This window comes from Bufo gargarizans, chromosome 1, assembly GCF_014858855.1.
Source record: "Bufo gargarizans isolate SCDJY-AF-19 chromosome 1, ASM1485885v1, whole genome shotgun sequence".
NCBI classification, from domain to species: domain Eukaryota; kingdom Metazoa; phylum Chordata; class Amphibia; order Anura; family Bufonidae; genus Bufo; species Bufo gargarizans.
The window spans coordinates 720,132,827-720,344,901 of NC_058080.1; the positions used below are offsets into that span (position 1 = coordinate 720,132,827).

Consider the following 212,075-nt stretch of genomic DNA (forward strand, 5'->3'; position numbering starts at 1 on the left):
CAAAAAAAAATGTATTAGGTTAGTACAATAAAAAGGTATCCATGCATACCTCAATACTCTCGTATTTTGTAATCTTATTTATATATACTTATTTCATTTAAGTAGTATGATTAAGCGGCAAAAATTATTAGTGCCCCCCCATTTTAGACCCCCCTATATATTGTTCCTAGAGTAGCCACTGCATATACAGCACCAGAACCAAGCTCATTACATAAATGCAGCACTAGAACCAAGCTCCAGAACCAAGCTCATGACATAAATGCAGCACTAGAACCAAGCTCCAGAACCAAGATCATGACATAAATACAGCACCAGAATCAAGCTCATTACATAACTGCAAAACTAGAACCAAGCACCAGAACCAAGTTCACTACATAAATACAGCACCAGAACCAGGCTCATTACATAAATGCAGCACCAGAACCAAGATCATTATATAAATACAGCACCAGAAGCAAACTCATTACATATACACAGCAACAGAACCAAATTCATTACATAAATGCAACCCTGGAACTAACTTCAGTATATAAATACAGGACCAGGCTCATGAAATAAAAAAAATTAAAAAAAAGCTGATTACATATATAGAGCAACAGAACCAAGCTTATAACAAATACAGCAACCTCGACATATAAATACAGCAACAGAACCAAGGCCAGTACATAAATACTGTACAAGAACTTAGCTCAGTACATAAATACAGCATCAGAATCTAGGTAAGTACATACATATAGTACTAGAACCAGTTTCAATACATAAAACACAGCACCGGTATCAGTATCAGGGCAGGCAGGCCTCTACCATATGAAATTACACCTTCTGGTATAACCTGAACAATGTTAAAGGTATGCTGGGAGCAGCCCTGGGCGGACACAGACAGCAGAGGGCCCCTGTGCAAAGAATGTGCCTGCCCCCCCAGGGTAAGGCTACTTTCACACCTGTGACACTACGCTCCGGCCACCTGATCCGGCAGAAAATGCAAGGAATCGGCCGGACACAAACCGCAGCATGCAGCGGTTTGTGTCCCGCTGATTCTCTGCATTTTTGACAGATTATAGCCGGATCTCTGCTGCATTCCATTATAGGTGGGCATTCTGTCTGCATCCAGCAGTGCCGGATCCAGTGAATTCCAGCAGTCTGTGCTCAGCTGGAACAGCCTGCCAGAATCACTAATGCAGATTTGAAGGTAGCCTAATACAGGTCCACATACCTCTTCCATCCAGTGACGTCTTCTTTGATGTAGATCTTCTCTGTCCTCATCTTCTCCTTTCAGACCAGACCGCGATGATGATTTCTTTAAGCCATCTCTTCTCTCTGCAGTTTGACAGACAGACATCTTAGTTTCTTACTTTTCCATCATCCTCCAACCTTCTGAACACCCCATCCTGCCACCACCTATAATGTGCCCGCTGTGCTCCCTATACAGGTTACACACAGATAGTTCCCCTTCAATAATTATTGGCACACAGTGTCCTAAAAACAGTGTCCACAGTGCCCAGGAAACAGTGTCCCTGACACTAATAGTGTAACCATAATGTTCCCCAAAAATAATTGTACTAAGCTGATACCGTGCCAGGGTGCCCTCCAAAGTAACAGTGCTCCCCAAAGTCCCACAAATAGAAATAATAATCTACCAGACAACACGCAGTAGTAATAGTGCCCCTACAGTAATAATTTCCTACTGTGTCCCAGAAGTACAACTGTAAAAAAGCCCACCATAATGCCCCCGGTAGTAATAATGCCCCCTGTAGATCCAATGTCCCCATAGTGCCCTCATAATGTGTGCCCAAAAAACCCTCTTAGTGCCCCCAGTTGAGACAAAGTCCCCATAGTGCCCTATAATTTGCACCAGTATAAAATACTCCTATATCGTGCCCCAATAGTGCACCTCCCCTTATCCCCATGGTGCCTGACAATGTGCCAATATAAAATGCCCCCATAATGTGTGCCAGTATAATTCCCCTATATAATAACCCCAATAGTGCTCCTCTCCCCCCTTCTCCATAGTGCCCCCCATGTGTGCCAGTATATAAGATAGGCTCCCCAGTAGATGCCCCCATAGTGCACCCCCCTTCTCCATAGTGCCCCCAATGTGCTCCTCCCCTCCATAGTGCCCCCCATGTCTGCCAGTATATAAGATAGGGCCCCAGAAGATGCCCCCATAGTGCTCCTTTCCCCCCTTCTCCATAGTGGCCCCCATTTGTGCCAGTATATAATATAGGGCCCCCATAGTGCTCCTCCCCCTCCATAGTGCCCCCAATGTGTGCCAATATACAAGATGTCTGCCAGTATATAAAATAGGCAGGCCCCCATATGTCAGTTGCTCAGGCTCCCCACCCACCTATATGTCACTTGCTCAGAACCCCCAGAGTCATGAGCACACCCCCTAATATCAGCTGTTAATTATGTATTCAGGCACTCCCATATGCTCATTCAGGCCCCCCATATCCATGTGCAGCCCGCGCTGCACAGTCACGTGACCTGACTGCGTACAGCGTCAGGCCATAGTGCGCGCTGTACGCAGTCAGGCCAGAGGAGACCAGATAGGAAGCGGAGCCGGAGGGGTAAGTAAGTCTCCACCGCCACCACCTCTCTCTTGCATACTAGAGGGGGCCCATTCATTCTAGTGAGCGCTTCTGGATGCGCTCACTTGTATGATACTAGTGAGCACTTTCAGAAGCGCTCACTAGTATGAATGGGCCCCCTCACACGCCGGGCCCCAGTGCAGCTGAATTGGCTGCACAGGCGATATGTCTGCTCCTGGCTGGGAGTTGTTGTGTCCCAGACAAGAATGGTAATCACACTGCAGTTCAGACCATATGAGCACATACAGTACTGATCAGACACAAGGCACACCAGCACAATGCAAAGCGATTCATTTCCACTTTTCTTCAATGTTCTTCGACTGTGAGAAAGGCCCAGGAGGGTTGGGGAGGCCCCATTTCTTACTTGCTGTGCAAATCTTAGATTTTTTTATGAATTACTTGTAGAGAAGAGTGAATTTATTAAATTCTATTTACGTTCAATTTGGCCGAATTGTTCGATTTAGGTCTTAAATTTCATTTTGGTCAGAATAAAAATTTGTGTCTCTCATTCTTTATCCTGCCTTTTCTTTTTCAGTCAGTCCAGACCACCATGGCATCTTCTCTCATATTATAATCTGTCTCTCTGTTTGTCTCTTTGACTAATTTTTACATAACCTCACTGTCACGGCGGGGAGTGGGGGAAACCCCTCACCGTGCGGTTTCAAAGGGTAAAAGGGGATCAGCCTGGCCAAAAAGGAGTAATAAGGGAGCAGGTCACCTCCTACAACATCCCTAATCCTCTCCCTGACTCCTCACTGTATGAGCGGACCCCGATGGTAGGACGACTCATACTCAGGATACCTAGAGACCCTAAGTCGCCCTGGTAATCCCTCACCAAGGAGTAGGGAAGAGACTACCTGTTCATCCCAGTAATGGAGGAACAGGAGTCTCTATCTGAGGCCAGGCTGCAAGGAGAGGGGAACACATACAGCATAAGGAGATGGCAGGCAAATGAAACCAATAACACACTTACCTGCCACAGACACACTGACTGGAACCCGTGTACTAGTGCTGCTGTCCACACCAACATTAAAGGACACAGCACACACCACAAACCACACAGGGACCCAGAACACCCATAGCTGCAATAGCATGAGACAGGGGAATGTCTAGTAAACATGCTGGACACCAAACACCACCAGACATGTAACACCAAACTAGACATACAAACACCCTGAACATAACCCACTCCATACAAATAGGGACAGGAAGGGAAGGAGACACCGGGATGAAATTGATGACCACAAGGGTGTCCCTCATTGAACAGATAGAAAACCCTGAACTGGAGCAGAGCTCCAGCACCAACAACAGCTGAGGTACAACTGACTCCAGCCAGGAAACCACAGAAGAAATAAGCCAAGTGACCACACCTAGTCAGGGAGTTAACCCTTACAGCACCAGACAGAGGGAGGCTACAACTAAAAAGGGGAAGTGCATACACAAGCATACAAAACCATACGTTACCACCGGCAACAGCATGTGTGGCAACCATGTCTCGGCAATCACCCAGAAGGCCGAGACACTGCCACTGCATGCTCTCACAGCAACACGTTGCCGCGGGCAACCACAAGTGCGGCAACAGTGTCACAGCGTACACCATAGGCCGTGAAACTCATCCTCTATACTTACAAAAACATCTCATTGTGTTTTATAGTGTCACACAATGTGGCCCCTAAAAATATAATACTGCCACATACTATGTGCCAAAAAAACATAGTGTCACACATAGTGCCGCCCTTTCCTGCCCCCTAAAACTAGCACATTCTGCTGCCCATGACTAAGTGCCATGAATAGTGTCCCCTGTAAATATGTGCATGCATAGCGCCCGCTGTAAATAAGTGCCATCATAGACAGTGCCTGAAATCCTCCACTAACCTGCATGGCAATTCTAATCCAAGGTCTGGGCAGGCAGAGTTCAATCAGTACAGATCATGAGTTGTTCACTATTGGGCAGACTAGATGGGCCAAATGGTTCTTATCTGCCGACACATTCTATGTTTGCCTCAGCTTACTAAAAATGGATCTTAGAAATTTCTGATAACGCTGGATGTGTCTACAAAAGATCCTACAGTCATGAGCCCTAATTGTCCACTCTGACTAAATACTGTTTTCTCCTATATTACTACATATTGAGGCCCCGTGCAAGTGTCTACTGCAGGGTTCCCTAAAGTGTGTCTCTCTCTACCTTTTGCAAAACTACAACTCTCATCATGCCTTCAATCCTCTGGTCAGTGCAAACCTAATCTTCACCCAACCAATGTCCATACCTACTCGGACAATCTGTCCTAAACAACAGCCTCCAACTTGCCAACAGTCCCTATGCTTGCTATGTGCAGGGACCAGAGGTGCACCACCAATGAGGCCAGGTGAGACAATCGCCTAAGGCAGCACCAGGTAGGGGGAAGAGGGAGGCAGCAGAAGGGCCATTGGCAATGAGCAGTTTCATTGTGGCAAATGGGTTAGGTTAAGAAATTGGCAATGGGGGGGGGAGTTTTCGCCTCAGGCAGCAGAAAGCCTGCGAACACATGTGGGCTGCCATCTTAAATCACAAGTCCGGCGAGGCACAGGTAAGTCCTTACCTGTGCCTGCGCCGCGAGCCAGTCTGAAGCAAATGCGGGAGCAGGCAGTTCTGAGAACAGCCTGATGAAGGCCCCCGGCGGCTGTTCTTGGAACTGCCTGCTCCCGGTGACCACATTTGTTTCAGACCGGCTCGTGGCGCAGGCACAGGTAAGGACCTGTGCCTCGCCGGACTTGTGATTTAAGATGGCAGCCCGCATGTGTTCGCGGGCGAACTGGCCATCACTGATCAAGATCACAAGCAAACTAATTCAGAAACACAGAATCAGGATCAAAGCACTAACTGGAACCCAAGCATATCAGAATTCTCTCTGGAAGCATGGCAGAACAGGACAAAACAGAAGAAGACCCACCGGTCTAAATAACTGAGTAATTAGGACACTTGACCATCCGATATTCCGACACTCAGTCCAGAGAAACATTTTCCCTTACACAGGAATACAAGTCACAGGAAACAGTTCCCACACACCCACAGAAGTCCTCAGCCAGCCTACATGGTAATGCAGTGTCACGGTGACAAATACCTAATATATACATATTACCCAATACTCAGTTCAGATAAAGGGCAGTTCCACAACAGAGAAACCAGACTCCGCACAGCTGCACCACCAGCAGAATTAAGAAATCTTTAGTTTTTCTTTGGAGGTAGGTAGTCTGCTGATGGCCATACAACTGTCCCATATACTGGTATATAGGCGCCATAACTGATTTTGGATGGTTATCTCCCATCTTCCTAGCAAAAAGTTATTAATTCTATTATATATGAATAGTTCTTGTCCCCAGAAATGCAATAATAAAAATAGGTCCCTTTTAAAGGGAATATGTCAGAAAATGACCTATTGTCTAAAACACGTTTTTAAATTTTACATATTATTAAATAATTTTTTGTTATTTTTTAAATTTCAACCCAAAAAATAAAATCCTGCGGTTTTGGCACTGGCCACTAAGCCACTTCTTGGTCTGTCCAAAGCACTTTACTGGAGTTATCTACGTATCTATCATTCTAATCCTGTCTGTAATGATACCACCTCTGTGTATAGATAAACGTGGAATGCGGAGAAAAGAGACGTCACTCACCATGAAAGTCCAAGTATTGCTTTATTCGTCCACAGAATATGGACACACAGGCAGATTAACAGGGCGCAGGACGCCACAATGGCACAATGAAGCGACAGCCGTTTTGCGTGGAATCACGCTCCCTCAGGCCTCCTAGCGGGGTGACGTTAATACGTCACATTTATGCCTCAGCGCTCCCCAGCGCAGACATGCGCACGGGTCGCACTAACAGCGATACATAAAACACATAAAATACAATGCAAAACAGTGTAAATACCTACCCAGAAAGGTGCCGCAACACATGTCAGCCTATAAAAAGACACTTAAGTCATTATGGTCATTGAGACCCATTAGGCCCATAGCCTTAGCCCTGATAATCCAACTAGCTTCTTTGCGTAATAATTGAGCATGTCTATCGCCCCCTGTTGGTAAAAAGGGGACTGTTTCCAAACCTGAAAATGTTAGGACCCTGGAGTTGCCTCCATTCATCTCTCTGACATGTTTAATTAACCGCGGACATCCTTTACCAGATGTCAAGGGGTTAAAATGCTCCCTTATTTTTTCGAACAATGGTCTTATAGTTTTGCCAATACAGAAGCGGCCGCGGGGGTACATTATCAGGTACACCAAGAACCTACTCCGACAAGTGATGAGGTGATTAACCCTGTGCTGTACATTACCAAAACATACTACCCCGTGCTGAGGATTAGGCTCCATTCACACGTCCGTAACGTGTTTTGCGGATCCGCGGATCCACAAAACACGAACAGCGGCAATGTGCGTTCTGCATTTTGCGGACCGCACATTGCCAGCACTAATAGAATATGCCTATTCTTGTCCGCAATTGCCGCATCTTGGCTGATGCTATTCTTGCCCGCATCTTGGCTGATGCTTCCTACCACAGAGCGTGCCCCGGAGGATTTTGTGCTGTCCACCTCAACACTGTGCTGCCGGCCCAGGGAGGCTATCTGCTAACCGTGAGTAAACTGATGAACTGTGTGTTATACCATTTGTGGCGAAACCACCTTGTCTGCTGAAACGGTCCGTTACACCATTCGACCCCTCATCGGTCTACCGTGAACCTCACGTGTTCCCCCTGCGACTGGCTGGCTGCACTTCCCAGACATAGAAATTCCTGGTCATGAGAACCACATTGCCCCCCTTGTCTGCTGGCTTTATAACAATGTCCTGATGGCGTTTAAGCCATTTCAGGGCTTCACATTCACCTCCGGTCAAATTAGGGGGCTGTGTAGGATAGAGGATAGCCCTCATATCTTTTAGTACCTGTTGATGGAATATCTCCAGACTACTACCAGCGGGCAAGGTGGACAAAATGTGGACCTCACACTTCCTGTGAAGTCCTAAACCAGCACTGTGTCTTGATCTACAGTCCCTTCCCTAGATTCCCCACCATGTGCCAAAATATCAATACAGGATATTTCATCCTCACTAAAATTAGCTGAGAGGCTGAGCCCCAAGGGACCTATCGTAGTGGGGACTTCTCCCTCTTTTCTAGTACGCTCTACCCCCCCTTTTAGGGTCAGCATGGAATAGCTTATGCAAATTCAATTTGCGAACAGATCTAAACATATCAACCTCGAACATGACTGAGTCGAATTGTTCCACTAGACTGAATCCCAGTCCCCTTTCCAGGACTGAGATGTAGTCCGGTGTCATTTCAAGATCAGTTAGGTTCACCACATTGGGATGTTGCACAACCTAGTCAGTCTCTGCCTCTAGCGCCTCCAAGAGACTTGTTTCCTCTTTCGACCAAACTTCCTGTTTTGGGCTTTTCTTCCTTCTTCCCCTTCTGACATTCCGCCTAAGGGTTCTTCTCCGGGCCAGGTTTATTACTTGTCTCATCAGAGATGCTCGAGTCCGAATTGGTTGTCCAGTAATCATTTTAAGGGCCGACGTGGCACTTTCCGCTTCCTATATTGTCGTTTGTTGTTCCAATCAAACACTTTGTTAGAGTCATAGTCCTGCTTATCTCTCTTCTTCTCTTTAGTTTTAGCTTGAACTAGCACTAACTTTTTCTCCAAACGCTTATTAAAGGCTAGTAATTGGCTCTCGGTCATACGGGACCGTAATTCATCAACTTGTCACCTCGATCTCATTCCTTTTCAACACCATTCTCAGGATTTGCAAAGAAAAATCCATGTGCATACATTGCTACTTCTCAGTTAAGGTGCTATCATCCTGAAACTGCGCCATATCTTTGTATACACGCAAACCGCGAGGTAAACGATTACTTTCATTGTATGATCTCAATGAATTAACAGTCCAAAACAGACGTACTTCTCTTTTAGCTAGTAGAAATACCTTGACTTCCAGAGTCTTAGTACTTAAGGTTTGTAAGGCGTCTTGTTGATTGCACTGTGTAAAGTACGCGCCTGCCCCTTCTCTGCCTTCGTTAAGAGTTGCGGTGTCCTCCGCAGCTGCCGGCTCCATTGCGGAATCCATTCCAGAGTCCCGTACCGTGGTGAATGAGGCATGCTCTGTCCCTAAAGGGCTTCTACCACCAGAAATACTGTTATGTAGTGCTGACATTAGCGATGCGCTAATGTCAACACTACATAACAGTATGTTTCTAACATTTTTCCCTGCAGCCGTTTTTTTGTAAAAAAAAGCACTTTTATTATATGCTAATGAGCCTCTAGGTGCTATGTGGGCGTAAAATCAGCACCTAGAGGCTCCGTCTACTCACGCTCTTGATTGATGCCAGGGTCCACTGCATTGCTAATGTCAGTCAGCTATATAACGGTATTTCTGGTGGTAGAAGCCCTTTAAAAGAGAAGAAATAAGTCCCTAAAATGCACACAAGAAGATGAACAGATAGGACGGCACTGCTTTCACTGTCCTCCGCGGTTTCCAGGTACACAAACTCTGCCGCGGTGACAACTGAACTCAGAGTGGACTTCTGTGGTGCTCAGTCTTAATAGAATCAAATAAACGTGGAATGAGGAGAAAGGAGACGTCACTCACCATGAAAGTCCAAGTATTGCTTTATTCGTCCACAGAATATGGACACACAGGCAGATTAGCAGGACACCACAACACAACTCAGCCTATAAAAAGACACTTAAGTCATTACGGTCATTGAGACCCAGTGGGCCCATAGCCTTAGCCCTGATAATCCAACTAGCTTCTTTGCATAATAATTGAGTATGTCTATCGCCCCCTGTTGGTAAAAAGGGGACTATTTCCAAACCTGAAAATGTTAGGACCCTGGGGTCACCTCTTTACTGCAATTATCTACTTATCTATCATTCTAATCCTGCCTGTAATGATACCACCTCTGTGTATAGATAAGACAGGCTCCACTATTCACAATAGGTGATTGTCAAAGCTTATCTAGTCTGTCTTTCCTTCTACAAAGTCAATAGGATCAGCTCCTGATTCTTGTGTCTATAACCTATGGGGCTGCCATAAAGCAATTTTCTTATTTTTTCTAAAAGTTGTTAAGAGTAGCTCAGACAAGATGGCAGCCCCCATATAAATGTTCAGGAAACAGAATGCAAAAATCTGTAATCAGAAAATAAAAACGGATTAGAACAAAAATGTGCTCTGTGTTGTGCTCTGGTTTTAACTGGCAGCTAAAATTTTTGGTGACACATTTCCTTTAAGTATCTCCAACAGCCTCTTACCATTTTGAACTCAGAATAAGCTATAAACCTGATTAGGACAAATCCTTATTAAATTGAGAAGGTCCATTTTCTTTGTCCTCTTCCACTAAAAACAACCCTTTGATGTCCCTTAATGGTTGTCATAAAATGGGGTATGAGATGCCCCCATAGCAGTCCTCTTTCACCTGATGTCACGGACGGTGTACAGGAAACAAGGCAAAGCAACATGTATAAACGACTCGCTGGATCCAAAAACTAAGGAACCAAGGGAGACCCCTGCAGAAGACCTGGCACTTTCCCTGGCTGCTCAGCCTATGCAAAGATCTGAATGGTGGAGGTTTGCATATCCACGAACCTTGACTATAAAGCCCTGAGCACCCTACAATAGTGAGGGGACACGACCACCGGCTCCCTACACTAGATACGGAGGGAGTCAGGGTCACCTGGGATCCAGCAAACAGAAAATAACAGATAAAGGTACAACACTTAGCTTTGAAGCAAACAGGAGGACAGAGTCAGCGTGCACACACACTCCAGGAAGTAGTATAAGCCGCCCAGAAAAGCCTTCTGGGGAAGAATTTAAAGGGAAGCAATTAGTCCAACACATGACAGCTGAGAGAGGCTAACGAGAGGAGGAGCTGAATACCACAACACAGAAACTCAAGGAGGAGGTTCTGAAAGGCCTCTGTCAGAGCTTCTCAGCTGTCTGGTTGTGACAGTACCCCTCCCTCTACGAGTGGACTCCGGACACTCAGAACCCACCTTCTCAGGATGGGACCTATGGAAAGCCCTGATGAGACGAGAGGCCTTAATGTCAGTCACTGGGACCCACATCCTCTCCTCAGGACCATACCCCTCCCACTGAACAAGGTACTGAAGAGAACCGCGGACAAGACGAGAATCCACAATCCTAGAGACCTGAAATTCAAGATTCCCATCAACCATAATCGGAGGAGGAGGCAAAGGCGAGGGTACAATGGGTTGAACATAAGGTTTCAATAAGGACTTATGAAAAACATTATGGATCTTCCAAGTCTGAGGAAGATCAAGACGGTATGCAACAGGATTGATGACAGACAGGATTTTGTAAGGCCCAATAAACCTAGGACCCAACTTCCAGGAGGGAACCTTCAATTTGATATTCTTGGTAGACAACCACACCAGATCACCAACATTCAGGTCCGGACCAAGCACACGTCTCTTATCAGCCACACGCTTATATCTCTCACTCATGCTCTTTAGATTATCTTGAATCTTTTGCCAAATAGATGACAAAGACGAGGAGAATCTGTCCTCATCAGGTAAACCAGAAGACCCCTCTCCCGAGAAAGTCCCAAACTGTGGATGAAACCCATATGCACCAAAAAATGGTGACTTATCAGAGGACTCCTGACGACGGTTATTTAAAGCCACAAAACAACGCAGATATGTCTCCAGATTCTGATTGACGCGCTCTGTCTGGCCATTCGACTGCGGGTGGAAAGCAGAAGAGAATGACAACCGAACCCCCAAGCGAGAACAGAAAGCCTTCCAGAATCTGGAAACAAACTGCGTGCCCCTATCAGAGACTATGTCTGAAGGAATACCGTGCAATTTGACAATGTGATCAACAAATGCCTGCGCCAGCGTCTTAGCATTGGGCAAACCAGGAAAAGGGATGAAATGCACCATTTTGCTAAAACGATCCACCACCACCAGAATCACAGTCTTCCCCGAGGAACGAGGCAGGTCCGTTATGAAGTCCATGGACAGATGTGTCCAAGGACGGGAAGGAATGGGTAAGGGAAGGAGAGGACCTGATGGCCGTGTCATGGGACCATGAACCAGACGTACAACAAGAGATAAGTGGAAATAAGAAGGCTTTATTGAAAATCAAGCTGTGAGCAAAAGTCCAAACGGATGGCTAAACCGAAGCAGGGTCTTGCGTAGACAGAGGTCAGGAACCAGGAGGGTAGTCAGACGAAGCCTGGATCAGGAACCAGCAGGGTAGTCAGACGAAGCCAGGATCAGGAACCAACGGGGTAGTCAGACGAGGCCAGGATCAGGAACCAGAAGCAGCAGCAGTCTTAGAAGCATGTGAACACAGGAGGACCAAGCAAGGAACTGAAGCCACAGTCCTCCTATATATATGAGCTAGGCATCCAGCTCCTCCCAGTGGGAAGGAGAAGCCGCAGGGTGGGAGGCTACAAGAAACCCAGAAACCAAGATGGCCGCCAGCACATGTCAAACGACGGAGAACAGTAAGAAGGTAAGACCATGTCAGTACCTCCCCCTCAAGGGCCCCTCCTCTGCGGAGTAAGGAACGGTTTATGAGGGAAGCGTGCGTGGAAGGCTCGGAGCAAAGCAGGAGCATGGACATCTGCGGAGGGAACCCAGGAACGCTCCTCTGGACCATAACCACGCCAATGGACCAAAAACTGCAACCGACCGCGGACCAGGCGTGAGTCCAGGATATTGCTCACCTCATATTCCTCACGATTGCCCACTTGGACCGGACGGGGCCGAGGAACCGAGGAAGTGAAACGATTACACACCAATGGCTTCAACAGGGAGACATGAAACACGTTGGAGATCCGCATGCCAGGAGGAAGCGCAAGGGCATAGGCTACCGGGTTTACCCTGCGAAGCACTCGGAAGGGACCAACAAAGCGAGGCGCCAGCTTGGGAGTGGGCACTCGAAGGTTGAGGTTGCGGGTGGACAACCATACACGGTCTCCGACCTGGTAGGAAGGAGCAGGCGCTCGTCTGCGATCAGCCTGGAGTCTCTGGCGCTGCGCAGAGACCTCAAGGGACCTCTGGATCTGTACCCAAGAAGCACGTAGGACGGAAAGGTGATCCTCCACAGCCGGAATATCCTGGGGAGAGAATACCTCCGGTAACACGGCAGGTTGGAACCCATAATTGGCCATGAAGGGAGACGTCCCAGAGGAAGAGTTCACCGCCGTGTTCCTGGCAAACTCAGCCCAAGGCAGGAGGTCAACCCAATTGTCTTGGTGATCGGAGACATAGCAACGAAGGAATTGCTCCAAGGCCTGATTGGATCGTTCTGCGGCCCCATTGGACTGAGGGTGGTAGGCCGAGGAGAAAGAGAGATGAATCCCCAACTGGGAGCAAAAGGCGCGCCAGAACCTGGACACAAACTGACTCCCCCGATCCGACACAATCTCCTTGGGCAAACCGTGCAACCGGAAGACCTCCCTGGCGAAAATCGTGGCCAACTCTTGTGCAGAGCGTAACTTCTTGAGAGGAACACAGTGGCACATTTTGGAAAACCGATCCACAATCATGAGAATGACCGTATGGCCTCGGGATGCAGGGAGGTCCACAATGAAATCCATCCCCAGGTGTGACCATGGGCGCTCCCCGGTGGCTATGGGTTGCAAAAGGCCCAACGGAAGGTGCCGAGGGGACTTACTCTGGGCACAAACGGAGCATGCCGCTACATATGCGGCGATGTCGGAACGTAGAGAAGGCCACCAGAACAGACGTGAAACAGCCCAGGACAGCTGATTCTTTCCAGGATGCCCCGCGGCCTTGGAGTTATGGTAGGTTCGCAACAACCGAGTGCGCAACTCCTCAGGCACAAAACACCTGCCGTTGGGTCTCCCAGAGGGAGCACCAGATTGAGCCGCCAAAATCTGCTCACCCAGGGGAGAGGTCAGGCTGGTGCGAATGGCGGCCAGGATCTGATTTGGAGGTATGACCGAATTCGGAATCGACTCCTCCCCGGACAGCTCGGAGTACTGCCGTGATAAGGCATCCGCTCTGATGTTCTTGGAACCGGGTAGGTAGGAGACCACGTAATTAAAACGTGACAAGAACAGAGCCCATCTGGCCTGACATGGTGTCAATCTCTTGGCCTCAGAAAGGTAGGTCAGATTCTTGTGGTCCGTCAGGATGAGAACCGGAACCACCGAACCCTCGAGCAAGTGCCTCCATTCTTTAAGGGCCTGCACGATGGCCAATAACTCCCTGTCACCAATCTGATAGTTGCACTCCGCGGAAGACAGTTTCCGGGAGTAAAACCCACAAGGAAGCAGAGGACCCTCTGGTGTTCTACGCTGAGACAGAAGGGCGCCTACTCCCGTCTCAGACGCGTCCACCTCGAGGACAAAGGGCAACCCAGGGTTGGGATGCGACAGAATCGGAGCCGACACAAAGGCGGACTTTAGAGCCTCAAAAGCTCGGATGGCCTCGAGCGGCCAGACCTGGAAATTACTGCCCTTCCTGGTCAGATCCGTGAGAGGCTTGGCTAGCATAGAAAAGTCCCTGATGAACTTCCGATAATAATTGGCGAAGCCCAAAAAGCGCTGCAGGGCACGGAGACCACTGGGCTGGGGCCACTGTAAGACAGCCGAAACCTTCTCAGGATCCATGGAGAACCCCTCAGCGGAAATGATGTAACCTAAGAAGGTTACCTGGGATCGGTGAAATTCGCATTTCTCAAGCTTAACGAACAGCCTGTTCTCTCGTAACCGTTGCAACACTCGTCTGACATCCATAATGTGGGCCTCCATGGATTCAGAATATACCAAGATGTCATCCAAATAGACCACCACACACTGCTGCAACAGGTCACGGAAAACATCGTTGATGAATTCCTGGAAGACTGCGGGCGCATTGCACAACCCAAAGGGCATAACCAAGGATTCATAATGACCGGTCCTGGTGTTAAACGCGGTCTTCCACTCATCGCCCGCCTTGATCCTTACCAGGTTATATGCCGCCCTCAGGTCGAGTTTGGTAAAGACCGTGGCCCCTTTGAGGCGATCGAACAGCTCGGAAATCAAGGGTATCGGGTAAGCGTTCTTGATCGTGATGCGATTGAGACCCCTGTAATCGATGCAAGGCCTCAACTCACCGCCCTTCTTTTTCACAAAGAAAAATCCAGCCCCTGCCGGGGACGAGGATTTGCGAATGTGTCCGCGTGAAAGCGCCTCCCTCACGTACTCCTCCATGGCCTCATTCTCCGCTACCGACAGTGGATAGACTTTGCCACGAGGAGGAACGGCACCAGATTGTAACTCTATGGCACAATCGTATGGGCGGTGCGGAGGTAGGGCAACCGCGCGCACCTTATTGAATACATCCCGGTACTCTTCGTATTCAGGAGGCAACAGAGAGTCTGAGGAAGTACACAGCAACTTGACAGGCCCATGGATGCAACTAGCCCCACACTGCGGTGACCACGAGAGGATCTCGGCCGATCTCCAATCGAAAGTCGGATTATGCTTCTGGAGCCAGGGGTACCCCAAGACCACCGAGTAGTGTGGAGACGAAATCACCTGGAGACAGACCGACTCTCTGTGAACGGCACCAATGGCTATCCCCACTGGAAGGGTCTCATGAGTCACGTGTGGCAGCAGAAGGGGTCTGCCGTCTATCGCCTCAAGAGCCAGTGGGGAACCTCGAGGCTGCAGAGGAATGGAATTGGCGGCAGCGAACACACTATCAATGAACAAACCACCAGCACCAGAGTCCACCAACGCCTGGGTCGTCACCGAGCCCCCGACCCAGGAGAGGACAACAGTGATCAGTGGTTTGTCAACACGGGAAACCGGGGACGAGGAGACTCCACCCAAGATCTGCCCCCGACAGGATCTCAGGTGCGAGCGTTTCCCGGACGGTTCGGACATGCCAACCGAAAATGCCCACCGAGACCACAGTACATGCATCGGCCCTCGCGTCTCCGGAGTACCCTCTCCCCCTCGGACAGGCGAGCAAACCCCAGCTGCATGGGTTCACCCCCAGACAAGTCATCCCCAGGAGGCGTGGGAGGAGAGGGAGGCACGGGTGGGACAGCAAACGTAGGCGCCAATCTGTTAGAAGACCTCCGCAGGCTCTCCTTAAAGGAAGGTCTCTCCCTGAGTCTGGTGTCAATCAAAATCAGGAAAGAAATAAGAGACTCGAGCTCCACTGGTAGGTCCTTAGCTGCAACCTCATCCTTCAAGGCATCCGAGAGACCATGAGAGAAAGCAGCGACCAGAGCCTCATTATTCCAGCCCACCTCTGCTGCCAGGGTACGAAACTCAATGGCGTATTCAGCTACGGATCGTGAACCCTGTCTGATGGACATAAGGAGCTTCGCAGCAGAGGCAGCACGAGCCGGCACATCGAATACCTTCCGAAGAGAAGCAACAAAACCGGAAAACTCGGCAACCACCGGATTGTTGTTCTCCCATAAAGGGCTGGCCCAGGCCAAGGCCTTGTCCGAGAGCAGCGAGATCAAGAAGCCCACCTTTGATCTCTCAGTAGGAAAGGCATGTGGCAGCAACTCAAAATAAATGCCCACCTGGTTAAGGAAACCTCGGCACTGAGTTGGCTCTCCCCCAAAGCGCTGTGGAAGGGGGGCAGAACCGGTCATACCCCGAGACACCGCAGGCGCAGCAACAGGTGTCGGGGTAGACTCTGGCGCAACAACCGGAGCGGCAGTAGGAGTGGGCCCAGGAGCGACAACCGACCCATCGGCAACGGAAGCGAAATGAGCCGTGCGTTCAAGCAGGGTTTGCAACGCCACAGCGAACCGACCCAACAGGTGATCCTGCTGATCAAGTCTGGCAACCAGCGTAGGTAGCGAGGATGGCCCTGTACCGTCAGAATTCATGGCTTGGTCCTAATGTCATGGGACCATGAACCAGACGTACAACAAGAGATAAGTGGAAATAAGAAGGCTTTATTGAAAATCAAGCTGTGAGCAAAAGTCCAAACGGATGGCTAAACCGAAGCAGGGTCTTGCGTAGACAGAGGTCAGGAACCAGGAGGGTAGTCAGACGAAGCCTGGATCAGGAACCAGCAGGGTAGTCAGACGAAGCCAGGATCAGGAACCAATGGGGTAGTCAGACGATGCCAGGATCAGGAACCAGAAGCAGCAGCAGTCTTAGAAGCATGTGAACACAGGAGGACCAAGCAAGGAACTGAAGCCACAGACCTCCTATATATATGAGCTAGGCATCCAGCTCCTCCCAGTGGGAAGGAGAAGCCGCAGGGTGGGAGGCTACAAGAAACCCAGAAACCAAGATGGCCGCCAGCACATGTCAAACGAAGGAGAACAGTAAGAAGGTAAGACCATGACAGGCCGTGAATGAGGGACTTTGGCACGAGCGCAAGTCTCGCAGGCTGCCACAAAACCCTCAACCGACTTACGAAGCGCAGGCCACCAGAATCTCCGAGCGATGAGATCCAGTGTGGCTCTTACCCCCGGGTGCCCAGCAAGGACCGTATCGTGGTGTTCTTTAAAAATCTTGTGTCTTAAAGCGAGAGGCACAAGCAACCTCCCAGGAGGACAAAGATCAGGAGCCTCTGACTGGGCTGCCTGCACCTCTGCCTCCAATTCAGGAAAAAGAGCAGAGACCACCACACCTTCAGCCAAAATGGGACCCAGGTCTTCAAAATTCCCGCCTCCCGGAAAACAACGTGACAGGGCATCTGCCTTCACATTCTTAACTCCAGGGCGGAACGTGACAACAAAATTAAACCTAGAAAAGAACAAAGACCATCTGGCCTGTCTCGGGTTCAGACGCTTGGCTGACTCCAAGTAGGCCAGATTTTTATGGTCAGTAAATACGGTAATAGGGTGTCTGGCTCCCTCTAGCCAATGGCGCCATTCCTCAAAAGCCAACTTGATGGCCAACAATTCCCTATCTCCCACATCGTAATTTCTCTCTGCGGAGGAGAGTTTTCTTGAGAAAAAGGCACACGGTCGCCAATTGGCAGGAGAGGAACCCTGAGACAAGACCGCCCCCACACCCACCTCAGAAGCATCAACCTCAACTATGAAGGGTAAAGAAACATCAGGTTGCACCAAGATGGGAGCGGAAGCAAAACTCTCCTTGATATCAGAAAAAGCCTTACGCGCCTCTACTGACCAAGAAGAAAAATCTACCCCCTTTCTGGTCATATCAGTGAGTGGTTTAACAATAGAAGAATAATTCAAAATTAACTTCCTGTAATAATTGGCAAAGCCCAAAAAACGCTTCAGCGCCTTTTGATTCTCAGGAAGCTCCCACTCAAGCACAGCGCGGACCTTCTCGGGGTCCATGCGAAAACCAGAAGCGGAGAGAAGAAACCCCAGAAATTGAATTTCTGGAACCGCAAACACACATTTTTCCAGTTATAATTTATTCTCCCGCAGGATGAGCAAGACCTGACGTAAATGTTCCTTATGAGTTTTGAAATTGGGAGAAAAAATCTAAATGTCATCCAAATACACCAATACAAATTTTCCCATCAAATGATAAAAAATGCTGTTCACGAAATGCTGAAAAACGGCTGGGGCATTCATCAAACCAAAGGGCATAACCAAATTTTCAAAATGGCCCTCAGGGGTATTGAAGGCCGTCTTCCATTCGTCCCCTTCTCTGACCCTGACCAGGTTGTATGCCCCTCTTAAATCTATTTTGGAAAAGACTTAAGCCCCAACAACCTGGTTAAATAGGTCCGGGATCAGAGGAAGCGGATAAGGGTCACGAATAGTGATATTGTTCAGCTCCCTGAAATCCAGACAAGGTCTTAAAGAACCATCTTTTTTCTTAACAAAGAAAAAACCAGCGGCAACAGGTGACTTCGAGGGTCGTATGTGTCCCTTTCTCAGACTCTCAGAGATATAAGCACGCATAGCGATCCTCTCAGGTTGGGAAAGATTGTATAAACGAGATTTAGGCAGCTTGGCATCTGGGATGAGATTAATAGGGCAATCGTACTCCCTGTGCGGGGGCAAATCCTGAACTCCACTCTCAGAGAAGACATCCGAAAATTCTGAGAGAAAAGATGGTACAGTCTTAGTAGCAACCTCAGAAACAGATGTCATGAGGCAATTCTCTCTGCAAAAGTCACTCCAACCATTTATTTGCCTCGCTTGCCAATCAATGGTGGGGTTATGTTTAGTGAGCCAGGGCAGCCCCAACACCAGAGGGGTGGGTAAACCGCTAAGGACGAAACATGACACATCCTCAACATGAGCATCACTCACAATTAAACGGATATTGTGAACTATGCCCTTTAATGATTTTTGAGAAAGTGGAGCGGAATCGATAGCAAAAACAGGAATATCCTTTCCCAAAGTGCGCACCTGGAAACCATGAGTTATCGCAAATTGATTATCAATGAGATTAACCGCTGCTCCACTATCCACAAAAAATGTTCTTGCTCTCTAGCGCCACCCTAGCCGGCAGGACAAAACAGGAACTACAAGCAAATGGAAAACCTTCAATTTCCGCCTCAACCCTGCCAATAGTAACAGACGGAACATTTTTAAAAGATTTTTTCCAGTTTGTTTCTTTATTACTCCCAGAAAACTGCCTGAATCTCCTAGAGGGACAAATATTTGCCAAATGATTTATACCTCCACAACAAAAACAAACCCTCCCATGCGAGCTGAATCTTCTATTGTCAGAAGCAATCAACCCCCAGCTGCATGGGCTCCTGCTCAGAAGGGGCTGATGGCGACTGAGACCCCTGCGCACAGAACGGGACCGCTGCACTGTCCTGGGACTGAGTATGACAGGAAGGGGACATCTCTCCTCTCTCTCTAAGACGCCTGTCAATACGAACGGCCTGAGACATAGCAGAGTCCAAAGAAATAGGCCTCTCATGAAAGGCAAATGCATCTTTCAATCCCTCTGAAAGACCATGGCAAAATTGACTTCGGAGCGCAGCATCATTCCAACCAGTATCAACTGCCCATCTCCGAAATTCTGAGCAGTATATCTCTGCGGATTGTTTACCCTGGCATAATAGAAGTAGTTTAGACTCAGCCAGAGCAATACGATCCGGATCATCATATATCTGACCCAGGGCTAAAAAGAATTCATTCACTGAACGGAGAGGCCGTGCCCCCTCCAGCAGCGAAAAGGCCCAGGACTGAGCGTTACCTCTGAGCAGCGATATAATGATCCCCACCCTCCGTTCCTCATCACCAGAGGAGTGGGGAAGAAGGCGAAAATGGAGTTTGCAAGCCTCTCTAAAACGCACAAAATTCTCACTACCCCCAGAGAACGTATCCGGGAGCGAGATCTTAGGCTCAGAACAAACTCCATGAACGCAAGCTGAACCGGTCACTTGAAGCTGAGAAAAAGTCTTACGGAGATCAGCTACCTCCAATGAAAGACCCTGGAAGCGTTCAGCCAAAAGTGAAACCGGATCCATGCTTGAGACGGTTATGGCGGCTTATAATGTCACGGACGGTGTACAGGAAACAAGGCAAAGCAACATGTATAAACGACTCGCTGGATCCAAAAACTAAGGAACCAAGGGAGACCCCTGCAGAAGACCTGGCACTTTCCCTGGCTGCTCAGCCTATGCAAAGATCCGAATGGTGGAGGTTTGCATATCCACGAACCTTGACTATAAAGCCCTGAGCACCCTACAATAGTGAGGGGACACGACCACCGGCTCCCTACACAAGATACGGAGGGAGTCAGGGTCACCTGGGATCCAGCAAACAGAAAATAACAGATAAAGGTACAACACTTAGCTTTGAAGGAAACAGGAGGACAGAGTCAGCGTGCACACACACTCCAGGAAGTAGTATAAGCCGCCCAGAAAAGCCTTCTGGGGAAGAATTTAAAGGGAAGCAATTAGTCCAACACATGACAGCTGAGAGAGGCCGACGAGAGGAGGAGCTGAATACCACAACACAGAAACTCAAGGAGGAGGTTCTGAAAGGCGTCTGTCAGAGCTTCTCAGCTGTCTGGTTGTGACACCTGATTTTTGTTAGGCCTCTTTCACACTTGCGTTGTCCGGATCCGGCGTGTACTCCACTTGCCGGAATTACACGCCGGATCCGGATAAACGCAAGTGAACTGAAAGCATTGGAAGACGGATCCGTCTTCAAAATGCTTTCAGTGTTACTATGGCAGCCAGGACGCTATTAAAGTCCTGGTTGCCATAGTAGGAGCGGGGAGCGGGAGAGCGGTATACTTACAGTCCGCGCGGCTCCCGGGGCGCTCCAGAGTGACGTCAAAGTGCCCCATGCGCTTGATCCATGCGCTTGGGGCGCCCTGACGTCACTCTGGAGCGCCCCGGGAGCCGCACGGACGGTAAGTATGCTGCTCCTCCGCTCCCCACTACACTTTACCATGGCTGCCAGGACTTTAGCGTCCCGGCAGCCATGGTAACCATTCAGAAAAAGCTAAACGTCGGATCCGGCAATGCGCCGAAACGACGTTTAGCTTAAGGTCAGATTCGGATCAATGCCTTTCAATGGGCATTAATTCCGGATCCGGCCTTGCGGCAAGTCTTCAGGATTTTTGGCCGGAGCAAAAAGCGCAGCATGCTGCGGTATTTTCTCCGGCCAAAAAACGTTCCGATCCGGAACTGAAGACATCCTGATGCATCCTGAACGGATTTCACTCCATTCAGAATGCATTAGGATAAAACTGATCAGGATTCTTCCGGCATAGAGCCCCGACGACGGAACTCTATGCCGGAAGAAAAGAACGCAAGTGTGAAAGAGCCCTTAGAGAAATCAAATAGCCAGTAAGAAATCTTTCCCATATCTGTCGTAGTTAATGAACTTACCAGAAAGAAATTTGAAAATAGGTTTTAAAGGGGCTTAAGATTGATAGCCTATCATTCAAATAGGTCTTAAAGGGAATCTGTTACCAGGAAATTCCCTGAAAAGCCAGATTCAATGCCTTGTAGAGCTAGCCCAGCTGAATGTAATGATACCTTTCACTTAAATCCAATTTCCAATTTCTTAAACTCCCCCCCCCCCATGTGTCGGGCCCCTCACCGGTATTATACTTACCCTGCTCCCTGCTCCCGGACCGCTCCTGGTCCCCGCATCGCCGCTGCTGCTTCTCCCTGCACACAGATGAAAACATCGGGAACAGGGACAAGCCTCCCTAGTGTCATCCGTGCACGGGAGCGGGGGGAAGTATAATTCCACAGAGGGGCCCGGCACATGTGGGGAGAAGTTTTAGAAATTGGATAACCTCTTTAAAGGAGTATTTACAAGTGATTATTAATTATTAAATCGGTGGTGGTCCTACCACTGGGAGCCCCACTGATTACGAAAAATGAGGACCCTGTATGTAACCCTCGGAGCTCCCTGACACGAATGGAGCGGCAGGTCAGGCAAGAAAACTCATTCATCCATCTCTTTGGGAGTCCTGGAAATAGCTGAATACAGCATTTAGCTGTCTCCGGAACTTCCATAGAGATGAATGGAGTGGCAATGCGCATTTTAATCCATATGCAAATGAGCAGTTAAATGCAGTGGGGGTGGTCCCAAACCACTCTTTGCACCCTTGCTCCTCTTGCTTCCTCTGGCAGTCCCCAGGGTTATCAGTGAGGATCTAACCCCTGGGAAGGCGTTCAAGGATCAGCACATAGACAGCAGTCAGTCATTTAGTGTTACCAGTGAAAGAACTCTACAGCCACCTAGTGGTCATAAAAGGAACTGCAGTATATATTGTAACTACTCTCATTGGTAGGTTGAAAGGGTTGGGCAGGCCCACCAGTGTACCAAAGGATGTTACTGTAAGCCTAGACTCTGATGCTGTCCCCAGTGGTCCAGAAGAAGTTAACCCCATTGGAGCTGATACTTGCCTTTAGGCAGAGGTAGAATTTGAGGCTACTGGTCCCCGCTAAAAAAATCGGTAACACCATCACTTACCATGGGCCAATTATAATATTGGTGTTTTCTAATGTGGCACAGGTGCCATTGAATCTGGGTATTACTTCTACTTCTTCATTATGCATGGCTATGTCCCTGCTGCTAGGGTGCTTACCAGGGCCACTTTAACCCCTTAACGTAAAATTGTGCACATGTACATGATGAGCATCAAGGGGTTATAGGCAGTGTCGGACTGGGGTACCTAGGGCCCACCAGTAAAATGTATTTTGGGGACCCACAGAACCATACATTCGAATATAATAAATTATTTAACAAGTTTTTTATATGAACATCGGCTGGTTGAGGTGCTGTACATTGAATATATGTCTGTAGTGCAGTAAATCTAATGTTTTATGTGCCACTTGTGCAGGGGGTGGGAGACTAGGGGCCCACCTTGCTCAGGGGCCCACCGGGGGATTCCCCTGTACCCCTGTGGGCCAGTCCGAGCCTGGTTATAGGGAACTGGCTTACTCGCTGAGCTTGCCCCATACATACCCACCGGCAGTGACTGGGATCAGAGATCAGATGCCACTGTCAGAACCAGTCAGATGCCGCTGTCAATAGGTAAAAGATTTTAAAAAAGTAAAATAAAAAAAAAATCACTCCCTTTTCCCAATTTTACATATAAAAAGGAATAAGCAATAAAAAAAAAAACAATTGCTAGGTCCAAAAAGTTTTTAAAATATAAAAATAGTTTTCCTGCGTGGTGTATGCAGTAACAGAAAAAAAAGCGATTCGCCATTTTTGGTGACCGTATACCTCCCCTAAAAATTCAAATGAATAAAAGTGATCAAAAAGTCAAATGTAACTCAAAAATGTTACCAATAAAAACTGCAGTTCACCCTGCAAAAAAAAAAAATCTCTTATACAACACTGTAGACTCTGTAGACAGAAATATGAAAACAAATGTTATTGCTGTCAGTAAAAGGTGGTGCAAAGAAAATGTCTATTTTTAAAGGTTTTTATTTTTATAAAATAAGTATTTTCATGTCAGTTTTACCACAAAATTAATTCCATAATATACCGTAAAACCCCCAAAAACTTTGGTGAAATTGTTTTTTATTTTTTTTATTTGGCCCGACCAAGAATTTTTTCCCTTTTCAAATACAAGCTATAGTAAATTAAGTGGTGCCATTTAAAAATACAACTTGTCCCCCAAAAAATAAACCCTCATACTGTATGACTATGTAAATGGAAAATGTAAACAGTTCTGGCTATTGGAAGGTGGGGAGGAAAAAACTAAAATGGACCCGGTCCTTTATTATAAAACAAATTGTGCAACCAGTGGCGTAGCGTGGTTTCCTAGCACCCGGGGTAAGCCAAGTATTCTGCCCCCCCAACCTGTGGCCACGTCCCTTTTTATAGATAATGTAGTCAATATCACTTGCAGTCCTATGTAACACCACAGATAACACAGTGATAACTCTCTGAGTACAGATAATGTAGTAGATGGGTGTGAGCCCCCAGAATTCAGAACACGCACAGTGTGAGCTGAAGTCTGGGGCCAGGATGCGGCAGGGTGGGCCAAATTCTATATCCACCCTCCCATCACTACAGAACATACAGGGTACCACAGCGCACATACGTCTTACATCCAGTCATGTCTCCTTTGATGTAGATGTTCTCTTTCCTCATCTTCTCCTCCAGACCAGACCACCATTTTTCAGACATTTCTCTCCTCTAGTTTGACAATAAAAATCTTAGTTTACTACTTTTCCATCATCCTCCTATCTTCTGGACAAATCATCCTACCCAGGGCCGGCTCCAGGATCATGTGGGCCCTTGGGTTATAAAGTCTCAGTGGGCCCCCTTACACAGTGGTAACTCTCTGAGTACAGATAATACAGTAGATATCACCTGCAGTCCTATGTAACAGCATAGATAACAGTCATGGCTATCTGAGTACAGAAAATGTAGTAGTGTTACCTGCAGTTCTATGTAAACCACAGATAACACTAGTTTAGATCATGTAGTAGTGTTACCTGCATCCTTAGTGTGCCTCCCTGTGCCTCTACCACGGACACACACAGGGACAGACACACACACAGGGACAGACACACACACACAGGGACAGACACACACACACAGGGACAGACACACACACACACACACACAGGGACACACACACACACAGGGACACACACACACACAGGGACAGACAGACACACACACACAGGGACAGACAGACACACACACAGGGACAGACACACACAGGGACAGACACACACACACAGGGACACACACACACACACACACAGGGACAGACACACACACACACAGGGACAGACACACACACACACACAGGGACAGACACACACACACACACACACAGGGACAGACACACACACAGGGACAGACACACACACACACACAGGGACAGACACACACACACACACAGACACACACACACAGGGACAGACACACACACGGACAGACACACACACACGGGGACAGACACACACACACGGGGACAGACACACACACACACGGGGACAGACACACACACACACACAGGGACAGACACACACACACACACAGGGACAGACACACACACACACACGGACAGACACACACACACGGGGACAGACACACACACACGGGGACAGACACACACACACGGGGACAGACACACACACACATGGGGACAGACACACACACACGGGGACAGACACACACACACACACACGGGGACAGACACACACACACGGGGACAGACACACACGGGGACAGACACAGACACACACAGGGACAGACACAGACACACACAGGGACAGACAGACACACATAGGGACAGACAGACACACACACACACAGGGACAGACAGACACACACATACGGGGACAGACAGACACACACACACACACGGGGACAGACACACACACACACACACACGGGGACAGACACCTGTGCGATCATCAACCAACTTCTATCTAATGTGTGGCCACCTTAAGGGGTCATTAAAAGGGAATTCCACCTTTAGTTATGCTCCAACCTTTTGTTACCTTCTAATATGACTCCCACTGATTCCCAGTACTGAGGGGACATTGACTGGGGCCTAAAAGGAAATGATTAACATGTACCAGAAGGTGGTCTAAACTGTAACCCATTAGGCACTGGCTCGACTGTGGGATGGAGTCTAAGCAATGCCTCAGGCCTCATGCACACTGCCGTTATGCGTCCGTTCCGTGCATTGGGGACCACAATTTGTGGTCCCCAATGCACTTGCAAAGTCCGTGTGGCGGCCGGGACAGATTGAGACCCATTCCACCTGAATGGGTCCATGATCCGTCCGCACCGCACAAAAAAATAGAACATGTTTTATTTTTTTGCAGTGCGGAGGAACGGAGAGAAACACCACGGAAGTACTCCATAGTGCTTCCCATTGAGCGATTGAGGACCCATTCAAGTGAATAGGTCTGCATCCGTGATGCACACGGCCGGTGTGCATGAGGCCATAGACACAGAAAGGGGCTCACACACAGGGACAGACAGACTGACACACACACACAGGGACAGACAGACTGACACACACACACATCATGGCCCTCAGAATACACCCGGATCTGTATGATAAACCCCCTTAATTGCACCAGATTCCATTCCACTTGAACCCCACTGCCCCCTCATATTTGTGCTCCACCTGCCCCCTCATTTATGAGCTCCATATGCTGCCCCTTATAAAGTTCTATGTTCTACAGCAGCACATCCTACCTCACTCTGCATCTTGCAGGCACACACAGCCCCTCCTCCTTCTACAAGCTGCTGCTGCCGAGGGTTTGTCATGTGATCATGAAGGAGCATGTGACCAGTGATGTCACAGACCTCCTTCTAACAACTACATTCTAGCATAGGATCGATCTACCGAAACTCCATCTACCCTGTTCTGAGTTCTGAGGCCGCTTACCCCAGCAGTGCACATGGTGAAAATTGTCTGCATTGCTGGGGTAAGCTGCCCTAGAATTCAAAAAGGGCAGGACACAGCTGCAGGAGTGAGCGGGCACAGTGGGCACCCCCAGGAGCAGGGGGCCCCGGCACTTGCCCGGGTTTGCCGGGTGGTGGCGCCGGCCCTGATCCTACCACCTACAATACTCTGCGTGCCGTGCTCCCCAATATTATACTGCAGAAACAGATTAACCCCATGATAATAGTAGTACCATGCATATAGTGCTCTTCAATAATTATTGGCACGCAGTGCCCTAAAATAACTGCGCCCAGCAAATAGTGCCCCTGACACTAATAGTGTAAACATAACGTCCCCCAAAAATAATTGTGGTAAGCTGATATTGTGCCATGGTGCCCCCACAGTAATAGTGCTCCCCAAAGTCCCACCAATAGTAATAATTGTGTAATAGTGCTCCCAACATGTCCCCATTGTACCCCAGAAGTAATAATGCTCCCATAGTGCCCATACTAGTAATCATGTTCCCCATAGACCCACAGTAGTAATAAAGCCCATCATAATGCCCGCCAGTAGTAATAATTCTCCTTATAATGTAACAGTACAAAAAAATGCTCCCCTATAAGGCTACTTTCACACTAGCGCTTGATCGGATCCGTTCTGAACGGATCCGATCATATTAATGCAGACGGAGGCTCCGTTCAGTACGGATCCGTCTGCATTAATAACTTAGAAAAATTTCTAAGTGCGCAAGTAGCCTGAGCGGATCCGTTCAGACCTTCAATGTAAAGTCAATGGGGGACGGATCCGCTTGAAGATTGAGCCATATGGTGTCATCTTCAAGCGGATCTGTTCCCATTGACTTACATTGTAAGTCTGAACGGATCCGCTCGCCTCCGCACGGCCAGGCGGACACCCGAACGCTGCAAGCAGCGTTCAGCTGTCCGCCTGGCCGTGCGGAGGCGAGCGGAGCGGAGGCTGAACGCCGCCAGACTGATGCAGTCTGAGCGGATCCGCTCCATTCAGACTGCATCAGGGCTGGACGGAGGCGTTCGGGTCCGCTCGTGAGCTCCTTCAAACGGAGCTCACGAGCGGACCGACGAACGCAAGTGTGAAAGTAGCCTTATTGATTCACAGAAACAGACCGGCACTCGGATATCGATGAAGATTGCTTTATTCAAGCATCAAAGGACAAGCAGAGAACAAAAGCGACACGTGTTTCGGCTCTATGAGCCTTTGTCAAGCATAGTACATATATATGAACTCAAGATTTAAATAGTGCGCCGCACCTGACGCACACAACGTGGTGAGGTCATGATACCATGACTACCATTGTCAACAAAACATTATTATGCAGGAATTCTTATCATTCCTGCATTTAAATCAAATTAGCAATATTCGTTACAACATCATTCCCTCATTGTGAAGGATTACCTCATAAAGACATTTTATATATATAACCGTACCTCCTTTATATGAGCATTATATACTAATGAAAAAAAATTTTTTTGGGGCAATCCAATGAAACAAAAGGAAAAAAAAGGAAAAAAAGGAAAAAAAGAGGATGTCAGCGTGGGACAGCTGCAGAAACTAAAAAAATAACAAAATATACATAGAAATTCATCATCAATAAAATTGCATACATTAATGATGACTGGCTGTAATCTTTATTTTCTTCTATTTCTTCTTCTATCACTTTTTCTGAGACTGTAAAAGGAAAAATTATATAAATCTTGTCATATATATATATATATATGTGTATATACACACACATATATATACAAATATATACACACATGTATTGTGTCAACGAGAAAAAAGATTTTTTATATTATAATTTCAGAGGAAAAAATGTTATTCAAAGGAATGCATTTAAATCATACTCTCGGTTGAGACCTTTGGGTTCAACAGTCTGCAAGGTGTGTATCCAAAAGCTCTCACGCTTTTTGAGCATGAGAACTCTATTGCCCCCTCTGCGTGCTGGCAACACTTGCTCAATGATTTGAAATCTCAATTGAGATACATTATGGGAACATCTGTCAAAGTGAAGGGGAACTGGTAATAGTAAGTTTTTTTTACGTATAGTAGATTTATGATTGCTAAACCTATCCTTCATTCTGACAGATGTTTCACCAATGTATATCAAGCCACAAGGGCACTTTAATAAATATACAACAAAATTGCTATCGCAAGTGAAAAAACCTTTTATGGGAAATTGCTTCCCAGTATGTGGGTGAGAAAAAGTTTCACCTCTAATGACAGCGGAGCAATGAACACAATGCAAACAAGGAAAAGTTCCCTTTTTTGGAGCGCTCAAAAAAAGTTGGCGTGGCATTGTGGTTCCTCCTATGTCTGCTTTTACAATAGTATCACGGATGTTTTTCGTTCTTTTATAGCAGATCATAGGGACCTCACCAAATTCAACAATATCGGGATAGGCCGTACGCATAATCCCCCAATGCTTATTAATCACATGACGAAATTTGTTAATGAAAGGGTGGTATTTCACAATAAAAGGTAAACGTTTACCGGCCCTGCTGGATTTTAGAATTTTTGGGCTACTACACTTCTGTAATTCAAACTCCAAAAGCGGCCTAGGGAAGCCTCTTAAAGAAAATTTCTCAGCCATCTCATTTAATCTAGTCTGTCTCACTGATTCGTCTGATACAATTCTCTTTACCCGCTGAAATTGTGAATATGGCAAAGATTTCTTGACAAAAGGTGAATGGTTGCTGGAAAAATGTAGCAAACTATTTTTATCAGTCTTCTTTATATACAAATCGGTATGTATCCGATTGTCATGACCTTTAATCACCAATGTATCAAGAAAATTAATCTGTAACAGATCACTTTGAATGGTAAAGGACAGTTCTGGCCATATATTGTTCATTTCTTGGGCAAAATTTTGAAGGGACTCGATGCCGCCCCGCCATATGCAAAAAATATTGTCTATAAAACGACGCCAAAATATGCAATGTTGTTTGTATAATGAGTTGGTATATATAAAATGCTCTTCAAACCAGATCATATAGCTATTTGCATATGGCGGTGCGGCATGCGAGCCCATCGCGGTACCCCGCCTCTGCTGGAAGAAGGTGTCCTGGAATAAAAAATAGTTTTCTCGTAATACCAATTCCAGTAATTGTAGAAAAAATTCTCGTTCATGTACAGTATATTGAGATGATTCCAGGATACTCTCAACCGCAGTTAGTCCTTTAGTATGTTCTATGGATGTATACAAACTGCATACATCCATAGTGACCAGATAATCACCTGTCTCAAGATGTAATTCCTTAATGCTGGACAAAAAGTGATTAGTGTCCAGCAGAAAAGAACGAGAGTTTTTTATCAGGGGGGTTAGAACTTTCTCAATAAGCATGGCTGGTGCAGACAATATAGATTCATTAGAGGCCACTATAGGTCGACCAGGGGGTGCCGTCATATTCTTGTGGATCTTTGGTAAAGTGTACAGGATAGGGGTAACTGGATATTGGTTAATCAAAAACTGACACAGCTTCTCATCAAGATCACATATATCTTTATATTTCTGTATGATTAGCATCAATTTACGTTTAATATCGAAGACAGGATCACTATTTAAAGGATAATATGTGTCCCTATCAGAGAGCTGTGACAGTATTTCCGAAATATAGTAATCCTTATCAAGCAAGACAAGAGAACCCCCTTTATCAGCAGGCTTAAATATAACTGACTTGTCATCAAGTAAAGACCGCAAAGCCTGTTTTTCAGCACCGGGACCGCTGTGGAACAGAGGAGTGCCGTCCGTACTTCACTATATTGAAAGTAGCCTTATGTGTACCATGCAAAAAATACCCCCTTGTAATGCCCCCAGTTGAGATAATGTCCCCATAGTGCCCTCCGCAGCCTGCACCGGCCTCTGATAGGCTGCAGGCCTAGTGCCTACAGCCTATCAGAGGAACGCAGAAGGGAGATGTTATTGGGGTACTCAGGGGGCAGTATTGTTGTGAGGGGCATTAAGGGGAAAACTATTACAAGAGGGGTGCTAAAAGAACAGAACTATTGGGAATGGTTGCTTAGGATACATAACTAATATTAGGGGGCATAAGGAAGCATAACTATTGTGAGGGGGCACTAAGGTGGCATACCTACTGTGAGGGGGCACTAAGGGGGCATAACTACTGTAAGGGGCATGAAAGGAAAATACTGAACCTACTGTGCAGGGGCACTTAGGGGGTCATAACTACTGTCAGGCGACACTAAGGGGGCATATGTAATGTGAGGGGGTTCTATGGGAGCATACCTACTTTGAGGGGGCACTAAAAGGGCCTTCTACTGTGAGGGGGCACAAAAGAGGCATAGCTAATGTGAGGGAGTACTAAAGAGGCATAATTACTGTGAGGGGGCACTAAGGAGGGGACACTAAGGGGGCATAACTAGTGTGAGGGGGCACTAAGGGGGCATAACTACTGTAAGGGGCACTAAAGAGACATAACTACTGTGAGGGGGCACTAAGGAGGGGACACTAAAGAGACATAACTACTGTGAGGGGCACTAAGGGGGCATAACCACTGTGAGGGGGCACTATGGCGGCATAACTACTGTAGCGGCACTAACAAAGCATTATTCTGTGTGGGGGCATTAAGAGGGGGCCCACTCATAAAAATTTTTGCACTCTGCCCACCAATGTATTAAAATGGCCCTGTAACTAGGGATTTCTTATGGGTTGGTTTACAAATAACCTATTAGACGCCAGTAAAGCTGAGTTCACACTTCAGTTATTTGGTCAGTTATTTCCATCAGTTATTGTGAGCTAATACCAGTGGTGAAGCCTCCTCAGAGATCAGGTATAATAATTTGATTTGCACCCTTCTGTGTTTTTGACCCACACCTGGTTTTGGCTCACAATAACTGATGGAAATAACTGAATTGTGAACTCAGTCCTAATGTTAAGGGTTTTTCCGTGTTCACTCTTCACCTCCAAGTACCTTGTGTTCCCTCTACTTAGCGGCATCATATTGGATTGCATCCCCGAGTACAGCGTCCAGCTTCAATATTTATTTCATATGAAATCCCTATGACATTTAATATGACTTTTGTGTTTGTTCTTATGTTGACCTTCAGGCAAAGACGTATTGAGAGGAGAATCAGACCTGGACTATATAAGGTACCACTTGATTCAGAATCTAAAAATGGATTCAGGATCTTAAACAAACACTAAGGGCTCATACACATGGGAGAACCATGGTCACAAAGCCTCTAGAGCAGGACCTGGAGGCCATAAGGCTCTCTAGTGTGGAGCTATACAGCCTCCGTGTGCTGCTATACAGGCCATCAGGTGCTGTACTCATGGCGATATTGTGCCGGCCGGCGCCTCTACATAACTTCGGCACATCGTATGCCAGAGCAAGGGCTATTAAGACTGGTGTGTTAATAAATGACCCCAAATATTTCTTCTGAGGCCTGTACTTACAGTTTATTTTGTGGACAGTGCTTATTTTGGGGTCTTTTATTTAGGGGTTTGAAGGCTGTATGCGCTACTTGTGATTGGAATACAATAGGCTAGCAATGTTTGGGGGCATTGCCTATGTAGATGACAGGTGCAGTCAGGTCCATAAATATTGGGACATCAACACAATTCTAAAATTTTTGGCTCTATACACCACCACAACGGATTTGAAATGAAACAAACAAGATGTGCTTTAACTGCAGACTGTAAGCTTTAATTTGAGGGTATTTACATCCAAATCAGGTGAACGGTGTAGGAATTACAACAGTTTGCATATGTGCCTCCCACTTGTTAAGGGACCAAAAGTAATGGAACATAATAATAATCATAAATCAAACTTTCACTTTTTTATACTTGGTTGCAAATCCTTTGCAGTCAATTACAGCCTGAAGTCTGGAACGCATAGACATCCCGAAACACTTCAGAATTCATCCTGCTGCTTTTGTCAGCAGTCACATCATCAATAAATACAAGAGAACCAGTTCCATTGGCAGCCATACATGCCCACGCCATGACACTAACACCACCATGCTTCACTGATGAGGTGGTATGCTTAGGATCCTGAGCAGTTCCTTTCCTTCTCCATACTCTTCTCTTCCCATCACTCTGGTACAAGTTGATCTTGGTCTCATCTGTCCATAGGATGTTGTTCCAGAACTGTGAAGGCTTTTTTAGATTTCGTTTGGCAAACTCTAATCTGGCCTTCCTGTTTTTGAGGCTCACCAATGGTTTACATCTTGTGGTGAACCCTCTGTATTCACTCTGGTATTGTTGACTTTGACACACATACACCTACCTCCTGCAGAGTGTTCTTGATCTGGCCAACTGTTGTGAAGGGTGTTTTTTTTCACCAGGGAAAGAATTCTTCGGTCATCCACCACAGTTGTTTTCCGTGGTCTTCCGGGTCTTTTGGTGTTGCTGAGCTCACCGGTGCGTTCCTTCTTTTTAACAATAGAAGAAAAGAAAGTTCAGCAGCTCTCACCTGCCCCACCTTCACCTGTGAGCACGGAGAACCCGTGTCAGGCCCGGGTAACGTATTGCAATATGGTTGAAGAAATCCAGCTCCACTTCGGTAAAGGAAAAATGTATTTTGCTTGCGGTAAAATCACATCCAGTTACAAAGTCGTTGTCTACATGTTTCAGGCTACTGAAAACAATTTGCGCCATTCTTTTTAAGAATGTTCCAAACAGTTGTTTTGGCCACGCCTAATGTTTTTGCTATCTCTCTGATGGGTTTGTTGTGTTTTTTCAGCCTAATGATGGCTTGCTTCCCTGATAGTGACGGCTCTTTGGATCTCATCTTGAGAGTTGACAGCAACAGATTCCAAATGCAAATAGCACACTGGAAATGAACTCTGGACCTTTTATCTTCTCATTGTGATTGGGATAATGAGGGAATAACACACACCTGACCATGGAACAGCCGAGAAGCCAATTGTCCCATTAGTTTTGGTCCCTTAACAAGTGGGAGGCACAGATGCAAACTGTTGTAATTCCTGCACCGTTCACCTGATTTGGATGTAAATACCCTCAAATTAAAGCTGACAGTCTGCAGGTAAAGCACATCTTGTTTGTTTCATTTCAAATCCGTTGTGGTGGTGTATAGAGCCCAAAAATGTAGAATTGTGTCGATGTCCCAAGCAGATCTTTTGGGGGAGTTACACCTATTGGGGTTCTACTACCAGAGATTTGTTTCATGTTTGCGTTTTCATTTTTTATTTTTTTGTCTTTCAAGAGCCATAACCTTTTTATTTTTCAGTTCATATAGTCATCTGAAGGCTTGTTTTTTGTGGCACAAGTTGTTCTTTCCACCATTTAACATGGCATTTAATATAGTGGGAAAAATGGGAAAAGAATTCCAAATGGTGTAGAATTGGAAAAAAAATTATAATTCTGCCACAGTTTTACAGGTTTTGTCTCTATGACGGTAAAACTGTCCTGTGCCCTTCATTCTCTTGGTTGGTATATTTATATAGTTTTTCCTGTGTTTTAATACTGAAATAAAATAAAAAGTTTGAAAAAATAGTTTTTTTTTTTTCATTGCCATATTTTGACCCACACAACTTTTATATACGTAGTTATGTCTATGGCGCAGTGTAGGGGCTTTTTTTTTTTTTTTTTTGCCTCTTAGGATAAACTGACATCTGAAATGCTTCTCTGGGGCTGCAAAGAGGAGGAGCAGGAGGAATGCTGTGACCCCTGGCTCCAAGGCATGGTGGCAGACTCAGAGGTGACCTCTACATCAATCTGTTATCCAGTCCACAATCTCATTCTCTTTGTCCTCAAGAATAATGCTGCGCCTTTCAGGAGCAAGGAAGGACTGTGGCCTACCACTACTAGCCTGGATGGCTCCTGCTGCTGCTGCTATCTGCATTCTGGCTCTGAGAAGACTAAGCCTGGGTCTTCCATTTTGAACTGCTCTGTATTCTAGATATTTTATTACGAGGCCTAATGAAAACTCACAATTTTTCTAAATAAAAAGTCCTGGGTTTGCTTTACCTCGGGAATAATGCAATACTGGCACCGGTAATTAGAGATAAGCAACGTTATGGAAAATTCTATTCAGCTGCTTCGTCAAATTTCACAAACAAATTCACTTTGTGACTAATTACTTTGTCACAAAGCGCATTTCTTTGTATGTAGAGGCACAATGGCGGGGAACGACGATTGCGCCGCTCCCCGTCATTGGACCCCTCAGGTGCCTGGTTCATCGCTCATCGCGACATTTGAGATTGAAAATCTGGGCTTTCAGGGGTTAATCAGTTAACAAAAAAAATGTACTCACCTTATCCATTTGAGCGCAAAGAGCCTACTGCGGCCATCTTGATTAAAGATACTGCGCAAAATCTCACGCAGTGACGTGATGACATCATAACATCTGCCAGCGTGGTTACATAATTATTATCAAGATTATCATGAATTCGGCTCCCCCTACCATCAATATAACGATGTAGGAAAAGTCGGCAACATTTCTGTCTGTGTGTAATTTGCACTTTACAACACTGGAAAAAGAGAATTCTATGCTATAAGGCCTCATGCACACGAATGTATTTTCTTTCCGTGTCCATTTTTTTTTTTTGCGCACAGTATGCGGAACCATTCATTTCAATGGGTCCGCAAAGAAAACGAAAGGTACTCCGTGTGCATTCTGTTTCCGTTTGTCCGTATTTCCGTTCCGCAAAAAAATTGAACGTGTCGTATTATTGTCTGCATTACGGACAAGGATAGTACTGTTCTATTAGGGGCCAGCTGTTCCGTTCTGCAAAATAAGGAATGCACACAGACACTATCCGTATTTTTTGTGGATCCTTTTTTTTGCGGACTGCAAAATACATACAGTCGTGTGCATGAGGCCTAAAACACACATTGCAAACCTGTAATGCCATTATTCCCCACCCAGCACTAATATAATGATACAGGAACGGACAGTAACATTTGTGTCTACTGTGCAATTTGCATTTCACAATGCTGGGGGACAAAAAAGAAACTTCTATAATATATAACACACTTTGCAAACTTGTAATGCGATAATACTTCCTCCTACTCCCAATATAAAAATGCAGGAAAAGCTGGTAATATTTCTTTTTACTGTGCTATTTGAGTTTCACAATGCTGGGTCAAAAATAGATTTTTATACTGTAAAACACACATTCCAAACTTATAATGTGATTATGCGTCCTCCTACCACCAATATAGCAATGCAGGAAAGGCCGGTAATATTTCTGTTTACTGTGTAATTTGTGCTTTACAACACTTGGTCAAAAAAGAGATTTCTATACTATAAAACACACTCCACCACCACCACCAATTTGATGATGCAGGAAAGGCCGGTAATATTTTTGTCTACTGTATAATTTGCATTTCGCAAAACACTGGGTCACAAAAGAGATTTTGATACTATGAAACACATGTTGCAAATTTAAAAAGTGATTATTCCCCTCTACCACCAATATAAAAATACAGAAAAGGCTGGTAATATTTCTGTATACTGTATAGTTTACTTTTTTTTTCACCGGTATAAAAATGGCATTATTGACGTAAAATGCATTTGCCGTAATGCAACGAGTTTAAAAACATGGATATTATGCATTGAAAAAAAATGTGCAATTGTATTGGGGTGCTGTGCTGGCAATAAGCAGCCTATGTAGAAACTTGAAGTAAAAAAAATAATAAAAATGTGCTTTCTTTCTTGCAGGTAGCTGATTTTGTAACACAGAACTGCTAGAATGAGATTCTGCAGCAGCTGTAGTATTAAGGACTGAGCCCCAGCCCCTCACTCCCTCAAAGCTTTCCCTAATCAAAGTCCTTAGTATTCTACGCAATTATTTCTTTCTCTACAATGACTAGACTGACTAGAATGCTTGCTTGTGACTCTGTATACTGTGTAAAATCATTTTACTGCAACATCTCCCTGCCTGCTGCCACCTCTGATTGGTTGATGAGGCTGATTTTCAGCCCCTGAGCCAATCAGGGCAAGCTCTCATCCCACTTTCTCCCAGGGTAATGTGAGCGTCCTTCTTCTCTCTCCCTCTTGGTTTTGCCCACGAACATGTGCAGTAAAATTGCTCTGTGGAACATTCTACTGGATTTGTCTGAAGCAAACCCGAAAAGATTCTGGTTTGTTTGGCTGATTCATTTTTGTGATTTTTTTTAAAATTTAAATCAAGTGGATTCTGAATCGGTTTAACTCTTCCGTAAACCACCAGAGTGTTTACCCCCCCCCCCCCCCCCCCCCATCCTTACCAGGCCAGTTTTCAGTTTTTGCAGTGGGTACTCTAACTGCAAATAACTATTTAATTTTTGAACCAACCTAAATGTATTTGCTATTATTTTTGAGAGGACACATTAGACCTTTATTTTGTGTCATTATATGACAGATAACATATTTGAAAAAATATTGAAGGAAAAACTTTCTTATGAATTTTTTCTGTTACAAAAGATTTTAATTTCTAAAACCATGGCCTTATGTTTGTATTGTGAAAATGCATGCTGCTTATACCCCAAGGTATATAACTTTAGAAAAGTTGGACCTTTGAAGCTTTTGGTTTTTTAAAAAAATGTTTGTTTAATAAATGAAAGAAAAATATGTGTACATTTGTATATTTTATGCACAAAAAAAGGCTATACTAAAGGCTAAAATTAATGCCTATATATATATATTTTTTTCCTGAAACGAAAAGGAAAAAATAAGTGTGTATGTTTGTATATTTTACACATGCTAAACCCCCTATATCATTGCTAAAAATACCTATATTTTTGTTTATTTCATCTTAAAAAAGGGGAAAATTGTGTGTGTGTGCTTGTAGTCTGTTCTAATGTTGCTAAAACTAATAAATACAGCTATAACTTTTTACTTTTTTTGTGGTAAAAGGTGAATTAACCTCTTCCTGTCACAGTCAGGGCAGGAAGCGGCCAATTCAAAGACAGCAGAATCACAGCTAACTTTACAACCAGCAAGGCTCACTCTCACATAATGGATCCATTCCTAGCTGAGCGTGCACCTGCTCACTTTCCTTCACTTTGGATCGCTGTGACAGCCTGTCGCAATGTTCATGTGTTCAGAGACCACTTTGGCTGGTCTTTGGGATCTTCACTGTGTCCACAGCTATCTAATAAAACTGAAAACTAGCAAGCAGTAATGTAACAGCTTATATACGGCGGGTTACAGTTACCAGCCTACTGTCCCAATGTATTAAGTCATGTGGTTAAAAAGCAAATAAAACCATAACAGCTCACGATCAACAGCAACTAGACCCAATGACAAACCTTTAAATATTACAGTAAATATCAATATTACTGCATAGTCATCAAAGCACAGATCAGAATCATGAGCAACTTCCTTAGCCTTGTTAATGTAGGGATGAGTTTTGGATTTGCCTGCCTTCCTTTAAATCTTCAGAGTTTCTGTGCTTCCTTGCTATGTGTAATGAAAGTTCTGTGCACTTTGCAAAGTTCTGTGTCTTTGTGTCTGCTCACTGTCATTCACAACTCTCTTCATGTATCTCATTACCATCTTCCATCTCCTCCACTGGTGAACTTCCATCTCCTTCATGGTTCCTGACATCTTTTGGTGAGTTGTTTCTGTGTATTTATTGCCTGTCAATGTTCATATTTGCTTTTTTTTAATTAGAACAGGTTAAAGGGGTTGTCCAGGTTCAGAGCTAAACCCTTCGTCACCCAGGCAGCCCCTCCGAGTGGAGCATCGGAACACGACTGCAGCGTAGGGCAAAAGAGAGCATCAGAGCATGATTTCATGCTCTGATGCTCCACGCAGAGGGGCTGCCTGGGTGAAGAGCGGGATATGGTCAACCTCTTTGATCTACATATTAATCTTCAGATTTTGTCAGCATTGCGTCGTTTGTGCCAAGCTTGGGAAAGGCAGTATACAAGGACATAATATATATTCAGGCAATAAATTAGTATTCATGCTATGTGGATAAACACTTCATTGAGGTTATATGACAAAGCAAACTATCAGCACTACACAAACAAGATCATATGTCCCTCTCAGGTTTCATGCAGACTGTGTAATATCGTTCACTACTCTGAGCAACTGCAATACTGGGGTGGACTGGACTTCCCAGTGGGATGATGTCCAGGGGGGCACCAGAGTCGCCCTCATGACTGCCAGCAATGAAAAGTAATGATCTGACACTTTCCTACTGACTCCTGAATTCAACTGTATTGCCATCCTGAGGTAACTGGCGTAGAAGGACAGCATGTGGCAGCTGGGGCTGACCATTACAGAGGGACAGTTTTCAGGGAGCACTATCATTTTGTGATGCACTGTGACATTTGGCTCTGTTGGGGTGGTATAATGTGCCGCTTTATGGTATTACTTGTGTTGACCTTGCCTTTTATCATTTTGGGCCCCACTACAAAATAGGGCCACCTCCAGGGCCACTTTATGTCCCCAGTCCGCCCCTGAAGACGGTTCATATCAATATTAGGAAAAAATAAACATCAGCAACAGGATCTGTCAGCTCTCCTGTGTGGTGTAGTATAGAGGATCCTTCAGCTCTCCTGTGTGGTGTAGTATAGAGGATCTGTCAGCTCTCCTGTGTGGTGTAGTATAGAGGATCTGTCAGCTCTCCTGTGCGGTGTAGTATAGAGGATCTGTCAGCTCTCCTGTGTGGTGTAGTATAGAGGATCTGTCGGCTCTCCTGTGTGGTGTAGTATAGAGGATCTGTCGGCTCTCCTGTGTGGTGTAGTATAGAGGATCTGTCAGCTCTCCTGTGTGGTGTAGTATAGAGGATCTGTCAGCTCTCCTGTGTGGTGTAGTATAGAGGATCTGTCAGCTCTCCTGTGTGGTGTAGTATAGAGGATCTGTCAGCTCTCCTGTGTGGTGTAGTATAGAGGATCTGTCGGCTCTCCTGTGTGGTGTAGTATAGAGGATCTGTCGGCTCTCCTGTGTGGTGTAGTATAGAGGATCTGTCAGCTCTCCTGTGTGGTGTAGTATAGAGGATCTGTCAGCTCTCCTGTGTGGTGTAGTATAGAGGATCTGTCAGCTCTCCTGTGTGGTGTAGTATAGAGGATCTGTCAGCTCTCCTGTGCGGTGTAGTATAGAGGATCTGTCAGCTCTCCTGTGCGGTGTAGTATAGAGGATTTGTCGGCTCTTCTGTGTGGTGTAGTATAGAGGATCTGTCAGTTCTCCTGTGCGGTGTAGTACAGAGGATCTGTCAGCTCTGCTGTGCGGTGTAGTATAGAGGATCTGTCAGTTCTGTGTGGTGTAGTATAGAGGATTTCTCAGCTCTCCTGTGTGGTGTAGTATAGAGGATCTGTCGGCTCCCCTGTGTGGTGTAGTATAGAGGATCTGTCAGCTCTCCTGTGTGGTGTAGTATAGAGGATCTGTCAGCTCTTCTGTGTGGTGTAGTATAGAGGATCTGTCAGCTCTGCTGTGAGGTGTAGTATAGAGGATCTGTCAGCTCTCCTGTGTGGTGTAGTATAGAGGATCTGTCAGCTCTCCTGTGTGGTGTAGTATAGAGGATCTGTCGGCTCTCCTGTGTGGTGTAGTATAGAAGATATGTCAGCTCTCCTGTGTGGTGTAGTATAGAGGATCTGTCGGCTCTCCTGTGTGGTGTAGTATAGAGGATCTGTCAGCTCTCCTGTGTGGTGTAGTATAGAGGATCTGTCAGCTCTCCTGTGTGGTGTAGTATAGAGGATCTGTCAGCTCTCCTGTGTGGTGTAGTATAGAGGATCTGTCAGCTCTCCTGTGTGGTGTAGTATAGAGGATCTGTCAGCTCTCCTGCGTGGTGTAGTATAGAGGATCTATCAGCTCTCCTGTGCGGTGTAGTATTGTCACAGATGATGTTGCAGATAGCTGGAAGTTAAGAATAAACGTCCGACTGGCTTGATCCCAAACTAAGGATCATATAGGTGACCCCTATAAAACCCCTAGAGCTCTCCCTGACTGCTAAGCACATACAAGGGTCTCAAAGGTAGACGATTGTATGCCCACATACCTAAGACTGTGTGACACCTGAAAACCCTATAATAGTGAGGGGACACAACCACCGGCTCCCTGCACTTAATATGGAGGGAGTCAGGGTCACCTAGAATCAAGCCAGCAAGGAAACACAATACATGAAAGGACTTATCTGAACAAACAGCAGCAGCCTCCAGCAGTGAACACTAAATCCAGGAAGTAATATAAACCGCAAAGTTAGGCAGTATGGGAGGGAATATAAAAGAAAGAGGATTAGTCTAAATAGGTGACACCTGGGAGAAGAAAAAGAGATGAGAAAGTGAAACCAAAACAAAGAACATTATGCAAGAGGTAGAGAAGGACGTCTGCCAGACCTTCTGACAGAACTAGCGGTGACAGTACCCCTCCCTCTACGGGTGGACTCCGGACACTCAGAACCCACCTTCTCAGGATGAGACCTATGGAAAGCCTTGATAAGACGAGTGGCCTTAATGTCCGCCACTGGGACCCACATCCTCTCCTCAGGACCATAACCCTCCCAATGAACAAGGTACTGGAGAGAACCGCGGATAATGCAAGAATTCACAATCCTAGAGGCCTGGAATTCAAGATTACCATCAACAAAAATCGGAGGAGGAGGCAAAGAGGAGGGTACAGTGGGTTGGTCATAAGGTTTTAATAGGGACCTCTGAAAAACATTATGGATCTTCCAAGTCTGAGGAAGATTAAGACGGAAGGCAACGGGATTGATGACGGACAAGATCTTATAAGGCCCAATAAACTTAGGACCCAACTTCCAGGAGGGAACCTTCAGTTTGATATTCTTTGTAGAAAACCACACCAGATCACCCACATTCAGGTCCGGACCAGGCACACGTCTCTTATCCGCCACACGCTTATATCTCTCACTCATCCTCTTCAGATTACCCTGAATATTTTGCCAAATAAATGACAAAGACGAGGAAAATCTCTCCTCATCAGGTAAACCAGAAGACCCCTCTCCAGAGAATGTCCCAAACTGTGGATGAAACCCATATGCACCAAAAAATGGTGACTTATCAGATGACTCCTGGTGACGGTTATTTAAAGGAAACTCAGCAAGGGACAAAAAAGAATACCAATCCTCCAGATTCTAATTGATGCGTTCGGTCTGACCATTCGACTGCGGGTGAAAAGCAGAAGAAAATGACAACCGAATCCCCAAGCGAGAACAGAAGGCCTTCCAGAATCTTGAAACAAATTGCGTGCCCCTATCAGAAATGATGTCTGAAGGAATGCCATGCAATTTAACAATGTGATCAACAAACGCTTGCGCCAACGTCTTAGCATTGGGTAACCCAGGAAAGGGAATGAAATGCGCCATTTTGCTAAAACAGTCCACTACCACCAGAATCACAGTCTTCCCCGAGGAACGAGGCAGGTCCGTAATGAAGTCCATGGACAGATGCGTCCAAGGACGGGAAGGAATGGGTAAGGGGAGGAGAGAACACGATGGCCGTGAATGAGGGACCTTGGCACGAGCGCAGGTTTCGCAGGCTGCCACAAAACCCTCGACCTTCTTACGAAGAGCCGGCCACCAGATTCTCCGAGCAATGAGATCTACTGTGGCTCTACTCCCCGGGTGCTCAGCAAGGACAGTATCGTGGTGCTCCTTAAAAACCTTGTGTCGTAAAGCGAGAGGCACAAACAACCTCCCAGGAGGACAAAGATCAGGAGCCTCTGCCTGGGCTGCCTGAACCTCTGCCTCCAAATCAGGAAAAAGAGCAGAGAAGACCACCCCTTCAGCCAAAATGGGACCTGGGTCTTCAAAGTTCCCCCCTCCCGGAAAACAACGTGACAGGGCATCCGCCTTGACATTTTTAACCCCAGTGCGGAACATGACAACAAAATTAAACCTAGAAAAGAACAAAGATTATCTGGCCTGTCTCGGGTTCAGACGCTTGGCTGATTCCAAGTAGGCCAGATTCTTATGGTCGATAAACACGGTAATAGGGTGTCTGGCTCCCTCTAACCAATGGCGCCATTCCTCAAAAGCTTATTTTATGGCCAACAACTCCTTATCTCCCACATTGTAATTTCTCTCTGCAGAGGAGAGTTTCCTTGAGAAAAAGGCACACGGTCGCTATTTGGCAGGAGAGGGACCCTGAGATAAGACCACACCCACACCCACCTTAGCCCCAATAATCTGGTTAAACAGGACCGGGATCAGAGGAAGTGGATATGGGTCACGAATCGTGATACGGTTCAGCTCCCTGAAATCCAGACAAGGTGTTAAAGAACTATCTTTTTTTCTTAACAAAAAAGAAAAACTGCGGCAACAGGTGACTTCGAGGGTCGGATGTGTCCCTTTCTCAGGCTCTCAGAGATATAAGTACATATAGCGACTCTTTCAGGTTGGGAGAGATTGTATAAACGTGATTTTGGCAGTTTGGCGCCTGGGATGAGATTAATAGGGCAGTTGTACTCCCGGTGAGGGGGCAGCTCCTGGACACCACTCTCGGAAAACACATCCGAAAATTCAGAGAGAAAATATGGCACAGTCTTGGTAGAAACCTCTGAAAGAGACGCCATGAGGCAATTCTCTCTGAAAAACTGACTCCAACCATTTATTTGCCTTGCTTGCCAATCAATGGTGGGGTTATGTTTAGTGAGCCAGGGTAGACCCAACACTAGAGGAGTAGGTAATCCGCTTAAGACGAAACATGACATATCCTCAACATGAGCGTCACCCACAGTCAAACGGATATTGTGAACTATGCCCTTTAACAATCTTTGAGAAAGTGGAGCGGAATCGATAGCAAAAAACTGGTATATCCTTTTCCAAAGTGCCTACCTGGAAACCATGCGTTATTGCAAATTGATTATCAATGAGATTGACAGCTGCTCCACTATCTACAAAAATCTCACAAACAATGTTCTTGAGGTCTAGCGCCACCCTGGCAGGTAGGAGAAAACGGGAACTACAAGTAAACGGAAAACCTTCAATTTCCGCATCAACCTTGCCAATAGTAGCAAATAGAAAGTTTTTAGAGGGTTTTTTTTCTTTTTGTTTTTCTTTTATTACCCTCAGAAACTCCATGAATCTCCTAGAGGGGCAAACATTAGCCAAATGATTTATACCCCCACAACAGAAACAAACCCTCCTCTGAGAGCTGAATCCTCTACTATCAGAGGCAAGCAAAATCAGCTGCATGGCCTCCTCCTCAGAGGGGATTGAGAGAGACTGAGACCCCTGCGCACTGAATGAGACAGCCCCACTGTCCTTGGACTGAATATGACAGGAAGTAGTGGTCTCCTTTCTCTCTCTCTAAGACGCCTGTCAATACGAACAGCTAGAGACATGGCAGATTCTAACAAGGCTGGTCTCTCATGAAAAGCAAATGCATCTTTCAATCTTTCCGAAAGACCATGGCAAAATTGACTTCGGAGTGCAGCATCATTCCAACCAGTATCAGCTGCCCATCTCCGAAATTCAGAACAATATATCTCTGCGGACTGTTTACCCTGGCATAAAAGACGCAGTTTAGATTCAGCCAGAGCAATACGATCCGGGTCATCATATATCTGCCCCAGGGCTACAAAAAATTAATCCACCAATCGGAGGGGCCGTGCCCCCACCGGCAGCGAAAAGGCCCAATACTGATGATGATCCCCACCCTCTGCTCCTCATCACCAGAGGAATGGGGAAGTAGGCGAAAATTGAGTTTGCAAGCCTCTCTAAAGCGAACAAAATTCTCACTACCCCGGAGAACGTACCTGGAAGCGAGATCTTAGGCTCAGAACAAACTCCATGAACGCCAGCAGAACCGGTCACCTGAAACTGAGACACAGTTTTACGGAGATCTGCTACCTCCAGCGAAAGACCTTGCATGCGGTCAATCAAGACTGAAACCGGATCCATGCTTAAGACGGTTATGGTGGTTTATAATGTCACGGATGGTGTTGCAGAAAGCTGGAACTTATAAATAAACATCCGGCTGGCTTGATCCCAAACTAAGGAGCATATGGGTAAACCCTATAAAACCCCTAGAGCTCTCCCTGACTGCTAACCCCATGCAAAGGTCTTTATGGTAGAAGGTTGCATGCCCACGTACCTAATACTGTGTGACACCTGAAAACCCTATAATAGTGAGGGGACACGACCATCGGCTCCCTGCACTTAATACGGACAGAGTCAGGGTCACCTAGAATCAAGCCAGCAAGGAAACACAAATAAAGGAAAAAGAGTTATCTGAGGAATCAGCAGTAGCAGCCTCCAGCAGTGAACAATTCATCCAGGAAGAATATAAAGGGAAACAATTAGTGTAAATAGGTGACAGCTAGGAGAAGGAAAGGAGATGACAAAGTGAAACCAAAACAAAGAACGTCATGCAAGAGGTAGAGACAGGCGCGTACATAGAAATCATTGGGCCCCATAGCAAGAATCTTAATGGGGCCCCACTAACTCCGTCCACTGGCCCATCCCACCACCTGCCCTGGCTTCTCCCCTGCCATACCCCCAGCAGTTGCAGCCGTGTAGACATTAGGAGCTACTTTTACACTTGCGTTTCTATTTTCCGGTATTGAGATCCGTCATAGGGTCTCAATACCGGGGAAAAAAAAACACTTTTGATTGTCCCCATTCATTGTCTGAGGGCACTGTCCACTATAAGCAGCACACAGGCACAGCTCAGGGGGGGGGTGGGCTATGGTGGTGCTGGCATAATAGTATACCAGTGCCACCATATCCCCCCTTGCCTTATGAACTGTCAGAACCTCCTAATGCATACCTCAGCTGCTGCAGAACATATAAAGCTTCGTTCACATCTGTGTTGGGGCCTCATTCGTGGATCAGGTCATAAATGCTGGACACAATTTTATAGCCTGGAAGATGGAAACCTGACATCTCATCATAGTCAGCGGGATCCGTCAGGTGTTGTCGTCCATGAAGTGCCAGATCCGGAACTGCAGTGATTTTCGCTGATTTGCTCCTATGACAGCAGAACAGCGACCGTCACCAGCACAGAAGTGAACAAGTAATACACACCTCAGCTGCTGCAGAACATTATAATAGTGACAAGGGAACTACAAGTCTCATCATCACCAGATTATTATTGGAAATTAGGGAGCAACACAGGGAGAGGTGAAAGTGGAGAGAACTACAATTTCCAGCATGTCCAGGCTGTTATGATCAGATACAAGCAGACATTACACAGAGTATTAGGCCGGGTTCATATCACCGTTTAGTTTTCAGTTCTTCTGATCCGTCAGATGAACAGAAAAATAAAGAAAAAAAATGATCCTGTATTTCAAGCATCAGTTCTGCACATTTGGCATCCGTTTATGCCATTTCTGTCGGAGATCCGTTATTTTAGACAGAAAAAAGTCCTGCATGCAAAACGGAAAACTAAACTGTGATGCGAATCCAGCCTAAAAAAAGAGAACTACAACTCTCAGCATGTCCAGATTATAGGACATCATCTAGTTGTACCAGGTAAGAGCTTTAAAAATAAATAACTATAACCCCCAGTATGGCCAGACTTATTATGGGGCATCAGTATACATTCCAAAGAGGGGGTATAAGAGGAGAGAACTACAACCCCCAGCATTATCAGCCTGTACTAGGGCATACGTTTAAATTACATTGAGAAACATATAATACGACAAAACTACAACTCCCAGCTTTTCTAGGATGTTATGGGTTATCCCAGAACACCACTAACCTCTCCTCCAGGCACCACACAGAAGCTCCGCCCCCTCACAGTGATATGCCACAGGTCTTTCACCAGTCCTCTGCACTGGTCACATGATGATGACATCACCAAAGGTCCTTTAGACTTCTGCTGCTCTGCTATTTATTGGCTTTCTGCACTGGTCACATGGTTGATGACATCACCAAACGTCCTTTAGACTTCTGCTGCTCTGCTATTCATTGGCTTCCTGCACTGGTCACATGGTTGATGACATCACCAAAGGTCCTTTAGACTTCTGCTGCTCTGCTATTCATTGGCTTCCTGCACTGGTCACATGGTTCATGACATCACCAAAGGTCCTTCTCCACCTCTTACTTTCTCAGGTAGCCATACAAGTGTAATTAATGGGCGGGGCCTATCCTCCACTGCGGGCCCCCTTCCCCCAGGGGCCCCACAGCAGTTGCGTGGTCTGCCTCTATTGGAGGTACACCACTGGGTAGAGAAGAACGTCTAACAGACCTTCTCACAGAACTGGCGGTGACACAGCTCTCCTGTGCGGTGTAGTACAGAGGATCTGTTGGCTCTCCTGTGTGGTGTAATATAGAGGATCTGTCAGCTCTCCTGTGTGGTGTAGTACAGAGGATCTGTCGGCTCTCCTGTGCGGTGTAGTATAGAGGATCTGTCAGCTCTCCTGTGCGGTGTAGTATAGAGAATTTGTCATCTCTCCTGTGTGGTGTAGTATAGAGGATCTGTCAGCTCTCCTATGTGTTGTAGTATAGAGCAGGGTTGTCAACCAGAATTTTTCTTTTTTCTGGCCAATTATCCAAAAATCACGGACAGCCAATTTTTTTTTTTACGGACACTTTGGAAAACCATAACTAATGATCAAGATTATAAGTAATGTATGTCTATAGCTCAATATACTTATACTGTCCTCATACACATTAGCACAGTGTGTAATCTGACATGTAGCTAAACCTTCTCTGTCTTGATAAGAAGAGAAAACTGTACTGTTTTAACTTTTTCTTTATTGATAGTAGATTGACAGGAAAGGTAAAACTACTGAATAAAACATGGTACATGGCATAAGACACAGAATAATCTGCTATACATTTAGTACATGAGATAATACAATGATAGTGAGCTATCAATACAAGAAACATACACTCACCTAAAGAATTATTAGGAACGCCATACTAATACGGTGTTGGACCCCCTTTTGCCTTCAGAACTGCCTTAATTCTACGTGGCATTGATTCAACAAGGTGCTGATAGCATTTTTTAGAAATGTTGGCCCATATTGATAGGATAGCATCTTGCAGTTGATGGAGATTTGAGGGATGCACATCCAGGGCACGAAGCTCTCGTTCCACCACATCCCAAAGATGCTCTATTGGGTTGAGATCTGGTGACTGTGGGGGCCATTTTAGTACAGTGAACTCATTGTCATGTTCAAGAAACCAATTTGAAATTATTCGAGCTTTGTGACATGGTGCATTATCCTGCTGGAAGTAGCCATCAGAGGATGGGTACATGGTGGTCATGAAGGGATGGACATTGTCAGAAACAATGCTAAGGTAGCCCGTGGCATTTAAACGATGGCCAATTGGCACTAAGGGGCCTAAAGTGTGCCCAGAAAACATCCCCCACACCATTACACCACCACCAGCCTGCACAGTGGTAACAAGGCATGATGGATACATGTTCTCATTCTGTTTACGCCAAATTCGGACTCTACCATTTGAATGTCTCAACAGAAATCGAGACTCATCAGACCAGGCAACATTTTTCCAGTCTTCAACAGTCCAATTTTGGTGAGCTCGTGCAAATTGTAGCCTCTTTTTCCTATTTGTAGTGGAGATGAGTGGTACCCGGTGGGGTCTTCTTCTGTTGTAGCCCATCCACCTCAAGGTTGTGTGTGTTGTGGCTTCACAAATGCTTTGCTGCATACCTCGGTTGTAACGAGTGGTTATTTCAGTCAATGTTGCTCTTCTATCAGCTTCAATCAGTGGGCCCATTCTCCTCTGACCTCTAGCATCAACAAGGCATTTTCGCCCACAGGACTGCCTCATACTGGATGGTTTTCCCTTTTCACACCATTCTTTGTAAACCCTAGAAATGGTTGTGCGTGGAAATCCCAGTAACTGAGCAGATTGTGAAATACTCAGACCGGCCCGTCTGGCACCAACAACCATGCCACGCTCAAAATTGCTTAAATCACCTTTCTTTCCCATTCTGACATTCAGTTTGGAGTTCAGGAGATTGTCTTGACCAGGACCACAACCCTACATGCATTGAAGCAACTGACATGTGATTGGTTGACTAGATAATCACATTAATGAGAAATAGAACAGGTGTTCCTAATAATTCTTTAGGTGAGTGTATATTGAACTGCAGTAAATGTCACAAGATAGTGTCCTTACTGACTATGCTAGAAAACAGGCTGAATAACAGATGATGGGGCAGGAAACCAGTGAGAGAGTATGGCTCCTGAGACACAAGATGGTTGCTGCTTTTCATAAAGCACAAGACTAGAAAGAACCAGGAATTACTCACAATGCCCTGGGACTCCCATAATGCATAGGAAAAACAGGCTGGATGAAATACATGAACTCATCAATAGATGGTGCTGTTACCATACAATATAATGCAAATAAATTACAACACAGTTAAATGCAATGTCAAACTGATAAACCCACAGAAATAACTGGATCTGGATCTGGGGACAGAACACTCCCCGCTTGATGTCAACCGACGTCACTATTGTATTCGTTGGGTGCAAACAGTAAAACGAGTTCCCCTACTGGTCTGAGGAACAATTTGGTCTCTCCCGGTCTCTGTATTTTCAATTCTACTTTGCGTATAATTATGTCCTTACTTGGGAATGTCTTAGTCACAAGACCTAACGGTCACTCGTTTCTTCGTGACTGGCAGTCTTTCATTAGGACTACATTGCCGGCCTGGAGGTTAGGCTTGCTGTTTTGCCACTTTCTCCTCGGTTGCAGAGTGGGAATGTATTGCTTTTTCCACTTGTCCCAGAATGAGTTTGAGACACTCTGTACTTGTCTCCATCGATTCCTGTAAAGATCTTTTGAACTAAATTCTCCAGGTGGAGCACAAATTTGTTCCATCTTTTGGGTAAGCAGTGTGGCGGGTGTGAGAACTGTTGGGTCATCAGGATCGTTAGAAATCGGAGTTAGAGGTCTGGCATTTATGATAGCCGATACTTCCGCCATGAAGGTATTCAGGCTTTCATGAGTCAGCTTTGAAGATCCTTCTTGTAAGAAGATTGAGTCGAGGATACTCCGTGCGATGCCTATCATCCTCTCCCAAGCACCTCCCATGTGTGAAGAGTGTGGTGGGTTGAAGGTCCAAGTGCATCCTCGTTCACTGAGGTGTCTTTCTATATTGTTAACGTCCAAGTTGGAAGAGAGTTGTAGTTCTCTCGCTGCTCCGACGAAGTTTGTGCCTCGGTCAGAACGAATGTGTTTGACAGGTCCTCTAAAGGCAATGAAACGTCGGAAAGCATTAATGAAACAGGAAGTATCCATAGATTCAATTACTTTAATATGAACAGCTCTGATGGAAAGACAGGTGAACATAATCGCCCAACGTTTCCCGTGCGCACGGCCTCCCCTGGTTTGCCGGACAACCACAGGCCAAGGACCGACCACGTCTAGGCCAACATTGGTGAAGGGTATATCAGTACTTAGTCAGTCATATGGGCCCGTTAGTCATCTTCAGTGCTTGTGACATACCATGAACTTTCCGACAGGTAACACATTTAAATATGAATCTGCATACACATCTTTTAGCTTCAACTATCCACAGTCCAGCTGCTCTTAGAACTCCTTCAGTGAACAGACGACCTTGGTGCGTTGTCTGTTCATGGTAATGTTGCACGAGCAGAGTACCTATATGATGCTATATGATGTTTTTCTGCCAAGCCTACATTGGCTTCCATAAGGCATCCACCTACTCTTAAGAGCCCATCTTCATTGATCACTGGGTCAAGTTTTCTTAAAACACTACCTTTGGGCACGGGTCTTTGGCTGACTATGCAGTCAAATTCTGTTGCATAGGTTTCATGCTGTACGGCTTGGATGATTACATTCTTTGACCGCTCTAAGTCTAGAGCTGTGTAAACATGTTTACAATGATGCCAACCTCTACAGATATTTTTATCTGTCGATGAGGTCGCTTTGTACGACCGAGCAATATGAGTCAGGCAAATGATGGTACGGACAAGAGATCTCCAAGTAGAGAACCTACTGAATCTGTGGGATTTCAGGTGGTGGGCCAGAGTCTCCGTATGTAACACAGATACCTGAGGACGTATCTCAACATCAGTATGTGGGTCTACTAGTTCAAACATGGCAGTTTCTGCTGTGTTTGGCGTAGGCTTGTACAAAAAGATGGGGCCTGTAAACCAAATCGTATCCATGAGACGGTCAGCAGCGACGGATGTGGTTGCTTGGTCCACAGGGTTGAGATGCTTCGGTACATATTTCCATTGTTCAGGAGAGGTAGATCTTCTTATCCTTAGAACTCTGTTGTTGATGTAGACATAGAAGTGTCTAGCTTCATTACAGATATATCCAAGTACTATCTTGCTATCAGTATAGAGTCTTTAATCTCCAGGTCCATTTCTGCAGCGATAAGTTCGGCTAACACCGTGGTACATAGTTTCAGGCGTGGTATTGTGTGTTCCTGGAGTGGCATTAGTTTTGCTTTACTCATGACGAACCCTACATGGCATTGTCCACTGGTATCTAACGTCTTCAAGTAAGCTACAGCCGCAATTGCTTTGACTGAAGCATCGCAGAAAACACAAAGTTTTTGTGTCTCAACCTTGGTAGTTGGTACAGAAACATATGGACGAGCTGTGTGAAGATCCGATAAGGCTGTAAGGGAATTCGTCCAGGCCATCCATGTGGTTCTTTCCTTCATGGGAAGGGGAGTATCCCAGTTCGACCCTTCTCTGGTGAAGTCTCTTAACATATCTTTACCTTCGATGTGTATAGGAGCTGCAAATCCCAGTGGGTCGTATAAACTGCTTATGGCCGACAGTACTCCTCTGCGAGTAAAGGGTCTTTCTTCTCTGCTAACCTGAAAAGTGAAAGTATCAGCTTTTATGTCCCAGAGTAGGACAAGGCTCTGTTGCATCAGAGGTGAGTCAAAGCCTAGATCTAAATCCTTTAAGTCTTCTGAATGGTCCTGAGAAGGAAAGGCTTCCATCTATTTCTGGCTGTTAGAAGCGATCTTGTGTAGCCTCAGGTTAGATAGAGAGAGCATCTCCTGGGTTCTTTTAAGAAGACTGATTTGCAGTCTCTTCTGAGGGCATTGATTTCAGACAGTCATCCACATAGAAGTCCTCCTCTACAAAGAGTCTGACATCCGCTCCGTACTTTTCTTCTACTTTCTGAGCTGCGTGTCTTAATCCATAGATGGCGACTGCAGGAGAAGGACTATTGCAGAAGATGTGAACTTTCATACGATACTCTGTAACATCATTAGAGGGATCGTTGTCCTTGAACCATAGGAATCTCAAGAAATTTCTATATTCTTTCTTAACTAGGAAGCAATGGAACATCTGTTGGATATCAGCCATGAATGCAACAGAGTCTGCGAAAACGAAGAAGCACTCCTATGAGCTTGTTGTTTAGATCCGGGCCTGACAGCAAAATGTCGTTCAATGATACGCCTTCACACTTGGCACTTGAGTCAAACACTTCTGTGATCTGACCTGACTTCTTCAGGTGATACACCCCAAACATGGGCAGGTACCAGCGCTCTTCTGAGTCTCGAAGTGTGGGTGCTAACTCTGCATGACCGTTCTGGAATATCTTTTCCATGAAGGTAAAGAAGTGATCTCTCATCTCAGGAGAAGAGATGGGCGTCCATTCTCAAGTGTACTGGTAAGCATGCTGTTGACAGTTGTTGGTTTGTGCACCCTTCCCAAACAGACTTCCACTACAATGACCCATCCTAGGTCAAGTCTCTGGGCCTATGGAGCGTTGTGAGGTACATTGATCTGCTGTCTAACTTTGTGGACCTGTAGGATATCCCTCCCGAGGAGTAAGACTATCTGAGCTTCAGGATCAAGGTTTGGGATCAGGTGTCTTATACGCTTCAGGTGAGGCTGATGCGCTGCTACTTCTGGTGTGGTTATCTCAGACCAATTGTTGGGAATCTGGTTACATTCCAGTATAGTTGGTAAAGGCAGACACACTTGACCATCGCTGGACTCAACTATGTAGCCGCTTGCCCTCCTTCCGGCTGTTTCCACAGTACCAGCACAAGTTCTTAGAGAGTAGGGGGCACCGGGTCCTCTGATGTCGAAGCTATCAAAGAAGGCAGATTTCACTAAAGACTTGTTACTTTGATCGTCTAGAATTGCATACACTTTGATGGCTTTGCTTCAGTTGTCTGCTGGGTAAACCTTCACTAGGGAGATTTTAGAGCAGGATCTGCCTCCTCTGAGGTCTCTGTAAACCTCTGTGCATTTAGAAGTAACTGCCAAAGTGTCAGTATTTGTGTCCTTCATCTCCCCGCTATGCTCTTGGGTTTTGGGTGAAGCCCACGATGGTGATCCAGGGTGTAGAGCTGTGTTATGATTTGAGCTGTCACATTCGGCACACTTTGCACTAACCTCACAGTCCCTGGCGAAGTGGGAAGCTGAAGAGCAGCATTTAAAACAGATGTTGTTCTCCTTGAGGAAGGTCTTACGGTCTTCCAATGACTTTTCCCTGAAGGTTTTGCACTTAAAGGGATTCTGTCGCCTCCCCTAAGCCAAAAAACGATTTTAAAGCAGCCATGAAGCACAGCTTACCTGGATTAGGCTGTGCTCTTTTATCTTGAAATCCGTCCAGCAGTTACTGCAAAAAACGACTTTGATTGATATGTAAATGTGTCCTGAAGGTGCCCAGAGGGGCGTTTTTTTCTTCTTAGAGAGCCCAGTACCGCCCCTCTTTCAGTGCCCAGCCCGCCTTCCTTGTACTGTCTAACCGCCGCCCCCAGCCTGCCACAGCCTCTCCTCCCCCTCCCTCACGCCGAACGAACTCTCGCACAGGCGCAGTACCCACTGAGGGCTGCGCCTGTGCGATCAGCAGGAGACTGAGGGCAGGAGCTTCATCCTCGTCACTGGGCATGCGCCGAGCCCAGTGACGTCCGATGCTCGCTCTTCCCTGATGACTGAGGGAAGAGCGAGCATCGGACGTCACTGAGCTCGGCGCATGCCCAGTGACGAAGATGAAGCTGCTGCCCTCAGTCTCCTGCTGATCGCACAGGCGCAGCCCTCAGTGGGTACTGCGCCTGTGCGAGAGTTCGTTCGGCGTGAGGGAGGGGGAGGAGAGGGAGGAGAGGCTGTGGCAGGCTGGAGGCGGCGGTTAGACAGTACAAGGAAGGCGGGCTGGGCACTGAAAGAGGGGCGGTACTGGGCTCTCTAAGAAGAAAAAAACGCCCCTCTGGGCACCTTCAGGACACATTTACATATCAATCAAAGTCGTTTTTTGCAGTAACTGCTGGACGGATTTCAAGATAAAAGAGCACAGCCTAATCCAGGTAAGCTGTGCTTCATGGCTGCTTTAAAATCGTTTTTTGGCTTAGGGGAGGTGACAGAATCCCTTTAAGTAGGGAATGAGACTTCCTGTGTAAGGGACACTGTCTGTTCGGGTCCTTGGGTTTGTCTCCTCCTTGATAGGAGCTGAACTCTTTATGGACTGAACCTGTAGAAGAAACGTTAATTTTGTGGACCTCCACCGTTGCCCTACGAGGTTTACTGACTGAGGTGGTGGTACATGACATCATGAAATCAAAGCTAGGATCATTTCTGATTTTTGCTTGTTCAGAGACAAAATCTACAAACACATTAAATGGAGGAAATGGTACATTGTAAATAAGTCTGTTTATACCGAGAACCATACATGACCCACTTCTCTTGCAGGTTGTATGGGAGCTTCTGAACTATAAGATTCACACCTCTAGCAGTGTCAAGGAATGTCAATCCCACCAGATCCCATTCTGCCTTTGCTACACTCAGCTCCATTAATAAGTCACTCAACTCTCTAAGCTTTGAATAGCCTTTGTTCGCTATTTTAGGAAAGTCCTCAATTCTCTTAAATAAGGCCCTTTCTATGACCTCTGCTGTGCCATAAACCTCATCAAGTCTATCCCAGACCCTTTTTAGACCAATGTCTGGATAATTTACATTGATGTCGCTAATCCTTTTAGCGTGTTCGGCGGACTCACTTCCCAACCATTTTACCAGGAGATCCAGTTCCTCACTACATGACAGACCTAAGTCCCTGGTGGCATTTTGGAAGGAAGCTTGCCAAGCTCTATAGTTCTCAGCGCAGTCGCTGAACTATACAAGTCCCTTGGTGACCAGCTCACGTCGAACAAGGAACCTGGCAAAGTCCATTGTGGCTTGATTGGCGCTGGAACCGGCTGGTGTTGTGTTGTTAGAGTGAATGTGTGGTGCATGGCCATACCTGTTGGAAGTCTCTGGTTTAATCCTGTCTGTGTAATACCGTTCTGAAGCGAAGGGCATCTCTCTTAGCAGGGGTGGATTTCTGATTCTCTGTTCTGGAGAGTTGTTGTAAACGGTTTCGCTATGATGTGTATTCTCTAGTTTGCTGCAAGGAGACTGATAGTCGACTTCCTGATGATCCGAATAAGCATGTTGGCTTGTCTTGTCAACAAACCGCTTTGTATTAAGCTGCGGATCTGGGTCGTCATATGAATTGGAATGTTGATAGACGTATTGTAAGGTACGCTGTTCTGGATCTTGGGATTCAAGTTCTGGATAGACAATGCTGCGATGACTCTTGGTTTCTAGATGTTCCGTGGCTTCTAGATATTCTGCTTCTGCTATGGCAGCTGCTGTCTCTTTATCAGCGGCGAGTTTTACTAGAGTTGCTTCAAGTTGCACTTTCTCCATACTTAGGGAAGCTTCTCTTAGCTTTATCTGTATTTCTGATGTCTCTTTATCAGCAGCGAGTTTTACTAGAGTTGCTTCAAGTTGCGCTTTTTCTAGCTTTATCTGCATCTCTTGTTCTGTGAAGCTGGCTTTTGCCTTTGCAGCTTCTGCTTTTGCGTGGGCAATGGCGGCAGCTTCTGTGATCGATGTCCTGTTAGAGCCACTTATCTGGGACCTTGTCTTGACTGAAGATGCTTGACTGTTAGACATGGTGTGACTGTTAGGAGACTGCTGCAATATCCGTAAGTAGGCTCTGCGTGGATAATGGCAGGCTCTGTCTAGTCTGATCTTCTAAGCTTGTTCTCAGCAGTCTTTTCACTATACTGTCCTCATACACATTAGCACGGTGTGTAATCTGACTTGTAGCTAAACCTTCTCTGTCTTCATAAGAAGAGAAAACTGTACTGCTTTAACTTTCTCTTTATTGATAGTAGATTGACAGGAAAGGTGAAACTACGGAATAAAACTGTAGTATTTTAGAACATAAATATCCATGGTACATGGCATAAGACACAGAATAATCTGTTGAAAGGAAGGAAATCCGGCACTCAAAATTGATGAAGTCGTAGGTTCCTTTATTTGGTCATGCGATATATCGGGTACAGAGGTACAGAATGATTTATAACTAGTGATTCCCTTGTCATTCACAAGGACTGACAAGGGTATCACTGGTTATAAATCATTCTGTACCTCTGTACCCGATATATCGCATGACCAAATAAAGGAACCTACGACTTTATCAATTTTGAGTGCCGGATTTCCTTCCTTTCAACCTATTATAACAAGGCTTCATTCTTCATATCCGTGCACCTTGCAAGAAAAGGCGGGTGAGCTGGAATCCAATTACCTAGACACAGAATAATCTGCTATACATTGAGTACATGAGATAATACAATGATAGTGAGCTATCAATACAAGAAACATATATTGAACTGCAGTAAATGTCACAAGATAGTGTCCTTACTGACTATGCTAGAAAACAGGCTGAATAACAGATGATGGGGCAGGAAACCAGTGAGAGAGTATGGCTCCTGAGACACAAGATGGTTGCTGCTTTTTATAAAGCACAAGACTAGAAAGAACCAGGAACTACCCACAATGCCCTGGGACTCCCATAATGCATAGGAAAAACAGGCTGGATGAAATACCTGAACTCATCAATAGATGGTGCTGTTACCATACAATATAATGCAAATAAATTACAACACAGTTAAATGCAATGTCAAACTGATAAACACACAGAAACAACTGGATCTGCATCTGGGGACAGAACAATACTGATAAGAACTCTTTACCAGAATTTACTGTGGACTGTAAGATGATGATAATTACCACCAAAATAATCTAGCCAAGTACAACCAACCTCAAAAAAATCACCAACACAGGAAAAAAGTCACCTAATTTATACGGACTGTCCAGAAATTTCTGCATGGTTGGCAACCTTGGTATAGAGCATCTTATTCCTTTCGTACAAATTGTGTAAATATGGGCAGAGAAAACCACGAGAGAGGAAGAAGATGGAGGATCACATGACACTGGGAGGAAGTGGGGGGGGGGGGCTTGCCCTGATTGGCTCAGAGGCTGACAGACAGCCAATGGCATTCTGTGTTCAGCTTCTGACCTGGAAAGAAATGTTACATTTAGAAGCAGCGGTGGATCCGCCAAAGTTATGAAGAGGCCAATGCCTCTTCATAACTGTGGAGAATCCACTGCCAGTGCAGGTCTTTATTAATACCTGCATCTGAAGCGCCAGTCTTAATAAATGACTCCCATAGTGCCCAACTGGTTTCACCTTGCAGCTTTCTCAAGGGAATTACCAAGAAACACCTCCCCCACTTGTATTTAAAAGGTTACTCCCCATCTGAGGTTTAATATCATCATTCAAAGTTCAAAACTGTTCTTTAACCCCTTAAGGACTTAGGACCTACCGGTACGCCATGTTTGCCGAGTCCTTAAGGACTCAGGACGTACCAGTACGGCGGGGGTTAATGGGAACAGGATGCCCGCTGAAATCATTCAGCGGGCATCCTGTCACAACGCCGGGGGGGTCATGTGACCCCCCCGTATCGGCGATCGCCGCAAACGGTTTGCGGATTTTACATGCGGTTGCGGCGGCGGGCGGTGCCATCAGGTCCCCATGCGGCTGTAGGGGGGACCCGATGGCATGGAAGGCAGCGCAATGTCTAAGGAAGGCATCGCGCTGCCTTCCGGTGATGAGCCTGTGCATTCCAATACAGCCAATGCATTCCAATAGAGAAGTATTGGAATGCATTTTAAAGGATTAGACCCTCAAAAGGTAAAGTCCCGAAGTAAGACAAAAAATAAAGTGAAAAAAAAGTTGAAAAAATAAAGTTTTCCCCAATTTTTTTTTAAGTTTCAAGTAAAAATAAACAAAAACGTAAATTTCCGCAAATAAAGTAAAAAAAAATTGGTAAAAAATAGGGGGGAAAAAACCAAGTATACATATTAGGTATCGCCGCGTCCATATCGACCGGCTCTATAAACATATCACATGACCTAACCCCTCAGATGAACACCATAAAAATAAAAAATAAAAACTGTGCTAAATAAACAATTTTTTTGTCACCCTACATCACAAAAAGTGTAATAGCAAGCGATTAAAAAGTCACACGCACCCCAAAATAGTGCCAATAAAACCGTCATCTCATCCAGCAAAAATCATACCCTACCCAATGTAATCGCCCGAAAACTTAAAAAATATTGGCTCTCAGACTATGGAAACACTAAAACATGATTATTTTTTGCTTAAAAAAATAAATTATTGTGTAAAACTTACATAAATAAAAAAAAGTAATACATATTAGGTATCGCCGCATCCGTTACAACCTGGTCTATAAAAATATCACATGATCTAACCTGTCAGATAAATGTTGTAAATAACAAAAAATAAAAACTGTGCCAAAACAGCTATTTCTTGTTATCTTGCCTCACAAAAAGTGTAATATAGAGCAACCAAAAATCATATGTACCCTAAACTAGTACCAACAATACTGCCACCCTATCCCGTAGTTTCTAAAATGGGGCCACTTTTTTGGCGTTTCTACTCTAGGGGTGCATCAGGGGGGCTTCAAATGGGACATGTTGTAAAAAAAAAAAACAGTCCAGCAAAATCTGAAAAATTGAAAATCTGCCAAAAAAGTAAAATTTTGAAATTGTATCTCTATTTTCAATTAGTTCTTGTGGAACACCTAAAGGGTTAACGACGTTTGTAAAATCAGTTTTGAATACCTTGAGGGGTGTAGTTTCTTAGATGGGGTCACTTTTATGGAGTTTCTACTCTAGGGGTGCATCAGGGGGGTTTCAAATGGGACATGGTGTAAAAAAAAAAACTGTCCAGCAAAATCTGCCTTCCAAAAACCGTATGGCATTCCTTTCCTTCTGCGCCCTGCCGTGTGCCCGTACAGTAGTTTACGACCACATCTGGGATGTTTCTGCAAACTACAGAATCAGGGCCATAAAAATTGAGTTTGATTTGGCTGTTAACCCTTGCTTTGTAACTGGAAAAAAATTATTAAAATGGAAAATCTGCCCAAAAAGTGAAATTTTGAAATTGTATCTCTATTTTCCATTAATTCTCGTGGGTTAACAAAGTTTGTAAAATCAGTTTTGAATACCTTGAGGGGGGTAGTTTATAGAATGGGGTAATTTTTGGGTGGTTTCTATTATGTAAACCTCGCAAAGTGACTTCAGACCTGAACTGGTCCCTAAAAATTTGTTTTTTTTAAAATGTCAGAAACATTTCAAGATTTGCTTCTAAACTTCTAAGCCTTGTAACATCCCCAAAAAATAAAATATCATTCCCAAAATTATCCAAACATGAAGTAGACATATGGGGAATGTAAAGTAATAACTATTTTTGGAGGTATTACTATGTATTATAGAAGTAGAGAAATTGAAACTTGGAAATTTGCAATTTTTTACAAATGTTTGGTAAATTCGGTATTGTTTATAAATAAAAATGAATTTTTTTTACTTAATTTTACCAGTGTCATGAAGTACAATATGTGACAAAAAATCTATCTCAGAATGGCCTGGATAAGTCAAAGCGTTTTAAAGTTATCAGCACTTAAAGTGACACTGGTCAGATTTGCAAAAAAGTCCGTAAGGTGAAATAGGGCCGAGTCCTTAAGGGGTTAAAAAAATAAATAAAACATATGCAACAATCATATAAAACAATTTACATCCAACTCAAAAATAAATTCAGTTTCTTTTTGGGTTATTATTTTTTATAATATCCTCTACTTCAGGGTGGACTGGGAATTTAAAGTGGCCCTGGACAAAAACCTAAAAATGGCCCCATGTGCTGGGGGGGTCCAAATTGACAAAAGATGGGGCAACATGAGTAGGCGGAGTCAGCAATACCATAGCACAAAAAACCATCCCAGCAGAACCATAGACGACAAATATATTGTCCCAAAAGCTGTCCCTCTGCTTTGGCCATTAATGGCGCCATTTTCTGTCCTCCTTAGGAGGTGAGATGCGGCCACAGCAGTTGAATTCAGGAGGCCATGTGAGGTCACTGCCCAGGTACATGAGTACCTGATTCTCACCACAGTATATTTAATGCTGAGAGCTTACTATGTACCCGACCAGCGACAACGAAGGGGGCTTGGCGGCCCCCTGGGCATTGGCCCACTGGGAAATTTCCCTATAGGGTCTATGGCCAATCCATCTCTGCCTGTGCCTATTACCCTGATCTATTCGTCAAAGCAGTCATGGAGGGTCTGGCACCATGATGTCCCACTAACAGGGCACCCTGTTACACACTTAGCACTAGTTACTTTCTTCAATCAATCTACATTTGAGAACGCAAGAAACCTATTATCTGAGCCTCTGAATAAACATTTTTCACAAACATCATTTTTGAATTGGAATCATTTAAAAAAATGTTTCTTTGTGAAGATATTGTTGTTACATACTAGCCGTGGCATCCCCTGGTGTGGTATCCCTCCCTGAATGTCAATCTAGTCCTAAAGGATACACACGCTCAGTAACTAGGTCCCCCATCTGCTTCCGCTTGTACACCAGCGGTGAAATGATTCCTGCTATAATGCAGCCAGCCAATAAGAATCAGCACTAGAAGCGGCTTCTTCACACGACACCGGACACATGCAGTGGACGCTCTGAGAGAATAAAAATAACAGCAGGAAGAGTGCCACAACAAGTATGTAACACCAGAGGGCGCTACAAGAAGTATGTAACACCAGAGGGCGCCACAAGAAGTATGTAACACCAGAGGGCGCCACAAGAAGTATGTAACACCAGAGGGCGCCACAAGAAGTATGTAACACCAGAGGGCGCCACAACAAGTATGTAACACCAGAGGGTGCCACAACAAGTATGTAAACACCAGAGGGTATGGCTGTATGTAACAGCAATATCATAATTAATATTACATCATTTTTATTTGATTCCAGATAAAAAAAAATTACTTTTTACATGATCCAACAGAAAATTAAATATTTAATCATCTGTCAAATAAGAGGTTGTCCATTTTTGTTGGAAGGGGACTCAGAAAACAAGTTGAATGTAGGATATCCTGCTTGGCCTCACAATTATTAGTGGTAACCTATGTGGGAACCTTGCAATAAGTGTTCATTTTCTGTACAGTTCACCCACAGGTGAAATGTGTTAAGAGCAGTGGGTGTGGAACCATGGTCTTAACCAAAAGATTTGACTTAGGGCTAATCCTAAGGGCATTATCCTGGTAGTCCCCCGTATTCACCCTTTAATCCCTATACAAGGATGTGGAGTTCACTGCAGGGGTCACAGACAATAGTGCAAGGCACTGAGGGGTCAGGCAGAATCGTAGTCAGGAACAGGCCAAGGTCAGGGCTGTTGGAGTATGTGCAATACGGCAATGGGTTTGAGGTCAAGGGAGGCAGCATAGGGTTAATAGCATAAACAGGCACAGGTCACCTCAGGCAGTGAACAGTCAATACAGGCAGAGGTCGGTACATGGGAAGACAACAAACCAGCACACCTTTGCAGGGAACTTAGCAAGCTAAGGAACCTTATTGCTCAGGCACCTGACCATTGGATGGTGAAGATGCAGCCTTTAAGAGCTGGAGAGAAGATGTGCAGCTGCCCACCTTTAGAAGTCTGGGGTATTCCTTGCTCTTTAGGAGGTTTCTACAAAATATGTCCCTCTTATAGAGCAAGTAGTCGTGACGCAAGTTGCAGTTAAGCAACGAGGACATGGAGTGCTCTGCTGGCCGATAAACAGCCTTCCCCTTACAGGGGTTACTCTGAACTAACTCACTCTAGCTAAACTCCTCCCTTTCTAGAGAGGGGAGTAGAAAGGAAGAAGGTTCCCTCTGATCGAACATATCTCTGTACAGATTGCCGCCACCTGCTGGTGAACCAGGCACATCACACTTTAACAGTTACAAAATCAGGAAACACATACACACATTGCAGGAAATGGCAATAAATACATATGAAATGACACATGATGCACCAACCAAGATAGTGGGGGTACAAAGGAGATGGTAATGCCACTCTGGGGTATTACATTCCCCGGCACTTAAGAGGCAAGCCACCCTCGGCTTGTGCTTAGGGTATATATAAATAGAAATACCATAAATATATATGCTCTCAGGGTACCAAAATATAGATAAAGTGCTGCATAAAAATACGTACGAAGACTAACATTAAAGACAGCTACCAAAAGGTCTCTCTGCCCTTGCGAGTAGGGTGTCCGAGAACAGTTTCCCTCTCAGGTATAACCAGAAAACCAAACTATGTGCACAAAGCGCTCACTACTGACTTTACTTTGTGTATTGGGCCACAAATACCAAAGAAAGCTCAGGGGTGTCCCACCACTATGCAATGAAACGCCAGCAAGCAGAAGGGTGGCTTTATCCTGTATTCTCTTCTAACAACAAGGCCTAATTATGCTTTACGCTATGTCACCTTGATGAACGAAACAGGTAGCTTCACACAAGGTGAAAATTAGGAGGAGGTGCCTTTTCCCCTACAACTCCAAACACACATGATAGCAGCCGGTCACCCTTAACGGTGTTAGATCTGCTTGGCACATAACCATTCGGTTCCTTTAAAGATAAGAACCTTTATTTTTTTAATTGTACTCAGAGGCGATCCATAATGAGCAAGGCGATGTTAGAGCTGCTTGGAACGTACCAGCCATCCTCAGAGGCAGTCCATAATGACTAAGCAATAAAGTGAGATGATGATCAGTCGGCACTCTGTAAATGAGAGCGTGGTGCACGCGCCCGAGATAGCAATCTCACGTGAATAGTAGAAAGAGACCGGCACTCACTATTCTTTTGCAGCGATGAAATCTTTATTGGTCACATATATAATGCTCTGTGGCGCGTTTTGGCTCACATCGGGAGCCTTTCTCAAACAGATATGGTATACAAACACACAGTAGCCAAACAGGATTTAAATAGCCTGCCAAGGCGGAAGTGACGTCAAGCAACCATAGTAATGGAATCAACAACAAAAACAGAAAAACGTGAAGAAACAACCCCAATCACAGCAGTATCAACAGTAGTCAAGGTATTACATTATTTAGGTAATTTTATTCAGAAATAGATTCAAGATGGAAAGATGCCATGGGGATTTCTTCATGTTTTCTGAAAAAGACAGAAAAATCATGAGTAAAAAAATTAAGTAATAGATACATAGGAATTAAAATCAAGCTTGGAGATTACCGGAAGCTATTGAGATCATACTCCCGGTTCAAACCCTTGGGCTCCAGTGTCTGCAAGATGTGAATCCAATAGGACTCGCGTTTTTTTTTAACATTTTGATCCTATCTCCCCCTCTGCGAGGTTGTGCTACATGCTCAATGATCTGAAAACGCAGCTGAGAGACATTGTGGTTACAGCAATCAAAGTGGTAGGGGATTGGTAGGAGCAGGTTCTTCTTACGTATTGTGGACTTATGCTTAGAGAAGCGATCCTTCATCCGCATAGAGGTCTCTCCTACATATAGGAGACCACATGGACACTTCAGTAAATACACTATGAAATTGCTGTTACATGTAAAAAAAATCCATTAACAGAGAATTGCTTCCTTGTATGGGGGTGTGAAAAGTGTTCGCCCCTAATTACACTTGAACAGTGTATGCATCCCAAACAGGGGAATGTGCCCCTCTTCGGTGTGGATAAAGTGCTTTGTCATTTTTCAATTTGACTGCTACCCACATCAGCCCGTACCACCATGTCGCTTATATTTTTATTACGCTTGTAGCAGACATCTTGTTTATGATTAGTACAATTGTCTGTTATGTATGTATACCCCTTATCATATGTACAGCGCTATGGAATGAATGGCGCTTAAATAATAATAAATAATAATAATAATAAGAGGAGGACTCTGAAATTCCTCCACAGAGGGGTATGCCCTGGACAAAATATTCCAGTGTCGATTCAGGATCAATCTACACTTATTCACCCAAGGGGGGAATTTTGAGACAAACGGTATGCGTGCTTTTTTCACTTTATTATCCAGAGAAGTAGCTTTATTCCTCTCCTGATTAAGAAGTGGAGTGGGATAACCACGATGTTTAACCCTTTCAAGACCAAGCTAGTTTTCACCATAAGGACCAAGCCACATTTTGCAAATCTGACATGTTTCACTTTATGTGGTAATAACTCTGGAACGCTTTTACTTATATAAGCGATTCTGAGATTGTTTTCTCGTGACATATTGTACTTCATGTTAGTGGTAAATTTGAGTCAATATGTTTCACCTTTATTTATAAAAAAATGCAAAAATTTACAGAGAATTTGGAAAAGTTTGCAATTTTCTAAATTTGAATTTCTCTGGTTATCTGACAGACAGTGGTAACTTACAAAATAGTTATTACTTTACTTTTACCATATGTCTACTTCATGTTTGCATCATTTTGTAAATGTAATTTTATTTTTTTGGGATGTTAGAAGGCTTAGAAGTTTAGAAGCAAATTTTAAAATTTTTCAGAACATTTCCAAAACCCACTTTTTAAAGGACCAGTTCATGTCTGAAGTCACTTTGTGAGACTTATATAATAGAAACCACCCAAAAATGACCCCATTTTAGAAACTACACCCCTCAAGGTATTCAAAACTAATTTTACAAACGTTGTTAACCCTTTAAGTGTTCCACCAGAATTAATAGAAAATGGAGGTGAATTTTTAAAATGTCACTTTTTTTGCAGATTTTTCACTTTAGATCCATTTCTCCTGCAATTCAGCATGGGTTAACAGCAAAATAAACCTTAATATTTGTTACCCTGATTCTTAAGTTTACAGAAACACCCCATATGTGGTTTTAAAGTGCTGTATGAGCACACAGCGGGGCTCAGAATGGGAGGAACACTGTTTGGCTTTTGGAAGGCAGATTTTGCTGGAATAATTTTCAGGCACCATGTCGCATTTGAAGACACCCTGAGGCACCCCAACAGATAAAAAACACCAAAAGTGACCCCATTATGGAAAATACACCCCCTAAGGATTTTTCAAGTGGTGCACTGAGCACTTTGGCCCAATAGCCGTTTCATAGAATTTAGAAAGACTTGGCAGTGAAAATTAAAAATTTCATATTTTACAAGAATATCTCGCTTTAGGCCCAAATTTGTCATTTTAACAAGGGGTATCAGGAGAAAATGCACCCCATAATCTGTTACCCATTTTCTCCTGAATACGTCAACACCCCATATGTGGTTGTAAAGTGCTGTATGAGCACACAGCAGGGCTCAGAATGGGAGGAACACCGTGTGGCTTTTGGAAGGCAGATTTCGCTGGAATAATTTTCAAGCACCATGTCGCATTTGAAGACACCCTGAGGCACCCCAACAGTTAAAAAACACCATAAGTGACCCCATTATGGAAAATACACCCCCTAAGGAATTTTTCATGGGGTGCACTGAGCACTTTGGCCCAATAGCCGTTTCATAGAATTTAGAAAGACTTGGCAGTGAAAATGAAAAATTTCATATTTTACAAGAATATCTTGCTTTAGGCCCAAATTTGTCATTTTAACAAGGGGTATCAGAAGAAAATGCACCCCATAATCTGTTACCCATTTTCTCCTGAATACATCAACACCCCATATGTGGTTGTAAAGTGCTGTATGAGCACACAGCAGGGCTCAGAATGGGAGGAACACCGTGTGGCTTTTGGAAGGCAGATTTCGCTGGAATAATTTTCAAGCACCATGTCGCATTTGAAGACACCCTGAGGCACCCCAACAGTTAAAAAACACCATAAGTGACCCCATTATGGAAAATACACCCCCTAAGGAATTTTTCATGGGGTGCACTGAGCACTTTGGCCCAATAGCCGTTTCATAGAATTTAGAAAGACTTGGCAGTGAAAATGAAAAATTTCATATTTTACAAGAATATCTTGCTTTAGGCCCAAATTTGTCATTTTAACAAGGGGTATCAGAAGAAAATGCACCCCATAATCTGTTACCCATTTTCTCCTGAATACATCAACACCCCATATGTGGTTGTAAAGTGCTGTATGAGCACACAGCAGGGCTCAGAATGGGAGGAACACCGTGTGGCTTTTGGAAGGCAGATTTTGCTGGAATAATTTTCAGGCACCATGTCCCATTTGAAAACACTCACCCCAACAGTGAAAACCGCAAAATCGAGGCTCTAGGGGTGCCAGAACATAAAAGGAAATTGAAGAATTACCTTATTTAATAAAATTACACCTTTCAATGTATTCATCTAGGGGTATAATGGGAATTTTTAAGGTTTTTATTTTATTTTTAATTTTTTGGGGGGAGCTATTATTGGATTGCCAAATGGAAAAATGCTCAACTAAAAATGTCTTGCCATGGATTAATTAAGAAATTAGTGAAATTAACTTAATGGATATCAGTTGAGGTGTGATAAACTTGAAAGCACTCTCCAATGCAGAGGCCCGGTTTAGAGGGGCAGGTCTGACAGTAGTGAGTGGTGTCTTTTCTAATCCCTTTAACCGAGCAAACTCGACACCTTTCTTGGGGTCGCCTTTTTTTTTCTGTGGGGGGAAGTACTCCAGGGAAATGCTGCCCACGTATTATTCTTGATACCCCAGAAGTACTGCTGGATGAAAAACTGGCCTCTCCTTCCTGATTGCCAAAAATCAATTTTTTTATTATTTTTTCCTGAAATTCCAAGAAGGTCCCCCCCATGACCAGCTGTTCTGTGGATGACAAAGGCATTATATAGTGACACTTGGGTTAGGTACGCAGCTAATTTTTTGTACCACACCATAGATTTTCTTAAGGCACTGTAGGTGTCAGGAAGCAGGGGGTGTTACCCCTACTCTGGGACCACGGGCACGGCGCAGGGCACGGGTTCCCCTTCAGCTTGGTAGAACACCTGGTGCCCGAGGTGCGGGTGCACGGCGTGTGCGCAGTACACAGGCTGCTCGCACATTTCCGGGTGCATAGAGTTCCTGCATTATCCGGCTGTCAGGTGTGAGTCCTTGCTGAGGGAGATTCCCAGTACACACCTTCCACCTTCCTCGCCTGCCATTGGTTCCTGGGGAGGGTGGTTCCTACCTTCCCTGGCTATAAAGACCTGGCCTGAGCTCTGGTTCATTGCTGAGTTATTCCACCTTATGGTGAACACCTAGCCTCCCTGCAGATCCTTCTATTGCCTGTTGTTTCTTTGTATCCTTCCCGGCTACTGACCCCTGGACTGTCTTCCGCCTTGAACCTTCGCCTGCCTGCCTCGACCCGGATTGGACATTGACTACCCCTCTTGGATTATCCCTAAACTTGTACCGCATTCTGGGCTGTCAGCTGCTTCCTGCCAGTGGGTTCCTCATCCCACTACTGGCTCCCTGGGAGGTTCTGACAGAATAACTCAGCCTTCACCATGGAACCCGCAAAAGCAGTGGATCCCATGACGGCCATGACCCAGCAACTTAACCTCATGACGCAGGCCTTCCAGGAGATGCAAGCGAGTCATGAGCACCTGCTGCAGAGGGTTGCCACACAGGAGCAGCGCATCGCAGAGCGCACCGCGCTACCACCCTCGCCTCCCCCTACGCCGGCGCGCACCCTGGAAGTGGTCTCTAGCGAGCCGTCAGTCAGCCTCCCTGAGCGGTTTTCAGGAGATCGGAGGAAGTACCGCTCCTTCATCATCTCCTGCGAGCTGTTGTTTTCCCTGAAGCCACGTACATATGCCACGGACTTCGTCAAGGTACGCACGGCAATTTCCTGCTCTCAGGGCCTCCCCAGACCTGGGCGCACCAACTCCTACTAGCCGATGACCCAGTGCTGGCATCTTGGAAGTCCTTTGCCGCAGCTATGCAAAGACTTTATGATGACCCCCTGCGTTCTTCAACCGCCAGGGGTACCTTGCGCACCCTCCGCCAGGGCAGACGTCCAGTGGAGGATTACATCATGGAATTCCGTGAGGTAGCCCCGGATACGGGCTTGAACGAGGTGGCCTTGATTGACCAGTTCCGCATCGGTTTGTCCGAGCTGCTCAAGGATGAGCTCGCCCGCATTGGGGTGTCGGGCTCCTTGGGGGGCCTGATGGACTCAGTAACTCACCTGGATCGCCGCTTCCGGGAAAGACGACAGGAGCGACAACAGACCCCGCCTCTAACAGAGCGCCGGTCGGAACCCTTAAGGCTTCCTGTTCCTGTGGTAGCAGACGGTAACCAGGAGGAGCCGATGCAGATCGGGGCTGTTCGGGGTCCCCTGTCCACGGTGGAGAGAACCAGGAGAAGAACCTTGCATCTGTGTTTATACTGCGCAAAACCGGGCCATTTCCTGAAGGACTGTCCCATCAAACCTCCCGAAGGTAGGCCGGAGACACCCACGGTATGCATTAACCTACCTATGTATAACAACTCGTCTCATCTCACCATCCCTGTTTCCCTGCAGCTGGGACAACAACAATATTGATCTCTCTGCCATCATTGATTCGGGCGCAAGCAGCTGTTTTATGGACAAGGATCTGGCTTCCCAACTAGGCATCCCGTTGCGCCCTAAGAAGAACCCATCCCAGCTGCATCTGGTGGATGGCAGCACCCTAAAGACGGGACCTATCGCCATGGAATCACATCCCTTGTTCCTCCGCATCGGCCTTTACCATTCCGAGAAGATCGTGTGGGACATCGTGCCTTCCCCCTTGTTTCCAGTCATTTTAGGCATCCCCTGGCTTAGGAGACACAACCCCACGATTAACTGGACCTCTGGCTCCATCACCTTCACGCCCCCCTCCGGTTCTCCTGTTCACGCGTCTCCGGCTCCAAGCCCTCCTACGGTTCTGGGCACCGTTGAACACAGACTACCCGACAAATATCGGGACTATGCAGACGTTTTTGAAAAAAAAGGAGCAGACGCCTTGCCGCCACACAGGCCTTATGATTGCCCCATTGACCTGCCTCCCTGGAGCCCCACTGCCGTACGGGCGCTTGTACAATCTGTCCGAACCCGAGACCAGGGCCCTGAAGGACTACATAGAGGAGAGCCTAGCGAAGGGGTTCATCCGTCCCTCGACCTCTCCAGTTGGGGCCGGCATCTTCTTTGTAGGGAAAAAAGATGGGGGTCTCCGGCCCTGTGTCGATTACCGGGCCCTGAACGACATCACCAAGAAGAACCGGTACCCACTCCCTCTCATTCCCGACTTGCTGGACAGAGTCAAGGATGCCCGTTTCTTCACCAAGATCGACCTCCGTGGGGCCTACAATCTGATTCGTGTCAGGGAGGGGGATGAGTGGAAGACAGCATTCCGCTCACGGTTTGGGCACTACGAGTACCTTGTCATGCCCTTCGGGCTCTGTAACGCCCCTGCCACATTTCAGTGCTTCATCAATGACGTCTTCCGTGACCTGTTGGATACCCATGTTGTGGTATATCTGGACGATATCCTTGTCTTCTCCAGATCACTGCCACAACACGAACGGCATGTCAAATCGGTGCTCCAGCGTCTGCGGACCCACAGTCTCTATGGCAAGCTTGAAAAAAGCACCTTCGAAGTCTCGTCCATTGAGTTCCTGGGCTACATCCTATCCCCAGGTCGAGTGGAGATGGACCCCAGGAAGATCCAGGCCGTCCAGAATTGGCCTGTCCCCCGCAATCGGCGGATGGTGCAGCAGTTCATTGGTTTTGCCAATTTTTACCGCCGATTCATTCGGAACTTTTCAGCGATCTGCGCTCCCATCACTGCTCTGACCAGGAGCAACACCCTGTTTGAATGGACCCCGAAGGTCCAACAGGCATTCCAGCACCTTAAGAGGCTGTTCACACAGGCACCTATACTGGTACAACCGGACGCCTCTTGCCCGTTTTTTCTGGAGACCGACGCCTCCGAGGGGGCTATCGGGGCTGTTCTCTCCCAGGTCCAAGGGGAGAAGCAGCTTCTCCATCCCGTTGCCTTTTATTCCCGCAAACTCACCGGGGCCGAACGCAACTATGATGTGGGTGAGAGGGAGCTGCTCGCCATCAAGGACGCCCTGGAGGAATGGAGACATTTGCTGGAAGGAGCCGAAAACCCTGTGGTGGTGTACACCGACCATCGCAACCTCGAATATCTCCGCAGTGCCAAGCGACTGCGTCCTCGACAAGCCAGGTGGGCTCTCTTTTTCTCCCGTTTTCGCCTCCAGATTACCTATCGACCGGGATCCAAGAACGGCAAGGCTGATGCCTTGTCCCGTATGTGCTCCTCCGAGGCCGATCCTGCACCTCCGGAACCGATCCTGCCAGCCGCATACTTTCTAGCCACCCAACACTCCTTGATCGAGAGGATCCGACGGGCCAGCATGCCAGCTCCAGAGGAGGCAGCCCATCTGCCAATGAAGCAGGGGCTTTGTTACCACCAACAGTGGATCTACGTCCCAGTCTCCCAGCGACTGCCTGTACTACAGCATCACCATGACCACCCCACAGCAGGCCACCGAGGTAGGCGCAACACCACGGAATGCATCCTACGTCAGTTTTGGTGGCCCTCTTTGGCAGCCGACGTACGCTCCTTCATAGAGTCTTGTTCCGTGTGTGCACTCTACAAACGTCCCACCTCAAAACCTGTTGGGTTATTACAGCCTCTGCCAGTACCAACCCTTCCATGGCGCAACATAGCCATGGATTTCATTGTGGACTTACCGCCTTCACAAGCCTGTACCACCATCATGGTGGTGGTGGACAGATGTACCAAGATGTCCCACTTCATTCCGACCTCCGGTCTCCCGACGGCCCAAAAAACCTCAGAGTTGTTCCTCCAACACGTGTTCCGGTTGCACGGGCTCCCTGATTCCATCGTCTCAGACCGGGGCTCACAATTCACCTCCCGCTTTTGGACCCAGTTTTGCCGTAGCCTTCATATCACTCGCAGCCTGTCTTCTGCCTATCACCCCCAGTCCAATGGGCAGACCGAAAGGACCAACCAAACCCTCGAACAGTTCCTTCGCTGTTACACATCCCATCTACAAGACGACTGGGTGAGCCATCTCCCCTTCGCGGAATTTTCCTTCAACAATCAGCTTCATTCCTCCACCGGGCTCTCACCATTCTATGCCAACTATGGCTATCATCCCGCAACTCTCCCGGATCTCCCCCTTGATGTCCCAGTGCCTGAAGTGGCTCAACGGCTCCAGGCTCCTACGAGAACTGAGGCGGACCCTAACGCAACAACTCCAGGCCGCTCAGCAGCGGCACAAGATGCAGGCAGACCGTAGACGCACAGAATTCCCCAGGTACAAAGACGGGGACAAGGTGTGGCTTTCCACACAGCACCTCAAGCTGTCCTGTCCCTCCCGAAAACTGGGACCCCGTTACCTTGGTCCCTTTGAGATCGTGAGTATGGTCAACAACGTTGCAGCCAAGCTCCAGTTGCCTACTTCCCTGGGAATCCACCCGGTATTCCACGTGTCCTTGTTGAAACCACACCGTGCCAACCCGTTCTCGGACCGGGCACCTGCTCCACCACCTCCCATCCAGGTGAATAACGATGATGAGTATGAAGTCCAGGAGATCCTGGACTCCCGCCGCCGGCGTGGGGTCCTGGAGTATCTCATCCACTGGAAGGGGTACGGTCCCGAGGAGCGTTCCTGGGAGCCCTTGGGGAATGTCCATGCGGCCGCCAAGGTGCGGGCGTTCCATCGGGCTCACCCCGAGAGGCCTTCCCAGGGTCGCGTCCGGAGGCCGCTCCTTGGTGGGGGGCTCTGTCAGGAAGCAGGGGGTGTTACCCCTACTCTGGGACCACGGGCACGGCGCAGGGCACGGGTTCCCCTTCAGCTCGGTAGAACACCTGGTGCCCGAGGTGCGGGTGCACGGCGTGTGCGCAGTACACAGGCTGCTCGCACATTTCCGGGTGCATAGAGTTCCTGCATTATCCGGCTGTCAGGTGTGAGTCTTGCTGAGGGAGATTCCCAGTACACACCTTCCACCTTCCTCGCCTGCCATTGGTTCCTGGGGAGGGTGGTTCCTACCTTCCCTGGCTATAAAGACCTGGCCTGAGCTCTGGTTCAGTGCTGAGTTATTCCACCTTATGGTGAACACCTAGCCTCCCTGCAGATCCTTCTATTGCCTGTTGTTTCTTTGTATCCTTCCCGGCTACTGGCCCCTGGACTGTCTTCCGCCTTGAACCTTCGCCGCCTGCCTCGACCCGGATTGGACATTGACTACCCCTCTTGGATTATCCCTAAACTTGTACCGCATTCTGGGCTGTCAGCTGCTTCCTGCCAGTGGGTTCCTCATCCCACTACTGGCTCCCTGGGAGGTTCTGACAGTAGGGCTGTAGTACCTGGTCTGAAAGATCCACTCCACCCATGAACTTGTTGTAATCCTGGATACACACAGGTTTGATGTTCTGCTCTGTGGTTCCTCGGACTGGGACTGGGGTGGACTGATCTGCATGGAGGGTAGTCAACACAAGAACATCCCGTTTGTCCTTGTATTTTAGCAGCATCAAATTTTCTGAGCAAACAGCCCTGCTTTCCCCACGACGCACTGTCTGATCTATAAAGGATTTAGGGAGCCCTTTTTGATTTCTTCTAATTGTGCCACATGTGCCTATGCCTCTGGCAGCAAGGCACTTCAGGAGAGGGACACTATTGTAAAAGTTGTCCAAATACAGATGGTATCCGTGGTCCAGCAGGGGGTGGACTAAATCCCATACTATCTTCCCACTTATACCCAGAACCGGGGGACAATCTGGTGGCTCAATTTTGGAATATTTTCCCTCGTAAATACGAAAGCGCAGTGTATACCCAGATACACTTTCACAGGCCTTATACAACTTCACACCATACCTAGCCCTTTTATTGGGCAGGTACTGGCGGAAATGTAATCGGCCTTTGAAGTGGACCAATGATTCATCCACTGAGAGACATTTTTGGGGGGTATATACTTGACCAAATTTGGATATGTAGTGGTCAACCACTGGCCTAATTTTAAAGAGTCTATCATAACTGGGGTTGCTTGGGGGTAGGCATTCATTATTATTGCTGAAGTGTAGGAATCTTAGAAGAGCTTCGAAACGGGCCCGGGGCATGGCAAGACTGTGAAGAGGGGTGTGATATAAAATATCTTTGTTCCAATACAAATGTATTGTTGTTTTTTTTATAATTCCCATGCTTAGGAGAAGTCCCCAAAACCTTTGCATTTCAGTTGTGTTAGTAGGGGTCCATTTGTGGGGCCTTGAGAGATAACTGTCTGGATGGGAGGCAATAAATTGTTCTGCATATATATTTGTTTGTTCCACCATCAAGTTAATTAGGTCATCAGTGAAGAATAATTGGAAAAAATTAATTTCACTGAAACCTGTTGTATCTAAATTGATGCCTGGAGTGGCTGTAAATTCAGGCACCTGGGGCACATAGTTATCTGCAGGGATCCATGAAGAGTCACTTGTACGGGGCTGCGACTGCGCACTACCCCTAGGACGCCTACGAGGGGGTTCATCATTAGATGAATCATCTGAGGAAGATGAAACTAAAAATGTCACTTCATCTCCACTGTTGGAGTCAGTGTCCTCAAAAAGTACGGCATATGCCTCTTCGGCAGTGAAAAGCCGTTTAGTCATTTTAAACTGTAAACTAACGTAGATTTTTTTTGTCTTTTTTTAATATATTATTTTTTTTAAAAATAGAACAGTAGACTAAAATACTGTATATCCTTTAGAATAGGATAAAAACTCCCCGAGTCACTTGGAAATTATTGACAGGTGTCACAGGTAGCACAGATGGCTGGCGATGAGCCAGGGGTCTAGTATGGGACACAGAGTAGTGCCAATATCCTTACTGGGGCAGAAAAGGGGTTAATTAATGTATTATTTTACAGTATTAGGTGGCACAAAGCCACATGGGGCATAAGAGACTTATATTTTACAGAATGGTGCCACTCAAGCACAGGACACGAGTGTATACACACAGGAGGATGGCACACCTATTGACGGTTATTATTTTTTATTTTTTTATGTAACTTGGGAGTGTGTGACAGGTGACTTGACGGACAGACAGGCTAGTGTGACAGGTATCTTTATTGAATGGACAAACTGGAGTCACAGGTGTCTTGATGGACGGACAGACTGGACTGACAGGTGTCTTGATGGACGGACAGGCTGGAGTGACAGGTGTCTTTATTGAACGGACAGACTGGACTGACAGGTTTCTTGATGGGCGGACAGGCTGGAGTGACAGGTGTCTTTATTGAACGGACAAACTTTAGTGACAGGTGTCTTGATTGACGGACATGAAGAGGGCATTGGCTATTTGTTCGGTCCCCCAAGCATATCCTTTCTATGTCCCCCACCTCCCCCTATCCCATAAAAATAAATACACAACACTACTGCTTGGATTTTAATCGGCCACAGCAGCCGTTTATTGAATAAATACATAACATAATTAACTTAAATTAACCAATAACGAGGGAGGTCCTAGAAGCCCCAATAAGCTCATAAACACTGGAACACCTGCGTCTCCATCTTACCCCCAGCCGTTGAACCCAGCTCGGAGGCAGCAACTAATGGACGCGTAGTTAGATACTACCAGCTCCTCAATGAGAGTCCGGCCCCTCCCGCGGGGCCCTCCCATCCTCAGGTACCACCATATTCTTCCACTTCAAGGACCTCCCCCGCCTCCACGACTGCTGCGACAAAACAAAGGACCCCAAAAAACTTCCCCAAATACCACATTCACCAAGGGATGGGAGGGTGGGCGTTTGCCTGTCCTGGCCGCAATGCTCCTGCTCCCACCTCCTCCTTCCTGGTCACCGCTAGCCGCCTCCCCCGCTCCCCTAGCAACTCGCGCCCCTTCATTTCTCCCTGCCTCCCCCTCTTAACCCTTCACTAACCTGTCCCTTCACAGCCAAGCCCCTTCATGAGCGGCCTCCCCTACCGCTGTGCTTCCCGTACGGCCTGACTTGAAGAGGGCATTGGCTATTTGTTCGGTCCTCCAAGCATATCCTTTCTATGTCCCCCACCTCCCCTATCCCATAAAAATAAATACACAACACTACTGCTTGGATTTTAATCGGCCACAGCAGCCGTTTATTGAATGAATACATAACATAATTAACTTAATTAACCAATGACGAGGGAGGTCCTAGAAGCCCCAATAAGCTCATAAACACTGGAACACCTGCGTCTCCATCTTACCCCCAGCCGTTGAACCCAGCTCAGAGGCAGCAACTGATGGACACGTAGTTAGATACTACCAGCTCCTCAATAAGAATCCAGCCCCTCCCACGGGGCCCTCCCATCCTCAGGTACCACCATATTCTTCCACTTCAAGGACCTCCCCCGCCTCCAATAACGCGCAGCTTGACCTCCTCAAACCTGCGCGTCCCTCCACATCCGTAATGCTATCTCCACACCGCTCTGGAGCCCGAGAGACCACAAATCCATCCCCATCGCATTCAGATGCACACCATCCGTTCTCCAAAATGCACCAACACCCTTCTCCAACTCTTCATGCCGCACCACCACAGCCCCATTTTTCACCATAAACCGGCCCACTGCCCTATTTACCTTAATCCGAGCCTTATTAAGACTCTCCACCGACCTCGCCCCCCTCCAAGACTTCCGCGGAACAATGTCCAACCAAACCGTGACTACCCCCGGGAACAATGCCCAAATCCTCAGCAGGTCAAAATTCACATCCCGTATCAACTCCCGAAATGGACGCCTCCCCAAGTCATTGCCCCCCCACATGTAGTACCAACACATCAGGAGGGCGATCCAACCGCACAAACCGATGAACCGCCCGCAACACTCCACCCCACAACATACCTCTCACACCTAACCACCTGACCGTAGCCAACTCCGAACTAAATCCCAACTGGCGACCACTCGGCCTCACATCCGCTCTGATCGCCCCCCAAAACACATATGAGTGACCCAAGATCCACACCAAGGCCGCCAGCAAACCTGCGAACAACAAAAGAAACAAAATTAACACAAACCCTACCCATCGCAGCACAACTACAAATATCCCAGCCAAACATAAGATTTAAACCGTACCGACTCCCACCGCCCGATCCTCCTAATCACCTCATCACTGACCCCTAACCTGGCTGCCTCAGTCGCAGCCCCAATCCTAAACGAATGTCCAGAATAGTCCTTGTCCGGCACACCCAAACCTCTCAAACATTTTTTGAACACTGCCAAAAATTGAAATCTGGACAAAAAGGAACCGTCCTCATGCCTAAGAAACGGAACCGAATCCTTCTTGAGACCTGACCCATAAGTCCCCACACACCGCACTGGGCACATACTACAACCTGGAACCGAAAACAAAGTAAACAGTTGCCCCCTACCCTCCTGGTCCGTTTTAGACCTACGAATCCGGACAAACACCCTGTCCCCTGCCCACTCCACATCTTCACTCCTCAACCCCCCCGCTCTGCTAACACTGCCACAAACCAACTCCCCCAACCTGAAAGCCCCAAAAAACACTAGTGCAAATGCCGCCCTAAACAACCCCAGCTCCCATACCAAGCTACAAATGCCGCTCAACTTGTCACCCATCCGCAGCAACAACTCAAAAGACACTGGCCTCCTACGATCCATCACCTTACCCCCCCCTTACGCCATCCTTTCAGAACCTGCCTCACCAAAAAACTTTTCGGGAAAAAATCCGGCAGTCCCCGCAACTTCAACCCAAACGCCCCACCCGCAATAAAATGATTCACTTTGGACACCGACCAGCCCTCACTCTTCAAATGACCCAGCAACATCAACAGCCTAATATCCCTATCCCCACCCCAGCCCCCCAAGACCCGTTCCAACTTTCCCAAGTTGTCCATGCCTTACCATACTCCCTCCAAGTACCCGGACTCAGCGAGTCCCTCAACAACCCCATCACTTCTCCTCCAGGATCCCCCAAAGCCACGGCGGACACTCCAGACCTTCCACCTCCACTTCTGGCGCTAGAAGCCGGAACCGCTCCCACTGTGAACGAGAAAGAGAATCCGCCACCGAATTAGACACTCCAGCCACATGCTCTGCCATCAACCACACATTAATCGACAAACATCGCAACACCAAAAACTGCAAAAGCCTAACTACCGGCGGGGAAGATGCAGACAAACTGTTGATAGCCTGAACCACCCCCAAATTGTCACAATGGAATCGCACCTTCCTATTCTCGAATTTCTCCCCCCACAACACAACCGCCATGACAATGGGAAAAAGTTCTAACAAAGCCATGTTCTTTACCCAACCCCGACTTACCCAAGACTCCAGCCACCCGCCCGCACACCATTGACCCTGGCAATAAGCACCAAACCCCACTCCCCCCGAAGCGTCCGTATATAGCTCAAAATCCACACTATCACACAACTCTCCCATAACTAACATCCGCCCATTATACTGACCCAGAAATTCCGCCCATACCCTCAAATCCCCTTTTAACTCCTTACGCAACCTAATGAAGTGATAAGGCGCAGACACCCCTGAGGTTGGCATAATCTGACATGCGAAATTCAACTTCCCTAACGACTGCAAATCCCGCAACCTAATCTTCTCCCTCCCTATGGCCCTATCAATCTCCTGGCGCAAATTCAGCAACTTATCCTCCGTAAGCCTACACTCCATTCGCTCCGTATCAATGACAATTCCCAGAAAACACAACTCCGTCACCGGACCCAACGTCTTCTCCTGCGCTAACGGTACCCCAAAACGTGCAAAAACTGACTGCACTGTGTGCAACAACAACGAACAGACCCGAGAATTCGCCGGTCCCAAACACAAAAAATCTTCCAAATAATGAATAACCGACGAACAACCCGAAACCTCTACCACAACCCATTCCAAAAACGAGCTAAAAGTCTCAAAATACGCACACGAGAGAGAACACCCCATAGATAAGCACCTATCCACAAAATACTCCCCCTCCCAAAAACAACCCAACAAACCCATGCTCTCCGCGTGAACCGGAAGCAAACGAAAAGCCGCTTCAACGTCAACCTTAGCCAACAACGTCCCCTGTCCCCACCGCCTCACCCACCGAACAGCCGCATCAAAGGAAGTATACACCACCGAACAAAGTTCAGGATCTATACCATCATTGACCGACGCACCTTTTGGGTAAGACAAATGATGAATGAGCCGAAACTTGTTCGGCTCCCTTTTGGGCACCACCCCTAGCGGAGACACCTTCAGATTCGGGATCGACGGTTCCTTAAATGGGCCCGCCATCCGCCCCAACTCCACCTCCTTCCTCAACTTCTCAGCCACCACCCCCGCATGATCAAGCGCGGACCTAAGATTCTTATGAACAATAGGCCCCGCCGTCACCATCGATGGAATACGAAAACCAAACCTAAACCCGTCCCCCAACAACTCGGCCGCCGCACGATCCGGGTACCTATCTAGAAACTCCTGCATCTCTTCCACCCGCATCGGCGTCAGACCCTTTTCCAGCCCCCTCACCCCCCCTTTGCCTTCCCCCCTTGAAGCAACGGCTAGCTTCATGGGGTCCCCCACACACCGTGCACTCGTGCTTAAATTTGCACTTAGCCCCGAACCTGCAGTTTCCCTCATTAAAAAGGAAACACAACCCTTTTGCCGACGCTGCTGCCAACGCTCCCGGAGATGACCCCCCGGACTCTCCCCGAAAGGACTGCCCAGCCCTAGGCGGCGCCGTCACCCTCAACCACAACCTAATATCCTTGTGGTCCCACCGGATATCAGGCCTCACCGCCTTACTCTGCCGGAACTGCTCATCATACCGGAGCGAGCCCACACCACCGTATACCCGTTACGCTTCACCAATGGCATCCTGGTAGCAAAACAACGCCGAACAGCATTCTGGGGACCTTTCCCCAATGACACTTGCTAATATAGCAAACGCTTGTAGCCAATTAGCAAATGTGCGTGGGATCAACCGATGCCGCCGCTTCTCTTCCTCTTCCTTTTTCCCCTCATCCTTCTTCCCCCTATCCAAGTTAAACCGTTCTAATGGGAGCAGCGAAAATATCTCCACATATTCCCCTTTCCAGATCTTCTCCCTCACCTCTTGCTTCAAATGTGCCCCGAGGGGGCCCTCAAAGCACACATACACCTCGCCGCGAGCCCTGTCATCTAACCTCTGCACCTCATCCCCCCCCCACCTGAGTCTCAACAGACACCGACCCTGCCGCCCCCCCTTGCGTCCCCGCCACCGACCCTGGCAACACTCCCCATCCCGGCAAAGGCGACCCCCCGCCAGCCCCCAAACTAGACAACCATCCTGCCAATCCCCCCAAAAACCCCAAACCCTTACCTAACTCGCCCATGCCCCCCCCCCCAACACCACCCACCGGGAAACCCTGCGCTAACATGGAACCCCATGCAATCTCACCAGGCACCACGGGCGCTGTGACTCCCGCTGCCGCAGATCCTGACTCCCGTAGCACGGACACTTCACCGGCGTAGCTCCTGGACATCGACGGCTGTTCCTCCTGGACCACCTGCACGACCCTCTGGACCACGCTGGAAGGACCCCGGGACGAAAGCGCGGCGCCCCCCACGCCTGGGGTACTCCCGTCCTCGCTGTTTTGGTCTTCTCTGGGCCTGCACGGGTATTCCCCTCCACCCAGTACAGCCCGAGGCACCTGGATCCCCTCAAGAAGCCGAGTGGACCGCCCGCTGTAGGCTGGACTGAGCCGGTCCACCAAACCTGGTCCTGCATCCACCTGAACTGCCGCAGGGAGCGGGGGAAGGGGCGTCCCGCTCCGCTCAGGGCCCCGCCGTGTGGTGGGATTCCTCCCGCGGCGAGAGCAACTCGCTGAAGGCTGAGCGGATGATCTCCGCCGCGGAGGGTCCGCAGAGGGGCTCCCTACTCTGCGCCGGACCCGGGGGGTGCTTTCAGGGCTTAGGCGCGCCGGTGGGTGACCCCGCCGCGGCCGGGCAGCCCGTCCAGTGGGGGTAGCCACAGGAGCAGGCGAAACTACGCACGCACCAACCTGCTCCTGTAGCCAACCAGGCCCCCGCACCTCCACCTCCGGCCGCAGCCGCTCCAACAGCTCCTCCACTGACAACACGGGCACCGCCATCACGCAACCTGTCTTTTGCCTGTCCTGGCTGCAATGCTCCTGCTCCCGCCTCCTCCTTCCTGGTCACTGCTGGCCGCCTCCCCCGCTCCCCTAGCAACTCGCGCCCCTTCACTTCTCCCCGCCTCCCCCTCTCGGTCTACTCACACAAAATGCCGCCCAGCGTGTCCCTCCAGCCCGCCCATCTCCTCTGGAATGCGATCCTACCTCTGAGCCAGTGGACGAATTCTCGCGCCTGCGCCGTGCGCGTCTGTATTCAGCACAGGCGCAGTGACTGTCTGAACGCTCCCTGCGCTGGCATCTCCACTGCGCCTGCGCCATCTGTTCCTCGGAACACTCTGACGTAATCGGCGCAGGCGCAGTGGAGATGTCTGTGCAGGGAGCGGTCAGACAGTCACTGCGCCTGCGCCGAATACAGACGCGCACGGCGCAGGCGCGAGAATTCATCCGCTGGCTGAGATGGAGGATCGCATTCCAGAGGAGATGGGCGGGATGGAGGGACGCGCTGGGCGGCATTTTGTGTGAGTAGACCGAGTCTCTAGGTGCTGAAAAGACGCCCCCATAGCACCTAGAGGCTCATTAGCATATCAATAAAAGTTCGTTTTTTAGGCAAACGGCTGCACACAAAGGTCTTATAATAGCATTGTTTGGTAGAGCAGACACTAGCGGATCGCTAGTGTCTGATAGCTAATTATGTCAAAACGAGGTGATAGAAACCCTTTAAGGTGTTGTACTGCATCAAGTCCTCTATTGCTTGTCTTTCAATCCGTGAAAGGTTATGAGTTGAATGACAGCCATGTTGTCTCAAGTCCTGCAATGCCTGAGATATATGGCGCTGAACTAGAGCAACAAATGTTTCAACAGGATGATAGCTTTTGGGTGGTTGAAAGTTACTTTTTAATCTCAAGCCAAAGTCTTTCAAGGTAAGGCGATTATCATCAATATTAACGCTTACATGGCTCGTCTTATCAGGATTAGAGAAATGTGCTTTGAGTCTGGTGTTGCGAAAAAAACGCTGACAGTCCATGTCAAGTTCAAAGCTATCTAGTGAAGCGGTCGGACAGAAGGACAAGCCCTTCTCAAGCACTTGAAGTTGTAATGGACTCAGGCTTTTAGAAGAAATATTAAATACTAAAGTGTCACTAATGCCTGTACCTGAGAGCGCGTTGTCCTCGGTGCATCGATGCCGCCGATAATGACGTCCTGCTCGTCTGGTGTTCTTCTTGGTTGGGGTCTTTGTCGCCGTCTTCCTAAAAAAGCTGGTCGTGGTACTCCGATCGTAGAGTCGCTGCTGGACCCGGAAGACATGGAGCCTGTACGGCGCTGTGGACGGGTAAACAATGGTGTTGCGGTACCTGATAAGTCCTGCCATTTGTAAATGCGTTTATTCTGATAATCCTCAGAATCTCTGATGAAGCACTTTATCCACACCGAAGAGGGGCACATTCCCCTGTTTGGGATGCATACACTGTTCAAGTGTAATTAGGGGCGAACACTTTTCACACCCCCACACAGGGAAGCAATTCCCTGTTAATGGATTTTTTACATGTAACAGCAATTTCATAGTGTATTTACTGAAGTGTCCATGTGGTCTCCTATATATAGGAGAGACCTCTATGCGGATGAAGGATCGCTTCTCTAAGCATAAGTCCACAATACGTAAGAAGAACCTGCTCCTACCAATCCCCTACCACTTTGATCGCTGTAACCACAATGTCTCTCAGCTGCATTTTCAGATCATTGAGCATGTAGCACAACCTCGCAGAGGGGGAGATAGGATCAAAATGTTAAAAAAACGCGAGTCCGATTGGATTCACATCTTGCAGACACTGGAGCCCAAGGGTTTGAACCGGGAGTATGATCTCAATAGCTTTGTGTAATCTCCAAGCTTGATTTTAATTCCTATGTATCTATTACTTTATTTTTTACTCATGATTTTTCTGTCTTTTTCAGAAAACGTGAAGAAATCCCCATCGCATCTTTCCATCTTGAATCTACTTCTGAAAAAAATTACCTAAATAATGTAATACCTTGACTACTGTTGATACTACTGTGATTGGGGTTGTTTCTTCACGTTTTTCTGTTTTTGTTGTTGATTCCATTACTATGGTTACTTGACGTCACTTCCGCCTTGGTGGGCGATTTATATATGTGACCAATAAAGATTTCATCGCTGCAAAAGAATAGTGAGTGCCCGTCTCTTTCTACTAAGCAGTAAAGTACTGACTATCTGGTGATCTAAAAAGTGCAAACATAATCCATCCATAGTCATATAAAATATCACATTGTTGTACCTGAAAGAGAAATACACAATGGGCACAATACCTAAACGTTGCTGAAAATGTAAGACGTGCAAACTTTCATTCAAATATAAAGGCACATTTTTAACAAGATAGCAAAATGCTATAAATCACATTAGAGTCTCTTTAGAGCCCATTCTTCAATGTTTGAAGGTAAAATGCACTGAACTGTCAATTTTAAGTGCAATAAACAGAAATGTCACTAGTTGTAATCCAAATGAGGTAATAGGGTTATTTGTAATCCACTTAAGGCACAAAGTCATATGTAATCCACATGGGTAAGAAAGTTATTTGTAATCCACAAGGGTATAAAAGTAGCAGCACAGACCATGAGAACCGTTGGCAGAGGCTCCCAAATAACCTGAAAAGGGGGAAAAAAGAAAGGAAATGGGCACTATCCAGTGCAACTTGGACTTCGGTCACTGGGGGTAGTGCTAACTCACATGACCATCTGGATGAGGGCTAAAAACAAGGACAACCTGCAAACATAAAAAAAAACACATGGAATATGCCAACAGGCCCTCACAGTTTCGGACTCCATTGGGACCATGACCGGGTTTCTGCAGAGGTGGGTCCTGGTCCATTGGAAGGTCCCCAGATGGTCCGGTTGGGTTCGGCACGACCTGGTCGGGGCTTCGACTCAGCTCCGCTTGGATCTCCTCAGGTATTGGAGGTGGGGTCTGAGGCCAATAAGCGCTCTGGCATGTTCCATGCAGGCCTCCCAGACAAGGTCATCATTCTTTTCCATCCTTGAGGGAGCCATAGGTAAGCTTCCAGCTCCCATCTGGGCACCGCAATCCATACCCTGCTGCACGTTCTGTCCTCCAGCAACATCTCCTGGTGCCGGGGCCTTCAGCTGGGTCAAGCTGTATGTTGTCCGTGAGACGTATCGGGTGCACCATCCATACCAGGCGCAGGCGTACCGCAGGCCAGGGATTCATATGGCGGAAGACACCTGTATCTCGTTCCTCCTGAGCAGCGGAGGGGGAGCTCCAGCCGCCTCCGCCGTACCAGCCGGCACAGGGTTGGCCTGTGGCTTCTTCCTCTGGTATCACTTGCGCTGCGGCTTAGGTGCCACCGTATCGTTCTCCGTCTCTCTGGCAAGCACTGGAGACGATGGAGGGGCTCTTGTTTCAGGGAGCTCATTCTCCCCTCTCGGGTGAGGTGCTGCCATGTTGCTTTTTGGTTCACTGGCACAGGCAGGATGAAGGAGGAGCTTCTTGGGAGGGACTTTCTCTCTCCTTCGTCACACCGCACTACCGCTCCTGGTGGGCTGGATTAGAGTTTCCTGCTTTAGCTGGGGGCGTTCCTGAACTTTCCCGCTTTTGTTGGGCATGAAGAAGCTGCGCCATAGCATGTAGAAATGGCGGATAAACTCTTTGGGCGCCGGTGCGCAGCGTCTTGCGCCAGTCGCTCCACAGTAAGCACATTAAAGTCATTTTCAACAGTGTATTTGTAAATCCAATAGGCTAATCAAGTTGGTAGGCACACAATTTTGTTGTTTATATCCTGTTCTTAAAGGGGTATTCCCATCTTAGACAATGGGGGCATATCGCTAGGATATGCCCCCATTGTCTGATAGGTGCGGGTTCCACCGCTGGGACCTGCACCTATATCGAGAACGGAGCGGGGAGCGCTGTGGCTGGAGAACCCTAGTTTTCCCGAGTCCGTCCACCACCAAGCGCTAATCCCCGTCTCTCCCATAGAAGTGAATGGGAGCGTGCCGCGCATGCGAGGCCCATGCTCCCATTCATTTCTATGGGGCAGACGGCAATAGCCGAGCCAGCGCTCAGCTATTTTCGGCGGCCCCATAGAAATGAATGGAGGGTGGCTGCACATGCGCAGTGCGCTCTCCTTCACTTTCTGGGCTCTGTTCTCGATATAGGTGCGGGTCCCAGCGGTGGGACCTGCACCTATAAGACAATGGGGGCATATCCTAGTGATATGCCCCCATTGTCTGACATGAGAAAACCCCTTTAATGGCACACAGTTTGATACTGTTCTGAATCCTGTTCGTGAACACCCCTTGATTGCAGCGGCCCAACCTTAGGCGTCTAGGGTATCCCTTGCCCCCTAGGAGGTTTCTATGAAATATGTCTCTCTTATAGAGCAAGTAGTTTTGACGCCAGTTGCAGTTAAGCAACAAGGACATGGTGCCCCCTGTGTAGAAGATAGTGTGGGTACTCAGGTGTAGGATTGCCAGAGTGGTGTAGAGTGGCCTACAATCTCTCTGAAGGTGTTGTATACACGTGTCACGGTGCTCCTACCTGGATATCTTTGGATCCCAGACGTGGTGGTCCGAAGCAGTGCAAAAAGGGGTGTTGAACTTGGGTAGTGAATAAGTAGAATAAATGGAGTCCAGACTTTGTATTAACATTGAACACAGCTTTACTTGAATAAATGGTAATCCAAACAGTTTCCAAACTTTATCTTGGTCATCAGCAGGTATTGGCTTAAGTTCTTGCAGGCAAAATACTTGTGCAACAATCTCAGTCCTGCTATCCTGTAGCTTTTTCAGCTCTGTTAGGTTATCTAGGTTAAATAGGAACTTTCCCTCTTCTGATGGAACTTTGCTTAGCTGTAGTCTGTCTCTTACTTTAATCCTAGGAACGTCTTCCTGGCTTCAAGGTCACTTAGCTTGTATATAGGCAATGCAAGCCCAGGAGGGGACATGCAACCATGTAGGCTTCACAGGCAGTGCTCTGCTGGCCGACGCAGCCTTCCCCTTACAGGGGCTACTCTGAACTAACTCACTCTAGCTAAACTCCTCCCTCTCTAGAGAGGGCAATAGAATGGAAGAAGGTTCCATCCTATCTAACATAGCTCTGCACGGATTGCCGCCACCTGCTGGTGAACCAGGCACATCACACTTTAACAGTTACAAAATCAGGAAATACATACACACATTGCAGGAAATGGCAATAAATACATATGAGATGACACATGATGCACCAACCAAAATAGTGGGGGTACAAAGTAGGTGGTAATGCCACTCTGGGGTATTACAGATGCTCCAGCAAGCAGACCCTGGTCTGCGTGGAGGGACAGAGCGGAACTGGAGGCCTGACCCGTTGGGAGAAAAACAGTGGGATGCAGGTCCGAGCCGCTGAGCAAAAAGAGGAGCCTTTGTGGGGCGGCTCTCAGCAGCAGCTGCCACTGTAATAAAATGAAGGATTACTTAGTACTAATTAAGATCCATTTCATGCAGGACCATATCAGGTCCTCCAGAGACAGCCATATCTATGAGGTATCAAGAATAATTCTGTACCAAGTCATATATAAAATATCTGTTTCTAATCGACCAACCCCAAGAATAAGGTCATTGGGTAAAATATTTACTGTGTATGTGGCCGAGCGCCAAGATATTTATTACTAACCATAGTAAAATTCTCCTAATGTTGAACTGATGTGCGGTGTAAGCTTACATCCCGAGAGCGCGCATGTTGGGGGTGTCAGTTACATTTACTTGGCAAATAGATAAAAATAGATCAAGAGGAGGCATTAAAGGTACGAGCGGGCATCACAAGCTTTTCATCAACTTCTTCTCAGTTATAAGGTAAGACATAACAGTCCCTAAGGATTCTTGTGTTTGTTACTGTAATAATACCGGAGCTTGGCCCGTTGGCATACCCCCTACCAGGTTCCAAGGAGGAACTTCATTAAAGCGTCCATTTAATCCTCTCATTCTGCTGCATGGCTGGCTATAAATCGAGGGAATAAAATGTCACTTGCTGCATGGGGTGCTGTGTTCATAGTGTTACCTGTGACTCACTGCACAAGGAAACCATGTTTAGTTTTGCGCTTTAATGGTCATCTGATTAACTTACCTTTGGTAATGGTATTTTAGTGTAGTTATAAGAAATATGTTATTTATGATATATAGGCATAAAAGTAGCACAGATAGATAGATATGAGATACGTTGATGACAATAGTAAAATAATGATAAAAACAGCAATTATAATAGTAATAGTAGAAAACACCTCCTTTCAAGTGTTAAGGGGGGATTCCAGTTTCATGATATTGATGACCCATCCTCAGGGTCTGAATCCTGACACCACCGCCAATCAGCTGTTTGAAGGGGCTACTGTGTGAATGCTGCATCCTCTTCAATGTTTACCTGCACACCGTCTTCATTGTAGCATCGGTGCAGAATAATTACAGCATCTTATCCCTTTTCAATGAACAAATCCAGAGCATGAGCAGTGAGCCCCTGAGGAGCTGGGGCCGAGTATGGGAGTGGTAGTGGCCCTGACTAGAGAAAGTATCACAGTGGTCTCGCCTAGGGCCAGTGCAGTGAAAAGAAGGGCAAACACTTCTTCCCTCAAGGCCCTCCTTGTAGCTGATGGTAGTTTGGGGTGCCCTTGAAGTTGGTGGCTGCATGGGTGTAGTAGTGCAATGACCAGTGTGTGGTGTAGTAGGAGTCAGTAACCAGGCCAGGTTCAACAAAACGTCCTTCTTTACTTGAAGGCAAAATAGAAATTGCAGCACATTCAACAACAGTCTGTATACATCTGTACACAGTGCAAACGTGTTACCCCTCCACAGCAGCAGGGTCTGGAAAGCTTTATGCAGCTTACCTTACTGACTGACTCTTCACATGGCCATGCAGATTCTCCAATCTTGTCTCTCTTCCTCTCTTGCGGTAGCAGACGCAGAGGACCCCACGGAAATCTGTTAGTCTCTGGATTCTGGAAACTGGAGCCTTAGCAGAGAAGCACATAGAGTCTGCTCTCTACCTCCTTCAAGCTCTCCCGACAACTGCCAAGAACTCTCTAGAGCTAAGGGTTAAGCTAGCCCACACCCTAAACTCCCTAAGGCTACATCTGCGCTTCCAATTTCGGTTTTGAGATCCTCTGCCAGATTTAAATGGTTCAGTTTCATCCCCATTAATTGTCAATGGGGACAAAACCGATCAGGATGCATAAGTATGCATCTGTTCCATTTTGTTGCGTTTTGGTGCCAGATACAAAACCACTGCAAGCTGTGGTTTTGTGTCCAGTTTGTGAAACGGAACAAAACGGATCCGGCAACATTGATTTTCATGCCGTATCTGGATTTTTGGTTAGCAAAAAAAAAAAGAAAAAAGGATATGGCGCCTATTGACTTACAATGAATTTCATACCAGATCTGGTTTGTTCAATTTTGATTTAATGCAATCCTCTGTCAGATCTCAAAACCGGAATTAACAACACAGATGTGAAAGTAGACTTAGAGGGCTGAGCCATGCACAGATACAGTATTCTCAGTACACATTATATAGCATACAATTACAGTACATTACCAAACAATTGCAGATACCCCTGTACTGGAGCACTGCACACACCCCGTTTGAAACTCAAGCGTTCTTGGATTGGTTCGTTGGACCCATCCGTGGTAGTATGGCTGAATAAGTCCCAAAGACCTAGGTCCCAGCTGACTCTCTCTCCTCTCTATGCTGTGGAGAGAAAGAGGGCTAATGTGCACAGCATTAAACACCTCAATAATGCCTAGGTTCAACCTGACTACCACAGTGGAATAAAAAAATGAAGTGTTTAAGTCTCGAGTGATAGTCCATAAGGTAGGGTGGCAAACTAACTAGCTAAGGCATATAAAATGTCCATTTAAAGTGCAAATAAGATGATAAAAGAATCCTAGAAACACAATACCAGGTCACACTGCAGCTCAGGTCCGTTAAAGTCCTGGCAATGGGTACAGTTCCTTCACTGCTGGAAAGAAACAGGTCTCAAGGAGCGACAAAAACATTTGAGCCTATTTCTTAGGTACTTGACTTAGAACATTGATTAAAACATCTCATGCAATTTACATGAGTCTCTATAAATTCAGAGAGATGTCATTCTTCGCTCTGCGCACAGGGCTCTGCTTGACTTTAGGCAGTTAGTCCACAGGACTGCATACCCAGACTGTAGATCCCCAGTCTCCTTCTTGTGCAGTCTTCCAGGACCAGCCCCTTGTAGGCAGATACTTTCTTCTCTCTCTCTTTCCTGCTCTCAGCAGAGCGGATGCAGTCTGTTCCCGCTCTGGAGGTGGGTCCTCACTGCACGAGGCAGAGAAATCAAGGATGGCCGATTATCCCCTGTTACGTTGGTGCACTGCTGATGGTGCAATAACACACCTAGAGCCTGAGGAGAGGAGCACATACAGTCTGCTTCCTATCTCCTTCACGCTTTCCCTACAACTGTCTAGAAGTCTCTAGAGCTAGGGGAGGAGCCAGCCCACACACTAAGGGTGCTGCCACATCTTTAGACTTTTTGATGCAGATACCAAAATCAAGTGTGGATCATAACAGATGAGAAAACATTAAAGGGGTTATCCAGGTTTAGGGCTGAACACAGATATAAGCTTCCCTTCACTCCTATACCATGCACTTCCTTGCTCCGATGCTCCCCTTGCCTTGCATCGGCAGGACAAGGTCTGTTTGTTGTGACTTACCGGGCTTCACATCAGTATGCTAGGCGCAGACTTCAGTTATTTGGTCAGTTATTTCCATCAGTTATTGTGAGCCAAAACCAGGAGTAGGTCAAAAATACAGAACAGGAGCAGATATTTCCATTGCACCTGATCTCTGTGTAGGCTTCACTACTGGCTTTGGCTCACAATAACTAATGGAAATAACTGAAGTGTGAGCTCAGCCTTAGGGCTCATGCACACGACCGTGTATTTTGCGGTCCGTAAAAAACAGATCCGCAAAAAATACGAATGACGTCTGTGTGCATTCCGTATTTTGTGGAATGGAACAGCTGGCCCCTAATAGAACAGTCCTATCCTTGTCCGTGATGCGGACAATAATAGGACACGTTCTTTTTTTTTTTGCTGAACGGATATACGGAAATGGAATGCACACAAACAACTTCCTTTTTTTTGGGCGGATCCATTGAAATGAATGGTTCCGCATACAGTCCGAAAAAAAAAAAAATGGACACAGAGAGAAAATACATTCGTGTGCATGAGCTCTTAGCTGCATTGAATGGGACTATGGCAGTTTAAACTGTTAATTCCATGTCGGATTTTTTTTCACACTACTTAATAGGGGCAGATTGAATAGGAGGAGGCTGAATGGAGTAACTGACCATGACACCCCTTAAGAAGGCCTTAAAAACCTGCATTCAAAGTGCGTCATTGCCTGATGGTGACCAGGTCTTCTCCTAGTCTTAAAGGGGAACTCTACCTAAATTTACTTTGAGAAAAATGTTATTAATAATGCAGGCAGAGATGGAAAATGTCTAAATTTGGGTAATCCTAAGTTTTTTTTTAAATATTCTCTGCCTATCCAGCCTTAAGCACAGTCCATCTGTGCTACCTATTCTCCTGCAATGTTGATCCAGGGGAAGACAAAGTCCCCCATCAGGCAGAATTAGGCATTCTTCATATGCTGGTGGAGTTTGTTATCAAAACTGTTGTTTCTTACACCGGTCTTACACCGTATGATGTGCCAGAACTTCCGTATTAAGAGGTACCTAAATTATTCTGGTGTATCTTCAGTTCAGGAAATTAGTGAATGTGTTGGCTGCAGGTTACCTGCTCACTGTCTGCCCCCCTCCTGCCCACTTTTTTTTTTGGCACCAAAATGTACAACTTTAGTTTTTTGCCTTGTAAAAGTGCCAAGAATTTTGTGTGTTTTTTCCATGTTTACTATCTAAGTCACCTTTTTACATGTCTTTTTGTAGGCATTTTATTAAAGCAGCTGTTCGGGCTACAGATATTGATGAGTGTATCGGCTCTGGCAGTTACTGTCAACCACGGTGGCTGTCCTCACACCATTGCTCCCTAGGGCTGTGCAGTGAAAGGAGAATGCACCCTTTCTTCCCCTTTCTCTACATGATAAATGCAACTTACTAAAGTGAGACAAGCCCTTTAAGTCAGTCTAGACATAAGTTTGGAGAGAGAAGAAGACTACTCCTGAAATGGTGGCTGTAGTGTCCAGTGAAGGATACAGGGTTTCAGAGATACGACTGGCCAGGTTGTGTCCAGTTGTGAAGGTTTTACTCCCCTCACTGCAGTAAAGTCTAAACAGCTTTTGGTAGCCAGTTGCCTTACTGACTCCAATGCTCAGCCATGCAGATTGTAGTTTCTCGAGTTCTTTTCTTTTGTCTTTCTCCTCTTGTATATCAGAAATCAGTGAGTCTCTGTAGCTTTTTGGGCCTAAGAAAAGGGAGCCCAAGTCTCAGCTTCTTCTCTCTCCAAACTCATGTCTAGGACTGACTTAAAGGGGTCGTCTCACTTCAGTAAGTTGCATTTATCATGTAGAGAAAGTTAATACAAGCTACTTAATAATGTATTGTTATTATCCATATTGCTTCCTTTGCTGGCTGGATTCATTTTTCCATCACATTATACACTGCAATCCATCAGTGGTGGTCGTGCTTGCACACTACAGAAAAAAGTATCAGCCTCTCTGGTGGCCGGGACAATGGGAGCTCGCATAGGCTAGTGCTTTTTCCTATATTGTGCAAGCATGTCCACCACGGCTGGATTGCAGTGTGGTCTGTAACCATGGAAACGAGCAGTGTATAATGTTATGGAAAAATTAATCCAGCCAGCAAAGGAGGCAATATGGATAATAACAATATATTAGTAAGTGGCTTGTATTAACATTCTCAACATGATAAATGCCACTTACTGAAGTGAGATTTGGGGTGGGACTAGCCTAACCTCCTCCAAGGGCTGATCCAGGATTGTTAACCCTGGCCGTGCAATCCATACATTGTTATTCCGGGTACCATGCATAACATGACAATACATAACAGTATATTACATAACAAATCATTTGCAGACAACCTCTGGGGTACTGCAATTGTAGCGGGTTTTATATCTCCCCGAGCGTTGTTTATGTGCCATGGAGAAGTACGGCCATCATAATAACATGCGGGACGGCATGTCTCATTTGACTTTGCTGGGGTTTTGCAGAAGAATCACAGTGTGATGTTACCAGCTAAAAAGGTTAACAATGTGCTCAGTAACTGCGTGGCACATAGCTGATAATACCCCAGTGACTGATTTATGTTGGAATACCTGTCACAAAAAACGCTGACATGGCACCGAGGAGTCCAGACAAATCCCGGGTGTCAGCTCTGCCCTCTGTTTTGTACACATACAACCAGCGTCGGACTGGCCCACCATAGTAGGTTCCTCCGGAGGGCCCAAGCTCTGATACCACAGTGGGTCCCAAAGGTCCACAAAAAAAAAAAAAAAAAAAAAAAAAAAACATTTGGAGCCAATAGCTTGCCGCCAGGGCCCTGAATCAAAATCTATTAGACTTTATTAATGATATGGGGTTTGGGACCTGAGAATAATTTCCTCTAGTGGGTTCTAGGAACCCCAGTCCGACCCATCATGCAAGGGTTGGAAATTTGGGATTATCCTGGGCCACAGAGCAAAATCTATAGCCTCCCGGCTATTATGTGCACCAGGGCATAGGTGCATCTGCTGCCCCTACTGCTGAGTATAACCCTTCACAGCAGAAACCCCATATACAGTTTGGATCAGGGGAGTAGCTATAGGGGAAGCAGGGGAAGCGGCTGCTTTGGGGCCCAAACTGAGAAGGTGCACACCTAGAAGGAGAACTAAAAGATTTTATTGTCAGGTCCTCCTAAACAGTATTATACAGTGACACTGTATGAAATGGATGGAGTGGCTGCCGGGCCTTATCTGAGAACATGATCTTGACTACCCTCAGAAGTGGGAGATGCACAGGAGTGGGGAGCTGCGAAGAAGTTGCTGGGGGAGGAGGGCTCATTAAAAAATTTGCTGTGGGGCAAAGTAATTTCTAGTTATCCCACTGGTTTGGATGGTGGAGCTCATTATTTACTATTGTTTGCCGTATTTAGCATGCATAACATCAATGCGGTTGATTTAGCAAGAGGAGTTTGTTATTTAACAGCCACGTCATGATACAACTGGAATTTTAAGTCTACATCCAAATAGTAAGGTTTCCAAGTAGTGAAACTCTTTTCCAAATACCAAAACTCCCATGAAGGTGCAAACTTTACAACCACACAAACAGTGATCAGGGGACCCCCTGCTGCAGAAAGAGGATGGCCCAAAAAAATTACTTTAGTGGTAGACAAACCACCAGCCTATGGTCCCTAGGGGATATGGGTCCCTTTCCACCTGTAGAGCAGTAGCATAAAGTGTGCAGGCTGCACTGTTAGGTCTCATGCACACGGCCATTGTGTGGCTGTACCGTGCATTGGGGACCGCAATGTGCGGTCCGCAAAGCATGGGCAACATCCGTGCAGCGGACGGAACGGATCGAGACCCATTGAACTTGAATGAGTCCGTGATCCATCCGCACTGCAAAAAAACATGAAGCGTGGGCTTCCGATCCGTGCTTTCATTCCGCACCGCATGTCCCGGAATGCGAGGGCCTGCAGGTGAGCTGACCCTGTAAAAGATTGTAGGTGAGAGCCTGCAGGTGAGCTGATCCTGTAAAACATTATATGTGAGGGCCTGCAGGTGAGCTGACCCTGCAAAAGATTGTAGGTGAGGGCCTGCAGGTGAGCTGACTCTCTAAAAAATTATATGGGAGGGCCTGCAGGTGAGCTGACCCTCTAAAACATTATATGCGAGGGCGTGCAGGTGAGCTGACCCTCTAAAAAATTATATGCGAGGGCTTGCAGGTGAGCTGACCCTCAAAAACATTATATGCGAGGATCTGCCGGTGAGCTGACCCTGTAAAACATTATATGTGAGGGCATCATATGCGATGAATAAGCATGTTGATATGATGGAAGAGGAGGAGGAGGGTGAGAAAAGGAAGATTCAACCATATACCCTTTTTTGTGGTGGAAGGGGTGCATGGGAATACAGTGTATTCAGTACATTAACAACACATTTAAAGTGCCATTATGTTCAGCCGCTTTCCTCCAGTGGAGTCGAGAAGTCATGGTCAATCCAAGCCTTGTTCATTTTTATAACAGTCAACCTGTCAGCATTTTTAGTTGACAGGCGGATACGCCTATCTGTTATAATGCCATCAGCAGCACTAAATACCCGCTAAGACAAAACGCTGACGGCAGGGCAGGCCAGCACCTCCAAGGCGTAGAGCGCCAGTTCGTGCCACGTGTCCAGCTTGGACACCCAGTAGTTGTAAGGCACTGAGGGATCATTGAGGACGCTGACACGGTCTGCTATGTATTCCTTCACCATCTTCCAAAAATTTTCCCTCCTTGTGACACGCGCATTAGGGTTAGGGTGCTGCCGGGGTGTCATGAAACTGTCCCAGGCTTTGGAGAGTGTTGCCCTGACTCTGTTGGAACTGCTGTGTGTTCCCCTTGCCTCCCCTCCTTGGTTGCCCAAGGAACTATGGACTCTGCCGCCAGTGTTGTCAGATGGAAATTTTTGGAGCAATTTTTGAAAAAGGACCTTCTGGTATTGCAACGTTTTGCTCGTCCTCTCCACCAGAGGAATTAGAGATGAGAAGATCTCAGTCTTCCACTCCATTGTGATCCAACTGTGTTCAGTCCGGCTGGACTATATCTCAATAGAGAGAACAATCAAGCTATTCAGTTCAAACACAAACTTATGGTGTGTACTATGAGCCAGCCTACATTATTATTATTGATTTATCCTTTTTTCAGCTGGTAACTGAAAGGCTGAGCTCCAGTAGTTTGCTGGTGGAGCCTTTTCTAATTATTCGATATTGGTGTGTACTATAGCTTGTAGGGCTATCTGTGGTCTGGCATTAAGCTGGCCTCACATGTATAAGGGGGTCATTAGCATCCCTCTGACAATGGGTTGATGTCGCCTGTTCCCCACTGCTTTACACTGCCATACTGATAACAATATTCAGTTGGCAACAGCCCTGCACTAAGTAATACGGCATTGCCCTGCATTACAAGTAATAGGGTGGGAGGTAGTGCACCCCTCCACGCGCCGTCATTGCCGTTTAACATCTCAATTCTCTAGTGGAGTGCTGACTATTTTTAATATAGTATTTTTTTGGTTTGTAAAATAGAGATGAGAAGTTCTCTTTGTAGCGGGGGTCGAGAAGGGTGAACAACCAGTAATCCGTGTTGTCTAAAATGCGTATTACGCGCGGGTCACGGAAAAGGCAGCCTAACATGAAGTCAGGCATGTGTGCCAGAGTGCCAACAGCCAAGACTTTGCTGTCATCATCAGGAGGATCACTCTCAATCTCCTCATCCTCTTCCTCCTCTTCTGCCTACCCACGCAGAACACATGGAATTAAACTTCCATGGGTACTACACTCTGTAGTGGAGTCAACCATCTCCTGCTCCTCCTCCTCCTCTTCATCGTCCAATTCGCGCTGAGAAGATTAACTGAGGGTAGTCTGGCTATTACCCTGTGTAATATCTTCCCCAATTTCCACCTCTTCCACATGCAAAGACACAGAAGTGGGATGGTTACGCTGATAATAGCGTTATCGCCGCTCACCATCTGTGTTGATTCCTCAAAGTTTCTTAAAACCTCACAGAGGTCAGACATCCATGCCCACTCCTCGCTTGTGAATAGCGGAAGCCAACTGGAAAGGCGACGACCATGTTGCAGCTGGTATTCCACTACTGCCCTCTGCTGCTCACAAAGCCTGGCCAACATGTGGAACGTCGAGTTCCAGCGTGTCGGTGAGCTGGCAATTTCAAGCGCTGTTGCAGTGTTGACTGACCTGCTGAAGCTGTCGAAGAGTTACGGAAATGTGCACACACGCGGCGCACCTTCACCAGTAGCTCAGGCAAATTGGGGTAGGTTTTGAGAAACCGCTGAACCACTAAGTTGAACATATAGGCTAGGCATGGGATGTGTGTGAGCCTGCCGAGCTCCAAAGCTGCCACCAAGTTACGGCCATTATCAGACACAACCATGCCTGGTTGTAGGTTGAGTGGCGAGAGCCACAGCTCAGTCTGGTCTTTTATCCCCTGCCACAGCTCTGCGGCGGTGTGCTGTTTGTCCCCTAAGCATATCAGCTTTAGCACAGCCTGTTGCCGCTTTTCCACTTCAGTGCTACACTGTTTACAACTACCGACTGATGGCTGACTGGTGCTGCACGCGGAGGTGGAAGTGGAGGAGGAGGCAGAGGAGGAGAAGTGGGGTTTGGAGCCACTAACGTAGGTGCTGGTGGAAACCCTGATCGACGTAGGGCCCACAATCCTTGGCGTCGGTAGCATCTGTGCCATCCCAGGGTACGACTCGCTCCCGGCCTCCACAACATTCACCCAGTGTGCCGTCATGGAAATGTAGCGTCCCTGGCCGAATGCACTTGTCTATGTGTCCGCGATTAAGTGGACCTTCCCAGTAACTGCGTTGGTCAGGGCACGTGGGATGTTACGGAAACACATGTTGGTGTAAGGCAGGCACGGCACACCTTGAAAAATTGTGGCGGCTGGGGACTGTGTAACACGGGATGGCCGCCAACATCAGGCTGCGGAAGGCCTCAGTGTCCACAAGCCTAAATGGAAAATTTTCCAGGGCCAGTAATTTGGAAAGCTGCGCATTTAGTGCCACCGATGGGTGGGTGGGTGGCTGGGTATTAGCGCTTGCGTTCAAAGGCCTGGGGTAAGGACATTTGGACGCTGCGCTGGCACACCGAAGTGGATGTGGTCGCTGATGGTGCTTGCAAAGGTCTAGGTGCAGGGCTGGAGGCATTCGGGCCTGCGCCTTCGACAGAGTATTGGCCAGCACGTAACATAGGGGAAGTATAGGCAGTGGTGTGACCCACAGACATAGATTGTGGACCCAGGCGTTCTTCCCACTTATTACAGTGCTTGGATGCCATGTGACGGATCATGCTGGTGGTGGTGAGGTTGCTAGTGTTCATGCCCCGGCTCATTTTGGTACGGCACAGGTTGCAAACTATTCTTTTGTCGTCCACACATTCCTTAAAAAAGTGCCATACTGCGGAACACCTACCCCTTGGCAAGGGAGATTTCCGCAAAGGGGTTCTCCGTGGAACAGTTGCGGGCCTGTTTAGTGTGTCACGCCTTCTCCCTTTTGCCACCCCTCTGTACTGCTTTCCTTGCTCGGCTTTCCACCTTCCCAGGTTGGGTCAGTGACTTCATCATCCACCACCTCCTTTTCCACTTCCTCACTCTGCTCATCCTCCTGACTTGTTGACCTAACCACAACCTCAGTGATTGACAACTGTGTCTCATCCTCTTCATCAACCTCTTGAGACACTAATTGCCGTGGACTTATTAGCAACTGTGTCTTATCATCATCCACCTCATTAAACAGTAATTGCCTTTCCCCACCATACTCTTCTTGTGACTGTGGATGCTCAAGAGTTTTGGAATCAGGGCACAAGGTCTGTCCCTCTTCAAACGTGCTTGGTGAGAGGGCCAAATCTTGGAATGGCGATGAAAAGAGGTCCTCAGAATATCCGAGTGTGGGATCACTTGTTTGGCCAGACTCTCCATGGTGGGAGGAAGGAGTATCAAGACTGGACTTGGTGGTGCTTAACCGACTGGAAGCATTATCTGCTGCAATCCAACCGACCACCTGGTCGCACTGGTCTCGCCATGTGCCAAGCATTGAGATGCCAGAACTGGTGTTCGGCCGAGCATGCTCGATCATCACTAGTGTACACCACTGACTGGAAAGAACCCCGTCCCCCTCTCCTTGGGAACCCCTTCTATAGCTGCCATGTTATACATTCCCCTTGAAGTGCTCCCCAGGAGTGCCAGGACTGGGACCCAAGGAGATTAGCTGATCGTCCCAGGGGCTGCATCCTCACAGCAGTTGTTATGAGACGAAAAAGAACAGTGTTTATAAGGTTGCAGTGTTTTTGACAAGCTTTTGTAGAAATCAGGTCTCACTTTCCTCCTGATCCCTTCTGTTTTATCTGACAGAGAGCTGATTGAGATAGGGCTTGACTATGGGGACAAGGCTTTAAAGAGTACCTGGTCTAGCGGTGGTAGTGGGGAGTGCCTGCTGAAGCCTCTTGCCTGTTGCAAAAGACAAGTCTGATCTGAATTTTTATGCGAGAAGAATCATACTTATGTTAAACAACAGGCTGCAGCTGATCTGAGGTAGGTGACAAGGTCTGGGAACGATATGGAAAAAAATTTGGATGAGAAAAACCTTTCCATCTATTTCGAGGAGCAGGCCTGAATAAATGCTCTTAGTACAAACCAGGAAAGGAAATTCTTAAAGATAATCTGTCATCACATTTTCAGCTGATAGCAGTGTTTATAGCTGGGACAACCCTGATTACCCTGACGCTAACCCTCATTGTGATCCTGTGTAATCATTCTCTGAGTCCTGATGATTCCTCCTAATGATGTGCACACACTCAGCAGCCCTGTTATGTAGATGAGAAGTACTGAGGCATACAACTACCCTGATATACAACAGCTCAGCAGGTGCCGATTAGGAATATTCAAGTGGTGGAGTAGAGTGCAGGAAAGCAGCAGGGGTGGTTTACCTATGAATCAAGGGTACAACTCTTTCAAGCTGTATTTGCTTGAGAATTCAAGAGTGTTTGGCCAAAAGAAATCCAAATTTAGAATATGTGTCATACTGTGAATTACTTTTGAAAATCTGTCTGGATTTATGCTGGGTAAATTCCTGTCTATAAATTTACGTAAGATCTCTGTTAATCTACAATTGCCGAATTTGAATTGTGGTGATAAGGCACTGGTGTCACTCAATGTGGCCAAGGCTTTTAACCGCATTGAGTGGAATTTCCCATTGGCAGTCTTGACATGTTTTGGTCTTGGCCCTAGATTTAATAAGTTGATAGAAGTTGTGTATAGATGACCTACCACTGTGTTAGTTTATTTTGGAGTGGGACGCGAAACAAGGGTGTCTCTTATCTCCATTACTCGTTTGTGTTAGCGGTAGAGTCACCAGCAACATTAATTCAAAGCCGATTCAACATTATATGGAGATGACTTCCTTCTCTTTATAGGATACACATCTGGTTCTCTGGCTGCTGTTTTTGAAGTCATTGAGAATTATGGGACTTTCCAGAGTTCAGTGTAAACTGGAACAAGTCTAATAGTCTAAGTTACTTCTTTTATGTATTTGGGACTTAACATTTTGGCTAATATAGAAGGCTACACAACATTTAAAGGGGTTTTCCAGTATTACTATGGTTTTTAACAGCTCAAGTATTATTTTACATTATGTACATTTTTGTTTCCAATTTTGACTCTCCCGACCCATTTTCACCATGTAAATCAATACCTCTGATTTATGTCCATCCTGTATGTAGCACTTCCTGCTGCCGTATCCAACCAAACCCATGATGCACTCCTTCCTCTGTCACAGCCCCAGCACTTCCCCTAACTGTCCAGCTAGATTATAACTCCTCCCTCCCAGCTAGTTACATAGACACTCCCCTATCACTGCCCCACCCATGGACATAACATCACAGGAACTAGGAAACAGGTGCATGGACATGGTCATGTGACCAAAACTCAGGAGCCATACAGGTAAAATAACACAGGCACCTTCATAAAATTATGGCTATTGGAGGTGCAAATCAGAAAACTCTGTTAAAGAAACCATTGGTGAATAAGATTAAACACAAGGTTAGGCCTCGTTCACATTTCTGAGTCAGTGTCACATCTGTGAAAAAAAAGCGGCCTATTTTTGGTACTTTTCTGAGATTTTTGAACTGATGACCTGTCCTGCAGATAGATCATCATTATCTGATCAGTGGGGCTCCGACACCTCAGACCCCCACTGATTAGCTGTTTGAGAAGGCACCAACGCTCAAAGTAGTGTTGCAGCCTTCTCTAGGCTATGTGACGTTACGTTCATCATCATTGCGATACCAAGCACGGCCACTGTACAACATATGGCGCGTTGCTACTGTGAGCGCTGGTGCCTTCTCAAACAGCTGATCATCAGGGGGCCCGGGTGTCAGACCCCACCGATTGGATACTGATGACCTTCTCCAAAGGTATGCAGCAAGAAGCAGAAGACTCCGTCCACTGTGTTGTGACCATGCCAGAGTACTGCAGCTCAGCTGAGCAGCTGCAGTACGCCGGTGTCAGAAACTGCACAGTGGATGGAGCCTTCTGGTGCCAGCATCAGCCTAAAATAGCTGATTAGTGGAGGCACCTTGGAAACTTGAAACAAAGATAGCCCATTAGTGTCAATGGGCAACTGGTAAAACTGTGAGGATCCTCCACAGATTACAGATGATCATTTGAAATAACAACAGATGATTATGGGTGAAATAAAGTACTGTCTAAAGTGGCCAATCCCTTTCATAACCATACAACCTGGTAGTATAGCTTGAAATGAAAGCACAAAAGCCTTGAGTTGGACAATGCTATGGCTGACCACCGTATGTGTTCTCAAGACCTTATGCTACCAATGATGACCTCTACTTATATAACACCCAATCTCTGAAAGAGAAACTTAAGACACTTGCCCCAACAGCTACCAGGAGTCATTACCACCACCAGCCTCTGGCCTATTGTTGGTACACCCTAGGGTTTACAATACAGAAGGCACTTATTATAATGGCCTTTCATTTGTACCATTGTACCATCTGCACCAGCGTTGGATGCTTGTTGGTTTGAATTTATGCCATTGTGCTCTATGGCGGTTTATATTGCCACTGCTCTGTTTATCCTGGTCCAGGTTACTTGTGGTGGGAATTGTGCCTTTGTACTTGTATTCCTCCTCAGCTCGGTATTGTGAGGGTTACCTCTCTCCCTTGCTGCGCGTGTGTCTGCATCTGTCCAACTAGTTGGTTTGTTAAGTCTGTTATATAGTTTTGAGTTCTGTGTCAGTTTGGTGGATGTCTCTGTCTTGAGTGCTGTGACCTGCCCTGGTTGAGCAATCATGTCCTGTCTTTCATGTCTGTCTTGCAAAATGTCTGGCTTTGGTCCATTTGGTGTCTGTTAGTACACTGTATCTGTTCTATTCATTACATTTACTCTGTTTGCTTGACCTTGTCATGGATTGCATGGAGCTTATTTGTCTTTATGTGCTGGCTTCGGTCCATATTCCTGTACTAGCTGTGTCTGAACTGTGTCCTGTAGCAGCAGTGTGGGTGTATCTTGCTTTCTTCTTTGTCTTGACCACTGCCATCCAGTGTACGCTATGTATGTCTGGGTTTCTGAAGTACGTCTTGTGAAGTTCTGCTATGTCTGAACAGTGTCAAAGTTCCTAAAGTCCATGTGTCCAAATGCATGTATTCCGTATTCATGGTTTGTCTGCTAGTGCTCCGTGTTTTGCGCCATGTCTGTGTCTCTGTTGTTTTCTCCAGTGTCTCTGACCTCAGTCGGTCAGCTGTCAAGTACATCAGAACAACCCCAGGAGGTAGCGGTTTGGTCACTAACCTGCAGCAAAGTCCACATCCCTGTACAGGGGTTAAAGGGTGAATACCGCGGAGGTGCCCTTAGGGTTTGGCCCAAAGTCAAACCAGTTACTTAGCACAGTGGTTCCACAATCATTGCCTGTATGCATGTCCGTAAAAACACTCAACTGTTCTGATTTTCAAATTTTTGGTTTATTTTAGGCAAACACGCAAAGTATGAAGAACTAGAACTAAAACATTGTAGCATTTGAATTCCTTAGAGTTACTATCTACACTACATCTTGAGCTAACATACAAGTGTGGGCATTTTGTTTTTCATGCATCCACTTTCCAAACCGTCTTCGAAGGTTCATGGAGGGGCATCCTGACATGATTAGCCCATGTGTTAGTAATGCTCAAAACATTGACTCTCCATTGGATCCCTTTAAGACAGTAAGGAAACTAGCATTTTTACAACTATCAAGTGAGCAGACACTGGATGACACCAAACCTGATTTTGAAGGAAATGAACGCTATAAACCTACTATGGGCGCAGATCAAAGTTTATTTATTCTGGAGGAAGATGACCAAGTTCTCGAACTTTCCAAAGTAAGATTAAGTTCAGAAAAATCTGATATTTCAATCCTCAATAAACAAATGAATGGGTATCAAAATGGTCATACCAATGTCAAGCCATCAAGTAGAGTCAGGTGCTACACAGGTACCATTGATCATCTATACTGCATGTCGCATGGTTCTAAATATTGCTGCAGAGCCCCAGAGCCCAAGTTAGTTGACCATCGGACTATAGATGAGGACTTTTTTGATGATTGTCTCAACTATTTGGAATGCTCTGAGATCATGAGGGATTATGTGAATGGAATGTGGCAGCATGTTCTTCTAGGCAATGAGCCGGTCTCTTTACTGGAAAGTGACCAGGATGATGAGACAAAAGTAAGCCCAGATTGCCTAAATGAGTGTGATAGACCTCTGAGTGGTGTGACCAGTGCGAATGAAGGATCAAATAACACTTTGTCTATGGATGTCTTAACTAGCCTCTGTGTCAGTCACTCACAGCCACTAGATGTAAAAAGAGAGTTCCCCGGAGACAATCTAAAAGCATTGCAACCAGAGATGGTGATTACCGTTGGGCACCAAGAGGACAATACTTCTAGTTTGAAAAGAAAAGAGCGATGTAAACTTCCTCTATCGGCTATCCAGGATGAACGAGCTGGAATTGATGAAGAAAGCATGGAAAATAGTCTCAGAGGAGATGTTTCAGCATGTATTAAACCGAGAACCAGCAACCCTTACATGGAACTGTATCTGGTTAATGTATTAGACCATTCAGTCGAAGGTCTCATCGCCATGACAGAGAATTCAACGGGGGATCCTCTAATAGATGACTTTTCCAAAGAAAGAGGGACATTGTACCAGATTGATACAAAAGGTCCAGGTATTTTAGAACCTACAGAACAATGGGAAGCTGACCAACATTTTAGGAAGGATAAACCTAACATAACCTCTGATGATGACTTTCTTCAAGATGAAGACTTGACCCAGGAGGAACCATCAAGTGGGCAAGTGGAAAGTTCTCTCATTGTTATAGAAGACATGGATACAGAAGGTCCAATGAATAACAAAGAGGAACATACTAATGTAAGTAAAAAGTTGCATTTTGTGAACACTCCAAAACTCTACTAACTAAATTTGTAGAAGCTAAGTTTGTCTCTCAACGTTTTGGTGGAAAAACACAAAAATAAGATGTATCAAACTCTGCTCTGCTAAATCTATGCTTGTTTGAGTTAGTGTGTCTGCTGCTCTGCAGTCTAGGAATTCCCATGATACCATTTAGATAGTGAGTGGCAGCTCCTGCTGTTCAGGGAAGTGGATTCGAAAAGGGATTTGGGATAAACCATGAGCATTCCTAATTATAGAAAATGTCCGATAAAAGCGAGATAAACTGGTGGAGCTAGAACAGCTGTATGAAGAAATGTGATCTATGCATAGGCTCACTTTATGGTATATACATTTTTAACTCTTTCAGTACAGGAAAGCTGTTATAAGCCTTATAATGGATCTAGCCCCATGCATACTTGTAGAATATGTTCAGGGGTGGGGTGGGTCTTGGATGTTAAAGAGAATCTGTCGCTTCATAGACATGTCTATTTTAGTAAATACTTGTATTCTTCATGACATAAAAATTTTGGATCATCTTTCTCATACCTCTGCTTTGTGCTGTTTCTCTGTTATTTATCCTGGAAATTTCTGAATAAACTAAGTAGTACTAGATTGGGGTGTGTCCCTACCCAGTCTGGCACTATTCAATTAGTGATGACGAAGCCAGACTGCCTAGGGAAACACCAGAGGAATGGCAACGCCCAGTTGTGAATTTATGAAATCCATTCGAGGAGGAATAATAGAGGGATGACACTAAGAATAGGTGCTACAGAATGGGTATAACATGGGGAATGCAAGTATTTACTAAAACAGACATTCTAGGAGAGACAACAGGTCTAGAGAACATGAAGACATACTGGGAACAGATTGGAAATTGTAATTGTCTAGGACTACGTTTGGTCCACATACAGTGCACGCACCGTCCACGTACAATGGTGGTCAAGGGTTCACCTTGATGACTGTATTGGATAAACTTTATTAGTTTTTAATGATTTCTTCATATATCAAAAATGTATGATGGTATCAACAAGGCACAGAATCTTAGTGGTTGCAGTACACTCTATGTGCCAAGTTTAGTTCTCTCATTAAGAGAAACAAAATAAGAGTATTGCAGGTTTGATACCTTTTAATGGCTAACAAAAATAGAAGTAATGATGTTACATAGTGAGCTTTTGAGACATTTCCAGTCCCTTCATCAGGCGTACTACAAGAATATATGAAGAAACAGCAATATACTGTATATACAATAAGAACAGAGACAGGGGGGAATGAATGAACATTTGAAAAATAACAGAACAACATATCAAAGATCTTAAGAATGAGTCCTTAATTATCTTACACACTCTATGTGTCGTTACACTTGTCAGTTACTGTGCACCCCCGGTGATGCAGAATACTTGAACGTTTTAGACTATAACTCGAAAAGCGCTATGAACATTTCGGGTTACAACTTAGAACAGGTCAGTGTTAGGTCCACAAAGACCTTGGAACAGTGACTTCATACTAAAACGTGATTCTCAAGACAACCTTTTGCACTCTCAACAAGAGGAAGGCCACTTCTTCACCCTGCTTTATTCCTGAGAGCCCTTTGCTAACAGACCTCTCCTACAACTCCCTTTCAGTCAGCTACACCACAGGGCTGAATTAACTAGGCCACACCTCAGAGCAGCCAACCTCCAACTATGCTGGCCCTAAATACCTTCTCAGGCTGCTGACACAATCCCTCCAGTCTCAGCTATAATGGTTCCCCAGGGGTGTATCTGAAACCACCCAAACCACCATGGCTCCCCACAGGGCTGTTGTCTATCACAGCCTTCCGATGTCTCTTCAGAGTTGACTCCTCCCCAGGTTGACAGCACGCTTAGCTCATGCTGCTTCAGTGAGAACCCACACACAACCCTGAAAGCTACCCTTTTCCATGGCTAAGACTTTCCCAGCCCCACTACTATAAAGTGACAATGACTTCAACGGTCAGCTCACTGCTTCTGAGACGTTCTCCAGACCTAGGTGATATCATGATCACACCTCTCACCCGTGGGTCCCCCAAAGACACACCAGGTGACCCACTACCTTGAGATGAACAAGTTCTTTCAGCTTCTAGTCCCCAACACGCCACCGAAGGACAAAAAACAGAAGAAGCAAAAATGGGTTTTTACACAGTTACAAATCTAGGTGTTCGGCTGATTACATGTTTTTTTAACGTTCAGAATTGGGTAAAAAAAATAATGAAATAATTTATACTCCCCTCAATGAAACCCATTTAAAAAATATGGGTACAGTCTGTATCTCAATTGTGTGACCCACGATACCAAAAAATACAATAAAACAAAACTATCGTCCAAATGCCCCATGTGATTTCTGCCTTCCAGGACTAATTTCTTTGCCAATGAGTTCTAGTGCTGGAAGTGTTACAGCCCAGTCTGTGAAAGATTAGAAGAACATCTGAGGAGAACAGGTGCAGAACTGGAAGTGGTAAATGCAGCACTTATGAGGGTCAATGGGGGTTAAGGAACTGTGCGGAAACGTTGACGAAGAAGGTCATTTTCCGTTCTTCATACGTGAGACATCAAAAGAACATAATTTCGTGTCCCCTTTAGTTATATATTTTTGTAATAAGCAGGGACGCCTGGGAACTTAAAGTGGCCCTGGAAAAAATAAATAAAAGTGGCCCATGTTGTAGGGGTGTCCAGAAGGCAGGACAACACAAATAGCCAGGGCCAGCAATACCATAGCACAAAATACTGTCCCAGCAGAAACATATACCACAGAGCAGCACAATATACTGCCCCAACAGCTGTCTTTCTGTTGTGGCCATCATTAGATGCCATTTTCTGTCCTCCTCCAGTTGTCTCTGATTAAGTGAGCATTCACACGACCGTGTTGGTTTTGCAGTTCGCAAATCACGGATCCGTGTGTTCCGTATGTCTTCAGTTATCTTTCAGTTTCCGTTCTGTAAGTCCGTATAATACGAACGTGGTGCTTCCGTGTGTCATCCGTTTTTCACGGTCCGCAAAAAACTGAAATGGGACTGAAATGGCGTTTACTAGAATGTTTTCAATCCAGGGGTCTGCAAAAAACAGATGACATACAGATGCATTTCCGAGTGCTATCCGTTTTTTACGGACCCATTGACTTTATATGTTGCCTTGGACCGCAATTTGTGGCCAAGTATAGGACATGTTCTAAAATATAAGGAACGGACACACGGAACAGACAGCACACGGATGACAATGAAAGGCATTTCGCAATTTTTGCGGACCCATAGAAATGAATGGGTTCGTGCATTGTCCGCAAAAGTTGCGGAACGGACCCAGAAGAAAAACATGGCCGTGTGAATGCTTCCTAAAGAGGACCCGTCACCGCTCCTGACATGTCTGTTTTAATAGTTTCATGCATCCCCCATGTAATAATAATTCTGGAGCATTTATTCTTATGGTCCTCTTTAAGATATAGAGCAGGGGGCTTAGGAGTTGAGATGGGGGCAACAGCAGTTGAATTCAGGGAGGCATGTGTGGTCGCTGGCCGGGTACATGTGTACCTGATTCTCACATCGTTAACCCCTTAACGCAAAATGCCGTGCATGTACAGCGGGGGAAGCTGTGCCAGAACGCATTCCGCCATACATGCACAGCGGGCTGATCAGGCGGGTGCACTGCAGGGGTCCGGCAGTCCCTGGTAGCCGGGACCCTGCTGTATCTGCCGACATTGCTGTTTACAGTGATGCCGGCGGATTAACCCCTTCTATGCCACGGTCAGCGCTGACCGCGACATAGAAGTGGTTTGCGGCGGGTGAAGGAGCTCATCGGGTTCCCGCACTGCTGTGGCGTGGGACCCTATGTGTGACAAGGCAGCCCTATGCCGTGCAGAGGCTGCGCAATGCCTTGCACTGCATCAGGACCTGCCTTCTACGGGTGCGCAGGAGATCCAGCCTCAGGCTGCGTCTCCTAGGCACCCTGCTAGTGTATGACTCAGTGTAGTACACGAACAGGCAATGCATTACAATATAGATGTATTGTAATGCATTGCAGAGGGGATCAGACCACCAAAAGTTGAAGTCCCAGAGTGGGACAGAAATAAAGTAAAAAAAAAAGTTAAAAAAATTTTTTTCAAAAAAAGTTTCAAGTTAAAAAAAGAAAAAAAATCGCCTCTTTCCCCAGATTTTATAATAAAAAATAAAAATAAAAAAAAACACACATATTAGGTATCACCACGTCCATAATGACCGGCTCTATAACTAAATCACATGATCCACCTCGTCCGATAGACACCATGCGATCGAAAATGAGCATGCCCCCCAAAATAGTACCAATCTAACCGTCACCTTATCCCGCCAAAAATTAGCCCCTACATACGACAATGGCCCAAAAAATAAAAAAAAACTATGGCTCTTAGACTATGGAGACACTAAAACATGATTTTTTTCATTTCAAAAATGCTTTTATTGTGTTAAATATAAAAATATATATTTTTTATATTTAACACAATAAAAGCATTTTTGAAATGGAAAAAAAATCATGTTTTAGTGTCTCCATATTCTAAGAGCCATAGTTTTTTTTATTTTTTGGGCCATTGTAGTATGTAGGGGCTCAGGTATCACTGCATCCGTAACAACCTGCTCTATAAAAATACCACATGACTTAACCCCTCAGGTGAACACCGTAAAAAAAGAAACGGTGGCAAAAAGCTATTTTGTCACCTTACATCACAAAAAGTGTAATAGCAAGCGATCAAAAAGTCATATGCACCCCAAAATTGAACCAATCAAACCGCCATCTTATCCCGCAAAAATGAATCCTTACCTAAGACAATCGCCCCAAAAAAAAAACTATGGCTCTCAAACTATGGAGAAAGTAAAACATGATTTTTTGTTTCAAAAGTGTACATATTATGTATCGCCGCGTCCGTAACGACCTGATCCATAAAAAATATCACATGATTTAACCCCTCAGGTAAACACTATAAAAAAATCTAATAAAAATGGTATCAAAAAGCCATTTTGTCACTCTACATCACAAAAAGTGTAATAGCAAGTGATTAAAAAGTCATACGCACTTCAAAATCAAACCTTCACCTCATCCCTCAAAAATGATACCTTACCTAAGACAATCGCAAAAAAAAACAAAAAAAACTATGACTCTCAGAATATAGAGACACTGAAACACGATTTTTTTTGTTTTAAAAAATAGATTATTCTGTAAAACTTAAATAAATAAAAAAAGTATACATATTAGGTATTGCCACGTCCGTAATGACTGCTCTATAAAAATATCACATGACCTAACCCCTAAGGGGACAACCTTAAAAAAAAGGTCTCAAAAAAGCTATTTTTTTGTCACCTTACATCACAAAAAGTGTAATACCAAGCGATCAAAAAGTCATAAGCACCCAAAAATCATACCAATCAAACTTTCATCTCATCCCACAAAAAATGAGCCCCTACCAAAGACCATTGCCCAAAAAATATAAATTAACTATGGCTCTCAGAATATGGAGACACTAAAACATGATTTTTTTGTTTCAAAAATGTTATTATTGTGTAAAACTTAAAGAAATAAATAAAAAGTATACATATAAAGTATTGCCACATCCATAACGACCTGCTCTATATATATCACATGACCTAACAGCTCAGGTGAACACTGTAAAAAACAAAATGGTCTAAAAAAAGCACAAAAAGTGTAATACCAAGCGATCAAAAAGTCATATGCACCCTAAAATAGTACCAATCAAACCGTCATCTCATACCCAAAAAAATGAGCCCCTACATAAGACAGTCACCCAAAAAAAAAACTATGGCTTGCAGACTATGGAGACACAAAAAAATATTTTTTTTCAAAAATCCTTTATTATGTAAAACGGAAACAAACAACAACAAAAAATTTGTCATATTTGGTATTGTCGCGTCTGTAACAACCGGCTCTATAAAAATAGCTCATGATCTAACCTGTCAGATGAACGTTGTAAATAACAAAAAATTAAAACGGTGCCAAAACAGCAATTTTTTTGTTACCTTGCCTCACAAAAAGTGTAATCTATAGCAACCAAAAATCATCTGTGCCCTAAAATAGTACCCACAAAACTGCCACCTTATCCCGTAGTTTCCAAAATGGGGTTACTTTTTGGGAGTTTCTACTCTAGGGGTGCATCAAGGGGTCTTCAAATGTGACATGGCAAGTTAAAATTATCCCAGTGAAATCTGCCCCCCAAAAATCATATTGGCGTTCCTTTCCTTCTGCGCCCTGCCGTGTGCCCGTACAGCAGTTTATGACCACATATGGGATGTTTCTGTAAACTACAGAATCAGGGCAATAAATATTAAGTTTTGTTTGGCTGTTAACCTTTGCTTTGTTAGTGGGAAAAAAAATGATTAAAATGGAAAATCTGCCAAAAAAGTGAAATTCTGAAATTTCATCTCCATTTTCCATTAATTCTTGTGGAACACCTAAAGGGTTAACAACGTTTGTAAAAATCAGTTTTTAATACCTTGAGGGGTATGGTTTATATTATGTAAGCCTCAAAAAGTGACGTCAGACCTAAACTGGTCCTTAAAAAGTGGGTTTTGGAAATTCAGAAAAATTTCAAGATTTGCTTCTAAACTACTAAGCCTTCTAACGTCCCCAAAAAATAAAATGGCATTTTCAAACTGATCCAAACATGAAGTAGACATATGGGAAATGTAAAGTAATAACTATTATATGAGGTATCACTATGTGTTTTAAAAGCAGAGAAATGGAAATTTGGAAAGTTGGTAATTTTTTCTAAATTTTGGGTAAATTTTGTATTTTTTTATAAATAAAAATGAAATATTTTTATTCAAATTTACCACTGTCATGAAGAACAATCTGTGATGACAAAAAAAGCTCAGAATGGCAGAAAGCGTTTTAAAGTTATCACCACATAAAGTGACACAAAAATCAGTCTGGTCCTGAAGGTGAAAAATGGCCCGGTCCTTAAGGGGTTAATTACCACTGAGAGCTCATTATGTACCTGGCCAGCAGCAGAGAAGAGGGCTTGGGTGGCTCCATGGGCATCGTCCTACCATGAAATTTCCCTGTAAGGTCTATGGCCAATCTGCCCCTGGTAGTAAGAGGAAACTTTCCACTTTGTTGAGACGTCAGCAGATAATGTGACTAAAGGGGTTTGGCTGTCTTCTAGCCAGCGCTCCAAGCACAATCCCTAAGTCGAGTCCTTTTGAGAATATCATCCCCCCCCCCCCTCCTTTAGCCTCGTACCACTCCATCCCCATCTGCATCATGTACCGGCTCCATGGACACTGCAATCACAAGAACATTTGTAGCAGTCCTTGAGGTCAAGCTACTCTTACTCAATGCTGTACTAACAGGGATTATCAAATGTCTGTTCGGGGGTCACATTTCAGTCTAATAAAGATGCTTCCTCTCCTTCAAGTGCAGCAGTACGCTCCTCCTCTCCCAGCCAGGGACTGTACAGGGAAAATAAACTGGTCTCTTCGTACTTCTTCTTTCCTTGAGTTCTCACTGCCACGTGTCTCCCACCCTAATCAATAAGTGGAGAATCCAGGAAATGCAGAAGTATGGAGGAGGGAATGTTTCAACTGTGTAGGCTGGGACAGAACCAGCAGAGACATCTCATCAATATGGACAAATTAATGACAGCTGTATTGTACCGCTGCAGGCTTAGATAAGCAAGATAGTAGTACTATACACACACATAATGCAGACTGAATGCAGCTCCCCTTTCTCTCCCTGGTCTCTGGGGGAGGCACTGTACTACATCACTTTTTGGAGACTGTAGTAATCTATGACATTTCTCAGTCAATTGACTCCCATTCATTCTAGCACACATACCCTGCTGGACCGTTTACACAGGAAGTGTGTGTTCCAATATGGCCACCCCTAGAAGTAGAAGCTAAATAGTGATAACATTAACCCCATTAACCGGTCAAAACATTTCATTTTCCCCTTTTGTTTTTTACTCCCTGCCTTCCAAGAGTCAAAACTTTTTTATGTTTCTGTTCACATAGCCATATGCTTTCTACCGGCATCATTATTCCATGCAATATATCATAAAGCTGCAAAAAGTGGTGAAATGGGGGGAAAAAAATTAATTCCGCCATTGTTTTTGGAGTTTCATATTTATGTAATTTACTGATAAATATGGATAGGGGGCACTCAACTATCCGGAACCAGATGGATAATAGATACAGTATAAAACTAAGTGGATATTTAAAAATTTCATTATACTAGATCAATAAGCATATAGGTGCATTATAGACATATTACATCACATAAAAGGCGACAATAGAAATAATTTGAACAATAAATAAAAACACTATAATATATTATAAAATTCACTAAATAAAACCATACATCACAAAACTCTAATTATTGCAGACGTGTTCAGCTATCCCAATGGCTCCGGGTGATTATTGGTAGCGCTACCACCTCAGTGTATTATGGAAACATTGGGGTCACTGCCGGTCATCTTGCAATATGGCAATAGGATGTACTAAATATTTGGATACCACAATGGGATGAGTCAGTGGATAGAGATATATAATCACTCCACTATACCAGTTAACAGAAGTCCAGAAAGAGGCCAACAATCGCTATGTGGCTATACAATCGTATGAATACACCACAGATGCGTTATTTGCAGCCTACTGCCCTATGAGCCGCTGGAACTTACTTCCCAATATACCTAGACTCCGTGTTGGTATAGACCGTATAGTGTCCAGTTAGGTCATGGGTAGTTGGATATGTATCAACATTCAGAACATTACCCTTCCAGACGGCATAGGTTGTGGTTCAGTCCCTTTGGAGCCGATCAAGTCCGCGTGTAGGTGAAACGCCAGGATGAGTATGCAGGACCTTCCTGCTTATTCACGTGATCACCGGTCACGTGATCGGGATTTGTCCATGTGATCCGGTAAAGGGTGGTATCAAAGGCTGTATCAGCTGGTAGCTTGTATAATGATAAGGCGCGCGCCTATTTCGTTGTTCTTTAGCTGAAAATGCTTGATTCCTTGTAGTCCTTCAGAACGTCATGCGGTATATGGGCTCCTTTTAGTCCTGTAGCTGCTGTAACCAATTTCTTTCTACCAGCATCATTATTCCATGCAATATATCATGAAGCTGCAAAAAGTGGTCAAATGGGGGGAAAAAAACTCAATTCCGCCATTGGTTTTTGAGTTTAATATTTATGTGGCCAGGGGAAATTCTTTATTCTGTAGGTCAGTAGGATTACAGTGATACCAAATGTATACACTACTTCGCGCACGATAAGATACACGTAGGAAAATATGAAAAAAATATTTTTCATCAGACTTTAGAACAGACCCCCAATCTTCATCAGACTCCCAAATCAGATGCCCAATCTTCATCAGACCTCAGGTCAGACGGCCAATTCAGGCCGCCATTCCTCATCAGACTTTAGACTAGACCCCCAAGTCAGATCCCAGAGCTTGTTTCTCCTGATCCTGACAGAGCCATCACTCGCACATCCAGCATGCTCTTTCTGCACTCATCTCCCTCTGGTCTTTTTCTGCGGGCACCGCATGTTGTGCTGTGACCTGATGTTGGACAGCATCAGGTCGAAGTGCATTCTTACGCTGTGCTATGTCAGGTCACAGCATGGTGCGCCGGCAGAGGAATACCAGGGAGCGGTGAGTACAGCCAGTGCTGTACTCACCGCTCCCTGGTCCTACTGGATACCAGTGAGTGCTTACATAATGGTCTGCTCCTAGACTTTGTCTAAAAAGTGTCACAAATTGTCACAATTTTGGTGCGATCTGACTTTCTTTGGGGTTTCTATGCTTACTTCCAGCTTGCTTGACAACCGTGGGGCTTAGTTGGAAAGAGCTGGTCTTAGCTGTAAGGGGCAGGGCCTAAAATGGGTCAATTTTACACCAACATTGCACTACAATTCTGGTGTAAAATTCTGTCTCAAAGAAAGCCAACCAATAGTTGGTATAGCGTTAGCCAAAAGCGTCCATAGCTCCACCACATTTATCATTCAGCCTTAACTGCTACTGCTGTAATAATTCTGGTGCAGGTCTAGACAGCTGGTCTAAGCCTACATCATCTTTAGGATTTGTAAATCTGGGCTGCTATGCTCCTATTAAGCCCTGCCTGAGTCTTGACACAGAACGGCTATCTACATAGCTTTAGTGTCCCCATAACAAGTCTAGCCCTGATATAATACACTATATTTAGGCTAGCCACAGATCCCAAGGTGCAGTAGATCCCACATAACTGAGCCAACCAAGGAGTTTCAGTGCCCCCTTAAGGAGGCTAGTCACAGAGTCCCAATGCCAGACACAGAGGCCCTATTAACAAGCAGAGATCCAACATAAATGGGCAATGATCCCAAGTGTCCAATGACTTGGCATTACAAGATTGTTATACGCCAAGCTTGGATGTATCATGGTCAGAGTTGACATTCATTCTATCAAGTTGTCAACATACATAAAGTAAACTGGAATGAGCTCAAAGCAAATGGGAAATTAAAGGGGTTGAATACTTTTGAAACACATGTTGCCCTTTTAGTGTTTCAAGAAATCACTGTCCCTACAGGCCCCATGGCCATAAAGAAATAACCATCCTCTTGGAAGGTCATGGATCTTTTCCATTCTCGTGTAACTAACTGTGGATGATGACAAGGAAAAGTTTTTATGAGAAGGGAAACACTGATTTATGCAGTGACGTGTCATGTGATATCCAGTGACTGCGGGCGGTCAGACGTGTCCAGAAGGTTGTCGCACGTATCATGTTCTTAAAGGAAAATTCAGTATATGTTGATATCTTTATAAAACAACAAAAAACATTCTCCTAGAAGCAAATAAGACAGATATACCAACATACTGTACTTCCGTGCATATGGAAAAATTCATACGCAGGCATTCACACATAAGTACATTTCCACATATGTAAAAAGAGACAAATGTACATATACATAAATGCTCTCTGCCTGTTCTACGTGTGCTGTACTGCTCTCTGCCTGTACTACGTGTGCTGTACTGCTCTCTACCTGTACTACGTGTGCTGTACTGCTCTCTACCTGTACTACGTGTGCTGTACTGCTCTCTACCTGTACTACATGTGCTGTACTGCTCTCTACCTGTACTACGTGTGCTGTACTGCTCTCTACCTGTACTACGTGTGCTGTACTGCTCTCTACCTGTACTACGTGTTCTGTACTGCTCTCTACCTGTACTACGTGTTCTGTACTGCTCTCTACCTGTACTACATGTACTGTACTGCTTTCTCCCTATACTGCATGTAATGTACTAGTCTCTACTTGTACCACATAACCCGTATAGTATACTGCTCTGTACTTGTACTTCATGTACTGCACTGCTCTCTACCTGTACAACATGTACTGTACTGCTCTGTACTTGTACTTCATGTACTGCACTGCTCTCTACCTGTACTACATGTACTGTACTGCTCTGTACTTGTTCTTCATGTACTGCACTGCTCTCTACCTGTACTACATGTACTGTACTGCTCTGTACTTGTACTTCATGTACTGCACTGCTCTCTACCTGTACTACATGTACTGTACTGCTCTGTACTTGTACTTCATGTACTGCACTGCTCTCTACCTGTACTACATGTACTGCACTCAGGGGCGTAGCTAGAAATGAATGGGCCCCATAGCAAAAAAAATGATGGGCCCCCCTCCAGGATCTCCCACCCCCACATACCTATCGGACCTCCCACCCCTTCCAGAGCTCCCACCGAAACACCCCTCCAGGACCTCCCACCTGAACATCCCCCTAAGTGTCGTCCACAGATCCCCCCCCCCAAGTGCCGTCCACTAGATCCCCCCTTCAGTGTCGTCCACTAGATCCCCCTTCAGTGTCGTCCACTAGATCCCCCCCTTCAGTGTCGTCCACTAGATCCCCCCCTTCAGTGTCGTCCACTAGATCCCCCCCTTCAGTGTCGTCCACTAGATCCGCCCCTTCAGTGTCGTCCACTAGATCCCCCCTTCAGTGTCGTCCACTAGATCCCCCCCTTCAGTGTCGTCCACTAGATCCCCCCTTCAGTGTCGTCCACTAGATCCCCCCTTCAGTGTCGTCCACAGACCCCCCCCCTTCAGTGTCGTCCACAGATCCCCCCCCTCTTCAGTGTCGTCCACAGATCCCCCCCCCTTCAGTGTCCTCCACAGATCCCCCCCTTCAGTGTCCTCCACAGATCCCCCCCCTTCAGTGTCCTCCACAGATCCCCCCCCTTCAGTGTCCTCCACAGATCCCCCCCTTCAGTGTCCTCCACAGATCCCCCCCTTCAGTGTCCTCCACAGATTAACCCCCTTCAGTGTCCTCCACAGATTAACCCCCCTTCAGTGTCCTCCACAGATTAACCCCCCTTCAGTGTCCTCCACAGATTAACCCCCCTTCAGTGTCCTCCACAGATTAACCCCCCTTCAGTGTCCTCCACAGATTAACCCCCCTTCAGTGTCCTCCACAGATTAACCCCCCTTCAGTACTGTCCTCCACAGATTAACCCCCCTTCAGTGTCCTCCACAGATTAACCCCCCTTCAGTGTCCTCCACAGATTAACCCCCCTTCAGTGTCCTCCACAGATTAACCCCCCCCCCCCCAAGAGCCGCTTCCTACCTAATTTATTAACCGCACTGCACTTGCCTCTGTGGAAATTGAAGAGAAGCGCCGTAATCTCGCACAGGCGCACTGGCAGAGGCCAGGAAGACAGTGCATGCGCACTTCGATGCCTCTGCCAGTGCGCCTGTGCGAGATTACGGCGCTTCTCTTCAATTTCCACAGAGGCAAGTGCAGTGCGGTCTGCGGCGCTGGTGCCAGCCTGGCTCCGCCTCCGCTACGCCCCCGTTCCGGCCCCCTCCACCGCGTCCGCCTACCTCATGTTCCGGCACTGCTAGTGTGCTCACTGTCCACTCACTGTCCGGAAGAGATGTCTCCTCCTTCCTTAGCTTCCGCCTTCCCCCCAGCCAGGCCCGAGCTGTGGACCGCCTGCGCCCCGCCCACTACACTGGGCGGGCGGTCGGGCCTGGCTGCTGGCTGCCTGCTCAGTGTATTAATAAAAAAAAATAATAATAAATTAAGCGGTCCGGACGGGCCCCCAGTGGTGTAGGGCCCCATAGCCATTGCTATGGTTGCTATGGCGATCCCTACGCCACTGCCTGCACTGCTCTCTGCCTGTACTATATGTACTGTACTGCTCTCTACCTGTACTACATGTACTGTACTGCTCTGTACCAGTACTATATGTACTGTTCTTTACCTGTACTAGATATACTGTACTGCCCTCTATCTGTATTATGTGCGCTGTACTGCTCTTTACCTACACTGCATGCACTGTACTGCACTATACCTGTACTGCATGTACTGCGCTGCTCCCTTCCTGTAATACACGTACTTTACTGTTCTCTACATGTACTGTACTCTTTTGTACCTGTACTACATGTAGTAAGGGTCATATTTAGAGTTTATGCTGCCCTAGGCAGTGCCACCCCCTCCATACAATTTAGATAGCTGATGGCCAAACACTCCCTAGGCCATCAGCTATTCCCTGAACTTTTCCATACACGTGCACTCTGTCACACTTTGCCCCACTGCAAAAAAACAATCTACAAAACACCAGAGGGCAGATTACTGTATACTAAGGGTCCATTCACATATCCGTAGTGTATTGCGGATCCGCAATACACCCGGCAGGCACCCCCATAGAACTGCCTATTCTTGTCCGCAATTGCGGACAAGAAAAGAACAAGTTATATTTTTTTTCGGGAGCCGCGGACCGGAAGATCGGGGCCGCGCTCCACAAATGCGCATCTCTTCCGGCCCCATAGAGAATGAATGGGTCCGGATTCGTTCCGCAACGTTGCGGAAAGGATCCGGACCCATTCTACGGACGTGTGAATGGACCCTAAGGCTGACATTTCCTACGCCAGTGTTACTAAGTTACCCACTAGAGTTAGGTGCATCCAATATAGTAAGAGGCGCCTCTTTCAGCCGTCCATGCAACAAAATACGAAACAATGCCAGCTCTGAGCGCTGCCAAATTCCGTTCTGCTAACAAGGGTAACGTCCGAGATGAGATCAGAAATTCTCACTCCTACGCACACTACAAAACCATACAAGTCACTATATGGCAGATGTGTAAGGCCTCATGCACACGGCCGTTGTTTGGGTCCGCATCCGAGCCACCGTTTTGGCGGCTCGGATGCGGACCCATTCACTTCAATGGAGCCACAAAAGATGCGGACAGCCCTCCGCGTGCTGTCCGCATCCGTTGCTCCGTTCCATGGCTCCGCAAAAAAAATAGAACATGCCCTATTCTTGTCCGTTTTTTCAGACAAGAATAGGCATTTCTACAATGGGCCGCCCGTTCTGTTCCACAAATTGCGGAAGGCACGCGGGCGGCTTTCCGGTTTTGCGGTTCTGCGGTTTGCCGACCGCAAAAAACTGAACGGTCGTGTGCATGAGGCCTAAGGCTGAGTTCACATTTCAGTTATTTGGTCAGTTATTTCGGGCAGTTATTGTGAGTCAATAGCAGATGCGGGTCAAAGAAACTGAACAGATACAATTCATAATCACCTTTTCTCGGTGTAGGCTTCACTATTGGTTTTGTTTCACAATCACTGATCCAAATAACTGACCAGTGTGAACTCAGCCTAAGCAGAAAATCCTCATGAGAGATAGCTGTCAATTACTGCTAGGACGACCATGATGTTTATTTTAAAAAAAAATTAAATTGTTTTATATTTTATGTGTGGCAGCCTTGTGTCATTCAGGAGGACTGAGGCTGCCACACACACCATATTGCTCTGCCGATCCTCGGCAGGGGAAGCCGGTGCATGCCCAGAAATGCGTGCTTCCAGGTTTTTGAGCTCCTACCTGGCGTCTATGGTGCCTACTGCGCTCGCAAGCGAGCACTATCTTTACAGACCCACCTTGCACCGTATATGTATGACATTGGGCGGAAAGGGGTTAAATGTATAAATTACAAGTTTTGCTGAATATTTTCTCAATCAAACTATACAGTACATCCATCTGCTCAGTTTCTGTTCTATAACATGCTGCCTGCAGATTGCACTGTATTTTTATGGTGATAGGTTCCCTTTAAGTTTGGCGGCAGCAGATTATGGCCTCATGCTTGGGTCCGCATCCAAGCCGCCATTTTGGCGGCTCGGATGCGGACCCATTCACTTCAATGGGGCCGCAAAAGATGCGGACAGCACTCCGTGTGCTGTCCGCATCCGTTGCTCCGTTCCCTGGCCCCGCAAAAAAAATAGAACATGACCGATTCTTGTCCGTTTTGCGGACAAGAATAGGCATTTCTACAATGGGCTGCCCGTTGCGTTCCGCAAATTGCGGAAGACACACGGGCAGCTTCCGTTCTTTGCGGATCCGCGGTTTGCGGACCGCAAAAAAACTGAATGGTCGTGTGCATGAGGCTTATATCTGATGACTGGGGTCCCCACAATAGGAGATCCTGGGATCAGGCTTTCAACGGGAAATCCTTTTAGCAAAGATGGATTGTCCAAATGGGTCTCTAATGTGATTTATTTATGGTTTATGTGATTTTCCATGAAATCAATAACATCCACTATTTACGAATTTCCAGTAACTTATATCCGTTTATTTTATCTGTTTGTGAAATGCTATGTTTGCCCAAAAATGGACATTTCCTTTAGGCCTCTTTCACACGAACGTGTGCGCTCCGTGGCCGTATTACGGACCGCATTTGCGGATCTGCAATACACGGGCGCTGTTCCGTGGGCATTCGGCATCACAGATGTGGACCCATTCACTTGAATGGGTCCGCAAATCCAGAGATGCGAAACGGAACCTTACAGAAGCACTACGGAGTGCTTCCGTGGGGTTTTGTCTCGTACTTCCGTTCCGCAAAGAGATAGAACATGTCCTATCTTTTTGCAGAACGGGCGGATCGCGGACCCATTAAAGTGAATGGGTCCGCGATCCGCTTTGGCTGCCCCACGGTTGGTGTTCGTGCATTGCGGCCCGCAATTTGCATGAGGATTTAGGGTGGGTTCACATGTAGGTTTTAGCTAGCGTTTTTCTGCAGTTTTTGATGCTTTTTTTGCAGGAAAACGCCAGCTCCAGATATTAGGTATATGGGAAATATAAAACGCTAAACATTTTGTTTCATTATTATTTTTTTTGTTCAATATGTGCCATTTTTTGTCTTTCTGGCTTTTTATTCAAATGCAGCCTGCTGGGGCTCTCACTGTTTTTTCAGGTGTTTTCCCACCAGATGGGACCTTCACTATTGCAGTTGCTGGGTTTGGGGTGGCCCTAAAGCTATGTTGGATCCCCCGGACACCATCGAGGTGTCACCACGTTTTGCTGCTCTTTGGAGGAGATGGTAAGGCATGGTGCACCCCAATGGGAAATAAGTCCAGAGAGTCAGGGTCTGCAAGGAACCAGTGAGCTTCTTTACTGGTGGAATTTAGGTGCAAAACAATACAGGCAAAGCACTGGGCTGGGTTCTCCAGTCTCCCGCATAGTAGAAGAAAGGCTTGATGCTGAGGAAAGGTCCTGAGCTAGCTGTCCCTCTCTCTCTCTCTCGCTCTTTCTCAGGGGGCTGATACCCTGGCCAGAAGTTGGAGGCCCACGGTCTTTTGCTCAGTAGTCTGGTTGGCTCCTTGGTCAGACAGCTGGTGACTTTGGTCTGTGGCTCAGCATCCCCATCTCAGCATCTTCTTCTGGTCGCTCATGTAGTCCGGCAGAGACTCTTCTAAGCACTGATTCCTAACTGCAGCACACTAGGGGCTCTAACTGCTATCCTTATATACAGTTTTTGGCTGAACTAGAAGCTTCTAGTGGGAGGAGTGGAGTGGAGAAACTCAGCCCAAACAAATACAATGTTACAACTCCCGTCTCTCATAGACTTGCATTAGAGCTTCAATAATACTCAATGACAATTTCTCCAGACAAAAACAAGTCTTTAAAACTAATAACATAGCAGCACCTGGCATTCAAAAGGTCAGTCTGTCTGGTTTTGGTGCTAAATAGGTCTGGCTTTTTCCCCCCAAAACATGCTTTAAACCTTATGGAAGCTGTGAAAAATTACCAGCTTCTCATTACTAGCTAGAAAGTCCCAAAGGTCTCTCAGTATTAATTAACCCTTTGACTTGCCTCTCCTGGGCTTAAAGGGGTTCTGCACTTTCAATTAACTGATGATCTATCCTCTGGATAGATCATCAGCTTCTGATCGGCGGGGGTCCGACACCCGGGACCCCCGCCGATCAGCTGTTTGAGAAGGCAGCGGCGCTCCAGCAGCGCAGCAGCCTTCTCACTGTTTACCTCCGGGCCGCCCGCCCACTGACGTCACGACTTGTATCAACTAGAGTGGGCGCGGCTGAGCTCTGTTCACTTGAATGGAGCTTAGCCGCGCCCACTCTAGTTGATACAAGTCGTGACGTCAGTGGGCGGGCGGCCCGGCGGTAAACAGCGAGAAGGCTGCGGCGCTGCTGAAGCGCCGCTGCCTTCTCAAACAGCTGATCGGCGGGGGTCCCGGGTGTCGGACCCCCGCCGATCAGAAGCTGATGATCTATCCAGAGGATAGATCATCAGTTAATTGAAAGTGCAGAACCCCTTTAAGTCTACAAAATTCTGGGAAATGTACAATCAAGCTATATTTTACTCTGATTAAAAACACTAGGCAGATGGGCAGGAGTGAACGATACAAAAGGGGCAGCCATTGCCCCAAATGTACAATGCAATAGCGAGTTAGACCAGCACCTCCAAACTATATATAAAGGAAGTTTTTATGCAGAGCATGCCGCCATTTGAAAAGACCTTCAGCTAATATCTGGAGCTGCTGTTTTACTACAAAAAAAAGTCAGCGGCAAAAACCTACATATGAACCTCTCTTTTTCACCACTTACCGTAGTGTGGATTGGCATCAACTGCAATCAATGATCCCATGCCATTAGCTATATGTAACAATGTGTGACAATGGATTATGTGCTACTGCTAATATATATTTTTCTTTCTTTTTTTACCTATTAGTTAATACAGTTTTTGAAAGAAAACATCCGACCTCCTGAAAGTTGTGTGCATCTAGCTAAACAAAGCCCAAAGACCGAGGTAAATGAAGAAACTCAGCAATTAGAAGAGACCAAAATTTGCCTTTCAGAATCTGAAGATGTCATCAAGTATACTAGTGATATCAGTGAAGGCAATGAGGCAACCAAAGCGCTTGAATCTTCTGAATACTGTCCAGAAAATGGAAATGTTGGTTATAGGTCCCAAACTGTGAATGGTGGACTTGAAACAACAGACACCATTTTAGAGATTGAGGATAGTGAACATGAAGTTATAGATAATGGATCACAAATGGTGCAAAATGAGTTTCAAACTTTTGACGATAATGCACAAATTCCAGAAAATAAATTACAACTTGAGGAAAATTCCTCAGAAATTTTTAAAAACAGATCACACTTTGAGTCAAAAATTGTGGAAAATGAGTCACAAATTGTGGACAGTGGACCACAAATAATAGATAATGCATCACAACTTGAACTCAATAGATCCAAAGTTGATTGTGGATCACAGAGTGGAGATGAGGCTTCACAAATTTTGGATATTGTTTCAAAAACTGTGATTATTGGAGCGCAAATTGTGAATTGTGCATCACTCTTTGAGGATGTTGGGTCCCCAGCTGTTATTTTTGGTGCGCATATTATCGATGATGGATCACCAGAGGAGGATGTCACATTAGAAATTATGGACATTGGTCTACAAACTGTGGTTCTTGAATCTCCATTTTTAGAGAACTGTAATTTATGTAAGAAAAAAGATGATTCCACTGACAATCCACGAGAAAGTGAAATCCTTCAAATTATCGGCAGCCCTCATTTAGTTGATCCCACCAGAAATTCGATTATAGGTCACCCTTTAACAGGAGAAAATGAATTGGACTTGGATAAAATGTTTGTCTTAAATGATCCCACAACGCACAGGAGTCCTAAAGAACATTTCAATGATTTGATTCTGGAAAATAATAAAACTGTAGAAGACATCAAAGGAGCTTCTGGATATACTGGAGATCAAAACGAATTGGGTCACAAAGTCAAGGATGAAATTAATATCATAAAGGAAGCCAACCAGCAGTCTTCTGTCCATAACTTCATTAAAGGGGATTGTGAAATGAGTAATCATATTTCTAAGGAAAATTTCCAAGGAGATGTTGTCAAAAGACCCTTGGGTGGTTGTGTTCAGAAGGCTAAAAACCTCGTGAAGACCATGGCTGGCAAGGACAATAATAAAACTGAAATGAAAAAAGTACATTCGCTGCATGTCAAGGATTACATTCCAAATTCCAATGAGCTGTCACAAGTGCACAGAGACCCTCATACAATTAGAGCAGGAGGAGGAGGAGGTGGAGGAGGTGTTGGTGGTGGGTCTGGTCAAGCTCACACGAGCACCCTTGACCAGACTAATAGAGGAGTCAGCTGCTCGACACCTTTAATGGGCTCTACAAACCTGCTGGAAAAGAGCACAGAGAACAAAATGGTAAAGAAAAAATTTAAATCCAGTGGAAAAGAACCAATCAAGGACTCGAATAAGGAAGCTGAGACATTGGCTGTCAATGAGGTCTTCAACCCTGATGAGGAGAAGAGGCTCAAAAGAGTAAATAGCATTGAGGGAACAGTGGCCAAAGACGTCAAAAAAGGTGAGAAAAGTGACACTCTGTATACATGTCTGTATATTTGGTTAAGAAAAGAAGTGATAGATGTAGACTTGTACCTGAAGTGAAGAAGAATACATTGAAGGATCTAGGTTAGCCTGAGGGACAACCCTACAAGATACATAGCCATTTTAATATTATATGTATTATGTGTGGTTGGTCAGCTTCTACTTGACTGTTTTGAAAACTATGAAAGCTATGGAAGGGTTGAGAGATCTACAACCATTGGTTTTTATGGATACCCAAAGCAAAAGTAAAAACTTCTGCCCGTTCCTCTTTTAAAATTGACCAGACAGCTGTGTAACTATGATCTGAGCTCCCACCATTCATTGCTCTCTGGTAACAGAAAACCTGTAGAAATCTTTGGATTTAGCTTTGTGTCCGAATAGAACATCATGTGATGAGAAATCTGTAAAGTAGTTACGAGGATTTACCGCATAGTATATAGAAAACGTAGGAATATTGTTAATATGTTGTGGAAAAGTGGTTTTTCAGCAATGATACATTGTGTCCTGTGAATTGTCGTAACACGATAATAGCAACACGATCCTTCAGAGCAGTCCGGAGCGGCGCTGTTTCTGGGAAAAAGCAGGCGTATATTTCTAATCTCGTATAATCATGTTACTATAGCAGATCAGGCATGGTTTCCCCAGTGAATCACCCTTCAGATAGATTATTGCTGCATGCCGTATGTATCGTACACAGATGATCTCTACTGCTACATAACCTTAAAGCAAAACCGCCACGAAGTGTATACACATATGTATGGATGCTATTTTCAGACCTGCAACCAAAAAGTAATATGAAACCCTGTCCTTGTAGTCTCTGGAGTTTTCTCTTGCTCATCCAGAACATCAGATAGAGAAGAGATAGGTTACCATACACTAAGGGCCCTATTACACAGCCCGAGGATGGGGCCAATTATCGGCCTTGGCTCGTTTCCAATCATTGTCCCGTGTAAACATGACACAATCCAATTACATACATGGGTGATCACATCATTCATGAGGCTACCAAAATGATGATTTGTCAGCAGCACAAGGCCCTATTTAAATAGGGATGTGCTGACGACAATATGCAAGCTGAATGGGAATGAATGATCGTAATAATGATCATTAATCTCTCTTTCACTTTGCATTGGGCTATATAATAGGTACTTTAAACGAGCACCAACTGACTTGTATATCATCAATTGATGCTCATTTACTGCCCAGCATTGGCCCCTGTAAGAGGACCCTAAAAGTCATTTACCATTTTCTACACCTGTTTCAGGCGTAGAAAAAGGTCTAAATGTAAGATAGCATGGAAGCTCTCTTACATTTCGAACTGGCGCTGGATGCGTCAAAGTTTTGGAGAGGCCGGAGCCTCTTCATAACTTCAGCGGAACCACCGCCAGCGCAGGAGCTTTATTTAGACGCCGGTCTTAATAATGTGCCACTATCAATAGTTGGTTTCACACATAGTATATTTGTACCTTTTGTGTTTTGGTTTTGGTTTTTTGATGCTGCTGCTATATATTAGATTTAAGTTGGTAGTGATATATGAAACACACTACAAGTGTGAGTTGGTGAGTTTTTTTTATATGTTGCATGCTCTAGGTGTTTTTACAGTAGTTTTTTTCCATAGACTTCTCTAAAAGAAACAGAACGGCTGATCGGCAGGGGTGTCAGGAGTTGGACCCCCAACAATCTGAGGATAGGCCATCAATATCTGTAGCCCAGAGAACCCCTTTAACCCCTAAACTGCTGGCAGGATGACTTGGCTCTGATACATAAAGTACATCTGGACGCCTAGGGCTGCATGTATGAAACACCATATGGAGCTCACTACCTTACAGACCTTTAGTACTTTAGGGCCACTTTAAGTTGCCAGTCTGCCACTGAAGGTACTGCTGAAGGTACCATCCTACTTAAGGCCAGCCCTGGTGTGAACGCTCCATAAAGGTCATTGTAATAACTTTGAAAGGACAAACAAGATGGAGACTTTGGCATTCTGGCAGGTACATCAGGTTCCATTCCATGATGTGTCATGGCAGTGAGTTAGGGAGGAACACCTGGCCAACAAGTCATGCACAAGACAGCAATAGCTTTATGACATATTATGAAACTAGACTCCACTCCAGCAGTCCTAGAGAGGATGCTTCAAGATGTAAGGTTAGCTGCATGGGCCTCCACTTTCCACAAAAGGCGTCTCTTTCTACTAATGATTGATCCGGCCAGGATGGCATAATCGTAAAACTGGGGTGCAAGAGAAAAACTTTGTGCTAAATGTATATAAAACAGAACAATTTTTTTGTTCAGACTGATATCGCCATGTGCTCCTTTGTCTCGTTCTCACAACCGAAAACGACCGCCAGAAGTACAATGGGGAAATCTTTGGTGTAGTGTGCATCGATGTGTGCGCAATTCCTCCAAAATAACATCTCAGAGACGTTCTCAAGTAGGTTCCAATAATGTGCCTGCCTCCCAGCGGCTAGGCGTGGTTTATTTATACCAGAAGATGGGAGGCGGTCTTACAATCATGAACCAATGAGGAGACAGGTTATGGTATGAAGTGTTTGGGTGGAAGGCGGTCTTACAATCATGACCAATGAGGATACAGGTTATGGTATGAAGTGATTGGCTGGAAGGCGGTCTTATAATCATGACCAATGAGGAGACAGGTTATGGTATGAAGTGTTTGGGTGAAAGGCGGTCTTACAATCATGACCAATGAGGAGACAGGTTATGGTATGAAGTGATTGGCTGGAAGGCGGTCTTACAATCATGACCAATGAGGAGACAGGTTATGGTATGAAGTGATTGGCTGGAAGGCGGTCTTACAATCATGACCAATGAGGAGACAGGTTATGTATGAAGTGTTTGGCTGGAAGGCGGTCTTACAATCATGACCAATGAGGAGACAGGTTATGGTATGAAGTGATTGGTTGGCGAAGATGTGAATGATCGCGCAAACTTATGTTTGTGCGTTCACACACATATTCGCGCCATTTCGGTTGCCGCGCTTATTCTCGTGGATGAAGAAACCCCTGTTCGATGGTCCCCATCCCTCCCGCCTCAGCCGGCACCATGACACTAGTATCCTGCAGTAATACCAGGCCGGGCACAAATCAGCTACAGGTCGGGACGACCAGACCATCATGCGAAAGTCTCTGCGCAGATGCGAACGCGAATGCGAACGAATCTGCGCATGTCCATAGGATAGATGGCGACCATACGGCGAACAATGATTTTTCCACAACAAGATGTTCCGATAAATTCTTAAAAGTGGCCCATGGGCATTCATGAATTTGGCAAAAACCATCAGCTGTTATCACTAGTATCAGATTGGTGGAAGCCTGACTGCTGGTACTTGTATCAGCTTACTGTAACCAGGCACATCTCCGTATACTGCGTAGTAGTCATGCCTGGTTACCACAGACCAGTCCAATATAAGTGTATAGGGAGAGCACTGCAGTAACCAAGCATGACTTCTACACGATGTACGGAGCTGTGCACTGTGTTCTCTGCATCAGATGATCATCAAAGGTGCCCGGAGTCAGGTCACAACTGATGTGATATTGGTAGTTTATCCTAAGGATAGCTGATCAGCATAAATATATAAACTTAAAGGGGTTGTCTGACCCCTACAGCAATTTTACTTAGCCTAAAGAATAAAAAGCCACTTAGGCCTCTTTCACACTTGCGTTGTCCGGATCCGGCGTGTGCTCCACTTGCCGGATTTACACGCTGGATCCGGAAAAACGCAAGTGAACTGAAAGCATTTTAAGACGGATCCGTCTTCAAAATGCGTTCAGTGTTACTATGGCAGCCAGGACGCTATTAAAGTCCTGGTTGCCATAGTAGTAGTGGGGAGCGGGGGAGCGGTATACTTACAGTCCGTGCGGCTCCCGGGGCGCTCCAGAGTGACGTCAGAGCGCCCCATGCGCATAGATGACGTGCCATGCGATCACGTCATCCATGCGCGTGGGGCGCCCTGATGTCACTCTGGAGCGCCCCGGGAGCCGCACGGATGGTAAGTATACTGCTTCCCCGCTCCCCACTACACTTTACCATGGCTGCCAGGACTTTAGCCATGGTAACCATTCAGAAAAAGCTAAGCGTCAGATCCGGCAATGCGCCGAAACAACGTTTAGCTTAAGGCCGGATCCGGATCAATGCCTTTCAATGGGCATTCATTTCGGATCCGGCCTTGCGGCAAGTGTTCAGGATTTTTGGCCGGAGCAAAAAGCGCAGCATGCTGCGGTATTTTCTCCGGCCAAAAAACGTTCCGGTCCGGAACTGAAGACATCCTGATGCATCCTGAACGGATTTCTCTCCATTCAGAATGCATTAGGATAAAACAGATCAGGATTCTTCCAGCATAGAGCACCGACGACGGAACTCTATGCCGGAAGAAAAGAACGCAGGTGTGAAAGAGCCCTTACCTAGACTCCAGCACTCCATTACAGCACAGAGGGTCCCGTCCCTGCTGCTTTCTCTACCCTGTGGACCAGAAGAGTGACCTCCCATCCATTGTCACATGCACCACTGCAGCCATTCCCCGACCTCAGCAGCGACGTGGTTGATAAATGAAGCCCATTTAGGGATATTTATTAACACCGGAGCACCACGCAACAGGTAAACCAATATCTCCAAGTGTAGCATGCGCCAACTTGACAAGGTGGGCGTCTCGTTGAATCTACCATAGGCTAAAACAAGAGTAACAGAACTGGCATTGTTTTCCGGCACTTTCCGAAACCTCCGGTAGAGAATGGATGGGCTACTTGAGTCTCACTTTAGGGTTATAGCTGGCAGACGCAACTCCACGACCAATGTCGTTATAGACTGTAAGACCTGTGTGAAGTATTTTCACATGGACAACGCGTTTCGGGAGCTCAGGAGCCCTTTTTCAAGTCTGGTACAATTTGAAGATTTAAAGATATACATATATGTACAAAAAAAACATTTTAATCTATGTCAGACGGTAAGGCGTGCAGGAAAGTAGGACACCACTTTACTGGAAGGCGCTAGGAGTATTAAAAAAATCTATTTATATAATACTGTTAAATAATTTGTGAAAAAGAAAACTGATAAAAGAACAGGAGCAGACTATTGGACTATTGGAGCGTAGATTTTGGGGAGATCTTTTGCATTCTTATTATCATTAAAGGAGTTGACCAAAGCTGTAATCGCCCGCGCACACACACACATAATGGGGGCATTTTGGGGGGGGGGGGGGGGGGACAGCTTTGGATAACCCCTTTAATAATAAGAATGTAAAAGATCTCCCCAAAATCCATGATAACTAATACCACCTTATCTTCTGACAGACTAAAATGTTTTTGTATGCATATATGGATGTCTTCGTCTTTTTGTTTTAAATTGTTCTAGACTTGAAAAGGGGTCCTGAGCCCCCTCTATGTGTCGCACGTCCCAGGTGTAAGAAAATGCTGAGTGGTATGTTGCGGCCTAAAATGTCTCTTTATGTGTGTCACGGTGCTCCTACCTGGATACGGCTGGAACCCATGCTTTGGCTACGAAGCAATAAATAGGGGGAATAATTGAGGGATTAAAGAATAACTTGAGTCCAGACCTTGAGATGAAGTTCAATGGCAGCTTTTTTTTTTTTTTTTTAACTTAGTCTTTATTTGAATTTCACACAAGGAACAAATCCATAAAATCAGGTAAACAAAGATCAACCATTCACAATTAATAACTACAGTTCCTTTTCCTTTCCCTTCCTTATCCCGTTTCCCACCCTCCCCCCCCCTCCCTCCACGTGGGGACGTAAGGAGAAAAAAAAAAAAAAAACCTCCAACACTAAAGTAACCAATTTTTCCACACCTGGTCGAGATTTAGTGACCTTTTTATGTGATTCTCCATCACTCGTTCTTCTTTAATTAAATTGTCTATCATTTTTCTCCACTGTCCCACTGTCGGTAAATCTACTTTTATCCATTGCCTGAGTATAAGCAATCTGGCCTGGAATAATACTTTATTCAAAACCAGTCGTGTTTTTTTGTTTAACTTCAAATGTTCCGTAGCCCCTAGAATACAGATTATTGGATCATTGGGCAGCCGAACTTTCAGGAGCAAAAATACGGTTTCCATTATTTCTGTCCAATATCTATGGAGCTTGGGACATCTCCAGAAACAATGTATTAAGTCTGCTCTCTCCTCCCAACATTTTGGACACTTGTCAGTTGCTTTCACTCCCATTCTTTTCAACATCCATGGAGATCGATGTAATCTGTGCACTATAAAGAATTGTGAGATCTTGTGTGAGCCCCTATCCGAGATTGTAGCATAATTTCTAAGGGCATCTCTCCAATTTTCTTCTGTAAGGGAACCTAGATCCTTCTCCCATTTTCCTACAGCAAGCATTGTGATTTTTTTTCTCTTTCCTTCCATCAAAAGCCTATATCTCCTTGCTGTTGTTCCTACTCCTTCCCCTACTATAGTGAACTTATCCAACCTATCTGATTTTTCCCTTCTATACCTATCCTCCTGTACCACTATCCGCAGTGCATTCCTAAGTTGAAAATATTTGTACGTATCAATATGGGAGATCCCAAATTCCAACACCATTGTGTTGAAGTCTTTCATCTTATCTTCCTCGAAGATCTGGTCTAGATATTTCATTCCTTTTTTTCTCCCAATCTATATAGTCCCTTATTGTGTCTAATTCTTTTAAGTTAATATTTTTCCATATCGGTGTGTATTTCAAAAACCCTTTAATCTCCAATATCTTCTTAATTTCCCCCCATACGTGTTCTATTAAATTTAATATTCTATTATCTGAATTTTTTTTCCCCAAAAATCCTGACTCCAACACCTCTAAGTGATTACCTCCCTCTTTCCAACCCCATCTATTTAATTCTTGCCTACCCGCTAGACTATCTAAGCTACCCTTTATATTCCCATATTGAATTATTAAGTAGTAAAGAAACAAATTAGGGACCGCTAAACCTCCCTCCTGCACTGGGAGCTGAAGGACTTCTTTCTTTATCCGAGGAATCGCACCTTTCCAGATGAGGTCCCCCATTAGTCTATCTAGTAATTTGAAGGTAGTCTGCGGTATTCTCACTGGAGCATTTTGGAATATATAGAGTATCTTTGGGAGAAGAACCATTTTTATTAAATTTACCCTACCTTGGATTGACATTGGCAGTTTTTTCCATATATGTATTTTAGTTCTTAATTCTTTTATTAGGGGGAGGACATTTAATTTTTCATATTCTTCTATATTTCCGGAAATTTGTATGCCGAGATATTTAAAATTTTCATGTTTTTCGAGAACATGCACCCGTGTGTCTCCTTGTAATTGTCTATCTCCTAATAATAACATATGTGATTTCCCCCAATTTATCTTTAACCCAGAAAAAAAACCGAACTTATCTATTATCTCTATCACTCTATTAAACTGATCCCCAGTGTTTTGCAAAAAAAGTAAAATATCATCCGCATACATTAACAGTTTTTCTTCTCCACCCGCATATTGAAAACCTTTAATCTCCCTATCGTTTCTTATTATATTTGCCAAAGGTTCGATTGCCATAGCAAATAGCAGTGGGGAGAGAGGGCATCCCTGCCTTGTGCCACGAAATAGGGCAAAAGGCTGGGACAAGCTCCCATCCACCGTCACTCTAGCCCTGGGATTTAGATATATTAACTGTATCCACCCTATGAATCCCTCCCCTATACCAAATCTCCTCAATACTGCCCATAAGTAGTCCCATTCGATACAATCAAATGCCTTTTGGGCATCCAGTGAGAGTATCGCTTTCCCCCCTGTGTCCAATCTGTTGGCTTCAATATTGAGGAATAGCCTTCTTATATTGGAGTATATTGTTCTACCCGGTATAAACCAATGGCAGCTTTACTTTGAATAAACATTCTCCAAAACGGTTTACAGGCTTTGTCTTGGTTCCAGCAGGCTTTAGCATGAAACTGGCAGGCAAAGTCCACTCTGCTATATCTGTTTCTCTCTGACTCTGCTGTACTGACAGGCAGGGGCGTAACGATCGCGGTCGCAGGGAGTGCGACTGCGACCGGGCCCGGCGGGGGGAGGGGCCCGCTGTACTAACATGTAATGAAGCGCTGTGACGGGGCCCAGCACGAAGTACAGTGACAATGCCGGGCCCCCATCAGGGCGCTCCATTACATGTTTAATATGAAGCAAGGTGGGGGAGGTTTGCGCAGAGGGGGGGAGGAGGAAGAGGGGGGACGCGCGCACTCACTCACATACAGTCCGCCCGGCATTTCTTGTCACTGCCGGGCTGTATCCAGATCATCAGTGAAGCAGGAGCTCTAGAGCTCCCTCTGCTGGCCGCACATCGCGCTGCTGGCTGTGGGAGGAGCTCTGAAGGCCCGGGAAACTGCCTTCAGCACAGCCAGCAGTGCGATGTGAGTGTGGCAGCGCAACATCAGGGAAGAGGGTAAGTATGTGTTTTTTTCTTTTCCTAACACTGCAGACTGGGGGCAAAGGGGAAGGGGGTTGATGGGCACAACTAGAGTGAGGGGGCACAAAAGTGGGCATCTCTACTGAGGGGGCACCTATTATGTCATAACTACTGTGAGGGGGGCACATATAAAGGCATAACTATGAGGGGGCACATATATCAACTACTGTGAGGGGGGCACATAATCTAGCATAACCACTGTGAGCGGCACATATGTGGGCATATTTAATGTGAGGGGCACATAATCTGGCATAACCACTGTAGGGGGGGCACATATCTGGTCATAACTACTGTGAGGGGCACATAATCTGGCATAACTACTGTGAGGGGTAACATATCTGGCCATATCCACTGTGAGGGGCACATATCTGGGCATAACCACTGTGAGCGGGCACATATCTGGGCAAACCCCTGTGAGCGGGCACATATCTGGGCATATCCACTGTGAGGGGGAACATATCTGGGCATAACTACTTTGAGGGGGCACATATCTGGCATAAATACCGTGAGGGGGCACATATTTGGCATAACTACTGTTAGGGGGCACATATTTGGCATAACTACTGTGAGGGACACATATCTGGGCATAACTACTGTGACAGGAACAAAGGTAGGCATAACTGCTGTGAGGGGCCACAAGAAGGACATAACTTTTGTGAAGGGACCACAAGGTGGGCTTAATTACTGTGAAAGGCCACAAGGTGGGCATTAGTACTGTGAGGGGCCACAATGTAGACATTAGTACTGTGCGGTTGCACTTAGGGGAAATGTCCTAAATTACCCTGCTATACATTGGCATAGCTCAGTCTACCAGGCCAGCACAGCGCCCCCTGCTGGTAGTTTCATAGGGGCAGTCACCATCCCTTCCTTATGTGATTATTCTTTTTTTCTCTATCACCACAGGAACCTTGTTCTGGATCCAGCGGACATCACGCCGACGCCAGAGACACCCTGGATGAGGTAGGACCAGATTTTATTAGGACTGGGTGAGTGTAGCCATGCATTGGGCTTAGGGCTCTTTAACACGAGCGGATCCCGTGTGGCTAAACTGCTGTGTGAAAGAAAGCCAAGCCCCGCTCCGGACAGTAGAGACACTGAGTAGTAACATGATTGATAATGCTCTTTGCCTCTCTGTGATCGTTTTGCTACAAAATCACGGTGACAACTTTATCTCATTGTGATTTTGTAGTAAAAAGGTCACAGAGAGGCACGGAGCTGTCTCTGCTGTCCGGAATGGGGCTTGGCTCTCATTCACGCAGCGGACTAGCCGCACGGGAAAGAGCCCTTAGTAAGAAATTCTGCCGCTTCTTTGTATAAATGGGGGGGGGGGGGCCCCGATCCAAAGTTTGCACTGGGGCCCATAAAACTCTAGTTACGCCACTGCTGACAGGCTAGCTGTATAAGGCTACTTTCACATTAGTGTTTTTTTGCGGATCCGTCATGGATCTGCAAAAACGCTTCCGTTACAATAATACAACCGCATGCATCTGTCATGAACGGATCTGGTTGTATTATGTCTTCTATAGCCATGACGGATCCGTTTTCTATTGTGTCGGAAAAAACGGATCCATCCCCATTTACTTACATTGTGTGTCAGGACGGATCCGTCTTGCTCTGCACCACATTGCGGACAGGAAAACACTGCTTGCATTGCAGGACGCAACCAAACGGAACGGAATGCGTTTTAGTGCATCTTGTTTCATTCAGTTCAGTTTAGACCCCATTGACAATTAATAGGGACAAAACTGCAGCGTTTTCTTCCCCTATTGAGATCCTATGACGGATTCTAAATAGTGGAATTGAAAACGCAGATGTGAAAGTAGCCTAAGTCAGCTTTTTCTGTATGCTGCACTTCACTTTGTAGTCTGACTCTAGGTTATGCCAGGGAACTTTCCTCCTGGCTCCTGAGGCGTCAAGCTTTGGCTGTCACGGATGATGTTGCAGATAGCTGGAACTTATGAATAAACGTCCGACTGGCTTAATCCCAAACTATGGAGCATATAGGTAAACCCTATAAAACCCTAAGAGCTCTCCCTGACTGCTATGCCCATGCAAGGGTCTCAATGGTAGACGATTGCATGCCCATGTACCTAAGACTGTGCGACACCTGAAAACCCTATAATAGTGAGGGGACACGACCACCGGCTCCCTGCACTTAATACGAACGGAGTCAGGGTCACCTAGAATCAAGCCAGCAAGGGAACACAATACATGAAAAGACTTCTCTAAGTAAACAGCAGCAGCTGCCTCCAGCAGTGAGCACTTCATCCAGGAAGTCGTATAAACCGCAAAGTGAGGCAGTATGGGAGGGAATATAAAGGGAGACGATTAGTCTAAATAGGTGACACCTGGGAGAAGGAAAGGAGATGACAAAGTGAAACCAAAACAAAGAACATCATGCAAGAGGTAGAGAATGACGTCTGCCAGACCTTCTCACAGAACTGGCAGTGACATTGGCCTCCATGGCCATCAGAGCTTAAGGTGCCCTGGCTGGCGTGGGCACATCCAGAAGAGACATGCCCCTGCACACCCTAGCAGAGGGTAAGCTAAACTGCAACTGTAACAGGTCCCCACCCTTCCTGCAGGAAGTAGGACTCGCCCACCTCTCTCCAGAGGGAGGGGGGGTTAGAATGGAATGGAAGGTTCCATTCTATCTAAATATAGCTCTACCGTGTTTGCTGCCACTTGCTGGTGAACCAGGTGCATTACATGAACAGTTACATAACATTAGAAATGCACAGTGTGGAGGACCTGGAATAAATGCATAAGATGACATACGGTTAGACCAATAGAGACAGTAGCAGGGTGTAGGAGTGGTAACACCACTCTGGGGTGTTACACGTTGTCTATGTGAAAATACTTCACAAAAAGTCTATAACTACTTTGGTCGTGGATTTGCGCCTGCCAGCTATCACCCTAAAGTGAGACTTAACTAGCCCAGCCGCTCTCTGCCTGTGGTTTTCCTGGTCTCTGCTCCTGAAGAATGAAGATAGCACCGGCTGCACCACCCTTTGCTCCGCATCCTAAGCTTTCACTGGTGTTGGGCACAACATAAACCGGTGAACATATCCCCTTGAGGGACCACGCACCCTTACTTATTCACCCTATGAGCATCTCTTCTTTTTGCCCATTTTTTGCTGTCAATGTTCTGTAGTTACTCCTAATTACATTGATAAATCTGCCCGAATATGTTCCAATTCTTTTCCATTTATTTACTATACTCACTTATATAGCGCTATTATATTCCGCAGCACACTGTCTCCAATGGGGCTCACAATCAGAGTTCCCTATTAGTATGGCTACATGCACACGACCGTGCCGTTTTTTGCAGTCCGCAAACCGCGGATCCGCAAAAAACTGAAGCCGTCCGTGTGCCTTCCGCCTTCGGAACGGGCGGCCCATTGTAGACATGCCTATTCTTGTCCGCAAAACGGACAAGAATAGGACATGCTATATTTTTTTTTCATGGTCCGGAATGGTGCAACGGATGTGGACAGCACACAGAGTGCTATCCGCATCTTTTGCGGCCCCATTGAAGTGAATGGGTCCGCATCCGAGCCGCAAAACGGCAGCTGGGATGCGGACCCAAACAACGGCCGTGTGGATGAGGCCTAAGTCTGTGGATCGTTGGGGGGGAAACCAGAGACCCCGGAGGAAACGCACACAGACACAGGGAGAACATACAAACTCCATGCAGATGTTGTCCTTGGTCAGATTCAAACCCAGGACCACTGAGCCACTGTGCTGCCCATTTCTAACATCCCTGCTTGCTGCCAGTGACTGGATTATTATTTTTTTCATCTAAATGCAAAAAAAAAAACTTATCCTGAAACACTACATTACAAGTACGAAGTACTGAAGTGTATTAAAAAATGACATTACACGAAATGCAGAATTCTGACGGTTTCCTTTTAGCAGCAAGCAATGCATTTGGGGAATTCAGAGAACAGTTAGGAAACAGTGGGAAAACTTTTCTGCCAAGGGTCTCACAGCAAATTTTGCTGCAGATTAGGTTGCAGGTTTAGCAACTGAACATGCTGCGTTTTTTATACTCAGAGAATGTGCAAATCTGCGTTTTCATTTTTCACTTCCTGCCTTCCCGGAGGCATACCTTTTTTTTTTTTTTCCTGTCACGTAGCCACACGAGGGCTTGTTTTTTAAAACTTTCTAATGGCACCATTTAATATTGCATACGATGTAGTGGAAAAAATCCAAATGGGGTGGAAATGGAAAAAAATTCAATTCTCTATGGCATTCCCTATGTGGTAAAACTGACCTGTGCCCTTCATTCTCTGAGTTAGTACAATTACAACAATAAAAACATTTATATATTTATATAAAAACTTTAAAAAAAAAAATTTTTCTTTTCCTGCCATATTTTGACTCCCATAACTTTTTTCTAGTTATGTCTACAGAACTGTGTGAGGGCTCCATTTTTGCTGGACGACATGAAGTGTGTGACTTTTTTTGATCACATTTTATTAAATTTCTTTGTGTAAGTGAAGAGATGAAAATATGGCGAATCAGCCATTTTAATTTTTTTTCGCCTTATGGGATAAATATTTTTATATTTTAATAGTTCAGGCATTTAGGCTGTCGACAACACCCATGATCTTTATGTTTTTTTTATTGTTTATTTATTTTTATTTTAATCCTGAGGAAAGGAGGGCAATTTAAATTTTTATATATTTTTTAAAAAATTTTAAAGTTTCCTTTAACTTTTTTGTTAAACTTTTTTTGGCCTCCATAGGGGGCTAGAATATGCATTTAGCCTACATTGTAGCTCAACAAAACTACATTCTAAGGTCCATTAGCGGTTATCCTATGGAGCCCTGCAAACTGCAAGCCTCCATAGGAACTACAACTTTGATATGCTGGTTTTTTTCAGAGAGACCCAGAGTATCAGAGTGAAGGAACGGCTCCCCCGATCACTGCATGGGGGAGCCGTTCCTGACCCGGAAGTGCACTCTTCATTTTTTTTTCCGCTCTTAGATGCCATTGTCAAATTTAACCACAGCATCTAAAGTGTTAGGCTAGTTTCACATCTCTGGCATTGTGATCCGGCAGAGAATGTCGGGAATTAACCGGACACAAACCACAGCAGGCAGAGGTTTCTGTCCAAGCGATTTTCTGCATTTTAGCGTTAACGCCAATCACAGACATTAGCCCCTGGGCCTCTGCTGTTCGAGTGGGCGCCATATTTAAAACCCCTCCTTCCGCCATACATGTACGGGGCTGGAACGGAAGTTGTTAAAGGGGTTGATTAAGGGCAGAAAGAAAAACGTTACAATATTAAAACAACTATAGTTGTCACCAGCTGCTTCATTGCCGTTGTTTCAGTGGTCCCTGTTGTTTCTTGTTTACATGCCAGAAGCGATGGCCTCAGCGGTCACGTGCCATGCCTATGGGATGGAAGATATAATGTGACTTAAAGGAGCGCTGTCACACTGTGAATCAGGTCACTATAGGACACAATAACAAGTGACAACTAATTAGCACTGGGTCATTTTACTACAGTGAACCAAGGCAGGATACCAGACTGCGCCGTGTATGGTCTTGTTAGTTAACTAGTACATATGAGGAATGCCAGTTGCCTCATACTGCAGTCTAGATGGAAAAATAGGGTCACCCGATGATCCCTGTCTGCTATTGTATGCAGATACTCAGTCACAGAATGGTTACAGGTTTCTGCCATTTTAATAAGACCACAGGATGGGAATTTTCCTATAGCAGTGTCTCCTGGCACTCAGATACCTCTAGGACAGGAGGACCGAACTGGATATCAATCGGATGGACGCAAGATTAATATTATGAAGCATGTGCAGCAAGTCCTAGAGGATGTGAGTGGTAGTGGCCCTGATGAAGTTACAGTATACTCCCTCAGGTCATTGCTCCCTGGGAATCGGTGCAGTAGAATTATGATACTGAAGAATGAGGCCAGAATTAAATTTAAAAAAGTGGAGGCTGGTTGAATGGCGGTAATTTAGCACTGAGATCATACTGGTCTAGTAACATTCTGGGTGAAGGGTGTCTTTGCTGTAATCCCTCACCCTGCAGCAGGGTCTTTAATGCTATCTGTAGCTGTTAACTCTGCTGTGTAGCATCTCAAGACATCACTGGAGGCTTGGAGTAAGTAGATCCCTCTGAAGAATTCTGTGTGGGAGCAGGTGCTTCATCTCCTTCCCTGTCTCGGCAGGAATTTCCCCTTCTGGAAAAAAGCAGGACCAGCCCACTCCTACCAAGAGGGGAAGGACAGGGTGGTTAGTCCTGTTCATTGCCAACCTGTTGCCATCCACATACTTCCTGGTAACTACGACTAGAAGCATACAATAAAATACATAACATTACAATACTAAACTATTTACAATTGTAGTACCCCCAGCTCCAGGGTACTGCACATGTACAGTGAGTCCAGGGGAAGAGAGCCAAGGAGAGGACCGGAGTGATAGTAGCAAGAATGGTGTTGATGGTACTCACTCTGACTCCCCCCGGACCGCATAGTGATGGGAAGGGAACACCTTTCTTCCCTTTGGGGCACACCCTGGTCTTGGGTTTCTTCTGCCTAATGGTGGTTCAAGGTGCCCTTGGTGGTGATGAATTGTGAGGTGCAAGGCAGGGTCCCCTGAAGGCGATGATGAGGCAGTTTTGCAGTAGAACAGTTCTTTACTGAAGAATGAAGTTCAAACACATCAGTTACAGTTCACAGCATGCATGGCCTGGCAGCTGTTACACATAATGCAATTTCCACATTTCTTATAGATGCACGACTGCAAAGGAAGTTAATAGAGGTTTCATTAAAGCAGTTGGTTCCTAATACTGCATTTCTCTGTCTCACACTTAAGCATACGCATCTAGAAATGGAACACTTCTCTTTGGCCTGAAGTCTTTAGACTCCTGGACAATGTTTTAAAGTCCTTTCAGACAGCTTACCTCCACAGGACTTCAACTCGCACCTCCTTGTAACGCTGTTATGCTTGCCTTGCTCTGGCTAGTACCTAATCCAGTCTGATCTACTCACAGTCTGATCTAATCACTCCTCTGTCTAGACTTTAGTCTGACTCTAGATTGTTCTAGCTGCTTCTTCCCATAGGGACAGGAAACAGCTTCATCTAGGGGTGGATGTAGATACGACCTATTAACATCAGGTGCATAAAAATACAGGAACGCATTTAGCACTTAAAAAGTGCATTTTAAAACCATTTCCTGTGTACCACTGCGTTGCAGAGGGACACTGCTCATTTATCAACACTGGCAGTTAACAAATGTACAAATATAGAGACTCACCGACACTTCACCAACTCCTGGCACCCCTGCCAATCAGCTCTATGAAGAGGCTGCAGCGAGTGCTGCATCCTCTTCCTACAACAGTGATGTCATGTTCATTGGTCACATGGCCTAGGCGTAGCTCAGCCCCTTTCACAGGGCTGAGCTGCAATACCAAGCACGGCCACTATACAATGTACGGCGCTGTGCTTGGTAAGCTGCAAAGAGGCCTGCCCATCTCATATTGATGACCTGTCCTGAGAATAGATAAAAATTGAAGTGTAGAAGCAGCACCTTGCGGTCTCAGGATAGTGCGTAGGTTAATGCAGCAGCCTAGCCGTAGGCCCTTGATCCATCAGGCCTTGGAATACATGAATAGAAAGAAAGATGGCTTCGGCAGCATATTGCAGTATCAAAGAAATTCTTTTATTCGTACCTCCAGACACAATCGGCAACGTTTCGACTGTTCACCAGTCTTTATCAAGCCTAATGACAACAATGCTGGTAGGCATATATATACCCCCCCACATTAAAATACACACCCCACATTGCATCATCATAGCCAATCAATCTATAATGAAGTACATCTGTATAAGTTGCTACTTACTACAATTGACATGACCGCCATATCCGTAATGTGCGCCTCGGCGTGCTATCATTTCCAATGCGCAGTCGCGACTCAGCGCCTTTGCATACCGGAAGTATCATCCGTCGCCATGACTCCGAACGGCACCTGCGTCTCCAACCAATAGGTTACTGGAAGCAATTGTTGTCGTCATGGCTAGCGCGACTATCACGTGACACCAAGGTCGGTGCGCACAACCGTGCGTCAATCTCGTGGGTCACATGGGAAGCACAGCCAATGGGGACACAGTGCAGATGTCGGAGCCATGGCAACGGCGACGACGCAATCAGCGTTCCTTGCCGTATAGGAATGTGCATAATCCATATAGAGAAATGGGTAGGAATATGCATAATCCATATATAGAAATGGGTAGATCGGCATTATGCAATGTACGATCACGAACCATAATAGTGATCGCCCCATTATCAAAGGACAATCAGAGTATGCACATGCACATATCTGCGGAGATGGAGACCATATACAACGTAGTATAGAGCAAGCATGTAGGATCATCATATACATAATACATTATCCATACATAACGGACAACAAATACTATGAGAGGCATTTTGACTAATGCATTTAAAAATCATTATAATAGGGATGTGTAACACATATAAAAAACAACATGATGTCCCTATACTTGAGGGCAATACAGTGACCAATATCAATCGATGGATGCGACGTTAAACTCTAAATTTAAACCATAGGGTTGGAGGGATCTAAGGGTATGGATCCACTTGAGCTCCTTTTTCCTAAGTATTCCCTTCCTGTCCCCACCCCTTCTTAGATACCCTACGCTATCGATCACTCGAAATCTCAGTTGATTAATGGAATGTTTGCAGTCGATGAAGTGTTTTGCAACCGGTTTGTCAATAGCTCCTGTTCTTATAGTGCTTTTGTGTTTGTTGATTCTTTCCCTCAGTTCCATCGTGGTCTCTCCCACATAAATTAAGCTACATGGACACTGTATCATGTAAACCACATCTGTGGATTTGCATGTGTAATGTCCCTTGATCTTGAACCGTTTGCCACTATAAGGATGGGTAAAACCATCACCTTTCATGATGCAACTGCAGTTGCAGCAGGAAAGGCAAGGGAAATTACCATTCTTAAGTGGTGCTAGTCTTTTCTGTTTATCAATGTCCTTACCCCCTATATCCGCTTTCACCAATCTATCACGTAGGTTGGGGGTCCGTTTGTATGCCATCATTGGGGGGACAGAGAATTCCTTAACAGCTGGTAATTCTTTCTGTAGGATCTGCCAATCCTGTCGTAGGATGGTGGCAATATTGTTACTATCACCCCCAAAAATGGATACAAATGGGATTCGGGCGGTCTCTTGTTTCTGTGGTTTCCTTACCAACGTAGAGCCACGTTGCATGGATACAATCCTATGTTTGGTACGGTTGATCAATTTGTTGGGATAGCCTCTCTTAGAAAATTTCATGCACATCTCATCCATCCTATATCCAAACTGGGTGTCATCGGATACGATGCGACGTACCCTGAGTAGTTGACTCCACGGGAGAGAACTCACCATGGTCTGAGGGTGGTTACTATCATACATTAGCAAGGTGTTCCTGTCTGTAGGTTTCTGGAACAGATCAGTGCTGATCCTTCCATTGTGCACCTGAATTCGGACATCAAGGAACTGCAGCTCACGGGCAGAATGCATCACGGTGAACTGCAGGTCCCGGACCCCAGAATTCAGGTGCACATGAAACTCATCTAGCTCAGGTATAGTGCCTGTCCATATCAGGAAAATGTCGTCGATGTAGCGCCACCAGCACAGAACTCTCTCAAAAAACGTGGAGCGATATACCAGCCGATCCTCGACCTCCGCCATAAAGATGTTTGCGTAGGTGGGGGCCACATTGGACCCCATCGCAACACCCCGCTTTTGTTGGTAGAAGGTGTCCCTGAAGAGAAAATAATTTCTCCTCAGGACCACCTCCAGGAGGGCGAGGATCAGCCGGCGTGCTCCTAGAGAGAGCGACTGTGCATTGGAAATGATAGCACGCCGAGGCGCACATTACGGATATGGCGGTCATGTCAATTGTAGTAAGTAGCAACTTATACAGATGTACTTCATTATAGATTGATTGGCTATGATGATGCAATGTGGGGTGTGTATTTTAATGTGGGGGGGTATATATATGCCTACCAGCATTGTTGTCATTAGGCTTGATAAAGACTGGTGAACAGTCGAAACGTTGCCGATTGTGTCTGGAGGTACGAATAAAAGAATTTCTTTGATACTGCAATATGCTGCCGAAGCCATCTTCCTGTCCTGAGAATAGGTCATCAATATGTAAATCCCAGAGAACCCTTCTCAGGCTATCTTACACCTATAAAATGAACAGAACAGGTATGCAATTTTTTTTTTTATATACGGTACTTTGTATCAATTCCTTAATGTTTTCATGATTTTGACTGTCAGTGAATGAAAACCTTCAAAAAATGTCTTGCCCTGTGTTATTGTACCGATTCTTTGTTTATTATATCTTTGGCTGATCTGGATAAATTGAAAAAATCCTCAATAAAGATATATTGAACGATAAAAATGTCTTGCCCTGGCCATGCACGGTGCAATACAGTACAGATATCAGAGTTCTGTCTTGCAACGGCGGTGCACTTACTGTATGTGTTCAGCACAATACCGCTGGGAGTAAGCAACGAAGGTGTCTATTAAATACCTGCAAGCAGAAATCATAAGAGCGGTGAGAAACTCATACAGATGTGTCCACACTTACTTTTTCACAAATTTAGTTAATGTCTCAAGTTTCCTGCAAGAAAAACACATTATCCCTTGACAGAGTACAGATCAAATCACGATCACTAGGTGGCCGCCTTTTGTATAGACCAGAGGTGGGCAAACTTTTTGACTTTTGGGCCACAATGGGTTCATATATTGGACCCGGGGTCCAGACCAAGAGTAGATGGATGGGGCGTTTGTGTGAATTAATAGAAATTTAATTTAAATTTCGTAACATTAAAGGTTTAGTTTAATTCAAGGTAGAAAAGCATAAAAAGAGTTATTGTACAAAACTTTTATGCAATGTACAGTACAGACCAAAAGTTTGGACACACTTTCTCATTCAAAGAGTTTTCTTGACTATGAAAATTGTAGATTCACACTGAAGGCATCAAAACTATGAATTAACACATGTGGAATTATATACATAACAAAAAAGTGTGAAACAACTGAAAATATGTCATATTCATATTGCTTTGATTACTGCTTTGCACACTCTTGGCATTCTCTTGATGAGCTTTAAGAGGTAGTCACCTGAAATGGTCTTCCAACAGTCTTGAAGGAGTTCCCAGAGATGCTTAGCACTTGTTGGCCCTTTTGCCTTCACTCTGCGGTCCAGCTCACCCCAAACCATCTCGATTGGCTTCAGGTCCGGTGACTGTGGAGGCCAGGTCATCTGGCGCAGCACCCCATCACTCTCCTTCATGGTCAAATAGCCCTTACACAGACTGGAGGTGTGTTTGGGGTCATTGTCCTGTTGAAAAATAAATGATGGTCCAACTAAACGCAAACCGGATGGAATAGCATGCCGCTGCAAGATGCTGTGGTAGCCATGCTGGTTCAGTATGCCTTCAATTTTGAATAAATCCCCAACAGTGTCACCAGCAAAGCACCCCCACACCATCACACCTCCTCCTCCATGCTTCACGGTGGGAACCAGGCATGTAGAGTCCATCCGTTCACCTTTTCTGCGTCGCACAAAGAAATGGTGGTTGGAACCAAAGATCTCAAATTTGGACTCATCAGACCAAAGCACAGATTTCCACTGGTCTAATGTCCATTCCTTGTGTTCTTTAGCCCAAACAAGTCTCTTCTGCTTGTTGCCTGTCCTTAGCAGTGGTTTCCTAGCAGATATTCTACCATGAAGGCCTGATTCACACAGTCTCCTCCTAACAGTTGTTCTAGAGATGTGTCTGCTGCTAGAACTCTGTGTGGCATTGACCTGGTCTCTAATCTGAGCTGCTGTTACCCTGCGATTTCTGAGGCTGGTGACTCGGATGAACTTATCCTCCTCAGCAGAGGTGACTCTTGGTCTTCCTTTCCTGGGGCGGTCTGCATGTGAGACAGTTTCTTTGTAGCGCTTGATGGTTTTTGTGACTGCACTCGGGGACACTTTCAAAGTTTTCCCAATTTTTCGGACTGACTGACCTTCATTTCTTAAAGTAATGATGGCCACATGTTTTTCTTTACTTAGCTGCTTTTTTCTTGCCATAATACAAATTCTAACAGTCTATTCAGTAGGACTATCAGCTGTGTATCCACCTGACTTCTCCACAACGCAACTGATGGTCCCAACCCCATTTATAAGGCAAGAAATCCCACTTATTAAACCTGACAGGGCACACCTGTGAAGTGAAAACCATTTCAGGTGACTACCTCTTGAAGCTCATCAACAGAATGACAAGAGTGTGCAAAGCAGTAATCAAAGCAAAAGGTGGCTACTTTGAAGAACCTAGAATATGACATATTTTCAGTTGTTTCACACTTTTTTGTTATGTATATAATTCCACATGTGTTAATTAATAGTTTTGATGCCTTCAGTGTGAATCTACAATGTTCATAGTAATGAAAATAAGGAAAACTCTTTGAATAAGAAGGTGTGTCCAAACTTTTGGTCTATACTGTATTTCTTTCATAACATAGTAGGTATAACTCACCTTCAATTCTAGTGGGAACAGTGTTGTTGGTCTCCCTTTTTTGGTAAGGGATCAAAGTCTGGAGTTAGCTTTGTTGTTTCAATTCGCAGAATAGATACTGTGCCAGTATATAGGGCCCCCATAGTGCCCCCCATATTGTATCAGTATGTAGGGCCCCCATAGTGCTTCCCCTCTTCTCCATAGTGCCCCCCATATTGTGCCAGTATACAGGGCCCCCATAGTGCTTCCCCTCTTCTTCATAGTGGCCCCCATACTGCTTCCCACTCTTCTCCATAGTGCCCCCCTCCATATTTTGGCAGTATATAGGGCCCCCATAGTGCCCCCCCATATTGTATCAGTATGTAGGGCCCCCATAGTGCTTCCCCTCTTCTCCATAGTGCCCCCCATATTGTGCCAGTATACAGGGCCCCCATAGTGCTTCCCCTCTTCTTCATTGTGGCCCCCATACTGCTTCCCACTCTTCTCCATAGTGCCCCCCCCCCCATATTTTGGCAGTATATAGGGCCCCCATAGTGCCCCCCCATATTGTATCAGTATGTAGGGCCCCCATAGTGCTTCCCCTCTTCTCCATAGTGCCCCCCATATTGTGCCAGTATACAGGGCCCCCATAGTGCTTCCCCTCTTCTTCATAGTGGCCCCCATACTGCTTCCCACTCTTCTCCATAGTGCCCCCCCATATTTTGGCAGTATAGGGCCCCCATAGTGCCCCCCATATTGTGCCAGTATATAGGGCCCCCATAGTGCTTACCCTCTTCTCCATAGTGCCCCCCACATTGTGCCAGTATATAGGGCCCCCATAGTGCTTCCCCCTCTTCTCCATAGTGCCCCCCCCCATATTTTGGCAGTATATAGGGAGCCCATAGTGATTCTCTCTTCTCCATAGTGGCCCCCATAGTGCTTCCCCTCTTCTCCATAGTGCCAATCCATATTGTGCCAGTATATAGGGCCCCACCCCCCTTCTTGCCACAGTATACTATAAATAAAAAAAAACAATAAACACATATACTTACCTTATGCTGCTGTCAGTGATGCGATGCAGGCCTCTTCCGGCCTGTGTCCTGCTCTGTACGGCTCAGGTGGCGCGATTACGTCAGCGCGCCGCCTGCACCGGCCTCTGATAGGCTACAGGCACTGGGCCTGTAGCCTATCAGAGGAACGGGCAAGGTAGACGCCTCTCCCCTGCTCCTCCGCATTATTCATCTCTATCGCTGTCCTGAGGACGGCGATACAGATGAATATGGAGATGAGCCTTCCACAATAGAAGCGCTCATCTCCACTCCTGCTGCCTCCGGACAGCTCTGCGGGCAGGATAAAAAGGTCCACCGGGCCGTAGTTTGCCCATCACTGGTATAGACACATACAGCATAAACAACTCCCGACACAATAATACAAATCAAGTTTTTTTTTTTTTTAGTTTTATCTTGTGCCACTCATGTCAGGCTGCACTGAAAATACTGTTTGTAGAAGGACACATATAAATAAAGTATAGTAAACTACAGCTGCTCATCATACAATGTATATGTTTAGGTGCTGATACCACAATATCCTATCAGAAATTAGCGTAATCTCTATGCCCCTCTTAAATTACACCCGTCACCAGCTGCACCACATAGGGGTGAATACAAACAGCAGCAAATACGCAAGCAATCGGAATCACAACTGACTATATTTTACTTCATGGCCCCATATGGCACTGGCAGAGAATAACAAATGGAGATACATACCGTGCATCTGTACTTATTTTACCGCAGCCAAGTGTATGTCTGCTGCCGGACTAACTGAGCAACACTTGTTTAGATGAGTAATTTTGCAGCAGGAGGTATTCCTTCCCATACACAAAGCCACTTCTCCCAGCACCAGCAGAATACACAGGAGAACAAATCTCAAGTACAGTCCATGATGTTTGTACTATGAGAAAACGACCACTTTATTTGACCCTTGTTAAGATATTGAATGTAGATTTTATTTATGCCATTGTTAAATGTGTACAGGAATATAACTACTATAATACTGTCTCTATGTACAAGAATATAACTACTATAATACTGTCTCCTATGTTGAAGAATATAACTACTATAATACTGCTCCTATGTGCAAGAATATAACTACTATAATACTGCCTCCTATGTACAAGAATATAACTACTATAATACTGTCTCCTATGTACAAGAATATAACTACTATAATACTGCTCCTATGTGCAAGAATATAACTACTATAATACTGCCCCCTATGTACAAGAATATAACTACTATAATACTGCTCCTATGTACAAGAATATAACTACTATAATACTGCCTCCTATGTACAAGAATATAACTACTATAATACTGCCTCCTATGTACAAGAATATAACTACTATAATACTGCCTCCTATGTACAAGAATACTACTATAATACTGCTCCTATGTACAAGAATATAACTACTATAATACTGCTCCTATGTACAAGAATATAACTACTATAATACTGCTCCTGTGTACAAGAATATAACTACTATAATACTGTCTCTATGTACAAGAATATAACTACTATAATACTGCTCCTATGTACAAGAATATAACTACTATAATACTGCTCCTATGTACAAGAATATAACTACTATAATACTGCCTCCTATGTATAAAAATATAACTACTATAATACTGCTCCTATGTACAAGAATATAACTACTATAATACTGCCTCCTATGTATAAGAATATAACTACTATAATACTGCCTCCTATGTACAAGTCTATAACTACTATAATACTGCTCCTATGTACAAGAATATAACTACTATAATACTGCTCCTATGTACAAGAATATAACTACTATAATACTGCTCCTATGTACAAGAATATGACTACTATAATACTGCTCCTGTGTACAAGAATATAACTACTATAATACTGCCTCTTATGTACAAGAATACTACTATAATACTGCTCTTATGTACAAGAATATAACTACTATAATACTGCTTCTATGTACAATAATATAACTACTATAATACTGCTCCTATGTACAAGAATATAACTACTATAATACTGCTCCTATGTACAAGAATATAACTACTATAATACTGCTCCTATGTACAAGAATATAACTACTATAATACTGCCTCTATGTACAAGAATATAACTACTATAATACTGCTTCCTATGTACAAGAATATACCTACAATAATACTGCCTCTATGTACAAGAATATAACTACTATAATACTGCTTCCTATGTACAAGAATGTAACTACTATAATACTGCTTCTATCTACAAGAATATAACTACTATAATACTGCCTCCTATGTACAAGAATATAACTACTATAATACTGCTTCCTATGTACAAGAATATAACTACTATAATACTGCTCCCATGTACAAGAATATAACTACTATAATACTGCTTCCTATGTACAAGAATATAACTACTATAATACTGCCTGCTATGTACAAGAATATAACTACTATAATACTGCTTCCTATGTACAAGAATATAACTACTATAATGCTGCCTCCTATGTACAAGAATATAACTACTATAATACTGCTCCTATGTACAAGAATATAACTACTATAATACTGCCTCCTATGTACAAGAATATAACTACTATAATACTGCTCCTGTGTACAAGAATATAACTACTATAATACTGTCTCTATGTACAAGAATATAACTACTATAATACTGCTCCTATGTACAAGAATATAACTACTATAATACTGCCTCCTATGTATAAGAATATAACTACTATAATACTGCCTCCTATGTACAAGTCTATAACTACTATAATACTGCTCCTATGTACAAGAATACTACTATAATACTGCTCCTATGTACAAGAATATAACTACTATAATACTGCTCCTATGTACAAGAATATAACTACTATAATACTGCTCCTGTGTACAAGAATATAACTACTATAATACTGCCTCTTATGTACAAGAATACTACTATAATACTGCTCCTATGTACAAGAATATAACTACTATAATACTGCTTCTATGTACAATAATATAACTACTATAATACTGCTCCTATGTACAAGAATATAACTACTATAATACTGCTCCTATGTACAAGAATATAACTACTATAATACTGCTTCTATGTACAAGAATATAACTACTATAATACTGCCTCTATGTACAAGAATATAACTACTATAATACCGCTTCTTATGTACAAGAATATACCTACAATAATACTGCCTCTATGTACAAGAATATAACTACTATAATACTGCTTCCTATGTACAAGAATGTAACTACTATAATACTGCTTCTATCTACAAGAATATAACTACTATAATACTGCCTCCTATGTACAAGAATATAACTACTATAATACTGCTTCCTATGTACAAGAATATAACTACTATAATACTGCTCCCATGTACAAGAATATAACTACTATAATACTGCTCCTATGTACAAGAATATAACTACTATAATACTGCCTCCTATGTACAGGAATATAACTACTATAATACTGCTTCCTATGTACAAGAATATAACTACTATAATACTACTCCTATGTACAAGAATATAACTACTATAATACTGCCTGCTATGTACAAGAATATAACTACTATAATACTGCTTCCTATGTACAAGAATATAACTACTATAATGCTGCCTCCTATGTACAAGAATATAACTACTATAATACTGCTTCCTATGTACAAGAATGTAGCTACTATAATACTGCTTCTATCTACAAGAATATAACTACTATAATACTGCCTCCTATGTACAAGAATATAACTACTATAATACTACCTCCTATGTATAAGAATATAACTACTATAATACTGCTCCTATGTACAAGATTATAACTACTATAATACTACCTCCTATGTACAAGAATATAACTACTATAATACTACCTCCTATGTACAATAATATAACTACTATAATACTGCTCCTATGTACAAGAATATAACTACTATAATACTGCCTTCTATGTACAAGAATATAACTACTATAATACTGCTCCTATGTACAAGAATATAACTACTATAAAAAAAGAGCATTCAGCAGATAGGATTTCATAATTATTTAGGTAGTGTTCCTCACAATACTCTGTGCTGCTGTGGGCATACGCTGGAGCATTGGAAATCTGTAAAAATAATGCAGCAAATGCCAGTAATAATGTATTTATTGACTCTCTCTGCAGCTCCCCAGCTGTTGCATGGCGTTCAGGCCGAGCTCTTTCATGATCGTTCCGGAAACTTGAAATTATTCTGCCGATTTGCGGAAATTCACTCCGATTCCAGCATCACATGGATGAAGGACGCCAAGTTACTGGCGAGGCTGCACAGGAGGTGAGAGCCACGGACAGGACTCAGGATACGTAACCTTTCTTTTCAGTGAATTCTTAGGTAATTCTGTCTCTGGAAAAGCTGGGTGACCACCTCTATAACTGATATCACTGCTCCAGCTTTCCTAGAATCCTGAATGCAAATCTGTGTAGATCTTTAGGAATTCAGAAGCAAGGGATGCATGGCTACATTATTTGTACCGCCATTCAGTTTCCTCAGAGGTTGTCACCCAGCTTTCAGGGACTCCTGAATGGTAAATAAGACTAGTTGCACACGATATATGCCCTAGTCCCATAACTAGCTTCTAGGAAAGCTGGGTGAACTCCCTCTTGGAATTATAACTGCAGCAAAATGAAGTAAAATTAGTTTAATCTGGCATTTGATAATCCAGAAAGTCTGATAATCCAGAAAGTCTGATAATCCAAAATGTCTGATAATCCAAAAAGTCTGATAATCCAGAATGTTTGATAATCCTGAAAATCTTATAATCCAAAAAGTCTGATAATCCAGAATGTCTGATAATCTGCCATATGATAATCCAGAAAATCTGATAATCCGCTGTGGAATTTTACAAGACCAGAAGCCTGAATCCGAATTCCTTCCACTATCTCAGTTTTAACCTCCATCGCCCCCTGTATTGAGACAGTGTACGAGTATTGACAGCTGCATGTGAACATGAGCCTCTGCCTCAAGGTGGGGGGGGGGGAGCATTTCTGAGACCACCCCGTCATCCGCTATACATAGGGAAACCTGTGCATTCATCCCACTCCTCAGTGATCTGTGCAAGGCCCTAGATGTAGCAGAGCTGCAGTCAGTTGAACTGCTGTCTTGTCGAGAACTGCAGATGTTACCATGTACCAGATGACAAACTCCTCTCTGCTACACCTCATATAAGATCTAATATATGCGTTGTGTAATGGTTTGTACAGTGTGATTCGTTTTTGCTTTCTTTGGTTGGTTGGGTGGACTACAGGCCTTTGCAGTTCTGGAGGAGGACCCACCGCCGATCTGATATCGATGACCCATCCTGAGGATAGGTCATCAATATATACTGCCTGCACAACCCCTTTAAAGGGGTTGTCCAAGTTATTCTTATTGATGATCTATCCTCAGTGTAGGTCATCAATATCAGATCGATAGGAGTCCGACATCCGCGCCGATCAGCCGGTTGAAGAGAAGGCGCGCGCCGCGCCAGCACAGCCCTCCTTTCATTGTTTACCTGCTCGCCGTCGCAACAGCAGCAGTGAGCAGTGTGATCACAAACCGTTCACTTCTATGGGACGGCTCCTTCCTATACACTTGAATAGTAAGGAGCCGTCCCATTGAAACGAATGGATGTCGGACTCCCGTCGGTCTGATGTCGGACAGCCCCTTTAATACCTGGGGTGTTTTTTCCATATAGCGCTGTGTTTGAGCACCTGCCGATGTTTCACAGTGTTTTTTGCATGTTTTGTGTTTCTTATTTACAGGAAAGTATTTAGTGCGGGGCCGTGGAATGGAACTACGGATGCGGACAGCACACTGTGAGCTCTCTGCGTCCCCATTGAAATGAATGGGTCCGCACCCGTTCCGCAAGATTGCGGAACGTATGCAGATCCATTTATACGGTCGTCTTTAAGGGATTCTCCATGGTTTTTAAAGTGATGGCCTATCCTCGGAATAAGCCATCACTAGTTGATTGGCGGACGTCACCTTGCCGATCAGCTGGTCTTTGTAGTTCTGTCGATGGGAGCAGCACTGTAGTAGCTACTATGTCAACGCCGCTGTGTAAGCTCTGGCGCTACAAAGACCAGCTGATCAGCAGGGGTCCGGGGTGTCGGACCCCCACCAATCAACTAGTGATGGCTTATCCTGAGGATAGGCTATTATTTAAAAAACCCTGGACAACCCCTTTAACTCCAGTGGACAACTTCTTAACCATATATTAAACAGCCATTAAAGGGGTACTCCTGTTATGTAAAACTAGCCCCCATTCACATGATAGGAGATAACTATAAGATCTTTGGGGGTCCTACTGCTGGTACCCCCGCCAATGACGAGAACGGGGGTCCCGTACCCCGTGGAGCCACCCTGAAATGAATGGAGCGGCCGGTCAGGCATGCCCACGGCTGATCCGTGTATTTCTATGAGGGGTCTGGAGATAGCTGAGCGCTGTTCTGGAACTTCCATAGAAATGAATGGAGCCACCGAGCAGATCCTCAGAAATCAACTCTATGGGGTACAGGATCCCCTGTCCTTGTGATTGGTGGGGCCCCCAATGGTAGAGGCCACCTGTCACCGCAATGGTGGTCCCGTACCCCCAAAATGACCGTAGCATGTGAGCAGCCAATCCATTCATTTCTTTTGCACACCAGAATTAGTGTTGAGCGAATCGAAGTCCACAAAGTGTTCGATCCAAATTTAAGGATAAATTCGATTTGCTGCGAAGCCGAATTTCCTTGCGCTTCGTGGTAGCGAATCGATTTAACCAGAAATAGTGTAAAAATAAAAAATCATACTTACCTCATCTATTTGCTTGTGACGGGCCAGCCACCGCCACCTTGCTTGAAGATTTCGGGCAGTGCGCGGTGACGAATCGAAGCCCACGAAGCGTTCGATCTGAATTTTAGGATAAATTTGATTCGCCGCGAAGCCGAATTTCCTTGTGCTTCGTGGTATAGCGAATCGATTTAACCTGAAATAGTGTAAAAAAAAATAAAAAAATCCTTACCTCATCCATTTGCTCGTGAAGGGCCGGCTGCCACCATCCTGCTTCAAGATCTCAGGCAGAATCCCGTACGTGGTGACGTGTGACGTCACCATGCCGACCAGTGTGATGATGTCATCACAGGCCATGCAAGATTTGCGCCAGATTTTTAAGCCAGATGGCGGCGAGCGAATGGATCAGGTAAGTATGATTTATTTATTTATTTATTTATTTGCTGGTTTGTTATTTATATTATGAACGCGGCATCTGAGGTGCACAATGACGGGAGGAGGGGGGAGGCGCTGTCGCTGCTCCCTGTCATTGCACTACTTACAAAGAAATGCTAACTTTTTTTGTAAAATTCGGTGAAGCAACTTTTCAATAATTCGCTCATCACTAAGCAGAATGATACATGAATGATACATTCTCCCTCAGTTTGCAACAATGTATCAATGCAGGTGCGAACTGAAACACTGCCTACATGGATGTCAGGAAACACCTTTTAACCCTTGTTAGCTGGTCTGATTTAGAGGAATTGTCTATTTTCATCTAGCAAAACACAGAAGGACAGGAGCAGCAATATTTGGCCATGGGTGATGGACCACCCATGGGATAATTGACCCCCCCCCCACTCACATGTTTACATTGACGGGCTATTATGGGAAGGAATGCAGAGGCAGGAGCTCAGGATCAACTGGCAACATGCTTTATAGTCAGGGCTCTGCCCATCTTCTTCCATGGTGTGTACATCTGCCATGTGAATGACGACATGGAATAATCTGGCGGCCACGTATGGACTGCGTGGTGCTTCGTGGCCAAACTGCAGGGAAGGGGGAGGAAGTGGATAATGCCAGACACAGATAATGCCAGCTCCCCTCTTAAGCCGTGGCGGTGTCTGGTACTGCATAACTGGACTATTTGCCTCAGTTATGACAATGGCGACTTTGGCCGTGCAGCAGGAAGCCACGTGACTGAACATGCGTGCAGTTTATCTACAAGGGGCTGTCACGCCAATATTTTATGGTGCAACTCGAGTGCAGACAGTAAAAAAATAAATAAAATTGCAAGTGATTGACAGCCACACGTGACCCGTGGCCACCGAATCCAGCAGGTTGTAGTTGCTCGTTCACAATAATTACTTGCGTGACTAGGGTCATGGTGTCTCCCTAGCCCAGGGATCAGCAAGTTTTGGCATTCTACCTGTTCTGAAACTACAACTCCCAGAATGCGCATGCAAGAATAGTCAAGCAAGTGTGCATGCTGAGAGTTGTAGTTTCATAACAACAGGATTTCCAAAAATTTATGACTGCTGCCCTAGGCTAATAAAAAGCAAAAACTGCAGTTAACCTTATGACCAGCAGGTGGAGCTGCAACGTCTTCCTATTCATTCCTTAATGATCACTGTTAAATCTGTTAATGATCTGACAGTGATCATTTTTGTAAATACATTTTATTACCCAATTCCCACTCTTTTTGAGAAAATAAGTCCCCTCTTACCTGATTGTTGTCTTTCGTCTCCCCTGGTTACGGCCACCTCTCGCTTGTCGAATCCCGTGGCCGCGCTTGGGCAGAAGACTGAAGATTTTCTCCTGGCCGGGCCGCGCAATATCCTGAACGAGCACGCCGCCGCGCATGCGCCATGATAACTTCTTCCTGGCCAGTATAGTACAGATCTGCAAACGCGCACGCCGGCTCTGTACTATGCAGGCAAGTCACCATGGTGCGTGCGCATTCAGGACATTCAGGTGTTCGTGATCAGGGATAACGTTGATCATGGCCATTTAACCCTTCAGATGCAATGGGCAGTTGTGAACACGGCATCTAAGCGGTGAAATCCCAGGAGACCTGAGCTCTCGGGGCTGAAACAGATCCCCTGCACCGAGATCGATGGAGCAGTTGATTTGCTACAGCAGCCTGGGGCCCTTTGGAGGATCTGAGGCTTGCCACAGCTATCATCCTATGGAACACAGTGAATCTCCCATAGACTGCAATGGCAAATCATTGCAGTCTATGGGAGAAGCAATCAGACGATCATATGTTATCGCATCCGAGCGGAATACTCGCCCGTGTGAAAGGGGCCTTAGAAGCTGCAAAGCAGGGAGCAAGCTTCAGTAAAACGGACACGCCCCCTGAGCTGTTATAGGGAGAGAACTTCAGTAAAAAGGAAACCCCCTTTGAGCTGTGATAGGGAGAGAGCTGCAGCAGAAAACACACACTGCCTGAGCTGTGATAGGGAGAGAACTGCAGCAGAAAGGACATGACCTAAGAGCTGCGTAGCGCGAGAGCTACAGCAGAAAGTGCACACCCTCTGACAAAAGACCCCCCCCCCCCCCCCCCCTGAGCTGCAATAGGAAGAGAGGTACGGGGCTGGTTCTAGCTTTTTTAGAAGGCTCACCCCTTAAAATGAATAACCTCTGGAAGTAAAAATAGGCAGTGACCGATGGCATATTGTGGATGCCAGGCTGAGCTGCAAGTAGCAGTCATAGTTGGACTGACATTCCAGGCCGCAGACCGCAATAGCCTGGACTGTTAGCGGCAGCAGTCGCTGATCACGTCGCCTCACACGTTTCATCACTTGTCAGTAGTGGGCGTGGCCTATTAAAGATTATTTAACCATCTGTGATTGACAGATAAGCAGGAAGCTGATGAAACCCAATAGTCAGGACTGAAGATGGCTTCACCATCTGCTGGGGGGGGGGGGGCTCTCAAGGACATCTGATGCAGCTAGGACTCCATCACCTCACATCATCCCTTGTGTTTTATGTGCCGCACAAGGTCATAATAGGCAACGACAGCCTGACTATCACCGATTAATATATTTAAAGAGCTCCAGCATGGATCCAGCAGACAGACAGTGAAGACTGACACAAATTAAGAAGAGGAAGGATATAAAAATATAGACCAGGGATCAGCAGTCTTCAGCACTCCAGCTGTTGTAAAACTGCAACTCCCACCATGCACACTTACTTGGCTCTCACAGACCTGAAAGCAGGATTCTGGGAGTTGTAGTTCCAGAACAGCTGGGGCTGCCTATCCCTGCTAGATGGATGAGTGATTTTATATGGAGACATATGGAATTTCTTTCTCCCTGGTCACATGTGACATCATGGTGCTCACTGTGATACCACCAGCACGTGTATGGTGGTATTATTTCAGCCCTGGAATATTATGGCATTATTTTCTTACTTTATTGCAGTTATGTAGGCACTATATGGCAGTATTATCATTGTATTTTTTGAGAATTATGACACTATTATATGTTCACCGCATAACCCTATTATATAGATACTACTGTATTTGGCAGTATAATGGCGGTACAGTATTATTTTTGCATATATCATACCATGATATGTTCCCTGTCTGACACCATTATATAGGTGCTATGTGGCAGTATAAGGCACATAACACCCGCACCGATTTATGTGCGGATTTATGTGCGTTTCTACAGCATATCCGCACCAAAATCAGCAATTTCTAACAGCGGATTTTACTGCGACCGTATGAATGAGTCCGCATCCGTTCCGCAATTTTGCAGAATTGGTGCGAAAACCATTCATTTCTATGGTGCCGCAAAAGATACGGACATCACACAGTGCTCCGTGCCGCGGCCCTGCAAAAAAAAAAAATAGAACATGTCCTAGGCATTTTCTATGATAGAAGCAGCATGTGCGGTCTGCAAATTGCGGAACACACACGGACCGGTATTTACGTTCGTGTGAATGTAGCCTTAGATGCGGTTTTTCTGCAGATCTCACTCACCATTGGAAAAGGGTGAAATGCGCAGCTAAAACCGCCAACATAATTGACATGCAGGTCAATTTCGGCACAGAAAAAATACACAAAGTGCACATGAGATTTGTGTAATCTCATACACTTTGCTGGTATTGTACTACGCTGCGGTTTTTCCACACAGGAATCCGTGCTGAAAGAAAACATGCTTATTAAGGTGGCCTAATGATGGAATTATTTTAGCATACATATATGACACATATTAATTTACTATAGTACAGTACTATGTAGACGTTCACTGTATTAGGTGCTATATAACAGTATTATGGCGGTATTATTTGAACATTTGATGGCACTATTATATATTCAATGTATGATGTTACCATGTAAGCAGTATGCCGCAATATAATGGTGGTATTATTTTAGCATGCATGATACTGCTATGTTCACTGTATCATACTATTATGTAGGTGCTATAAGGCAGTATTATGGTGGTATTCTTTGAGCATTGTATGTACGGCACTATTTTTGTTCACTGTATGATATATTTATGTAAGTGCTACAGTATAGAGCAGTATTACGCTTCTATTCTTTGAGCATTGTATGGCATTATTTTATGTTCACTGTAATATTATTATTATTATTTTGTGCTCATTGTATGAGACTATTATGTAAGCACTATATGGCCGTATTAGTATATAGTGGTATTACTATATGAACTATTATGTAGTTTGTATAAAGCAGTATTGTGGGTGTATTCTTTGTGCATTGTGTGGCACTGTTTTATGTTCACTGTATGAGACTATTATGTAAGTACTACATGGCATTATTAGTGTGGTATTACATGGGTAATGTATGGCAATATTTTGTGATCACTGTATAACACTATTATGTAGGCACTATATAGCAATATTATAGTGGCATTATCTGAGCATTGCATGGAACTATTTTTTATTCGCTTTATGAAACTATTATGTAGGTGCTATATGGTAGTATTGTGGTTATCTTCTTTCAGCATTAAATGGCACTGTTTTATGGTCACTGTATGACACTATTAAGTATGTACTATATGGTAGTATAATAGTGATGGTATTTAGGCACAGTATGGCAGTATTATTAGGGCTGTATTAATGCGGCTCCTGCAGACCTGTTTGGCCGGACACCTCCACAGACCTGGACCACTTCATGTTCTGCTTCAGTAGAACTAGTTTATGGGTTTGTGTAATTTCCATCGTACCGCAGCCGCGTTCTGTTCCGCCATATATCTGTTTGTAGTGACAAATGGCTACTATTATCACATGCTTGCTGACAACACAAGACACAGAGTTTTAATTTCATGGTGACGGTGAAATAATTAGATTTATATGCATCACATAAACTACTGATTAATTTGGCAATATGCCAACTACTGTAGCCCAGGCACGGATTTAGCAGAGCTTAGTTTGTCAAATGTAGCGGACCTGAGTTTGTTTCAAATCCCCCTTACTTGCTGCCATAGATCAAGCACAAGTGGAGCCACAGATAGGGCAAAGAAGAAGTTAAGGTTAAGGTGATGGGGACCTTAGAACATAACTTCTCCTCTCATGGCTCTAGCACCCAGGTTCTGATTTTCTGCACACAGGTACACACACTGGAGCAGTATTCCCTGCCCTTCCTGTCCAGTCTGCATCTCCTTTCCTGACTGGCCTGACCATGAATCTGCTGCCCTCTGCTGGAGTTAGATGTTACAGCAGCATCTCTGTGTGTTGCTACTCTTGGTTTCTATACTACAGATATAGTAAACCTGCAATCTCAAGAAATGATGACCTACTTAGCTCTGCTACATCTAAACCATCAGAAAATAAGTTTATTTTCCACCAATTCTAGTCATAAATTGTTATTCTTCATATAAAGTGCATTACAGAATATCCTCTCTCATTCCAGCTATAAAGACGATTCTCCGGTATCTCTCGCCATAGTGCAGGTCAGTAAGAAAGACCAAGGACTATATAACTGCACCTTGAAGAACGCCCATGGGAAAGTGTCCACCGAGTTCCACCTGACGGCTGAAGGTAATTGTCTATTTCATCTGCGACCTGAGTCCCCTCTAGTTGCTGTGAAACTACAACACCCATCATGTAGGTCAATGGGTTTTCCAGGAGTACAATATTTAAGATCACCAATATCATATCGGTGGGGGTCCGACTCTCGGCACTCCTGTGAGTATGCAAAGCACAGCGCCATACATTGTATAGTGGCTAGGCTTGGTATTGCAGCTTAGCCCCATTCTATTCACTTGAAGGAGACTGAGCAGCACATAGGGCATGTCAATGATGAATCCTTTTTTTGTCTTTGCAGTGTTGGACCGTCTGGCACACAGTGAAGACGTAGAAGGTAAAACAATAAGTTTTCTGTAGTTATATTTATTGACCCCTACACCAAGTGAACCCTGAACAAATCTTACGGGAGGTAGGGGGATAACAATGGAGTTCTCTGGAGCCTGGGTGACCCTGTGACTAAACGGCAGCCCCATAGGTATTAAAAATGGTGGCTGTATCTTAGATTGTTCCCGGACAAGAGGAAAAAGGGGTCAGGAGCATAACTTGATGGGAATATAGAGAAGAGTTCACATGATGGTCCAGTGGCATCAAGGGCTGTCCTTGGTGACCCAATGGCTTGCTATGGGCCTACCGGATGTCTCAAGATTGGGCTTGCTATGGGCCTACCGGATGTCTCAAAATTACTTTTTGCTAAAAAAAAAAAGGTTATTAACCACCTCCCAGCCAAGTGAACTGTATGTGCTGGTGCAATTCTGCTGGTTTAGCCACAACAGGGCGACCTGATACAGATGGGTTCCTACACTGCACAGCGTACCGTACCGGTATAACAGGAGACTTACCTCTCTTCAGTCTACTAAATAAACTCATGGATAAGTAGGAGCCGACGGAAAATCAAAAACCATGCCCCACGTCTGAAGGTGAAGCACTAGGAGTCCCAGATATCTCAATGCTCCTGCTTTGTCACATAATCTTATACTGTTGAAAACCACAAAGCCACCCCAGATCAGAACACCAGATGCCAGAAGCTGAATGTGTTCACCCCAGGCGTCTACTCCAAGGGTCCATAGGCTCCAATGGAGTACAGCATCAGACCTGTCAACTAGGGGATCAAGAAATGCTGCAGTCAACTTTCTTGATCTGGCGCTGGAGGGAAACTACACGGGAATGCGGGGCATATGGAGACACACCCTGAGGAGGCTATCAGACGAGGTATCTAAAACTCATCCAACTTCTGGTTGCAAAACCAAAGCCATTTTTATTTTATTTTTATAAAACAGATCACACATGTATGGCCTCCGTGTACTGCCCTGTTTTCTCATGGACTCATGTATTGATTTGAATGGATAGTCTAGTGAGAAAATTGAGTCACAATGAATGCCTGTCGCACTGGCAGCCTAGCCACCGATTACATCATCACCAGTTCATTTCAACAGCCAGCATGCAGTACTGCATGTCTCCTGTAGTGGCCGCTGTAGGAAAAAATGTATGGTCAGCTGTTGCTTCCCAGGATGATCGCCTGAGGTTTCTGAAGCTGGAGGACCCATGCTCGCTGGCCAGCTTGCTTCACTTTGAAAGAGCTTGTCCTTCTAGTTCCATACTTAGTGCTAAGGTGAAATTGGGACATGCCACAGCCTTCCCTGGATTGCGGGACAGCTGCTGAAATGTGGGACTGTCCCGCCAGATCTGGGATGATTGGGAGGTATGCTATGGTACATGGGAAATTTAGAGCTCTGTATGGAGCTCCAAACACTGAAATGATGCATATGTTATGAAATGAAGCAGAATTTGGACCAAATCATGATATAATATTAAATGGGTCCATTCTAGTGCCCACTACAGGACCATAAGCATGAAAACTGCACAGGAAACCAAAAAACCAAACAAATCCCATGACCCCCCCCCCCCCTCCCCCCCCTTAAACAAGTTGGTTTCAGGAACATCCAGAAAATCTAGAAAACTGACAAACCCTGTTGACCAACCCACAGGAAGTTTTTAACTGCTTGCTGACAGTTTCCAGCATGCCATGAAATATGTGAAAACAGCAAATATTTAGCAAATATTAATATTGGCTCAGATTATAGTGCGGGCACATGACTCGGGGCCTCTACATCCTTGGGGCACCATCACCCACCCTTCAGGTTCACCTTTTAGAGACCTTTTTTTTGCTTTACGTCAGCAATGACCTGCAGTGTAATGACTGGCACGGATTAACAGTAATTCCTGACGTCTAAAATCCATCACTTACTGACAGGCGAGTGATAATAAGTTGTCTAAAGGTTATTACGCGAACATATCAAATAAGCAGAATTAATTTACATTTCTATAAGCAGCCACTGAAACTAATGAGTGCGAGATTCCTGAACCGCATTGCATTTAGACGCTGGTGATGGGAAATTATGGAAATCAATTGCAAATCTTAATCACACAGTATATATATAATCCTCAGCTTCATACACAACACCTCCCCCAAGACCAGAGATAACGCAGAACCCTTCAGAAACGTTGCAACACGCAGAGACATTCTTTTGCATTGCGGAATTTCCTGTGACAACTTGTGGACATGTAGCTTCATGTACACAAATGATGGTCACCCAGACAGGGAGACAAGTGGTGGCCAGACAGGGAGACACACACTAAAAGCCACTGCGGAATACACTAAAGATATAAAAGAAGTAAATATATTCAGTATAGCTATGACACACTGGTTATACTGTATATATACGGTGCACCCGACAATGGCACCTGTCAGGGGGTGGGATATATTAGGCAGCAAGTGAAAAGTGAGTTCCTGAGGCTGATGTGTTGGATGCAAGAAAAATGGGCTAGTGCAAGGCTCTGCGTGACTTTGATAAGGGCTAGATTGTGACTGACTAGAACCTAGCAGAATAAAACTTCATATTCACACTAATCCTGACGATAAAGCTCCCTAAAGGGTATGCTTTTCATGCTTTCCCAGCTCCTTCATAGTGCTGTCAGCAGTTCAGCATGTTCAAAACTGCTAAACAAAACTTCCTTCTAAAGGGCATGCCTCTTAAAATAACATTGGGCCAGAGGAAGCAGATACCGTTGAATATAATGATGAAGCAGGGAGCCGTCAGTTCCCTGCTCCACCATTCACTGGCCTATGCATCCCTGAGAAGGAGAGAGCATAGGCTGGAGGATGACATGCGCTGTTCATTGGTGGAATGGGGCTAGGTGCGTAGTGCTTTTTAATTTTACTTAAACTACTGCGAGAGGGTGACTAAAAGGCAGCACTATTGTGAGGGGAGCACTAAGGAGTCAACGACATTGTAAGGGGAGCACTAAGGGTGCAGCACTATTGTGCGGGGGGAGAACTAAGAGCACTACTATTGTAAGGGGTGCACTAAGGGGTCAACACTATTGTAAGGGGAGGACTAAGGGCTTATTCTTACTGTGAGGGTGCACTTAGGGGGCATAACTACTGTACGGGGCTATTGTGTGGAGGCACTAAGGGAGCATTACTACTGTGTGGTGAGCTAAGGTGGTGTAACTACTGTGTGGGGCACTAAAAGGGCATTACTACTTAGTGAGGAACTAAGGTGGTATAACTACTGTGTGGGGCACTAAAAGGACATTACTACTTACCATAGTGAGGAACTAAGGTGGTATAACTACTGTGTGGGGCACTAAAAGAGCATTACTACTTACCATAGTGAGGAACTAAGGGGGTATAACTACTGTGTGGGGCACTAAAAGAGCATTACTACTTACCATAGTGAGGAACTAAGGTGGTATAACTACTGTGTGGGGCACTAAAAGAGCATTACTACTTAGTGGGGAACTAAGGGGGTATAACTACTGTGTGGGGCACTAAAAGGGCATTACTACTTACCATAGTGAGGAACTAAGGCGGTATAACTACTGTGTGGGGCACTAAAAGGGCATTACTACTTACCATAGTGAGGAACTAAGGTGGTATAACTACTGTGTGGGGCACTAAAAGGGCATTACTACTTAGTGGGGAACTAAGGGGGTATAACTACTGTGTGGGGCACTAAAGAGGCATAGCTATCTCGGGGCACTAAAAGGGCATTACTACTGTGTGGGGCACTAAAAGGGCATTACTACTGTGTGGGGCACTAAAAGGGCATTACTACTGTGTGGAGGCACTATGAAGGTATTCAAACCATGAGGAGGCACCAAGGGGGCATAACTATTGTGTGGGGGAACTAAAGGGGCATTAATACTGTATGGGGGCACAAAGATAATTGGGTAAAATTGGGCATGTATAGCATGCAGGATTAGTGACGTGACTTAGTGTGAAGAAGAAAATAAAATCTGCTGCGGCGTGCCGATATTCTCCCTGCTTGGGCTTTTCTAAAGAGGTACATGATAAAATCCTCTTACTGCATTACTGTATTCATATGTATTATTGAGTCCAGTAGAAGTTACCTATTGGTGGCTGCAGGCAAAAAGATTCATTTTATTTCCAGGAATTTGGAGCACTTTAGATATATTACCAAATGAATGCAGCTTAAAGGGTTGTATCATTAACATCACTCCTTTCCATATGCCTACTTGGTTTCATTGAGTGGGCTTCCTTCCTTTGGGACCGCCAATCTATGAGCTAGATGCAAAGTATTAGTGGCTCCCTCTCTGGCAGACCTGCCCATCCATGTATTACATGCTTTTCTACAATGTAATACCTAATATCCCCTGTAGAGGCCACTGCACTGAAAATGTATAGCTGAATGCAACTTCCCCCGGCGATCACTAAGGCCCCTTTTACACGGGCGAGTATTCCGTGTGGATGCGATGCGTGAGTTGAACGCATTGAACCCGCACTGAATCCCGACCCATTCATTTCTATGGGGCTGTGCAGATGAGCGGTGATTTTCACGCATCACTTGTGTGTTGCGTGAAAATCGCAGCATGCTCTATTTTGTGCGTTTTTCACGTAACGCAGGCCCCATAGAAATGAATGGGGTTGCGTGAAAATCGCAAGCATCCGCAAGCAAGTGCGGATACGGTGCGATTTTCACGCACGCTTGCTAGGAGACGATCGGGATGGAGACCCGATCATTATAATTTTCCCTTATAACATGGTTATAAGGGAAAATAATAGCATTCTGAATACAGAATGCATAGTAAAATAGAGCTGGAGGGGTTAAAAAAAATAAAAAATAATTTAACTCACCTTAATCCACTTGATCGCGCAGCCGGCATCTCTTCTGTCTTCTTTCTTTGCTGTGTGCAGGAACAGGACCTGTGGTGACGTCACTCCGGTCATCACATGATCCATCACATGATCTTTTACCATGGTGATGGATCATGTGATGACCGGAGTGACGTCACCACAGGTCCTGTTCCTGCACACAGCAAAGAAAGAAGACAGAAGAGATGCCGGCTGCGCGATCAAGTGGATTTTTATTTTTTTAACCCCTCCAGCGCTATTTTACTATGCATTCTATATTCAGAATGCTATTATTTTCCATGTTATAACCATGTTATAAGGGAAAATTATAATGATCGGGTCTCCATCCCGATTGTCTCCTAGCAACCGTGCGTGAAAATCGCACCGCATCCGCACTTGCTTGCGGATGCTTGCGATTTTCACGCAACCCCATTCATTTCTATGGGGCCTGCGTTACGTGAAAAACGCACAAAATAGAGCATGCTGCGATTTTCACTTGATGCGTAAAAATCACCGCTCATGTGAACAGCCCCTTAGAAATGAATGGGTCGGTATTCAGTGCGGGTGCAATGCGTTCAACTTACGCATCGCATCCGCGCGGAATACTCGCCCGTGTGAAAGGGGCCTAAGGGTTTTAATATCCAGACTTGTGATCACCACAGTTAGAAGGATTTGTCATGGTGAGACATCCCCTTTAAATGCCATCAAAGCGTCTAGCATTCTGGATTCTGGAATCAATATTCCTTCTAAACATGAAACTATAAATCCCCAGAGAGGAGGATCAGGGGTGAGAAGTAGAGTCATGCATTGGCACGGGACAGAGTCACGGTGGCTGTGATTTGTAATGACGACGCATTTCGGTAAACATCCAACAAAAACATGATTATCCAGGCCTAATCCAGAGCAACCTCCATTTACTGGAATCTTCCAGAGACTCCTCTGATGAGAGAAGAGGGGACATTTTACAAGGTGACGGGTGACTATCTCATCTCTGCCAGGCAAATTTGAGAACCAATCCAAGAATATAAGATAAGTGTGACGGAGTTGTCCAGCTTTCATCTTCCTGTCTCCACAGTGAAACGGCTACTAAATATAGACAACCCTCAGGACGTCTTCAGTAGTGGACAGAATGTCCTCCTGAGCCACCTCAAGTATCTGCCTCATGTCATTTTATTAGTCATTCACCAGTCGTACGTTTAATGGAATTACTGGATGCAGTGGCACAATCCGGGCCATGAGCGGACCATTAAAAATAATGGATGATGGCAGTGTCACCTTATTGAATGACTTATCTTCAGATTCCATGATGACCTTTAAAGGGTTGTCCAGAGGGTTCTCCTTTTTTATTTCCATAATCAGCGCCATGTCCACGAGGCTATGTCTGGTATTGCAGTTCAGCCCGTGAATGTTTCATATATTTATATTATTATAATAATATAATAATACAATATAAATAGTTCATTATCACCTTCACTGCTGGGTCATGTGCCGCTTAGAGACATTTCACCGTGGAGACCAGTCATTGGCTGCAACGAGGCGCATGAAGTCAACAAGCCTTAGGCCAGAAGCCTAAGCCTTAGGCCAGAAGATCTCTAGGATGCAGGGATCAGAGTATTCTTCTTGTATTAGGTCAACCATGCTAAGGGGACAACTCAAAACCGAGTTGATCCTGGACTACCCCTTTACTCCTTGTAATTTATCGTCAGTGAGCTCCCCCTAGTGGTGACTGGATACAACCAGAATTTTATCATATACTCCAGGACCAATCTGTAACACCTACCATTTTATATATGGCCTTTTCTTAAGTAGCAGAGGACCTGTGGGTCCCCTCAGGAACCATGGCTCAGGTGCGACTGCTACCATTGCACCCTCTATAACTACACCTCTGCATTTATGACTGTGCAGTGTGAGCTTTGAGACATAAACCTCCTTATCTCCAGCCATGGTTGGTCCTATCCCCTTTACTACTGGGTGATGGCTCCCCGTATTGTTACTGGGTATAGAGATGGGGAACCGATCCAGAAGTCATATCAGGAGGAAACAAACTTTCGGCCCTTCAGTCATGGGTGGCAGTATGAAGTGCCCTAATAGGGACTTGTTTAGATTTTTGCTATGGGGCCCTGTGTGCATCTAGAAAAAGATGTGCCAAAGTGTAAAAAGGGTTGTCCAGGATTTACGTACTGACAACCTGCCCTCAGGACATTATGTCCATCAGTATCTGACTGGGTACCCCCTGCTGATCAATATTTGGCAGGGACTGCATGGCCTCTTTCCTCGGCCAATGACGTCACATCTATCAGTCTCAATGAAGTCAATGGTCTGCAATACCAAGCATAGCCACAATACAATGTACAGCGCTGTGCTTTAAATAGTATGAAGAGGCTGCAGCACTCGTCAGCTCAGCGGCCCCATCAAACATATGATAAACAAGGGTGGTGGGATCCGATTTTGATGACCTATCCGGAGGATAGTTCATTAATATTTAGGTCCTGGTCAATACCTTCAACAGAAGGGCTACGGAGGACTCCTAAAATGCACCAGCCATTAGTTGATGAAAGGTAGAGAATTGTTTTTTACATGTATAATGAGTTGTACCAAAAATATGATACCACGTGCACCATGTTCATCACTGGTCATCTGCCATGGAGAGGGCAAGAACAGGGGATTTACTATAGGGGACACAGTTGATGCGCTCGTAAAAACATTAGACCTTGAGGAGGCCTAAATGATCCCTCTATCCTACTCCAGCCCTTAGAGCCCACCTGCCGGTCATGTTTTAAGGATTTCATAGTATTGAGCAGGTGATATAATTAGTGTCAGCGCATCAGGACTTACCCCAGCTAGTCATTCTGTGGAATATTCTCAAATCATGACCAACAGGTGGGCCCTGAGGTCTGAAGTTGAGGAACACTGCTATAAATAATGCATGATAGTTGGTAGACCTGTTGACCGATTTTGCATTGGGGACCGGGATCTTCAAGTTACACTGCAAATACATATAGACCATAAAGACTAAAGGAACAAAGCAGAATAAGCAAGAGATCCCATAATCCGAATGTAAAAAAAAAAGTAAGACCAGCAAGGCCCATAGTGGTGGATATTGTATGTTCTTGACACTTCCAGAAGCTTTGTCCTACTGTCAATCACGGGTGATTCTCTGTCCTTCTAGGTGGGGAAGAGATTGAGTTCAACCAGCTCTTCTTCCGGGAGGATTTCATCACTGACATGTACTTCGGAGGAAATCTTCATGGACGGATCGCTACAGAGGACCTGTACTTTGGAGAAGGAGTCCACAGAAAAGCCTTTCGGAGCAAAGTCATGTGTGGACTGTTCCCAGTCTTTCACCCTGGACACCTGTGTGTACTCAAAGTGCACAACTCCATAGCATACGGGGCGAAAAATTCTGACGAGCTGTTGCAAAAAAACTACAAGCTTGCCGTGCAGGTAATTTACATATCTCTGTTATATACTGTTTTTGACACCTTTATCTCCTAGCTGCATAGTTTTGAAAATGGGTGTGGCTAAGTGGTATCTTAAAAACTGGGAAATTTATTAACATCATGCCCTTTTTTTTTTTTTTACCTTCTTAATCTTGCCATGATGATAAGCTGATCCCTCTTTATTAGCAACAAATAAGTGATTCCTACTTTTGAATGAAGAAGCTCTGTCTGCCTCTCTCTCAGCAGGAAGTCCCAGCATAGTCCCTTAGCTTCTTTTTCATATAACCAATAAGCTAAATAACAAATACACAACCAGATAACGATAAATGTGGCTCTAAGGTTTGACAAAAGCCTGTTGATTCAGCAGTCCTGATTTCTTGTTGCTGTATACAGTATATCATTTGCTATAGATTTGGTAGGTGTGGCGGTACTTTGACAATACCCTGTGGTAAAGGTTTATTTCTGTGTAGCACTGGCATACCTACCATAGTGGCAGACTGTGCTTAAGCTAGGCAGCCCTTGGTAGGGAAACAACCCAATCCTGGCATGATGAAATTCTGTTTATCTGCATCTGCCAGTAGGAGGAGCTCACATGTAAAGTAGCCAATGAGTTCAGTGGGAGCTGTATGAATCTGTATGCAGGACGCTCCCTCTAGTGGTGGCTGCCGGGAGTCAGAAATGTATTATTTTGCATGTTTTCCCTTATTCTGAGATTTTTTTTTTTGTGGAATGATAGGATTTCTGTGCACGTGTGTTGATGATCCTCCATCAGTGAGCTGTAGATTATCATATATTTATAATAATGTATTAAATACCATATGCTACTTTGCCTTACAGGAATGTTATGTACAAAATACTGCTCGAGAATATGCCAAGATTTATGCAGCCGAAGCGGAACAGCTGGAGGAGTTTGGGAAAGTTCCAGAGTAAGTGATACCCTGATCTTCAATATAATGACAGCGTGCTTGTCTACAGACCAAGGATTCTTGAGCACTTTCCAGTACAAAAATAACAATGAGGCCCAATCCCTTCCAGATAAAGAGCTGATATGCAAAATTCTGCAAATTTCTGCTTCCCTTACACAGCTGTAGAATTAAAGGGGTAGTCCATGGGATATGTCATAAATGTCTGATAGATGCAGGTCCTACCTATGGTGGGGCTGAGGTCTTAGTCCATCATTCCAACCACCAAGAACTCTAACTCCATTTCTGTAGGACATCTAACAGTTGCCCTAGCATACTGTAAAGTGAGCTTTTCTATGAGAAACCCACAGCCGCTCCGTTCTATTCAGGGGAGCTGCAGGGGGTACAGGGCCCGCGTTCTTGTGATCAGTGGGGGTCCAAGTGGTAGAACACTCACCGATCCTGCGGATAGGGGATAACTTGAAACAACCTGAATACCTCTTTAAAGATGGAGCCTGCTCGCGAGCGCAGTGGGTGCCATAACCGCCTTGTTTGTACTGTTTTACACAGCAGAGGCACATGGCTAATGTCTGCAATTGGGGGTAATGCCGATCGTGGACATTTAACCCCTCAGATGCAGTGGTCAAATGTCACCACAGCATCTAGGAGCTCTAAAACCAGGACCCTCACACTTCCCCGCCTGGGCTTCCTTCCCCTGGTAGAAGTGGGGGAAGACAGCCCATACTAGTAATAGGCCTAAGGCACACGACCGTATGGCTTTTTCAGTGTTTTGCGGTCCGTTTTTCACAGATCCGTTGTTCCGTTTTTTTATTCCGTTGTGGTTCCGTTTCTGTTCCGTTTTTCTGTATGGCATATACAGTATACAGTAATTACATAGATAAAATTGGGCTGGGCATAACATTTTCGATAGATGGGTCCGCAAAAAACGGAACGGAAATGGAATACATGCGGATGCATTTCCGTATGTGTTCCGTTTTTTGCGGACCCATTGACTTGAATGGAGCCACGGAACGTGATTTGCGGGCAATAATAGGACATGTTCTATCTTTAAACAGAACGGAAAAACGGAAATACGGAAGCGCAATTCATACGGAGTATATTTAGTTTTTTTTGCGGAACCATTGAAATGAATGGTTCCGTATACGGACCGCAAAAAACGGCCAGTAAACGGGGGAAAAAATGGTCGTGTGCAGAAGGGCTTAGACTGTACAAGGCTTACAGGCCGATTACTAGAATATTCCAATGCTGGCCTGCAGGTGGCAGCACTGCATTGGAATATACAAAATGTTGTATTCTGTAATGCATAGATATAATACAAAATGCAACCTAATGAAAGCATGTTATATTCACCAAGGATGACTTAAAAAAAAGTAAAAAAAAAAGTTAAAAAATATAAAAATTCAAATAATTTTCCCTACAATAATTTTATTTTATTAAATAACAAAAATTAAACATCATTGGCATCGCTACATGTAAAACCGCCTGCACTATTAAACTATACAAATATGTATCTCATACGACGAACAGTGTAATAGAAAAAAATCTAAGAAAAACAATATAAATGTGGTATCGTTGTAATTATACTGGGATGAAGGTTGAAGGTAACAGGTCAGTTTTACCGCATCGGGAATGCCGTAAAAACAAAGCCCATAAAACTATAGCGGAATTGCATTTTTTTTTTCCAATTCCACCTCCTTTGGAATTTTTTCCAGATTCCCACTGCATTGTGTGCAATAGTAAATGATGCCATTAAAAAGTACAACTTGTCCCACAAAAACAAAAAATAAATAAAAAAAATATGGCTACAGGAAGGCAGGGAGTGAAAAACAAAAACTGAAAATTGCAGGGTCCTGAAGAGGTTAATGTATTTGTGCTGTAAACATTTCTACCAGTAGATGTTCTTGAATGATCTTGGTGATCATAGTGATCTACAGTATCTCGCTTATAAGCATGTTTCTACAGCACACCGTGTGGTGAGGAGTGGTATTGCATCTAAAACAAATCATTATGAAACCGGCCTCAATTTGTGATAAAGCAGAGATATGCCGTAATAGATGCAGGTCCCACCTCTGTCCCATAGTAGTGAATAGAGAAAGACTGGCACGTGTCTGGCGACGTCTCAGTTTTTTGTCTGGATGGAGATGGGTTGGGATGTCAGAATACCCTTGTTACCCACTTTGGTGCGGGTTTCAGAGGTGGTATCTATATCCATAAGACATTTATGGCATTTTATATTAGGATACCCCAGTAAGTTTACAGCACTTAATAATTAAAGGGGTTGTCCTATCTTGACATTTATGGCATATTCTAGCGATATGTCAGAAAATGTTGAGATGGGCCAACGCCTTTCGCTACCAGCTCTGTACATGTACGGTCTTTAAACATGGTGCCCGCTCGCATGTGCAGCAGGTGCCATAGCTGGTGGGTCTCTGCTGTTTCAAACAGCAGAGGCCCGCGATTATTGTCTGCGACTGGCAATAATGCCGATCGCGGACATTGCAGCCTTTAGATGCCACTTACGCCAGTAAGTTTACAGCACTTAATAATTAAAGGGGTTGTCCCATCTCAACATTTATGGCATATTCTAGCGATATGTCAGAAATATTGAGATGGACCGTCCCCTTTAAAGTAAACTAACAATCAATTTGAAACCACGTGCGGGTGCGGTTTTTTGGCTATATCTTGTCCAGACAGCTGCCACTACGTGAGAAGCCATGCTTAGCGAATCTGAGGAACTCTCTAATGAATGGATCGCAGCCCCTTGTACCCAGTAGCCCTGTTTTCATTCCCCGCTGTCCCCGGTAAGGACTGTCTATGGTAGGACAAGTTGTTTCCTTTGCCAAGGGATCATAGAAGATTTGCCGTTCTTAGATGTAAGATGTGAAAAGGTTGGTTGAAATTCAGTCTGTGTGCGAGCCGCCTGTGGGGCGTGCACCTGCGGCTGTCCGTCAGCAACATGAAGCTACTTGAAATTGCAGAGAAGCGATGGAATGAATTTCTGACATTTCAGCGAGTGATCTGGAGGACGAAGGGCGGAGAGTCCTCATCTGATCACTGCAAAAACAGGAGAGGATCGGAGTAGTTGGTATTAGTAGGGAGAATGCTGCAGTCCATGATAATGCCGAATATGGAGGAGCCACATTGTCCCCAAATATTGTATTAGCAACTATCCTTGCACACAGATGCAGATGTCTGTTCTTCTGAGATGGTCAGCAGCTGACCTGTACTGATTGGCTGATGGTGAAACTTATTCTCTACACTGTCAGCTGTCAATGAATGGAAACATTCTCGTCTAAATCCAAAGGCTGATAAGCTGTGCGGATCTAATACTCCTCACAGTTCTGTCCGCTGTAGAAGGTCTGATACAGTTAACCTGCACTGATACACTGTAACAAACTATTAGGGCAGGAGAGAGGTTTGTGAGCCTCTGACATACTATATTTAGCTCATCAAGGATTCTCTAGACTGGATACAATTGTAGCAAACCCTCAGCTTTAGAAAGTATAAGGTCTGTACAGGTTTTTAGCCTGTGGATGTAAACAAAAAAGTTCATACAGTATTTACTGACAGGATGCAGAGATCTTGCAAACTGTTAGGAAATAAAAAACTATTTTTATTTGAAACATTTTATTTGCACACGATCATTTCCGCGGCCCTGCAAAAAAAAAAAAATATATATATATAGAAGATGTCCTATTCTTGTCTGAATTGTGGACAAGAATAGGCATTTGTACAATACTGTGGGACCTGCAAAACAGGAAAATGCGGGGGGCACATGGCCGTTTTACAGACTAGGTCAGCGCTAAAGCCCACCCATTAGTGCCAGTGACTTACTTCACCAGGCTCACTGCTAGGCTAAAGCCTCCGCCTAACTTAACCATGTAGAGCCCATTACGTCACCGGATGTCCAGAAAAAGCCCTTTCCCTGTGCGATTCAGGGAGGGAGAGCATCGGAGCATGAAACGCTCCAATGCTCATGTCAGAGGGGCTGAGTGGGGGAAGAAGGGGATATTTCCAGGTTCAGCTCTGAACCCTGGACAATCCCTTTAAAGGGGTATCACAAGGATTTACCATAAAGGGGTTATCCCATCATTAATTTAAAAATGAAAATCATACATCATATAGTACATGATAATCTCTTTCTAACAAAGCTAGAACCAGCCATGTACCTCACATGGGTCCAGAGATCACAAATTGCTCTGTTATTTACTTCAGGCTGGCAGCTCAACAGGTGTGTCCTTTATGCTGCAGCTCTCTTCCTATCACAGCTCTGGGACATGTCCTTTCTGCTGTAGCTCTCTCCCTATCACAAGTCTGGAACAGTGCCATTTCTGCTGCAGCTTTCTTCCTATCACAGCTTAAGGGGGTGTGTCCATCCTGCTGCAGCTCTCTCCCTATCACAGCTCAAGGGGTGTGTCCTTTCTCTGGCACATGCCCTTTATGCTGCAGTTCTCTTCCTGTATCTGTCACAGCTTCTAACAGTAGATACAGCTAGTGGAACTTGAAAATTAGAACTGAGCATGTGTGACCACCCCAGCCAGGGGCATACACAGATCTCATTGGACCCCATAGCAAAACAGTATGGACCCCCCCCCTGCCCCACCCAGTTTCCCAGTGCATAATTGTCAATACCCCGAGGCAATGCAGAATGCAACGTACATCCCAGATTTCTGATGAATTTACTTTTTTCTTAATTAATACAAAATTATAATAAAAAAGTCACCCTCCACCTCACCTACTTTATCTGTAATCTGTGTAAAAACAGAGCAGCAGGTGCCTCATAAAAATGGCTCTTATTCTGGACACCATATTTAAAACTGGCATAAATACATTTATAAATCACCTGCTTCCCTTCTATTGCAAAGATGGCTGCAGCCACCACTAGGGGGCGCTCAGTGCATAGGAATTTATGCAGTTGCAATTTACTTAATTAGAAGCTGTAATAATTAGTGTTGATTGAGCACAAAAGTGCTTGGGTGCTCGAGTAGAACACTTTGGGATGCTTGGGTGCTCTACAGATGGTTCGGGAACAGCATGGGGAGGATGTCTTGATGCATCTTGGACTCCCAGGTCGCTGTTGGGAACGATGTTGTCCGAGCGAGGGCCTGCTGCTGATCTGACCATCTAAAACATTAGGGGCGAGGGCAGCCTAATAAGCATGCTGACATGATGGAGGAGGATGAGAAAAGGAAAATTGAACCATATACCCTTTTTTGCGGTGGAAGGGGTGCATGGGAATACAGTGTATTCAATACACCATAAAAGCCACATTTAAAGTGCATTTATGTTCAGCTGCTTTGCTCTGGTGGAGTAGAGAAGTCAGGGGCAATCCAGGCCTTGTTCATTTTGATATGCAAAATACCTGTGGAGCCCCAGTTATGGGTCTTCAACACAGTGAAAGCCAGATATCCCTCAAAGGAAGGAAAACCAAGCAAAGGGGTGTCCCCATTACAGAGATCACCAAATCCACCATTTTAAGTGGCCCCTATGTCAAGATCCCGCTCTTTTACAAGCTTTAAGGATGTGACGGGGAAGACCTAAGCCAGTTATCCATCCACAGAAAGCTGTTTCGGGGTGTTGTTTATTTTGATAAGAGTCAACCTGTCAGCATTTTCAGTTGACAGACAGATACGCTTATCTGTTACAATGCCACAAGCAGCACTAAATACCCGCTCTGCCAAATGCTGGCGGCAGGGCAGGCCAGCACCTCCAAGTCGTAGAGCGCCAGTTCGTGCCACGTGTCTAGCTTGGACACCCAGTAGTTGTAAGGCACAGAGGGATCACTGAGGACGCTGACATGGTCTGCTACATACTCCTTCACCATCTTCCAAAACGTTTCCCTCCTTGTGACACTGGGCTGCGCATCAGGGTGAGGGTGCTGGCAGGGTGTCATGAAACTGTCCTAGGCCTTGGAGAGTATTGCCCTGACTCTGTTGAAACTGCTGTGTGTTCCCCCCCGTCTCCTCTTCTCAGTTGCCCAAGGAACTACCTATTCTGCACCAGCATTGTCTGCTGGAAATTTTTGGAGCAATTTTTCCACAAGGACCTTCTGGTATTGCACCATTTTGCTCATCCTTTCCACCACAGGAATGAGAGATAAGTAGTTCTCTTTGTAGCGGGGGTCGAGAAGGGTGAACAACTAGTAATCGGTGTTGGCCAAAGTGCGTACAACACGAGGGTCACGGGAAAGGCAGTATAACATAAAGTCAGCCATGTGTGCCAGAGTCCCAACAGACAAGACTTTGCTGTCCTCATCAGGAGGATGACTCTCAATCTCCTCATCCACTTCAGCACATCCACGATAAACAGATGGCTTAAACCTGCTATGGGTACTACCCTCTGTAGCAGAGGCAACCGTCTCCTGCTCCCCCTCCTCATCCTCATCATCCAATTCGCACTGAGAAGACGAACTAAAGGTGGTCTGGCTATCACCCTGTGTAATGTCTTCCTCCATTTCCACCTCTTCTACATGCAAAGTGTCCACCTTCATTGTGAGCAGCGAGCGTTTCAGTAGACCCAGAAGTGGGATGGTTATGCTGATAATAGCGCCATTGCCGCTCATTACCATCTGTGTTGATTCCTCAAAGTTGTGTAAAACCTCACAGAGGTCAGACATCCATGTCTACTCGTCGTTTGTGAAGAGCAGAAGATGACTGGAAAGGTGACGACCATGTTGCAGCTGGTATTCCACTACTGCCCTCACAAAGCCTGGCCAACATGTGGAACGTGGAGTTCCAGCGCGTGCTCACGGCGCACAACAGTCGGTGAGCTGGCAATTGCAAGCACTGCTGCAAATGACAATTCTTTTATCGTCTGCACTTTTCTCAAAAAAGCACCAGATTGCGGAACACCGGAGCTCTAGAGGAACAGTTGCGGGCCTGTTTTGTGTGGCCCGCCTTCTCCCTTTTGCCACCCCACTGCCTCTTCCAGCCTGTTGCGGTGCTGCGGATCCCTCCTCCTCTGTACTGCTGTCCTCGCTTGTCTTGCCACCTTCCCAGGTTGGGTCAGTGATTTCATCGTCCACCACTTCCTCTTCCACTTCCTCACTCTGCTCATCCTCCTTGTTGGCCTAACAACAACCTCACTTATTCACAACTGTGTCGCATCCTCATCATCAACCTCTTTAGACACTAATTGCCGTTGACTTACTGGCAACTGTGTCTCATCATCATCATCCACCTTGTGAAACACTAATTACCGTTCCCCACCGTCATCTTCTTCTGACTGTGGAAGTTCAAGAGTTTGGAAATCAGGGCACAAGATCTCCTCATGTCCCTCTTCAAGTGAGCGTGGTGAGAGGCCCAAATCAAGGAATGGGGATGAAAAGAGCTCCTCTGAAGATTTGAGTGTGGGATCACTTGTTTGCCAAGACTCTCCATGGTGGGAGGAAGGAGGATCAGGGTGAGGATTCTGTTGACCATACTCTTGGCTACTGAGACTGGACTTTGTTGAAGACAGGGTGGTGCTTAACCAACTGGAAGCATTATCTGCTGCAATCCAACCGATCACCTGGTCGCACTGGTCTGACTTCGAGAGTGGTGTCCTGCGTCGCCCTGAAAACTGGGACATGAAGCTAGGTATCGTGGATGAGTGTGTTTCTTGTGCTCTGGCAGCAGGCACAGTTTCAACGCGCCCAGAGGCCACGGTCTCTGCGTGCACCATCAGCAGCACGGCCACTTCCCCGTCCCTTACTGCTCGCCTTCCGCATATTAAATGGTATATATGCTTGCAAGTATGTCACACGTACAGTAGCGTAAGATTTGTAAGTGTATACGCAAATAAAATAAAATTAATGTCACAGATATTTAGGATGCGCAAACCTTATACTGGAGATGTAGTGCAGGTAATGTCGCTTTCACCAGCGGCAAAAAAAATTACACTGAATGTTACAGATATGTAGGATGCGCAAACCTTATACAGGAGATATAGCACAGGTAATGTCGCTGTCACCAATGGCGAAAAAATTAACAATTAATGTCACAGAAATTTAGGACGCGCAAACGTTATACAGGAGATGTAGCGCAGGTAATGTGTCTGTCAGCAGCGGCCAAACAATTGAGCTGAATGTCACAGATATTTAGTATGCGCAAATGTAACACAACAGATGTAGCAGAGGTTGTGTCACTGTCAGCAGCGGCCAAACAATTACATGTAATTTAGCGCAGGTTGCGCTAATAATATTTATATTGCAGCCAGATTAAACAATAGTCCTTAAAAGGACTTTGGGGTCTTTAACACCTTTCACCACTAAACCCTGCCTAAAAAAACACACAATTCCTGTCCCTACATCTGTCCCTTCTGCTGCAGCTCTCCCTGACTAAGACTGAGCTGAACCACGTGTCACCGGGTGCTACGGTATATAGCACCCGATGGCGCGTTCCGGCCACCGGCCAGCCAATCACTGTAATGCCAGTAACCAACATGGCTACGGCATTACAGTGAGTGGCAGTACTTATCTGCACGCGTAGCAGCCAACAAACGTGCGGGGAGGAGACTCGAGCATCGCACTCGAGCACATGTGCAGTACGCCGCCCTGCAGGGTATTGCGATGTGAGGTCACGGTTAATGGGCAAACGAGGGTTACTCACAGTTTGTATGGAGACCCTGGGCAGTGGTACAGCAGTGATAGAGAGGCTGGCACAGGGGTCCTCTGGGGCACTCTCTGTATTTAGGGACCAGGCCTGATGGTGGATGAGGTGCCCTGGAGGTTGCAGGTGTTTAATGTGCCTAGGGCAAGGTCCCTTTAAGATTCGTGACGCCAGTGCCTGTAACGGTGGCACACCGATTTATAGTTGTAATAAGTGAGGAACACAGGTTGTGGTGAACCAAACTTTTCTTTACTGGAAACAGTTCAACTTTATACAATTCTTTGTAAGTTCAGATCCATATAGCAGGTTCACATCACAAGCAGGCTTTCACATCAACAGCAGGTAATAATGTTCCTTGCAAGATACTCAGAGGGTAACAACAACACTCACATATCAGGCTGTACCTTCTCCTCGGAAATACTGTACACTGTTCCTAAGAACTCCTGTCTGTTCTTATCCCAAGGCCTGGATGCCCTAATGCTGGCTTTTATCCTTGGTAACAATCTTCCTCCGATATACAGTACAGACTAAAAGTTTGGACACACCTTCTCATTCAAAGAGTTTACTTTATTTTCATGACTATGAAAATTGTAGATTCACACTGAAGGCATCAAAACTATGAATTAACACATGTGGAATTATATACATAACAAAAAAGTGTGAAACAACTGAAAATATGTCATATTCTAGGTTCTTCAAAGTAGCCACCTTTTGCTTTGATTACTGCTTTGCACACTCTTGGCATTCTCTTAATGAGCTTGAAGAGGTAGTCACTGGCTCTGCTCTGCTTGTGGGAACTGCAGGTTTCTCCCAGGAGGCAAACTCTTCTCTTGGGATGAATCTTCAGAGCTAACTGAGGCTCAGGAAACTTCATGCAGGCTATACTCCTTCACTGGCCTCCTGGTGGCAACTAGAAGCCTGGGCTGTCTAGCTGCATGTCAGGAGGAGGCCCTGGCTGGTGCCTTCTCACTTCTGTCTCCACAGACTCCTGACTACAGACTCTCTCCTCCCTGTCTGGGCCTGAATATATATACTAGGGGCTCTCTATCTCCCTCTAGTGTCTAGGGTGAATAACTGCACCCTAATAGGCCTGCTGCACAGCTAACAGGGGAGAATACACATAAATACATATTAAAATGCATTAAAATGGACTGAAAAATACACTGCCACTGTCCCTTAGGAGTAGGAGGACAACGTGGCCCAATTGACACTTGTGTAGTGCCCACATTTACCTAGTGGGACACTACACATGCAGTGTTCGGCCGAACACCACGATGTGCTGAGCAACGCGATGCTTGAGTAAAAATGGTGTTCGGCTGAGCATGCTCGCCCAACACTAGTAATAATCTGTTTGCAGTGAGCTCCCCCTAGGGGTGGCTGCATGATAATGCAGTATTTTCACATTAGGAAGAGGAGTTAAAGGGGTTGTCCCACTTCAGCAAAAATAATTTATTATACAAGGCACTTACTTATGTATTGTGATTGTCCATATTGCCTCCTTTGCTGTCTGGTTTCATTTTACGATCACATTATACACTACTTGTTTCATGGTTACGACCACCCTGCAATCCATCACCGGTGGTCGTGCTTGCACACTATAGGAAAAAGCAGCAGCCTCTCTGGTGGCCAGGACCATGGCACAGCACATAGCCTAGTGCTTTTTCCTATAGAGTGCAAGCAAGACCACCACTGCTGGATTGCAGGGTGGTCGCAACCCATGGAAACAATCAGTGTATAATTTGATGGAAAAATGAATCCAGGCAGCAAAGGAAGCAATATGGACAATCACAATACATTAGGAAGTGCCTTGTATTAACGTTCTCTACAGGATAAATACCATTTCACAAAGTGAGACAACCCCTTTAAGCGTTGGGGTCCCCCGGGTCCAATAACAGTTGCATGGTGTGCCTCCATTGAAGTTATGACCCTGACCTAAGGGGTGTTACTGAGGTGGGCAGAGAATTAAGAAAAAGAACAAGCAGCAGGTGGCGGAGCAGGGATCGGGGATGACTGTGTATATGGAGATAGCTGTCTATCACTGATAGGACCGCCCACCGGACTCCTAAGAGCAGAGATTGAAATGTAAAAGTCCAAGTTATAATGACTTACCTACCAAACTGTACATCAGTCTGCTCAGCTCCTCCTGCAGATCAGACGCCATATTCAACCTGACAGGTCCCCTTTAAATCCCACCATCCAGCGAGTAGTCAGAACCATCTAGAAGTATGACCTCATCTCCATCCATTTCCGCCGTCCCTTATGTCCTCTTGGAGGGCAGTACCTCATTGCGTCCTGCAGGTGTCACCGTTGTCATACCGTAGCCGGGGATTCTCTGAAGCCTAAAGCCTGGAAATAAGCCGCATTGTGTCTCATTCATCTCATCTGCCAGAGCATATTAAAAAATGTAATCACGAATATAATTCTACGCCAGTGTATAATTCTACAAAGGAAGCAAAAAACCACAGCGCTCCAGCTAAGGTCACGTGAACAGAGTGCTGTCAATCAGCAAGTGAACTGAACTGACCTGGCGGCGTGCGTGGCGATCACTGCCGAAATCCGCTGATTATTTTATATAAAGGTTTATGCAAATGAATCTTAAATCGCTGTGTAATGAAAAGCTCTGCCACTTCTCAAATGCTTTGTATTTCAAATCCCATCTCAGACATTGGCTTCATTTCACTAGGCTATGCCATCAATGTCAGATAGGTGCAGGTCCCCCCTCTGGCTGCTGCTGCTGTCTCCACAATGGGGCCCCTGAAGTGAAGGAGAGCGCACTGCGCATGTGCAGCATGTTCTCCGTTCACTGCTATGGGAGTTCTGATAATAGCCGAGCGCGTGGATGCAACAGTAGCAAACCTAAGGAAAAGATTTGGGTCCGTACAAGTTTTCAGCCATTGAATGTAGGCAAGAGTGTTTCAATTCAGTGACAGCAAGCAGAAATGTTAAAGGGGTATTCCCATCTCAGACGCTAGGATATGCCATCAGTGTTGGATAGGTGAGGGTCCCACCTCTGGGATCCGCTCGTAACTCCGGAACCGGTACACCAAGCACAGCGCGGCCACCTCTCCGTTCACCACTATGGGACCACTGGATTAGTCGAGTTAGCGCTCAGCTGGTTTCGGAACTCCCATAGTGGTTCCGGAGACAGGAGCAGGTCCAAGAGGTGACATTGGTGGCATAACCCAGCATCTGAGATGAGAATACCACTTTAACATTTCTGCTTGCTGTCACTGAATTGAAAACATTCTTGCTTACATTCAAATGCTAAAAACTTGTACAGACTCAGAACTTTTCTTTAAGTTCGCTACAGTTGTATCCAGACTAGACAAGTTAAAGTGGTTTTCCCCCATCTGAGATAAAGGGGGCATATCGCTAGGATATGCTCCCATTGTCTGCTAGGTGCAGGTCCCTCCTCTGGGACCCTCACCTATTTCGTAAACGTAGCCGGCAAAGTAAAGGAGGGTGCACTGTGCATGCGCAGCCGCCCTCCGTTCATTTATATGGGGCAGCAGAAAATAGTCAAGCGCTGGCTCGGCTATTTCCGTCGGCCCCATAGAAATGAATGGGAGTGGTGGCTGCGTAAGCGCAGGGCTCTCCTATTCACTTCTATGGGGAGGGCGCTTGGTGGTGGTCGGACTCGGGGAAACCCGGGGTCCTCCAGCCACCACTTTCCCCGCTCCGTTCTCGATATAGGTGCAGGTCCCACACCTATCAGACAATGGGACTATATCCTAGCGATATGCCCCCATTCTCTCAGATGAGAATACCCCTTTAAGTAGCCTGAACTCTAAGGCTGCATTCACACCTCCAGTTTCAATTCTCCGAATCTGGCACTGCCAGATGCGGACGGAATGTCCGTTGGTCCCATTAGGTATAAAGACGTCCGGCGGAGATCCGGACGCATTCTGGCAAACAAGCGGAGACCCAGCCGGAAACAAACTGCTGCATTTTGCGGTTTGTGTCCGGCCGGGTGTCTGTTTCTCTGCGGGAACAGTCATGCCGGAGTTTCACACCGGATGTAGAAAGATGATACATTTTACCTGCACTGATACATTGTAGCAAACAGGACAGGAGAGGGATTCCTCTAGGTCAGGGGTAGGCAACCTCTGGCTCCCAGCTGTTGTGAAACTACAACTCCCAGTATGCATACTTGCTCTGCTCTTCTAAGAACTCTCATAGAAATGAATGGAGCATGCTGGGAATTGTAGTTTCACAACAGCTGGGAGCCGGAGGTTGCCTACCCCTGCTCTAGGTAATGTATCAAGCTCACATAGGGTTAACTCTCCATTTATTTATTAATTTTTTTCAGAATAATCCCTATTTTCCTCATCCATCGCCCTGCAAACAACATCCCATACGCCACGGTGGAGGAGGAGCTGATAGGAGACTTTGTGAAGTATTCCATCAAAGACGGGAAGGAGATTAACGTGTTGAGAAAAGATTCTGAAGCTGGCCAGAAGTGCTGCACCTTTCAGCACTGGGTATATGAGAGGACCAACGGAAACTTGCTGGTCACCGATATGCAAGGTGAGATCTGTGATCCTGCAGAGCAGAAGTTATTTTTTTTGCTCATTTGCTTCCTAAATGCAAAATTAAGAAACGTTCTTAATAATCTTCCTTACATATTACCTACTGTTCTGCTGATGCAAAGTATGTGTAACTCCTCTACATAGCTGGCCATGCTGCTGCATCTGAAATACTGCAGATCACACTGTTCTTGCCTGTCTTGGCTCTCTCTGCTCTCAACTTCCTTCTCTCAGTGTTAGAGCTCATTAGCATTTCTATGGGACTGCAAAACGCATGAATAGTACACCTTGTAAAAGAACATGTCCTATACTTTTCCGCAAAATGCGGTCCATGGCTCATTTAAGTTTATGGTTCCGCAAAAATGTTTTCCGTATGCAATCTGTATCTTGCAGATCTGTGTATGCAAAGTTTAACACCCGGTCATGTCACCTTTGAATCTTTATTAAAATGATTAGGGATGAGCGAATCGACTTCGGATGAAACATCCGAAGTCGATTCCCATAAAAGTTTGTTCTAATACTGTACGGAGCAGGAGCTCTGTAGAGAATTAGAATGTATTGGCTCCGATAAGACTTTGCGCAATAACTTCATAAATTTAATTTGTACTGTAAAAAAAACATTTCCCGAACTCAGGTTCGGTTCCAAGGTACCACTTGGCTTACATTTAGAAATGGAGGTGGATCCGCTAAAGTTACGTAGAGGCCGGAGCCTCTTCATAACTCCGGCGGATCCACCGCCAGGTATAGGGCTTTATTAAGACCGCCGTATAAAACGCTGGTCTTAATAAATGTGTCCCTAAATCCCTTGTGGACTGCAGAAGAGGAAATCCATCCAGGAATTAAGTTGTGCTCATTAGAGATGAGCGAATTTTTCAAAAGTTTGATTTGGCTGATTCGCCGAATTTTACCCAAAAATTTGCTTTGTGACGAATTACTTTGTCACGAAGCACATTTTTTAGTAAGTAGCGGGTGCAATGACAGGGAGCTGCGATAGCACTGCCCCATGTCATTGTATCACTCAGATGCCGCGTTCATACATGATCGCGGCATCTGAGTGCAATTTTACACAGTTTTTAACATTTAAAAAATTCAACGGGCCAGCCGCCGCCATCTTGCTTGAAGATCTGGCGTGAGATTACGTCACCATGCAGGCCGACGTGGTGATGTCATACATCACCACACACGGGATTTCGGCAGAAATCTTCAATTAAGATGGCTGCTGGCGTCCCGTCACGAGCAAATGCAGGAAGTATGAATTTTTTTAGTTTTTTACACTATTTTATGTTAAAGCGATTCACTAACACAAAGCACGAGGAAATTTGGCTTAGAGGCGAATCGAATTTAATCTGAAATTCGGAGATTCGATTCTCTCATCTCTAGTGCTGATACATGAGAGCTAGTGAAGACAGCAGCATCCTGGACGCACAGACCTCACATCCAGCATGTGTAACTGGGAGAGACGTGTCCACACGAGAAGAGTCTGAAACTAGGTGTGGGTTGTACATTGAATATTAGGGAGTCTGAAAGTAAAGTAAAGAATGAAGATTGCCTACTGGAACTAAGTGCAATTTTTTTTTATTCGAGGTGACCACTAACAATCTGTCATAGGTGTTCATAGACTTTAAGGTGGGTTTCCCCTTTAAGCGTTACAGTCATTGATAGTGACCCCCCCCCCCCCCACATGGGGGCTCTTTCTGGCATACCTCTGGCAATCTGCATGTACTGGGCCCATTATACCAGTGCAGTGAATAATCTGGCAGCCAGGGTAGAGGATCTGAATACATAATATTCACAGCCGGGGAACATTGTGATATCAGTTTGAAGAAACCACTGGCACCAGACACATCGTAACCAGTCAGCCATCTGTCTGCTATTATATGGGACTATCAGAAATCATTTCATAAATCACAGAGAGATCACAAGCCTCAAGTTCGTGTAGATGGGGACCATTGACAGGACAGAAGATCAGCACCAGTGATAGTGCACAGTAGTCCGACGGGACACTGGGGAGATTCATCATGAGAGTTTTTGCAGGAGTCTGCGTTGCTGCAATTTGTGCCAAAGTTATCAAATGTTTCACAGTGTTTTATAAATTTGGACTGATTTGTACAATTCTTACCTCTTATAAGGGTCCATTGACAATAAGCAGATTATAAAGTGTCCCCCTGATGGGACCCTCAGCTGCCATCCATGGGAAAACCTGGCAGTATGTGTTCCGTTTCCTTGTAGCGCCACCACAGGGGAAATGAAGAATTACACAGTGTCTATTCATTTGAATGAGCTGCCTGTGTAATACTGGACAGGACAGGACCTCCAGAGCGAGAGACCCTCTTTGTAACCATTCTCCACCTAGACATAGCACTGAGGATTCTGAACAGAGGACCCCTCCCATGTTCCTATGTGTCTGCATTGCTGAAAATTAACCTTTACTATATGAAAATGAGCCTCTAAGAGCAACAGGGGCGTTGCTGTTACACCTAGAGGCTCTGCTCTCTCTGCAACTGCCATGCCCTCTGCACTTTGATTGACAGGGACAGGCATTATGATGTTTTTACTGCCTGGCTCTGTCTATCAAAGTGCAGCTGGCGCGGCAGTTGCAGAGAGAGCAGAGCCTCTAGGTGTAATGGTAACGCCCCCGTTGCTCCTAGAGGCTCAGTTGCATATATTAAAACCTAATTTTTCTCAGCAATGCAGACACATAGGAACATGCCTCCCATAAAAGAGTCAGCAGAGTACCCCTGTAAAACTGTGAGAACACTGTCTCCTCTAAAACACTGGCAGCAGAGTGCCCTCTGTAAAGCAGTGCCAGCAGAGTACTCCCTGTAAAATAGTGCTTGCAGAGTGCCATCAAAGTGCTAACCATAAAACAGTGCCGGCAAAGTGCCCCCTTCTGAAACCATGCTAGCAGAGTGCCACCTGTGAAGCTGTACCAGCAAACTGCCCCCTGTATACAATGTCAGCAGAGTACCTGTCTGTAAAGTCGTACCAGCAGTGTACCCCCTGTAAAACAGTGCTAGCAGAGTGCCTCTTTTGAAACAGTGCCATCAAAGTGCCATCCATAAAACAGTGTGAGCAGAGTTCCCCTCCTACATGAAGCAGTGCCTCCTGTAAAACAGTGAGAACAATGTCTCCTCTAAAACAGTGGCAGCAGAGTGCTCTTTGTAAGTCAATGTTAGCAGAGTGCCCCCTCTGAAACAATGCTAGCAGAGTGCCCTTCGTGAAGCTGTACAAGCAGAGTGCCCCTGTATAAAGTGTCAGGAGAGCACCTTCCTGTGAAGCAGTGCCAGCAGAGTGCCCCTGTATAAAGTGTCAGGAGAGCACCTTCCTGTGAAGCAGTGCCAGCATAGTGCCCCTCATATTGTACAGTGACAATAAAGGCATCTTATATACAATGCCAGTAGAGTACTTTATGGGGGAGTACTCTACTGGCATTGTATATAAGATGCCTTTATTGTCACTGTACAATACAATGCAATACAATGTACATTGTATTGTACATTGTATTACATTGTATTGTACAGTGACAATAAAGGCCTCTTATATACAATGCCAGTAGAGTACTCCCCCATAAAGGAGTGCCAGAGTCTCCTCTCCCGTGTGGTCCCACTCATTGGGACTGCACTATGATCCCTTCTTCTCCCTCACCCCCCCTCACAGCACCAGTCTCTTAGAGGTAATGAGGCAGGCACACTTCTGCAGCTGCACCCCCTTCCTCCCCCTATCCTTAGAAGAAACCTTGAATTTGTACTTTGGCAACTCGGTGTCCATTTGCCTGCAGTCCTATGTAATCCAACATACAACAGATTGCGACTTCATGACTCATTACATCACAATTTTTCCAAATGACAAATTCAGCTGTTTAGGTGTACTACGAGAATGGCTGTCATTTAACTGTTACCGTTCTCCTCCTAGTAGTTTGCCTGCAGTCCCATGTAAACCACAGTAATATTGCAATGAGTTGCCTCAAATAATAAAATGACAGAATCAGCTCTCATATACTGTATATTGTGTATACGGTGCAGCGAGGGTTACTCTCTTTGCTTCTTCTAATCATAGTAACAGAAACCTCGTCCTCCTGGAAGTGCGCATCTCGTGGCGGTATATTGATAGACACTTGGCGGTTTGTGTAGATAACAAGCAATTGGAATCTGTTAAAATATAATTCCCTCTTTTTTTTCTGTCCGGCAGGTGTTGGAATGAAGCTGACAGATGTTGGCATAGCAACTATGGGCAAGGGGTGAGTGAGCAATCATTGGTAATCATTCCGCTCTGCAGAGCTCCACCGCCATATACCTGTATCATTTACAGAAACACTCAGGAATTACTACCCCGTAACCAGCAAGGATGTGTGACTTCAGTAGAAATACAAAGCCACGTTTTACAAGGCTGCTGTACGGCATGGCGGCAAATTGAATCGCACAACTGTGCACCATTGTAACAATAGTCTTCAAGAAACGAATCAAACAATGCATGAATGGCAGCATTATGAAGTGTCTGCAAATATTGCTATACACAGTGCTCAAATAAGTTGCTTTTTGGGGAGCTTAATGTGGCTTAACGTACAAAAAAAAAAAAATTAGATGTTAACCGATTTCCCCCAAACTTCCTATACTACAAGACTCTCTCTGTGCCAACATATTCTGAAGAGTTTAGGTCATTTGAGAAAACATAGTAAAAGTTATTCGCATTAAACTAATTTATTCCCATCCTAAAACATTTAATGTGAAAAGAGCTTAAAGGGGTTTTCCCATCTCAGACAGACAATGGGGGCATATCGCTAGGATATGCCCGCATTGTCTGATAGGTGTTGGTCCCAGCGCTGGGACCTGCACCTATATCGAGAACGGGGCCCCGAAAGTGAAGGAGGGCGCAAGGCGCATGCGCAGCCTCTATTCATTTCTATGGGGCCACCGAAAATAGCCGAGCCCTGGCTGTTGGCCTCATAGAAATGAAGGGGAGCATGGGCCATGCATGCGCGGTACGCTCCCATTCACTTCTATGGGAGAGGCGGGAATTAGCGCTTGGTGGTGGACGGGTCCTCCAGCCACAGCGCTCCCCGCTCCGTTCTCGATATAGGTGCGGGTCCCAGCGGTGGGACCCGCACCTATCAGGCAATGGGGGCATATGCTAGCAATATGACCCCATTGTCTATGATGGGAATACCCCCTTAATGTACCATAATGTACCTAAACCTCAATTAATTGTCTTCAAAATTTGCACAACCTTAGTTCTCTTATTGAGTGACGTTAGGCTGACATAGCCCCTACTACCTTTTGTGCTATTAGAAATTTAAAGGATTATTCACAAAGCTAGCCGCAGGATCAGTCATAGCTCCAGGTTAGGTCTTAGTCTATCTAGGATGTGGTGACGCATTGGGGATGCCAGCATGCATCTGTGGTTGCTGGGCCTCCAATGAGTCCCTGCACCTTGTGAGGAGGAGTAGGCTACCTCCAGGTACACCTGCATTTAATTTATCGACTGAATTAATATGCTTCCATTTGGAGACTCATATAAATAGAGCTAAGACCATACTTTACAGAGGTGCCTTGACGGTGGCGGTGTGGCTTCTACATATTTTTGGCCAAAGGTTTGTGCAACTAAAACCTCAGCTTTTAATGTGTACTGTTAGACAGGGTAATTTGTTTTATTGCAGGCCAGCTGACAGGTGTGCTGGGGAATTGTTGTAAATTTATGCGGTTACCATCTTTTTCCAGGTCTTAGTTCAGTCTCTCTCCAGGTTTGGTCTGAGGGTGGGAATGCTCAAGTGTAGGTGCAATTAGCAGGATACGGGAATACACTGATGCCAAAATGCAATGGCTGGGTCAGGTGTGGATAATAGTCTATAGTTTGTTCATGACGCCAATTGCAGCGTGCGCAGGGTACTATCACAGGGTCCTCCCAAGGTGTTACAGCGCACGTCCCAGGTTAGGAATGCCAGAGTGGTGTAATGGCCTATAATGTCTCTATAGGTGGTGATAATGGTGTCAACGGTGTCTCCTACCTGGATACGGCTGGACTCCTGGCTCACTTGCAATAAATTGAGTGTAGTGATAGTAGGAGTAATAGAGGGATTTTGCAGCAGAAATGAGGTCCAGACCTTTAGATGAAGTTCAAACTTTTCTTTACTGAAGGTAACTTGTATCCAAGCAGAATACAGCTTTGGTCTTTGGTCCCAGCAGGTTTTGGCAATCATTGGCAGGAATAAATCTTCTGCACTATAAATCTGGAGCTTGCAGGATAAGACGTCTGTTTAGTAGCTCTGTAACTGTGGCAGGAATTAATCTTCTGCGCTTCTCTATATCTTCTGCTTTGTGGGGACAGACTAGCTGAGGAGGAATATGGCTTCTCATAGGTCTCTGGACTTGACTCACAGATAGGCTCTCAGGGAATGCTTTCGTCCTGATACTCTGGAGGTTGTCTGCTTTCTTGTCATGCAGCTAAGGCTGCAGGGCTCAGTCTGGGTATGTGATCAATGTCTCAGCCGAGACAAGATCCTGGCTTTCTTCCCTATACAGGGGAAGTCCTGACACACACACCCTACCCCTAGCAGGGGGTGGGCTACACTGATCCTAACTTCCTCCTCCACCCAAGGTGCAGGATGTGGGAACAGTCCACACCTCCACAGAGGGGGAGCTAAGCTGGAATGAACCATTCCAGCCTAGATATACTAAACTGTAACTAGTTCCTTACCAATGCATTGCTGCCACCTGCTGGTCAACCTTTAAAATTACAAGGAAATTTACAATTAACATGGTTCAGAAGCACAGTTGTGAGGACATAATATAGATTAAATCTCATGATAATGTAAAGCGGGGTAGAGGAGTGTAGTAACACAACTCTGGGGTGTTACATAGGAAAAGTTTGACTAGGACTGAAGCATACAGGAGGCCACACATGCTGATTGAGGAGGAGGACCAGAGAACCTGGATGTTTACCGAAGGTACATGATACTGAAATGGACCTCAGGAACAAGTCTGGTGTTTCTCCTACTGAAGATCTCATGCCTATCACTATTCAGCTGTTGCTCTAATACCCAGTGTCAGCCTGTTCTCCTATACATCTGAGTTGTTTTTTGTACGTTAAGCCACATTAAGTTCCCCAAAAAACAAGCTTAATGTCACTCATTTGCCTTGTGGATAGCCAAAATCCATGAAACTTCCAGGATAGGTGTGGGAAGCTGAGATCTTAGGTTGTGCAAAGTTTCAAGGCAATTGATTGAGGTTTAGGCACATTATGGTACATTAAGCTACAGTAAGCCATTTTCACATTAAATGTTTTAGGATGTCCCCAAAATACAGTCATACATTGCCTAAACATTACAGTTCTGCAGTGCCTAAGCATCGACACCCTGCAGAAACTATACAGTAGGGTCCTGCAGTGCCTAAATAGTACCGCCATGCAGTGCCTAAACAGTACTGCCCTGCAGTGCCTAAACAGTACTGCCTTGTAGTGCCTAAACAGTACTGCCCTGCAGTGCCTGGTTCTGCATATCCCATGAAAATATAATATAATGCCTTGCTAGAGGAGGCAGAAAGCAAAGGAATCAGCAGGTAGTGTCTGGACGTGTTACATTGGGAGACAATGAGCACCAGTCCGCGCCATCTGCTGGGACCTGGCAGAGTACCGGCTGCTGGAGACAAAACAGACACCGGTAATATAAAGCCCCAGATACATGAGATCCAGAAAGGTCTTCGCATCCAGAAGAAATTCTGTCTTATTATTATGAGCTCTACAGTAAGAAGAGTTCAGTTCCTTCAAGTCACTGCGAAAGATCTCTGATCTTTATTGAGTCATCACTCATAGCGCTCTCATTATGTTCTCTCCCCCCCCCCCTCCCCCTGTCAGGATGTTATATACTCTTTAACAATGCGAGATGTATCCTTCTAAATCTGGAAATCGTGACTCTCCCAACCGTTTAGTAATGCAAGCAACATTTCCTTCTTCTGTGCACGACCAGAGAATTTCCACAAATCATCATTAGACATATTATAGAAAGAGCCTATTAAAAGTTCTTCCGAAAAACGCCTTTGGGGTGAAACATTACTGTTGATCCAGGGGTCTCTCCACTGGAGATCACTTACAATAGGGTGTTACTTGGTATCTGTTACCCCAACTTAGAGGAGTAACCTGAAGATCCTGGACCCCAATCTAAAATCTGTAAGGGCTCCCTCCTACCATGTAGTGATAGTACTGGTAGCCTCTTACCTGGCACATTTGGGTGCCCTCAATCACTAGTGCTCTGGTATGACCTTTACCTCTGCTCCCCAATACCTACACCCCCGAGGATATATGGAATGTAATGTAATCAATATGTAGTTATAATTTACAGCCTCTTTTGCAAGGAGTAGGCTTGCAAGACAGCACCTACAGGGTTTGGTTGGCCGCCTACCAACAGACCTGGGTACCAGTATTGACCCCACTGGGATACTCTCCAGAATGCACCATTCAGAAGTAGTGTTGTCACTTTTGGGGGGGGGGGTGCTCCACACAAAGACTTTTCATTGTTTAGTATCTGTGGGGTCAAGAGTAGTGAAGGTGTTAATGACAATATCCCTTGTAGTCTTGGGTAGCTAAGAGGGTAATGCCACATTCTCTGGTGGTCAAGAGAACTGAAGGGGTTAATGCCAATATCCCTTGTGGTATGGGTAGCTAAGAGGGTAATGTCGCTTTCTCTGGTGGTCAAGAGGTAAGAGGTGAATGGCAACATCCTCAATGGTCTAGAGCAATAAAGAGGTTAATAAAAGCATCCCTGGTGGTCTAGTTCAGTTAAGATGTTGATGTCATCATTCCTGGTGGTCTTGTGTGGTGAAGAGGTTACTTATACCTGTTGTCTAGTGGGCGACTCGCCTCCCTAGGCTCCAGTTCTCTTTGCGTTCTGGACGGAGCATAGTGCTATGTCTGAAGGTAGGTGTAGGCGAAAATTCAATACCAGCATCGACCAATGATATTGGTTACCATTCGGTTACCCGATGGGTGGCAACTCCACCTAAGACGTCTTTCTGTCCTTGATACATTGACGTTTCTGAGATTAAAGGTGGCTGCAGACTTAGATAGCTGACAACTATTCTTCTCTAACCCCCTAACACATGAATTCTGGGCTCGGCTCGAGCAGGCATGAGTTTGAATGGAGGCATCGCTCTTGACAGCTTAACTCCCTATGGAACAAAGGATTGGGCATGTTGAAATATAACAGCCCAATCCTTCTTTCCCCTGACATCTATTAGTCAGGCTCTGCCAACATCAGTCACTGAGGATCCCGTAACAGTGTATAGCAGCTGTCCCAGCATACAGTGCTTTCCTCGGACACTACCTCGAAAAGTGCCAGCCACACATATGTCTAGAGTGCCGCCAATCTCCATACAACATCCGCCACCGATACTCCCTGAGTGCCATTTAACAATACCCCTATACAATGCAAGTTTCAGATACACCAAGCTTCAAATGCTTTTGATATCAAATTCATCCATTAATCCACGGAGACCAACGGGATCCATTGAGTATCCCAGATCACAGACCTTGACCCAATTTTATTCAAATCTCTGGAACTCCTCTATAAGGTAGTCATAGGCATTAGATTCATAGTCACGGGCCTAAAGCTACCACTAGGGGGACCACAATATCTTACTGCTTATTGTTATGCATTGTACTTAAGCTCCCTCTAGTGGTGGCTGCAGGAAACCAGAATTTTATCATTTATGTCTATGCCGGCAATTTGGAGCTCTTTAACAGAAAATAACTAAAGTGTTGACCATTATAAAAGATCTAAGATATTAGTCACAAAATGTGTCAAAATGTCAAGACTCCCTTGGTGGTCCTCCTTATAAAAGGTGCAGTTTTGGGGTCATGCAAGTGATATCAGTGGGTATAAAACATTCAGCGTTAATGGGTATAAAACATTCAGAGATATTTGCTGGCGTCACTTTTTAGTAAGGAGTGGGTTGTGATTCACAGCTGTCCCCGTCTCCTATCACTGAGCGCCTGTGATGGTTTAATCAACGCTGGCTGATAATTAGTCCTAAACCCAATGTTATCTCTCGGCAGCTTTGATCATCAGGTTCTTGGTCAATTAAATTCCTATTTTGCTTTATATAAACAGTTGTCTACAGTCACACCCCCTACAACCCGCTCCGTACCAAAAGGGACCCTAAAAATTCAGAATGTTAGGAAGGGATCGTCACCATGTGAAACATTTCAATCTATGCCCTTGTTCCTCCCCCAAAGTAGTCCTAACCGCACCCTCTTAAATACATTACACCCCCTTTGTGATCTAATCGACCTAATCCTGCTGCCTACAGTGACCTCTGCAGGGGAAATATAGTATTATATGATATCTAATCAGATGAATGGTCAGCCATGTAATATTTGGATGGCTGTAGTCCTCCAAGACGTTCTGGCTCATAAGAGATAGAGGAAGGAGAGACATCGATTTTGTCTCCCCTGCCATAGTTTGACCGGGCTTTGTGTTCATCAGTCAGAACTGCCTTGGCCCACTAGAAGATCATTCAGTTGGCCCACTAGAAGATCATTCAGTTGGCCCACTAGAAGATCATTCAGTTGGCCCACTAGAAGATCATTCAGTTGGCCCACTAGAAGATCATTCAGTTGGCCCAGGCTCCTTAGGTCCAAGAGAAGACACCCCCATTTTGAGCTGACCCTAGAGCCATTCGCTTGTCCTTAGGGTCTGATGTGCCTTATAATTGCCCGTTTCTTGACTGGTTTTCTTTAACTTTTTTCGTAACCAGTTTATTTTTCTATGTTTCAGATACAAAGGTTTTAAGGGGAACTGTTCAGTGTCGTTCATCGATCAGTTCAAGGCCTTGCACCAGTGCAACAAGTACTGCGAAATCCTCGGCTTACAATCCTTAAGACCGAATCCTTCAAAGCAGAAGAAACCGAATCCCGTCAAAGAGAAACCCCAGCCCAACCCCTCCAGTTCTCGAAAAAGTCGCCAAAGCACAAAGGCAAAGAAGACATAGCGCTGCGTCTCCTGGACGTTGCTGTCCACTGAACTGTCCTGGACCGCGTGACTTTCCATTTCCTGCAGAAGAAGTGGAGAGGACACTTGTAAATCACATACAGTAACTGCATGGATGTAGTGCTGTCTGCATACGTGTTATGCACTGATCTATGTCATAGGTAGAATAAGATGGAATTATCAACGTTCGTCCTAAAGGACATCGCTGCATTAGGCCATGATGATTGTATGGGAAGTCGACTGTATGATACTGATGTGTGGCTCTTGTGATTGCCGCGGGGGGCTGCAAATTCCATATTATCTTCATGTTAACATTTATTTTATGGTGTTTATTGTGAAAAACTATAGATAAAAATTGTTAATAGCAATGGTGGAGCTCCCATATCTGTTACTGCAGTGATAGAGCCCTCGTATACTGTACCTGTTACTGCAGTGATAGAGCCCTTGTATACTGTACCTGTTACTGCAGTGATAGAGCCCTCGTATATACTGTACCTGTTATTGCAGTGATAGAGCCCTCGTATATACTGTACCTGTTACTGCAGTGATAGAGCCCTCATATATACTGTACCTGTTACTGCAGGGATAGAGCTCTCATACCTTATGCTGCAGCGATAGAGCTCCCTCATTCATACCATATATTGCAGTGATAGAGCTCCCTCATACCTTGTGCTGCAGTGATAGAGCTCCCTCATACCATATATTGCAGTGATAGAGCTCCCTCATACCTTGTGCTGCAGTGATAGAGCTCCCTCATACCTTGTGCTGCAGTGATAGAGCTCCCTCATACCTTGTGCTGCAGTAATAGAGCTCCCTCATACCGTATATTGCAGTGATAGAGCTCCCTCATACCTTGTGCTGCAGTAATAGAGCTCCCTCATACCGTATATTGCAGTAATAGAGCTCCCTCATACCATATATTGCAGTAATAGAGCTCCCTCATACCTTGTTCTGCAGTGATAGAGCTCCCTCATACCTTGTGCTGCAGTGATAGAGCTCCCTCATACCTTGTGCTGCAGTAATAGAGCTCCCTCATACCGTATATTGCAGTGATAGAGCTCCCTCATACCTTGTGCTGCAGTAATAGAGCTCCCTCATACCGTATATTGCAGTAATAGAGCTCCCTCATACCATATATTGCAGTAATAGAGCTCCCTCATACCTTGTGCTGCAGTGATAGAGCTCCCTCATACCTTGTGCTGCAGTGATAGAGCTCCCTCATACCTTATGCTGCAGTGATAGAGCTCCCTCATACCTTGTGCTGCAGTAATAGAGCTCCCTCATACCATATATTGCAGTAATAGAGCTCCCTCATACCATATATTGCAGTAATAGAGCTCCCTCATACCTTGTGCTGCAGTGATAGAGCTCCCTCATACCTTGTGCTGCAGTGATAGAGCTCCCTCATACCTTGTGCTGCAGTGATAGAGCTCCCTCATACCTTGTGCTGCAGTGATAGAGCTCCCTCATACCTTGTGCTGCAGTGATAGAGCTCCCTCATACCTGCCGCCCAGTGTAATACGCTATGTTGTGTTCTTCTGATACATAAGAGGTAATAATGCTTTTCTATACTGTATATTTGTTGCCATTGCTAGCATATGAAGACAATGCTGCGTCCTGCACTGTAGTATCCTTTGTACAGTTCTCATGTTGGATGTTATACACATTACATGCTCATTTCAGGCTCTAGTGCTTCTCATTGACGGACCCTAAACCTTTAGGAATTTCTGTAATATTTAGATGGAAGGACAGTCTCCTGTGACCACTACAGTGTAAAAAACTATAATAAAAGGGTGGGCACCCGGACAGGAAGACAAGCCCCCGCAACAAATATTGCCCTGGAATATCCCTTTAAGGAGTTAAAGACAATGTATTATGGAGAACGACTGCCATTAATTGGTGCATTTATTATACAGCATGTCCTAACAACACGGATGGCGAATGAGAGGCCCCACAAGACAGACATACTATATTCTGATCATCACATCCCTCCCGCCCAATCACAAAGCCTTTCTAATAGGTCTGTCTGGTTTAGAATGAGTTAACAGAAGTGGAGCAGCTACAAAGAACATCTCCACCTATCTCTGGAGGACGCAAGATGTCTATGCATTGCATGAATGCTCCATTGTTTTCAATGGGCACCATGTAATACATCATTTCTCCTGCGGTGGCGCTGCAGGAGAACTGAACAGTTAGAAGGTCATTTATTAAGACCAGCGTTTTAGACACTGTTCTTAATACCCCTTTAGCTGGCCGTGGATCCGTCGAAGGTATGAAGAGGCGCCGGCCTCTACATAACTTAGGCGCATCCACCTCCTGTCTAAGGGTACTTTCACACTAGCGTTTTCCGATATTGAGTTCCGTCCTAGGGGCTCAATACCGGAAAAAAACGCATCAGTTTTGGCCTAATGCATTCTGAAAGGAAAGCATTCCGTTCAGTATGCATCAGGATGTCTTCCGTTCCGTCCCTTTTACGGTATTTGGCCAAAATTCCGAAACATTTGCCGGATTGCCGGATCCAGCATTAATTTCCATTGAAGTTTATTAATGCCGGATCTGGCACCAAGTGTTCAGCAAATTGCCGCATTAACGGATCCGGTTTTCCGGTCTGCGCATGCATAGACCTTTAAAAATGTGAATAAAGTAAATACTGGATCCGTTTTTCCGGATGACACCGGAGAGACGGATCCGGTATTTCGATGCATTTGTCAGTTGGATCCGCATCCGGAAACAAATGGTATCCGTTTGCATACGGATTTCCGGATCCGGCAGGCATTTCCGGCAACGGAACTGCCTGCCGGATTCTTCTAACGATAGTTTGAAACTACCCTAAATCTACGCCAGCTCCCTAAAACAGGCGTAGAAAATGATAAATGAGACCGGCCAGCAGATCGCCCACGACCCCTTTTTTTAGAACTGCCGGACGTGGCGTGGATGGGGAAGAAGTTGCAGATTGAGCCGCAAATTCCCTTTGCGACCGAAAATTTGGCATCTATCTATTCATAAATGACCCCCTTAGGCCTAGTTCACACGAACGTATGGCTTTTTCAGTGTTTTGCGGTCCGTTTTTCACGGATCCATTTTTTGTTTCCGTTGTGTTTCCGTTTCTGTTCCGTTTTTCCGTTCCGTTTTTCTGTATGCCATGTACAGTATACAGTAATTACATAGAAAAAATTTGGCTGGGCATAACATTTTCAATAGATGGCTCAGAAAAAACGGAACGAATACAGATGCATTTCCGTATGTGTTCTGTTTTTTTTTACGGACCCATTGACTTGAATGGAGCCACGGAACGTGATTTGCGGGCAATAATGGGACATGTTCAATCTTTCAACGGAACGGAAAAACGGAAATACGGAAACGAATGCACACGGAGTACATTCTGTTTTTTTTTTGCGGAACCATTGAAATGAATGGTTCCGTATACGGAACACGAAAAAAGGCCCGTACACATGCCAAAAAAAAATGTTCGTGTGAACTAGGCCTTAGTGTCAGATTCCCACCATCTGATCGCTGGGGCTCTGAGGATCAGGACGAACTGTGATCTGCTTATTTTTGCATGACCTTTGTAATTAAAAAGTTCTATAAAACCCCTTTTAATACCATTTTTTTTTTATTGTTCTGATGCTATTTTCTACTATTTCCCCCAAACTAGAGAACTGCTTTGATCCACTGTCTTGTGTTTGGTGTGGGTTACAATGCATGGGAACCAAGTTGTAAAATAGGATGTTGCTTGACTATTCATATAAGGCCTCATGCACACGACCGTTGTTTGTTTTGCCGTCCGCAAATTGCGGATCCGCAAAACACGGATGGCGTCCATTTGCAATTTGGGGAACGGCACGGACAGCCATTGATATAACTGCCTATTCTCGTACGCAAAACGGACAAGAATAGGACATGCTATATTTTTTTTGCGGGGCGTAAGAACGGAGCAACCTCTTTTGCGGCCCCATTGAAGTGAATGGGTCCACACCCGAAACTGCGGCTCGGATGCGGACCCAAAAAACGGTCGTGTGCATGAGGCCTTACAGACATAATCGCAGCATTTAAAGGAGCCATACAATTATTCAGAGATAAAGCCAATGGCGCCACCTGTGGGTGATTTGTGTAATATGAATTGCACCGGAGTAGAGGGTAACATTTGTGACACTGTGACAGTTTAGTGAAAGGAAAGTCACTTTATTGAGTTTTCTGCACATCTGGTGGGTGGAAAAAGCAGATTTCCGTCCTTTTAGTGCTCTTTACGAGCATTTTATATAACATAATTGGAGCCGAGTTGTTCTGTGTAAATGATATTCCTGTCGTATAGGTCACACTGCCGTACTCCGGGCTCCAAAAATACACAGGCAGGTTATTTTAAAGGGCAAACAAACAGGCATCGAAAGTCAACAACAGCTGCGTAGAGATAAATCACTAGTCGGAGGTTTGTGGACGTGCGGCTCACAGACCATCATATTAGAATGGAAGGGCGGTATATATTTAAAGAGGACCTCTCACCTCTCCTGACATGTCTGTTTTAGTAACTACTTGCAGTCCCCATGTAATAACCAGTCTGGAGCCTCTATTCTTATGGTGATATTCCTCTATTATTCCTGCTTGTAGATATGAAGGAATTGCCAGCAGTTTACAATAAAGGTCCAGATGGGTGTTACAAGTTAGGGGTGTGTCCCCCAACTGGAAACCTCCATCTGGACCTTCATTGCAAACTGCTGGCAATTCCTTCATATCTACAAGTGGGAATAATAGAGAAGTGGCACAACAGAGAGCGATCCGAATAGAGGTGATTACATGGGGAATGCAAGTAGTTACTAAAACAGAAAACAGTTACTTTAACTATTAAAGGGCGTTTCCAACACTATTATATTGTTGGTCTGTACTTAGGGCACGATTCCTGGCAGTTACATGAAGGGTCTGCGAAAATCCAACGAGTATTGCGCCCCCTCCAATGGTAGTGGCTGTGCCTGGTAAGGCAGCTCAGTCCCAGTCACTTGAATGGGACTAATCTGCAGGGAGCTGTCAGGCCTTCAGTCAGCTAAGCAACCGATATACATTTTACATAAAGCGCTGATTTTAGGCACAGTCTTTTTCCAGCATTTTTTTATTATTTTTTTGCTGCTTTTTTTTACATGTTTTCAATTTTTAAACATTTTTCTTTATTGTATGCAGTGCAGGAATTTTTTCAGGCATCTTTATACTCCCTTAGACATGCCTCAGGGAAAATGTCTGGGAAAAAAACTACCATAGCTACTGCAGAGCCTGCCGTGTTTAGTTAGAAAAGCCAAAACTACTAAAAGAAAAAAAAGACACAAAAAAGTGCACAGAATTTTTTTTTGTCTTTAACGAATTTTGTAATTCACTATAAACTTTAAAGTAACATCCAGTCACAAAAAAAAAAGTCAAAAAGCCATACTACTTTGAAAACTGATGAGCGGTGCCTACAACCCCCAAAAAGTCACAAAATGTTGCACACTAACAGCACGCGCCACAGTTTGTGAATTTTTTACCCCCCCCTATGAAAGAAACCTCCCCACGTCTAGACAATTCTCTGTAAGGCGACCCACATGAGAAAACCTTTAGTTGTGAGAAGTACTAGGTCATGATGGAGTTTCAAGCACTGGTAGTAAATAGGAATGTGTCCTTTTATTGACAGCAAACAGAGATCTTGAAGATGATGAAGAGTTTAGGTACATATGATACAATGATGTGATGAGAATTTCTGTTGCCTCCCTTTGCATTGTGTTATTATTTATGCAGTTTTCTGTAGTTACTGTGTTACCAGGTGTCTGTGTCTTCGGCTGCTCCCCTTTCCTCCGTCTTTTCTTTGTCCCGTCCTTTGTACTTTGTAACAATGTGTTACAGTGTTTGAAAAGTTTACAAATGTTGTGCTTGATTTCAATGGATATCATGTGAAATAAAATAGAATTTTACAAATTATTAAATATCTCTGAAAACATATTTATTAAGAGCTTTTTCATCGGGATTTGTGCCTCTAGAGCAGGCATGCTCAACCTGCGGCCCTCCAGCTGTTTCAAAACTACAACTCCCAGCATGCCTGAGCAGCCTACAGCTATCAGGCTACAGCAGAGCATTGTGGGAGTTGTAGTTTTACAACAGCTGGAGGGCAACAGGTTCCTGCTGTAGAGGATCTGGGGGCCGGTGATGTTCTCAAGTACCTTAAAGGGACTGTCTGAGATTAGCAATAGATGGGCACGGACACGGGACGGTGTGGTCATGGCTTGGATGTGGATCCCTTTTGCTGCTACCAGTAGGCAGCCGGATGAAGCAAAAGCAAGAATGGTTTCAACAGACAAGTCCAGGGGCTAGGCAATAAACAGAGGCCAGGAGCAAGCCAAGGTCAGGAACCAGGTGTAGAGCTACAGGTGTCAGAAAACAAGTCTGGGGTCTAGGCAATAAGCAGAGAACAGAAGTCTGAGGTCAGGATCTGGGTTTAGAACTACAGGTACCAGCAAACAAGCCCAATGGTAGGCAATAAGCAGAGTTCAGAATCAGGCTGAGGTCAGGATCTGGATGTAAAACTACAATCCTCAGCAAATAAATCCAGGGGCTAGGAAATAAACAGAGTCCAGGAGCAGGCTGAGATCAGGATCCGGGTGTAGAACTACAGGTATCAGCAAACAAGTCCAGGGGCTAGACAATAAGCAGAGTCCAGGAGCAAGCAGAGTACAGAATCTGGGTGTAGAACTACAGGTATCAGCAAGTCCAGGAAATAAGCAGAGTCCAAGAGCATAGGTATATCATACACAGTCAATCAATGTAGAAACATGTCAGGCAGGAGGAAAAGACGTTAAGACTTGGCGCTCAGGCATTGAATAACCGGACTACCTGGATTATTTAGCAGACCCATTGATCTAATGATTTGATGTAGCCACTGAAGGCCTAGCTGCTAACAAGAGAGGCCAGCCCTGAAGGAGTTAAAGGGCATCTGTCAGCAGGATCAACCCCATCAAACCAGGCATAATGCCTGGTAGGGCTCAACCAAGCTGATGAAAACCATACTATTATTCCCCCTGATCCAGTGCGGCATTTAAGAGAAATCAGTGTTTTAATTTCACTGAGGGCTGGACCCAGCCACTCGGTGCACCTTAGCTCCTCAACTCTCTGGTAATTTATAAAACTATCATCACGTACCTGTTGAGTGACCCACCATTTATCTACAGTGCAAACAACGCGTACGTCATATCGACAACATGTGGCTGCTGAAGCCAATCTTTGGCCTCAAAGGTTCACTGCTGAAGCCAGTGATTGGCTGCAGCGGCCACGTGTTGTAACATCAGCACTGTAGACCTGTAAACAAGATGGTTGGTAACTTGGGGATCATCCAAGGGTCTTTTTTTTTTTTCTTATGTTTTCCCTATTTTGGAGCTGTGGATGATTTTCTGGGTTGCTTTGTGGTATCCCCTTGGAGTAAAGCTGACCATGATTGTAACGTGCGCAATGGTCAAAACCTAGTGGATGTCTACTGACAAAGTCATTGTTTGTGCTGGATTTTTTGGCCCATTCCTTGTCTAAATTCACATGTGTATGATGTGCGTATACATTCTTGACTGTTTGCCAAGTTCCAGATTTGTGCGAAAAAGAAGTTTCCTGATTGGTCAATATGGGTTTTATGGCTTTGGGGGATGATTGGGATGATTTATATCCATTATCCAACATATTGGCCACCCTTTCTCAAATCTCTAGGGGGCGCTAGATTTTGTCAGGGTGATCACTCCTGGGAGTTGTCTCCTCTGCGCCAAGTCTTCTCCATTTGGAGAAACGGCCTAGACCAGTGATGGCTAACATCCGGCACTCCAGCTGTGGTGAAACTACGACTCCCAGCATGCTGCATTCATTTCTGTGGAGTTTTGAGGACAGCCAAGCAAGTGTGCACCTTGGGAGTTGTAGTTTTTACCATGTAAAATGCAGCAGTAGTTTTTTTGTTTTTTTTTACTTGTGGTATCAAGGACCTATAGTGTGTAGAGCAAAGTTCAAACATTTGCATTTGGGGAACCTGGGAGAAGATCAGGCGGTCTGTGTACCTTCTGGACCCTCTTGAGAACCTCAAACATTTGCATTTGGGGGACCAATGAAATAGAATTATCAGCCGGTCTCTGTACTTCCTGGTGCCTCCTGATATGGATAAGAACACAAAAGAGAAAAAAACCTGTATCTGGCGCCAAATGCCTCAGAAGTAATAGCCCACTTCTGAGGCATTTGGCGCCAGATACAGTTTTTTCTCTCTTTTGTGTTCTTATCCTGGTACTATGTCCACTTTAGGTTAACTCCTATCTGGACAATATACCTGTGGCAGCCTACCACCTCTCCAGTAATTACCGTATTTTTCGCCCCATAAGACGCACTTTTTATCCCCCAAAAATGGGGGGGAAATGCCCCTGCGTCTTATGGGGCGAATACTGACATTTTTACATCGCAGCCTGCGATGTATGAGCGAGCGGGGAGGGACTGGGAGGAGGAGCTGGGGGCCGGCAATAGCGGCGGTGCTGTCACTGTACTCCGGCCCCGCCGCTCCAGTGCTGCAGTATACAAATATAAAATGTCTTATTCAATCAAAAGTGATTACACATGCCCCCCCACTCCTCATATTACCGTACATCCTAACACCTTCTGTAGAACGCAGGCAGGCAGGGCGGCAGCGTAACTCCCTGATGTCACGTGCCTGCGCCGCCTACTTTATGAATGAAGCAGGCGGCGCAGGCATTAGTGATGAGCGGGAGGTGCCATATTCGATTTCGCGAATATTCGATTGAATATTCGTGTTATATTCGTCGAAATCGAATATTCGTAATTATTACAATTATCGCGAATAATATGTGATTGAATTAATCACGTATTGAGAATTTTTTATTTGATAGTATAAGGCAACGTTCCTATGACTAATTGACTATGGCTAGGCTAATATGTGTATTTTACGAAATTTCGTAATATTGCTCTAACTTCGTCTTTTAGAATATTACGAATAGATTGTAATTTAGCTTGTAATTTAGCTAATAGATTGTAATTTAGCTAATATAGTGCTATAATCCTTTTATTTCTCTATTTTTTTTGCATTTTCTGAACTTAAGTTTTGTAAAATATGTACACTATTAAAAAAATTACTATAGCAGTATATTAGCTAAATTGCAATCTATATGGGTATTTTACGAAATTTCGTAATATTGCTCTAACTTCGTCTTTTAGAATATTAATAATATTGCGCTAACTTCGTCTTTTAGAATATTCATATCGTAATATTCTAAAAGACGAAGTTATCGCAATTTCAACTTTTTACGTATATTCTTACTATTGCTCTAACTTCGTCTTTTAGAATATTACGATATGAATATTCTAAAAGACGAAGTTAGCGCAATATTATTAATATTCTAAAAGACGAAGTTAGAGCAATATTACGAAATTTCGTAAAATACCCATATAGATTGTAATTTAGCTAATATGGAATATAGCAGTGCTAAGAAGCGGCAACGGGCACTGACTGGAGCAGCCAGGAAGCCAGGAATCCAAAGGACAGGTAAGAACAACTTTAGGGAAGTGGGAAAGAAAAAAATATAACAATTTAAAAAAAAAAAAAATATATATTCGATTTCGCGAATATATAGAACGATATTCTAAATATTCGTGAAATCTCGAAATTGCGATATTCGAGAAAAAAATTCGCAATTCGAATATTCGCGCTCAACACTAGCAGGCATGTGACGTCAGTGAGTGATGCGCCGGCCGCCCGGCCTGCCTGCGTTCTACAGAAGGTGTTAGGATGTACGGTAATATTAGGAGTGGGGGGGGGGATGTTTAATCACTTTTAATTGAATAAGACATTTTATATTTGTATACTGGAGCGGTAGGGGGGGGGAATCTGTGGATGAAGTATTATGGGGAACATCCTTGGATGGCACAGTTAAGGGGAGGAGGGTCTGTGGATGGCACTGTTATGGGGTGGGGGGGGGGTGTGGATGGCACATATATAACAGTGCCACCCACAGATCCCCCCTCTAACAGTGCAAGCCACAGATCCCCCCATAACAGTGTCCGTCACAGATCCCCCCATAACAGTGTCCGTCATCCACAGATCCCCCCATAACAGTGTCCGTCACAGATCCCCCCATAACAGTGTCCATCGTCCACGGATTCCCCCATAACAGTGTCCGTCATCCACTGATTCCCCCATAACAGTGTCCGTCATCCATAGATCCCCCCCATAACAGTGTCCGTCATCCACAGATCCCCCCATAACAGTGTCCGTCATCCACAGATCCCCCCCATAACAGTGTCCGTCATCCACAGATCCCCCCAAAACAGTGTCCGTCATCCACAGATCCCCCCATAACAGTGTCCGTCATCCACAGATCCCCCCATAACAGTGTCCGTCATCCACAGATCCCCCCCATAACAGTGTCCGTCATCCACAGATCCCCCCCATAACAGTGTCCTTCATCCACAGATCCCCCCATAACAGTGTCCGTCATCCACAGATTCCCCCATAACAGTGTCCGTCATCCACAGATCCCCCCATAACAGTGTCCTTCACAGATCCCCAGTAATAGTGCCATCCACAGACCACCATTAGTTCCAAACCCACCAAAAGCACACCTTTTGGTTAAAAATATTTTTTTTCTTATTTTCCTCCCCAAAAACCTAGGTGCGTCTTATGGGCCCGTGCGTCTTATAGGGTGAAAAATACGTTAAATATACCCTGAATTTTACATTCTATATTGACGGTCCTTCCCTTTGGCGCCCTGCCTGGATATCCCAGACTCTTTACATCCAAAAAGGTCTGTGACTAATTCCCTCTTCTTTTTTTATTCCTCCTATCTCTGCCTCCTGATATGGACATCGGATGCTGAAGCCAATCATTGGCCGCAGAATGACCTGTTACGGCCATGGATTGGCCGCAGCGGTAATATGTATGGTGAGGGACCTGGGAAGCACTAGAACAGGAGTGGTGGGAGATTGGTAAGGTGAGGGGAGGGGGAATGTTGCTTCATATACATAACTGCTGAGGGTGAGAACACTGATGCGTAAATTGCTAATTCTATTGCACATGGTTCATATGATATGTCAGTAAATGATAGAAATGTCCTCAGTGATCACTGTATTATAGAGTTCACCATGTGGAGCCGGCGGAAATGAGTTTTTCTTGAGGTCCATTATCGAAATGCTGTTCTTGCAAGCAATATATTTTGGAAGAGGAAGGCGGCCTCTAGGATTGTGGACAATAATTCAATTTCCACCTACACTTAAGAGACTGAGATATGTGTAATGAGATTGGATGGATTTTTGGAGCTCGGATGAAGATGAGCCTGCAGCCTGGGAAATGTGACAAGCGTCCTGGAGCCAAGTGACATACGCTGCCTGGTCTTGGATTGTAAACCATTTGGAATTAAAAGCATACCAGCCACAAAGAGAATGTATGATGGAAAGCAGTTAGGGGGTAGAAACACAGGCAGGTGTAGCAGACCTGACTTTGTCACTTAGCATGACCCATAATGCGGTATTTGTGCTTCTGTATACAAATGTTGGTGAACTACTGGTTTTAAAGTCTATAATATACTGTAGTTTGTGTTTATAGTCTTTACCAGTGTTAGGATCTCTGCTTGCTGTCAGTAATTTGGGAATATTTTATTTACATTAAAATACTAAAAACATTTGATACTGATGCAGTCTGTCTGTCTCTCCCCTCCCCTGCAGATTCTGCTGTGAGTTCTCTACTCTCTCACTACACTGATGCAGCCTGTCTGTGAGATCTCTCCCCTCCCCCTGCAGATTCTGCTGTGAGTTCTCTACTCTCTCACTACACTGACGCAGCCTGTCTGTGAGATCTCTCCCCTCCCCTGCAGATTCTGCTGTGAGTTCTTTACTCTCTCACTACACTGATGCAGCCTGTCTGTGAGATCTCCTCTCCCCCTGCAGATTCTGCTGTGAGTTCTCTAGTCTCTCACTACACTGATGCAGCCTGTCTGTGAGATCTCTCCCCTCCCCCTGCAGATTCTGCTATGAGTTCTCTACTCTCTCACTACACTGACGCAGCCTGTCTGTGAGATCTCTCCCCTCCCCTGCAGATTCTGCTATGAGTTCTTTACTCTCTCACTACACTGATTCAGCCTGTCTGTGAGATCTCCCCCTGAAGATTCTGCTGTGAGTTCTCTACTCTCTCACTACACTGATGCAGCCTGTCTGTGAGATCTCTCCCCTCCCCTGCAGATTCTGCTGTGAGTTCTTTACTCTCTCACTACACTGATGCAGCCTGTCTGTGAGATCTCTCCCCTCCCCTGCAGATTCTGCTGTGAGTTCTCTACTCTCTCACTACACTGATGCAGCCTGTCTGTGAGATCTCTCCCCTCCCCCTGCAGATTCTGCTATGAGTTCTTTACTCTCTCACTACACTGATGCAGCCTGTCTGTGAGATCTCTCCCCCTCCCCTGCAGATTCTGCTGTCAGTTCTTTACTCCCTCACTACACTGATGCAGCCTGTCTGTGAGATCTCCCCCCCCCCCTGCAGATTCTGCTGTGAGTTCTCTAGTCTCTCACTACACTGATGCAGCCTGTCTGTGAGATCTCCCCCCCCCCTCCCCTGCAGATTCTGCTATGAGTTCTCTACTCTCTCACTACACTGATGCAGCCTGTCTGTGAGATCTCTCCCCTCTCCCTGCAGATTCTGCTGTGAGTTCTCTACTCTCTCACTACACTGATGCAGCCTGACTGTGAGATCTCTCCCCCTCCTCTGAAGATTCTGCTGTGAGTTCTCTACTCTCTCACTACACTGATGCAGCCTGTCTGTGAGATCTCCCCCCCCCCCCTGCAGATTCTACTGTGAGTTCTCTACTCTCTCACTACACTGATGCATCCTGTCTGTGAGATCTCTCCCCTCCCCTGCAGATTCTGCTTTGAGTTCTCTACTCTCTCACTACACTGATGCAGCCTGTCTGTGAGATCTCTCCCCTCCCCCTGCAGATTCTGCTGTGAGTTCTCTACTCTCTCACTACACTGATGAAGCCTGTCTGTGAGATCTCTCCTCTCCCCTGCAGATTCTGCTGTGAGTTCTCTAGTCCCTCACTACACTGATGCAGCCTGTCTGTGAGATCTCTCCCCTCCCCCTGCAGATTCTGCTGTGAGTTCTCTACTCTCTCACTACACTGATGCAGCCTGTCTGTGAGATCTCTCCCCTCCCCTGCAGATTCTGCTGTGAGTTCTCTAGTCCCTCACTACACTGATGCAGCCTGTCTGTGAGATCTCTCCCCTCTCCCTGCAGATTCTGCTGTGAGTTCTCTACTATCTCACTACACTGATGCAGCCTGTCTGTGAGATCTCTCCACCTCCTCTGAAGATTCTGCTGTGAGTTCTCTACTATCTCACTACACTGATGCAGCCTGTCTCTGAGATCTCTCCACCTCTCCCTGCAGATTCTGCTATGAGTTCTCTACTATCTGACTACACTGATGCAGCCTGTCTGTGAGATCTCCCCCCTCCCCCTGCAGATTCTGCTGTGAGTTCTCTACTTTCTTACTACACTGATGCAGCCTGACTGTGAGATCTCTCCCCTCCCCCTGCAGATTCTGCTGTGAGTTCTTTACTCTCTCACTACACTGATGCAGCCTGTCTGTGAGATCTCTCCCCTCCCCCTGCAGATTCTGCTGTGAGTTCTTTACTCTCTCACTACACTGATGCAGCCTGTCTGTGAGATCTCTCCCCTCCCCCTGCAGATTCTGCTGTGAGTTCTCTACTATCTCACTACACTGATGCAGCCTGTCTGTGAGATCTCTCCCCTCCCCCTGCAGATTCTGCTGTGAGTTCTCTAGTCTCTCACTACACTGATGCAGCCTGTCTGTGAGATCTCTCCCCTCCCCTGCAGATTCTGCTGTGAGTTCTCTACTCTCTCACTACACTGATGCTGCCTGTCTGTAAGATCTCTCCCCTCCCCCTGAAGATTCTGCTGTGAGTTCTTTACTCTCTCACTACACTGATGCAGCCTGTCTGTGAGATCTCTCCCCCCCCTCCCCTGCAGATTCTGCTATGAGTTCTCTACTCTCTCACTACACTGATGCAGCCTGTCTGTGAGATCTCTCCCCTCTCCCTGCAGATTCTGCTGTGAGTTCTCTACTCTCTCACTACACTGATGCAGCCTGACTGTGAGATCTCTCCCCCTCCTCTGAAGATTCTGCTGTGAGTTCTCTACTCTCTCACTACACTGATGCAGCCTGTCTGTGAGATCTCCCCCCCCCCCCTGCAGATTCTACTGTGAGTTCTCTACTCTCTCACTACACTGATGCATCCTGTCTGTGAGATCTCTCCCCTCCCCCTGCAGATTCTGCTTTGAGTTCTCTACTCTCTCAATACACTGATGCAGCCTGTCTGTGAGATCTCTCCCCTCCCCCTGCAGATTCTGCTGTGAGTTCTCTACTCTCTCACTACACTGATGAAGCCTGTCTGTGAGATCTCTCCTCTCCCCTGCAGATTCTGCTGTGAGTTCTCTAGTCCCTCACTACACTGATGCAGCCTGTCTGTGAGATCTCTCCCCTCCCCCTGCAGATTCTGCTGTGAGTTCTCTACTCTCTCACTACACTGATGCAGCCTGTCTGTGAGATCTCTCCCCTCCCCTGCAGATTCTGCTGTGAGTTCTCTAGTCCCTCACTACACTGATGCAGCCTGTCTGTGAGATCTCTCCCCTCTCCCTGCAGATTCTGCTGTGAGTTCTCTACTATCTCACTACACTGATGCAGCCTGTCTGTGAGATCTCTCCACCTCCTCTGAAGATTCTGCTGTGAGTTCTCTACTATCTCACTACACTGATGCAGCCTGTCTCTGAGATCTCTCCACCTCTCCCTGCAGATTCTGCTATGAGTTCTCTACTATCTGACTACACTGATGCAGCCTGTCTGTGAGATCTCCCCCCTCCCCCTGCAGATTCTGCTGTGAGTTCTCTACTTTCTTACTACACTGATGCAGCCTGACTGTGAGATCTCTCCCCTCCCCCTGCAGATTCTGCTGTGAGTTCTTTACTCTCTCACTACACTGATGCAGCCTGTCTGTGAGATCTCTCCCCTCCCCCTGCAGATTCTGCTGTGAGTTCTTACTCTCTCACTACACTGATGCAGCCTGTCTGTGAGATCTCTCCCCTCCCCCTGCAGATTCTGCTGTGAGTTCTCTACTATCTCACTACACTGATGCAGCCTGTCTGTGAGATCTCTCCCCTCCCCCTGCAGATTCTGCTGTGAGTTCTCTAGTCTCTCACTACACTGATGCAGCCTGTCTGTGAGATCTCTCCCCTCCCCTGCAGATTCTGCTGTGAGTTCTCTACTCTCTCACTACACTGATGCTGCCTGTCTGTAAGATCTCTCCCCTCCCCCTGAAGATTCTGCTGTGAGTTCTTTACTCTCTCACTACACTGATGCAGCCTGTCTGTGAGATCTCTCCCCTCCCCCTGCAGATTCTGCTGTGAGTTCTCTAGTCCCTCACTACACTGATGCAGCCTGTCTGTGAGATCTCTCCCCTCCCCCTGCAGATTCTGCTGTGAGTTCTCTACTTTCTCACTACACTGATGCAGCCTGTCTGTGAGATCTCTCCCCTCCCCCTGCAGATTCTGCTATGAGTTCTCTACTATCTGACTACACTGATGCAGCCTGTCTGTGAGATCTCTCCACCTCCTCTGAAGATTCTGCTGTGAGTTCTCTAGTCTCTCACTACACTGATGCAGCCTGTCTGTGAGATCTCTCCACCTCCCCCTGCAGATTCTGCTATGAGTTCTCTACTATCTGACTACACTGATGCAGCCTGTCTGTGAGATCTCTCCACCTCCTCTGAAGATTCTGCTGTGAGTTCTCTACTCTCTCACTACACTGATGCAGCCTGTCTGTGAGATCTCCCCCTCCACTGCAGATTCTGCTGTGAGTTCTTTACTCTCTCACTACACTGATGCAGCCTGTCTGTGAGATCTCTCCCCTCCCCTGCAGATTCTGCTGTGAGTTCTCTAGTCCCTCACTACACTGATGCAGCCTGTCTGTGAGATCTCTCCCCTCCCCCCGCAGATTCTGCTGTGAGTTCTCTACTCTCTCACTACACTGATGCAGACTGTCTGTGAGATCTCTCCCCTCCCTCTGCAGATTCTGCAGTGAGATCTCTACTCTCTCACTACACTGATGCAGCCTGTCTGTGAGATCTCCCCCCTCCCCCTGCAGATTCTGCTGTGAGTTCTCTACTCTCTCACTACACTGATGCAGCCTGTCTGTGAGATCTCTCCCCTCCCCTGCAGATTCTGCTGTGAGTTCTCTATTCTCTCACTACACTGATGCAGCCTGTCTGTGAGATCTCTCCCCTCCCCCTGCCGATTCTGCTATGAGTTCTCTACTCTCTCACTACACTGATGCAGCCTGTCTGTGAGATCTCTCCCCTCTCCCTGCAGATTCTGCTGTGAGTTTTCTAGTCTCTCACTACACTGATGCAGCCTTTCTGTGAGATCTCTCCCCTCCCCCTGCAGATTCTGCTGTGAGTTCTCTACTCTCTCACTACACTGATGCAGCCTGTCTGTGAGATCTCTCCCCTCCCCTGCAGATTCTGCTGTGAGTTCTCTAGTCTCTCACTAAACTGATGCAGCCTGTCTGTGAGATCTCTCCCCTCCCCTGCAGATTCTGCTGTGAGTTCTCTACTCTCTCACTACACTGATGCAGCCTGTCTGTGAGATCTCTCCCCTCCCCCTGCAGATTCTGCTGTGAGTTCTCTACTCTCTCACTACACTGATGCAGCCTGTCTGTGAGATCTCTCCCCTCCCCTGCAGATTCTGCTGTGAGTTCTCTAGTCCCTCACTACACTGATGCAGCCTGTCTGTGAGATCTCCCCTCTCCCTGCAGATTCTGCTGTGAGTTCTCTACTCTCTCACTACACTGATGCAGCCTGTCTGTGAGATCTCTCCCCTCTCCTGCAGATTCTTCTGTGAGTTCTTTACTCTCTCACTACACTGATGCAGCCTGTCTCTGAGATCTCTCCACCTCTCCCTGCAGATTCTGCTATGAGTTCTCTACTATCTGACTACACTGATGCAGCCTGTCTGTGAGATCTCCCCCCTCCCCCTGCAGATTCTGCTGTGAGTTCTCTACTTTCTTACTACACTGATGCAGCCTGTCTGTGAGATCTCTCCCCTCCCCCTGCAGATTCTGCTGTGAGTTCTCTACTATCTCACTACACTGATGCAGCCTGTCTGTGAGATCTCTCCCCTCCCCCTGCAGATTCTGCTGTGAGTTCTCTAGTCTCTCACTACACTGATGCAGCCTGTCTGTGAGATCTCTCCCCTCCCCTGCAGATTCTGCTGTGAGTTCTCTACTCTCTCACTACACTGATGCTGCCTGTCTGTAAGATCTCTCCCCTCCCCCTGAAGATTCTGCTGTGAGTTCTTTACTCTCTCACTACACTGATGCAGCCTGTCTGTGAGATCTCTCCCCTCCCCCTGCAGATTCTGCTGTGAGTTCTCTAGTCTCTCACTACACTGATGCAGCCTGTCTGTGAGATCTCTCCCCTCCCCCTGCAGATTCTGCTGTGAGTTCTCTAGTCCCTCACTACACTGATGCAGCCTGTCTGTGAGATCTCTCCCCTCCCCCTGCAGATTCTGCTGTGAGTTCTCTACTTTCTCACTACACTGATGAAGCCTGTCTGTGAGATCTCTCCCCTACCCTGCAGATTCTGCTATGAGTTCTTTACTCTCTCACTACACTGATGCAGCCTGTCTGTGAGATCTCTCCCCTCTCCCTGCAGATTCTGCTGTGAGTTCTCTACTCTTTCACTACACTGATGCAGCCTGTCTGTAGGATCTCTCCCCTCCCCCTGCAGATTCTGCTGTGAGTTCTCTACTCTCTCTCTACACTGATGCAGCCTGTCTGTGAGATCTCCCCCCCCCCTCCCCTGCAGATTCTGCTGTGAGTTCTCTAGTCCCTCACTACACTGATGCAGCCTGTCTGTGAGATCTCTCCCCTCCCCCTGCAGATTCTGCTATGAGTTCTCTACTATCTGACTACACTGATGCAGCCTGTCTGTGAGATCTCTCCACCTCCTCTGAAGATTCTGCTGTGAGTTCTCTAGTCTCTCAATACACTGATGCAGCCTGTCTGTGAGATCTCTCCACCCCCCCCCCCTGCAGATTCTGCTATGAGTTCTCTACTATCTGACTACACTGATGCAGCCTGTCTGTGAGATCTCTCCACCTCCTCTGAAGATTCTGCTGTGAGTTCTCTACTCTCTCACTACACTGATGCAGCCTGTCTGTGAGATCTCCCCCTCCACTGCAGATTCTGCTGTGAGTTCTTTACTCTCTCACTACACTGATGCAGCCTGTCTGTGAGATCTCTCCCCTCCCCTGCAGATTCTGCTGTGAGTTCTCTAGTCCCTCACTACACTGATGCTGCCTGTCTGTGAGATCTCCCCCCTCCCCCTGCAGATTCTGCTGTGAGTTCTCTACTCTCTCACTACACTGATGCAGCCTGTCTGTGAGATCTCTCCCCTCCCCTGCAGATTCTGCTGTGAGTTCTCTATTCTCTCACTACACTGATGCAGCCTGTCTGTGAGATCTCTCCCCTCCCCTGCAGATTCTGCTGTGAGTTCTCTACTCTCTCACTACACTGATGCAGCCTGTCTGTGAGATCTCTCCCCTCCCCTGCAGATTCTGCTGTGAGTTCTCTATTCTCTCACTACACTGATGCAGCCTGTCTGTGAGATCTCTCCCCTCCCCCTGCCGATTCTGCTGTGAGTTCTCTATTCTCTCACTACACTGATGCAGCCTGTCTGTGAGATCTCTCCCCTCCCCCTGCAGATTCTGCTGTGAGTTCTCTACTCTCTCACTACACTGATGCAGCCTGTCTGTGAGATCTCTCCCCTCTCCCTGCAGATTCTGCTGTGAGTTTTCTAGTCTCTCACTACACTGATGCAGCCTTTCTGTGAGATCACTCCCCTCCCCCTGCAGATTCTGCTGTCAGTTCTCTAGTCTCTCACTACACTGATGCAGCCTGTCTGTGAGATCTCTCCCCTCCCCCTGCAGATTCTGCTGTGAGTTCTCTACTCTCTCACTACACTGATGCAGCCTGTCTGTGAGATCTCTCCCCTCCCCTGCAGATTCTGCTGTGAGTTCTCTAGTCTCTCACTAAACTGATGCAGCCTGTCTGTGAGATCTCTCCCCTCCCCTGCAGATTCTGCTGTGAGTTCTCTACTCTCTCACTACACTGATGCAGCCTGTCTGTGAGATCTCTCCCCTCCCCCTGCAGATTCTGCTGTGAGTTCTCTACTCTCTCACTACACTGATGCAGCCTGTCTGTGAGATCTCTCCCCTCCCCTGCAGATTCTGCTGTGAGTTCTCTAGTCCCTCACTACACTGATGCAGCCTGTCTGTGAGATCTCCCCTCCCCCTGCAGATTCTGCTGTCAGTTCTCTACTCTCTCACTACACTGATGCAGCCTGTCTGTGAGATCTCTCCCCTCCCCCTGCAGATTCTGCTGTGAGTTCTCTACTCTCTCACTACACTGATGCAGCCTGTCTGTGAGATCTCCCCTCTCCCTGCAGATTCTGCTGTGAGTTCTCTACTCTCTCACTACACTGATGCAGCCTGTCTGTGAGATCTCTCCCCTCTCCTGCAGATTCTTCTGTGAGTTCTTTACTCTCTCACTACACTGATGCTGCCTGTCTGTGAGATCTCTCCCCTCTCCCTGCAGATTCTGCTGTGAGTTCTCTACTCTCTCACTACACTGATGCAGCCTGTCTGTGAGATCTCTCCCCTCCCCCTGCAGATTCTGCTGTGAGTTCTCTACTCTCTCACTACACTGATGCAGCCTGTCTGTGAGATCTCTCCCCTCCCCCTGCAGATTCTGCTGTGAGTTCTCTACTCTCTCACTACACTGATGCAGCCTGTCTGTGAGATCTCCCCTCCCCCTGCAGATTCTGCTGTGAGTTCTCTACTCTCTCACTACACTGATGCAGCCTGTCTGTGAGATCTCTCCCCTCTCCTGCAGATTCTTCTGTGAGTTCTTTACTCTCTCACTACACTGATGCAGCCTGCAGATTTTGAAGATGACATTAGTCCTAGATTAGTGACAGCCGCCAGGAGCAGTGTGTTGTCTCTATCTAAAGCCACTTTCAAACGTCCGTGTCCATGATCATATTCATGACAAGATGGTCAGTGGTTTTGAAGATGTCCATGAAGCATCCGTGTTCGGTCTGTGTGTTCGTTTTTTGCCCTCCATGTTTCATCTGTATTCCGTAAACACTGCTAGGCTGAAAATTAGTTTCCAAAGCATTTCCTACCAATAGCCTGTGAACCACAGACCAAACACTGATGTTCCACTTAGAATATATATTATTCTGCATCCGAAAATAAGATACTTTAGTGTCCAAATAAGACTCACATAATAGCGTTGTATAGTATGCAGTATTCGAATAATACGCCCATAAAGCGCACACATAATACTGTAGGCTACAAGGAACCCTGCAAACACCTAGCATTACGGAGCAGCATGTGGCCTTATTAGCTGAGCATTCAGTTGTGCACTTTGTAGCAGTAATATTATTTGGTTACTTATTTTTGTATACTGCCTATTATACTTTATGACAGCATAGGGTGTAGCCAGGACTGTGGGGAAAAACTGCTGGGATAAACCATCGCTGCAACCCCTTAAGATTGGTGGGGTTCCCCAATAATCAAGAAGGGGCGGTATAGTGATATGCCATCACATCATGAAATTGGAAACCCACTTTAAAGGGGTTTTCTGGCCCGAGTGGCGTAGAGCAGGTAAGTATGAATCTTCTCTATCAGCGGGCATGCTCTGGGCACATAATAACATACTAACATAGTAACATAGTTTATAAGGCTGAAAAAAGACATCTGTCCATCCAGTTCGGCCTGTCATCCTGCAAGTTGATCCAGAGAAAGGCCAAAAAACAACCTGTGAGGTAGAAGCCAATTTTCCCCACTTTAGGGGGAAAAATTCCTCCCCGACTCCAATCAGAATAACTCCCTGGATCTGCAGTGTCCCACTATGTGTTATATGTGGGCACTTTAAACAGCAAGTAGAACTTTTAGTTAGAACTTAGATAAACCTCTCAGAGAGATCATAAAGTGCTTAAATAACTTAAATTGAGAGTACAGATACTCAAGAGAGAAATATATCCACCATTTCATGTTGAATGACAAGTCTGAACCACCATCTTATGCATACCGCCATCTTGTGATATCTTTTCAACATGTTTTATGTAAATGGACTATCTGCTGCTTGAATAACTTAAAGTGAGAGTACAGATACTCAAGAGAGAAATATATCCACCATTTCATGTTGAATGACAAGATTGAACCACCATCTTATGCATACCGCTATCTTGTGATATCTTTTCAACATGTTTTATGTAAATGGACTATCTGCTGCGGAGGCGGCAGTGTTATATATGAAGAAAAGTTGAAGTTAATAAAGAAGTTATTTGAAGCATTTGGTGTGAACGGCGGTAGAGGAATTACAGAGTAATAGACAGTCTGGTTGGACATCAAAATTCTTCTAATGCCACAGCACAAAAGGCACTTTATAGTGCTCCACCTGCCACAGGTGCTATGGAACCAGTTAAAATATGATTGGGAGAGAGAGGGGACCCTGCCAGCCTTGAAGTGTGTCTTCTGTAGGAAACACACACCTGCTTTGGCTTTACTTAGTAGTTTGTTGAGCGGGGTGTTGAGTCCCCTTACATTAAGAGTGGTTGTTGTAACCTTCGCCATGAAGCAATGTATACCAGTGTGGCTGAGGAGTCTCCTGTCCTCCACCTGGAGTGTATGCACATCTCTCAGAGCACAAACAGTGAATTGAGCTAAAAAGGAAATAAATAACTTATAAACAAAATTGAAGTTTGCTGTTTTTGGAGTGAGATTGCGAGCTGTGAGTACACCTTTAACTAACATTATAAGGGAAGTGCTCTGTACACTTCTATATGTATCAAAAAAGTTAAAAGAAACCCCAAAAATTAAATGCATTCGGCATACAACAGAGAAAATAAACTGAGACATCACTGTCATTTGAGCCCACAACTATGTGTCGTTGCCGACTGTGTGCAGGAAACAAACAGTAGTGTGGCAGCGATCTCACCATCCCGGGACCAGGGAGGGTCAGGATAGAGATCCTGTAGGGATCTTGACCCGAGACAGTCCTGCTTGGCGACAGTTGGTTCTACATTTCAGGGACCTTCTGGAAGTCAGTGGTCCCTCTCACTCAGGTTACCTCTTGGCTCTGGGGGACCTGTGTTTTGTCACCGTCGGCCAGGGCTCCAGCCGGGGTAGTGGGGGAAGCTTTGGTAATGGAGCTATCAGCGGTAACCAGGTGCCATCTTGCCAGCCTCAGATGGAGATAGCACCAGCTTTTTCCTCCAGAATTTGTCTATGTCTGTCTGGCTCCTTTTGGTTCTGGGTG

The 212,075-nt window shown here is 45.5% G+C and overlaps 1 protein-coding gene across 1 annotated transcript; it reads left to right on the forward strand.

Annotated features, from left to right (window-relative positions):
* Positions 1-85,201: 85,201 nt before the first annotated feature.
* On the forward strand, positions 85,202-191,159 carry ALPK2 (alpha kinase 2). Its single transcript, XM_044276344.1, has 11 exons — positions 85,202-85,241; positions 100,120-101,556; positions 119,573-121,238; positions 147,443-147,590; positions 155,926-156,053; positions 156,340-156,375; positions 164,366-164,640; positions 165,474-165,562; positions 178,457-178,674; positions 182,862-182,910; positions 189,436-191,159. Exons 2-11 carry the CDS (start codon positions 100,270-100,272, stop codon positions 189,647-189,649), a joined length of 4,110 nt encoding a protein of 1,369 aa, XP_044132279.1. The 5' UTR covers positions 85,202-85,241; positions 100,120-100,269; the 3' UTR covers positions 189,650-191,159.
* The last annotated feature ends 20,916 nt before the right edge of the window (positions 191,160-212,075 follow it).

Excerpts from the sequence above, each read along its gene's own strand:
- ALPK2 (XM_044276344.1), top strand. The coding sequence starts at position 100,270 with ATGGAGGGGCATCCTGACATGATTAGCCCATGTGTTAGTAATGCTCAA. Across the intron at positions 156,376-164,365 it reads ACACAGTGAAGACGTAGAAG|GTGGGGAAGAGATTGAGTTC; the intron begins GTAAAACAATAA and ends CTGTCCTTCTAG. Across the intron at positions 182,911-189,435 it reads ATAGCAACTATGGGCAAGGG|ATACAAAGGTTTTAAGGGGA; the intron begins GTGAGTGAGCAA and ends TCTATGTTTCAG.